Source organism: Oryctolagus cuniculus, chromosome X (assembly GCF_051225735.1).
Source record: "Oryctolagus cuniculus isolate XC-2025 breed Fujian yellow rabbit chromosome X, ASM5122573v1, whole genome shotgun sequence".
NCBI lineage: Eukaryota > Metazoa > Chordata > Mammalia > Lagomorpha > Leporidae > Oryctolagus > Oryctolagus cuniculus.
Genome location: NC_142888.1, coordinates 124,058,678 through 124,347,035, shown reverse-complemented (window position 1 = coordinate 124,347,035; position 288,358 = coordinate 124,058,678). Strand labels below are relative to the sequence as shown.

The window sequence follows — 288,358 nt, the reverse complement described above, 5'->3', positions numbered from 1 at the left end:
GCAGATCAACTTCTCCACCCTCACTAGATTCTTTTTGTTGGCCCCCGGGTGGTCTCCCCATGCCTTCACCCCTATGCAAATATCTGCTTTGCTTTCTCTTTAAATGCATTGTCACCCCATGCTGCTGTCTGCAGCCACAGTGCTTGCCTTAATTCTTGCTGCAGGATTAGTGGCAGTCTCTGCTACTGATTGGACCCCTGTTAAAAATATTTCTCTCAGTGCTCCTTAAACCAATTGGCCCAACAGACAGACACCGACTTTGAGAGCCTCCACCAGGGTCCTCCTCCTTACAAGAACAAATAAACTCCCTGGCACCACTGGTCCTGAGAAACAGGAGCCCACTAGATCTCCTGACAGCACCACAGGGCAGAGCCTGCCTTTTCCTGGGAGAAGAGTGCTGTTATTACGACTACCAGTCTGGAGTGGTAACTGACTCCGTAGACAAAATAAAAATTAGAATGTGGGAGTGGCACAGGCTCAAAACCAACAAAACACGGCTGGACTGCTACACTCGGGCTGTGTGCATGGTGAGCTCCTCTTCTTGAGCCTGTCACTGTCATCCCTATGGCCCTGCTATTGGGACCATGCCTATTTAATTTGTTCCAAAATTCCTTACAGAACCGCATCAAAGCCATCTCCCAAGACCAGGTTAAGACCATGATGCTATTCCACCACCTCAGTCAAGGGTGCCATCTCCTTCCCTGGCAACCTGAGGAGGACTCCGGGCTCCAGGGGCAAACCCCAGCATCCTCACTGCCCTCTCTCAGCAGGAAGTTGCCAGATAAAATTGACACCCCTTTTCCTTTTTGCCTCTAGGGGCTGGAATAAAGGGCATGGTGCCCCTTCCCTAACCCTCCCCCCCTCCATACCCCATTTCCTCCCTTAGCTGAGACCCTTGGTGCCAACCCAGACCCTTCCAGACTCTTTGCAAAGCAACTGGCAAACAGATAAACTGCACAGGGCGGATTCTGAATCAGGTAAGATGAAAGTTCCCAGGGGCTTCAAAGAGCCACTACTCTCCCACCAGCTGCCTTCTACCTCCCCCTGGTAGTGGCAGATTCCCTCCTTAGCCAAACAAATCCCAGTCTAAGCATGCCCTGTGCACAGTCTCTTTGGTGACTGTCACCATCTCTTTGCTTCAACAAAGCAAACTGTCTCTTTCAAGGTCAGCTCTGTCTCCTCTTTTTGTCTCTCATTTTTGGGAGTTTGAAAGGCCAGAACCCTGAGCTATTCCAAACCTAACAAAAATAAAGAGAATTCTAGAGAGTTTTTGGAGGCTAATTTCTTTATCATCAATTTTATCTTCAAATATAGTTAAAATAATGACTACTTTTACTCATAATTACAGTTATCATTATGATTAATTATAGTTGGTTATAGCTATTACATTTGTGTGGTAACTAGTTATAGTCATTTTTTAATTATTTACTTGAAAGATAGTTACTGATAGAGATAAAGAGAGAAGGAGAGAGAGAGAGAGAGAGAATCTTCCATCCGCTGATTCACTCTCCAAATGGCCACTTCAGCTGGGGCTAGGCCAGGCCAAAGCCAAGAGCTTGGAACTCCACCCAGGTCACCCACATGGGCATCACGGGCCCAGGCATTTTGGCCACCTCCCTCTGCTTTCTCTGATGCATCAACAGGGAGCTGGATAAGAAGTGGAGCAGCCAGGACTCAAGCCAGTGCTCATATAGGATACCTGTGACTCAGGCCGTAGGTTAATGCACTGTGCCACAACTCGAGCTTGCAGCTATAGTTATAATTAGCTGTAGCTGGGAATGTCAGTTAAATTTACTAAACAATTAGGTTACTGGTTGTGGCTACTAACTAGTTATAATTAATCAGTTAGGATAAAACCAAGTTTGCCAAATTACAGCTGCTAACTAGTTGTGGTTAATGTGTCAGGCTATGACCTTGCCATAGTTGCAAGTTTATGATCACTAACTAGTTGAGCTTGCTAGGTTAGGTCTACTAACTAGCTTGAAATTATCATGCAGGTGCTCTCTGGTGACAGTTACTATGTGTTACTAATTTAAAAAGCTATGGTTGGGTTGGGGCCGGTGCCGTGGCTCACTTGGTTAATCCTCCGCCTGCGGCGCCGGCAAACCCATATGGGCGCCAGGGTCTAGTCCTGGTTGCTCCTCTTCCAGTCCAGCTCTCTGTTGTGGCCCGAGAGTGCAGTGGAGGGTGGCCCAAGTGCTTGGGCCCCTGCACCTACATGGGAGACCAGGAAGAAGCATCTAGTTCCTGGTTTCGGATAAGTGCAGTGCCAGCCATAGTGGCCATTTGGGGAGTGAACCAATGGAAAGAGGACCTTTCTCTCTGTCTCTCTCTCTCTCCGTGTCTATAACTCCACTTGTCAAATAAAAAAAAAGCTATGGTTGCCAGTTTCTAATTACTGATAGTTCTGCTTACCAGGTTTTAGATGCTAACAAGTTGTGTTTGTCAATCTGTGACTACATGAGTTGTGTTTGCTGTTTTATGAATGCTAACTAGTTATGGTTTCTAATTTGCCTTTCTTCTCTGACTTCTAAAATAGTTTTGGTCACTAGGTATTCTTGTTAATTTGTTGTGGTTATTGATTGTGGTTAATAACTAGTCATGGATACTAATTATTTCCAAGTGTTGTTAGGCCTATGGTTGATATACTGTTGGTTACTTATACTTATTAGCTAAAGTTGGTTGTAGGTATAGTTATACAGAGTTATAGGAAAATATTTATATTTAATTATAGTTATGATTATAACTATTTTTGTATGTGGCTATAATAGTTAATATATATTATTCGAGTGTTATAAGGTGTTAGAATATTAGAGTTGTAGTTATTTGATCTGGAATGTTATCTATTCACAGATGGAACTTCAGGTTTTCCAGAGTTTCATGATTCAGGTCCTCTGAACAACATATTTTTACTGTTTAATTCTACTACATTCACTTGACTCACTGCTACAGAGAGCCCAAGGTGCAGTGTCTTTTGAGACAGTCTCATGTGTAAACTTCTGAAGGTGCCTTGTACTCCTGCACCCTATCTGTGATGTCTCCAGGAGACATCTGACAGATGAAAAACTAACCACTTGTGCAATCCTCATTCCAAGAAAAAGCATCTGCCCAGAATCTCTGGTTTATGCCCAATCCCAAGGAGAACTGAGTGGGAAAATGTACATGAAGACTTGGGTATAGATTTTCAATCCCTCCTGAAGCAACCCTGCCTGACTTCCCAGCCAGATTTTCCCTCTATGAAAGATGTTTCCATGACTTCTAAATTCTGGGGTTCCTTTGGTCTAACCTGGAGCTCAAGATCAGCATGCAGAGAGGCAGACCATGCTATGTACCAATTTTCAAGGTCTTATCCATGTACAACACCCAAGTTAAATTCCTACTTCCTCCAAGAAGTCTTCCCAGATGGTTAAAGTCAGAATTTCTCACTCCTTCTCTCCCAAGATTGTTTGTAGGTCTAGCACAGTACTGAATGCATTCTAGTTTATACCAGTCTTAATATCAATGCCTTTGTTTCCCTCAGTGTGTTATGAGCTCTTAGAAGATAGAGCCATGTGCTTAATACATTTCTTCATGTACTAGAGCATGAAAGTTGTTCTAAGGTGTTTTAGTGTGGCATGTCTGTGAAATTAGTCATGGTTAACATTATTAACAACACAATATCAAAGTTCAATATGGCGTCCTTTGCTCTGATACTCATATGGGTGTGTTTATATATATATATATATATGCATATATATTTCTTTCTAGGTTATATCAAGGTCTATATTATCCTTGGTTGTATTCTAGTATGCCTTTATTCATTAAATCAGCAAGTAGTATGTATTATAATATATAACATGATACATCTATTATATTACAATCTAATATGTATATACCAGATTATAACAAAAGCAACATTATCATTGCTTTTATTTTGATATGTCTCCATTCATTAATTCAGCAAAAATTTATCAAGCACATACTTGGAAACAGGCACTATTTCAGGTATGTAAAACATATCAGTGAACAGAACAAAGACCCCTGTCTTCATTTGGATTATTTTCTTTTTCTTTTTCTTTTTCTTTTTCTTTTTCTTTTTTTTTTTTTTTTGACAGGCAGAGCTACACAGTGAGAGAGAGAGAGAGAGAGAGAGAGAGAGAGAGAAAGGTCTTCCTTCTGTTGGTTCACCCCCAAAATGGCTGCTACAGCTGCCATGCTGCGCAGATCCAAAGCCAGGAGCCAGGTGCTTCCTCCTGGTCTCCCATGCGGGTGCAGGGACCAAGCACTTGGGCCATCCTCCACTGCACTTCCTGGCCACAGCAGAGAGCTGGACTGGAAGAGGAGCAACTGGGACAGAACCGGCGCCCCAACTGGGACTAGAACCAGGGGTGCCGGTGCTGCAGGCAGAGGATTAGCCAAGTGAGCCGCGGTGCCGGCTTTGGATTATTTTCTAATGGCATGAGACAGACAGCAGACAACAGTCATAGTAAATAAGTTGATTTTAGAGTAGGTTGAAAAGTGCTAAGTGCTGTGGAACAAAGAAAACCTAGAGTCAGGTAAGGCAAAAATGGATGGCTTTCAGGTGATGGGCAGATTGTACTTTGCAAAAGGGTGCCCAGTGTAGGTCTCAATGAAAAGGTGGCATGTGATTTTGAAAAGCATCATGGGATCAGCGATGTAGAAGTATAAGAGAAAAGAATGCCAGATGAACGAACAGCCAACACAGGGGCCTTAACTAGGGACTGAGCCCGGCATCATCTAGGGGCAGCAAGGAGGTCAGCATGGTTGAAGTGAGGTAATTACATCCCGGCCTCTTCTCCAAGCACCAAACTGCCCTGCACCCCAACACACTGCTGCCACCCCCTCCCCATCCTCCTGACTCTTCCCTCGGCTATGCTATCTCCAGACTGCCTCTCCTTGCTCATTCACAGGACTGGGAAAACTAACTTCCCTGTCTTGAAACAGTTTTGCCTTGGCTCACTGGGACTCACTCACCACTCTTTCCACATGCATGTCCCTGCACTGTGGCTAATTCCTTCATTCTGCTCATGCGTAAGGTTATTCTACCATGCAAAGGCCACCCAGGTCTGCTCCAGGGTCACCCGACAGAGTGGTGCGTGCAGGAGAGCCTCACCGTGGCCCTAGTAAGGAGGCTATGGAGGTGCTGTGATTCCTAAGGGTTCAGGGGCAAGAACAGAACACAAATTCAGTGGATTCCCGAACCAGCCCTCAGTTGAAGCACGATGGCTGACACGCCCAACACTAGGTCCATGTTATAAGGCATCTGTGCTTGACAGGCACTGCACCAGTCACATAGCACATTTCAGCTACCTGAATGAGATAAAGGCCAGGGACCTCAGGCGACTTTCCAAGGCTCAGTGAACTTGTGAGTCTTGGAGCCAGGATTTGCATAACGCTCCTGGGTCCATGCCCTTAACCATTGTGCTGTGCTTTCGCAAGCTTCAAGTTCATGGGTAAAATGAGACAGTGGGGTTAGACATTCTCTACTATACCATACGCTTCTACAGGGTCATGAACCTGGTTAAAAAATATAACTAAAAACACAAAGTTTACAGGAAGATCTTTTATGACACTATTTCCTACTTTGTTTTTAATGGCTCAGTTTGCTTGCAGGTAATATACTTCTATTAAATACCAAAGCTGACCTTTCTCTCCATGTGAGGATTTAAACCTGCCATCAGGAATACAGACACACATCAGGGATATTCTTCCATCCAGGACGGTTGAAATACGGTATTGGGCCTGACCTACTTGCGATTTTCCATTTGAGTTAATTAGACTTCCTATATAGACACTTGCTTTCAAACCGCTGGCCACACGAGTAAGCAGAAAGCGAGGGAGTCTGGGTCAGTGTCTATTTAACCTCATTACTAGGAAAACTTCATGGTACCTGGATTCCTTATACCGGAACAGGCATAGAATCATATATAAGGAGGCTGCATTTTTTTAAAAAAAGATTGATTGATTTATTTGAAAGTCAAAGTTACAGAGTGAGCAGGAGAGACAGAGATAGAAATAGAGATAGAGGAGAGAGGAGAGGGGAGAGGGCAGAGGGGAGGGGGGAGGGGGGAGAGGGGAGGGGGGGAGAGGGGAGAGAGGAGGGAGAGAGAGAGAGAGAGAGAGAGAGAGAGAGAGAGAATCTTCTATCTACTAGTTTACTTGCCATAGTGGGACAGGGGCCAAAACTAGGAGCCAGGAGTTTTCTCTAGGTCTCCCATGTGGGTGGCAGGGGCCCAAACACTTGGGTCATCCTCCACTGCTTTCCCAGGCCATTAGTAGGGAGCTGGATCACAAGTAGAGCAGCTAGAACTCGAACCAGCACCCATATGGAATGCCAGCACGACAGGTGGTGGCTTTACCCACTATGCTATAATGCTGGCCCCAAAGAGGCTACATTTGTATGGTAAGTGGGTCCCACACATTTTTCTTAGGGTTCTCTGCTTTGGGGACAAAAAAATCAATATTCAATCTCAGTCTCATTTTTTAACAACTGTGAAATTGAAATTGTTTCTGTAACAGGTAAAAGAGTTTTTGGTCTAGTATATGAAGTGTGACTGTCTAATAATGATACTGAGGTTTTAATGATTCAGTTCAGCAAGTATTTGTCAAGCATCTACTGTATGCAACATTTTGAGCCAGTCAAAAAAGGGCAACAGAGATGAATCAGCCTCACTTTCTAAACTGAAGAACTTTAAGGTGCTCTAGCACATAGTATAAAATCACATGCAGGAGCTAGCACTGTGGTGTAGGAGTAAAGCTGCCACCTGTGGTGCTAGCATCGCATGTGGATGCCAGTTCGAGTCCTGGCTCCTCCTCTTCTGATCCAGCTCTCTGTTATGGCCCGGGAAAGCAGTAGAAGATGGCCCAAGTCCTTGGGCTCCTGCACCCGTGTGGGAGACCCAGAAGAAACTCCTGGCTCCTGGTTTGGATCAGCGTAGCTCTGGCCATTGCGGTCATCTGGGGAGTGAACCAGTGAATGTAAGACTTCTGTCTTTCTCTCTGCCTCTGCCTGTGCCTCTCGTAACTCTGTCAAATAAATAAATAAATAAAATCACATGCTGGGGATTAGAATGTTTGCAATAGTGTTCACAGTGGGAGACCAAGGAGAAGGGTGCCCTAACCATGCTAAGGATTCATCTGCTGGTTACAGAGGGTTATAGGCTACATTATGAAATGATGGCTCATTGTGACCAACAAGGTAGGACTTTAACAAAATTTACTTACATTCATTCACAGAAGAGGTTAGGAAGTTGAATGAACCAGGTACTCTTAAAGAAACTGTGAGACCTATGGTCATTTAGAGGTCCACGGTCAACTGGAGTAACTAAAATACCCTGGCAGAAACTCATTTTCTCCTGAATACAGAATGTATTTTTAGGAATTACATGAAGGGATAAATGACTCTGAAGGATATGAAAATTGTGATGGTAGCCTAGGAGCAGTGTAAGCCAAACCCAAGGGGAGGAAAGCATAGTTACAACACTGTGTGAGTACCATTAGTGCATGTCTTCAAGGCTAGTAAAAACTTCAAGGGGCCGGCGCTGTGGCGCAGTAGGTTAATCCTCCGCCCGCAGTGCCAGCATCCCATACGGCACCTGTTCTAGTCCCAGCTGCTTCTCTTCCAATCCAGCTCTCTGCTGTGGCCTGGGAAAGCAGTAGAAGTTGGCCAAAGTCCTTGGGGCCCTGCACCCACTTGGGAGCACCAGAAGAAGTTCCTGGCTCCCAGTTTCAGATCGGCCCATCTCCACCCATTGCAGACATTTGGAGAGTGAACCAGTGGATGGAAGACTGCTCTGTCTCTGTCTCTCACTGACTGTAACTCTACCTCCAACATAAAAAATTAAATATTTAAACAAACTTCAAAGATTCAGACTACTGTCATCATAAATCAATAAAGATAGTGCCACAAGAGAGGCCCCCAAGTATTTTGAGCAATGGCGATACCATCTTTTATCCTCCAAAGCCAAAAGCCTCATACAAATACAAGTTTCGTTAAAACCACCATTCTGTGGCCAGTGCCGCTAATCACTTGGCTAATCCTCCGCCTGTGGCACTGGTACCCCTGGTTCTAGTCCCAATTGGGGCGCCAGATTCTGTCCCGGTTGCTCCTCTTCCAGTCCAGCTCTCTGCTGTGGCCCAGGAAGGCAGTGGAGGATGGCCCAAGTGCTTGGGTCCTGCACCCGCATGGGAGACCGGGAGGAAGCACCTGGCTCCTGGCTTCGGATCAGCATACCGGCCGCAGTGTGCCAGCCGTAGCGGCCATTTGGGGTGAACCATTGGAAAGGAAGACCTTTCTCTCTGTCTCTCTCTCTCTCTCTCACTGTCTAACTCTGCCTGTCAAAAACAAAACAAAACAAAAACAAAACAAAACACCACCATTATATAATGATACCTTATAGGCTAACAATATTTTATACTAAACAAAGCATTCACTCATATTTAATCTCATGTAATCTGTATAGCAAAACAATGAAAAATGCAGGTGTGATAGAAAACCTCTCGGAACTGTAGATAAAGGATCTTATACTCTGAGAAGTTAATTGATTTGCATAAACATATAGGACTAATCAGTAATGGGGACAAAACTCAGTTTAATTGAACGAACTGTAGCATAACCTATGTGCTGACTACATGGTAGACACAGTGTAAGAGTAAAGGAACTAGAAAAAAAACAATGAAATATAACACAATCGGAGCCAGTGCTGTGGTGTAGCAGGTGGGGCTGCCACCTGCAGTGCCAGCATTCCATATGGGCGCCAGTTCAAGTCCCAGCTGCTCCACTTCTGATCCAGCTCCCTGCTATTGCCTGGGAAAGCAGTGGAGGGTGGCCCAAGTCCTTGGGTCCCTGTACCCATGTGGGAGACTCAGAGGAGTTTCCTAGATCCTGGCTTTGGATTGGCACAGCTCTGTCTGCTGAGGCAAACTGGGGAGCGAACCAGCAGATAGAAGACCTCTCTCTCTCTCTCTCTTTCTCTCTCTCTCTCTTTCTCTGCCTCTCCTCTCTGTGTAAATCTGACTTTCACATAAATAATAAATCTCTTAAAAAAAAGAAATATAACACAACCATGAGGACCTCATCCAGCACAGGGGGAGTAGATACAAAAACTATTAATGCCAGTGAAATGGGCTAATTCTTAAACATATGAAAACCCTCTGGGAGCACAAAAAGGTGTCAGTCAATCCATAGGATGGAGGGCATCAGAGAAAGCTTCTTGGGGGAGATAGTAGCTGAAACGATTCTTGGAGACTGAGTAGAACCCAGCCAATTAAATTGGACTATTCATGGGCCTGCAGGAGGGAGCCAACTAGTGTTGTAAAGCAGGACTGCAGGTATGAGGATCATGGAGAATTTAACTACTGCTATGCCAATACAGGAAATGCATTCCTACACACAAGAGAATGTAGAGACTGAGGAAAAACTAGGGCGCTAAGAAAGAGCCAAAGAAAACATCTGGGAAAGGTCATGGGTATAAGTGCATTTCTAACCTCTCCAACAAATTCTATATGTAGCTGGGGCTAAGGATTCCTTTTATAGACTCCCTAAGTCATGATTTTCTTGTTGTAGTATGCAAAGACATCACCTGGGGAGCTTGTTAAAAATGGAAATTGCAGAAGTCAGTCCCTAAGATAGTCTGCTTCATCAGATCTGGGTAGTAATTAGGCATAGACATTTCTATCAGATGGCAGAGAACTCTGACACAGGCGTTAGAGCCTATCACAGATGAGCCTTCCACTTAAACATATAGAGTCTCAAAACATACAGTAGTCCCTATTTTCCATAGAGATATGCCCCACGATCCCCAGTGAATACCTGAAATCGAATAGTACCAAACCCTACATCTACTTTGCTTTGTCCTATACATATATACATATGATAAAGTTCAGTTTATAAATTAGGCACAGTAAGCGATTAACAACAATAATAGAACAATTATAACAATATAATGTATTAAAACTTATGAGTTGGGGCCTGTGCTGTGGTGCAGAAGGTTAAGCTTCCACCTGCAGTGCCAGCATCCCATATTCGGGCTGCTCCATTTCCAATATAGCTCCTTGTAAATGCCCCTGGGAAAGCAGTGGAATGTGGCCCAAATGCTTAGGACCCTGCACCCATGTGGGAGATCTGGAAGAAGCTCCTGGCTTCACTATGTCCCAGCCCTGGCCATTGCAGCCATTTGGGGAGTGTGTCATTGAATCAGTGAATGGAAGATTCTCCCTCTCTCTCTCTTTCTCTCTCTATTTCTGCCTTTCAAATAAACATATAAATCTTTTATAAAAACATATGAATTGTTTATTTCTTTAATTTTCCATTTAATATCTTCAGACCACAATTGACTTCTAGCAACTGAAACCATAGAAAGCCAAATTGCAGATATCAAGGGATTACTGTCATGACTTCTAAACTTACATTTCCAATCAATCTCCTTTCCTGAGGTGACACCCATGTACCCCATCCACTTAATAGGGAATCTCTCTTGGATGTCCCACAGGTACCACAAATTCAACCTGTCCAATAGTGAACCTATGGTCATCTTGCTGTTTGTCAATGTTCTCCTATCTCAGCACCTAAAGCTCTCCAATGGCTTCCCATTCCACTCCAGTTAAAAACTAAACGGTCTAAGGTGGCCTGCCAGACCCAGAATTTCCTGGCTCATCAGTACATGCCTGCTCTCACCTACGCCATGGTCTCTCCAGCATTCCTCTATCCTCAGCATTATAGACTTCTTTCAGTTCCTTCAAAGTGCCTGGTTCTCTCACCATTAATGTGCTTTTGCTTCTCTCCCCATATTTTATTGCTTCATTACTCTATTCTCTAATTTTAACAAATATTGTGACCTTCAGGAAGTCTTCCTATGTTCCTTTCCATCACTAAATGTTCCTTTGCACAGTTATTTTTATTTTTCTTTTGCCGGTATTGTAGTCCAGTAAACTATGACCTGAATTAGGGAGGGATCTGTGTTTGTTTTAATACAGCATCCCAGTATCTAACACCATGTCTGCCCATAGAAATAATTGATAAGTGTTTTGAGCAAAGAGGAGAAAAAATAAATAATTTGGACAGCAATTTATACTAAAGAAAAGTACAAAATTCAGACAGAAATTGATGTATGTGATAACCACAGTAGAGTATAATTTAGCTAAAAAATAGGAAATATAAAAAAAGAAAGGAGAAAGGATTGAGGGAGGGAGTAAAGTGTGGTTATCTTCTTAGAATTGCATCTATGGAATACATGAAATCTGTTCTCTTTACATTAATAAAAATTTTAAAAATTAGGAAAAATACTTCAGTTGTTGATCAATATGCATATTGGTGGACAAACTATGGCCTACCTATGTGAAACAATATTAATGGGTGCATTGAAATGATAGTTGACTTTCCAAATTTTCTGAAAGTTTTTAAATGTATTTATTTCAATATTACTTTCACATCTAGCAAAAGTTATAAAATCAATTAGCCCTGGAAACATTACTACTTTAGGAACTATAACAGGATGATGAAAGAAACAAACAATAAAGCAGGTTGTTCTTAAATGATTTCCTGGAAGCCCTTCAGGATACAAGTGATTCTCAAGAAAATTCCCACTGAATGGCTTCAAATTCTAAGTCTGCCCATGTCTGCCTCTAAGTTTCTCCTAGAAATAGTGCTTCTATTTCTCTTCTGCATTCCAAATTATACACAACTGACCTTGGTGGTGAACTTTAATCTGGAACCACAAGGGAGTTCTAGGTAAAGGAGAGCAACTGGTTTTTCATTTGAAATGCAAATGAAGCAGCAGCAAAACTGAATGGCAACAAAGAATTCAGCCCAGCTCCCAGTGTGGTATAGCCCAAATGGCAGCGTCCAAAATTTCCTGAAGGCATTGTGGTTTAGTGGAATGAAACTCATATCGAGAATGTGAAGACATAGATTGGAGTCGTAACTCAGCAGTTCATTTGCTGTGCAACCCTGGGCTGTTTTCTGAACTCAGTTTTAGTTAATTCCTCAGTAGTAAGAGGAAAATACTATCTCCTCAACATCAAACAAGACTATATATCTGAAATGTTGTATTAATCATAAAATATTATATAGTTGCTAGACTTAATAATTGCAATTCAACAATGTGCTTCTCACTCTCTCATAGGAGCCATCAAAAGAATAATTCAATAGAACAACAACAAGAACAATAATAATGTGACAGGTATTTGAACAAACAAAACCCTAAAACTATACTTACAACAACCTACACCTGTGATATATAACCTTATCGCCATCGAATGTAGATAGATCATTGTGGCAAATGTCAGTGCCAGAAGAATGAGTGCAGAGTGGTTCGAAGACTGAGTGTGGGCTCTAAAGCAATTTGTAGATCAATAAATGCTTAAGACCTACTGAGATGATGGCAAAACCTACAGCTGCATGAAATTGGAATCATTCAATCCCTAAATGATTGTGAATAAAGAGTTCAGAAAATGTATTTTAATGGTTTGTAGTTCACTAAATTTGTAAAGACAACACAGCAGAAGGGAACATCCCAGTTGCATAATTCCAAAGAATTGCAAAGATTATGACAAAATTTCATCCTACCAATCTTGCAAATCAAATGCCTGAAGGGAACATTACCATACTTACCTCATTCACTCAGATGGCATTTCCGCTGGACTCTGCCCTTATGTCTTCCACCCTGTTCTTCAGAAAGAGCAGAGATCTCTCCTCCAAGAAAATGGTGAGTTAAGTCCAAATATGTAGCAAACTCTGCTTTTCAAAGACTATCTGAGTCACTGTTTATACTTGCTTGTCAAGCTTTTACAGTTTCTTGTTGGCCTCAGTGATAATAGACACATTTAAAAGATCAGGCAAAAATTAAAGTTAACAATCATTGGCAAAGCAATGTCTTTTCTCTCTCACTTGTCCCCTAAGAGTAAACTATTGAAAGTAATTACTCATCAGTGTTCAAGAACAGACCAGATGATTACTTGGCAGTGATGCTAGATGATTAGAACAGAGTTTTTGAAATGTTAGTATATATAGAAATCATCTAGAGAGCTCAGTAAAGACACAGATTTTGACTCATTATCAGTGGCAGGGCTGGGATTTTTAACATCTAAAAAGCTCCAAGATGATACACACACTGACAGTCTGAACCATATTTTGAGAAGCAACATATTATATCTGTGTTTCCCAAATTTGTATTTTGAAATAAGCACTTAGAATTGTTAAGATGCACAGTTTCATCCTCTGGGCACAAATAACTCCCGTGGGTAGGCAGAGGTCTTTAACTGCACATCTGGCATGAGGAAGAGGTAGGATTTGGACCCAGGTCCATTTATCCTTGAATCACTCTTCCTTCAACATCCATCTCTAAGAGGAGGTGGCTTCTTAGCTGAAATATTTGACTATATGACCTTGGGTACACTAAGCATAACAAAAAGCCCCAGTGATTCAGATATGACCCTGAATTCAGGATAACAAATGGATATTCCCAGTTATGATCCTATTTTCTTATTGCCTCTCAGCCTTGCACTTCCGGATTCACTCCATATCTGGACAGCCTGCTTTACGTACAGGCTCATTCTGGCCATGAACATTCCCTCCAGGAAGTCTCAGTCCCCATGAGCCATATCAGGCCTCTAGAGCCCAGCATCACCTCTCTCTCAGGCTCTTCATTTGCTCTGGACCTCAGTGTTCTGCAGTCTCAGGATTTCAGCAGATGACTGATTTCTTAAGGCCTTTTCTACACATTTTAGAAAATGCATTGTGTTTCCATGCATCTGTTTCTCAGACAGCTAAGTCAATTGCCTTATTCCAATAGGTTATCAGGACTACCTTCCTCATTTCTTTTCTCCTCAGTGTCCTTTCACCTGGTCAGCAGAAAGATAAATTACACAAATGAAATAAACAAATACAATCCATGCAAAACTTCTTCACTAACAGTTAAAAGTTGCCAATTTAAGGGCATGGTAGATGAGATACTTTTACTCTGATCCAATACCAGCTTTCTTAGCATTTCTGATCTATTTTATTATATTGGTTCTTCTTCAAAGGCTGGAAAGTTTGGCAAGTCAAGAGAAGCCTTATTTCAAACAGGGGTCTTTCTGGAACGTAGACGATGAGCTTCTCATTGTTCAGTTAACAACAGTTTTGACATGGGCAATCACCCTTTTCCCAGATAACCTAAACTTATTTTTACTCCCCCAAAAGGATGAATTTGGAAGTAAAATATTCCTGCCCTGCTGCCTTAGGTTCTAGTGAGTCTTCCAATACAGATTTACATCATCTGGAGGTTTCAATTTAAAGAGATTTTTCACAGTGGCCTTAGGCAAGGCCACTTATCCCTCCTTACTCATGGGTAAGCCATTACAGCCTTGAAATCATGCCTACATAAAAGCTCAATGAACTTGAAGTGGAACCACTTCAGAACTAAATGTGAAATTTCAAATGACCTTACCCTGTCTATTATGTATGTATTCAAATATATTTCGTGTTTATCCTTCTTCAAGCTCCAAGTGAGTAGGTAGGTATGAGTGAAGAAAACTCAAGGCATGTAAGTTAGTGAGATCCCCCGTCAACCAGTAAATGCAAGCCCATGTAACTGAGACACAGGGAACACATGCTTATGGCTGGGAGCAATGCCCTGGCATCCAGGGGAAACCAGAACAGATGTCTGCTGTAATCACCTGCTAGTCCTGGCAATAGTGCGCTGGAGCTTGCTCTTACAGCTTAGAAGAGCCTATTGTATTTTGAGAATATTTTCTAAAGTGGTTGGAGAAACATGGGCAGCTTAAAGTCACGCATGGTTTCAGCATTTATACCAAAGAAATTATCAAATATTATAAAATAGGGGGCTTTGAAATCATTCATTCATTCATCTTGGAAAGCCTGTTTACCAGCACACTAGCGACTAGGTTACATACTCTTTAACCTTTCTAAACCCTAGTTTCCACATCTGTAAAATGGGATAAACCACAGTTAGGCCTACTATTGCAGGACTCAGGAGCAAGTAAGCAAATGGATGCCAATATATAAAATTATTTTCAATTTATAAATCAAGTTATTAAACAGTTAAATATGTTGTATCCTCTAATCTTGACAATGATAGCTCCACAATAACTTTATCAAAATTGTATAAAACTGTGGTTTTAATATCACTGAATATTGTCAAAATATCTAAGCAACTAAAAATATCATAAGGGTCTAGATGTCCTGCTGACTGGTTGGCATTACTTGGATGAGTAACAAAATATACTATACTTAATTCATAAATTAGCATCTACTTACTCAAAGACATTTCTATCATTATTTCTGGTATTATTATTATTGTTGTTAAGAGTCACAGAGAGTGAGAGAAAAGAGTGAGAGATCTTTCATCTACTGGTTTACTCTCCAAATGCCTGCAACAGCTAGGGTGTGGCCAGGCCAAAGACAGGAGCCAAGAACTCAATCTGGGTCTCCCACAGGAGTGGCAGCGATCCAAGTATTTCAACTATCACCTGCTTCCTCACAGAGTACACACTAGAGTGAAGCTGGAATCAGGAGTGGAGCTAGGACACAAACCCAGGCACTACAATATGGGATATAGTTGTACCAACTAGAGGCTTAACTGCTAGGCCAAATGCCCACCCTTAAAAGGGACTTCTTTTTCTCAATTTGATTTCAACAAAATCTTTAAATATACTGTTGTACTCAAGATTTTTCCATTGGAAACAAAGGATTAAAAAGTGTAACTGCACTCAATGTATGCAAAATTTTAGTTTATTTTTATAACAATGTGAATTACATTTGAAAAATTAAAAGGGAGACCTGGAAAAAGCTCCTGGCTCCTGGCTTTGGATAGACCTGGCTCCAGCTGTTGTGGCCATTTGGGGAGTGAACCAGCGGATGGAAGACCTCTCGCTCTGCCTCTGCATCTGCCTCTGCCTCTCTGCAACTCTGCCTTTCAAATAATTTAAAAAATCTTTAAAAAAACACCTAATTTGGTTATGTTATTTTATAAATATGAATTTAATATATTAATCTGAATGAAAATACAAGAATGATTATAACATTTTAAAATAAGATTGGGTAGGCAAAGCTTATATTTTAGAGGGAAATTTTAAAGAAATTTTAATATATTTAAATATAAATGTTTTTTATATATTTTTGTTATTTTTCTAGTCTTCAACATCATTATCCTTGTTCATGTAAGGTATTGATATCACATTTTATATAACATAAGCTCTAAATCTATGTAAGTATAAAGTTATAAAAACCTGAATTATTAAATATTGATTGACAGATCTGCTGTTGCTATGTAATTGTTAGGAATTCATACTAAGTTGTATGTACTTCGAGAACTATGAATATAAGAAAATTAAAGCTTAGAAGAAGTACTGGGAAACAATATCACAGGAACTGCTCTTTGGCAGTGCTGGTTAAGATACTGCTTAGGACACCAGTAGCCCACATCAGAGTGCTGGTTTGAGTTCTGGCTGCTCCACTTCTGATTCAGCTCTCTTCTAATGCACCTAGCAAAGCAGCAGTTGATGGCCCGTGTACTTTGGCCCCTGCCACTCACATGGGAGACCAGGATGAGGTTGCTGGCTTCTGGCCAGGCCTGGCATAGCCCTGGCTGTTGTGGCCATCTGGGGAGAGAACCAGCAGGTAGAAGAGCTCTCCCTGTGTCTGTCTGTCTTTCTCTCTCTCTCTTCCTTTCAAATAAATAAATAAATGAATCTTAAAAGGAAAAACAACATTGTGGAAGAATCCATTGCACTCATGTAATGAGAGGTGAAAAGTGAGTTACTTCGCCTTTTGGGTTACCTGGGCACTATTCCCTCACAAACAGCCCTGGTATGGTGAGGCAGGATCCCCCTCTGTGAGCAGCTGCACACCTGCATTTGTATTGCTAGCCCTTTTGTTTGAGGTAGTAGGGAAAAAGAATGATGCTTTGAACTGTGTTAGTTCAGAGAATGGAGCTGACAATGTACCAGCACCAAGCTGAAGATCTCAAATGACAAAGGAATATGTGATTTTTTTTAAAGAAACCAATTTCCATGTGTTTGTGATTCTACTATTCAGGATTCTCTAAATCATGAGACTCAGGAGAGGGGTTGCTGTGCTCCAGGTCTAAGGGTGGTACCATGTTCAAGTGCTACCTGTTTAGTGCTTTATATACAGTAACACATGTAGTCCTTAACTATGTGTTAACAGGTGCTCAGTACCTTTTCTTTACACTTATAATAATAATTATTTATAGGAAAGCAACTAGACCGTTCAATAAATTATCATCTCAGAGATTCAGAAGCAGCAAAAGGAGTCCCTAGTACCATATAGAAAAGGACAATGTTAATGGGTTCTGTAATAATTACTTAGTGCTGTTCTAAAAAATTATCACAAACAGCAATATAAAATTCCTATTTCTCATTTCTTCAGGTCAGAAGTCTGGCACAGGTGTCCCTGAGCTAAACTTGTATTGGTTGGCAGGGCTGTGTGTCCTCCTGAGGTTCCAGGGGACAATCTCTACCCTTGCTTCTCCAGTTTCTAGAGGCTACTTCGTTCATTAGCTTGTGATACCTTCTTTAGTTTTGTTTTAAAGCCAGTTGAAATCCTTCTGTTTGCCTCTCTCTTCTCTCCACTCTCCCTCCTCTTTCTTCTACTTGTGATCACGCTGACCCTACCGGAGTAATCCAGGATAGTCTGCATCTCAGGATTCCCGATTTAAACACGTCTGCAAAGTCCCTTTCACCATCTAAAGTGACATGTTCACAGGCTCTATGGATTGAGAGATGGACATTAACTTGCCTGGAAAGTCATTTGGGATTCTTTCTGTTCATAAAATAAAATGCTTTGTTTTCTGTTGTAGAAAAAAAGAAAAAAAGAGAGAGAGAGAGATAACATTTTTGGCCGCAGAAGTCGGGGGAAGCATTTTTAATTTTTTTTTTATTTTAATGTTTAATTAGTTTTTAACAGATTCAATGTGATTTGTAGATAGAAGTCTAAGAAAATAATGGCATTCCCTTCCTCCCTCACTCACTCTTTCCTTCTTCCCCTTCTTTTTTAGTTTTTGAGATAACATTTTAAATTTCCATTACAGTAAAAAGGCTTAATACCTCACCAAATAAGAAGCTTAACTAGTAAAAAGCAAAAAGACCCTAGTGTAGTGGGATTATAGACAACGGTTACAAATAATAATTGAATGGAATAGTTGAAATCTATAGTTTTAATGATCTGTGATTACTTTAAAATTTACTGTATATGGGGGGCATTATTTTGTCTACCACAAAACCTTCTACATTTGAGCTTTGCTTCTATATTTCCAGTAACTGACTTCAAACCATAGTCCCCTATCATCCCACTTCATGGGTGTCTTTCCTTCCTTCACCTTAATGGAAAACTTACTGTGAGCTAGATATTGGTCTAGGCACTAGGGAGATAACACTTTCAGATATGGAATCTGCCATGCAGTGGAGGAGACAGCCATTAGAAAAGAATTACCTTAATATAAAATGCCAATTTTGTCATTTGATTTGTGCCCAGTCAGGGGTTGAACATCTGGAAGATGGGGTAATCTTTGTATACCACTGACTAAAAGGATCAGAATACTGGCAGGTGCACTTGATACTCAGACAAGTCATTTTCCATGTGATTTCAGATCATAAATATGATGATTTCACTTAATTCATAATTGATTTTTCCATTTCAACTATATAGCTTTTATAAATGTCATCAGTACATATTGTAAATAAAAATATATTTCAGATGATTATTAGGCAATTATAAAAATGCTTCAATTTGAGTACCCTGGAAAGGTCATTTCCACTGAAGGATACTTTCATAGCACTCTGTGATGTAGCTGTGCAAGCAATAGCGAAGTTATCAGCATTTGCAAATATTTAAACACCCAATTATTCCTCCTTTATTCAATTCATACTTATAGCTGAAGGAGAGGCGGGTAAGAGAAAGGAAGACATGTTCAAACAAGAAGTCAGGGCACCCTAATTTGGTTTCTGCGCTTGACTGTGCTATTACCATAAGTCTGCTGAGAGAAGAGTTCCTGAACAAAGGCACCAGCATAACTAATGCCCTTCAGGGTTCCTGAGTACTGTGCCAGGGTTGATGATTTTAACTACAGAAGAGATTTCCTGTTCCTAGGTTTCTAGAATAAGCAGGAAATTTAAATAAAATTCAAATTTAAGTATTTGAGGGACAATAATATTGTGAATTGGGTAGTAGAAAACAAGTCAAAATAAGTACTCAACAAATATTGGTCCAAAAAAAGTTGGCATTCATCACGAAAGAGGTCTAAGATCTTTTTGACTTCAAACAACTTATTTTAATTTATTCTTCCATTATTACTATTGAAGAAAAATTAAAATATTTATATGGAATAAAAACATGTATTTGCATTTTTCACTATTATCTTTTTTTAGGAGTTGCTATATTTCTATAAGATGAAATAGACTTAAGTAAAAAAAAAGAACTATAGGATGGAACAAGGCCACTATATAGTGATCGAGGGATCAATTCAACAAGGAGATGTAATAATTGCAACTTTATATGGATCTAATGACAGAGCACCCAGCTTTGCAAAAAAAAAAAAAAAAACATTGTTAGATTTAAAGTAAGGGAGAAAAGATCAAATATAATAATAGTGGGGGACTTCAATACCCCACTTTCATCAATGGACAAATTATCCAGAGGGGAAAAAAGAAGAAACAAGAAACACCAGACTTAAACTATAGTATAGACCAAGTGGAACTAATAGACATTTATAGAACATTCCATCACCAGATGTAGCACATGCATTGTTTTTATCAGCATGTGGAAAGGTCTCTAGAACAGAGCATATACTGGGAAACAAAACAGTCTAAATAAGTTATAACATTGGAAATCACCATTTATATTTTTTCTTTTTTATGAAGAATCACTTATTAAACGCAGAAACTTTGGGGTAGGGGAGAAGTCATCTGACAATGCTGCATACTTAGTGTGTTAGTAATGCACAGGGCAGTTCAGCACCTATGCTTCCTTTTCCACTTTATTATTATTTAAAACCACATTGCTGGGAAATCAGTTTTGTGTTGACTTTCACTTGTTTTCCCTAGTATACAGATAATTAGTTAAAGCAACAAAATTCAGATCTGGAAATCTGTAACATAAACACTTTGCTAAGTAACATTTGTCAAATTAAAATGGTTGTTTTATCCTTTGGAGTCCTTTAAAATGAAGTTTCTCTACATGAGGTGCTTTATTTCTGGAGAGGTAAGAAATAATGTATACTTTCCAGAATACCCAGATGAGTTTAAGTGTTTCATTTTTATGTGGAGACCATTTTGGGATCTTGGACTTATTAATATATTACTGTAGAAATGTCAAAATGTCAAGGTGTCATCTCTGAGAAGTTCACATGCTAAGTGAATTATTATTGCCTGTCTGTCTGATTCTTATTCTGCAAAATAAAGGCAAATAAAATTCAGGAGCTATGGGGGAACACATTCAATGAAATGGAATGGTCTTCAGAGTTAAAACATGAAAGTTCCCAAGGTCTGAAGAAACGCTCCAGTGGGAAAGGATAGTTAAGCAATATCAATTTGCTCTAGTGGAGGCTCCTGTTTTTCTTGCAGTGTGCTTATGTACATAAATGTCCACTGCTACCATCACGCATGCCCACCCCTTCTCCCCTGCCCCCCACAGGCACTACTGCCCTTTGAAGTTGCTAACCTTAGTCTGAATAGAGGCATTAGACCTCAGCAAAACTGATATAGACTGCAGAAAAAAAAAAAAAAACTACTGAAGTTAAGAGGAAACCCAGAAGGAAACAAAAAATAAAACACCAAGAGCATAAAAGAGTAAAACTTACAATGAATAGGTCTCTCATTTTAAGGTAATCTGAGCCTAGAGCCTTATACCCAAGTTGTTATTTATAAAGTATTCACATTGAAAGAAAGGTAGTTTAAGATTGCAATTAATAGAAAGGCACGAGGGTTGGGAAATTTCTGAACCAGAGAGGTACAATCCTGGGTATTCCTCCTCTGGAAAAGACAAGAACAAAACCTATGGTCTTGTGGTTCACCATGAAGAAAAATGTTAACATATATTCCTAGATAAGCAGGATGCCTCTCAGAGGTATTCTGGCTTCACAGGAGTAATAAATCACCAAACAAATTGAGTCCTTGTGTTGACTTGGTTACTGCAGGACCCTAAGAGACAATGACTTGCGTGTGTGTGTGTGTGTGTGTATGTGTGTGGAGTTGGGGGAAGTGTCTTTGTGAAGAAGGCCCAAGGGATAGAAGGGATAGAAAACAGGGGTTGTACTAAAACAAGAATCAGGACTTACTGTCATTATAGCAACATGAGCCTAAATGTACCTGACATATAAATATATTTCATATATAAACTTAGCATGCAATATTTATATAGCAGATTTCAGAAATGCATTGCTTTTATCCTTAACAAATAATAAAATATTTGCTGTTCTAGATCCTAAATGCATAATGATATTCATACCAACAAATATGAAATACTGAATTTCAGAGTGAAATATTCAACTCCCATTTAGTAAGTGAGGAAAGCTTTTATAGAAACATGTCAAAAATCTGCAGTGAGGTTTTTCTCTTTTTAATTTTCTTTTCTTTGGTATTACAGTTTACAGATAAAGCTATTTTCAAATAATGAGAATTTTAAAACACAAAGCCTCAACAATACTATTTCATGAGGAATCCTGAGCAATGATTCTATTTTTGAAAAATAGAATGGCAGGAAGGATCAAGGACATCTGTGATTACAATTGCTTCATATTGCTTAAAAGGGTTCAAGTGATTAGAATATCTGTTTGAAGAAAAGAAAGTGTCACGACATCTGTTTAAACAAAGAAAAAAGTAACAAATAATGATCTGTTGCTTCCTGAGAGTACAGATCCCTGAAGCTGAAATTCAATCGCTAATGCTTTCTTCAGAGGGCTTTATATTCTAAAGGGGACAATAATCAGAGAGAAATGCTGCCCAAGAAAGGAAGGAGGAGTGACTTCCCATGAACATAAATGTAAATCTAGGTTCTTAGATCCACCGTCATCTGGTTGTTCAGCTGTGGACAAATTACCCAACTTCCCTGAATATCAGTTTCTCTGTTAAATAAGAATAATAATATTCTCACATCTAAGGAGTATTGAGGGTCAAATGAAATCATTACTGCAAAATGCTTTGATAGTTCTAAAGTTCCACACCAGTAAAACTTAACACCTCCATTCACTAAATGAAGGCTGGGGAAAGAAAGGCTGTGACTATAATAATAACTACACAGTACTATCATTTGCTGATCCCTTATTCTTTGCCAGACTCTGGAATCTCTAAGTGTATTTTCTCCCTAGCTGCAGAGGACAAGGACAAAGAAGTAAAAATGATGGAAGAGGATGAATAATAGAAGAGACAATAAAGGTGCAAGTTGTAAGTCATTGGTCACCCTGATGAAGTAACCAAAATAAGTGAGGGAGAAAAAATAACTAAAGTTATAATAGAAGAAAATTTTCCTGGGCTAAAAAGGAGTCTGCTGATCAAAAGTTTCATTGTATTTCAGTTAAAATTAATGAAAAGAGAAAAACATCTAGACTTATCCAGGTGATATTTTTGAATTGCAGGGACAAAGAGGAAAATATCCAACAAGCAGTTAAGCAGAAAACCAGATGACTTACAAAGCATCAAAAACCAATCTCCTATCCAACTTCTGCTCTGCAATATTGAGAAAGAATATCAGAAGAAAGTGAAGCAAAATTTAAAGAGTTCTGAGGGAAAAAGGTTGTGACCTAAGTTTTCTTTACCAAGTCAAGATATCATTCATACATAAAAGTTACATTCCACCATGAAGAAGTAACAGCCATGAACTTTTAAGCTCTGAATAACATAACTGTCCAAAAATGTTAGAAATACAAGATGACCTAATAATATACCTGGAATATACACCAGAAAGAACTGAAGGACTATAAAATGAAACCAAATAAGAACTTTAGAGTCTTCTTAGCTTAAAATTTAAGGGAACAAGTCAAAAAGCATTTATAAGATCAAGTGGAAAAGTGACTTATTACATAGGAAACTGCATTTATAATGAAAGCAGACATTAAATATCTAAAAATATTGCCATAATGAATTTATCAGAACTAAGTGAAGAAAATTTAAAAAGGAAAAAAAATTTTCTTTAAAAATATTATAACTGAAAATCACTCGTGATTTTAAAGGATCCCTTGAATAAAGATATTAAGTATTTTAAAATATTCATTTTAATAAATTTGTTCATAGTTTTAAAGTAATTCAAATAAAGATATGACATAAAATGATTTAAAATTACATTCTAATATTCATCTGGATAAGCAAACAGATGAGAATTATAATAGCCAGGAACATTTTAAAAAGAAGAAAACAAAACTGCAGAAGTATTTGTTCAGATATTGATATGAATTATAAGTCACAGGTATTAAAATAGTTTACTACTGACAGAAGAATCAACAGATAAACTGAATAAACTATATTTTCATGAAAGAGAATCATTATAAATCAAATCCAATGCGTTAAAATATATTCCTAAAATTCAGTAATGAAGAAATACTCCTTTAAATGGTGTCAAGAAAAGAAGAAGTATTTGGAAATCACTTAATTAAATTCTCATTTCAACTCAAATACTAATGTAAACTTCAGTTGTATTAAAGAGTTGAAAGTAAAATATAGAGGATATGAAAACTCTTAAGAAAACAAAGGAGGATATTTAACTTACAGTTTCAAGAATATAAATATACTAAGATTTCAGTGGGTAAATATTAATTGAGAATATCAAAAGACAGAACATTTCCATGTTGGTTCCTTGTTATGAATTGAATATTTGTGTTCTGTCAAAATTCATATTTGAATTTCTACAACCCAATGTGACAGTAGTAGGGCATCACAGCCTTTGTGAGATGATTAGGATTAGATGAGGTCACAGAGTGGAGCTATTAATGAGATTATTGCCCTTATAAAAGTCAAGAGAGAGCTTGCTTACTCTCTCTATTCTTCCTAGTGAAGGGTCAATGGTAAGATAGCAGTCTGCAACCTAGAAGAGGCCCTTACCAAGAACTCAACAATGGAAAACTTCCCTAATTTGGAGAAAGAAAGGAACGTCCAAAACAGGAAGCACATAGAACTCCTTTTAGACATGACCAGAAAACATCTTGACCACAACACACTGTAGTCAAACTTTTAACAGTAAAACATAGAGAAATATCCTAAAAAGTTCATGAAAGAAACACCAGACTGCTTTCAGAGGCTCTCCAATTAGACACACAGATGACTTCTCATCAGAAATGCAGAGGTTAGGAGAGAAATGAGAGACATAGTCAAAGAAAAAAAAAAAAAAACCTCTCACCCAGAATACTGTACCCTGCAAAGCTCTCATTCATGACTGAAGGTAAAATAAAGATCTTCCAGAAAAAAATATAAATAGAAAGAAGTTGTACAGCCTTACAAAATTTGCTTAAAGATGTGTTACACACAGAAGCAAAGATAGTCATCATTATGAAAGAATGTGAAGTCAGAAAATCTCCTAGGTAAAGTACAAAGGAAATACAAAGCAACAGTAGTAATATATATGAATAATGGCAGGGACAAGATGTTATTTATCAATAATCACATTGAATTTAATGAACTAAACCCAACAATTAAAAGATAGAGGCTCATTAAATGGATTAAAACACAAGACCCATCTATTTGCTTCCTACAAGAAACACATCTCACCAACAAAGATTCATGCAGACTGAAAGTAAAAGGATGGAAAGTATTCCATGATAACAGAAAGCAGAAATGAGCAGGTGTAGCTATCCAACTGTCAGACAAAACAGACATTAACATAAAAACTATCAAAAGAGACAAAGAAGGGCACTATGTAATGTGACCAATTCAACAGGAAGATATGACTATAATAAACCTATATGCACTCAATTGCAGAGCTCCTGGCTATTTCAAACAAATGTTAATAGATATAAAGGAAGATGTAGCCTCCAATACAATAGTAATAGGGACTTCAACATGGCTGGCACCCTGGCTCACTAGGCTAATCCTCCACCTGTGGCGCTGGCACCCCAGTTTCTAGTCCCAGTTGGGGCTCTGGATTCTGTTCCAGTTGCTCCTCTTCCAGTCCAGGTCTCTGCTGTAGCCCAGGAAGGCAGCGGAGGATGGCCCAAGTGCTTGGGCCCTGCACCCGCATGGGAGACCAGGCGGAAGCACCTGGCTCCTGGCTTCAGATAGGCACAGCATGCCCTCCGTAGTGGCTGTTTGGGGGGTGAAACAACGGAAAAAGGAAGACCTTTCTCTCTATCTCTCTCTCACTAACTCTGCCTGTCAAAAACAAAATAGAGACTTCAACAACCCATTTTCATCAATGGACAGATCAACTAGACAGAAAATCAACAAAGAAACAACAACAAAGCTAATCAACACTATGGACCAAATGGACTTAAATGGTATCTATAGAAACTTTCATCCCACAGATGCAGAATACACATTCTTTTCATAGCTGCATGGAAGTTTCTCTAGGATAGACCAAATGTTAGGCCATAAAACAGGTCTCACTAAATTAAACAAAATGAAATAATACCTGGCATATTTTTAGACCACAATGCAATTAAGTGGAAAATTAACAACTATAGAATCTCGAGAACATATGCGAACACATGGAGACTGAACAACATGCTCCTGACTGAACAGTGGGTCAGAGAAGAAATCAAAAGAGCAATTTAAAAAAAAATTAAAAAATTCTAGAAAGCAATGAAGATGACAACACAACATCTCAAAACTCATGGGATTCATCAAAAGCTTCCCAAAAGAGGGAAGTTTATAGCAATTGGTGCCTACATCAAGAAATCAGAAAGGCACCAAATAAATGAGGTATAAATGCATCTCAAGGAACTAAAAAAATTTTAAAAACCCCAAAATTAGTTGAAGGAAAGAAATAATTAAAATTAGAGAACAAATAAATGAAATTTAAACCAAAATAATGCAAAAGATCCATGAAATTAAGATCTTGTTTGAGAGAATAAACAAAATTGATACAGCATTGATCCAACTAACCAAAAAAATGAGAGAGAAGATCTAAGTCAATAGAATCAGAGATGTAAAAGGAAATGTAACAACAAATACCACAGAAATAAAAAGAATCATCAGAAATTACTACAAAGAGCTATATGCCAACAAATAAGAAAACCTAGAAGAAATGGATATATTTCTAGACACATGAAGCCTGCCTAAATTGAGCCATGAAGACATAGACAAAATAAACAGACCCATAACCAAGATGGAAGTTAAATCAGTAATAAGGACCCTCCCAATAAAGAAAAGCCCAGGACCATATGGCTTCACTGCAGAATTCTATCAGACATTTAAAGAAGAAATAATTCCACTTTTTCTGGAGCTATTCAAAAAATTTAAAGGGAATGAATCTTCCCAAACTGCTTCTATGAAGCCAGTGTTACCCTAGTTCCTAAACCAGAAAAAGAAACAATAGAGAAAGAGAACTATAGATCAATATCACTGATAAACACAGATTCAGATATCTTCAACAAAGTACTAGCTAATCAAATCCAACAACACATCAGAAAGATCATTCTCTTGGATCAAGCAGGATTTTTCCATGGTATGCAGTGATGGTTTACATTCACAAATCAATAAATGTGGTAAACCACATTAACAAACTGAAAAACAAAAATAATAAACATATGGTTTATTTCAATAGATGCAGAGAAAACCTTTGATAAATTAGAATAACCACTCATGATGAAAACCTTAAGCAAATTGGTTATAGCAGTAACATTCCTCAAAACAATCAAATAAATTTATGACAAACCCACAGCCAACATCTTGTTGAATGGGGAAAAGTTGGAAGCATTCCCACTAAGGTCTGGAACCAGGCAAGGATACCCACTCTCACCATCCTATTGAATATTGTCCTGGAAGATTTAGCCAGAGCCATAGGCAAGAAAAAGAAATGAAGGTGATAAAATTGGAAATGTGAAAGTCAAATTATCCTTATTTGCAAATGACATGAGTCTATATATAGATGAACCAAAAGACTTCACTGAAGAATATTGGAACCTATAAAACAGTTTGGTACAGTAGGATATAAAATTAACACACAAAAATCAATAGTCTTTGTGTACACAGACAATTCCATGGCTGAAAAAGAACTTGTAATATCAATCATATTATGGGGCCAGTACTGTGGTGTAGTGGGTAAAGCTGCTGCCTGTAGTGCCGGCATGACATATGGGTGCCAGTTTTGGTCCCAGCTGCTCCACTTCCGATCCAGCTTTATGCTATGGCCTAGGAAAGCAATAGAAGATGGCCCAAGTGCTTGGGCCCCTGCACCCACATGGGAGACCTGGAAGAAGCTCCTGCCTCCTGGCTTTGGAGCAGCAAAGCTCTGGCTGTTGTGGCCAACTGGGGGGTGAACCAGTGGATGGAAGAACTCTCTCTCTGCTTCTACCCCTCCTTCTCTCTCTGTGTAACTCTGACTTTCAGATAAATAAATACAAATCTTTTTTAAAAAAGATCAACCATTCATAATAGCTATAAAAATTAAATACATAGGAATACATTTAACCATGGAAGGCAAAGTTCTCTATGATGAAAATTACAATAATTAAAGAAAGAAATAGAGGAAGGCACATAAAATGCAAAAATCTTTCATGTTCATGGATCAGAAGTATAATATCATCACATTACTGAAAGTAATTTACACATTCAATGCACCCACAATCAAAATACCAGCAGCATTCTAACTCAGATATAGAAAAAACAATGCTAAAATTCATTTGGAAACATAAAAAACCGAGAATAGTTAAAGCAATCTTATACAACAAAAACAAATCCAGAAGCACCACAATACCAGATTTCAAGACATACTACAGGGCAGTTATAATCAAAACAGAAAAATAGACAATGTAGATCAATGGAACAGAACAGAAACACCAGAAATCTAAAGGCAATTTATTTTCGACAAAGGAGTTAAAATCAATCTATGGCACAAGGACAGTCTCTTCAACAAATGATACTGGGAAAATTGGACTCTTACCTTTCACCTTTTACAAAAATCCACTCAAAATGGATGAAGGATCTAAATCTATGACCCAATACCATCAAATTACTAGAGAACATTGGGTAGACTGTAAGAGATTGACATAGGCAAAGACTTCTTGGAAAAAACCCTGAAAGCACAGGCAATCAAAGCCAAAAATGACAAATGGGATTATATCAAGTTGAGAAGCTTCTGCATTGCAAAAGAAACACTCAGCAAAGTGGAGAAAATAATTGCAAACTACACAACTGATAAAGGATTAATATCCAGAATCTATAGCTCAAGACACTCAACAATAGCAAGACAATCCAGTTAAGAATTTGGCAATGCAACACTGGCATATTATATGGACACCAATTTAAATCCCAAGTGTTCCACCTTTAACCCAGCTCCCTGTTAATGCAGCTGGGAAAGCAGCGGAGGGTGGCCCAAATCCTTGGGCCCCTGCACCCACATAGGAGACCTGAAAGTAGCTCTTGGCTCTTGGCTTCAGATCAGCTCCCCTCCAGCTGTTGTGGGCATTTGGGGAGTTAACTACCAGATGGAAGATCCCTCTCTCTTTCTCTGTAGTTTAGTGTTTCAAATAAATAAAATAAATCTTTTAAAAAAAGAAATGGGCAAAGGACTTGAACAGGTATTTTTCAAAAGAGGAAATCCAAATGGATAAGAGACATATAAAAAAATACTCAGAATCACTGGCATCATGGATATGCAAATCAAAACCACAGTAAAGTTTCACCTCACCCCAGTTAGCTCTCAAAGAGAAATAAACGAAAAATAAATGCTGGGGAGGATGTGGGGGAAAAGGTGCCCTGGTCCATTGTTAGTGGGAATGCAAACTGGTGTGGCCACTGTGGAACACAGTATGGAGAAACCTCAGAAATCTAAAAATATATCTACCATGAGGCCTAGCAATCCTACTCTTGGGAATTATCCAAACAAATTGAAATCTACATGATAGAGTGATCTGTACCCTCATGTTCACGGCTACTCCATTCACATTAGCGAAGGTTTGGAATCTACTCAGATGTTCATCAATTGATGACTGGATTAAGAAATTATGGAATTTGGAGGAGCCAAGATGGAAGAATAGTAAGGGCACGCACCGATAGTCCAGGAAAAAAATAGTTTAATAAAAGTGGAGTTACTGTTCCCTCAGGAAAAGGCTCAGGAAAAAAATTGCAGAGGAAACTCTTCCGGATCTAGTGGATGTGACACAGAGGACCTACAGGGAGAGCAAGGTCGCCCACCACAAGGAAGCCGAGCCGCGGGAGCCAAGCCGCAGAAGCCGAGCCGCAGAGTCTGCACGCCAGTGCTGGAAGGGGAGGTGAGACAAAATCCTCGGTAACCCAAGACATTGGTGGGGAAAGGCAGAAAGAGCCTACAGGGAACTGAGGCCTGAAGCCCCGCTGGGGAAAGTTCACCAGGCTGACTGGAGGAGAGAAAAAAATGAATAAATAAGGGGAACCTGCACGGACATTAGCCTCTCTCTCCACTCACCTTACAAAGCCAAGCAAGAAAAAGAGCAGGCACCATTTTACATATGTAAAGCAGTGCCCGCCATTAGCCAGCAGAAAAACCTGACTCTGGTGGGGAGAAATAACAGGAGGTTAAGACCTAGTGAAAGTGTGCAGCTAACGAACTAAGACTGTGAAAATCTGGGGGGGGGCGGGAGAACTCAAACTCGGTAACCTGGGCAACCTGGTGAGAGACTGCAGAGAAATTTGAGACCACATTGAGGGCTGCATAAACGCTTTGTGTGGTCCCAGGAGTAGAGCAGACAAATACTCACAGGGGCCAGATTTCACACATCAACTAGCCTCAATTCCACTCAGCTGTGTGGAAATACTTCCCAACTGATTCGAGAGAGAGAGAGAGAGAGAGAGCGAGCAAGCGAGCAAGAGAACAATCTGGGTGAGTCACCTTTGGCACACCCTTAACCCTGAAGAACCAAACAGAGCTCTCTGGCCACACCAATCACAGCAAAGACAAAAGGGGCACTATATAATGATTAAGGGATCAATTCAACAGGAAGATATAACGATTATCAATGTATATGCACCTAATTACAGGGCTCCGGTTTACTTAAAAGATTTGTTAAGGGACTTAAAGGGAGACTTAGACCCCAATACAATAGTACTGGGGGACTTCAATACACCACTCTCAGAAATAGATCAACAGGACAGAAGATCAACAAGGAGACAGTAGATTTAAATGACACTATAGCCCAAATGGATCTAACAGATATCTACGTAACTTTTAATCCTACACAGAAAGCATTTACATTCTTCTCAGCAGTACATGGAACCTTCTCTAGGATTGACCACATACTAAGCCATAAAGTAAGTCTTAGCAAATTTAAAAGAATTAGAATCATTCCATGCAGCTTCTCAGACCACAGTGGAATGAAGTTGGAAATTAGCAACTCGGGAATCCCTAGAGCATATGCAAACACACGGAGATTGAACAACATGTTCCTGAATGAACAATGGGTCATAGAAGAAATTAAAAGAGAAATCAAAAATTTTCTGGAAGTAAATGAGGATAACAGCACAACATACCAAAATGTGTGGGATACAGCAAAAGTAGTGTTAAGAGGAAAGTTTATATCAATAGGTACCTACATCAAGAAATTGAAAAGGCACCAAATAGATGAGCTTTCAGTTCACCTGAAGGATCTAGAAAATCTACAGCAAACCAGACCCAAATCTAGTAGGAGAAGAGAAATAATTAAAATCAGAGAAGATATCAACAGGATTGAATCCAAAAAAAAAAAAAAAAAAAAACATTACAAAAAATCAGCCAAACGAGGAGCTGGTTTTTTGAAAAAATAAACAAAATTGACACCCCATTGGCCCAACTAACTAAAAAAAGAAAGGACCCGAATCAGTAAAATCAGAGATGAAAAAGGAAATGTAACAACAGACACCACAGAAATAAAAAGAGTCATCAGAAATTACAAGGACTTGTATGCCAGCAAACAGGGAAACCTATCAGAAATGGATAGATTCCTGGACACATGCGATCTACCTAAATTGAACCAGGAAGACATAGAAAACCTAAACAGACCCATAACTGAGTCAGAAATTGAAACAGTAATAAAGGTCCTCCCAACAAAGAAAAGCCCAGGACCAGATGGATTCACTGCTGAATTCTACCAAACATTTAAAAAAGAAAGAACTAACTTCTATTCTCTCAAAATATTGAGAACAAATGAAAGAGTAAATCCTGCCAAATTCTTTCTATGAAGCCAGTATTACCTTAATTCCTAAGCCAGAAAAAGATGCAGCATTGAAAGAGAATTACAGACCAATATAGCTGATGAACATAAATGCAAAAATCCTCAATAAAATTCTGACCAATAGAATGCAACAACACATCAGAAAGATCATCCACCCAGACCAAGTGGGATTTATTCCCTGGTATGCAGGGATGGTTCAGTGTTCACAAATCAATCAATGTGATACACCACATTAACAGACTGCAGAAGAAAAACCATATCATTATCTCAGTAGACGCCGAGAAAGCATTTGATAAAATACAACACCCATTCATGATGAAAACGCTAAGAAAACTGGGTATGGAAGGAACATTCTTCAATACAATCAAAGCAATTTATGACAAACCCACAGCCAACATCCTATTGAATGGGGAAAAGTTGGAAGCATTTCCACTGAGATCTGGTACCAGACAGGGATGCCCACTCTCACCACTGCTATTCAATATAGTTCTGGAAGTTCCAGCCAGAGCTATTAGGCAAGAAAAAGAAATTAAAGGGATACAAATTGGGAAGGAAGAACTCAAACTATCCCTCTTTGCAGATGATATGATTCTTTATTTAGAAGATCCAAAGAACTCTACTACGAGACTATTGGAACTCAGAAGAGTTTGGCAAAGTAGCAGGATATAAAATCAATGCACAAAAATCAACAGCCTTTGTATACACAGGCAATGCCATGGCTGAGGAAGAACTTTTAAGATCCATCCCATTCACAATAGCCACAAAAACAAATACCGTGGAATAAACTTAACCAAGGAAGTTAAAGATCTCTACGATGAAAATTACAAAACCTTAAAGAAAGAAATAGAAGAGAATGCCAAAAAATGGAAAAATCTTCCATGCTCATGGATTGGAAAAATCAATATCCTCACAATGTCCATTCTCCAAAAGCAATTTATACATTCAATGCAATACCAATTAAGTTACCGAAGACCTTTTTCTCAGATCTGGAAAAAATGATGCTGAAATTCATATGGAGACACAGGAGACCTCGAATAGCTAAAGCAATCTTGTACAACAAAAACAAAGCTGGAGGCATCACAATACCAGATTTCAGGACATACTACAGGGCAGTTGTAATCAAAACAGCATGGTACTGGTACAGAAACAGATGGATAGACCAATGGAACAGAATAGAAACACCAGAAATCAATCCAAACATCTACAGCCAACTCATATTTGATCAAGGGTCCAAAGCCAATCCCTGGAGTAAGGACAGTCTATTCAATAAATGGTGCTCGGAAAATTGGATTTCCACGTGCAGAATCATGAAACAAGACCCCTACCTTACACCTTACACAAAAATTCACTCAACATGCATTAAAGACTTAAATCTATGACCCGAAGCCATCAAATTATTAGAGAGCATTGGAGAAACTCTGCAAGATATAGGTACTGGCAAAGACTTCTTGGAAAAGACCCCAGAAGCACAGGCAGTCAAAGCCAAAATTAACATTTGGGATTGCATCAAATTGAGAAGCTTCTGTACTTCAAAAGAAACAGTCAGGAAAGTGAAGAGGCAACCGACAGAATGGGAAAAAATATTTGCAAACTATGCAACAGATAAAGGGCTGATAACCAGAATCTACAAAGAAATCAAGAAACTCCACAACATCAAAACAAAGAACTCATTTAAGAGATGGGCCAAGGACCTCAATAGACATTTTTCAAAAGAGGAAATCCTAATAGCTAACAGACACATGAAAAAATGTTCAAGATCACTAGCAATCAGGTAAATGCAAATCAAAACCACAATGAGGTTCCATCTCACCCCAGTTAGAATGGCTCACATTCAGAAATCTAGCAACAAAAAATGCTGGAAAGGATGTGGGGAAAGAGGGACACTAACCCACTGTTGGTGGGAATGCAAACTGGGTAAGGCTCTATGGAAGTCAATCTGGAGATTCCTCAGAAACCTGAATATAACCCTACCATTCAACCCAGCCATCCCACTCCTTGGAATTTACCCAAAGGAAATGCAATTGGCAGACAAAAAAGCTGTCTGCACATTAATGTTTATTGCAGCTCAATTCACAATAGCTAAGACCTGGAACCAACCCAAATGCCCATTAACAGTAGACTGGATAAAGAAATTATGGGACATGGACTCTCTAGAGTACTATACAGCAGTCAAAAAAATGAAACCGGGTCATTTGCAACAAGATGGAGGAATCTGGAAAACATTATGCTGAGTGAATTAAGCCATTCCCAAAGGGACAAATATCATATGTTCTCTCCAATTCTGATTGGTAACAACTAACTGAGCTCCAAAGGGGAAACCTGTTGAAGTGAAATGGACACCATGAGAAGCAGTGACTTGATCAGCTCTTGTCCTGACGGTTGATGTACAATGTAATATTTTATCCATTTTAGTATTTTTTTTGTTCTAGCACTATTGGTTAAACTCTGTAATTAACACACAATTATTCTTAGGTGTTTAAATTTTAACTGAAAAGTGATCCCTGTTAGGAAGTTGGAAAATATTATGCTGAGTGAAATAAGCCAGTCCCAAAGGGACAAATATCATATGTTCTCCTGATCAGTGACAACTAACCAAGCACCAAAAAGGAAACCTGTTAAAGTGAAATGAACACTGTGAGAAATCGTGACTTGATCAGCCATTGCCCTGACTATTGATGAACGACTTAATACGTTATCCCTCTTAGTATTATTTTTTGTTTGTTCTACTTAATACTTTTGGTTGAATACTGTAATCAATACACAGTTATTCTTAAGTGTTGAAACTTAACTGAAAAGTGTTCGCTGTTAAATATAAGAGTGGGAATAAGAGAGGGAAGAGATGTGCAATTCGGGACATGCTCAAGCTGACTTGCCCCAAACAGTAGAGTTAGATACATACCAGGGGATTCCAATTCAGTCCCATCAAGGTGGCATATACCAATGCCATCTCACTAGTCCCAGTGATCAATTTCTCTTCACAATTGATCATAATTATAGGGCTAAGAGTCAAAGGGATCACACAAACAAGACTAGTGTCTGCTAATACTAACTGATAGAATAAAAAAGGGAGAGAATGATCCAACATGGGAAGCGTGATACACAGCAGACTCATAGAATGGCAGATGTCCTAAATAGCACTCTGGCCTCAGAATCAGCCCTTAAGGCATGCGGATCCAGCTGAAAAGCCCATGAGAGTATTTCAGGCATGGAAAGACAAGACACTCTGGCAAAAAAAAAAAAATGACCTAAATGAAAGATCTCTGTGAGTGAGATCCCAATGGAAAAAATGGGTCATCAAAGAAGGAGGTACCTTTCTCTGAAGGGAGGAGTGAACTTCTGCTTTGACTACGACCTTGTCTAAATATGATCAGAGTCGGTGAACTCAAAAGGCTTCCATAGCCTTGGCAACTCATGACAAGAGCCTAGGGTGATTACTGATGCCATAAACAAGAGTGTCAATTTGTGAAGTCAACAACAGGAGTCACTGTGCACTTACACCTCATGTAGGATCTCTGTCCTTAACGTGCTGTACATTGTGATTTAATGCTATAACTAGTACTCAAACAGTATTTTTCACTTTGCGTTTCTATGTGGGTGCAAACTGTTGAAATCTTTACTTCATATATGCTAAACTGATCTTCTGCATATGAAGAGAATTGTAAATGAATCTTGATGTGAATGGAAGGGGAAAGGGAGCAGGAAAGGGGAGGGTTGCAGGTGGGAGGGACGTTATGGGGGGTGGGGAAGCCATTGTAATCCATAAGCTGTACTTTCGAAATTTGTATTCATTAAATAAAAGTTAAAAAAAAAGAAAAAGGAAAAAATTTAATAAAGGAACATCATAGACAAAAAAAAAGAAATTATGGAATTTATACCCTATGGAATACTACTCAATGGTAAAAAAAAAAAAAAAAAAGAAATCTGGTTTTTCCAACAAAATGAATGCAATTGGAAAGCATTATACGTAGTCTAATTATCATTCCCAAAAAGAGAGATATCATTCTTTCCCTGATCATTAGTAACTAACAGAGCACCTAAAATGCAATGTACTGAATTTAAATTGACATTTTGAAATTCTATGATGGTTTATAGCCCTTGTCTCTACTGTTGAGGAATAGTGTGTTTTCTTCATACTATTCGTTGAACTCCTTGCTTAGTGTAAGATTAATCTTATGAGTATAAAGTAAACTGAAAAATGATGTTTCTAAAACTTAGAATGGGAATAGGAGAGGGGGTAGGAAGAAGGATGGGAGCATGGGTGGCAGGGTTGGTACAAAGGAAAGTATCACTATGTTCCTAAATTGGTATATATGAAATACATGAAATTTGTATACCTTAAATAAAATTTAAAAAAATAAAAAAATTTAAAAATAGTTAAAAAGGGAACTCAACAATGCTGATGCCCTGATTTCCAACTTCTAGCTTCTAGAACTGTGAGAAATAACTTTCTGTTATTTATATGCCTCCAAATTTATGCTATTTTGTTATAACTACCCAAACTAAGAGAATTTCTTTCTCTCTCTCTCTCTTTCTCTCTCTCTCTCCCCTCAAGGAAAATAAATTTATACTATCATTAACTTCGTAAAATGACTTATCTGTTCACTTCCTTTCCTATGAATTGTATTTGATTAATTTTTACTATTTTACAAATATATCTGATAGGTGTTATGTCCTCTGAAATAAATATTTTGATTTCAAAGTATAACGAGAATTTATTGATGGAAGTCTTGATATTTAAAGGATTAAACAAAATTAGTGTGGCAAAATAGGAACATAACTCTCATTCTGCCATTGTAATGAGAATGAAGAGTTAAAGGAGACAGGGTGAGATATTATGATATTTAATCATAAAACAATAACCACAAACACAGTGTTAAACTATCCCTCTCTTAAATATGGGTTTGATGGCAAAATTTCCATGGCATGGAACATATTGTGGCTAAACAAAATCTCTTCAGATTTTTCCAATCAATGGCATCTGTGTTACATATGTCCTAGGAATCCCAAAGTTAAATGGGAAATTTAAGGGAAGGTAAAGTTATAAATGGGAAAACTTGTCTGATGAGAAAAAAAGGTTGTTAATTTGTGTAGTAAATGTTCCCTTTATGATTTTATGCTTTATTTTGATGCTGTTCAACAATATACTTGTGGGCAAATGTTTTTAAATTAAACTTGATTCTGTGGAATTACTCAAGTTCTCATTTCTGAAATATTTTCGTTCATAGCCTCTTTGAATATTTCCCTTTGACATTCTCCTATTCTCTCCTTTTAAAGACCTATAGTAGAAGCTGTCTTTCTCTTCTTGCTGTAGCAATAGGTTTTTGTTTTCATTGTTTCCTATTTTTTACTGGGGGAAAATTATCTTCCATTCTATTAATTATTTGTTCAGTTCTACGAACTGTATTATTCAACTCATGTATTTTTGATTCATGTCAGTTACTTTTGTAGTTGCTGAGATGTCTACCCAATTATTATTCATATGTGCTTGAGCATGCTTCTTGGCTTCCAGTGTAAATGAACATAAAAATTATCATTTCGTTGTCTCTAAAACTTGTAAACAAATTTATTTTTCATCTCTTTATAATTCTTAGTGTGGATGGTCTGTAAACAGTTTTGCATGGAATTGTACTTTCACTTTTTTTTCTTAAGAATTTTTATCCTAGACTTCGTCTTCTGAAAGTTACCTTTCTTGAGTTTTCTCCTGTGAATAGCTTGAGCTGGGGAAGCATCCCTACATGACACAGTTACAAATTAGATTTAATGTTAATTTTCAGGCTCAGGTTTTCAACATTGAGGAGAGAGTACACTTTTGAGCCTGAATATAAATGCATACTGTTTTCTCCAATTCCAGAGTGGAATGTAATCTCAGTGTATTTACTCTTGCTCTCCTTTGTGTTATAAACCATGGACTCCATTTCAATATTGAATCTCAAGATAGTCAAATTACCACCTGTTCATCAGTCTATCTCACAACTCTCTGTTCCTTTATATCTTTAATATATAATGTGTAAATTCATACTTTTTTGAATCATTGTCTAAATTTGAGATTTGTGTCTTGCAACAAATAATGTACATTTTATCAAGACAGGTGCTATCTGTACTTTATTCATTAAAAATGTTTGTCTAAATCCTGGCAAGTAATGGTGTTCTAATGCTTCAATAGGAAAGAGCAAAGAATCTGAAACGTCTTAGTAAAATGCTAATAGTGGTTAGGTCTTGAAGTAAATGAATTATTTTAATTTTATTACATTTTTCAACTTTCTAAATTTTCTATTAAAAGAAAATAAAAACATGAGCAGGCATTTCATCTGGCAGTTAGGATGCTCATTAAAAGACCTGTACCCCATATCTAAGCATCTGCTTTTGATGCAATGGCCAATGAGAAGGCCATGCCAAGTTAGCCACTGGTAAGCGAGTGTCAGTTACTCAGGAATGACTTCAGAAACCCCCTGGGAAACCACATGACAGCGGAGCCTGCCTGGCAACAGGCTGTGATTGGATGGCTTCAGAAACTGCTTGGCAACAGGTGTGACTGGTTAGAGCATAAACTGCCCCTTGAGCGGATTGGCTGCCTCGGCTATATAAGCTGCTGTACCAACTGAAATAAATGAGTCTGTGGGCTGCTCACCTCTGGCCTGCTTTCACCCGACTCCTGGGGTCTGTGTGGTGGCTTTGTGCCTCTTGCCCCTACTACGCTCCTCCTCTCAGAATACATCAACTGCAAATGCAGCACCCAATGTAACTGAGAGACAGCGTGTCGGACTTGGTTAGGTCCTCCCTTGATTTTGGCAAGTAGGCCCCTTGGTGTTTTGTGTGCTGTTCGGTTCTGTGTGAGTGAGCACAGAACCCCCTCCTATGCCCCTTTCCTTGTCCTTCTCCTTGGTTGAAGTGACCCAGGTTAGGAACACACTGCCCAGAAGTGTAACGCTGCTTCTCGGCTCCTCCTTTTACTTTTGGTTCACCCGGTGAATTTACATAAGGGACTGATCATCCCAGAATTTGGAACCGAGTCATCTTTCACTCAAGAGAGGTGATGCTCCGGAGACACCATGTGGGCATACGGCCTTGACCTAACGAATCAAGGAAGTCCCCACTAAGCACAGGACATACGTACAATCTGATACACCACTGTCTGTCTAACGTAGGGAACCCCCTGCAGAGTGCTAGGAATTTGTATTGTCATGGCAGCAGTGCTGTGCGTATCTTTCCTTTAGCTAGAGTTGGTATGGCACACCGCTCTTAAGCGCTCAAACATAGGAAAGATACTCCCCTCTCAGAAGCCCACACAGATTACCAAACATAATGAATCTGTGAGTGATAAGAGCCTGTCACTCCAGGCCTCTGCCTCACAGGCAACAGTTGATGACTTAGGGAGTGAGAGCTCCGACAGTGAAAATGACATGACAGCAGGAAATGTAGCAATGCCTAGTCAGCCACCCTCTAAATATCCGTAAGATGAACTTAGACAACCTCAAGGCAATAACCCATGCGAGGTCATCCCATCTGCACCCAATGAGGATCCCCACATTTATGACAGTCCTCAGGCACCCCAGGCTCTCAGGGCAGCCACTAGACCCCATCCCACCCTCATGTTTGCCGTTAATGTAGGAGCGGACACAGAATTCAGGCCCTGGATTCCAATGCCTATAAAAAGGCTTCTGCTAATCAAGGGCCAAGGATATGCTTGTGTCTTTCCAGAGACTGCGGGACAGCCCATTTGGGTACCAGCCAGAAACATCAAGCCTGCAACTGACAGTCAACCAGAACCAGCTGAACCAGCTGAACAAGACTGAGAGTCCACCTTGTTAGCAGACACACCTGCCATTGATTGTCAAGCTGCTGCCCTAACATCTTACCCTGATATATATATATATATATATATATATATATATATATATAGCCACATTTGCTACCACTTTTTACCCCACTAGCTCTGCTCAGCCACTCAAATGGCCCACAGCCTGTGTGTGGTCATGCCATTCCTGATTATCATTGTTCCTCATTCCTACCCCTATCTGAACAAGCACTCCTGTGGTCTCCTGTTTTGAGGGCTGGTTAGTCAATGATGGGTAAGATCCCCTGGGGGACAACCTAAGACAGGCACAGCCACGTACAGAGACCACATGGAAATGGGGTCAACAATGGTATGGCCAACAATCAGCCTCCTGTTGCTCAAAAATAAACAAAAAGGGAGAAATGTGGTGGAATGAGAAGACCATGCCAAGATGGCCACTGGCAAGCGAGCGTCAGTTACTCAGGAATGGCTTCAGAACCCACCTGGCAAAGGAGCCTGCCTGGCAACAGGTAGTGATTGGTTAGGGCATAAACCGCCCCTTGACTGGATTGGCTGCCTCGGCTATATAAGCTGCTGTACCAACTGAAATAAATGAGTCTGTGGGTTACTTGCCTCTGGCTCACTTTCACCCGACTCCTGGTGTCTTTGTGGTGACTCCACACCTCTTGCCCACAACGTGCTCCTCCTCTCAAAATGAATCCACAGCAACAGATGCCTAACTCCATGCCTGACTCCAACTTCCTTCTAATTCAGACCCTGGAAGGCAGTGGTATTAGCTCAGTTAATTGGGTTCATGCCAAACATGTGGGAAACTTGGGTTCAGTTCTCAGCCCCTAGCCTGACCCATCCTAGGCTGCTGTGGGCATTTGAGGAATGAACCAGCAGAAGGCAGCTTGCTCTCTCTCTCTCTCTCTCTCTCTCTCTCTTTCTCTCCACCTGTCTTGTTGTCTCCCTCTCTACCTTTCAGAAAGAACAAAATAAAAAAGGAGCTGGCATTAGGCATAGCTGTTAGGATGCTGCTTGGGACCCATGCCCCAATAATGGATTTCCAGTTCTAGTTCTGCTTCCTAATCTAGCTTCCCCGCTAATGAGCACATTGTGTGGCAGCAGATGATGGCTCAATTCTCACCCACATTGGACACCCAGATTTAGTACTTGGTTCCTAGCTTGGGCCTGCCCCAGCCCTGGCTGTTGTGAGAATTTGTGGAGTTAACCGGTGGGTTAAAAATATCTGTCTTCCCTCCACAGTCTCTATGCCTTTAGAATAAAGTGAAAACAAATAAAATTTAAAATATAAAATAGGAAACAGCATAGTGGCATGATAGGTTAAGCTGCCACCTTCAATGTCAGCATCCTATATGAGCAATAATTTGAGTCCAGGCTGTTCCACTTCTAATCCTGTTCCCTGGTAAAGTAGAAGATGGCCCTAGTATTTGGGCTTCTATCACCCATGTTGGAGGCATGGATGGAGTTCCAGGTTCCTAGCTTCTGCCTGGCCTAGCCCTGGCTGTATGGCTATTTGGGGAGTGAATTAGCAGATGCTTCCAGAGAGAGATCTTTATCTCTCTCTCTGTGTCTCTCCCACTCTCTCTGTGAATCTGCCTTCCAAATAAATAAATCTTTAAAAATAATAAAAAATTAAAATATAGAATATACTTTAACTTATCTACAACTTTACAGCTAATAAATGTTATTAAATTTAGCATAATTTAAATAAACCATTAAAAATCTGTGGACAAGCATAGTCTCACTAAAATTTAGTCATGTTAAATTAATTTTATATCCTTTCTAATAGACACAACAGCAGTGTGTCCATGTATATCTTGGTTTCTTCCAGATCTTTACAACACCATGATAGGAACTAGCCAATGAAATTAATATCTTCTCTCAAACTAGAGGAGACATACAGATTCCAAACTAACCACTGATAATCACTGAACTTTTCCAGCTTAACACAGAGTACCACGAATTCAGTGTTTGGAACAAATGCTGATCATTCTCTAATCAGCCCAGGAATGACCTGCAGATTTGGTTAAAATGAGTTCTGAAACAGTTGATCTGAGGCAGAGACTGTATTTTATTTTCTTTCATTTAGAACACATAAAAATTGGACTTTCTATGGGGAATCAAGTGATGTTTCTATACATATATACTACATTTCTTTTTAGGGAAATATTCAAAATATTTTCTTCTTGGTTTTTAATAAAAATATATAGTATATTGTTATTATCTATAGTCCTCCTACTGTGCAATAGAACCATAGGACTTCTGGAAGTAATAAGGAACAGTTAATCAACTTTGACCTGTTCTACCCTCACCTCTTCTAACAAGTTTGATGCATATACTTCTGGTTTATGGTCCATGCGTCACACCTAGAGTAGCAAGGCCCCAATATACTAGACTACTGTCAAATTGTCAAAAGAGCTTCAAACTCACACACATTCCAACTACTCTGTTATGCCTTAGTATATGAATAGAAAACAGGAGATGTATTTCTCAGTTAAGCAAAAAGTCTAATGCAACCATATAGAAGCAATATATTTATATATTTAAAATTCACTATCCAAGCAGGTAGTTATATAAAATGAATCCTCATATCACAGAGTCTCAAAAATGTTCTGTCTTATTAACTGCATCAAGGGTCCAATTTACTTAGTGTGAGTGATAGGAAAGGCGTGACCTTCTACGTTCAAGAGGGATTCTTGGACATGCAGTGTTAAATGTGGTTCAATGGGAACCCAATATTCATAGTTTGGAAATGTGACGCTATTTCTGGATTGAGTTTAACAAGATTCTTGAGGAGACATATGGATGCACTACAAGAAATTAATCACATTTGCAATAGATTAATAGAACTGGCTTAAATGAATATGTAAAGAGATTCTTAAAATCAAAGCTGGATAGAAAGCATGGTTTTTTAAAGGAACTATGCATGTATATTTGATGATTCTATGAGCTCTCAAAGCCATGAAATTGGCTATTATTATTCATCAAGTCTACTTTCTGAGAGCTATGCCAAGCTCCAGTGTAATTTCCGTTGCCTTTCTGCTAAAGTTACCATTTCTAGTCAGGCCAATTTTAAATATACTACAATCAAGATTCTATTCTCTTCCCTCTTTCACGTGACCACCTTGTAAGCTTGCTTTGCTCACCATTCTTGCTGTGATAAAAATTTAGGACTCTAGTCTTCATTTTGAGATTTAAACCCAAATGCTCCCTTTGATTTGCAATATCACATTTGAACTTCTTTCCTGCAATTAGAGAATGTTTCATTGGCCTCATTTGTCAAATGTTCTTCTCTTATCATTTTATACTCAGATATCTAGAAAAGAAGTTTCTCCTCCCTTTTTAACTATTTATTAACATAGTTGCATTTTCCCATTTTTTATTAAGCCAAGGAGTTTCTAACCAAAATAAAGATACACCATCCACTTTCTGAGGTGTTTCAGGTTAGGTTTAACATGAAATGTTATATGTTAAGCCAGTTATAAATTATTTAATCTTCTCTTTGTTTCTGTGTGCTTGCAAAAAGAAAGCAAAAATCATATCTCCATTCATTTATGACATTTCCTAACACAGCATTTGAATAGTGTAGCCAAAGAACTCCAGAAAAATAATGGTTTTCTTTTAATATTTATCTATCTATGCATTTATTTATTCATTTGAAAGGCAGAGTGAAACAGAGAGGGAGGGAAGGAGATGCAGAGAAAGAGCGAGAGAGAGAAAGGAAGGGGGGGGTGGAATCTTCCAGCTACTGGTTCACTGCCCAAATGGCAAAAACAGCCAGGCCAAAGCCAGAATACAAAAATCCTATCCAGGTCACACAACATTAGTGGCAGGAACCCAAGTAATTGGGCCAACGCCTGTAGCCTTCCAAGTTGCTTTAGCAAGAAGTTGGATTGGAAGCAGAGAAACCAGAACTCAAACTGACACTCTGATGTGGAATTGCAGCGTCACAACTGGTGGTTTACACCACTTACTTGTTAATGCCTTTCTTACTACTAATGCTCTCAGTAGGTAAAACAGATCCACAATGTGATCGGAAAGACAGCATGTTTGTGAATTCATAGTGTGAGAATTAATTTTGGAAAAATGTGGTTAGTGTGTTTTAAGCATATCTTGAAATTGTTTATTCTCAGTAATGTGCCTTTATGTTCCTTCAGTACTTATAATGGATTCTTGCTAGACTAAAACCAATGTTTGATGTCAAACATCAAAACTGAATATTGGGATTCCACTGGTCTGTAAACTAGAATATCATGTAGTACTGGAATGATGTCATAAAAATATTCTTGGCATTGGAACATGGACACAATTTATTAGCAGCGAAATATAGGTTACCAGATTATATCTGAATATATTCCAATTTTAATTTTCAGCATGATTCCAATTTTTATTCAAATCTTGATTCTAATGTGAGTGTTAGAAAAGTTATATAAATTGTGAGACTGAGTACAACATGAAAATGTGGGACCTTTGCAGAAAATTTATACCTGAAATGGAATGTATTGCAATGAAATAGACATTGTGAGATTTGATGATTGTTTACAGTCCTTGTCTCTTCTGTTGAAGAACAGTGTGGTTTTTTGTTTGTTTTCTTTCTTCTTCATATTATTTGTTGAAATCTTTTACTTAAAATTAACTATATGATCAGTAATTAAACTGAAAGTAGATCTTTATAAAAATTAAGGGTGGGAATCTGAGAGGGAGGAGGAGAAAGTGTTGTAGCATGGGCAGGAGAGAGGGTGGGGGGAAAGTGTCACTATATTCATAAATCTATATATATGAAATACATGAAACTTGTATAACAAATAAAATTTTAAAAAGATAAAAAAAAGTCTGGAAAAATGTTCCACTGTGTATATACACAACATTTTATTTTTATTGGAATGTAAATCTAACATGCTATTTCCTAAAACAAAATAAAGAAAAAAAGAAAGAGAGAGAGAGAGAGAGAGAAAGGGAGATGCAGGGAGAGGAATGGAAGGAAGGGGAGGAAGGAAGGAATGGAATATCATTATGCTCTTAGAATCTATGTACTAGATCTTGTACCTATGAACAATTGTATCTAGTTTAATGTGTTAAACTAATCACAAATTATTTTAAAATTCAAGAAAATAAAGAGTCTTACTAAAAAAAATTTCAAGACGTTGACAGCAGGGCAATAAACCAAGTTAAGAATAGAGAAGTAGAAAGGGAATTATATGCATACAGAAGGGCCAAGGGCATGGGGTAGCCTCACCTGTTAACAACCCACCCTTAAGATGCAGCATTAATCCACTGATCAGGCTGGGGCCCTGTGAGCTAATTATCTTCCACTGGGCACCACTGTTATGAGAAAATGGCAATGAAGAAAATGACCTCTGTTCTTCTCTCATGTCGAAGAAGAATTCTGAAGTGGATAAGGCAGTGAGCAAAGCAAGATTTATTTAAGTCAGAAACCTGCTTCTGCAGCCAGGAGGAGGGCTTCAAGAGAGGAAAGCCCAAGAAACTTGTCAAAGTGGTGTCTTAAGCACAATTATGGTGAACAGAATGACGTCCAACAATCAGAGGGCAGAAATAAAACCCATCAAAGGCCAGAATTGTAATCCTGTGTAGCCTGCCCATGATGAAACAAAAAAGTCATCAGAAGAGTGGTATACTCTGCACTTACTCCCCATGTAGGATCTCTGTCCTTAATGTGTTGTACTATGCAAATTAATGGTAAAACTAGTACTCAAATAGTACTCTATACTTTGTGTGTCTGTGTGGGTGCAAACTGTTGAAATCTTTACTTGTATATACTAAGCTGATCTTCTGTATATAAAGATAATTAAAAATGAATCTTAATGAAGAATGGGAAGGGAGAGGGAGTAGGAGATGGGATGGTTTGCAGGTGGGAGGGTAGTTATTGGGGGAAAAACCACTATAATCCAAAAGTTGTACTTTTGGAAATTATATTTATTAAATAAAAGTTTAAAAAAAAGAAGGGTGGTATAGATAACTTCTTTCCATTCTTGTGATAAAACTAGGAACTCAGAAGTGTGGGACTGGCACTTTTTTCTTGCTAAAGGTAGCTTCTGGAGAGAAGGGAACAACTTTGTCCACTCCTAAAGGAACTTCTCCCTTTTCCCATGCCCACAGGGACCTGACCTAAATTTCTATTAGTTTATATATCTCCCCACATCATAAGTAACTTACGAAAAACTTTTAAGTATGTTGCCATGTTCAATATCCATGTTCCTTTGTGTTCCACTGTTCTACCTTCTGAAATGGCTCTCAACCAATAAATTCACAAATAGTGAAGCTGGGTTTCAAAGCCAGGAAGCTTGACCCCAGGTCATGGTACTCAGTCATGACTCTGTATCTTGATTCAAACAAAACAATGCCCTTTATTATAGCTAACCCAATTATTGCAGTCCAGAAATGCTTCACCAGGGAAACAGATATATTGCAAAGTCATTAACATCATGACGATTGTACTAAAGCTTGGATTATTAGCAGCAGGAAGTTAACTAATAAAAGTATATAAAAGAGTGAGCATGAATTTAAAATCTTTAAACAAATTGCTCCCCCATAAATATGCCATGACATCTTTGGGTTTGAGGTTTGAGAGGTCTGTAAGAAACAATATTTTCTGTCACAATTGATGACTACTAAATCTTCCTCCCAAATGCACCAAACGTATTTGCATGTTGTAACATGAGAGAAGGCCTTCCAAACAGCAGGTGCAGAACTTACTCTGATTGAAACATCACTCAACTTCCAACTCTGCTAATTAAACACTAATGAGGATCTTGTTCAACTGAACTTTAAATGTTTGTTGACGTTCTATATTGGCTGGTTGGTAAAGATACAGCTGGTGGAGCACAACCCAGACCTGATTGGACCACAGTAGGTTTCCAAAACCTCTTTCTCCTACCCTTTCATTTCCTTTTCTCTTGCTTCTCACTTCTCTTCCTTCTCCTTCCCCTTCCCTTTCTTCATTCTCTTCCTCTCTCCTTCCTTCTCCCTTCCTACCTTTCCTCTCCTTTCCACCCTCTTCTTTCTTTGACTCATAGGAGGATATCCCTCGCAACTCCTCCCTTGCCTCCATTTTCCTTCCCATCCTTCCATTTTGTCCTCCCTCTTTCTCCCTTCCTCTTCTTGATGTCTTTTTACCTCTCTCTCCTTCCCTCTCTCCTTCCCTCTCTCCACTTCCATCTATCTTCTTTCCCTTTTCTACCTTGTCTTCCACTCTCATTTCCCTCTACTGCCTCCCCCTCTGCCTCTTCTCCAACGGATCTCCACTGCAAGCTTCAGTAAAGCCTAGACTGCAATTCTTCTTCCATGGGAGCCTCAGAGTCTTTTTCCTCTACTCATCACCTTTCCTTTTCTTCTTAATTATTTGCCATATGCTCTTTTTCTTTCTTGTCCCCACTTAATTGTGTGGTACACATCATCTTCCTTCTGCCTGGCAAAAAAAGAAATCATCCAACTGCATGGATCTTTGGCTCTCAGAATTTTTCCACAATTTTGAATGGCTTCCATTTGCTAATAGCTAACAAAGATAAGTTTCCTGTCACTGCAGCTTCTTAGAAACAAAGTTAGGGCTAAACATAGAATTTTTGGACTGTGTTTTCTTCATAGCCTTTCTCATTTAAAAATTCTGCTAAATTTGCTAATTAGGCATAATAAAAGTTAACAGAACTAAAAATAGAAGAATGTGTTTAAACAGTAAGGAAACATTTAATGCATGTTCCACATCTCTGCTCTATTTCAGTTTGGCAGTCTTAGGAAAGTCTCTAAGAAACCAAAAACCTTAAGTTGAACATTAGAAAGAGGGTCTGACTCTCCTGGAGGGGAGAGGCAAGAGGGGGCTATTTGTATTAAATGGACAAAATTCTGGAGGACTTTGAACACCTTTATGTCTAAATGTGACCAGTTACATGGGCTGATATGTACTGATGTTAAGTCCTTGTTGGAATGAGAAAAGCAGGAGTCCCTTTAAGAGTAGATAAGATGGCGCCCTCCTCCCCAGAAGCTACCTTTAGCAAGACAAAAGTGCCAACCCCACACTTCTGAGTTTCTGCTTTTACCATGAGAATAGAAAGAAGTTACTTATCCCACCCTTCTGATGGCTCTTTGGTTGGTTGCTTGCTTGCTTTATCTTGAGCAGGCTAGACAGGATTACAATTCAGGAATTCAGATGGATTTTGTCCCTGCCCTCTGGTTCATTGTTAGCCATTATTCTGCTCACCAGAATCGTGCTTAAAAGACACCATTTTGACAAATTTCTCAAGTCTTCTCTTGAACCTCCTCTCCTGGCTGCTGTGGAGGGGAGGCTTCTGACTTAATAAATCTTGCTTTGCTCACTGCCTTGTCCAATTGGAAATTCTTCATCTATCTGAGACAAGAACAGAGGTTGCCTTCTTTGTTGCCATTTCCCCATAACACTAATAGAGAAGAAAAATAATAAAAGAATTGGCACATAGTGTTTTCTGTGGGGGAAACTAAAACTTTGGGTGAGAAAAAAGAGAAAGAGGTAAAAATATAATAGAATCTGTTCCCATAGGAAACAATGAGCAACTACTGAACAGAGTAGCTATGTAACAACCTAGGAGACCTAAGCTTAGCATAACCCACATCATGAACTCCAAACCAAAACAACAGGAGAGAATTGGTTCTCAGATTTCACCTAACTTGGAATCAGGAGCGGATTAATTTGTAGGCAGAAAACACGTAAAACAGAAAGCTCCTATTCATGGACAATATTAAGCCCAAGATTACCACAAATACTAAGAATGACAATTAACAATGGTCCTCCCTTTAGGTAGTAAGGTAAACATTAGCTTATGTTTCTGTAGGAAGGGCCGAAGAAAATGGGGATTTGGGGAAGAAAATGGGAACTTTTGTACCATTAAATAAGGAAAATATGCAGAAACAAGCCTTAGACGCAAATTATAACTTTCACATCAAAAGTCTTGCCTTTGTTCCATTACCTTGTTAAGTGAGTCAGGGTTGAGGGGAGTTGGGAGAGAGTTTAGGGGAGATTTTCCTCTTTTACTCATAGGAGGATATCCCTCGCACCTCCTCCCTCCCCTCCATTTTCACCATAGCACCAAGGGAACTATTAATTCCAATGACACGGTGCTGATGATGTTCTGGAAGGAATTCCATGCATTCACTGTGCCCAAAGAGCCCTACACCAAGCAATACTCCAGAAGGGCTGTGGGCCTGGAGAGTGAAGAAATGGTGGGCCCAGCCCATAAAAACTCCAGCCTGAATACAAAATGGGCTCTCAATTCTTTCTTGAGATGCTCATGCCTGGTCTGTCAGGTGTATTCTTTTCATAAAACTTAGCTAGCATGCTTACTGCTACTCTTTGTCTCACGTCTGAAATTCTTTGCCTATGGGAAGAGAAGAAGCCCTGATATCAGTGGTCTCCTATACAATGCCACATATACTTGCATGTGTGTGTATGTGTGTATGTGTGTTTGTGTGTGTGTGTGTATCAAGCAGACCATTGATTACCCAGCCAGGAATGGATGGCGAGTTACAGATGACATATGAAAACAGGAAAGGAGGGACTTGAATTATGCTTTTTAACCTTCTTTGATTATTTTTACTGAACCTAAAGATATAGGAAGGGAGGTAGTGAAGAATTGAGGATGGCAAGCTTCTGTGCAGCGGTCCGGCATACCAGCAAAACCCCAACCCCTTCTGTGCAGATGCAACTGCTGGGGTTTCACCACTTAAGAGCTGGTGCCAACCAGGAATCTTCAACATGGCTGCAGGTTCAGCACACCCCTCCCCACCTGCCCCAGATGCTATGCCACTGCCTAGATTCAACAACTGTGCTGAGGCCCCAATGTGCAGCAGACACCATGACACTTCTGAGATTTCCAAAAAAGAGGCACAGAAGGAGGTGTTATTCAAGCCCTAACCCAAACTCTGCTTCTTTTAAATATTCAATTAAGCACCAGTGCAGGCACCACTTCTATCCTATAAAGGACAACCCCAAACATTGTTAATGGCAACTCACTCTCTTGAGTTTGCCCACACTGCCTTGTGAGTATGTAATTTCTCTTTGTCTTTAAATCTTGCTTTCCTGCTCACCTCTATCTATGTCTTCTTCTTGAATTCTTTCACATGTGGAGACAAGAACTTGGATGAAGTCTAGGTGGGGGATTCCAATGCAACACTAGCAGTAGGAGAAGTACATATATAGAATATTTCAGGTGCACTATATTTTTAAGAACAATTTTACTTGTAATACATTGTGAACACGAAACTATACACAAGACTGATCCATGTGGAATTCTTCTATTGCATTAAAACATGATAATACTCACTCATTCCAAGAGGATTTGTTAGGCAGCTTAATGGCTTTGAGAAAATCAGATTATCCTGTGCCTAACATACCCTCATCTAATTCCTCTGGTTCATTTGTGAGGTGGGGAATGATTTTACATAGATCACCTTAAGAAAGACACTGCTTTTTCTAGTCATGGCTTGACAGGAATGTGGGCACACTGCATGTCAAGAATAGTCTAGAATGATGTTAGGTTGTCCTCTTTGAATTTAACAGAGGGATTGAAATAAGAAGCATAATGCTTTAAAAGAAACAGTGAATGTAATAGTTAACAGTATATGTTAAACTGTTATCTCAAAGAGTGAGGCCACTGAGAATTTGATAATTTGTTGATGCAACTTTGGCTATATCCCATGTGTGTGATTCAAGGTACATTATTGAAACCAAAGCTCAAAACAAGGTCTTGAATGCAGACCCAAGATAACAGCAGATTCCATTCTCCCAGCCTCACACACTTGAATTAAATTGTACTTACCCTTCCTTCCTGATTGTTAATTAACCACTGACTAAAACTAACTCATTGAATTCAGGGAGCAGTACAGTGGCCCTGAGAAATTCTCTAATAATTAACATCTTCATGGTCTGTATTATCTCAAGGAGTTCCTTTTCAAGAGATGACTGCCACCTGTATGAATCCTCAGACTGAAGGAAGCCCACCTTTCTGAAATGAAGAAAACAGTATCACCAACTAACATAGGAAGTCCACAAGCACCTCCAATCAACAGGGAGCCTGGACACATGCTAAATACACGCCCCTCAACTCCCATCATTGAACTGTAAGATTCACTGCCTTTACTCCCCAAAGGAGTATGGGAATTGAGCAACAGTTGCCCAGCTCCTTGTTCCATGCTTTGCAATAAAAGCCTCCTATTTTCCAACAAGGTCATGTTAGTGGTTTGCTTTCTGCATGTTGGGTGAGCAAACACAGTTGGAAGTTATATACCAACTCCTCCTATTTATTTTGGGAAATGGTCTATAACAATTTTAACATACCACAGGTTTGGGGTATTTCCATATCAACTTTTTCAAGAGAAAACTACTCCCTTATTATATTTCAATCGCCAAGTGGGTAATTCAGCATCTATGTAAGTCCAATCAGTTTCTAAGGCTGCTACAGGTAGATTGTACAGATGAGATTTTCTTGTTATTCCACCAGAACACAGTCAAGGAATATTTATTTATGTGCTTTAACTGTGTCACAAGGGTTAACTAAAACATTTGGTAATATATGGTGTAATTGAAAGCAAGGGCATAAGGTTCTTTGTGTAAGATTATTTTGAGTATACAATTAGATAAAGAGGAGAAAAGATTGGGTTCCATTTCTGACAGAGGATGAAAAAAACTGACAGGAGCTCTTTAGAGAGATGACAAGTAAAGGAAATGCCAGAAATGTGACTGAAGTAATAGAAATCTCTGGACTTGAGGCTGATTGGAATGGAAAGATTATTATACATAACCTAATTAACTTAATGCACTCTTAATTAGGTTAAGGGAGTGTCTATGTTTTAAGAGTTTAGTTTCACCAGACTCTCACTGGAGAAACAAAGAGAGCTTATTTTACACATAAAGCTATGAGTACTTATACCCTTACCCGTAATTTCAAAGGAAATAATAAGTAATAAATAGCTTCCTATTCTTTCATACATTTGATCATGTGATGTTGAAATTGGGTCTATAAAAATATATCCTACTCAAATGGCTTTTTAAATTAATTCATGCATTCTAGAAGCCACTGTTAAATTTAAAAACCATGTTGGAGTTTATGCAAGGTTCACTTTCCAGAATAAGTTGACAGTATTCTGTCAAATTTGTGAATTCCTTCAGAAAATAGGTTTTGTGTACATTCCCCAAGTGTCCAGACTACTTTGTCAAAGCTACTAAAACTCTTGCGGACTCTTAGTGGCAGCATTGCCAGGGATTTGGTGGTCAGAATTCATAAACTTTTCTAATCAGGTTTTAAATTTATGCAAAAGGCTAGGTGGGTTTTGAGTTTGTCCTCATGTCGGAGATTTCAGATTATATGCATCATGACATTTTTTAGTCCTGCATCTTTTTGGTTTCCTGTTCAGTGATATGAGTAGCAACTATGCAGTCATACAGGAAGAAATTGCAGCACTCAAAAATATTTTAAAACCAAACCATTCCACACAGATTGTTTCGGGTTGCTTCTGCCTTCCAAAAGGCAGGTCACCAGGTCCTGGAGCAACATGCTTGTTTCCTGCCAGCTTCCCATCGAATCCTTAAATTCTACCTTGTTTAGCTAGGAAACTGATCTAGGGAAATGAGGCAGGAGAATTAAGTAGAAATTGGTGAACTAGAAGATTTTTTTCCATAATTTCTGCATACTCCTGCATTGTAACTCTACCCCTTGTTGTCAATCTAGTATGCCCAATTTCCCATTATGCACCTGTGTCTCATCCAGGACCAGGAAAGAGAAAATGCCATTATGGCTATGTAGAAATTATGCTCCACATGGAAGTGCCATAAACTCTCAGGAAGCCTCATGTACACTAAATCCCACCCAGACTCCACCCCACTTGTACATTCAATTAGATCACCACTCCCTACCCCATAAAGGGGACCGTTACATGTGGGAGTGGTATTGTTTGTTCTTTTTCACTTCTGGCCCTTACTTTTTGGTTCATGTATGGCCCCTGCCTGGGTCCGCTCCTCATAAGCAACTCCCTGGCCCCCCTCATGATGAGCATCTCTCCATGTGGGGTCGCCCACACTTACACTTGAATGTATATTCTCTCTCTCACTTGTAAATAAATCCTGCTCTCACTTGTACACCTTACTTATACTTCTGCTTCGAATGCTCATCTCTGTGTAGGCAAGAACTTGGAATAAAAATTAAGATCCATATTCCCATAACAATACCACTCCTCAATCATGGAGCTAGCCCTCTTGTCCTGATAACCATCCCTAGGATTTGTTGTATATTTTCAGGCAACTATTTAATAAGGTTTTCCATCTTTCTAATTTTCCTTTAAACAGAAATTTTAAAGCCAGTATTAGAATAACCTTCTATCACTTCTTTAAACCTTTTTGTTGTGTCCCTTCTTTAGCCTTTCTCCTTTTCGAGTTTAATTTCCATATATGTCTTATTATATTACATTATTTGAAATTTAAATTAGAAAATAAAAGTCAGATTTTAAATTATATAAATGTTCATGTTCTAATTAAAGGTATTTTCAAACAAAACCTTGATTTTTCTAAAATTAATTCTGGCTTTACTGTGTACAAAGCAGAACAGTTTCATCGAACATACACTGAAAACATGAATTTCACTGAGAGTATACTCGTATACTCATTTTGTACGTACAAATATATCATGAGAAGTGTACACTTTTTGGAGTAAGTGGCCCAAAACTCTAAGCCAGAGATATAATACATGCATTTCATGGAATTCACAATTGCTTATCTAGGTTGACCAAATCTTCCTGGTTTTAGCATTGAAAGTACCACATCAGGGGAAACCGCTGAGTTCCAGGAAGCAAGGACCACATACAACTGTTGCGAGGATGACATGAAAAGCAGCTGGCTTGGCATCCAGCTCACAATGAAAGTTCAAAGCTGGTCACTCCCAACTCCTCATCTCCCGCCCAACCCTCTGGCCCTACAAAGAATGCAAATTAAAAGAATGTTGATTATATATTATTAGCAAACATTTCCTGTTCTCACAGACTCATCAAATGAGTTTCATTAGGATTAAAATTAGATTTAGATTTTTGTGTACCTTGTGCCATTCATTTTGATTCCTACACATGCTGCTTTGAGGAAAAGAGAGAGTCCACAGTGTGATCCTTTGAAATGACAGACTTGGGTTCAGCTACTGACAAGCTGAGTGCCTCTGGCCAAGACATTGCCACACTGTATCTCAGTTATCTCATGGAGACAATGATGATCATTATCACTGCCTTTACGTGAGAGTTGACACTGGGATCAAATTTAATAGAGTTTATAAAATCACCCTCTAAGCTACAATGCATGGAAAATACACATTTTAAAAATCAGGCTCTCCAAATACTGTGATATTCCATATGAGAGTAGCCTTATTCCTGGGTATGATTTCTGTGAGCTAACTTAATGTCAGCCACATTCACCTGTTTGCCATGAAATAGGAAGACTTCAAGAAATGTATCTTACTTGATGATTCCTAAGTGGTACAAATATCCTTTATATATTTTTAAGAGCATTAGTAACAGGTACCCTATACACACTTTATGACATTCCCCTTGACTACATATCCCAACCCAACTGCACCCCCACCCCATGGACCATCTTGTCTGTATTCTACTTCTTTTACAGCCCAGACAGCTTTTCACTATTTCAGGAAATATGCAAGTATATAATCAGCAGTGTGGCAGTAAATTGGAACTCTCTGCTACAGCTGGGTTTCATCCTCTCCCCCTCCCCAAGGTCATGCAAGGTCACTTCTGTTCTTTCCTTTCCTAAACAGCATAGTAAAATTATGTATACATTTTCAATGGTCATGGCAAAGGGCTCATGTAATCACCAGTAAAAAAGTCATAAATTGTGTCTTGGTCTAAGTTAATTACATGGTCGAACATGGAGCCACACAATTGCAGAAAAACACAAGAGGGGGCCAACATTAGAACTCTGCTCCCTCGTGCCACAGAAATCTCTATTTACAACTCAAGTTAAGCAGACATTATGTTTTCTAAGGGGCTTTCATAGCAGATGCCCATTCCGAGATAATTTAATCATTAATGCCTGACAGTATGTGGCACTTAGAAAGCAACATGGTGTAGCAGAAAAAACACAGGACTGGAAGGGCAGAGAGAAGCACTATTTCTGCTCCTGTTATCAGCTCTAGGAGATCTGTGTGACCTTGGCCATGCATGCTCTTGATAACTATCTACTTGTCATGTAATGGATGCATCATATAAAATACCGGAAGTTCCCATGAATAAAAACAAAAGTCTCATGCTTCTCAATGCTCTTCAGTATGAAAACACAAACATACAAATAAATGGAAAGACAGAATGATCTTCCAGTCAGAGGGGAAAAATGTGCAGGTTCACTGAGAACCAGAAAAGAAAACATGTTCTCAGTAGTCGGTACCCTAAGAAAATGGCAGGCAGGGATCAGGAAAAGGGGAGATTGGAATTTAAGAATTTGATTAGAGTTAGAAAATATATGTGGGGAGTGAACTGTACTTCACTTTATTTACCAGAGTTCTTCAGAAAGTTCATGGAAAATGTATACTATGAAAAATCTATGGATGGCCAGCGGCGCAGCTCACTAGGCTAATCCTCCACCGGGTTCTAGTCCCGGTTGGGGTGCCAGTTCTGTCCCAGTTGCTCCTCTTCCAGGCCAGCTCTCTGCTGTGGCCCGGGAGTGCAGTGGAGGATGGCCCAAGTCCTTAGGCCCTGCACCCACATGGGAGACCGGGAGGAAGCTCCTGGATCTTGGCTTCCGATCAGCACAGTGTGCCGGCCGTAGCAGCCATTTGGGGGGTGAACCAATGGAAGGAAGACCTTTCTCTCTGTTTCTCTCTTTCTCACTAACTCTGCCTGTCAAAAAAAAAAAAAAACCCACAGAAGTTATAAACATAAACATAAGAAAACAAGAGGACATAAAATATATGCAACTTTTCACAGTTCACAGAACTACTTAAGGTCTGATCTGGGAACTGAAATCAGGCAGTTTGCCAACAGTGCTGTTATACTTCACCATATAAGGAAGTTCCTCCCCAAGACCAGTGTCTGTTGAAATTAAATGAAATAGCCTAATATGAGCAGTCTTCTTCTTTTCTTGGCAATTTGGAGAGCCAAATAGAAAAACCCCTGCATTCTTTATTTTTTTATCTTAGTTTTTGGTCATTCATATCAATCACACAGGCTAAAATACAATCCTTTAGAAACTTGAATAAATAATATGATCAATTCAGAGTTAGTTGGAGACTCCCTTAAAGGAGACTTGGGAACCAGAAATTTCATGTTTGCAACATTACTAAAACTGTTTGAATAGACAAGTCATGACTATACATAGATAGGGTTTACCTATGTCTCTCCAAGACATGGAAATACAGCTCTAAAGCAGTGGTTCTCAATCCTGGCAAAATCCATTGGAGGTGTTTTTAAAGACACATTTGCTCAGACTCCACTGCAGACTAATTATATTAAAAGGTATACAAGACTGGTTTCAATTTCATATATTAAAATCTCTGGTGGGGAGATAGGGACAGGCATAGGTACTTCTTAAGTATTTCTTTTTCTTTGCTTTTTTTTTTTTTTTTTTTGACAGACACATATAAAGAGCTTTCATCTGCTGATTCACTCCCCAAATGTCTACAGACTAGGGTACTGAACCTGGGATCCAAGAACTCAATGCACGTCCATGGGTGGCAGGAACACAATCATCTAAGACATCACCTCCCAGGGTCTGCATTAGAATGATACTGGAGTCAGGAGTAGGGGCAGGAATTGAGCCCAGGCATTTTCCAGGTGATTTTAATGTGAAACCAGAAGCAAACTTCCATCACTGGGAAAATGTATGCATTTGTTTGATGTGCCTTATGTATATTTTCTGCAGAAACCCAAGATACTATATTTCTAAAACATCCACTTGGTAACTTTGACAAACCCCAGGAAAAGTACCAATGCAACTTTATTTGCCCTAGAATAAAGAGAAAGAAATAAATACAATATTTGAAACATTAAATGTTGCTACACAGTCTCATAAAAGAAACTTGTACATCTATGAAATTACCAACTATAAAATTAGACTCCTCAATCCTCACAGCAAATGGAATCTTAGTCCCTAAGTGCAGCAATGTCGGTCTATAATGACTGTTATTAGTTTCATCTTTATACTACAAAATATTTCACTTGCACTAGTTATTAGGTCTTTGCAGAACATTCTGTCTCCATAGCTCTTTTTAACTCCATGTGATATTTATTTTATAGCCATCATCTGTGCTATGACCATGACAGGTGGTACTTATGGAAACATGATAAGCATGTTTGCCATTTCAGTGCCTAGTGACTGATTTATTCAAAGCTCTTTCTCTGAGCTTAAATTCTTTTTTAAATTGCTATAGAATCAGAGTTGCTTCACTGCAAATAGAATAACTGTGTTTACTCCCGTCTAAATCACTCCTCAAACCCGAAAAATCCTTTTCTTAAATATATAGATAGCCCAGCACATCAACGAACTTGGTCAGCCCAGCAGTCCAATATGATGATCTTTGACACTATGAATGGCTATCTTCCGTGGCCTACAATGCTCACCCGTGGGCTGAATTTTGGTATTCCTCCTCAGATCTTGCCAAAGTCACCTAACCTTTGTGAACCTCAGCTACATACTTCTTGAAATAGGGCTAATGCTATCCACTATGAAAGGTTGTTATGTGAATTTAAAATAATGATTAAAAAATACTGTGCGAGGGGTTGACATCTGGTCTAGAGGTTAAGACACTGGTTAAGATACCCATGTCCCCTCTATCAGGGTGCCTGGGTTTGATACCCACCTCTGGCTCCTGCTCTAACTTCCTGCTACTGTGAATCCTGGGAGGAACCAAGTGGTAGCTAAAGTAGTTGGGTTCCTGCCAGCTATTTGGAAGACCTGGATCAGTTTCTGGCTCTTGGCTTTGGTCTGGCCCAGCTCAGGCTTTTGTGGGCATCCTGGGAGCAAAGTACTGGATGGGAGCTCTCTCTCTCTCGCTCTCGCTCTCTTTGCCTCTCAAAGAAATAATTGTGAAAAAGATTTAAAAGACAAAACTTAGTGTCTAACTAATAGTGAGTATGTGACAATTCAGGCTTATTTTTATTATTCACTGGTTTATCTATCAACTCACTTAACATTTATTGAGCACTTTCCATTTACCAGACTGAAAGCAAGTGTAAAATTTTCTCCTTTACATGAGAAAATAAATCATGTACGTATAAAGAGAGTATGTTATATTGTGATATTTGCAATGGACAAAACCAAGGCAGGAAATGGGGTTGGGGAGTACCAGGGTAGGTATACAAGACTGGTTTCAATTTCATATAGGGTGGCCAGGAAGTACTCCGTGATAAGCTAGCATGAAAGAGGTGAGGAGAGAGTGAGCCAAGCTGATAACTAGAAGAACCAATTGCACAGGGAACTGCAATTGCAGGAGTATGCCTTCAATTTGCAAAAATACAAGGGTTGCAGTCTAGTTAGGTGTTAAACAAAAGCAGCCTTAGAAAATAAACAAATAAATTTGGCTGTGTTCCAGTATAACTTTATTTGAAAACATTGAAATTTCAGTTTGAATTTCATAGAATTTTCACACTGTGAAATCCTCATTTTTTTAAGTATTAAAATATGCCTTAAAAAATTTTAGCTCCTGTGTTCCACATACTTTTCTAATCCATACTCTCGGGACTTTGGCTTTCATCTATGGATAAACAAAGTTTCTGGAAAGTTCTGAGCAGCAGAGACATGACCTGATATGTATTTTAGAAGGCATCCTCTCTGTTGAATGGGGGTGCAAAATTAACAGTGGAAATTTTATTATTATGAATTAAGGCCAAATGTGATGGTGGCTTGTCTCAGGATGATAGTGGTAGATGTACTGAGAAAAGGCCAATTAATGGATATATTAAAGATCTACCTTTAGTGTTTTAAGATTTTTGTGTTTATGTTCATGAGAATGGGCCTATATTTATCACATTTATTAGTCTCAATTATTTTAAAATTTCAGTTATTTATTTTCTTATCTGAAAGATAGGAAGAGAGTGCCATCTCCCATCCATCGGCTGATTTGCTCCCCAAATGTCTTCAACAGCCAGGCCAGGGCCAGGGACAGGAATTTACTTAATTTGGGTGTCTCACATGGGTGGCGGGGACTCAACCACTTGAAATATTACCCTGCCTCCCAAGACGCACACTAGCAGGGGAATGGAACTGGGAGCTGAGCAGAAACTCAAACCTAGGCACTCTAATATGGGATGTGAATTTTGGTGTGTATAGTTTAAGGATTTATTTATTTGAGAGGCAGAATTACAGACAGAGAGAGGGAGAGATAGAGAGAGATTTTCTATCTCTTCTGGCTTATTCCTCTAATAGCAGCAACAGCCAGAGCTGGGGCCGTCCAAAGCCAGGAGTCAAGAGCTTCTTCCAGGTCTCTCACATGGGTACAAGGGCCGAAGTATTTGGGCCATCTTCTGTTGCTTTCCCAGGTGCATTAGTGAGAAGCTGGATCAGAAGTGGAGCAGCCAGGACTGGAACTGGAATGCATATTGAAATGTGATGGTAGCTTTACTAGCTAAGCCACAGTGCCAGCCCTGATGTATATTGCGTAAAGATTTATTTATTTTATTTGAAAGCTGGAGTGACAGAGAATGAGGGAGAGTTACAAAGAAAAAGATCTTCCACCAAGTACTTCATTCCCAAAATGCCCACAACACCAAGTCTGCGCCAGACCAAAGCCAGAAGCCTGGAACTCCATCCAGGTCTCCCACGTAGGTGGAAGGGGCCCAAGTACTTGGAACATCTACTGCTTTCTTGGGCACATTGTCATGGAGCTAAATTGGAAGCAGAATAGGAGATTCAAACCAACACACCCATATGGGATACTTGGCATCTTAAGCAGTAGTTTAACCCATTATACCATGACACTAGCTCTGATGTGTAAATTTTTATTATATATGAACCTTTTAAATTAATATTATCATTTCTTCACTGACTCATGAACTCTTTAACAAAGTCTTAATTTTTTAAATTGTGATGGATAATTAGTCATCTACATTTTGATTAATTGCATGTGTGGTCTATATATTATCAATTACTTGAAAATTCTGAAGTTTAACTTCATATATTTGTTATCACTAATAATGGAACTACCTCTAAAATTGCATTTTCAAGCACCCCCCACTGACTGTATCCTGTATTTCCATCAGCCATTTATTTATTTTGAATGGGAGGATTTTTTGACTTTTTTTACTTTTTTAAAATATTTCAAATAATATAGACAACTCTAAAGAGCTTAATTAACACACAAAAATTTAACCACTTTTAACATTTTATGATACTTCATATGTAAATATTCATATATATGCATACATACTAATTTTTGAAAACAGGGGTATTTATATTAATATCACATAATGTGGGAATCATGACAAAGATATTAAAATGAAGAAATATACTACGTGATGGTGTAATTCAGTGAAAACATTTATCTATACAACAAATACTATCGCATCTATTTTTAAACTTTGTGTGTGTATAAACTTCCACATATGAGAGGAAACATGGATATTGTCTTTTTGTGACTGGTTTATTTCACTTGGTATAATGGTCTCCAATTCCACCTATTTTGTTGCAAATGTCTGAATCTTATTTTTTTTCTTTTATTTAATAAATATAAATTTCCAAAGTACAGCTTATGGATTACAGTGGCTTTGTCCCCCCATAACTTCCCTCCCATCCACAACCTTCCCATCTCCCACTCCCTCTCCCATCCCATTCACATCAAGATTCATTTTCAATTATCTTTATATACAGAAAATAAATTTAGTATGTACTAAGTAAAGATTTCAACAGTTTTCACCCACACAGAAACACAAAGTGTAAAGTACTGTTTGAGTACTAGTTATAGCATTAATTCACATTGGACAACACATTAAGGACAGAGATCCTGCATGGGGAGTAAGTGCACAGTGACTCCTGTTGTTGACTTAGCAAATTGACACTCTTGTTTATGGCATCAGTAATCACCCTAGGCTCTTGTCATGAGTTGCCAAGGCTATGGAAGCCCCTTTGATTTTGCCAACTCTGATCTTATTTAGACAAGGCCATGGTCAAAGTGGAAGTTCTCTCCTCCCTTCAGAGAAAGGTACCTCCTTCTTTGATGGCCCGTCCTTTCCACTTGAATTCCATTCTTTTTGATGGTTGAATAATTTGCCATAATTTTCATTATAAAGTTTTCCACTGATGGACATCTAGGTTGATTCCACCTCTTGGTTACTGTGTTACAGTGTTGGTTATAGTATTGCAATAAACATGGGAGTGCAGTATCTCTTTCATATGCTGACTTCATTTCCTTTGGACACATTCCCAGAAGTGAAATAGCTTCATCATATGGTAGATCTATTTTTAGTTTTGGGAGAACCTCCATACTGTTTTCCATAATGACTAAACTAATTTTCATTCCTAACAACAGTGTTTTAGAGTTACCTTTTCTCTGTAACCTCACCAGTGCTTGTTATTTTTTGACCTTTTTTTTTAATTTTTTTTTACAGGTAGAGTTATAGACAGTGAGAGAGAAAGACAGAGAAAGGTCTTCCTTCTGTTGGTTCACCCCCAAATGGCTGCTACAGCCAGCACTTCACCGATCCAAAGCCAGGAGCCAGGTGCTTCCTCCTGGTCTCCAATGCAGGTTCAGGGCCCAAACACTTGGGCCATCCTCCACTGCCCCCCTCCCCCCCGGGCCACAGCAGAGAGCTGGACTGGAAGAGGAGCAGCCGGGACTAGAAACCGGCGCCCATATGGGATGCTGGCGCCTCAGGCGAAAGATTAACCAAGTGAGCCATGGAACTGGCCCTTTATTTGACCTTTTTATAATGGCTATTCTAACAGGACTGAAATGATAATTCATTAGGGATTTATTCACATTTCCTTGATGTCTAGTGATGTTGAGAATTTTTTTGGTCATTTGTATTTCTTCTTTTGAAAATGTATATTGATCTCTGCGAGTGAGATCCCAATAGAAAGAACAGGCCATCAAAGAAGGAGATACCTTTCTTTGAAGGGAGGAGAGAACTTCCACTTTGACTATGACCTTGTCTAAATAAGATCGAAGTCAGCAAACTCAAGAGGCTCCCATAGCCTTGGGAACTCATGACTAGAGCCTAGGGTGATTTCTGACGCCATAAACAAGAGTGTCAATTTGTTAAGTCAACAACAGGAGTCACTGTGTACTTACTCCTCATGTAGGAGCTCTGTCCTTAATGTGTTGTCCAATGTGAATTAATGCTATAACTAGTACTGAAACAGTATTTCACATTTTATGTTCTGTGTGGGTGCAAACTGATGAAATCTTTACTTAATATACACTAAATCAATCTTCTGTATATAAAGATAATTGAAAATGAATCTTGATGTGAATAGAATGGGAGAGGGAGCAGGAGATGGGAGGGTTGTGGGAGATGTGAGGGTTACGGGTGAGAGAGAAGTTATGGGGGTGGAAAAAGCCATTGTAATCCATAAACTGTATTTTGGAAAATTATATTTACTAAATAAAAGTTCAAAGAAAAATGTATATTGAGACCCTTTTCCCAATCTTTTTTTTTTTTTTTTGACAGGTAGAGTTAGACAGTGAGAGAGAGAGACAGAGGAGAGAAAGGTCTTCCTTCCGTTGGTCTACTCCCCAAATGGCCGCTGCTGCCAGCGCTGCACTGATCCAAAGCCAGGAGCCAGGTGCTTCCTCCTGGTCTCCCATGGGTACAGGGCCCAAGCACCTGGGCCATCCTCCACTGCCTTCCTGGGCCACAGCAGAGCTGGACTGGAAGAAGAGCAGCCGTGATAGAATCCAGCGCTCATATGGGATGCCAGTGTGGCAGGCAGAGGCTTAACCAAGTGAGCCATGGCGCCGGCCCCGCCCTTGCCCAATCTTAACTGGATTGTTTTGTTCTTGAATTTCTTAAGCTCCTTATATATTCTGGATATTAATCCTTTATCAGATACATAGTTTAAAAATATTTTATCCCATTCTGTCAGTTGTGTTTTTACTCTGTTAATTGTTTCATTTGCTACACAGGAGCTTCTCAGCTTGATAAAATTCCTTTGTCTATTTTTGCCTTTATTGATTCTGCTTTCTTTGTCATCCAAAAAAAGCATTGCCTATGCCAATACTCTATGTTTTCCTATTAGTTTCATAGTTTCTGTTTTCCATTTAGATCTTTGATCCATTTGGAAATTATTCCTGTATTTTTATACCTACCCCAACAATTCTGTGAGCACATAAAAGCCTAAAGTACAGATACCCTACCAATTTTACAATGGTTTGCCACCTTCTGATACCACCACTTCTCTTCTTAGTCATAATAGCTTCCATGATCCAGCATCGGCGACAGTACACATCTATCTTTAACTCTATTGTCCTTCTCTAGCTTCTTTCTCTTCTGGAAAAACCCTAGCATTCCTCAAATCCAAATCTCTGGAGCATTTGTTTATTCAGCCAAATGTGACTGCAGAAAAACAGCAATGATGTTGACTTTTCTTACATTAGATTAGGGTCACAATTCTCAAATGTGTGCTCTGCATAGCTGAAGAACCTAGTCATATTTCCTCAGTAAATTCACTCATCTCTATAAATGTCAACTTTGCTACTACCCATTGAAAGGTGCTCTGTACTGGCTTCTCTGAAAAGTAATGCTTCCATCCAGGCACTGGATTCTATGCTTTCTTACTTACCTGTGCACTTCACTTTTGCAATGTACTCATCTCCTGCAGCACCAATATTTTGCTATATAGCAAATAATATCCTAATTTAAAACACAGAAAAGCTTTCTTGGTCCTTACATCCCCTTCTAGCTCCTCTCCCATATATCTGCTCCCTCTTTTAATTTAGTATTCCTTGAAATTGTTATCTATTTCCTATACTTAATACTCATTTCTTTTTTAAGGTTTTATTTATTTGGCATTTTCATTTATTCAAAAGTGAGAGACAGAGACAGAGAGACAGAGAGACAGAGTTCAACCTGTAATCCCCTGGTTCACTCCCCAAATGTTTGCAATAGGCTGGACTGAGCCAGACTGAAGTCAAGAACCAGCAACTGCAGCCTGCTTTCCCACATGGGTGGCAGGAGCTCATGGATTTGAACCATCATCTTCTGTTGCTCAGGGCGAGCATTCACAGGAAACTGGATTGGAAACAGAGGCAAGACCGTATCACAGGTACTCCACTCCAGTATAGGGTAACAGGCATCCCACGTGGCAGCTTAACTTGTTGTGCCACAATGCCCAGCCCTAATTTCTCACTTTCATACTTTCTTAACTTCCTATATTTCTGAAAAACCTTCACCTTAAAGGATCATTCACCATAATGGCAATATATGAAAATGGTTCATTACTCGAAGAAAGATTGTAGAGAATTCATTGACATCTTTATCATTTAATACATCATTTTGGTTCAGAATAGCAATTTATTCCACTACTTTTAATGTATTTAACACTTGTTTTAAATGTGGTGGAGGGGCCGGTGCTGTGGCATAGCAGGTAAAACTGTCGCCTGCAGTGTTGGTATCCCATATGGGAGACAGTTTAAGTCCTGGCTGTTCCACTTCCAATCCAGCTCTCTGCTATGGCCTGGGAAAGCAATAGAAGATGGCTCAAGTCCTTGGGCCCCTGCACACACAAAGGAGACCTGGAAGAAGCTCCTGGCTGCTGGCTTTAGATTGGGGCAATTCTGGCCATTGTGGTCAATTGGGGAGTGAACCAGTGGATGGAAGACCTCTCTCTCCCTCCCTCCCTCCCTCCCTCTCTCTCTCTCTCTCTCTCTCTCTGCCTCTCCTCTCTCTGTGTAACTCTTTCAAGCAAAATAAAGAAATCTTTTAAATAAATGTGGTGGAGCAAAGTATGTCAGATGAGAAAACTATTATTTTGCAATGGTAAAAACAAAACAAAAACTCATAATGACCTTTCTGAACATCCTGACCCCTATGCATGTCTTCACAAATGCTATCAATTTTTAAGATGGTTATAGTTTATTTCTTGGCTTCATTTACTGCCATAGCATAGGAATCCTTCAAGAATGTCCTCAGGAATTTGTCTTCAATGCAATTTACATTATTGTCTCTTTAAATGATTCCTACACTTGCCCCCAAGAATTTATTCAGCTTTGACACAGAGCAGAGGTTGACATTTTACTATTAATAAAGTACAAGGAAACACTGTAAGTTAGGATAAAAGCCAACACTACTCTTAATGTGGTTTTCAAAGTCTGTGGAAGGCATCCATTAGAATGGAAACTCTTAAATGGAAATTGTTTCTCAAACTGACTACAACCAATCACACTTTCTTTTCTGATGGACCCACATGACTGATGTTAACATACATATAATAAACTCAAAGAATCCCTGAGACACTAATATCCACCAATCTATTCATCCATTTACAAAGCCAACATGTATTAAGTACTTCCTCTGGGCTAGGTATTATTTTAGGCACTTGGAATACACTGATTCATTTAATCCTCACAACAACTTTATGATCATACACAAATGTATTATGACTGTGTTCATTTTACAGATCAGGAAGCTGAAGCTCAGAGAGTAGAAATAACAAGCCTAAGGCCACATGGTTAACAAAGTAGAAAAGTCAGAATTCATACCTGGATTATCAGTTCAGTGTACATTTTTTAATTTATTTATTTGCATGTATCTCATAAATACAACTTCAGGAACATACTAATCCTTCCCACTGTACCAGGTTCCCATCCACTTTCCTACCCCTCTTCCTATCCCCTCTCCTGTTCTCAGTCTTGTTTTTTACTAAGACCTATTTTCATTTAATTTTATACACAGAAGATTAACTCTATTCTAGGTAAAAAAAAATTCAACACTTTATATGAAGAAGAAAAAGAACAAGAAAGAAAACAAAAAGACAAACAAAACAAAACAAATAAAAAAACAAGAACAAAAACTGTTCCTCAACATTCCAGACAAGAGCTCTTCAAATTCATTGCATCTGGAAGGTAATTTCACTTTTTTAGAAACTTAATTATCTTTAAAGAGGAACCCAAGAATGATACATCTTTTGTGAGTCTTTTGACATAACTATAATTTATGAGACATAAGAATATCCTCCACTTAATACACTAAAACGAAGTAATTCTTTGAGGACTAGTTTTACTATTAATTCTCATAATACAGCTTTTTGAGGACAGAAGTCTTGCATGGGAAGTTAGCACACAATGACTCCTGTTGTTAATTTAACAATTAACACTCTTACTATGTATGATGCCAGTGATCACCTGAGGCTCTTGCCATGAGCTGCCTAGGCTATGGAAGCCTTTTGGATCCACAAACTCCACCAGTATTTCAACAAGGCCATAGGCAAATTGGAAACTCTCTCCTCCCTTCAGAGAAAAGTAAATCTTCCTTTGGTGGCCGCTTCTTTCCACTGGGGTCTCACCCACAGAAATCTTTCACATAGGACATTTTTTGCCACAGTGTCTTGGCTTTCCATGTCTCTGAGCTTTTCAGCCAAACCAGAATGTCTGAAGGTTGATTCTGAGGTCAGAGAGTGCACATATTTTTAATCTTCCTCACCGCCCCACTCCTTCATCTCCTACTAAAGAGATCAAAATTAAGTAGGTTGGAATGCCATTATTAGGGGTCTAAATTTGAAAAAAAAAAGACATCCATAAATCTCTATACTCTAAGATTAGCTAATGACTTCCTACCCTTCCCTTTTTATCAAGTTCTAAACACCTATGCTTTTTGTGCTTCATTTAGTTCCATACTGTCGCTCCCCCTCTTTGTGGAGGAACGACACTAAACCCTGCCTAGGCTTCCTATCCGAGTCATGGCACCATTATGTCGCTCCCCGTCTTCATGGAGGAACGACACAGGACCCTGCGCTGTTCTTTCGTCTGCTTGGCCCTCCCCGGGTTTGCTGCTGGTTCTTCCCGGGTTGGCTACCGACCCTTCCACCTCCGTGGAAGGGCAGTTCCCCCTGCCACATTCCCCACTTCCGCGGGGGAGCGGCACACCGCCGGCCGGCTCTCTCGGGGGCTGCACAGGTGTTCCTTCAGATAGATGGTCCCCCTAGATGTTCCTGGTGCATGCTGTCTCTCTCCTCTCTTATAGTCCTCTTCCGCCAATCCCAACTCGGCTGCCCACACGCCGAGTATGCTGCTCTCCTCCAATCAGGAGCAGGATCAGCTCCTGGAGGTCAGCACTCAAGTTGGCAAGAGGCAGCTGCGTAGAAGCCGTTTTCTCCTCTCCCAGCGCCATATTGTGGGAGAGCAGATGCATAGAATAAGTCTTAATTCCAGTAACTTAGTCCAGTCCGGGTTGCTCCCCACACATACCTTCTGCATTCCAATTTCTCTCACACTGCAGGGAATGCACACTACATTCCCTATACTAGAACATAATTTTCTCTGGCTATCAAATGGCTGGCATCATCCCATTTTTCAGCCCCATCATACAGCTAGCCCCACCTCTCTGACCACTGTACTCTGTTTCTCTTATAACTACAATAAGTCAAAATCATATATTTACTTGTTTGATTACTAAACTTCTTTTTACTTTCTATTTTCCCACCTAAAGTAGAAAATGCATTAAGGACAATTTTTGGCCATATGGACAACTACAACATGGGCAATACTTGTTTTACAGTATTGTTCCATTTGTATGTGTTGAATAAGTGAATGAATACCTAATCCAGTGCTGAACAGAAAGCAGGCACTCAGTAAAATGTATGCCATTAATTGAGCAAATCTAGCATAGTACTTGTCATATAGCTAGTATGTGCTAAATTTTTTTTATTTTTTCAACATTTATTTAGTTGAAAGAGTGATGGAGAGAGAAAAAGAGGGAGAGGTGAAGGAGAGAGAGAGGGAGCGGTAGAGGGAGAGGTTAAGAATCTCTCATCCTTGGCTCACTCCACAAATGGCTGCAACAATAAGGTCTGGGCCAGGTGGAAGCCAGGAGCCAGGAACTGCATCCAGGTCTCCCACATGGGTGACAGGAGCCCAACTACTTGGACCACCTTTAGCTGTCTTCCAAGGTGCATTAGCAGGAAACCATACTGGAAATGGAGAAGCGGAGTCTTAAACTGGCACTCCAATATGAGATGTCAGCATCGCAAGCAGTGACTTAACCACTGTCATATAACATAGGCATCTTTAATAAATATTTCCTGAGTGAATTAAAGGGAGATGAAATATTTCCTAAATAACTGATATGCTAGTATACCCCAACAAGGCAAACAAAAGCTCTTTTATCAAATAAAATCTCTTGTATTTGATATCCCACTCCTAGTACCAGCTACTCAAACACAGGAAGCTGGTTATCCAGAAAAATGCAAACCTGATATACCTTAACCAGTATATCAAACAGTTATAATCAAATTCTTTTTATATATTTTCATATTAATACATGTAAGGAGAATGGTATTTCCATGAGTGCTTTACTAGTGGTTTTCAACCACAACACTATGGGGTTTGGAAGAGTGTAGATGTGTGTTTGATGGTCATAATGATTGAGAAGCACCACCATAAATTTTTCAGATAGTCTCTCACACAGAATTTTCTTGGAAAATGTTAATAGTGAGGCAGGCATTTGGCCTAGCAGTTAATATGCCAAAGTCCCATGTCAAAGTGCCTGGGTTAAATTCCTGGTTCAGGATCCTGATTCCAGTTTCCTGCTAGTATGGACCATGGTGGGCCAGTGGTGATAGCTCAAGTAGTTGGGTTCCTTCTGTCTATGGAGGGGACTTGGATTGAATGTCTGGCTCCCACCTGGCCTTGGTCCAGCCCAAGGCATTGTCGTAATTTGTGGAGTAGACAAGAAGATGGGAGCTCTGTATTCTTCTATCCCATTCTGCCTCTCAAACAAATATTTTTTTAAAAAAAATCATCCCCATTATTAAACACTAGCTTAGAGAAATAAAAATTCATCCCTAGGGCTAGTGATGAGGTCACTCTTTTCAGAATCATGAGAATAAGAAATGACTACATGGATATAATAAAGGTTTTTGTTTTAGAAAGCTTTTATTTAATAAATATAAATTTTGTAAGTACAAATTTTAGATTATAGCGGTTCTTCCCCCTAAACCTGACCTCCCACCCCCAAACCATCCAACCTCCTACTCCCTCTCCAATCCCATTCTTCGTTAAGATTCATTTTTAATTATCTTTATATACAGATTTTCTTAGTATGGAAGAAGGGGAGCAAATGCCTGAATAAGGCAGCTGAGATGTCAACAATATGCACAAGCAATCCTGGACACTGGAGTTGTCCTTTTTCCTAACCTAAAAACAAAGGTGGTTTTTAGACAGCTCTTTTGCCTTAAACTCACATCTACATCTCAAATAATTTCTAAGTTGAATAAAAAATGCTAGTCTCATAAATGCCAGTGAGTATTAGTGAAAAAAAGCACTCAAAGAGAATAAGAAACATTTTGCCCACAATGCCTAGAGCAGAGCTAATGAAATCTCAAGATGGGAAAATAGAAATAGAGGCTGGAGATAGAGATGCCATGGCCTCTAGCATTTGGAGGAGTTAACCCTAAGCCCAACTCAGTTCCAACAGACTTATGAATATAAGAAGAAAGAAAGAAAGAAAGTTAGTCTCATCCTTGTTACCTAATCCTCATCATGGAATCACATGAACTCCAAGTTCCCTAGATCTTTAAACAACTCATGGTATCTCCACTAATTATCAGAGGGGACCAATCAGTATCTTTAAATCTGAGGAATTTAGAATACTCTTTTTCCTTGTGAGAGGAAAAAATGATCTTAATACCCATGGAGCAATGAAGTAATAGCTATCCCTTTGATATCAGAATCGACCCTCTAAAATATGATACGAAATGTGGCCCCTTAAAGTTCCCCAGAAGTCCCATCTCCAGCTGCCACATATGTTGCCAGAATTTGGGGTGCCATATGATATCACCATATGCTTATTAATAAATCCTCAATATTAATAAGCCCGAGTGGGTTCTTGCCTAATATTTAGAGAAGAATTCTAAATACCAGCATAAATGAATGAGGCAGCATGGTACATTTTAAGCTTTTATTTATTGAGAGAAATCACAAGAGAGTGAGAGCTTTATCTAAGAGAGAGGGAGGTAGATCTGGGTTCCCGAGTACCTGGAACCAGCCACATGAAGGAGCATCTAGGCCAGGAAGCTTAGGGCGGGTTGCCCAAAGGCCACAGGGCCTGGGGGCACAGGGTTGCAGCCAGCCCCCTACTGGCTAGAGCCAGGGAAAAGAGGCAGGGCTCACCATGTCCTAGGCTTTTAACCCACTTCCAAAGGGCAGCAGTTAATTAATCTGACTGGCTGGTGGGCACTCAGGTGTGGCCAGGTAGGGGCATGAGGTCATACAGGGTCATGGTGAAGTCATGGTCTTCCAATTCACAAACCTAATTAATTTTAACCTCTATGTCTGCCTACTTCACCTTCATTATAACAGTTATATGTTCTTACAAGAAATTTGGAAAAGGGTCAATGAAAAATTAAAAGCCACTCTTCCTTTTATCAGCCATACTCCTACTGTGACAACAATTATTAGTATTTGGCTTTTTCTACATGTTTTTTTTTAACTTTTATTTAATGAATATAAATTTCCAATGATTACAATGACTTCCCCCCCATAACGTCCCTCCCACCCACGACCCTCCCCTTTCCCACTCCCTCTCCCCTTCCATTCACATCAAGATTCATTTTTGATTCTCTTTATATACAGAAGATCAGCTTAGCATATATTAAGTAAAGATTTCAACAGTTTGCTCCCACACAGAAACATAAAGTGAAAAATACTGTTTGAGTACTAGTTATAGCATTAAATCTCAATGTACAGCACACTAAGGACAAAGATCCTACATGAGGAGTAAGTGCACAGTGACTCCTGTTGTTGACTTAACAAATTGACACTCTTGTTTATGGCATCAGTAATCACCCTAGGCTCTTGTCTTGAGCTGCCAAGGCTATGGAAGCCCCCTGGGTTCACTGACTCTGATCATTTTTAGACAAGGCCATGGTCAAAGTGGAAGTTCTCTCCTCCCTTCAGAGAAAGGTACCTCCTTCTTTGATTACCCATACTTTCCACTGGGATCTCACTCGCAGAGATCTTTCATTTAGGTTTTTTTTTTCCCCAGAGTGTCTTGGCTTTCCATGCCTGAAATACTCTCATGGGCATTTCAGCTGGATCCGCATGCCTTAAGGGCTGATTATGAGGCCAGAGTGCTGTTAGGACATTTGCCATTCTATGGGTCTGCTGTGTATCTCACTTCCCATGTTGGATTGTTCTCTCCTTTTTTTATTCTATCAGCTAATATTTGCAGACACTAGTCTTGTTTATGTGATCCCTTTGGTTCTTAGTCCTATCATTAGGATCAATTGTGAACAGAAATTGATCACTGGGACTAGTGAGATGGCATTGGTACATGCCACCTTGATGGGATTGAATTCGAATCCCCCGGTATATTTCTAACTCTACTGTTGGAGGTAAGTCAGCTTGAGCATGTCCTGAATTGCACATCTCTTCCCTCTGTTGTTCCCATTCTTATATTTAACAGCGATCACTTTTCAGTTAAGTTTCAGCACTTAAGAATAATTGTGTATTGATTACAGTATTCAACCGAAAGTATTAAGTAGAACAAACAAAAAAAAATACTAAGAAGGATAACATATTAAGCTGCTCATCAACAGTCAGGGTGAGGGCTGATCAAGTCACCATTTCTCATAGTGTTCATTTCACTTCAACAGTTTTCCTTTTTGGTGCTCAGTTAGTTGTCACCTATCAAGGAGAACAAGTGCTATTTTTCCCCTTGGGATTGGCTTATTTCACTCAACATGTTTTCCAAATTCCTAACAGGGATCACTTTTCAGTTAAAATTAAACACCTAAGAATAATTGTGTGTTAATTACAGAGTTCAACCAATGGTACTAGAACAAAAAAAAACTAAAATGATAAAGTATTACATTGTACATCAACCGTCAGGACAAGAGCTGATCAAGTCACTGTTTCTCACAGTGTCCATTTCACTTAAACAAGTTTCCCCTGTGGTGCTCAGTTACTTGTCGCCAATCAGGGAGACCATATGATATTTGTCCCTTTGGGACTGGCTTAATTCACTCAGCATGATGTTTTCCAAATTCCTCCATCTTGTTGCAAATGACTGGGTTTCGTTGTTTTTGACTGTTGTATAGTATTCTATAGAGTACATGTCACACAATTTCTTTATCCAGTCTACTGTTGATGGGCGTTTGGGTTGGTTCTATGTCTTAGCTATTGTGAATTGAGCTGCAATAAACACTAATGTGCAGACAGCTTTTTTGTTTGCCAATTTCATTTCCTTTGGGTAAATTCCAAGGAGTGGGATGGCTGGGTTGAATGGTAGGGTTATCTTCCGGTTTCTGAGGAATATCCAGACTGACTTCCATAGTGGCTTAACCAGTTTGCATTCCCACCAACAGTGGGTTAGTGTCCCTTTTTCCCCATATCCTCTCCAGCATCTATTGTTGGTAGATTTCTGAATGTGAGCCATTCTAACTGGGGTGAGGTGGAACCTCATTGTGGTTTTGATTTGCATTTCCCTAACTGCTAGTGACCTTGAACATTTTTTCATGTGTCTGTTGGCCATTTGGATTTCCTCTTTTGAAAAATGTCTGTTGAGGTCCTTGGCCCATCTCTTAAGTGGGTTGTTTGTTTTGATGTTGTGGAGTTTCTTGATTTCTTTGTAGATTCTGGTTATTAACCCTTTATCTGTTGCATAGTTTGCAAATATATTTTCCCATTCTGTCGGTTGTCTCTTCACTTTCCTGACTGTTTCTTTTGAAGTACAGAAACTTCTCAATTTGATGCAATCCCAAATGTGAATTTTGGCTTTGACTGCCTGTGCTTCTGGGGTGTTTTCCAAGAAGTCATTGCCGGTACCTATATCTTGCAGAGTTTCTCCAATGCTCTCTAATAATTTGATGGTGTCAGGTCGTAGATTTAAGTCTTTTATCCACGTTGAGTGGATTTTTGTGTAATGTGATAGGTAGGGGTCTTGCTTCATGATTCTGCATGTGGAAATCCAGTTTTCCCAGCACCATTTATTGAATAGACTGTCCTTACTCCAGGGATTGGCTTTGGACCCTTGATCAAATATGAGTTGGCTGTAGATGTTTTGATTGATTTCTGGTGTTTCAAATCTATTCCATTGGTCTATCCATCTGTTTCTGTACCAGTACCATGCTGTTTTGATTACAACTGCCCTGTAGTATGTCCTGAAATCTGGTATTGTGATGCCTCCGGCTTCGTTTTTGTTGTACAATATTGCTTTAGCTATTCGAGGTCTCCTGTGTATCCATATGAATTTCAGCATCATTTTTTCTAGATCTGAGAAGAAGGTCTTCGGTATCTTGATTGGTATCGCATTGAATCTATAAATTGCTTTTGGGAGAAAGGATATTTTGATGATATTGATTCTTCCAATCCATGAGCATGGAAGATTTTTCCATTTCTTGGTATCCTCTTCTATTTCTTTCTTTAAGGTTTTGTAATTTTCATCGTAGACATCTTTAACGTCCTTGGTAAAGTTTATTCCAAGGTATTTGATTGTTTTTGTAGCTATTGTGAATGGGATTGATCTTAGCAGTTCTTCCTCAGCCATGGCATTGTCTGTGTATACAACGGCTGTTGATTTTTGTGCATTGATTTTATACCCTGCTACTTTGCCAAAATCTTCTATTTTTTCCAATAGTCTCTTAGTAGAGTTTTTGGGTCCCCTAAATAAAGAATCATATCATCTGCAAAGAGGGATAGTTTGAGTTCTTCCTTCCCAATTTGTATCCCTTTAATTTCTTTTTCTTGCCTAATAGCTCTGGCTAGAACCTCCAGAACTATATTGAATAGCAGTGGTGAGAGTGGGCATCCCTCTCTGGTACCGGATCTCAGTGGAAATGCTTCCAACTTTTCCCCATTCAATAGAATGTTGGCTGTGGGTTTTTCATAGATTGCTTTGATTGTATTGAGGAATGTTCCTTCCAAACCCCGTTTGCTTAGAGTTTTCATCATGAACGGGTGTTGTATTTTATCAAATGCTTTCTCGGCATCTATTGAGATAATCATATGGTTTTTCTTCTACAGTCTGTTAATGTGGTGTATCACATTGATTGTCTTGCGCACATTAAACCATCCCTGCATACCAGGGATAAATCCCACTTAGTCTCGGTGGATGATCTTTCTGATGTGTTGTTGCATTCTATTGGTCAGAATTTTATTGAGGATTTTTGCATCTATGTTCATCAGGGATATTGGTCTGTAATTCTCTTTCAATGCTGCATCTTTCTCTGGCTTAGGAATTAAGGTGATGTTGGCTTCATAGAAAGAATTTGGGAGGATTCCCTCTTCTTCGATTGTTCTGAATAGTTTGAGAAGAATTGGAGTTAGTTCTTCTTTTAATGTCTGGTAGAATTCAGCAGTGAATCCATCTGGTCCTGGGCTTTTCTTTGTTTGGAGGGCCTTTATTACTGTTTCAATTTCTGTCTCAGTTATGGGTCTGTTTCGGTTTTCGATGTCTTCCTGGTTCAATTTAGGTAGCTTGCACGTGTCCAGGAATCTATCCATTTCTGATAGGTTTCCCTGTTTGCTGGCATACAAGTCCTTGCAGTAATTTCTGATGATTCTTTTTATTTCTGTGGTGTCTGTTGTTTCGTTTCCTTTTTCATCTCTGATTTTATTGATTTGGGTCTTTTCTCTTCTTTTTTAAGTCAGTTGGGCCAATGGGGTGTCAATTTTGTTTATTTTTTCAAAAAACCAGCTCCTCGTTTGGCTGATTTTTTGTAATGTTTTTTTGGATTCAATCCTGTTAATTTATTCTCTGATTTTAATTATTTCTCTTCTCCTACTATATTTGGGTCTGGTTTGCTGCAGTTTTTCTAATATATGCTTTGAATTCCCTGTGATCTTTTGCTGTGAGGTTTCCTTCCTTTATCTTCTTTCATATTGATGACCGTGTTTCTGTGTTTCTGTGTGTAACACATCTTTAAGCATCTTTTGCAGGGCTGGACGAGTGCGACAAATTCTTTCAATTTCTGTTTGCTATGAAAAGTCTTTATTTCACCTTCATTCACAAATGATAGCTTTGCAGGATATAATATTCTGGGCTGGCAGTTTTTCTCTCTTAGTACCTGGGCTATATCTCACCATTCCCTCCTAGCTTGTAGGGTTTCTGATGAGAAGTCAGCTGTGAGTCTGATTGGAGATCCTCTGAGAGTAATCTGACGTTTCTCTCTTGCACATTTTAGGATCTTTTCTTTATGTTTCACTGTGGAGAGTTTAATTACAACGTGTCATGGTGAGGATCTCTTTTGGTCATGTTTATTAGGGGTTCTGTGAGCTTCCTGTACTAGGATTTCTCTGTCCTTCTCCAAACCTGGGAAATTTTCTGCTAGTATCTCACTAAAAAGGCCTTCTAATCCTTTCTCCCTCTCCATGCCTTCAGGAACTCCTGGAACCCAAATGTTGGGTTTTTTAGTAGTATCCTGAAGATTCCTGACAATATGTTTTAGATTTCTAATTTCCTCTTCTTTTCTTTGGTCTGACTGTATCCTTTCCTGTTCTCTGTCTTCTAAGTCCGAAATTCTCTCTTCTGCTTCACCCATTCTGTTTGTAAGGCTCTCTATTGTGTTTTTCATTTGATCTATTGAATTTTTCACTTCATTATGATTTCTCATCACTATCACAGTTTCCTGTTGTACTAGTTATTTCGTTTCATTTTGATTCCTCCATAATATTTCATTTTTACGAGAGAGATTTTCTATCTTGTCCATTAAGGATTTCTGTAGTTCAAGAATTTGTTTTTGAGAACTTCTTAATGTTCTTATCAACTTTTTGAGATCTGCTTCTTGCATTTCTTCTAACTCATCATCTTTATAATCTTGAATTGGGGTGTCTTTTTCATTTGGGGACGTCATGGTGACTTCCTTGTTTTTATTACCTCAGTTTTTGCGTTTGTTATTTGGCATATTGGAGATATTTGGTTTCTTCACTGTGGTGCTTTTTCTTGTTATACTAAGACTCCAGATTAAGTGGACTGTCTGTTTTTGATGGAGCCTTAGGGCTTGAGATGGGTGTGGCCTGAGAGCTCTGTTTGGTGTGCCAAAGGTGACACTCCCAGGTTAGGCGTGGTAAATCTCTTTCTCTCTCTCTCTTTCTTTTTTTGATTCAAAAGGGAAGTAATTCCACACAGCTGAAAGAAGTTGGAGGTAGTTAGCAGGCAAATGATATACCCACAGGAGTCAGAGATCGGAAGCTCTTTCCCAAGGACCACACAGGGAATCTGTTCTGCCCTCAGGGTGGGCTCAGATTCTCCTTCAGTCTCCCACTGGGTTGCCAAAGTTACGGAATTGTAGCGTCTCTGTAGAGTACTCACGTGAATTCTGTGAGTTCTCTCTCCCACCGTCTCTTTTTTCACAGTCTCAGTTCAGTAGCACCACAAATTTACTAGGTCCTAATCTCCTGTTAATTCGCCCCGCCCAGAGTCAGGTTTTTCTGCTAGGCTCAGGGCCGGTGCAGACCTGAGGTCACTCTGCTTATGACGTATGTCCAAGATGGCGCCTGCTCTTTGTCTTGCTCGCCCTTGAGAGGTGAGCAGAGAGAGAGAAACCCGTGTCCGTACCAGTCACCTTTTTTTTTCTTTTCTCTCTCTCTCTCTCTCTCTTCTAGTTAGCCTGGTGAACTTCCCCCCCCCGAGGGGTCGTTCCCTCTAGTCCCCTCTCTCCGCTTGCCTGCAGGTGTCTCTGGCTATTGAGGTTCGGCTCACCTCGCGTTCCAGCGCTGGTGTGTTGCGTCTGCCGCTGGTGTCCCGAACTGTGGGCTCCAACGCTCTCCACGCAGGTCCACTGTGAATCACGTGTTCCAGAAGAGTTTCTGCTGCTGTTTCCTCCCCTACTCTTCCTTGAATCTGCAGTATCTCCACTTTTATTAAACTGTCTCTCCCCGGACTATCAGTGTGCTCCCTTCCTATTCCGCCATCTTGCCTCCTCTATAGCTGACTCTCTACATTTTTTTAAATAAAATATTTATTTTATTGTTATTTGAAAGGTAGAATTACAGGGTGGGAGTTGGGAGAAAGAGAGATGGATCTCCCATTTGGTGGTTCACTACTGCAATGACTACAACAGACAGGGCTGGGCCAGGATGAAGCCAGGAACCTGGAACACCATCCAGGTTCAGTGGTACAAGCAGTTAGGCCATCTTTGGCTGCTCTCCCAGGAGCATTAGCAGGGAGCTGGATCTGACATATAGCATCAGGGCCTTGAACTGGCACTGATAAAGGATTCTAGCATTGCCGGTGGCTGTAGAGAACAATGCCTAAGTGTCTCTCAGAGTAGCAATCTGCCCTGGGACTAAAGGCACTAAAGGCATGGCTGCAGGGCTGCAGTTTCTGTCTCTTGCCAAAGTGGCGGGGGGGGGGGCAGGTCACACCCACTCCCAAAAGAATGTGGCAGTGGAGGCAGGACATTAACTGATACCTGGGTTGTTTTCAAGAATTTGTAAATTTGCCTGAGCATTTGAATAGGCCTGTCTTTGAAGAGTTATACCAACGTTCTATTCTCTAACATGGACCACCAGACTGGATTCCTTTCCCATCATAACCTTGCCTACATGCCTGCTGGTTTGTAGAATTGTTGGTACCCTCTAATAAAATGTGCTGGTGCAGACACTAGTCTTGTTTATGTGATCCCTTTGACTCTTAGACCTATCATTATGATCAATTGTGAACTGAAATTGATCACTTGGACTAGTGAGATGGCAATAAAAAAGAATAAAAAAGGGAGAGAACAATCCAACATGGGAAGCGGGTTACACAGCAGAATCATAGAATGGCAGATGTCCTAAACAGCACTCTGGCCTCAGAATCAGCCCTTAAGGCATTTGGATCTGGATGAAGAGCCATGACAGTATTTTAGGCATGGAAAGCCAAGACACTCTGGCAAAAAAAAAACGGGAGAGAACCTAAATAAAAGATCTCTGTGAGATCCCAGTAGAAAGAACGGGACATCAAAGAAGGAGGTTCCTTTCTCTGAAGGGAGGAGAGAACTTCCACTTTGACTATGACCTTGTCTAAATAAGATTGAAGTCGGCAAACTCAAAAGGCTTCCATAGCCTTGGCAACTCATGACTAGAGCCTAGGGAGATTACTGATGCCATAAACAAGAGTGTCAATTTGTTAAGTCAACAACAGGAGTCACTGTGTACTTACTCCTCATGTAGGATCTCTGTCTTTAATGTGTTGTCCAATGTGAAATAATGCTATAACTAGTACTGAAATAGTATTTCACACTTTATGTTTCTGTGTGGGTGCAAACTGATGAAATCTTTACTTAATATATACTAAATTGATCTTCTGTATACAAAGATAATTGAAAATGAATCTTGATGTGAATGGAATGGGAGAGGGAGCGGGAGATGGGAGGGTTGTGGGTGGGAGGGAAGTTATGGGGGGGAAAAAGCCATTGTAATACATAAACTGTACTTTGGAAATTTATATTTACTAAATAAAAGTTTTAAAAAATAAAATGTGCTGGTGCAAAGCTATCCAGCAGCACACTCTTAGCATGGACACTCCCTTGTCCTATCTTTTTATTTGAAAAACCCAACAGGTGGCAGCTTATTTTCTGTGCTACAACACCAGCCCCTTTACATGATTTTTTTTCTATGCATACAGATAAGCTAAAAAAAAACAGAATTAGCTTACATATATTTGAACATATCCCACTTTCCAATTAATATAGCATGAGAAGTTATTTTAAATGAGGAGTAAAGGCTATGATAACATATTCTTCAATTTACTGAACATTTTCATCATTATAGCAAGTTCAAGGTCTCTTTTTTGTCTTAGTTTTATTGTTACTATCATCATTCCTAAGGTTTATACACTTTTTGTCTTATGTGTATATATCTCTATAAAATATATGGCAATTTGTGTGTATATATGTGACATAAACATACATAAACTTATAGAAAGGTTTTTTATTTTTTTGATAAGTGCTAAATTTTAATGATTTACTCATGTTGCTGTGAGTAAACCCATTGTGTGCATCAATACCACAAAAGATTGATGACAGAATTTTAGAAGACTTAAATAAATGTTGATGAACTAGAAGGCTCAAATGGTAAAATGTAAGTTGATCCCAAATTGGTCTATCAATGCAACATAAGCCAATTCTGAAATTTGTACTTAGACACAAAGGACCCCAAACAGTCAAAAATTATTTTAAGAGAACTAAGTTCAAAGCCTTATATTACCTGATTTCAAGATACTTATAGAATTACAGTAATCAAGATAGTATGGTATTGATGAAAAGGAACAACCTGTATATCAATGTAGCAGACAAGAGAGTCTAGTGATATGCTCACATTCACTTTTTTTTTTACAAATGTGCCAAGGTAATTCAACAAAGAAAATGGTGCTTACAACAAATGGTGCTGAAACAGCTAGATAACCAGTTAGAGAAAAGGATAACCTTTGACCTTTGCCCCACAATATAAAAATACTTCAAACAAATTGAAGATCTAAAAATTCAAGCTGAAACAAAAAAATTTCTTGAAGAGTTCACAGGAGAAAAATCTTCAGAATCCTAGCATAGACAGACAACTTAGGACACAAAAAGTACAGACCAAAGCGAAAAATAACAAATTGTACTTTGTATATATTATAAACTTGGGTCTTTGGAAGACATTAAGAAAATGAAAACACAGACCACATAAGGAAACATTCACAATACATATAAAACTGGCAAGCAATTAGTGTCTAGAATGTCCAACAAACATCTATCATACAATAATAGTATAAAAAGCTAATAAAATGGACAAAATATTTGTATTTGCACTTCAAAGAATAAGATACATTGGGGAACAATAAGCACATAAATATGTTCAATGTCACTGGTCATGAGAAATGTAAGTTGAACCCACAATTAGACACTTTTACAAAATCAGAATGGCTCAACTTTGAAAAACATACAGTCCAAATGTGGATGAGGATGTGGGGAAATAGGGACTCCCATCCATTGTAGAAATGAAAACAATTTTGAAGTTTTACATGAAGTTAAACATGCACTTACCAGACAGTCCAAAAATTTCACTCTGAAATTCAGGTGGTCTCATCTGTGCAGCCTCTCGTGAGGGCCTTCTTGGCTGTGTCACAACATGGCAGAGAAACAGGAAAGGAATTCACCATTTGCAAAAGGGGCCAAGAGCATGGGGTGGTGTCACTTTATATAACAAGCCACTATCATGAGAACTAACTCACTCTTCAATACAAGCATTGATCCTTGCTGAGGCCAGCACCTCAGTTACCTAATTATCTTGCACTGGGCCTTCCCTCTTAAAGGTTACAGCACCTCAATACCATTATACTGAGGACCAAGCCTCCAGCATATGACCACTTGGGGGATGAACCACATTCAAACCATAGAAATATGCAAACAAATACTTGAGCATGAATGCTCATAACAGCTTTAACGTGGAAACAAACCAAATATTCATAAGCAGGTGAACAGGTAGTGTTGTATCTATATAATACAATACTATTCATAAATAAAAAGAAATCAACTACTGATTCCTGCAACAAGATGACTGAATATTAGAAGGATTTGGACGAATGAAATAACAGAAAAAAGTCACCTATTATATGACTCCATTCATATAAAATTCTTCAACAGTATAAAATCCACAGAGAAAAAGAGAATAAGGGATATCTGGGGCTGGAGGGGAGGGACACGAATTGTTTGCAAAAGAGTTCCAAGGAAACTTCAGGGATATGAATAGTGTTCTATATCCAGATTGCTGTAGTATCAAAATCCATTGAGCTGTCTACTTGCTAGTACAATGGGTTCATTTAATTTTCTGCAAATGATACCCCAACAAAATTGACACAAATAATACAAATTTTCTTGGATATAAAAAATATTAAAAGGAGAAAGCATCTCTACAAGATTCTGACGTGAGAGAAGGTGTCTCATGAACACGCCAAGAATCCAGAATTATTTAAAATACTTTTTCAAATTAATGAGTGAGGCAAACTACAGTTTTAAAAATTGTACAGTCACGCTATATTTCAAGTAAGAGGATATTTAAATACAGAGGAATATAAAATTGTACATGTGTGCACATATATGTATGCATGTGTGTGTTTCCTGTAGTAGGGTACAGTGTACATTAATGACATAGTTATTAAGTTACCAAAAGGAGGTTTCAATGATTATCCTGGAAATGGGAAAGCAGCTATAACAGGTGAATGATATTTGAGACTTCTTGATAAAGAATAGCAAAATATAAGCATTTTGGGAGTACCATAAATAATACCTACGATAGCAAAATAACTAGATTTGATGTCTGCAACAGTATACTTTTTTAACATAATTCAAGCAAACAACAATATGATTCATGTTAGAAATGGAAAAGTTCAATCATCGCCTCAACATTTCAAAGAGCACATAAATCTGCTATTAGGTGGGGTAATCCACAAAAGCCTCCGCATTTGACAATGTTCTTTTTCTCCTAAGGAGTTTAAAACCTTCAAACAACCTTCAGTGAATAATTTAACTATTGACTGATAGAAAGGGTACTACCATTTGAATGATATAGAATGAAGATTTTTTTCTTGCCCTCAAAGAGAGAGAATGTCATTTGGCTATTTAAAGAAAAAGCATTGTCCATTAATAAATACAACACAATTTTTACCTAGGATGTTTTCATAAATTGCATAAAACGAAATCTATGGTCAAGAATATATCTCTTGGCCGGCGCTGTGGCTCAATAGGCTAATCCTCCGCCTGTGGCACCGGCACACCAGGTTCTAGTCCCGGTCGGGGTGCGGGATTCTGTCCCAGTTGCTCCTCTTCCAGGCCAGCTCTCTGCTGTAGCCCAGGAGTGCAGTGGAGGATGGCCCAAGTGCTTGGGCCCTGCACCCGCATGGGAGACCAGGAGAAGCACCTGGCTCCTGGCTTCAGATCAACGGGGTACACCAGCCACAGCGGCCATTGTGGGGTGAACCAACAGAAAAAAAAAAAAGGAAGACCTTTCTCTCTGTCTCTCTCTCTCACTGTCCACTCTGCCTGTCCAAAAAAAAAAAAAAGAATATATCTCTTGTGTAAAATTAACTTCCTTGTACTATTAGCCCTTTTCTAACACATTCTTCTCTAATTTTTAATTTAATTGACATATAGTAATTATACATATTTATGTGGTAGAGCGTGATATTTAGTACATGTATACTATCTCTGACACATTCTTTTGGTGTACTGATTTGTGTTTTTCCTTCTGATATCATTTTTTGTTTTACTACTTTAATTGGCTCACAATTCCTTTGTCTAATCTCTACCACTCCTAATAGCCTATATTGAAAACCTAGCATATAACATCCAATATTTACATATTTTTCATATATGCAAGTACAAATTTCTCTTTACATGACTATAAGAGGTAGCCCTTATGACTATCTTATAAATTACATACAATTTTTTTCATTTAAAAATATACCATGGGTCCCGAATTCATTTCAAAAACTTCTTTTTGAAGGCTGAATAATAATCCACAATGTTTGACCTATAATTTAGCTAACCACTTCCTTATTGCTAAAGATTTCTTTGTTTCCTAAATATATACATATATACATTCTTATAAACTGGGCTTTTCTATCTGTAGAAGATTAGAAGTGATAGGTCACAGGGTATGTATATTTCAAAATTTTAATAGATACTGAAATTTCTTTCCCAGAGGACTATAGTAACCCAGTTAACAATAACCTCTGAATACTCTTAGCCTGCAGCCCCACAATGAATGGTGGCATTTACAAATTCCTGGCAATTTGATTGATATTTCATCATGCCTTTATTTGCATTTCTTTGACTAATAATTTTCAACATTGATTAATCCATTTTGGGTAATTTGGATTTCCTATTTTATAAGTGTCCTATTCATTTTTTGTCCATTTTGGAATTTTTAAAATTTATTTCCCTCCTTTTTGGTATGTAAGGACACTTCATATTACAGATATAAGCCTCAGTTTCGTAATTCTTTGTGGTTATCATTTTGTTTTTTTGTCTATTGTTTATTCATTTTATATTTTTCAATATTTACAAAATTTATATAGCAACTATGTTTTTCTCTCATGGTTCTGAATTTATAATCTCAGTTGAGAAAATTTACCTCATCACTCAATTATACCCATAACCTCCTAAATATCCCCACAGAGATTTTATTATATTTTAACAGTTAAGATTCAATCCATCTGGAATTTACTTTTTATTTGGTATAGGAAATCGGTACATTTTAATTTTCTTCCATATGGAGAGCTAGTTGTGCCAGAATCATTTGATAAATATCTATACTTATCTCACTAAATTGAAATCTTAATTATGGCATATATAAAATTTTCATATATATGAGGATCTATTTCTACTTGTTGATATCTACACCATTATCACCAATATTCATTGATTTTTTTTTTATCCAAATGAAATCTAATTCCCGTTTTAGGGCTCAGCTTTCCCCATAGCTCTTTCAAATTGTGTTTAATCTCTCTGTGCCTTCATACCACTATGTATGCTATCCGCTGGAGGTAGGGCAGTTATTTCCTCTCCTTAGGGCTGCATCTACACCACCTTCCTCCTTATTGCCCAATATCCTCCAGCTTTGAACTCTGTGACACTAGTTTGTATAATCCCTTACCCATTGCATGTAGAGTCATGAACATTGTGGATTATTAAAATTACTGATCTTATTTCACTCCTTATTCATTTAAAACTTTTAGCTTTGGCATCACTATTGTTATTTTTAACCAATCAAGATTTTCCCTCAGCCACTATTCAACCATCCAATATCCACTCTCTCAAACTTCTTTTTTTTGGTATTTATTTATGTATTTCAAAAGTAGAGTTAGAGAGAGAGAGAGAGAGAGAGAGAGAGATCTATCTATCTTCCATCTGCTGGTTCGCTTCCCAAATGGCCACAACTGCAGGACTAGGTAAAGTCAAAGTTAGGAATCTGGAACCCCATCCAGGTCTCCCACATCAGTGCAGGGTCCCAAGTACTTAGGATATCTTTTACTGCCTTCCCAGGCACAGTAGTAGGGAACTGGATAGGATGTGAAATAGCCGGAACTCAAACTGGCACCCCAATGGGATGCTGGCATCACAGGTGGTGGCTTAACCCTCTGTGTCACAGCGCCAGCCCCTAAAACTTCTCTTGTTAAGGTCATCAACAATTTCCACAAAGCTAAAACCAATAGTCATGGGGCAACACTGTGGCATAGCATCCCACATGGGTACTGGTTTGACTCTCAGGTACTGCACTTCTAATACACATCCCTGATAACAGCCTAGGAAAGCAGCAGAATATGACTCAAGTGCTTGGGCTCCTGTCACCCATTTGGGAGACCCAGTGGAGGTTCCTGGCTCCTGGCTTCAGATCAGCCCAGCTCCAGCCATTGCAACCATTTGGAGAACGAACTAGTGGATGGAAGAGATCTCTCTCTCTCTCTTTCTCTCTCTCTGTCTCTCTCTAACTCTTTCAAATAAATAATCATTTAAAAATCTGATAGTCAATTATTAGACTGATTTTACTTTCCCAGGTATCTGTAGCTGACCAGTTAATCACTTCCTTTATTAGGAAGCACTCGATTATTCACATGACGTCCAGAACATTACCTGTTAATGGTAGAAAACTAAGGGCTCTCCCTAGACCTGTTGTCTTTCTGCACTTACTCCCTTGCCATTTCAGCATTTCACAGCTTTAAATACCAGTAACAGGCAGACAATGTCTATTAAATCTCCAGCAATTCTTCTGCCATGTACCCAAGATGACTACATCCAAATGCCTTCTTAGCATCCTTACTGGTATGACAAACAGACATCTAAGACTTGTCATTTATATATCAGTCAACTTTCAGGGAAGGAAACTGAAACCACACTAACCATTTTTAAGCAAACACTGATTCAAAACAGGTGTTAAAATGCTGATAAAATTATTGTAATTTATAAAGAATGGAGCCATACTGAATTCTTTGCTTTTCTTCAAAAAATATTAAAACATCTACATGGGATATTCTTAGTATCTGAGGTGCTCTTTCCTCATGTGTCAGTTTAGCTGTTATTCTTCAGTGAGGTGTTTGCTTAAATATCACTTTTTCTGTGGCCAGTGTTTTGACACAGTGGGTTAAGCTGCCACTTGCAATGTGGGCATTCCATATTGGATCACTGGTTTGAACCCCAGCCCTCCACTTCTTTTTTTATTAAAGAAAGATTTATTTATTTATTTGAAAGAGAGAGAGAGAGAGAGAGAAAGTTGGTCTCCCATTGGCTGGTTCACTCCCCAAGTGGCCACAACAGCCAGAGTTGGGCCAATCCAAGACCAGGATCCAGGAGATTCTCCCAGGTCCCCCACGCAGGTGCAGGAGCCCAAGGACTTGGGCCATATTCTACTGCTTTCCCAGGCCATAGCAGAGAGCTGGACTGGAAGTAGAGCAGCCGGGACTCGAACTGGTGCCTACATAGGATGCTGGTACTGCAGGCTGTGGCTTTACCCGCTATGCCACAGTGCTGGCCCCAACTGTCCACTTCTAATAAAACTTTCTGCTTGATTATATGATAGGCCCCAGCAGCTAGTGTCATACATGAGGCATATATAATTTCTATTGTCCTTTCTTTAGAATTTTCCATTTTTTTTCTTTCCAGGTTGCTCTTAGATACTATTGTTGAAGACTTAATGGGATTTCTTGAGCACCACCCCCCAAGCCTTGTATTCCACCAATTTGAAGATTAAATAATTTAATTTTCATAATTCAGCAAAGGGATGTAACAGCCTAAGGAAAAGTGTTTCTTCAGGTCTTGAAGCCCAAAATTTTAGAGAATAATTTTTAAAGAGAGCTCATGAATTTTGAAAGCAAGTTTATATATGTAAGAGAAAGACATCATAATCCCCTAGGCTAAAATGGGATTCTCACAGATTCTCCTCTTCCCAATCATGATATAGAGGAAAAATGGACAAATGCGACTTCAAGTCAAGGAATGATAAGTATTAGCTATGCTTGGTTTGAATTTGACATTAAGGGTCATTAGTTCTTGAGTGCTCTGTCCTCATAAATGCATTAATGCCACGATGGTGGGAGTGAGTCAGTTATAAAAGTGAGTTTATTCCTCTATTTTTCTCCTGCATGTACTTTCTTGCCCTTCTCTCATCTGCCATGGAATGACACAGTAAGACGACGACAGTCAGATGCCTGTTCCTTAATCTTGGACTTCCTGTACTCTAAAACCATAAGAAATAAATCTGTGTCCTTTGTAAATTACCCAGTCTCAAGTATTTTGCTATAGTAAAAAAAAATCCCAGGTGAATTGCATGCCCATTTTATTCTGCAAGACAGGATAGACTGATGGGAGTCTCAGCAAATATCATTGTGGGCATATGAAATAGAAGAGCAAATTAGTATCCAACACCTTGGTACGTGTAAAGCTTCCTTCAAAATTCAGATACCAGCCCCCCCCCCCCAAAAAAAGAAAGGAACTGTGAATTGACTCACAGTAGTTCTTTGCTACCCTAGAGATTTGGATTATAAATAGAAATTAGGTCGTTGTAGCAAATTAAAATTCTTACATGCCCTGTTTGTGGATTGAGGTTAATGGCTACTCTTCATCTAGAATATCATTCTTTTACTTCCTATTAATATATCCATAGCTTTCAGGTTTTCAAATAAGACTTGGTCTTATATGGTGATTTAACTTTGGCTTTTGAATTTCCTAATCCTTATCTATTTATTTAGCTATTTTTATAAAGCCTATGCATTATACACAGCCCTTCTAATATCTTTTCTTTTTAATGCATTCCTATGCATTCCTTCCATGTACCACTGAATTATTCAGGAACATTTCCTCCAGAGTACACGTCTTAGTCAAATCCAATCAATTGTTCTAAGTATGCATAACCTCAAAAGGGGCAATATAAAAATATTACAAATAGGAAAGGGTAACATAAAAATGAAAAACAATGCAAATCTGCTAAGTAGAGAGGTTGACAATCAGTAGGAAGCCTGTAAAAAGGTCATTTGAAGAATCTGGTTATCTATAACTAAATGCATGGAAAAATAAGTGCAAAGGAAGATTCTAAATGCTATCTAACACTTCCTTTTATCAAGGAAAGAACTCACGGAAAAAAAGACTATCTGTCAAATCCAGGGAAAACCATTAATCATAACAGTAATGGCTTTCCTAACCCTCAAACTCTCAAATTTCACATACAAAACCTTTGTTGATTTTTCCCACTTCCCTTAAACTTATCAAATTTCTGAGACTAAAGATTTCTTAGGTCATATGTACATCTATGCACAGTTACTACAATATAATATCAACATTATCAATGACCTCATAGAGATAGTTCAATATAGTAGAAACCAAAATAAAAAGACAAATGAAAAATAAATTAAACATGTGTGGACTTTTGAGGTTAATTAAAGATAGTACAGAGGAGTCAATGTAATGTCACTAATGACGAGAAATCACACTACATAGAAACGAGTAAATAATTCTAACATGATGATGACTGTAATTTTTAAACAAAGAGGAAGTTTATTGTTTTATATTTTATATATGTATATATTACGCTTAAATGATTTTGGAAGAATAGAAATGAAAAACAGATGAAATTCATTTTCAAACTGTTTCGTTTACCTATATCCCTACCCACATATAGAAATTTCATATTTATAAATTTGATAGTATAAGTAGAATTCTGTAGTTTTGAAAATAGCAAAACTTTCACATAAATCCTGATTCAAACTCCCAGTGGTCTCCTATTACAATTATAATTACAAGATATTATGCATCTGGCATGTGAAACCTGCAGATGTTAATACTTTATACTAATGATCTCAGCAATTTCCCTGTTAATTTGTATTTTACTATTGCAGTTAAGTGGCATAAATATCCTCAGTACTGCCACATAAGTTTCACTCCATATACTAACATGCAGCAAGCAGGAAGAGGAGGCTGCCTTCTCGCAAAGGCCTTGGCAAGGAACTAAACAAGTTAACAACACAGAACAAAGGCTAGAGTATCACCCAGATGCGTGTTTCAGACTCAGACTCAAGCGCTGCAACACTCGCATGAGTATGTAGCCATTGCCTATTGGACATTCATCTTACAAACAATGAATCTTGTATGTTTCTGTTTTTTGGAACACAGGTGTACTCCTTTTTAAAGAGTCAGAACATAAAAACAACACTTAGTATTCATGTACAGCCTCTCCCCTATGAGCACTGATCTTATTTTTTCAAGAATTTGGATAAATGTTTTTGTTATGACACCTTTGCTAAGCTGCAACGAACTTTAGAATTTTAATAGGGAGAAACTGCCACATAGCATTACAGCATAAGGATTCTAATATCCATTCCTTTGCCATCTTGGAAATGAACAATGCTTTGGCTGCATGCATGTGAATGCAGAAAGTTTTGGGAAAGAAAGAAAATTGTCATTGGTTAGGCAACTGGTTATTTTGAAAATGAGTTAAGTTCAAGAAACTTCTATTTAACTAGGTTTTGTGACTTTCTGAGACATTTTATACCTTTTTTCATTAGGGTAATTGGCAGAATGTAGTCTAGAAGAAGTGAACAAGAACACTCAATTGCTTCCAAGAAAATACAGTCAGATACAAAGGTTAGGTAACCATAATAATAATGAATTGGCCAGGGGCCACAAGACAGGGTCACCTTGCACTGAGTAGCCAAATGATGTTTATAGATGTCCACCATATGCATTTACTATGCCAAACACTCAGAGGATATATCATATCCCTATCCAATTAATATGTATACTAAATTTCCAAAATCCAGTAAAAATGTGTCAAGGATATTTGAAAAACTTTCTCAATATAGATTCAAATTTGTGGATGGCAAATTTCCCCCCACATTTCAGTGTTCCCTCTTACCTTTTCATAAGAAGTTTATTTATGGCCCAACTCAGAGAAGCATTCTCCACAGCAAAAGGACAGTGCTTCTCTGCAGAAAAATGCCAATCACTTTACAGAATCCATCTTCATTTACAGGGGCTCATGGTGTCCAGTCCAGGTTTGCTTTAACAGAACTCTTGGATTAGCTGGTGCTGAAACTAGCAACTGATTGTATCCAGAGAGAACCACAGAAGCATGGAAGGAAATGGAGCCATCAAAACAAAGGAAATGACAGTTAATACTGAGGAATCAATTAAGGTAGCTAGCAAACATTAGATAACCAAGAAATAATGATCAATAAAGAAGCTGAAAGAGGGAGAGTTAAGTTCTTTCCTTCCAATGAGTTAGGGCCCTCAAGTTAGTTTGTAGTGTAGAGTTCAGGAGAAAAATCTTAACATTAGATCTGCCTGAAATATTTGCCTATTATATGACTTTGACAGAGGACTGTCAAACTTTCAGTATGTTTATCTGTAAAATGGGAAGATGTGATATGCATTGGTTAGCTCCACTATGTTCATATGTGTGCTGTTGGGGGTGTGTAAGTGTCCATACATATGTGCAAAGGCATAATGACATTGTGCTTATTACAGCTTAGTAAACTATGTGATATAAAATGCAACATTTCTTTCTTATTTTCAATATTTCTTTCTTTGAAGGTTGATTTAAATGAAGCCTCACTCATGCCAGTTCTTTCTGGTTCATATATTTTATGACAAAACCAAATGCTAAGAAATCCTGCCTTTTTATATCAAGAGGTTAAGATGAGTAAGAAATATGTCAACCTGAAATACTTTCTCACAGTTACAATGAAGTGATAAGGTTAAAAATATAATTTATAGATTAACTGGATCAGGTGGGTCAATATCATGACTCTTGTGTTATACAGTAAGTGTTAGGAATACAAAGGGAAAGTGTAAATCCATGCCAGCCTAAACATTATCAGGTGCATAAGGATCATGGCCCAAGAAATCAATTATTTTCTAACAGCCTTGAAACATGGGTCTTTGCTCTTTTAAGCTCTTGTTAAAGAAGTGGTACTGAGGGCTGTTGTATAGAACAGAAATCTTAGCTGTGGTAGGTAAAAATCACAAAAAAATATCTGAAAGCTCAAAAAGTATATGACATGAATTGCTTCTGATGGATTCTAATCTGGAAATATTTTTAAGTTTTAAATAGAGAATTATATTTTCAAATGGTATTATAATTTTATTAAAATAGAATAATGGTTAATCATCCAAACTAAGTGGTTACTTTATAAAAATTAACATTTCTTTGTTAGAAGCCATTTGAAAATTTGTTTTGTTTAATTGCTCATCATATGTATAACATTTGAATGTAAAAATATTTGTCAAGTAAAATTCCAAATAGAATATTTGTCAAGTAAAATTTGTCAATTAAAATTCCAAATAGAATTTTTCCACCTTATTGCAGGCAGCTGTTTTGAATTTCTCTTCTAATGTTTTTAATCTCTACACATTTTGATTTTATAACATCTTTTAAACATTTTGCCAATTCTATTGTCCCTTTCCTTAGTCTTGTCAGATGTTTATCTAGTTTCAAAAAAAAAAAAAAAACCCATAGCTTTTCAATTTGATGACTTAGTGATCTACCCAGAAAATCCTTTTTTAAAAATTATTGTCACAAATCTGAATTGATCCCTTCCTTCTGTTTTCTTTACTTTTATCTCCTCCTTCTCTTCCTTTACCTCCTCTCTCCTCCTCATCCTTGTCCTCACTTCTCTTCATCTATTACCTCTACTTCCATCTCTCCTATATTTGTGACTTGAATACAGCACATTAATTCTCAAGATTCTGTTATACATAAAACTTCATGGTGCAAATTTTCCACCTAACTAGCAACTTATCTAGGTATTCTCTTCAGAAATGAGGTGCTTTCCTCCTCATTTAATCATAATACAATCGTAATTTTCATTTGCTTTTTATGGACCCATTAGTTACTGAAAAGTATAATTTTCATTATAAAACATATCAGAAAGTGGCAACATTGACTCATTGCAATTTATCTTACTTAATTTTGCTTTAATCACAAAATGTGATTTTTATGATATAAACTCTTTAGTAACTATTTGAATTTCCTTTGCAGCCCACTTCAAGGTCATTTTTTGGTAAATTTCCAAATGTTCTTCAAAAAGGTGTGTTTTGTATTTCTGGGTTAAATATATTTATCAGTCAATCTCACTTAAGAAATTGGTCAAATTATCTGTATTCCTATTATTTTTTTGCATTTTATTTATTGATGTTCTGTGTGTTCTTTTTAAAGCAATTTCTCTCCAGTCACTGTGACTTTTGAATTTTCTTCTACCTTTTTCATTTAAACATACTTATTTTGTTGTCTTTTCCAGATTAATGTTACCTATGTCTCTTGTGTTGGTAAACCTGTAGTTTGTTCTAACAGTGTCTCTTGCTGGTTACATCATATGATTTATTACTCTTTTTTTTTTGCAACTAATTCCCAGTTTAGAGTTCTTTTATTAGCTTTCATTTTTCTCATGCATTCTCGTGTAGCCTAGCTCACAAAAATGCCCTTACAAAGTGATTTTGTTTTCATTTAGTGGAGAGCCATATAGATTTTGATGGTCTTTGTCCCATTGTTTATTTTGAGGGATTGTAGGATTTAACTCATATGGACAATATAAAATTACAATTTATGCCTGTGTGTAGCACTTACCTTGGATTATTCATGGATCATTTCTTTCCTACTTTGTTTCACACAATATGAGAAAGTAGATGGAAGTTGAGTTTCTTGGCTATATTCAAGGCTAGTAGGTACATTTTTTACAGTTCTCATTTTGGAACATTTTACTGAATTTTAATATAGAAAAGCACACTTAGGAGTATAAAATTCAAAGAGTTTTTACAAATTTTCACCTAAATGAGAACAGAAAACAATATTTCATACATCTCAGAAAGTCCCTCATGTGTTTTTGTTAAAGATTTATTTATTTATTCCAAAGTCAGAGTTACACAGAGAGAAGAGAGGCAGAGAGAGAGAGAGAGAGAGGTCTTCCATTTGATGGTTCACTCCCCCAATTGGCTGCAATGGCAGAAACTGTGCCAATCTGAAGCCAGGAGCCAGGAGCTTCTTCCAGGTCTCTCACACAGGTGCAGGGACCCAAGGACTTGGGTCATCTTCTACTGCTTTCCAAGGCCACAGCAGAGAGCTGGATCGGAAGTGGAGCAGCCAGGTTTTGAACTGGCACCTATATGGGATGCTGGAGCTCCAGGCCAGGGCATTAACCTGCTGCACCACAGTGCCAACCCCCCTCATATTTTTTTTTGTCATTATCATGCTGCCCACCAACATGGATTTGTATACTGACTTCTAATGACAGATTACTTTGGTGTGTTTTTGAATACACCAAAGTGTTCAGTGGAGTCATACTACATACTCTTATTTCCAACCCTTTCTCTAAAAACTTTATGCTTCTGATATTCCTGTGTGCTTGCATGTAGTTGGATTTCATCACTTCTCATTGCAACATTGTATTGCATTGTGAGACTATCATACAGTTCACTGTTGATGATGATTAGGACAATTTCTAATTCATGGAATGTTTTTTGTATTTATACTAGGTCCATATTAAGGGATAGAATAGTTTTTCATGGGTCTCTGTCATAGCCCTCTGCCCTCCCCCATTCTTGTATAGGAATCTTTATCTTTATGGAACACCATGATACAGCAGGTTATGGTCACTATTCGGGTTTTAATTTTTCTATTCGTTTCTGGCAACTTAGTTTAAGCTCAATTTTCTCTCTTTCTCTCTCTCCCTCTATATCTATATGAGGGTCTTCAAAAGTTCATGGAAGGGGCTAGCACTGTGGTGTAGCAGGTAGAGCTGCTGCCCACAGTGCCGGCATCCAATATGGGTGCTGGTTTCAAGTCCCGGCTGCTCCACTTCCAATCCAGCACTCTGCTATTGCCTGAGAAAGCAGTAGAAGATGGCCCAAGTCCTTGGGCCCCTGCACCCATGTGGGAGACCCGGAAGAAGCTCCTGGCTCCTGGCTTCAGATCAGCCCAGCTCTGGCCAGCCACTGTGGCCATCTGTGGAGTGAACCATCAAATGGAAGACCCCTGCCCCCCTCTCTTTCTCTTTCTGCCTCTACCTCTCTGCAACTCTGCCTTTCAAATAAATAAATAAATGTTTAAAACACATCATGGAAAACAGAATAAAAAGATGATTTAAGGGAAGATGTTTGTATACATGTTAGAAATCCAGATTTAGCTCCAGGCTCCTGGTTTTAGTCTGATCCAAGCATGGCTTTTGTGGGAATTTGGAAAGTCAATCAATAGAGAGGAGATATGTCTGTCTTTCTGTCTCTCTCTCCCCATCCATCTCCTGCTCCCTCTCAAATAAATTACAAAATTTAAATTTTAAAATATAATGCATAGTTTCTGGGAAATTTTTGAAACCTCTTGTGTGTAAACACATACACACACACACGTGCATTTAGATACTAATTTTGAACTGTATGTAATCCAGAATTTCTATGTGTTTTTTTGAGAATATAGGCTTGGTCACATTTGGGTGGTCATGCACTTCCACATTTATTTCAGTACACTGTATGGCCTAAAGTCTTCATTGACTTTTCTCTGACCAAGTAGAATTGTTTACAGTTACTTCTACACTTTAACAGAATGAAAACCTGTTACAATAGTAATCTCGTATACACGGACGATGCCATGGCTGAAGAAGAACTTCTAAGATCAATCCCGCTCATAATAGCTACAAAAAATTAAATAATTTGGAATAAATTTAACCAAGGATGTCAAAGATCTCTATGATGAAAACGACAAAATAGTAAAGAAAAAGATAGAAAAAAAATGGAAAAAAAAATCTTCCTGTTCATGGATTGAAAGAATCAACATCACCACAATGCCTATACTAACAACAGCAATTTACAGATTCAATGCTAACAAAATTCAATTCAATACCAATCAAAATACTAAGGGCATTCTTCTCAGATATAGAAAAAATGATGCTGAAATTCATATGGAAACACAGGAGACCCTAAATAACTAAAGCAATCTTATACAACAAAAACAAAGCCAGCGGCATCACAATATCAGATATCAAGACATACTGCAGTTATAATCAAAACAGCCTGGTACTGGTACAAAAATAGATGAAAAGACCAATGGGACAGAATAGAAATGCCAGAAATGAACCCATGCATCTACAAACAACTTACTTTTGACAAAAGAACTAAAATCAATCCCTGGAACAAGGATAGTCTCTTCAACAAGTGGTGCTGGGAAAAGTGGATCTCCATGTGTAGGAGTATGAAACAAGACCCCTCCCCTACACCTTACAGAAGAATCCACTCAAAATGGATCAAAGACCTAAATCTACTACAAAATACCTTCAAGTTACTAGAGAGCTTTGGGAGAAATTCTGCAAGACCTTGGTGTAGGCAAAGACTTCTTAGAAAAGACCCCAGAGGTACAAGCAATCAAAACCAAAATTGACAAATGGGATTACATCAATCTGAGAAGCTTCTGCACTCCAAATGAAACATTCAGCAAAGTGAAAAAACATCCATTAGAATGGGAAAAATATTTGAAAACTATGCAACTGATAAAGGATTACTATCCAGAATCTATAAAAAGCTCAAGAAATTCAACAACAACAAAACAAACAATCCAGTTAAGAAATGGACAAAGGACTTGTACAGGCATTTTTCAAGAGAGGAAATACAAATGGGCAAGAGACACATGGAAAAATACTCAGGATCAGTAGCCATTAGGGAGATGAAAATCAAAAGCACAATGAGGTTTTACCTCATCCCAATTAGAGTGGCTCTCATACAGAAATCAACAAACAACGAAGGTTGACAAGAATGTGAAGAAAAAGGTGCCCTAACCAACTATTGGTGGAAGTGCAAACTAGTACAGCCACTGTGGAAAACAGTATGGAGATTCCTTAGAAATCTGAATATAGACCTACTGTATAATCCAGCCATCCTACTCCTGCAGATTTACCCAAAGGAAATGAAATCAGCATATGAAAGAGTTTTCTATACCCCGATATTAATGGCAACTCAATTCACAATAGCTAAGGGTATGGAATCAACCCAGATGTCCATAAACTGATGACTAGATAAAGAAATTGTCATATACATACATTATGGAGAACTACTCAGCTGTAAAAAAATGAAATCCTGTTTTTGCAACAAAATGGATGCAACTGGAAATCATTATACTTAGTAAAATAAACCAGTCTCAAAAAAACACATATCTTATGTTTTCCCTGATCTGGGGTAACAAATAGAGTACCTAAATGTAATGTACTGGAGTGAAGTGGACATTTTGAGATTCAATGATTGTTTGCAGACCTTGTCTCTACTATTGAAGAACAGTGTTTTTTTCTTCATACTATTTGTTGAAATCTTTACTTAGTGTTTGGTTAACCTTATGAGTATAAATTATACTAAAAATGGATCTTTGTAAAAATTATAAGTGGGAATAGGAGAGGGAACAAAGAAATGTTGGAGCATGGGATGGAGGTATGGTAGGGTGGGAAGTATCACTATGTTCCTAAATCTGTATATCTGAAATACATGAAAATTGTATACCTTATATAAAATTTAAAAAAATAATAATCTCACCCATGCAATTTTTACATGTTATTTCTCACTGGGTTTTAAATCATTTGAAGACATAAACTGTGAATTCATTTCTCCAGGTTAACAATGGTGGATTCTAAAATTAGATTCATAATGATATACAAACTGAAAATACAATTTACTCCCAAATTTCAACTCTCTGCAAAATTTCATCTTTATTTATGTAAATTTCTGGTATTTAGAGAGAGTATTTTGTTAATGAAACAAATAAAAGTCATAGAATCCTTGGATATATGTCTAAGTATAGCTGCTACAAATAAATATGAACTCTGTCTTCACTTGGCATCTATCCTAAAAGACGAAATTTGCCAAACTACATAAGACTTCCATATCAACATGGTATTGATAAGCCTGAGTACAGCCCTTGAGTACAGCCAGGCAGTGAGGTAGAAACTCCAGCAATTACTTGGTAAACTGTTAAAATAAATTCAGCCAAGTAGCTAATTTATGTCAACATTTCCAATTTTACTTTGAAAACAATGGTCATTTCAAGTCTCCATTTGGGAAGACACACCTTAGAAGAAAAACAATGAATCCCGTTGGACTACTAGGAAGTGTATTTATCTAAATGAAATATTTTCTATAGCAACATACTTTTACATCCCTTGCAACAAAATCTTATGTGGCTCCTTAGCAATTATTGCCTTGATGCTCTAAAACCAGGTATTAGGGACAATTAGATAAATAATAAAATCTATGCACATCAATACAAATAAAATATATTCCACAGTGTTAGTACGTGAAAACACAGCAGCTTAAAGTTGCTATATTTTTATCATCAGAAGGATGATCATTATGCACTATCAACAATGCCGATATGTACAATAATACTGGTAATAAGCTTAACACATCACCTTTCAGAGAAAACAGATCTTTCTGCAAGGAATGTTAATGTTCAAATAAATATGGTTTCCTGATGGAAGCATTATAAGGGTCTCAACACAGTCACTATTGAAGTCAGTCAATTCAGAAGGGCAAATAGATATTCTTTTAAAGTATCTTGGTATAGATTGGGAGGGAGGAGTTTACAGGACCTGACTTTAAGCTCTATGAGGGAAGAGATCTTCTTTAATATATTCATCACTAAATGCTCAGAATCTAGTACACAGTGCCTACGACATAGTGGGACTCAGCATATGATAAGCAGATTTGAGAAGAAATCCTTTCAAGAATAATTAGAGAATGAACAAGGGAAAGATTATACATTTTCTTGCCTCATTCAAAGGCAAAAGTGTAAAAGTAGCTGTGGAATAAAGGAAAATTTGAATTATCAAAATAACAAACTGAGGCCGGCGCCGCAGCTCACTAGGCTAATCCTCCGCCTTGCGGCGCCGGCACACCAGGTTCTAGTCCCGGTCGGGGCACCAGATTCTGTCCCAGTTGCCCCTCTTCCAGGCCAGCTCTCTGCTGTGGCCAGGGAGTGCAGTGGAGGATGGCCCAAGTGCTTGGGCCCTGCACCCCATGGGAGACCAGGATAAGCACCTGGCTCCTGCCATAGGATCAGCGCGGTGCGCTGGCCGCAGCGCGTCGGCCACGGCGGCCATTGGAGGGTGAACCAACGGCAAAGGAAGACCTTTCTCTCTGTCTCTCTCTCTCACTGTCCACTCTGCCTGTAAAAAAAAAAAAAAAAAAACTGGCGCTCAGCTCTCTGCTCTCCGCTGAGCCACCTGTCTTGCCTGCCAGGTGTATTCTCCATTTAACCATGTAATCTCACTTTACCCCAGTCTAAGTGACTGGGCACACTTTCTCTGTCCCTTTTGTTCTGATGTATGCCCTATCCCCAATAAAAATTTGCTACCATGCAAAAAAAATCATAGTTTATTACTGTTTTCTGGTTTTAAAGTTCTTTATTATATCTTTTCTTAAGGGTCCTTTATGTAGCTCTGAGATGTTCAGGGCAAATGATTATCATCATTTCCAATTTTCAGAAGCACAGGAAAGCAGAATCATGATTATTTTATTGCAAATGTTAAAATTAAAATTATTTTTAATATTAGTTGGGGCAGGCATTTGGCGTGGTAGCAAAGTGGTTGCTTGGGATATCCAGATCCTATATCAGAGCACCTGCCTCCTCCACTTCTGATCTAGCTTCATCCTAATGTACACCCTGGGAGGCAGCAGATGATGGCGCAAGCACCTGGGTCCCTGCCACACATGTGGGAGACCTGGATGGAGTTCCAGTCTGCTGGCTTTCACGTGGCCCAGCCCTGGCTGCACATTGGGGAGTGGACCAGAAGAAGGAAGATCTCTCTTTCCCTTTCTCTGTCTCTCTGTGTGTCTCTCTCTGTGTCTCTTCAAATAAAATGAAAATTATAACCAATAAGTAAATAAGTTAATAAAATTGGTAAGTATAACCCCTTGTATGACCTATGTGCTTCTAGAATCATATGTCCTTTATACAGAGCGTCTGCCACATGTCTCCCACCTCTTAAAACTCATGGCCTAAAAAGCAAGCAATAGAAAGCCAAACCTAGAATCACCCTTTTCCCTATGTGCTCTCCATAGTACAGAGTTTAAAGGCAGGTTGTTCATCACATTGATCATGTAAAGCTCTTGCAGACAGGCATTTTAATGGTAGCTGGGTCTCCAAAAGTGATGGGAGAGTTGAGTATAAGAGCAGAGTTTATCCTCCTGTGAATCATTGAAAACAAGGGGATAGAGAGATAGGGAAACCTCTACTTATACTAGAGATCAAGACACACACGACAACTAGCATGTTTTAATCCATCATTCCCTCATTTTTAGAATTTTCTGATTTGAAATTTCAATAAGCCTCTTCTGCCTCCACAACATATTTCTGATTTCTCATATTTGCCAAGAAAGTTTTGCTAAACTTGCACTCCAGAAATATCCAGGTTAAATTAATCATTTCCCCTAGCTCCTGAAAGGGGTGATGCATAAGTGTTATCGGAACTCGTATGGTCACTGCTAGCTGGAAGAACTAATGCAGACGTTGAAATTCTGTGAAATATTTTCATTCCTGTTACACTGCAGCAGAATATACCAGCCCTTAACGTCTAACATCTGTGCATCTTCCAAAGTGGCCCTGCAGACATGAATGAGTCCCATAGTAAACATATTTTAAGCTCAAGCTGGGACCCTTATTGAAAACTGTTTGTTGGTATAATATTGGACAACACATTACACAAAAAATGTAAATTAGTTCCACTGTGAATTCATAAACAGCAACTGCAAATAGGCCCACAACACTGCCTACCCATCCTAAAATGTTCCTTTAATCAGCATTTCCACCACATATATTTCAAATATTATCCAATCTATTTGATTCACAGCTCTCATAACACCTACTTTCCCCTTCAAATGACCTTACTTCTTAATCTACAGAGAAAATACAAGTCACTAAATGAAAATTCTATTTTCTCTGCTACCATGTCTATCTCATATATAACCAACACTCATCTATCTTTAACATTAGAAGATATATTCCTCTCCTATCTATAGACAGCTTTCTGTCTATTCTAGGATCCCAGTATTTTCAGAATACCCCACCTTACTTAGCAATTACCCCTTCTCAATTTTGTACATTCCATCTCTTCTTTTCATATATGTTCTTCCATTAGACTTAATCACCCTTAACTCTCCACCATTTAAAAAATAAACATCAGATTGAATCTCATACACTTTTTGGTTATTTTTGTATCTCTTCCCCTTTACTCATGAAATCTCTTTGGAAAAAGTCATCTATTCTCATCTTCTGTCTGCATTTTCTCACTTCCCATTCATTCCCAAGTCAGTTCTCATCTCGCTATATTGCAGTAACGTTTCATATCATTGGCAACTTCTCTTCCTTTTTAAATACCTTTTTCTTGGCTAACATGACACATTATCTTTTCTCCCCTATTCTTTCTGTCTGTTTTTTTTTTTTTCCATTTCTGTTGCATATGCATCCTTCTCCACTTGGCCACTAAATATTGGAGTACATCATGAGTTGTTCTAAGCTCACTTCTTTCAACATTACCAGGTGAAGTCAACTACACTCATGGTTTCAATCACCAGCTATATACAGATAGTGCCCAGTTTTTATCTTTGGCATAAATATCATTTTTCCAAATATCAGCCTTGTATTTTAAATTGTTAATTTGAATTCACCTCCTGGATGTATAAAAGACACCTCAAAATCAATGTCTAAAATTCAGCTGATAAACTTCCTAACCAAAAGAAGTTCATCTTTTTTCACTGTACACTGTCTGTTAAGAGTATCATTGTCCATCCTGCTACACAAGCTAGAAATCTAGGAATTGCCATTGCTGCTTCTACCTCCATCATTTCCATACCCAGTGATCTGCCCATGTCTCCCTACCTCCACTACTGCTCCAATAAAAGCTTCTGCCATACCCACTGACACTCTTACTGCAACTTTGTAACTGTATTGTTGGCAGCTGCTCTGATTAATGTGCAACACATCAACTTCCTGTAGTCACAGTGATTTTTTTTAAAATTATACAAGAATAATAATATAATTATTATATTTTCCTTTGCTTATAACATTTCATTGACTTTCATTTGCTATTATATTTTCCTTTGCTTATAACATTTCATTGACTTTCATTTGCTATGAGGTTAAAGAACAAAACCCCTTGATATATTGTACATGGTTTGAACCAACATCTTTTGTAGCATTAAACTTTCCCCTTATGTTCTAAGCATAACAGCAATCTAACAGTTATTTTGTTTTATTTCATAGAGCTCTGCTCACACCAGCCCCTGGGTATACTACACCCTTAACTTTACCTGGTTATACTTTTTTGTTCATATTCATCATCTCTTCTTCAGTAAATTATCACCCTAATTATGAGATCCAGCCTTTGTAGTATTTGTCTGAGACAAGATTTTACCCTTGCTTTTGATGATTATTTGTTTAATAACTCTTTTCTCATAGGCTCCAAGAGACTACAAACATGCTGATTTGCTCACAATTTTATACACAACCATCATCTTACTTAGTACTGTGCACATAATATATGAAGAGTATTTCAAAAAAGTTTGTAGAAAATAAAAAAAATACAGCATAAGTCAAGACAAGTGTTTAGCCTATTGCTTAAGATGCCAGTTAAGATGCCCACATCCCATATTAGAGTGCCTGGGAAAGATACCCACCTCTGGCTCCTGACTCCAGCTTTGTGTTAACGTAGACCCCAAGAGGCAATAGTAATGACTCAAGCTACCTGGCTCTATGCCACTCACATGGGAGACCTGAACTGAGTTCCTGGCTCATGATGTCAGCCTGCCCCATGATAACTGTTGCAGGCATTTGGGGAGGAAACCAGTAGATGTGTGCTCTCTCTCACTCTTACTCTCATTCTCTCTGGCTCTCAAAAAAATAATAATAAAGCTAAAAATATAAATGCCTTAAAAATTTTGGTACCAAGTTAAGCTTATCTTTTAATTCCCTTTTCCATGAGCCATTGAAATTACTCTCACATGTTCAATAAGTATTTGTTGAAGGAACATTTAAATAAATCAGATTAATGGGGAAGGGATGGAAAAGAGGTTATAATGATATGATAATCATTATTAACATAAAATAGTTTAGCATATGTAAAATAGTTGCATCTTTGCTTATGAGCAGGAACATTCCCATGTTTGTTTGAGAAAACACTATATGTGACATGGTATTCATTAGTAGAATATTCCAAAATAGATACCTTCTAATGTGCCCATATTTTAAATAATTTTGGGGAATATTCACTTTTTTAAATTATTCACTTCTTTTTTTTTAGTTATTTTTAGATTTATAGATGAATGCATTTTCTGGAAAATCCACTTTGGTTTTTACTCCTCCTAGTGAATGTGATTCTGGTTCCTGAGGTTTTCCTTTCACTTCACTCTTGTTTTATTCAGTCTTATCTCCTTAAAAAAAGCAAATGTCTTCTATATTTTTATATATTAAATCTCTTTCAGGAGGAATATATTTTTAAACCCTTTCCTACTGTGTTTATGTTCTCTTTGGTTATAGATTTTTTTCATTGGTTCTATGTTGTTACTCCATAGCCCTAAGTTAAAATTAATTAATAATGACAGAAGTTACATAACAATAATAATAGCTACTATTAAATAATAATTAAATTAAAAAATTAAAATTAAATAATAGCTACTATTAAATGAGTATTTAACATAACTACTACAACGTTGTATACATTATATGTATTATTTCATTTGATCTCAATTACAAAATTGTGACAGAGATAAATATTGTTATTTTATAAATAAGAGCATGAAGATTAACATAGTCAAAGCATATTGTCTAAGGAAACAATTAAAATAATAAAACCTGGGTAAGCTTCTCCTGGCATTCAAATGACTCATATTTTAAATATGTTAAAATCATTCCAGATAACTCTATCCTTCATCTGGGGAGCTGTGTTTTTAAATGCCTTGTGAGTTTGAATTACACTAAAACAGCCTTTTTAATAAAACATGTTTCCATTTTACAAGTGGGTAAAATGTACCTAACAGTTTATCTTTCATTTATGATTTTGTTGTTATTGAATGTCTCTGTGTCAGATAGTATTTACAGACTATTTAACATATTTGTTCCATAAAAGCAAGAAACCCACTTTATGTATAAGTTTCCTAAGGACAAGTTTATGAACTTTATTTCACAGTACACCAAGGATAATATTTATCACTTTACTAATTGCAGCTATAATATATGAGGCAAGAACTGATTTAGGGGGGAAAAAAGCACATATAATTTAATTAGAATTTCATTGAAGGGTAAGCATTTGGGACAGCAGTTTAGATGCTGCCTAGGACATAATATCCCATATCAGAGTGGCTGGATTTAAGTTCCACTCCTGCTCTCCATTCCAGCTTCTTGTTAATGCAGACCCCTTAGAGGTAGCAGGAAATAGCTCAAATAGTTGGATCCCTGCCACCCATACAGGAGACTTGGACTGAGTTCTTGGTTTTAGATTATGTATAGCTGAATCCCAGCTGTTACAGATATTTGGAGAGTGAACAAGAGGATGGGAGCACTCTCTCTCTTCTCTACTTCTTCTTCCTTCCTTCCCTCCTCCTCTCAGTTTCTCTTTCAGATAAATAAAATAAAATAATTCTATTGAACTATAATAGGTCCTTTGTTTTTCAGGTTAAATAATGAACAAAAATCAATATATGCACCCTGAAATTTTTTTGTCTTATAATTTTCAAAGGTGATCACACTGTTGTATTAGGTATTGGAAGGACCCAAAGATACATTACTAAATAGAAATCTAATGTATCTATTTTAAATGGAAAAACAACTAAAATCAATATCTTAAAATTTAAATGTCAAAGTTGTTGTGTTTAAAAACCAATCTTTATGTCCCATTCCACTGTTGATAACTCTAGTGGTTAGTATTGGAAGCTTGGAATTGTATTGCCAGAAACATAGTTTTATTCAGAATACATAATGCAATCAATCTAATGAAAAAATTCATGAACTAAAATACCTTAACCTATTATGTCACATCTCCCTATATGTAAGACACAAAAAACATAAACTGAGAAATAAATATACTACTTAGGATATCTTTGAAATAATATGACATTAAAATATTTGCAGAATTCAAAACTTGGGACTTACGGGTTAAAGGGTATCAATCTTTAGCAACAAGTATGTAGGCATTCTGAAAAATGTTTATAATTAATAAACATGAGACAATTTGAAAAATGCATTTGAATTTCCCTGTTCAATGTTATATTTGGCTATGCGATTGCTTTTTAAAAATTTTGTTTGAAGGCAGAAAGAGAGATCTTTCATCTACTGGTTCACTTCTCCAAATACCCACAGCTGTCAGGGCTGGGTAGGAGCCCAGAATTCAATCCAGGTCTCCCACGTGGGTGGCAAGGGCCCAAGTACTTGAGCCACCATCTGCTGCCTGCCAGGATGTGCATTAGCAGAAAGTTGGATTGGAAATCAAGTACCTGAGATTCAAACTCAGGGACTCCAATATGGGATATGGGTGTCCCACACAGTGACTGAGCAGTTTGCAAGGAACACTCACTCCATGCTATTTCTATATCATCCAAAACACAGAATATAAAGGCACACTTTTACTGAATGGGGGAAAAGCTGATGGCTTTCTAAGAACTGGAATAACTAAAGAAAGTCCACTTTCACCATTTTCCTTTTTTATTTTTTAAAACTTTTATTTAGTAAATATAAATTTCCAAAGTATAGTTTATGGATTACAATGGCTTCCCCCCCCCATAACTTCCCTCCCACCCACAACCCTCCCATCTCCTGCTCCCTCACCCATTCCATTCACATCAAGATTCATTTTCAATTCTCTTTATATACAGAAGATCGATTTAGTATATATTAAGTAAAGATTTCATCAGTTTGCACCCACACAGAAACATAAAGTGTAAAATACTGTTTCAGTACTAGTTATAGCATTAATTCACATTGGACAACACATTAAGGACAGAGATCCTACATGAGGAGTAAGTACACAGTGACTCCTGTTGTTGACTTAACAATTTGACACTCTTGTTTATGGCGTCAGAAATCTCCCTAGGCTCTAGTCATGAGTTGCCAAGTCTATGGAAGCCTTTTGCGTTTGCCGACTTCAATCTTATTTAGACAAGGTCATAGTCGAAGTGGAAGTTCTCTCCTCCCTTCAGAGAAAGGCACCTCCTTTTCTGATGGCCTGTTCTTTCTACTGGGATCTCACTCGCAGAGATCTTTCATTTAGGTGTTTGTTTTTTGTTTTTTGTTTGTTGTTGTTGTTTGTTTGTTTGTTTGTTTTGCCAGAGTGTCTTGGCTTTCCATGCCTAAAATACTCTCATGGGCTTTTTAGCCAGATCTGAATGCCTTAAGGGCTGATTCTGAGGCCAGAGTGCTGTTTAGGACATCTGCCATTCTATGAGTCTGCTGTGTATCCTGCTTCCCATGTTGGATCATTCTCTCCCTTTTTGATTCTATCAGTTAGTATTAGCAGACACTAGTCTTGTTTGTGTGATCCCTTTGACTCTTAGACTTTCACCATTTTAATGTAACACTGTTCAGAAAGTCCTTACTAGAACAAGTAGGCAAGAAAAACAAATGGAATCCAAATTAAAAGGAAGAAGTAAAACTGTCACTATATGCTGATTATATGATCTTATATCTAGAAAACCACAAAGACTCCACCAAAATGCTATTAAAAATAATAGATAAACTTAGAAAAGTTGCAGGATACAAAGTCAGCTTGCAAACATCAATAGTTTTATGCACCAATAGTGAATCATCTGAAAAAGAAATAAAGAAATCCTATTTCCAATACTACTAAATAGTTTACTAGGGCCTGTGCTGTGGTACAGTGGGATAAGCCACTGTCTGCAATGTCAGCATCCCATATGAGTAAAGATTCAGTATCATCTATTCCACTGCCAACCCAGCTCCCTGTTAATGTGCCTTGGAAAGCAGTGGAATATGGCTCACATGGTCGAGCTCCTGCCACCTATGTAAGAGAATTACATGAAGGTTCTGATTAGAGACGAGCCGGGCCCTATCCATTGCAGCCTTTTGGACCGTGAACCAGTGGATGGAAGATCTCTGTCTTTGTTTCTCCCTCTCTCTCTCTAACTCTGCCCTTCAGATACATAAATGTATCTATGTCTAAACAAAACAAAGCAAAACAAGGAATATATTAACCAAAGAGGAAAGATCTCTACAATGGAAACTAGAAATCATTGATTAGAGAAATTGGAGAAGACTAAAAATGGAAATACAACTCTTGTTCTTGGGTTAGAAGAATCAATATTATTAAAATGTATCTACTACCCAAACTAATCTGCAGATTCAATGCAATCCATCTCAAAATTCTCATAAAACTTTTCACATAACCAGAAAAAACACTACTAAAATTTGTATGGAACCAGAGAAGGTCACAAATTACCAAAGTAATTGTCAAACAAAAGAACAAAGTAGGAGCTATTATACCACCTGACATTAAAATATGTTACAAAGCTATAGTAATTGAAACAGCATGGTGTTGGCATAAAACAGATTCACAGACCAACACAATAGAATGGAGAACCTAGAAATACACCCATCTATCTACAACCAACTGATCATTGACAAATGTTCCAAGAATGTTCATTGGAAATAGGATAGTCTTGAAGAAATGATGTTGGAAAAATTAGATATCTACATGCAGAAAAATGAAATTAGATCCCTGTCTCTCACCATATATAAAAATAAACTCAAAATGGAATAAAGACATACATGTAAGACTTAACGTTTTGAAACTATTAGAAGAAAATATAGGAGAAATACATCAGGACATTGGAAAGGGAAAGTTTTGTTTTTTTTTTTTTTTGTCAGACGTTAAAATCACAATATACAAAAGTAAAAAAAATAGCTAAATGGGATTTCATTATAACTTTAGAGCTTCAGCACAGCAAAAAAAAAAAAAAAACAATCAACAGAGGGTTGGCACTGTGGTGTGGTGGGTGAAGCCGCCACCTGCTGTGCCAGCATCCCACGTGGGCACCAGTTTTAGTCCTGGCAGCTCCACTTCTGATCCAGCTCTCTGCTATGGCCTGGGAAAGCAGCAGAAGATGGCCCAAGTCCTTGGGCCCCTGCACTCACATGGGAGATCCAGAAGAAGCTCCTGGCTCCTGGCTTCAGATCAGCCCAACTCTGGCCGTTGTGGCCATTTGAGGAGTAAACCAGCAGATGCAAATCTCTCTCTCTCTCTCTCTCTCCCTCTCCCTCTCCCTCTCCTTCTCTCTCTCTCTCTCTCTCTCTCCTTCACTCCCTCCCTCTGCCTTTCAAATAAATAAATCTTTAAAAAAAAACAATACAGTGCCTTGTGTGTAGTAAGCAAGACATGTCTGCCAGACTGAATTGAAGTTTGACTAAAGCACCTGATGATTTGTCTATTAGTGTACAATTACACAAGTCAACAGAGCTATTGAGTGGGGAGGATTAGCAATTATTTCAAACACTAGACTTAGACTCTGATATCATCCCAGGCTTCTGGAATTAAAGTGTAGGCTTCTTAAACTGTAGAACAGAATCAGCCAAGGGACATTTTAAAAATGCACATAGTAGGTTGTACCCCAGACCTAGTCCATCAGAATCTGTGATAACAGGACAGGCAATCTGCATTCAAGACATTTGCTTGGGAGATTAGTATGCCCAGCAACAACTGAGAATTGCTGTCTTAGAGAAGTCCTGGCCCTCATCCCACTCAATGCAGGAACCAATGCTCTCCAGAGATCCCTGACAACTGACCTGTCCCCATTCATGAATCTTCCCGTAGCCTTTTTAAGTCCTTATGATAAAGTGCCTCTGATGCTGTGGTAAACGTCTCTACCAACATGTGAACTAGTGAGGAAAGAGATCCTTTCGAATTCCTGATATTATCTCATGCTGATGAGACTGTACTTCATTTATTTTTTAAGATTTATTTATTTACTTGAAAGGGAGAGAGAGAGAGAGAGAGAGAGAGAGAATCTTTCATCTGCTGTTCACTTCCTAAATGGCCACAACAGCCAGGGATGGGCCAGATCAAAGTCAGGAGCCAGGAGCTCCACCTGGTTCTCCCACAAGGGTGGCAGGGGCTGAAGTATTCGGGCCATCTGCTGCTGCTTTTCCAAATGCATTAGCAGGAAGCTGGATTGGAAGTGGAGTAGAAGGGACTTGAACTCTCACTGCAATATGGGATGTCAGTGTCCCAAGCAATAGCTTAACCTGCTGTGCCACAATGCCAGTCCCTTTAGTGAGATTTGAGAATAATCCTCCAGTAGAGCAGTGGTTCTACCCATGTAACAGTGGTGAACTGAGATGGGTGGGGATTTGGCGGCAGAATAGGTCAGATTTTATTCTCAGCATTACCATGTGCTGGCTGTGTGACCAAGGATGAGTTAACAAGGCTCTCTGAACTTCTGTTGAATTTTCTATAAAATAGAGAAGAACCTCCTTCAGTCACAGGATTATAGTGAGGACTTGATGGAAGGCGAAGATATATGTAAAAATGTTTTATAAAAAACTCAGAATGACCTCTGTTTACTACCTTCAATGTTTGCATCAAATTAAATGGCTCACCTCTAGAGAATTTCTCATCTCCAGGTTTCTCATGGCTGGAAGGAAGACTCTGAGAGCAGCTTCACCACGGACACACATGACATTCATGACATGCACAGGTGCCAAGCCTTTTTCTAGTCACTGATCATGTTAAAAGGAACTGCTTAACTTTTGAAATCTTTACATAGTATAGAGTTGGCCTTCTGTATATACAGATAATTGAAAACGAATCTTAATGAAGAACAGGATGGGAGAGGGAGTAGGAGGTGGGGCAGGAGTGGGAATGGGGGTGGGTATGGGGGGGGAGAACTACTATATTCCTAAAGCTGCGCCTATGAAATTCATATTTATTAAATGAAAGCTTTTTTTTTTAAAGCAAAAAAAAACAATCAACAGAGTGAAGACACAACTGAAAGAATGGGAGAAAATATTTGTAAACCATACATCCGACAAGGGGCTAATATTCAGAATATTTAAGGAATACAAAAGAAAAAATGTAAATGGTCAGTTGATCTAGTCATCTATTTTCAAAGGAAGACATGCAAATGATCAATAGGTATATGGGAAATTGCTCAACATCACGAGTAATTGGGATAATGCGAATCAAAACTAAATTGTTATATAATTTCACCCTAGTTAGGTTGGTTCCTGCTAAAAAGTTAAAAGGGGGCCAGCATTGTGGTGTAGTGGGTTGAGCAGATGCCTGCAATGCCAGCATCCCATATGGGCACCAGCTTGAGTCCCAGATACTCCACTTCTGATCCAGCTACCTGTTGTTGTGCCTGGGAAAGCAGCAGAGCATAGCACAAGTGCCTGGGCTCCTGCACATATGTGGAGATCCAGATGTGGCTTCTGGCTCCTGACTCTGGCCTGGTCCAGTCACGGCCCTTGCAGCCATTTGGGGAGTAAAACAACAGATGGAGCACTCTCTCTGGCTCTCTCTAGCTTGCTCTCTCCCTCCCTCCATCCCTCCTTCTCTCCTCTCCTCTTCTCTCTCATCAACTCTTTCAAACAAACAAATCTTTAAAAAAGATAACAGATAGTAGGAGTTAACAAGGATATGAAGAAAAGGGAACCCTTGCATGCTGTTGATGGGAATGTGAATTAGCATGGCCATTGTGGGAAACAGTATGGAGGTTCCTCAGAAAACTATAAATATAGAACTAACATGTGATCCAGCAACCTGACTGCTGGGTCTACACTCAGGGCAAATGAACTCACACTGTATGAGTTTATTATCTGTACTATAATAACTGCTCTCCCATGTTTATTGTAGCACTATTCATAATAGCCAAGAAATGGAAACAATCTAAGAGCCCATCAACTGATGAATGAGGAAAATGTGGCATACACAATAATGTAATACTACTCAGCTATAAAAAGGATGAAACCTTGGCCCATCTCTTAATTGGGTTGTTGGTTTTGTTTTTGTGGAGTTTCTTGATCTCTTTGTAGATTCTGGTTATTAACCCTTTATCTGTTGCATAGTTTGCAAATATTTTTTCCCATTCTGTCGGTTGTCTCTTCACTCTCCTGACTGTTTCTTTTGCAGTACAGAAACTTCTCAATTTGATGCAATCCCAATAGTTGATTTTGGCTTTGACTGCCTGTGCCTCCCGGGTCTTTTCCAGAAATTCTTTGCCTGTGCCAATATCTTGAAGGGTTTCTCCAATGTTCTCTAGTAACTTGATGGTGTCAGGTCGTAGATTTAGGTCTTTAATCCATGTTGAGTGGATTTTTGTGTAAGGTGAAAGGTAGGGGTCTTGTTTCATGATTCTGCACGTGGAAATCCAATTTTCCCAGCACCATTTATTGAATAGACTGTCCTTGCTCCAGGAATTAGTTTTAGATCCTTGATCAAATATAAGTTGGCTGTAGATGTTTGGGTTGATTTCTGGTGTTTCAATTCTGTTCCACTGGCCTATCCATCTGTTTCTGTACCAGTACCATGCTGTTTTGATTACAACTGCCCTGTAGTATGTCCTGAAATCTGCCTCCGGCTTTGTTTTTGTTGTACAAGATTGCTTTAGCTATTCGAGGTCTCTTGTGCCTCCATATAAATTTCAGCACCATTTTTTCCAGATCTGAGAAGAAGGTCTTCGGTATCTTCATTGGTATTGCATTGAATTTATAAATTGCTTTTGGGAGAATGGACATTTTGATGATATTGATTCTTCCAATCCATGAGCATGGAAGATTTTTCCATTTCTTGGTATCCTCTTCTATTTCTTTCTTTAAGGTTTTGTAATTTTCATCGTAGAGATCTTTAACGTCTTTGGTTAAGTTTATTCCAAGGTATTTGATTGTTTTTGTAGCTATTGTGAATGGGATTGATCTTAGAAGTTCTTCCTCAGCCATGGCATTGTCTGTGTATACAAAGGCTGTTGATTTTTGTGCATTGATTTTATACCCTGCTACTTTGCCAAACTCTTCTATGATTTCCAATAGTCTCTTAGTAGAGTTCTTTGGGTCCCCTAAATAAAGAATCATGTCATCCTCAAAGAGGGATAGTTTGAGTTCTTCCTTCCCAATTTGTATCCCTTTAATTTCTTTTTCTTGCCTAATAGCTCTGGCTAGAACCTCCAGAACTATATTGAATAGCAGTGGTGAGAGTGGGCATCCCTGTCTGGTCCCAGATCTCAGTGGAAATGCTTCCAACTTTTCCCCATTCAATAGGATGTTGGCCGTGGGTTTTTCATAGATTGCTTTGATTGTATTGAGGAATGTTCCTTCCATACCCAGTTTGCTTAGAGTTTTCATCATGAAAGGGTGTTGTATTTTATCAAATGCTTTCTCGGCATCTATTGAGATAATCATATGGTTTTTCTTCTGCAGTAGACATTTTTCAAAAGAGGAAATCCAAATGGCCAACAGACACATGAAAAAATGTTCAAGGTCATTAGCAATCAGGGAAATGCAAATCAAAACCACAATGAGGTTTCACCTCACCCCGGTTAGAATGGCTCACATGCAGAAATCTACCAACAACAGATGCTGGAGAGGATGTGGGGAAAAAGGGACACTAACCCACTGTTGGTGGGAATGCAAACTGGTTAAGCCACTATGGAAGTCAGTCTGGAGATTCCTCAGAAACCTGAAGATAACCCTACCGTTCGACCCAGCCATCCCACTCCTTGGAATTTACCCAAAGGAATTTAAATTGGCAAACAAAAAAGCGGTCTGCACCCTAATGTTTATTGCAGCTCAATTCACAATAGCTAAGACCTGGAACCAACCTAAATGCCCATCAACGGTAGACTGGATAAAGAAATTATGGGATATGTACTCTTTAGAATACTATACCGCAGTAAGAAACAACGAAATCCAGTCATTTGCAACAAAATGGAGGAATCTGGAACACATTATGCTGAGTGAAATAAGCCAGTCCCAAAGGGACAAATACCATATGTTCTCCCTGATCGGTGACAACTGACTGAACACCAAAAAGGAAACCTCCTGAAGTGAAATGGACACTATGGGAAACGGTGACTTGATCAGCATAGCCCTGTTAATGAACAACTTAATACATTATCCCTCTTAGTAGTTTTTTTGTCTGTTCTACTTAATATGACTGGTTTAATTCTGTAATTAATACACAGTTATTCTTAAGTGTTGAAAATTAACTGAAATGTGATCCCTGTTAAACATAAGAGTGGGAATAAGAGAGGGAAGAGATGTATAATTTGGGCCATGCTCAAGCTGACTTGCCCCAAATGGTAGAGTTAGAAACATACCAGGGGATTCCAATTCAATCCCATCAAGGTGGCATGTACCAATGCCATCTCACTATTCCAAGTGATCAATTTCAGTTCACAATTGATCATAATGAAAGGACTAAGAGTCAAAGGGAGCACATAAACAATTCTAGTACCTGGTAACAGTAACCGATAGAATAAATAAAGGGGAGAGTGATCCAACATGGGAAGTGAGATACTCAGCAGACTCATAGAATGGCAGATGTCCTAAATAGCACTCTGGCCTCAGAATCAGCCCTAAAGGCATTCCGATCTGGCTGAAAAGCCCATGAGAGTATTTCAGGCATGGAAAGCCAAGACACTCTGGCAAAAGATCTCTGTGAGTGAGATCCCAGTGGAAAGAACAGGTCTTCAAAGAAGGAGGTACCTTTCTCTGAAGGGAGGAGAGAACCTCCACTTTGACTATGATCTTGTCTAAACAAGATAAGAATCGGAGAACTCAGAGGGCTTCCAAAGCCTTGGAAACTCATGACTGGAGCATAGGGAGATTACTGATGCCATAGACAGGAGTGTCAATTTGTGAAGTCAACAACAGGAGTCACTGTGCACTTACTCCTCATGTAGGATCTCTGTCCTTAATGTGCTGTGCATTGAGATTTAATGCTATAACGAGTACTCAAACAATATATTTCACTTTGTGATTCTATGGGGGTGCAAACTGATGAAATCTTTACTTAATGTATACTAAACTGATCATCTGTAAAAAAAAAAAAAAAAAAAAAAAGAAATTATCAACTCCCAACTTGACTCTCACTGGGATTAAACATGACAATAGGTCTGATCTGATTTCATCATCATTTAAAAAAATCATCTATTATTTTTCACTTTATGTTTCTGTGTGAGAGCAAACTGTTGAAATCCTTACTTAATGTATACTAAGCTGATCTTCTGTATATTAAGATAATCGAAAATGAATCTTGATGTGAATGGAAGGGGAGAGGGAGTGGGAAAGGGGAGGGTTGTGGGTGGGAGGGACGGTATGTGGGGGAAGCCATTGTAATCCATAAATCGTACTTTGGAAATTTATATTCATCAAATAAAAGTTAAAAAAAATGATGAAACCTTGTCAATCACAGAGACATGGATGAAATTGCAAGCACTAACATTAAGTGAAATAACCCAGTGGATAGAAAACCTCTCTCTCTCTCTCTGCCTCTCCATCTCCCTCTGTGTAACTCTGACTTTTAAATAAATAAGTAAATAAATCTTTTTTTAAAAAACTATATTTGGAACAATACTGATACTCACAGATAATTCTCTTTTCTTTTTTTCTTCTTTTAATTTAACTCCCACCTATAAGAGAGAATATGTGGTATTTACCTTTCTGTGTCCAGCTTATTTCACTCAACATACATTCCAGTTGTGTCCATTTTGCTGCAAATGGTAGACTTTCATTATTTTTGTAGCTAAAAAATATTCCATTGTGTATATATACCACATTTTCTTTGTCCATTCATCTGATGATGGACATCTTGTTTGAGTCCAAATTTTGGGTGTTGTGAACAGTCCTGCTAGGAATACGGTAGTGCAAGAAACAGTTTCATACACTGTGTTCAAATATTTTGGGTGTATTCCCGGTAGTGGGATTGTTGGATTATCTGACAAGTCCAATTCTAGTTTTTGAAGAAATCTCCACACTGTTTTCCACAGTGGCTGCACTAATTTACACTCCCACCAATAGTGTATAAGTGTTCCCCTCAGGGCTCGTGCTATGGCATAGTGGGTTAAGTTGCTACCTGCAATACCAGCATCCCACATGGGCACCAGTTCAAGTTCTGGTTGCACCACTTCCCATCCAGCTCCCTACTAACACATCTGGGAAAGCAGCAGAAGATGGCCCAAGTGCTTAGGTCCCTGCACCCTCATGGAAGACCTGGAGGAATCTCTTGCCTCCTGGCTTCAGCCTGACCCACCACAGAAGACAGCGGCCATTTGTGGAATGAAAGATCTCTCTCTCTTTCTCTCCATCTCTCACCCTCCCTCTCCCTTTCAAATAAATAAATAAATCTTTAAAAAATAATGAATAAATGTCCCTCTTTCTTTACATCCTCAACAGCATTTGTTAATGTGTTTTGTATTTTAGCCATTCTGATAGGGGTAAGTTGATATCTCATTGTGGTTTTGATTTTCATTTCCCTAATGGCTACTGATGTTGAGCATTTTTCTATATACTTTTTGGCCACTTGATTTTCTTCTTTTGAGAACTGTCTACTGAAGTCCCTTGCCGATATGCCATTTGTACTGTTTTTTTTGTTGCTGTTGTTGATGTTTTTAAGTTGCTGATATATTGTGGATATTGATCCTTTGTCAGATAGGTGGTTTGCAAATATCTTCTCCCCATTTCTTTGGATGACTCTTCACTCTATTGGCCATTTCCTACGTTGTGCAAAAGCAGAGTCCTATTTGTTTAGTTTTGCTTTGGTTGCCTGCTTTGGGGGTCTTGTCCAAGAAGCCTTCCCCCTCACCAACATCTTGGGATGTCTCCCCTCATTTTTTCCCAGCAATTTCATAGTCTCAGGTCTTAAATTTAGGTCTTGGATCTAAATTTTGATCTAATCTAATCTTTGAATTGATTATTGTATATGGTGAGAAATATGGATCTAATATCATTCAACAGAAATAAATATAGTTTTGTCATCACCATTTGCTGAAGAGACTGTCCGTACTCCACTGTATGGTCTGAGCACTTCTGTCAAAAATTAACTGTGTGTAGGTGGATTAATTTCTAGGCTTTCTATTCTGTTCTACTGATGTATATATTAGTTTTTATGCCAGTGTCATGCCATTTTAAATGCTATAGCTTTGTAGTATGATTTGAAGTTAGGTATTGTGATGCCTCTGACTTGATTTTTCTTGTTCAGGATCGCTTTGGCTATCCTGGGTATTTTGTGATTCCATATGATTTTTATGATTGCTTTTTCCAATTCTGTAAAGAATGCCATTGGTATTTTGATATGGGTTGCACTGAATCTGTAGATTGCTTTAGGTTAGTATAGACATTTTAATGACATTTATTATTCCAATCCATGAACAAGGAATATCTTTCCATTTTTTGTGTGTCTTTGATGATTTTTTCATCAGTGTTTGATCATTTTCTTTGTAGAAATCTTTCACTTCTTTGGTTAAATTCCAGAGTATTTCACATTTTTTGGTGGCTATTGTGAACAGGACTTCCTTCTTGATTTCTCTTTCTGTGAGTTCATTGTTGGCATACAACAAAGCTACTGTTTTTTGCATGTTTATTTTGTAACCTGCAAATTTATTAATTCTAACAGATTTTTTTGGTAGAGTGTCTAAGTTTTTTCATGTACAGTATCATGTCATCTTCAAACATGGATAATTTGAGTTGCTCTTTTCCCAATTTTGATATGCTTTATTTCTTTCTCCTCCCTCACTGCTTTCACTAAAACTTCCAGTACTATATTGAATAAAAATGGCAAAAATGGACATCCTTGTTTTGTTCCAGTTCTGAAGGGGGAATGCTTTCAGATTTTCCCCATTCAGACTAAAACTGACTGTTGGTTTATAATGAATAGCCTTTATAATTTTGAGGAATGTTCCTTTCATACCTAATTTGTGGAGGGTTTTTATCATGAAGTGTGCCAAATCTTATCAAATGCTTTCACTACATCTATTGAGATGAACATTTGGTTTTTGTTCTTCATTCTATTGATATGATTTATGATGTTTGTTGATTTGCAAATGTTGAAACACCCTTGTATTTCTGGCATAAATCTTACTTCATCATGATGAATGATATTTTTGATGTGGTTTTGGATTCAATTTGCTAGTTGAGAATATTTGCATCTATGTTCATTAAAGAAATAGGTCTGTAGTTGTTGTTGTTTTTTTTTTTTTCATGTCATGTCTTGGGTCTTATTATCAAAGTAATCTTGACCTCATAAAAAGAGTTTGGCAGAGTTCCATCCTGTTCAATATCTTGGAATAGTTTAAAGAGTATTGGAGTTACTTCCTTTTTGAATATTTTGTAGAATTCAGTAGTAAAGCCATCAGGTCCCAGACTTTTCCTTGATGGAAGACTTTTGATTACTGTTTCAATCTCATTGCTTGCCATGGGCATGTTTATGTTGTCTATAGCTTCTTAAGTTAGGTTATCTTGGTAGGTTATATGAATACTGGATCCATCAATTTCTTTGAGGTTTTCCAGTTTATTAGAATATAGTTCTTCATAGTAGTTTCTTATGATCCTGTGTATTTCAGTGGTGCCAGTTGTAATGTCTCCTTTTACATTTCTAATTCTATTGGACTTTTCTATTTTTCTGTTAGTCTGGCTAGAGGTTTATCTAATTTGTTTATCTTCTCAAAAAACCAAGCTTTTGTTCTGTTTATCTTTTGTATTTTTTTTAGTTTCAATTTCACTTATTTCTGATGTGATCCATATTATTTCTTGCTTCCTGATGATTTGGGGTTTGGTTTGTTCTTATGCATCATTAGATCTTTGAGATATTTATCTTTCTTAATGTACACACTTAATGATATAAACTTCCTTCCTAATACTGCTTTTGCTGTATCTCACATATCTCTTTTGATATGTTTTCATTTTCATTTATTTTAATATTTTTGTGATTTCCTTTTTAATTTTATCAGTGACCCACTGATCATTCAGTAGCATGTTGTTTCACTTCCAAATATTTGTGAGTGTTCTATTGTTCTTGTTGATTTCTAGTTTTATTCCTTTATGGTCTGAGAAGATACATGGTATGATTTTAACCTTCTTAAATTTGCTGAGACTTGATTTGTGGCCTAACATGTGGTCTATCCTAGAAAATGTTCCATGTGCTGATGAGAAGAATGTGAATTCTGTAGCTGCTGGGTGAAATGCCCTGTAAATGTATGTTAGGTCCATTTACTTGATAGTATGCTTCAACGCCAATGTATCTTTATTGATTCTCCAACTGGATGACCTGTGCATTGATGATAGTAGGATGTTGAAGTCATTTACCATTATTGTACTGGGGTCTATCTCTCCACTTAGGCCTAAAAGTTTTTGCTTTATATATAGAAATAGACATAGACATAGACATAGACATAGACATAGACATAGATATAGATATATCTGGGTAGTCTTGGGTTAGGGTTAGGGTTAGGGTTAGGATTAGGGTTAGGGTTAGGGTTAGGGTTAGGGTTAGGGTTAGGGATGCTTCTGGTGTTAGCCCACAACAGCTTAGGCAAGTCCACCTGGTTCATGCAGAGTGTGTGAGTGTAACTTCTAGAGCTAATGCCCCAAAACTGCCACATTTTCAGGATGCAGGGGATCTATCGTTTGCCCCACATGTTACCTAGATTCTTACTATGATGCTGGTAGGAGCAGAATAGAGGCACACTCTGTGGCTTTTCACTGCCAAATATGGTGCTCTGTGTGGGTGGGAGAGGAGGAAAGGAAAACAATGTGGTTTCCCTGCTCCAGGTCCTTTGGTTGCTCAGACTCCATTCTTACTCCCTTGGCTGAAGTGAAGTTAGTGGGTGACTGTGGAATTCCCTCTCAGCTAAAACTGAAAGTAGCAAGGTGCATGGAAATTTCTTCATTCCTTTAAGTGGTAGATGGTGGCCCACAGCCAGCAGTTGGCTGTGCAGTTACAGCTGGCCGCAGCGGTATCTCTGTCTTCTCTCCCTTTGTCCCATAGTCTTCATTTTTTCCCACTTCTTCACCAAAAAAATTCCATTATTTTGTTATTCATACCTTTGGAAACCTAGTCCTTCCTTTGTTCTTTTCATATCCCAGAGTAGCTCAAGTTAGTGTGATTATACCTTATTCAATCATCTTGGATCTCCCCCTTCTAGTTCTTTGAGTCCCACTTAAGAGAGGTGTTCACAAGGTTTACTGTGCTTAGTGAGTGAATAAGCGGATGGTAGATTGGAAAACCACTGGATCTGAATTCAGGAGACCAGAACTGACATTTCACTTTTGCATTTACTAGTATGTGCTCTTCAACTCACGCGATTTAATAGTGTCCATTCCCTTACTTGCAGAAAGAGGAAAAACCATCTACCCTAATTAAACTTATTTTGTTGGTTGTTCTGAGTTTAAAATAAAGTAATATGTTTTGAAAAACACAAACCTGGGCCTTAAAGAAAATATAATGTTCAGTGTCATTGTATGTCTAGTGTGTTTACATGCCCAGGGCCTGGCAAGTACAAAGACAAGAGCCATCAAATGACCCTTCTAGGAACATAAAAAAACAAACATTTGTCTAGCTTCCCTAGCTGTGAGTCAGATCAGTGCAGTAGATTTTATACAACCCCACACTTCATTATGATAAAGCAAAATCAAGCAACCTTCCCATGAATTTATTCAGGGATGATTTCTATGTTGGTAATGTGCTTTCTGCATAAATCTGTATTTTTTCTCTTACCAAAGGTCAAGCTTATTACTGAGCATCTGCTCTGAGAAAATGTTTATGGAGTCAATGGTGTTCTGGAATGAGGAACCATTTAACACTCCCAGGACCTGTTATCTGTTGTCTACCCCTTGTTAGCTGTCTGTGCCTTTTGAACAGGTACTTCAACAAACACATAAAGCATGTTAAGAGATAAAAATGGATACTATAATGCTTAGTGAAATAAACAAGGCACAAAAAGATAAACATCATATTCTTTCTTTGATTTCTGGGAGCTAATACATAGTAACAAAAATATAATGTATATGAGTGAAGTTGAAATTAGAGATCGGATTATTGTTTATTGCCCTTGTCTATACTTCTATGGAAACAATGTCTTTCTACTCCCTACCACTGAAGTTTTTATTTAGTGGAAAATCAAGCATATAACTATACAGTAATTGAGAGTATGCTATCACAAAAATTAAAAGAAAAAAAGAAAGGAAGGAAGTAGTAGGGAGGGCACCTAAAATTGTATTTATGAAATATGTTCCCCTTATATAAATCAAAAAGGAAACAGACTGGTGCTATGGTGCAGCGAGTTAAGCCACAGCAGTCTACAGTCCTAGCATCCCATGTGGGCACCGGTGTGAGCTCTGGCTGTTCCACTTCTGATCCAGCTCCCTGCTACTATACCTGGGAAGGCAGCAGAAGATGGCCCAAGTCCTCGGGCCCCTGCACCAAAGTGGGAGACGCAGAAGAAAGAAGCTCCTGGATCCTGGCTTCAATCTGGCTCTGCCTCGGCAGTTTTAGCCATTTGAGGAGTGAAGCAGTGGACGGGAAGATCTCCATCTGTCTCTCCTCTCTCTCTGTAACCCTGCCTTTCAAATAAATAAATCTTTTTTTAAAGAAATGCAACACAATTTACAATAATTCAATCAGACCAACTGGCCAAAGCATTTTTGAAAATGCAATCATATATATATATATATATATATATATATATATATAACATATATATATCTTAAAATCAATGCTCAAAAAATAATGGAAATACTTATATAAAACTCACCACATGGCAGCTAATGTTCTAAGTGCTTTACCTGATGAGTTAAATACTACTATTACACATATTTTGTAGAAAAGGAAACTGAAGCACAGAGAGTTTAAGTAAATTTACCAAGTTTAGTTAGTAGATGGCTCAGCAGACTGCAAACCCACCTAGTTGGTCTCTAGAGTTTAGACTCCTAACATTCTTTTTTTAAAAAAATATTTATTTATTTGAAACACAGAGTTACAGAGAGGCAGAGGCAGAGAGACAGAGGTCTTCTATCCACTGGTTCACTTCTCAAATGGCCACACCAGCCAGAGCTGAGCCAATCTGAAGCCAGGAGCTTCTTCCGGGTCTCCCAGTGGGTGCAGGGGCCCAAACACTTGGGCCATAGCAGAGAGCTGGATCAGAAGTGGAGCAGCTGGGTCTCAAATTGGCACCCATATGGGATGCTGGCACTGCAGGCAGCGGCTTTACCTGCTATGCCACAGCACCGGCTCCTCCTAACACTCTTAACATTTATGCTATGTGCATAAAAAACCTGCCTCATTCTTCTTAAATTGGCATGGTGTTTCAGTGTATTAATAGATTATGATTCATGTAATTACACAGTTATATGAACATTTAGTTGTTTTACCCTTTTTGCCACAATGAACTTTTCAGTAAACATCTTACAACAAAAATACTTGCATATTTGTCTGTATAATTTTTTGGGATAAATCTCTATACTTTTTGCAATGAAGTATTCCAGAAAATCTATACTTTGAGGTACTGTTTTCATGTGTAATATCTCATTTAAGCAGCACAGCAAACACATGACTTGGATACATTTAATTGTTTTCAATTTTAGGTACTAAGGACTTGGAATCCAAAAGATGAAGTGCTTAAAAGTTTGATTGCTGTTCCATGGTACAAGCCAGATTTTAACCTAGGAACTTCAAGGTTAAACCTCAAATTTGCATATATTCTACTATCTTCCTATAGATAAAGCTGTCACCTTCCGAGATCCCTTACAATGGACTTCAAATGGACCTCAAGGCTGTTCTCACTTTGGGTTCAGGTCCACCCTACTGGGTTTCATCCCACTTCTACAATGTTGTCATTCTGGGGTCCACAGAAAATGAAAAGAAAGTCAAAGGTAAGAAATGTCATTTCATTTCAGTTTCCTAGCCTTCCATTACATTTTTTTTCACTTTAAAAATCCAATGAACAAGTACATTTAAAAATATTCCTATGCCATAATATAACTATAAAATTATCCTAAATCAAAAGCAATGAAACTAACTATGTAATAAAAATAAAGCATATTATTTTTAATGTGGCAATCTGTGACATTCTAATATACAAATGTCAAATAAGTGATATTAAATTGGGAGTGTAGTTGAAACAGATTTTTTAAATGGGAAGGATGGCACAGTTTAAAAATTGGAAGATTAAGAAAACACATTTACTGGGCCGGCACCGTGGCTCACTTGGTTAATCCTCTGCCTGCGGCTCTAGCATTCCATAGGGGCGCTGGTTCTAGTCCTAATTGCTCCTCTTCTGGTCCAGCTCCTTGCTGTGGCCCAGGAAGGCAGTGGAAGATGGCCAAGTGCTTGGGCCCTGCACCCCATAGGAGACCAGGAGAACCACCTGGCTCCTGCCTTCAGATTGGCACAGTGTCGGCCATGGCAGCCATTTGGGGGGTGAACCAATGGAAGGAAGACCTTTCTCTCTGTCTCTCTGTCTATAACTCTACTTGTCAAATAAATAAATTAAAAAAAGAAAATACATTTACTAGCACTCTTTATAGAATCCTTGTGAAATGATGGTAGAGGAAAGTGGAAAACACAAAAGGAATGAAACCAGAGAAAAAGCAGAGCAGTTAGGAACACGTCCGACAATGGGATTTGGCTGGGTTTCACGAGGGGCTGACTGAAGAATTCCGTGACATCAGAAACCATCAAAGACCCACAACTGTTAGATTCAGACTCGGAGCATTCTTTCACCTCAACTCTGGCCTGGCCCTATGATTTGCTTTTATCAGTGGAGTGTGACAGAAATGATTCCCCGTCAGTTCTGACAATCAGTTGAAAGTCAATTTTTTCCCCTCCTGCACTTTGAGAATTCTGATGTATATCCCATAAGCAGGTAATTGAATATGCTTCTCAAGGGAAATTGGGCAAACTAAGAGAAGGTAACTACAGGAAATCCAGCTCAGGATAATGACGAAGGGCATTCCTAAGGAGGGAAGATGGAAACACAGGATTCCAATGTACAGCAAGCAGGCCATAGCGTTGTAAGAACAGGACACAAACTTTCAAGAGGGAAAAATGAAGGTGGCAGAATCTGAGATATGCTTGAACCAAGCATCATAGATACACATATAGCTCTTTTGTGAACAATTCTTACAAAGATACTATTTAATAAACCAAAAATTCTGTCAGTATTAGGATTGTGAGGAGAGTTTATCTAAGAACATGTAGTGATGTGGGAATGTACTTTCGATAGTACAGACCACAACTAATGTATAAAATCAAACCAAGTCAAGTCTCTTTAGCATGTCCATATTTTTTAGGGTATGGAAGTAAAATCTAGATGACAAGAGGGCAAAGATTTATCGTGGACAGGGAAGTGCTACTTATCTTGATAAGCTTAGAAGTATCTTTTTAAGGGTCTGGCACCATGGTGCAGTAGGTTAATCCTCCACCTGCAGCACCAGCATACCATATGGGTGCCGGTTCGTGTCCCAGCTGCTCCACTTCTGATCCAGCTCTTTGCTTTGGCCTGGGAAAGCAGTAGAAGATGCCCTAAGTGCTTGGGCCCCTGCATCCACATAGGAGACCTGGAAGAAGCTCCTGGCTCCTGGCTTCAGATCAGCACAGCTCTGGCCATTGTGGCCATCTGGGGAGTGAACCAGTGGAAGGAAGACGTTTCTCTCTGTCACTCCCTCTCACTGTCTGTAACTCTACCTCTCAAATAAATAAATAAATAGATATAGATAGATAAAGCATTTTTTAAAAAATTCATTACCAATATTGCTTTGATTAAGATATATATGATGCTGAAAAACAAAAACAAGAAAAAGAGGAATAAAAGTACTTTTCGGGAAGAAAACTAGAATTATAGAAAAAGCAGGAAGTTTTTCTCAGAAGCAGAAGGTGTGAACCCACTGGTTTTCAAATACCTCTTCAAAACACTGTGCAATATAAACAATGAGACCCTCAAGCATTGATTTTTCTGCTACAATTACACTGGGCATTGAGGTTTGGATATTGTACAAACAAGTTGCAGACAGATTAGTTTATATTTGCAGTTTGTATTTTCTTATTTTTATCAAAAATAAATCTATCTTTTCTCTCGGAAATTAAGCAAACTTAACTGTATTTAATAGAGTAAAAATTACTTCCACTAAAAATAACCTTATGGCAGTTTTATTTAGTGTTTTAGCTTTGCTATCCTCAATATCCAGAGGAAAAAATGCCCAGAAGTTGTCTCCAGGCAACTACCCAAATCCAGCAAGCCGAGGAGCAAGTGAAATCAGCAAGTGACAAGATCTGGGCATATGCACAGGGAGAGATGGTGAAGTGTGACTAACTGAAGAACTTGCACAGTATAGGGAAGGCATCCCACAAGTGCAGACAACAAAGAGTCAAATAAGATTTTGGAGACAACTAGAAAATGTAAATCTTAAAATAGAATTGAAACCATAATAAGCAGAATGGCAGCTTTCCATTTTTCTATGATGTACAAAAATAATCATCTCAATCTTGTGTAAGGAAGGCAAAAGAGAAAAGTAAGGCAAGTAAGGTAAAGAGATCAAAACACTCCATCAAGAGATAAAAATTAGCAACAGAATAGAAAACACAAACTATAAGCACGTAGAATTACAGAATTTCAAATAATGCTTTATTAAACTAAACTGACACACAAAATACCCTTTCTGGCTTTTAGCACATAGAAATAATGATTGAAATAAATTTGCTTTTTAAAACTATATGCTCATGCCTAAAAACAAGACAGAGAAACTGCTAGTGACAAAAATAAAGCTGGAAGTCAAAGGCAAATTTCGAAAAGGATGGATATGAACTTGGAAGAGGTTGCAGGCCTGGGTGTGGCTAAGGAGCTGTACTCAAACTCCCTAAATAATCTACCATATAAAATCTGTCACCAAAGCTTGCATCAGAGGAAAAACGTCTTCCCATAGGCCCAGGGACTAGGCAAAGAGTCTTCCTTTTACTGCCCTGCCTACATCAAAAAGAAGGACCTGATAAAATGTTAAGTCAAAGACACAGCAACCACTGGTTCTTCAAAGATTTATGTTGGGAATTGTCACAAGACTAGAAATGGGAAAGTCCTGTACCAGTTAATACAGTAGCCCAAAAGAGGAAGCCCACTTTAAGGAAATGATGGACCTCCCTATACCAACTATTCGATGTTCATAAAGGAAATTGGACTTATAGGAGAAAATGGGATGAAGAAGCAAAGAAACTGGTTAAAACATGTTGCTAAATTGAAATAAATATTGACATTAAACAATACCAGCAAAATTTATATCATCAATGACAAGTTTGAAGAGGGCAAAACAAACGTAAAATATTATACATACATAGAATGGTCAAGTATGGATGTAATCTTTCTGAAGGCTTAAGGAGAAAGAGATACTTATTAGCTTTAGAGTTTAAGAACACAAGTCAGAAACATTAAAGGTAGCCATTAAAGGCCATAAACAAAACATCCTAGAGGGAACTAGTATGTAAGATGTGGTCTCCACCCTTTTCTGTCCTACTTTATGCGTCTAGAGGTTTCTAACTCATCAACTGGGCTATGTGATCCTGCAACTTCTTGGTTTTAAAGTAGCTATGACTCTCTACTGAAGGCCACTGTGCCTATGGAGTGGGCCTCTCATACAGCTGCAGCAGTTGCTGAGCCGGTAACTTGCCCCTCAGACTTGGAGGTACTAGGCCTCTTAGAGCTTATGGAAGAATCCCCAGAAATATCCCCAATCCCTCAAGTTTGTTAACTCTGCCCACATCTTTGCATGCAATCCTTTTGTTAAACTCTCCCCAATAACCCCTTTTGAGTGTGTCATCTGTGTAAAATGCCCTGTGTATCGGCCTCTTACGAAGGCAAACATTTAACCCCCAAATCAGTGTGGAGAGGGAGAAATTGAGCTACCAATGGCAAGAATGATTTTAAATCCTAGGAAGCCAGAGAAAAAATAAGATGAGATACAAAAAGAACAATCATGCTAAGTAAAAACACCAAATAATAAAGAAAAACAAACAGTTGGACATCCCATCAATGAACACTTTTAAATGAACAAAGCAGTATCTTATATTGATAATAGCTACATACACGCATAGTAAAAATAAAAGCACGGACTGGAAATACACATGCTTACTTCAGGCTAATGGGTGCATCCAGCAAGGCATGAAAAAGGGACTTATAAAGAAGAAACTTAAGTGTACCTGAAATATTTTGGTTCTTAGGAAAACTATTTGAAGGAAGTATACAAAATATTATCACTTTTATTTATTTTGGATTGTCTTTGTATGGGTGTTCTGAAATACTGCAGCGTTCTTTGTGTCTGAATAATTTTATAATAAAATAATCTATTACTATAAATTAGAATGCTAGGTTCCTACTAACATCCTATCTCTTCCTTTATTACTGATATTATTGTTTTACAATGAAATAAGTCTTAAAATATCAAAATGGTAGTGACAAAGATATTTTCTTCATGTATATTAATAAATACCCTTTTGTGGTACTATTTACATACAAAATGTCATCCTTAAGTGTCTGTTAACACCCCAGGTGCTAAGGGATTTACAAGTCACTAACAGGGTATAGTCTCAGCCCTCAGGGACCCAATAATGAGATTTTTACATGCCAAGATAAAATTAATTAAGAAAAAACAGTTGCATTACAGAGACATTGTAGCCATATCACATTCTGGATTGCTAAAATTATCCATGGGAATTTCAATACAAAGTCATATGATGATTTAGCTTGTTGAGAAAATAAAAGCTGGCTCCCACTGACATTGATATATGTTAATAAAATAAGATTGATTCTAATGGCTATCTTTCTGAGAACTAACTATATTATTTACATTTTTCATTTTGTCATATGACACTGTATATATATGAAAATATAATTCAAATTTCCTTACAATCTTCACAGGGCTGTCTGCCCCAGATATAATACGTTGCTGTACTTTAAGAAACAAAATGAATGTGATACAAATTGGCATAGTGGGTAACACTGAGAATAGTAAACATTTTAATTCAATATTCTACTACTTTTCTATTTTCCCAATGTATTTTTATAATTATAAATTTAAATCTCTCTGGGACTCATATGTAGGAAGTACATCCATAAAACTTGTGGTTATTCAATGAATTATAGAGAATACCTCCAATTAGGGAAGGGTTGATCTATCAAGTTCTGGGTCACACAAAAGCTTTCAGTTCCTCCTCACTACCAAAATCTCAGTTTGGGGCAGCTTCCCACTCACTCACACTCTCAGTCCTCTTTCAAATATGAGTAGAATGTAGAATGAGGAAAAATCTCAATTCAGGTTATTTGATATGATAGCGTTTTGAATTTGCTTTCTCACAGAGAGCTATTTATATAGAGCAAAATGGAATTTGTAAACTATACATAAATTTAATACTGATACCATCTTCTCCACAAATATGGAGGAAATATTAACTATACAGAGGCAAATTAACAATGAAGTCAATGGTGAGACAGACTCCCAGTCTCAAAGTGGTGGTGAGGAGAAAGGAACTGAACACTGATTTGTCATCTCCTGTGAGTCAAGGAACTGTAGATGTACCACTTTATCTAATTCTCTAAATTTAATAGATGGGGAATCTGAGGCCCACCATGGACATTAAAAAAATTTTCTCATAATCATACAGCGATTTAATTATGAAGCCAGGATTCTAGTGCCAATAGTTTTGTCTCTAAATTAGAACTGTAATAATAAACAGGGACTGGTGCAGTGGCACAGTAGGTAAAGGCACTGCTTGCAGCACCAGCATCCCATATGGGTACCAGTTTGAGTCCCAGCTGCTCCACTTCCTATGCAGCCCCCTACTAATGTGCCTGGGAAAGCAGCAGAAGATGGCTAAAGTGCTTGAGCCCCTGTACCTAGATGAGAGACTTGGGAAAAGCTCCTGACTACTGGTTTCAGATTGGCCCAGTTCTGGCTCTTGCAGTCATTTAGGGAGTAAACCAGCAGATAGATGATTCTGTCTCTCCCTCTCTTTCTGCAACTCTTCATTTCAAAAAAATAAATTTTTTTATAAAAAATATATCCATCCAGACATCACTTCACTTAGACATGTATCTATTACATAAAGAATGTCTCACGTCCTCTCTGCCCTTTAGATTAGCTTTATCCATGTTCAAGAAGGTAAACTAAACTCAAGGTTAAATCTTTCCAACGACAAAATATAAGGGACCAGCATTGGGGCACAACTAGTTAAGCTGCCACCTGCAACACCGACATCCCATGTGAGCGCCAGTTCATGTCCCAGCTGCTGCTTCAGTTTGCAGTTGGAAAAGCAGCAGAAGATGGCCCAAGTGCTTGGGCCCCCGCCACCCACATGGGAGACCTGGATGGAGTTCCTGGCTTTTGGTTTCTGCCAGGTTCAGCCCTGATCTTTGAAGCCATTTGGGAAGTGAACCAACAGATGAAAGATCCTTCTCCCTCTTTCTCTCTTCCTCTCCCTCTCCATCTCTATCTCTTATTTTCTCACTGTAATTTTGTGTTTCAAACAAATAAACTTTGGATAAATGTATATAAAGGTTTTTTAAAATGTGCATGGAAAAGTATAATTAAGAGAAAAGCTTATATTGGTGCAAAAATATTTTGAATTTCATTTACAGATTTTTCATTATTTGAATTGTCCATGAATTTTTGAAGAACTTTACATTTTAAAGTGATTTTGCTCATGAAAAATATCAAGTGTAAAGAGATTTTCATGGTCTGATGATATAGTAGTTGTTGGTACATTTCATTCCTTAATAATTCAGAAAACATATCCAAGGAGGTAAGACCAAATGCATGGTTATATATTACAATAGCATGAATCGGCAAAAGAATATTTTGGATCTGGATGGAACCCAAAAAATCTAGTCCAGGAACATCAGTGAGCTCTGTCAGGGACTGTACATGGAGGTAGAGGTAGAAATCAAGAGCAATAACCTACGCTCTTAACCCCAAATTTACCAAGTGAAATTGAGGCTTCATCTGTGTTAAATAATAAGTTTACTCATGAGGATTTGTTAGAATAAATTGTTCCCCAACCAAAATATACAGAAAATTGCTGTTCTAGTAAAATTTGCTTGTTTTTCAGTTAAGGAAATTAAGCCCAGTTGAGAGAACAGATTAGCTCAAGCCTGCAAAACTACTTAGGGATGAGCTATAATTTTAAAAAAATAATTCACTATGTTTTACTGTATACTAAAGCTCTCATTGCTATAATTATCATACATAAAAGGATACTAATAAATTACTTTATTGTATCTTGAGAATATAATTTCTATAGTGCATTACAATTTTTTGCATTGTATTCTTACATTTTTTCCTTATAGTTTTATCTATGAGGTGATCACTGTTAATAATAGCATCCTAACTGATATAAAAATATTGAGGCTCAGTAAGTCAGTGGTTGACTTAGAATCGAGTTCTCCTAGCTGTCAGGCTGGTGCACTTTCTCTTACCTTCTACAATATCTGTAGATGTCTCTGCAACCTAGATTAGGGATAACCATTGAGAAAATTCCCTACTAAAAGATTTTGTGCAATTGGCACTTATAAAGAACAAGATTTTACATGACCTTGATGGTATTATAGTGAACTATTTTACAAAAACATCCCTACCTGTTTGAGAAAACAACAGTTTCAAACACTGCCAAACTTCAAAAAACTATTATGACTCATTCATCAAGGTAAAAATCATACTTTGGATGTTCTTCACTTTAAATTTCAAAACAGAATTTTAGTGAAAAATTGTCAACCTCCTGTATAATAATATCCATAATAAACTCAAGTTCATTTCATCAATCACATATTCAACCAAAAAGTAACAATCCTATCACTCTTGAGAATATGTTTAAATGAAGAACCGCAGTGACTTCATTTTCTTTAAATGGTAATATGCCTCATATATACCTCTTCAACTGCAAGTGGTAATTGAATTTTTGAAACTATCCCACACCTTGAAAAGAATAAGCAGTTCCTTAAGGAAAGTATTTCTTATTTTTAAAATGCTCTTTTTTACACAGCACCTACTAGGGTACTTCAAATAGTTCATGGAATTTAGAATTAAATTACAAGTTTACTTTAGTACAAGGATATTTTGAAACACATGCAGTTTTTTCATAACAAATTTTCATGACTTTCTAAAGGATTTCAAAATTTTGCACCAAATATTCTTACCTTTTAATGGCATTGTACATGAACTTTTTGAAGTACCCTCATAGTCATGAGTCTCAGTCTCTCTTTCTCTTGTCACACACACACACACACGCACACACACACTCTTTTGTCCTTACTTACCACTCTAACCTTCCAAGTGATATTTAGATAGTCCTTCATTTTCTTTTCCACTTATTCTTTTTTAAAAGACTTTTTTATGTATTTGAAAGGCAGAGTGGCAGAGAGAGAGGGAGTCATAGACAAAGAGAGAGAGATCTTCCATCTGCTGGTTCACTCCCCACATGCTTGCAATAGCTGAGGTTGGGTGAGGTGGAAACCAGGAGCCAGAAATTCCATCCAGGTCTCCCACATGGGGGGCAAGAACCCAAGTACTTGGGCAATTGTCTGCTGCCACCTAAGTGCATTAGCAGGCATCTGGATTCAAAGAGGCGTAATTGGTACTCGAACAGGCACTAAGATATGGGATGCAGGCTAGTGGCAGCCAAACCACTGCACTACAAACTCTGCCTCGTTCCATTTACTCTGATGAAAAATAAATGTTGCGATATCTTTGAAAGATATTTTATTCCATAATTCTAAATGTAAATACAGTGAATAATTATTATCACATTCTAACAATACTGGCTGCTACAGTTAAATAGTTTGAGATACTAATCAGTCCTATCTGTTCACTTGAAATACTCATCTATCATACTATTTCTTCATGTATAGACTGCTGGACATAGCATTTGACGCCTTCATTATCAACTCACAGTAAAGAATGTAATAGGGAAACTCACTGTTTTTTCAACAACATTTCATGGCTCTCTATGATCAATATAATCATAAGGTTTACATGATTCAAAAAAATATTCTTCTATGATTTCTTTTTTAACATTTCCTCCATTTTCCTTGCAGTTCTTCAAATTCTTTAACAGAAAAAGATCTTGAAGAACATTTAATTGTTCTCCTTTTGCATGAAAGGAAGAAATGACTTGCCTGAGACAGTATAATAAAACTGATTTTAGAAACTTTTCTTCCAATGATTAATCTAGACTTCATTGATAACAGTAAGTACAAATTATCCAAAAGTGTCACTTTCCCAGGTGAACATCTCTTAAAATAAAAATGGGTTAAAAATTATGTGCTTCATATCTCTCCGGCATATTTTCTGAAGGTATATACACACATAAGGCAGCGAGAGTTTTCTGATTAGTGCCATACAACACCACATCATTATGGTGATATAAAATATAGTGGCCATAACATATTCTATCCTATCAGCAGAGTTTGTATAATAAGAAACACAAACTCATGGCTCTTCTGATCTCCCTTTCCATTATGAAGGCACTAAAGTAGCAGTACCAATATGATGTAGTTTCCCCAAGGACTACTTCAGCCATTATTTTTTATGACATACATAGGCTTAAAGTATTTCCCAATACATATTAAAAAATAGAATTATAAAAAGTGATCTTAGGAAAATAATCTCACATGAAACCCTACTGAAATTATAAGATAAAACATTCATGAAAACTTTAATTCATTTTCATTCATTATGCTTCAGAAAACAATATATCCCTTAAAAAAGAGAAAGTGCATTTAATGATTTGATTTTGCATACCACAAGGTTCCAAGAATATTCTTAATGAATTCAGTTTATCATCTTTTTTGAGAAGATTATAGAGTTGTCGATGAAAATTCACTTTTCCCTTCCTCTTGAACACAGGCCCCATTTCCTCTTTCACAGTTGGTAATAAAATGAGCCTATAACTATGAATTTTTCTTAGTGTCATAAAATGGAGAGGAAATCTGAACTAACATTTCCAATATTATTTGAGATCTTTAGCATTCTCACTGGAAGCCTCTCAGAAATGTGAAGACCAACTTGTAGTGTTACTCTATACTACCTGAAATTTCTAAGAAGTGGTCAGGTGATGCTGATGGTCCATCAATCACAACTGGCAAAGCAAGGAACTACACAGTAATAATTTACCAAGGTCATATATACAATAAGAGAAATAGACAAAAGCAAAAAGGCCAGCCTTCTCAAAACCTTATAACATGCATATGCCAGTACCCTCTTCTTTTTTTTTTTTTTTATTTTGACAGGCAGAGTTAGACAGTGACAGAGAGACAGAGAGAGAGTTATAGACAGTGAGAGAAAGGTCTTCCTTCTGTTGGTTCACCCCCAACATGGCCACTACAGCCAGCACTGTGCCGATCCAAAGCCAGGTGCTTCCTCCTGGTCTCCCATGCAGGTGCAGGGGCCCAAGCACTTGGGCCATCCTCCACTGCCCCCCGGGCTACAGCAGAGAGCTGGACTGGAAGAGGAACAACTGGGACTAGTATCTGGCGCCCCAACTGGGACAAGAACCCGGGGTGCCGGAGCCACAGGCGGAGGATTAGCCTAGTGAGCCACAGTGCCGGCCTGCCAGTACCCTCTTCTAAACTGCTTTCTCTTATAAGAATTCAATGGCATTGCAAGCAAGTCAGAGTTTTACATGGAATAGTCACTGATTGACTAAGTAGTGCCTATATTAAATAACTTGAAATTCAACTTAGCAAATTTAACATTATGTTAAATATAATACATTAAGCTAAATACAGAACCATGACCCCAGTTCTTTATTGTTGAAATATATATCATGGTGTATGGGTTTATGAAAACAAAAGTCATACATGAAATGCATGAAATGCAAAAGGCCCCTAATCTATATCATATACATTTGTGTCTGTATAGACATATTTTAATTCAATTCCAATATAATAGGCTGTTTTCCAGTCACATGACATCCCCCACTCCTAACTTAAACAGTGTGATTTTAGAACATATTATGCATTAGATAATTTAATGAGACAAACAATTCCAGAAATTAACATTGCAGATATTTTACAACCATGTGAAAGTAATGTGTTTTCTTTAAGCAGTAATATTCTAAGAAAGTACTGAGCCATGAATGAGAGGAGATACTTAAAACAATTAAAACTGACAATGGTCTGGTGCCCAGGACATATTTAAAAAAAAAAAACTCTTGTACAATAATAAGGCAAATAACCTAAAAGAAAAATGGACAAGTCTTCAGGGGACCCATTACAAAAGAGGCTATGCAAATGACCAGAAAACATTGAAAGACACTCAACTTGACTATTAGTCAGGTAAGTACAAATTTAAATCAAAATGAGATATTGCTACAAATGCATGTGAATGGTTAAAATTTTTAAAAATATTACAATATCCAGTGCTGCCAAGGATGTAGAGCAAAGGAAAGTTTTGTAAACTGCTAATGGGAATGGAAATTGTTATTATCACAATGAAAAACATGCATGATCTACTAAGGTTGAAAACATGATGAACATTTTTTCTGAAAAATACTGAGAGTGAATATTAAGTGTTCTCACTATAAAATTATAACCATAGGAGATGATATATTTATTAAATTTAGTCATGTACATAGAATTTTATATGTCAAGTTAAAAGTAGATTTGAAAAAAAAAAATAAGAAAAATAACCTAGCAATTCCACCTTTATGTAAACTCCCAACCAAAAGATGCATGAATGTTTACTACAAGACTTTCCAAGAATTATAACAACATTGTTCATAATACTTGAAAACTGGCAAAAAATCATGTCTGCCATCACTATAATGGAAAGCAGCATTATGGTTTAGTCATACAATCGAATACTGTAAAACTATGAAAGTTAATGACCTTCTTTTCTAAATGTGAGTCTCCAAAACATAATTCTGAGTGAAAAGAAGTCAAGAACAAAGTAATTATTGGATCCCACTTACATGAAGTTCAAAAATATGGAATACTAGTCAGAAAAATGTTAATTTGATAGAAGGAGAGAGGAATTAGACGTTGGGAGGGGGTACAAGATGCTCCTGAAGTGCCAGCAATATTTCATTCATACATGAATATGGTTACACATGCGTATTTATACTGTGGTAATTCTCATTTTTATTTATTTTTACTTTATTTGAAATGGAGAAAGAAGAGGAGAAGAAGGGGTGTAGGAAGGATGTCTTCCACTTGCTGGTTCACACCCCAAATGCCTGTAACATCTGGGGCTCAGTACGGCCAAAACCAGGAGCCAGGAACTCCATCCATGTCTCCTAAATGGGAGGAAATGCCCAAGTTCTTGAGACATCATCTGCTGCCTCGCAGATTGTGTGTTAGGAGGAAGCTGCATCAGAAACGGTGCTGGGACTGGAACAGGTACTCCAATACGAGATGCTGCTGTTCTAAGCAGTGCCCCACTCCATGATAGTTCTTTGAGATGTGAAATTACAGTTTGTTTATTTCTCTGTTTGTGATTGGTATGCCAACAAATAACTAAAAGTGAAAACAAAGTGCATCAACAAATATTGATTGAATACTGTGTTCTACACATTGGGGAGCAAAACAGAAATTCCTCCTGGCTTCATGGACTTTAAAGTGTAGAAGACACGCATGGAATAGACAGACAGCTAAATGAATATATATTTACATACCAACGAAGTGTTATGGCAGATAAATATGAGGTACAATGGGAGAGCTGGTAATAAAAGCTAAAAGTTGTATTCCATAAATCCAGCTCAATATCCTAGTGCTGTTGAGATGAAAAGCAATATTGCTGATATAATTTATTAGCTCTAATTATTTTTAGTGGAGTTCTAAACCACTATACTTAGTGAAATCAGTCAGTCCCAAAAAGACAAATATGTTTTCTCTGACATCTGATAGCTAATATAGAATACAAAAAAAGTATAGTAATGAAACAGACATCTTGTGATTTGATTGTTGTTTTTAGCCCTTGTTTCCAGTGGAATTATGGTCTTGTACTTTTTACTTCTTGAATAATATGGTTAGTGGTGCATTAAACCTGTGATTATAAAGTAGATTGAAATAATGTTTTTGCAAAATTTAAAGAAAAAAGAAAGGAAGGAAAGAGGGGCCTGAGAAAGGGAGAATGAAAGGCAGGGAAGCATGGTTATCTTATTAGAATCATACCTAGAGAATACATGAAATCTTTTCTCTTTTTATTAATAAAAGTTAAAAAGAAAAATATTTTGTTATTGACCAATAGGGATAGTTTAAGTCTTCCTTTCCAATTTGGACAGTTTTTTTTTTTTTATTTCTGCTCACCATAGATTGAACCTTCAGTAAAATGTTGAACAAAAAGTGATCATCCTTGTCTTGTTTCTGATTTTAGAAATTTTTCAGTTGTGGTGTAGTGGGCAAAACAGCCGTGTGCACTGCTGGCATCCCATATAGGTGCTAATTCATGTAACTGCTGCTCCACTTCCAATCCAGCTCCCTCCTAATAGCCTGGAAAAAGCAGCAGAGGATGGTTCAAGTGCTTGGGTTCCTGATACCCACACGGGAGATCTGGAGGAAGCCCCTGGATTCTGGCTTCAGCATGGCCCAGCTCTAGCTGTTACAGCCATCTGGGGAGTGACCCAGCAGATGTAGGACCTCTATCTCTGTCTCTCCCCGTCTCTTTGTAACTCTTTCAGAGAAATGACTAAATAGTTTTTGTAAAAAAATTTTCAGTTGTTTATCATCAGTTGTGAAGATAATTGTGCATTTATTCTGGATATTCTATATTGGGGTTAAGAAGTGCTCTTCCCTAAAAGGCAACCTGTAGAAGTGAAACTGACACTAAGAGAAGCAACGACTAGATCAGCCCTTGTCCTGACTGTCAAGGAACAGCTTACTAATTTATTCTTTTTAGTATTTTATTTTTGTACTTAATACCATTGGTTGAACTCTTTATTTAACACAGAATTATTCTCAGGTGTTTAAATCCAATTGAAAATTGACCCCTGTTAAAAATAACAGTGGGAATAAGAGGAGGAGAAGATATACAGTTCAGCAAATGCTCCCTCAGACTTACCCCTAGGGGTAAAGCTAAAAACTTGCCATGGGACTCCAAATCCCATTAAGTTTTGGCAGGTACCAAAACCATCATACTAGTTAAAGTGATCAGTTTAAGTTCATAACTGATCATGAAGATAGGATTAAGTGTCAAGGGATCACATAAATAAGACCAGTGTTTGCTAAAAATAATTGATAGAATTAAAAAGGAGAGAATGGTCCAACATGGGAAGCAGGATACACAGCAGACTCATAGAATCACAAATGCCCTAAACAGCACTCTGGCCTCAGAATGAGCCCTTAAGGCATTCAGATCCAGCTAAAAAGCCCATGAGAGTATTTCAGGCATAGAAAGCCAAGACACTGTGGCAAAAAATGACCTAAGTGAAAGATCTCTATGAGTGAGATCCCAGTGGAAAGAAGGGGCATCAAAGAAGGAGGTACCTTTCACTGAAGGGAGGAGAGAACTTCCACTTTGACTATGAACTTGACTAAATAAGGTTAGAGTTTGTGAACACAAAAGCTTTCCATAGTCTTGGCAGCTCATGACAAGAGGCTTGGGTGATTACTGACATCATAAATAAGAGTGCAAATTGTTAAATCAACATCAGGAGTCACTGTGCACTTGCTCCCCATGTAGGACCTCTGTCCTTAATGTGTTGTACTATGAGAATTAATGGTAAAACTTGTCTTCAAACAATGCTTTATACTTCGTGTGTCTGTGTGGGTGCAAACTGTTGAAATCTTCACTTTGTATAAAGTTGATCTTCTGTATATAAAGATAATTAAAATGAATCTTATGAAGAATGGGATGGGAGAGGGAGTAGGAGATGGGATGGTGGGTGGAAGGGTGGTTATGGGGGGGAAGAAACATTATAGTTTAAAAGTTGTACTTTTTTTTTTTTGACAGGCAGTGTTAGACAGTGAGAAAGGTCTTCCCTCTGTTGGTTCACCCCCATAATGGCCACTACGGCCGGCACGCTGCGCCAATCCGAAGCCAGGAGCCAGGTGCTTCTCCTGGTCTCCCATGTGGGTGCAGGACCCAAGGACCTGGGCCATCCTCCACTGCCTTTCCGGGCCACAGCAGAGAGCTGGACTGGAAGAGGAGCAACCAGGACAGAATCTGGTGCCCCGAGCAAGACTAGAACCCGGGATGCCAGGGGCCACAGGTGGAGGATTAACCTAGTGAGCCGCGGCACCGGCCCAAAAGTTGTACTTTTGAAATTTATATTTATTGGTTGGTGCCGCGGCTCACTAGGCTAATCCTCCGCCTGGGGCGCCAGCACCCTGAGTTCTAGTCTCGGTTGATATTCTGTCCTGGTTGCCCCTCTTCCAGTCCAGCTCTCTGCTGTGGCTCCAGAAGGCAGTGGAGGATGGCCCAGGTGATTGAGTGCCTACACCCACATGGGAGACCCAGGAGAAGCATCTGGCTCCTGGCTTCAGATTGGCGCAGTGTGCTGGCCGCAGCGGCCATTTGGGGGTGAACCAATGGAAAAAGGAAGACCTTTCTCTCTGTCTCTCTCTCACTGTCCACTCTGTCAAAATAAAAAAAGAAATTTATTTATATTAAGTAAATTTTTTCTTAAAAAAGTGCCCTTCTAAGTTAAGTAGTTTTATCAGAAAAAGGTATTTGTATCTTTCAATGGTTTTATGAATCTATTAAGATGATCATGTGTATTTTGTTCTTTACGAACATGGTGTGTTGTTTTGATTTGCTTTAGTATGTTGAACCAATCTTGCAATCCTGGGATAAACATCACCTTGTGACATAGTGTAAGCCTCTCTCTAGGTTGCTATATTTGGTTTGTTGGTTTGTTTTTTGAGGAGTTTTCGCATCTGTATTTATAAAATTTTTGGTCAGTAATTTTTTGTGATGTATTTCTCTGGTTTTGATATGAGGGTAAAATTGGAGTTGTAGCTGTAGCATGACTTGGATCAAAGTGTTTCATCTGAGGGGTAATTATTTGCTTGCATTACTTGAAACTGCTACTATTATTGAAGAACATAAAGAATATTGAAGACTGGGGCCGGCGCCGCGGCTCACTAGGCTAATCCTCGGCCGTGTGGCGCCAGCACACCGGGTTCTAGTCCCGGTCGGGGCGCCGGATTCTGTCCCGGTTGCCCCTCTTCCAGGCCAGCTCTCTGCTGTGGCCCGGAAAGGCAGTGGAGGATGGCCCAGGTCCTTGGGTCCTACACCCACATGGGAGACCAGGAGAAGCACCTGGCTCCTGGCTTCGGATCAGCACGGTGCGCCGGCCACAGCGCGGCAGCCATTGGAGGGTGAACCAACGGCAAAGGAAGACCTTTCTCTCTGTCTCTCTCTCTCACTGTCCACTCTACCTATCAACAAATAAAAAATAAAAATAAACAAAAAAGAATATTGAAGACTGAAATACCCATAGTTTCCTGAGTTGTGTCAGAGAATGCTCTAATAGGGAGGTTAATTTCCATAGAAATCCATAATAAAATGGAAATGGTTTTTATAGGATCATACTAACAGGGAAATGGAAGATGATATAATCAAGGAGATTTTTCTTCTACAATTGATTTGAAACCACAAAGAGAACTACTGGATTCCATCATAATTTGATAGTGCCCTATCCATGGCTCTTGACAGATCAACACAGAATTTCTTGGTTAATAGAAGGTTGTTCCAAGGTGAATGGAAAACATCCTACCTGGAAGGCTACAACTCGGATCAAAGAAGTTAAAATAAAAATCAACCCAGTAAATTGAATAACATGTTTTTTTCCTAGCAGTGATGGAAGAATTTATCAATGATAAAATGTTACTGTTTTGCTTTTTGCTGGCTCATAGGCAGTGGCCGATGGTTTCGTCATAAGGTCAGGTAGTGGGCAATGGAAAACTGGCATATTAAAGAGAGGCCTGTGTAAGGCATGGCCCGATGTAAATTGCTATAGGATTTGAAAGTTTTGTTAAACTAGGACATGTTTATATCTCTCAGAAAAGTTTGAGGCAGGCATTTGGCACAGAATTAAGATACCTCTGGGGACACTGGCCTCCTATATTGGATTATCTGGCTTGAGTTTTGGCTACTGTTTCTCTTAGAGCTTCCTGCTGTGCACATTCTGGAAGGCAGCAGTTAATGGCTTAGTAGTTGGGTTCCTGCCATCCATGTGGGAGTTCCAGATGGAGTTCCTGACTCTTGGCTTTAATCGGGCCTAGCCCTGGCCTTTGCAGACACTTGGGGGGGTGAACCAGCTGCCCCCTCATTCCTCCCTCTGCCTTTCTCTCTCCCTCTTTCTGTTCTTCCTGTGTGTGTGTGTGTGTGTGTGTGTGAGAGAGAGAGAGAGAGAGAGAGAGAGAGAAGAGGAGGAGGAGGAGAAGGAGGGAGGGAGGGAAAGAGAAAGGAAAAATTGTTTATTTGTTTTTTCTTTATATGAAATTCCTTCCAGATTTGGAAGGTGATTGGAGTATCAATTGGATAGTGTAGTATGTTAGATTCAAGTAGACACCTGAGTATCTGAAATTATGGGAACTGGAGGAAAGCATCAGTGCAGAGACAGACTGATTCCCTCAGAGGAATGCACTGACATGGCTAGCATTGCAGATTGATGCTGATAGCATTGGAGGACTATATATGGGTCCTTACAGAAATAGACATTGAATCCAGACGAGACTTCATTTACCCTATGGCAGGTGCAAATGCTCAGGGTCTATAAAGAACTGGAACAGAATATATTGCATCAACTTGAAATACCAATATGCATTTCTTCAGTACAAGGGATACACTTTACAACCCATAGTATCCAACTTTTTGGTGGACTTGGGGAAGAGGGGTTGTGGAAGAATCTTGGTATGACTGTGTTTCTTTCTTTCTCTTTCTTTCTCTTTCTCTTTCTCTTTCTCTTTCTCTTCCTTTCCTTTCTTTCTTTCCTTTCTTTCCTTTCTTGCTTTCCTTGCTTTCCTTGCTTTCCTTTCTTCTCCCTACCTACTGTAGCAGTCACCAGATCAGAGTTAACAAGAGCTGGAAGCATGAACCATTCCCAAACAAAAACTCTAAACTAAACCTTCATACCAGGATTCCTAAATGCCTCCATTCTATGGTTTGAATGTGTTCCATAAAACCATGTGTGGGTCTGCTGTGTATCTCACTTCCCATGTTGGATCATTCTCTCCCTTTTTTATTCTATCAGCTAGTATTTGCAGACACTAGTCTTGTTTATATGATCCCTTTGGTTCTTACTCCTATCATTATGATCAATTGTGAACAGAAATTGATCACTGGGACTAGTGAGATGGCATTGGTACATGCCACCTTGATGGGATTGAATTGGAGATACACAGCAGACCCATAGAATGGCAGATGTCCTAAACAGCACTCTGGCCTCAGAATCAGCCCTTAAGGCATGCGGATCCAGCTGAAAAGCCCATGAGAGTATTTCAGGCATGGAAAGCCAAGACACTCTGGGGGGAAAAAAAAACCTAAATGAAAGAACGGGTCATCAAAGAAGGAGGTACCTTTCTCTGAAGGGAGGAGAGAACTTCCACTTTGACCATGGCCTTGTCTAAAAATGATCAGAGTCAGTGAACTCAGGGGGCTTCCATAGCCTTGGCAGCTCATGACAAGAGCCTAGGGTGATTACTGATGCCATAAACAAGAGTGTCAATTTGTGAAGTCAACAACAGGAGTCACTGTGCACTTACTCCTCATGTAGGATCTCTGTCCTTAATGTGCTGTACATTGAGATTTAATGCTATAACTAGTACTCAAACAATATTTTTCACTTTATGTTTCTGTGTGGGAGCAAACTGTTGAAATATTTACTTAATGTATGCTAAACTGATCTTCTGTATATAAAGAGAAATGAAAATGAATCTTGATGTGAATGGAAGGGGAGAGGGAGTGGGAAAGAGGAGGGTTGCGGGTGGGAGGGACGTTATGGGGGGAAAGCCATTGTAATCCATAAGCTGTACTTTGGAAATTTATATTCATTAAATAAAAGTTTAAAAAAAAACCATGTGTGGGATACACACTAAAAACTAATTAAAAATTTGTAGTTAAAATAAAAAATAGTGGCCGGCACTATGGTGTAGTGGGTAAAGCCGCCCGCCTGCAGTGCTGGTGTCCCATATGGGTGCCAGTTCAAGACCCCGGCTGCTCCACTTCTGATCCAGCTCTCTGCTGTGGCCTAGGAAAGCAGGAGAAGATGGCCCAAGCCCTTGGGCCCCTGCACCCATGTGGGAGACCTGGAAGAAGCTCCTGGCTCCTGGCTTCAGATTAGCGAAGCTCTGGCCATTGTGGCCAATTAGGGAGTGAACTAGAGGATGGAAGACCTCTCTCTCTCTCTTTCTCTCTCTGCCTCTGCTTCTCTCTCTGTGTAACTCAAATAAATAAATCTTAAAAAGTAAAAAAATAGAAATAAAGGAACCATACTTCGTTCAAAAAAAAAAAAAAAGCATGTGTTAGAAACTTGCAACAATGTTAAGGAGTGGAACCTTTAAGAGATGATTACACCATGAGGGCTCTATCCTCATGAATGGATTCATGCCATTATTGCAAGAGTGAGTCCCTAATAACAGGAATAGGTTTTTGTAAAACAACGGATTGTCTCCCTCTTGTGGTAGTGTCTCTGTCTCTGTCTCTGTCTCTGTCTCTCCCACTGCCATGCCAACCCCACCTTTGTCCTACTGCTATGGGAAAATACGACAATAAGGCCCTTGAGTGATACCAGTCCCTCAATCTTCGACTTCCCAGCCATCAGAACTGTAAGCCAATAAATTTCTGTTCATTATAAATTACTCTGTCTGTGGTACTATTATAGCATTGCAAACAGACCAAAACACCCCATATGGAAAAATCAGTGTCAACAGTGAATGCAGCTATAGTGGTAAAAAAGTAACCCAGTAGCTCAGTATCTATGTAACCCTATCCTATATCCCCATATAAATAGGAAGGGCCTGAAGGGAATATACTTTCTAAACTATTATTACAGCCTGCAAGATAGACCAGCAAAGTGGCCGAAATTAATTCTCCTTACAAAGACTGAAAAATTTCTATTTAAATGGAGAAAAGAGAAATAGTAGCTCAGGAAAAAGGAAAAAAAATAAATGGTTTGTATAATAAGAAAAACCAAATACTACATTAACATTTATTTTGAAACAGACTCAGATACTAGATATTATCTTTTTTTAAAGATTTATTTATTTATTTATTTTAGAGAGTTACACAGAGAGAGGAGAGGCAGAGAGAGAGAGGTCTTCCATCCTCTGGTTCACTCCCCAGTTGGCTGCAATGGCCGGAGGTGCGCCGATCTGAAGCCAGGAGCCAGGAGCTTCTAATTGGTCTGCAATGCGGGTGCAGAGGCCCAAGGACCTGAACCATCTTCTACCGCTTTCCCAGGCCATAGCAGAGAGCTAGATCAGAAGTGGAGCAGCCAGGTCTTGAACCAGCACCCATATGGGATGCCAGCGATTTAGGTCAGGGCATTAACCCACTGCACCACAGCACTGGCCCCTACATATTATCTTTTAAACTCAATTATACTGATTCCTGAGAGGGTAAAGGTATATATGAGAGTATGTTAAAAAAATCCATGGAAAATGGAATTACAACATAAGTTTATATCAATGAAAACTATTTTTGAAATATATGCATATTATGAAATATTTTAAAAATTCATGAAAATCTGTACTATAAAACTGAATTTCAATTTTTGTACTAAAATAAGCTAAACTTTTAATTCTATTTTTCCATAAACTTTTTGAGTCCTCTCATATCACTGACAGGACTCTTCCTTTTGGATCTTGGCAAGATGGTATGGAAGCCCACAAACCTAAGAGGCCTTGTCCTAGAATATATTTCCATATGATATTAAGATGGACTGCATTAACCATTAATGACTGAATGGTAAAATGCATATGTAATCTTTGTTCCCACTCCTGGCCCTGAGCTCCTAAAATTTTTGGAATTCTCTGAGTTATAAGGATATATTTTTTCATGCCTAATAAGACCCTTTCATCCATACTTGAGTTTGTGCTCCAAAGTGTTGCTGGTAGGCCTCCCAGATAGTTTTGGCATAAGAACCAGTTACCAGAAGACCAAACTCAATAAATAGAGGGTTGAATCTTTAAGCCCCACTCCCTGATGTTCAGGAGAATATAGAAGCTGCAGATTTCATCGCTGGCCAATTATTTAAGCAGCTGTGTCTATGAACCTTTGGTTAAAAAAAAAAAAAAAAAAAAAAAAAAAAAAAAAAAAAAAAAAAAAAAAAAAAAACCTTGACCTACGAGGTTTAGGAAGCTTCCCAGTATGGTGAACACATCCATAATAAAATTGTAATCACAGTACAGTGCTTTCCTGATATCTGTGAATGCTTCTAGCAAAATACACAGCCCCGAATTTAATAGTTAGCTAGGCAGAAGTGCTGGTAAACTACCGAGCTCATTTGTGGCTGGCATCTAGAATAGGGAAGTCCTGTGGGACTGAGTGTCTGTGTTAACTCCAACTAGTATCTGGATTGGATACAAGGTTTATGTCAGAAAACTAGAAAGCTGATCATTTAAAACACACACACACACACACACACCCCAATGTAGCCTTCGAAGCTCTATTTTGGTTACTATTTGCATGTTATAACTTTTACATTTGTTTACTTTCAATCTATTTGTGTTATGAATCCTGAACTGAGTCTCTATTTGACAACACAGGGCTGGATCATATTTTTAATACGTTGTATCAACTACTGCTTCTTAATTGGAAAATGATGGAACAAGGACATAAGTCTCAGCCATTTTAGGTTCTTGTTACACCTGCCTTCTTCAAAAAACCAGTTCAGTGTCACATCCAGTATTATTCCCCACCTCATCCCCCTGCCCTGCATCTTCCCCAGGCTTGGAGGCCTGTGGGCCAAACCTGAAGAACCAGTATGGAGAAGCTCACCTCCACCTACTGTCCCTCACCCCCACCCCTAGCCCACCTAAGCTATAAAAAGGCCCAGCCTGCTGGGGTCTGGGCCCTTTGCCATGTGTTCAGTCTGTGTCCCTGCTGGCAGTTGATCACCCACCTCTGTGAATTTATTTTCTCTGAATAAATTTTTTCTGGCCGCAAATTCCTATTCTGTCTCCTTTCGGTTCTGTGCCCTTTTCCTTACATTTAGTGCCCCATGTGAGGAGGGACCAATCTGCACTCTTTTTCCTTACAGAAAATTTGTAACATTTATAGTTTATGTAGTTACTGATAAGGTAGATTTTATGTCTATCATTTAAAATTAGTTTTCTATATGTCAACTCTAGGTTTTCTCCATTCTCTTGTACTAGATAGTATTGCAGTACATCCTTTAACTTTTTTGTCATTTATTTTGCAAGATTTTTGAATAATGTTCTTGGTTGTTCTCCGGATTAAAATTAGCCCTTTAATTTAGAACAATCTAGCTAAGATTAATGCCAACTTTGATGATGTTTTATGTGTCAAAATTACTATACTATGACCACAATTAATCAAGAACTAATCTAGTTGTGGCTATGAAGGTATCTTTTAGATGGGATCAAAGTCAAAATTCAGCTGACTTTAGGCCGGTGCTGCGGCTCACTAGGCTAATCCTCCGCCAGGTTCTAGTTCCGGTCGGGGCACCAGATTCTGTCCTGGTTGCCCCTCTTCCAGGCCAGCTCTCTGCTGTGGCCAGGGAGTGCAGTGGAGGATGGCCCAAGTGCTTGGGCCCTGCACCCCATGGGAGACCAGGAGAAGCACCTGGCTCCTGCCTTCGGATCAGCGCGATGCACCGGCCACAGCGCGCCAGCCGTGGTGGCCATTGGAGGGTGAACCAACGGCAAAGGAAGACCTTTCTCTCTGTCTCTCTCTCTCACTGTCCACTCTGCCTGTCAAAAAATAAAAAAAATTCAGCTGACTTTAAGTAAATTATATTATCCCACATATTTTGAGCATGCCTGATTTAATCATATAAAGGTGCTTAAGAGACTTTCTAAAAGAAATCCAATCTGTGTACAGCAGCTTCTGCTCATACTGGACAGTACTAAATTGTTCTTCCTGATAGTCGGCTCTGTGGATTTTGGACTTGCCTTAGCAATATCTACATGTAATACGTTAATTTTTTGCAGTAGATATTCTCATAAGTAGCTCTCTCTGGTTACCTTTTTCTGGTTAGACACTGTCTGCACAAATTTTGGAACCAGAATGGTTGTAGATAAAAAAAAGTCTTCAGGATGAATTTTATTAATTTATTCTGTATTATCTGGAAATGGTTTTCTTCTCTGATTTAATTAAATGTATTAATGTTTCTTTTTCCTGTGGTAGAGGTCACTGATAGTTCATGGCATGATGTTGCAACAGAGATAGAAAATATCACCAGTGGTTACTTACTCCTCATCAAATACCTATAGAAGCTGAAGCTCTGGTATTAATATATTTAATACCTTAAATATTATATTCAAGTGTAGAGTTATAATAGGATTGGCTGGTTTCTCCTATGTGCACTGAATAAAGTGGGGGAGAGAAAAGAGTGAGTTAGTTGAAGGCTTCAGATTCCCCAGCTTACAGTATACATAAGTAATCCTCAAGCCTTTGTATCTGCCTGGACAGAAACCTTTATCCCCTGTAACTGCAGAGCTAAGATTTCTGCAAGGCAAAGCCAGAATCTCATCCTGGGAATGGCTGAATTGCTATGCAAATGGAATTCCCAACCTCACAGAGGAATGTGATCCAAACATTTAGAATGGACCTAAACCTTGAACATCAAACCTCTAAATTCTGCCAAATTTTCTTTGCCATTAGAAACAGTACTTCCACTCCTACCTGAGGAAATTAGCTCAAAAACAATAAAATAAAATAAAAAACTATAATGACCTTCCCTAGATAGTTGCCTTGCAAGGAACTGCTATTTTCCTGAGATCACACTCATCATCTTTCCCTGCTCCTAAACCTGTAAGTAAATGCAAGTCCCAGAAGATCCCAATGGAAAGTGACTCATGAGGAGATACAGGGCGGGATTAGGGAGAAGGAACATAACACTGGATCAGGCTGCATTTATTGATAGGAGTCCAAGCAGAGTTTCTGAATTCATTGTTTAGCACAAGAAGTTAGAAGGCTCTACCAGTATGCTAGGTTGGTTGATGGAAACATGGACACAAAGGTCACATATACCAAATGAATATAAGCATTGCCTTGGAATACACTAGAGGAAGGTATCAAAATGCTTAGGGAGGTTGCAGTATTAGCATGTATAGTTACCATGTAAGACCGTCTCACCCTTTCCTGAAAGAAGGACTTTTTGCACCAGGAAAATTTGATTCTGATCAAATAAAGAGAAATATCCAAGTAGGATAGTCCAGAGAATCATCAGCCAGATTTTGAAAAATGACAGTTCTTTGGGAATGGGGCTGTGAAGATACTCCAAAAAAATTTTTCCCCTTTTTGGTGGCTGTCAGGATGCTGGTTTTCATTGTGATTGCACTGGCTTTCAAGACAAATACAAAGCTAGAGAGTATCAGTTGGGTGTAGGGCAAGATAAAACCCAGCCCAAACAGTGAAGTGACATAAAAAGGTGGTGGAATAAGAAGTCCTGTCTACCATCCTCCTATAGAAACATCTTCTTAAAAAGCATATATGGAACAGAATTCTTCGTAAGAATGCTAGAATCCAGCTGAGAAGTGGCAACACCGAAGAAGGGCACAAAATTGAGAGCAAAAATCTGTTAGTGGAGACACAAAACAAAAACAGGTAAATTATTACACCAATGTAAAGCGGTGTGTGGAGTGAAAATATAAATGCAATTGACGTTTAGTTGTTATCATCTTAAAATAGATTGTTCAACATACATATCACCTTACCTGTTCTCTTGAATTACGTTGAGTCTCTTTAAAACAGCAGGTTTGAAATAGTCATCCGAGCATTTAGAAATTTCTAAGTGGTTTCTGAATTCCTAGGTGGTTAGTTTCTGGCACTTTATTTTGCTCTGTCAGTGAGGTCTTTGTGCCCCCACATGCTCCTAATGGTTGTTGGATTATGATGTCATCTGTGTATTGAAAGATTAGTTTTAGTAATGTGGCTTTAGTGTGGCTGTCCTTCTAGAAATTCTAAGCAGTTCATTTTGCTGTTGAGGCGGGCTATGGTCTGCTGTTGGAACAGGCTCACTGCCTGATGTTGACTGGGTTCTAAGACTGCTCAGGCAGGATCACGGAACTCTCCTCAGCACTGAAGCAGTCCAGAAGCTCCATCTGCCCAAGGTTGTAGGAGAGGTAAAAGATGTTGCTCCTCAAATATGCAAGTTGGCCCTACATAGCTCATTCCTGGGTCACACAATCACTAGGCCCTGTGCAATCCTATAGTTGTACATCTAACCCTCAGGGGTCTGGTGGTACCACATAACAAAACAAGTTTTTCCTCACAAAGGCAGAAGTTTCTGCCTGATATTAGTGCACATTCAAAGACTATCCACAGACATAGGCCTAGGTATGGAAACCATCAGGATCTAACTAGCACTGGGTTTTACCAAGCCAGAACTGCTTTCTAAGACAGTCCTTGGTCTATTGCCTTCTTCTGAAGGTTAGAGGAAGGTGTTAAATGTAGGACCCTGCTGCCCAGAATGACTCCAGGTTGATTACAACTGGGTCCCACAGTTCGTGGGCCCTTCAAAGTCCATGGGGTATCCTTTCAAGCCCACCTCAGGCTGGCAGTAAAACATGCCAAAATAAGCTGGACCCACCAAAGTGCAGGTGCACACCAATGCCAGGCAAATCTAGAGGCTTAGTCTATGAGCCCTGGCAGGGTAGCAGAGGCCTTTGGACTTTATCAGGCACTAGTTTTGGTGCAGCAGACCTGTCTTTGAGTTCCAAGCTGTAGTGCTGAGCTTCTGCTCTTGGGCCTTCTGTGTAGCTGGAGTTTCCCTTTCTGCTACCTGTTGTAGGAGGGGTAGCTGAGACTGCCTTGCTGTGGACACCACAAATATACACTCTACAGGTAGGAGTCTGGGGGAAGGAGCCGGTGGGCTCAGCCTGACTGAATTTTTTGCTGTAGGCCCAGCACTAGGATTCAGTTCACTCTCCCTCTGGCAAGTGGTGTTCTTGACATTGCAGGAAAGGTGATGCCACAGGTGATTCTTTCTTTCATGCTTTCTTCAACACAACTTTCCTTATGATTATAACAAGATGAGGTATTGAGCTCTTTTACTTGGCTTCATAGCTCTTATGAAAGTGACTTGGTTTGTGTAGAGCTGTTGACATCGGGGTTTCTGCAGTGAATTGTTGCTGGAGTTCTTTGATGGGAGGGTCTTTATTACTGATTCAATTCCCATCTTGGCAATGGGTATGTTTAGGTTTTCTGTGTCTTCATGGCTCAATTTAGGTAGGTTGTATATGTCCAGGAATCTACCCATTTCTTCTAGGTTTCCCATTTTGTTGGTATACAGATCTTTGTAGTAATTCCTGACTGCCTAATGTCCCAGCCACACCCTGAGTCCTTCCATGCAGCCCCAGTGTTTTCACAGTACCAGAACACAAAACTCCCACAGTCATGAGCACCAGCCCCCTGTCTGTGCTCCCCACCAGACTCAACAGTCTCCACATGGCTGGTTGCTGGGTGCTGACACGAGCTGGCATAGCTGTTACATATTTCCATAATGGCACCTGCTCTCTGTCATCTTGTTACAGGACACTGTTGAAGGATGATTGGGGAAAGAGAAAATGTGCCCCCTGCATTTTGTTTTTTCCCCTCTAGTTTGGCAGGTACACTGTCCCCCATGGGGCTCCAAGCCAGGTTCCCTTTAGGTTCTTCCTGCAGCTTTTTCACCAGTGCCTTGGGCTGTTGTTGCAGTTTGGTCTCACCTCACTCTCCAACACTGGTTCAGAGGCTCTTGGCTGCTGGGGTCCTGAGTTGTGCATGTCCTCGCCCTCCATGTAGGTCCACTGTGTCCCTCCAATTTGTATAGTTTCCTCTGCAGTTTTCTCCCTAACTCTTCCTTGAGACTGCACTCTCCACTTTTTTTAAACTGTCTTCACTGGAGTTTCTTACTCAGCCATCATCTCGACTCTGCCCTACTTGTGCTGAGATTTATTGAGCTTCTTATATCTGTGGATCTACAGTTTTCATCAAGTTAGGAATTTGGGGGGACATGATTTCTTCAAATATTTTTCAGCTTCCTCCCTCAGGGACTCAAATTACACATAGATTATAGTGCTATTAGAATGTTTGCTTATGGAATGCTTCCTTGTATTTGATGCTCCTCTTTATGTTTCTATTGTTCCTTTCTGAATTTCATTTTGGATAACTCATAGTCCTGTGTTTTCAAGTTTAATTATCTTTTGCAACGTTTAATATGCCTTTCATTGTACCTTTTAATCGCATTTTCTAATACACATTGTAGTTTTCATTTATAAAAGTGTGATTTAGATATTTTTTATATCATTCATACACGTAGTTAGTTTGTTGAACACATAGTTTTGTGTGGTAACTATTACTTTCCTTTCCCACTAATTCTTTTTTTTTTTATTATTTTTTGACAGGCAGAGTGGACAGTGAGAGAGAAACAGAGAGAAAGGTCTTCCTTTTGCCGTTGGTTCACCCTCGAATGGCCACCACGGCTGGCGCGCTGTGGCCGGTGCATCGCGCTGATCCGAAGGCAGGAGCCAGGTGCTTCTCCTGGTCTCCCATGGGGTGCAGGGCCCAAGAACTTGGGACATCCTCCACTGCCCTCCCTGGCCACAGCAGAGAGCTGGCCTGGAAGAGGGACAACCGGGACAGAATCCGGCGCCCCAACCAGGACTAGAACCTGGTGTGCCGGTGCCACAAGGTGGAGGATTAGCCTATTGAGCCACGGCGCCGGCCCTCACTAATTCTTACATCTGTGTTAGCTCTGGGTTACTTTTTACTTTTCATTGCTGATTTAAAAAAATATTAATTGATTTACTTATTGAAAGGCAGAATGATGCAGAGGGGGAACAGAGAGATCATCTACCTACTTACTGAATCACTCCCTAAATTCCCACAACAGCTAGGGTGAGGCTAGGCTGTATCCAGGAACCTGGAATTCAATATAAGTCATCCACATGAGTGGAGGCAACCCAAGCAGTCGCACATTATCCATTGCCTTCCATGTTGCATTATCAGGAAGCTGGCTTGGAAGTGGAGTACATGGGACTCAAACTAGCTCTCCAATATGCGATGTGGGTGTCTCAAGCACTGGCTTATCACACTGCACCACGATACACAGCCTTAATTGATAATTTTTATACTCAGTATGCAATTTATTTTACTGCTCCTTTACATAACTGATCATTGTTTATTGGATATCAGACCTTGCAAATTTTATGTTATTGGTTGCTGTATATTTTTGTCTTTCTATAAACATCCCCAAGCTTTGTTTTAAGATACTGTTAAGTTTCTTGGAAACAGTTTAATTCTTTTTTTGGTCTATGGTGTTATGGTACTGGAAGTGTTTAAACTAGAGCTCATTATTTCTCACTACTGAGGCCGATGCTTTCTTAGTTCTCTTCTTAATCCCCTATAGATTTTAAGGCTTTTGTTTTGTCCTATCTCATTGGCAGATAGTGGACTATTTCCAGTCTTGTGTCAGGAATGAGTATTTTCCCTCTAAAACTATCAAATGGGCTGAGATAGTTTCTTTTTTTTTTAACTTTTGTTTAATGAATATAAATTTCCAAAGTACAGCTTATGGATTGCAATGGCTTTTTCCCCCCATAACTTCCCTCCCACTCACAACCCTCCCATCTCCCGCTACCTCTCCCCTTCCATTCGAATGTTAAGGGACTTAAAGGGAGATAGTTTCTTAATATGTATATACTCTGCTGATTACTCCAGTGAGACTCTACAGGTGTGCATTACTCTTTCTATTAAGTTCTTTCCTCTCTAGTACTTTGTCCTATAGATTCCAGCCAGCCCCACCCCAAACCTCCTCTATATCCTCAAGTCAGAGCATTTAGCAGGCTTCCCATTGGTCTCCTCTCTCTGTGGCACAGCCTGGAAACTCTCTCAAAAAATTAAATTGCAGCCATTTTTAAGGCCCATCACACTCGTCATTTTGCATACATCACTGTTCCTTATTACCTGATGTCCATTGCCTTGAAAACCCTTGTTTCATAAATGGTATGGTTGTTGTTGTTGTTGTTGTTGTTGTTCTTTGGCCAAGGGGTTACTTCAGATGGGATGGTGAAAATAAATCCTGTTATTCTATCCTGCCTAGAAGCAGAAAATTATATAAATGCTAAGTTATCTTACCCAGATGTTTCCTTACAGCTTCAGCAATATGGCATAACCATTTTGATGATCATCATGCATTGACTTCCAGCCATACAAAACACTAAGGTTGAGAAAAGTGAGACAAAAATACAGTAAATGGCATCAGTTCTGTGTTAAAAATATCATCATCTTCCTTCTTATCCCATATCTGTGACCCTCACTGTGCCATGCATGAGCCATATAAGCAGAATCTAAAGAAACAAAGTATTCATATAATAATTAATGCACTAATCTGAAACTTTTTCCTGCTATATATGAGTTACTTCTCTAGCAGGACAGTTCCAACAATGCAGATTATTTCTGTCTCAGGACTCCTCCAGAGAGATATATCTAGAAAAGAATTTTAGAGCCATCAAAAATTTGTAGACTTGTAAAAATCTATGGGGGTAACTTAATGGTTACGTCAAATGCAACCAAAAATCTATAAAGTGATCCCCACATCTATCTGTGGTTTGGAAGGTGAGCTATGAAATTTATTACCCCAAATTCCTGATAATAATAATCAGCTAGAAAGCTTGCTCACAATGTAGCTTGCCAAACTCCTTTCCCAGAAAATCTGTTCAGATTGTCTAATGTCTAGTGAGAGACTAGAACCTCATATTTTAGCAAAAAACTCTAAATGATTCATAACTTCAGGAAAGTTTTGAAATAATTAGAAGATCCTTTGATCAGCAGGTACCATTCAGAAATATACTCAACACTTTTAATCTGTCCCGCCCCTCGACCTCATAAGTGATCTTTCTCTTGCCTGGCTAAGAGAAATTATGCATGTGTAAAGTGATCTTGGATGAACAACGCGAGTAAGTTCACACGTATGATCCAACAGCATAAACCAGAATTAATTTCTATAACACATTTTGGAAAGAAAAACATAAACCTCCATAACTCCCTCTTTCATTTGATATGTAAGTGATGTACCCATGATTTATCTACTTAACAAAACATTTCACAGAAATAAAGTGCTTCACTAGAGCCTTTGGTATCTTGAATAAAATCATTAATAGTGGCTTCATCATTCAATGTGAACATGGGAAGAAGAAAGGACTGATGACTGAATTACATCTACTAATGCCGACAGCATGTCTTTCACTCTACTAAAGGCACTGCCAAGAGATGGACTCTGTCTAAGCAGTGTTCCAATATTGGACTTGCTATTTTTAAAGTACACAATTTGTAGCTCTATTAAAGCCATGGAAGTTAGAAGTTTGTTTAGACAGTAGGACTGTCAGAGGAATAGGGGCTAATATAACACCTGGAAGCAGTATTCAGAGAGCTTACAGTGTGGGAGCACCTATATGCCAAATATTGTGCTAGATCATTATAAATACCACCTCATTTAATTATTCTAAAAACCCTAATGGAAAATGAGTCCTAGGTCTGGATTACCAAGGACCAGCTAAATCCATAGATAGGTTTTCCTTTAGGAATTCTGAAGGATATTAAATGATAACAGCTATGGTACTGGTTAGCAAAGAGCCTGGCTCTGTTAAAACTAAAGCTTATCATTCAGCACACAATGCCCCGAACACTTGTTCACAATAATCTCAAGTGTTCAAAATTTCATATCCTCAATAAATAACCATATAAGTAGGTATAGAACCTGGATATTGGTAGTTCTTGGTGGGTTGGTATTCATTTTCTAATCCATAGTTTTGGAGAGCTGTTTAAAATACAATGCACAATGATTATAATGTACCTCCCTGTGAAGTAAGGTACATATTAATTCATTAGCTGCACAGGACATTCATGTGCTTTTACATCTGCAATTGAAATTGCCATACTATAGTGTTATGTGACATTAATGCAATATTATACATAATGTCACAGTTGGGCAAGGCCAGCCCTCCCAGACTCAGAGCTGAGTCAGTATTGACTAAGCTTTTCAGGAAGCAGATGGTAAGTCCCAAATCCAAAAGACCATAACACTTAAATTTTAAAGCAGCAAAAAGCTTTAATATATTATATCACAACACTTTCAACCATAAAAAGTTATGCAATACATATAAAATTCTTTAAAACAACTTTTATATTTTTGCTTTGAAGATGTTAATTCCTCAAATTAAATAGTATACAAATATGAAGACATATTTTGTCAAACCACATGGGATTACCATCACTCTCTCATCCCACTGTCTCATTTCCCTGTTGTTCTATAGTTATCATATGTACTAGATCTCTATTATTCTTCATAGCCTTGGGACATGAAGATTTCCCATGAAATCCTAAAAAAAGTGGGAGTTGTCTATACCAGTTATATCTAACATAGGTTTCTATTATGATGAAAATTTCCTATCTCTGTACTGCCCAATAGGTAGCTATTGTTCGCATGTGACATTTGTGACCACTGGAAAGTACATTAACATGTTTAGGGGTTCAAATATTTACTTTTGTTTCATTTAAATTAATGTAAAGTTTAATGGTGACATATGGCTAGCAGCTATAGTATTGAACTCTGACAGTGCATACCAATGATGTTTAAGAACACCCCCTTGACTTTAAAAGTTATCAATATCATAGTGAGAGATGAGCATCGAGAAATCAGATGTGGTATCTATTTAGTTACATTCTCTCCTTCCAGCAATACTAAGCCTCGTATAGTTGAGAGGAAATTATCCCCTTAGTGATTTGGGAAAAGTGATACATATTTCAAAGATTCAGAAAAATAGTATAAATGAGCCCAACTTCAAACCATGACTGTGGAAATGAGACCCTATGTTATACCCCGAGCTCATGACACCTTATGCTGACAATACATCGACACATAACACAGCTGTTACAACTCAAGAGGACAAATAATTCAGTGTTAATCAAAGAAGAGACTATGATACAAGCAATATATGACAGCACCATACATTCCAAATATTGGCTTGCAGATGAATAATGGGAATTGTGGTGTAGAGTGTGGAATACCTACAGCTTTTGAACTATGCTGAGCACAAAACTTCACAAAGTACATGCCTCTCATCAGAATACCAGCCTATATCAAGAAAAGACAAGTTCATTTGTAGAACATATTCCATTTACCTTGGCTCATCACACTCTGTACAATGATTATCATTTTATTTCCTTTGTTCTTTCTGCAATATGCATTTTCCTAACATGACTGACAGAGCCCATTACATTCTAAATCCATAATCCAATAACTCCAAATAGAATGACCTCTAAAGGAACAGTAGAATAGTTGAAGTTTCAAAAATCATCTCAGCAAGTTGGATATGATGGTTTTGTGTCGCCCTGGGAAAATACCAATAGTAGTAGCTCAACACAGTTAATATGACAGACATTTGGTTAGTAAGGTTTAAAAGCATAGGAACATAAGAATACTCTTAAAAACATGATAAAGACATTTTTGGTGGTAAGGCTAAAAAGTATACGAACTTGTGCATCACTTTGAAAAATCTTTAAAAGAAAAAGAGTTTTAGTATACATAGCTATGCTCCAAAGATATCTAATTCATATTTCTCAAGGTTCTCAGCATAATCAGTCAACATGCTTTCTTCATTTAAACTTTATGTAATTAATCAATTTATAATTAAATGTGTCCAAATATTGTATGTATAAGTACTTTTCCTGGTTTCAGCATAACTACAGGTTCTTTTTTTTTTAACTACAGGTTCTTTACATGACTATATTCTATTTTTCTCAGAGGAAAAAACAACACAAACCTTTCATTATATTTGTTGGAAGCAGACAGCAATATGTAAGCATTTCACTTTGTCCAAGCAGTGAGTGTCATCCTCTTAACATTGAAGGGGAGTCAAGAGAGATCACTGGAAGGGGGCAGGAATGAGGTACAATGAAGTGGCTACAACAAGTCGTGTTTCCAAATATGAAAAAGTATAGGGAAAGATGAAGAGTGGATTAACAAAGGATGAGGACAGGCCGGAGGAAAGCTAAGTGTGGGGGTACATAAGAGGAGAGTTTCCAAAACACAGAGTTTGAGAAAACAAGAACAAAATATTTTGTCAGCATCTGCCTGTCTCTCCTGCCAGACTGCATGAGCTCCAAAAGCTGTGTGTTTGCTACTCTTATAATATGCATTCCCTGATCCCAATCCTCCAACGTAGCAGCTTATACACTACTTGACATTGGCATTGTTGAAGAAATGTGGGGGAAAAAATGAAGGAAGGAAGGGAAGAGAGAAGGAGGGAGGAACTATAAAGATCACCTAGTACCAACAACTGATGCTTTGAATCTGATGTAAAGGGAAGGAACAAGGGCCAGCACTATGGTGCAGAGTGTTAAAGCCAGGCCTGCAGCACCGGCATCCCATGTGGGCTCTAGTCTGTGCCCCAGCTGCTCTATCTCCAATCCAGCTCTCTGCTATGGCCTGGGAAGGAAGTAGAAGATGGTCCAAGTCCTTGGGCCCCTGCACCCATGTGGGACACTCAGAAGAATTTTATGGATCCTGGCTTCAGATCAGCTCAGCTCTGGCCATTGCTGTCATTTGGGGGAGTGAATCAGCAGATGGAAGATATTTCTCTCTCTCTCTCTCTCTCTCTCTACCTCTACCTCTACCTCTACCTCTACCTCTACCTCTCTCTGTAATGCTGTCTTTCAAGTAAATAAAATAAATCTTAAAAAAATAAAGGGAAAGAACAGTAGCTTGCCTATTGTAAACCCTTCCCCTGAAGTGCCTATTCGTATGGTACACTTACACAGGGTGCACAGAATGGAGAACCCAAGTATATTTCATGGCTCATCACTCAATTTATGAGTTCTGTTTAATTTGCAATGGCAAACTCAGATGCAAAATGAGAATAAATATTTCAACACAATTTCTTTTTTAAAAAATCAGATTAAATGGCAGTTGAGAAGTTATCTATTCCTGATTTCCATTTATGATTACCCTACTCTCTCCTCCAAAAAACAAAAAACAAGTCCTGGCATTCTGCTTGAATACCCCTCTGACAGAGGTTCTTTACCCTCTAAGGTACCCCATTTCACTTTAAGAAAACGCTAGTGACAGAAACATTCAACTAAAATAGTTCTCACAACTTCCATCCTTAAATGTTGGCACTTTCTTTCCTGTGGCACCACACAGTTTTAGTCTTTCATCTACAAGAAGACAATTATCCATCAATATTCTGGCAGGAAACAGATGGCACCTTTAAAGATATCATTAAAGAGTTTAATGAAGTGATTATTTACAAAGAAGTAGATGGAAAAGGAGTTGAAGAACCCTGGGGCTAGCAAGTTACTGCAAGGGCAAGAGGAAGGACTCCAGGCGAAGATGTAGATATAAGAGAAAAAGTCCATAGGAGCTATCACCTAGAGAAAGAGAGTACATCCTGTGTCAAGCCGAAGTCAGCTAGGGTGCCACAGAGAAACTGATGCCCCGACTGTCCTCTCTGCTGCCCTCAACGATCTTTTATTGTGGACTTCCATTGTCTGAAAGCAATCAGAAGCCAGAGAAAAGGAGTGAAGAATGGTGGAGAAGGCCCCTTGGAAGGTCAAATGGTAATTAAAATATTTGAAGGCAAAATTCAAACTCGTCCAGAGTCTTCTCCAACCATCCATCCTCCACTCCTCCATTCACTGGGACTACCATCTTTTCCAGTCTAAGTAATGTAATTTCGAAGCAATCTTTTTGAAGAAGCCTCGAGGGGCTGGCACTATGGCACAGCAAATTAAACCACTGTACCCAGCACTGGTGTCCACATGGGTGCCAATTCAGATTCTGGCTGCTCCGCTTCTGATCCAGCTCCTTATTAATGCACCTAAGAAAGCATTGGAAGATGGCTCAAGAGTTTGGGCCCCTGCACCCATGTGGGAGACCTGCATAAAACTCTTGGCTCCTGGCATCAGCCTGGCTCAGTCCTGCCCTATGCAGTCACTTGGGGGAGTGAACCAGCATACAGAGAATATTTCTCTCTGTCTCTCTCCCTCTCTCTGTAACTCTTTTCAAATAAATAAATAAATAAATCTTTTATAAAAAAAAGAAGCATTGATTAACTGTTTCAGTGGTTATACAATAATAATGACCCCTTGTGATTTTTACAATCTAAAATTTCTATTTCAACCATACTAGTCAGTATAAACCAACGTCTCCCATATTTCCTTAATTTGACATTTGTTTTGGGGATCTAAGTGCAGATTGGAAATATAGCCTTTTCTCACTACATTCTGACAATCAGTCCTCTGCTATCACTTGCTGCTATCACTTTGGAATTCTATAAAACTAGATTTTTAATGAAAGAAAAGTCAGGTATCGTCTATTCCAATACCGATATTCTGTATCAGGGAAAACTGAGACCCAAAACGTGAAAGGCTTGAGAAAATGAATAGCAGAGTTCGAGCGGGGCTTATTGCCTTCCCATCGAGACACCTCAGAACGTTGACCTGGAGTCATTGGGCATTTAAACATTTTAGCACCTTTACCTTCCTCGGACCCAAAGCAAGGTGCACCCTTATTTGTTCTGAAGTGTTGCCTTTTGAAGGCGTGCTTCTCTGCTTTCAGCTTGATAACACTATTCTCACAGGCTATTAGGTAGCAGACAGTTCTTCTATCCAAAGGACTTGTTGATTTATTCTGTTCTGATAGTGAAAGACTAAAATAGTAGATGAAGAAGTCTGAATATGGCCTCTCAGCCCCAAGAAGCAATATTGCTAAATTACAGTTCAATGGATATACTGTTAAGTATCAGAAGCATAGTGTTGTATGTTTCTAAGAAAATCATTCCTCCAACTTTATCAAAGCCCAAGAAAATAAAATCTAAGTCAAACAAAAATCATAAGCATTGGCTCATCCCAGCCCCAAATATGACTTTTCTGACCTACCTATATATTTTAAAATATGTAAATTTTTTCAAAAACAAATTATGAAAAATGAAACCTAAGAAGAAAAACAAACAAAATGACATGAAAAAAGGTGGGAACTAACTCCTTAGTTTCCCATTGAGCACCTTTTTTCTTAATCACTGTAACATTATGCTTTTGGCTTTTACTACTGCTAAATACTGAAAATGACCATGAATATTGATCTCTTGATTTTATGACAAGCAACTTTTGAAGGTGCTTTCAAATTTGTTGTCCCATGGCTCAAGCATACAGATCCATATGATAATTTCCTTGGGGCCAGCACCGTGGCTCACTAGGTTAATCCTCCACCTGCCACGCCGGCATCCCATATGGGCACCGGGTTCTAGTCCAGCTCTCTGCTGTGGCCTGGGAAAGCAGTGGAGGATGGTCCAAGTGCTTGGGCCCCTGCACCCACATGGGAGACCTGGAAGAAGCACCTGGCTCCTGGCTTCAGATGGGTGCAGCGCCAGCCGTAGCAGCCATTTGGGGAGTGAACCAACAGAAGGAAGACCTTTCTCTCTCTCTCTCTCTCTCTCTCTCTCTCTCTCACTGTCTGTAACTCTACCTGTCAAATAAATAAATAACCAAATACATATGATAATTTCCATAATGCAATAACTATCTCAATCACTTCCCCTCCTGATACTAGAAAAATTTAATAAACAGGATGTAATCTATGTCCCATAAAAACATACACATTTTCTTTTGTATCAGATAATTGGAATTATGTAACACATCGGTTTTTAGCTGATATTTTGGCTGCCAGGAAGCTCACAATCAATCTGAACTCAGCTGTTGTAATTATATTAATGAAATACTCCTCCATGTAAATGCCTCCTGTTCAATCCCTGTGGGGTTTTATTAAGTCTTATCATAAGCCACCTCAAGTCACCAAAGTAAGCAAAATTAGTATAATCAAACATCTTATCACCATTATAAATGGAGATAAATCAATACTTTTTAAAGAGATTTATTTTATTTGAAAGGCAGAATAGGAGAGAGACAGGAGAGGGGAGGGGAGGAGAGGGGAAGGGGAGGAGAGGGGAGGGGAAGGGAGGAGAGGGGAGGGGAGGGGAGGGGAGGAGAGGGGAGGGGAGGAGAGGGAGGGGAGAGGAGGAGAGGGGAGGGTAGGGGAGGAGAGGGGAGGGGAGGAGAGGGAGGGGAGAGGAGGAGAGGGGAGGGTAGGGGAGGAGAGGGGAGGGGAGGGGAGGAGAGGGAAGAGGAGGAGAGGGGAGGGGAAGGGAGGGGAGGAGAGGAGAGGGGAGGGGAGGAGAGGAGAGGGGAGGGGAGGAGAGGGGAGGGGAAGGGAGGGGAGGAGAGGAGAGGGGAGGGGAGGAGAGGAGAGGGGAGGGGAGGAGAGGAGAAGGGAGGAGAGGGGAGGGGAGGGGAAGAGAGGGGAGGGGAGAGGAGGAGAGGGGAGAGGAGGAGAGGGGAGGGGGGAGGGGAGGGGAGGGGAGGAGAGGGGAGGGGAGGGGAGGGGAGAATCTTCATCTGCTGGTTCACTCGCCAAGTGGCTGCAACAACTAGAGCTTGGCTGACCCGAAGCCAGGAGCCTCTTCCAGGTAACCCACGCAGATACAGGGGCCCAAGGACTTGGGCCATCTTCTACTGCTTTCCTAAGCCATAGCAGAGAGCTGGTTCTAAGTGGAGCAGCTAGAACTCAAAGCAGCATCTATATGGGATGTCAGTGCTGCAGGCAGCAGCTTTAGCCACTACGCCACAGCACCAGCCCCTGTAGTACCTTTTTAAGTGCCTTAAACTTATGAAAACCACAGGCCATGCCTTTAAGAATGTTCAGAGTATGTAATAAATGCACTTAATGTCTAATGGGAAAATTTAAATTAAGTTAATTATACTGTTAGAAATAGAAAAACATGATTTCTAGAAGGTTGAATATGCAAGTGAAAAGGGTATATATGCTTAAAATCTAGGAAGACAAAGAATTCATCTTATTTACTGAGTCACTTACTATCAAGTTTTGTAGCTGAACTAGATCAGGAGACAATCATAGTCTTGTTCAGACATAAAGAAAGAAGTAACCATGAAATCCAGCCTCTACTGCGGCCAAACTGCTTTTGTTCAGCCTTGTAATTTCTCCCAACTGGGCCACAAATCATCCAACACAAGAATTCAGAACCCAAACAAGCCAAGACATCTCCAGAATTACCAACGCCAGACCCTTCAAATGGCAAATGCCACTGCCACAAAAATAACAGAGTGTTGTCAGAAGAGGAAACTGATCTCTGATGCAGGTGTGCAACTCTAGACAAGACCATCGAGCCATTTTGTAAATATCTGAGCATGCGCAGTTACTCTAACTTGAAGTGGAAATACCAATTCTTAGAGAAAAATGAGAGAATGACATGGGGGCTAGGAATAAAAAGTACTCTGTTAAAGTCCATTTTAATTTTCTTTGAAAAATAAGTCTCGATATGTGTAATTTTAGCCTGTGAAACATTAGGTTTCTGCCCGATTAACATGTTAAGATGCCACAACATACTTCCCTTTAGCAGTAACATGAGCCAACTAAATTGTACTACGTCCCTGCCATAGTTGCCCTGAGAAGTCCTTGGTAGGTAAGAACTCATTGTCAGATGGCCCTGGAGGAGTTGTTTCTATTGATTCCTCCTATAAGGAAGCCTTGCACGCTCATCAGCTTGTTGGCAAGGGTACAACCTAGTTGCACAATACATCTTAGCTAAAACTCCCTCTGAGCCCATTTGGAATGATCATAGCCCACTTAGGTAAAGTTCCATAACACAAGAAAAGACCAAACAGGTTGGCTAATGTAAACAAAAATATACCTAAGGGTGCCATGCTCCACATGTTCTCTGTTATTCCTAGATCCTGAAGTTCATGAGAGACATGACATTCATGTAGGGCTACTACAGCTGGCTGAATAATGGCCACTGGGGCCAGCATTGTGGCGTAGCAGGTAAAGCTGCTGCCTGCAGTGCCGGCATCCCATATGGGTGCCGGTTCACGTCCCGGCTGTCCCACTTCTGATCCAGCTCTCTGCTATGGCCTGGGAAACAGAGGATGGCCAAAGTCCTTGGTCCCCTGCACCTGCATGGGAGACCGGGAAGAAGCTCCTGGCTCCTGGCTTCGGATCAGTGCAGCTCCGGCAGCTGTGGGCCATCTGGAGAGTTAACCAGTGGATGGAAGACCTCTCTCTCTCTCTCTCTCTGTGTGTGTGTGTGTGTGTGTGTTGCACACGTGTAACTCTGACTTTCAAATAAATAAATAAACCTTTAAAAAAATAATGGTCACCAAAAAGTATCTTCCTAATCCCAGGGGCATGTAAACATTTCCATGTAAGGAAAAAAGGTTCTAAGCAGATGTGATTAAGCCAAATATTTTGAGATGAGATTATTTTGGATTAAATAGGTGAGTCACAAATAGAATCACAAGTATCAAACCTATCAAGAAGAGGGGGATTTAGCAAATTCGCCGAAGAGAAAGACATGTGAAGATAGAGTGGAGAGAGGTTTGAAGTTGCTAACACTAAATATTGGAGCAGTGGGGTCACAACTCAGGGCTTTTGGCAGCCATTAGAAGGGTCAAGAGACAAGTGATGAATTGTTTCCAAAAATCTGTGGCTCTGACAACACCTTGATTTTGGCCCAATGATACTGATTAAATGCTTCAGGGCTCCAGGACTGTAGAGCTTAAATTTCTGTTGCTTTATCCATCAAGTTGCTTTATACCACAAGTTTGTGGTTGGTTGGCACCCCAGCCACAGGAAACTAATAAAATAATGTTTATAAATTATCTTACATGTCACTTTGTTCAACCCTCTTCTTTAATATAGGGAAAACTAAAGAAAGAACCATTCATGTGTTTGCATAAGGAAGGCTTTTTGAGAGTTAACCTTGTCATATATTATTAGTTATTCTTTACCAAGCAGATGCAGAGTTTAAAGTTTCTATCTCAAAGACACGTATCAAAATGGGCCAACAAGAACAGTGAAGTAAATTATTGCTTTTGAGCTAAAAAAAAAATAACCTGGGAAACAATAACAATGAAAATCAGATCTCTCTGTGTTTCTTTCATTCTGTCTCTCTGTCTCTCACATAGACACATTAAAAGTAATACTTTTTAAATTAAAATAAATCTTAGTGTCCAAGTCACAGGGTAGGAATGAAAGTACTTTGTCAGGCCAGCAACGTGGCTCACTTGGTTAATCCTCCGCCTGCGGCACCAGCATCCCATATGGGTGCCAGGTTCTAGTCCTGGTTGTTCCTCTTCCAGTCCAGCTCTCTGCTGTGGCCCAGGAGGGCAGTGGAGGATGGCCCAGGTCCTTGGGCCCTGCACCCGCATGGGAGACCAGGAGGAAGCACCTGGCTCCTGGCTTCAGATTGGTGCAGCACCGGCTGTGGCCATTTGGGGAGTGAACCAACAGAAAAAAGACCTTTCTCTCTGTCTCTCTCTTTCTCTCACTGTCTGTAACTCTACCTGTCAAATAAAAAAAAAGTTCTTTGTCAAAAAAGAATAAAAAATAAAAAAAGATGATGTGTGGTTCTTCTCTGATATCAGGCTGATGGGTAAGCTTTCCCCTCAATATCTCCACTGGGGGAAAATGAGTGAGAAAGGAAACATAGGAGAAAGATAATATTTAAATGAGTATTTCGCCATAAGAGGTTGAGGAACAAATCCACACTAAACAAAATGTCATTGAATTAGACTGAGGGAATTCATGGAATTTGCTGTTAAGTTTTTTAGAAGACAGGTTGTTTTTTTTTTTTTTTTTGTAATAATAAAACAACCCAAATGTTCAGCAAGAAGAGATTATCAAAATAAATTATATTACTTGCATACCAGAGAATACTGATCAGCCATTACCAAAACTAAAGTAGAACTATTAACATACATACTGATATGAAACGGTAGTGATATAATATCAAATAAAGTCGTCAAGCTGAACACACAACATGCTCCTAATTGAAGGAAACAAAACACATTGTGTTCATGTATGTGTGTATGTGTACACATGGCACACAATCCACACATTACTAATTATGTGCACTGATTGATCTATTAAGTTTACTAACTTTTTTGTCTCCATTAGATCATGTTTCCAAAATCATGTCACAGAATTGTTGAATAGAAACGATACAGAAGATAAAAATCAATTTGGAAACAATTTTTTCTGCTTGTTGTCTCAAACCTATGGTTGTCAGATCACGTGCACCTATACCTTGTCCTCAAGTCTTTCCTTATCCCATGGTTATATAAAGCTTTGAACTTACCTGTGAACACAGAATACAGAAGCACATAGCAAACCGGCCTATCATGGTACCTTGCAAATACAAAAGGCAGTATCTGGACTCAGGTGCCCTTTTATCACATCCCTTCATCTTCTTATATCCATTCATTGACTCAGGCAATACATAATTGCTGTTCTTGGAGCTTGGGATATAATGATAAATTATAGTTGGCACAATCCCTACTTCCAAAACTGTACAGTCTGGACCATGTCTCAACTTCAGCAATACTGACATTTAGGGTTGGATAATTCTTTCTTATGGTGGGCTTTCCTGTGAATTATGGTGTAAGAGGGAAAAAAAATCTTTTTCTGTACCTATCTTAATTGCAAGGGCCGTGTAAATTAGATCAAGAAATGACTGATTAACAAGAGAGTAATAAAGGGCTGTTTATTAACATGTGTAACATGCAAACACATTAGCACTCAGTGATAACTCAAAGAGATGGTTAAACTTGGGCTCCTGTAGCATAACAGAACAATAATATGATTTTTAAAGATTTATGTTTTGTTTATTTGAAAGAGTGACACTGAGGGAGGCGCGCACACACACACACATACACAGTGAGTGAGAAAGAAAGAGAGGCCGGCACCGTGGCTCAATAGGCTAATCCTCTGCCTGCGGTGCCAGCACCCCGGGTTCTAGTCCTGGTCGGGGCACCAGATTCTGTCCCGGTTGCTCCTCATCCAGTCCAGCTCTCTGCTGTGGCCCAAGAGTGCAGTGGAGGATGGCCCAGGTGCTTGGGCCCTGCACCCACATGGGAGATCAGGAGAAGCACCTGGCTCCTGGTTTCGGATCAGCGTGGTGCACCATTGGGGGGGTGAACCAACAGAAAAGGAAGACCTTTCTCTCTGTCTCTCTCTCACTATCCACTCTGCCTGTCAAAAAGAGAGAGACAGAGAGACAGAGAGAGAGAGAGAGAGATCTTCCATCTGTTGATTCACTCTCCAAATGGTCACAATGAGTGGGCCCAGAGCAGGAGGCAGGAACTCCATTAGGGTCTCTAACATGGATGGTAGGGGCCCAAGCACTTGGGTGATCTTCCACTGCTTTCGAAGGCACATTAGCAGGGAGCCGGATTGAAAACACTACACCAAATGCTGGCCCCAACAATACATTTTTTAAAGCAGTAAGGCAAAGAAAATTAGTCTGAATTTCTAGGGTAGCAACTCCTATGTGGGAAAGTATGCAACAATCACTGGAAAATAAAAGCTGGTTTTAGCAAGGGTTTTATGTAGATCTCTATGGTGCCAACTGTGGGTTGATAAGGGTCAAGAGTTATATCTAGTGATTAACTTCTCTCCTTTCTTATGGAAAGGGGAAAGGGAATATCCTTATAAACTTATGCCATGATTTCAGGCAAATGGGTAAGGAAAGAGAGCTTTTCTTGTATCTACTTTTTTCAATTATCTCCATCTTTAAATAATCAGCATGCCAAAGTAGTATATTTTGAGTTGGCATATTTTGCTACTCTTCAATAGGAAGCTAAGCAGTATTTTTGATCTCCATCCACCAAGTACCAGTAGCATCCTCCACACACCTAGTTGTGACAAATAAGGATTTCTCTAGATATTGCCAATGTTCCTTGGGGATCAAAATTGCTCAGTGTTGATGAACACTGGTGTATATCTTCCACTGTGCATCTACTAGGCAGGCCTTAACCAAATTAAATAATTACAGAATGTACATTTGTGCTAAGATGTGGACCAGAGAACTATATGGCTCTGAACTGGAGAAAAAGACACTGCTTTTGATAGTCTAATCGGAAAACATTTCAAAGTCTTCATCATTTGCTGGCCCATGTACTGGGAGAATTCAAAGAAAAGTGCAACAACCATAAAAGGCTGTGGAGGATTAGCACTGAAGCAGAGACAGCAGGAACTACAAAGACTCTGAGGTGAAAACAACTGAAGCAGCTGCAAGCTTGGGGTGTTCAAAAACTGCAAGGAACCCCTGCACGGCTGAAGCTCAGGAGTTTCAGAAGGAAAGCAGAGCTTGAATGAAAACTTTCACTCTCGCTCTGCCATGTGCTCGCATCCTTGCTTTTACAACAGCTTTAGATTTATCCAAAATGGGGAAGAATGCTATTGTTTTACATGTAGGAGCTCCAGGAACTTTCTGGAATAGAGAATGTTGTGTTCAGAATGTGCTACTTACTTCCATTAGAGATAAAATTAAAAATCTCTGAGGATACACAATCTAGAAATTAGATTTACTTATATCAATTTATTAGGTTTCTTTTAAAGTTTCATTTGTTTATTTGAAAGGTAGCACTGCAGAGACAGAAGGAAAGACAGAAAAAAGGAGGAGATAGAACAACACCTTCCATCTGCTAGCTCACTCCCCTAATGTCTGCAACTGCTGGGGCTGGGCCCGGCCAAAACCAGGAGCCAGACTGCATCCTGGTTTCCCCATGGGTGGCAGGTGGCCAATCACATTCTTACCCTTAAACTACAAATGCCATCATTCTCCACCGTCTAGTACTGCTCCAGTTTTTTGTTTTTTTTTTTTTTCCCTAAGGCAGCCACAAAACTTCAGTGCAACTCCTAAGTGTCATGGGTACCGAGGAGCACAGGCTTCAGTGTGGAAATCTGCTTACACTGTCTCTTGGTCAGTGACTTGGAGAAGACGATTTACTTAGTCTCCACGTCTGTGAAATGGGAATAGTAATGGTAGCACTTCCTTAGGGATCTCTGATGCAAGGTACACAGTGAGTCTGAGTAAAATCATGCCAGTCATCACTGTTGTTGTTGAGATTATCCCCTAGGGTGTGTGCTTTGCCTTACGTATAATAAAACCCTGACAGAATCAAAGAAATCTCTTAGAACCGACACACTGACATCAATGGGCTTCAAACACCTGTCGGCCCTTCACAGGAAGTTCCCATGATACTTTCCGAATTGACAATGTAGCAAAGACCAGGAACAGTCAAGAAGCAAGAGACCACACATAGTTCTCTTCCCATTCAGTAACTCACACTAATATCATGCATTTTAACAATAGGCTCTAAATAAAAACAAGGGTAATGTAATCTACTCCATTATAGTGATAGTCTGGAGGCTTGGATTATTAATTCAACCTTTTCACAAAGGAACATACGCCCTATCTCATCAAAATAATAAAACTTTAGTTTGCTTTACTCCATAAACCACAGAGCCATATCTAGGCCTTATGGAAATAACTGTCACCTCATCTGAAGTAAATTCAAAACCATATGGGGCTTTTGGCTGCTATGGAAGGGTAGTTAATTATTAACATGCTTTATGTAGGAAAAAGAGTGACAGGAAATTGGGGAACAGAAACGTGGACTGTAGCAAAGCATTCTATTACAAATTAGAGTTTTCAGCCGGCGCCGTGGCTCACTAGGCTAATCCTCCACCTTGCAGCGCCGGCACACCAGGTTCTAGTCCCGGTCGGGGCGCCAGATTCTGTCCCAGTTGCCCCTCTTCCAGGCCAGCTCTCTGTTGTGGCCAGGGAAGGCAGTAGAGGATGGCCCAAGTGCTTGGGCCCTGCACCCCATGGGAGACCAGGAGAAGCACCTGGCTCCTGCCATCGGATCAGCGCGGTGCGCTGCCCACAGCGCACTGGCTGCGGTGGCCATTGGAGGGTGAACCAACGGCAAAGGAAGACCTTTCTCTCTCTCTCACTGTCCACTCTGCCTGTCAAAAAAAAAAAAATTAGAGTCTTCTCTCCCTCCCCCTAGTTCCCTCTCTCTCTCTGCCTTGAAATACCATTTGGCCACATTTTCTGGCCCATTTGTGCCAGCAGAATGTGTGCTAAAGTGGGTGGGTTTCTATCACCCCTCAAGCTATACCCCATGGCTTTTCCTTCCCTCACCTAGTTGGATGAAAAAATTACAGTGCAGCACTATAAGGCTCTAGGAAGATGATAATAACATTTGATTGAATGGCTCCCCTGAGTCCCTAATGACTATATCAATGGAACCCTTCCACCCTTGGGGATCCAATTAGACTATAATAGGGATAAGAAATTAACCTTTGTTATGTTAAGTCATGGATTCTGGAGTCAGACTTTTGCCAATCCTGACTACTGACTACCTCTGTATCTTTCTTGCCTCATCTGTAATTCTAGGTGAATAACATCCATCTCACAAGGATGTTGGGGGTGGTATCATGTCAAAAGTCTAGCACAGTGCAAGGGCCAATGTTAAGTATGCAATATATACAGTGATCTTTACCCTAAACTATGTACATCAATTCTTTGCAATTTCTGAAGTTTATCTTTCTGTTTTTGACAACAATGACTTCATGTGGTGGGAATATTGACACTTTAGAGTGAGTCTAAGTTGTTTTAAATTCTTTTTTTTTAACTTTTATTTAATGCATATAAATTTCCAAAGTACGACTTATGGATTACAATGGCTTCCCCCCCCCATACCGTCCCTCCCACCCACAACCCTCCGCTTTCCCACTCCCTCTCCCCTTCCATTCACATCAAGATTCATTTTCGATTATCTTAATATACAGAAGATCAGCTTAGTATACATTAAGTATGGATTTCAACAGTTTGCTCCCACACAGAAACATAAAGTGAAAAATAATAGATGATTTTTTTAAATGATGATGAAATCAGAGCAGACCTATTGTCATGTTTAATCCCAGTGAGAGTCAAGTTGGGAATTGATAATTTTTTTTTTTTTTTACAGAGGATCAGTTTAGTATGCATTAAGTAAGGATTTCAACAGTTTGCACCCCCATAGAAACACAAAGTGAAATATATTGTTTGAGTACTCGTTATAGCATTAAATCTCAATGTACAGCACATTAAGGATAGAGATCCTACATGAGGAGTAAGTGCACAGTGACTCCTGTTGTTGACTTTACCAATTGACACTCCTGTCTATGGCATCAGTAATCTCCCTATGCTCCAGTCATGAGTTTCCAAGGCTATGGAAGCCCTCTGAGTTCTCCGACTCTTATCTTGTTTAGACAAGGTCATAGTCAAAGTGGAGGTTCTCTCCTCCCTTCAGAGAAAGGTACCTCCTTCTTTGATGACCTGTTCTTTCCACTGGGATCTCACTCACAGAGATCTTTTGCCAGAGTGTCTTGGCTTTCCATGCCTGAAATACTCTCATGAGCTTTTCAGCCAGCTCCAAATGCCTTTAGGGCTGATTCTGAGGCCAGAGTGCTATTTAGGACATCTGCCATTCTATGAGTCTGCTGAGTATCTCACTTCCCATGTTGGATCACTCTCCCCTTTATTTACTCCATCAGTTAGCGTTAGCAGGTACTAGACTTGTCTATGTGCTCCCTTTGAAAAGCCCAGGACCAGATGGATTCACTGCTGAATTCTACCAGACGTTTAAAGAAGAACTAACTCCAATTCTTCTCAAACTATTCAGAACAATTGAAGAAGAGGGGGTCCTCCCAAATTCTTTCTATGAAGCCAGCATCACCTTAATTCCTAAGCCGGAAAAAGATGCAGCACTGAAAGAGAATTACAGACCAATATCCCTGATGAACATAGATGCAAAAATCCTCAATAAAATTCTCGCCAATAGAATGCAACAACACATGAGAAAGATCATCCACCCAGACCAAGTGGGATTTATCCCTGGTATGCAGGGATGGTTTAATGTGCGCAAGACAATCAATGTGATACACCACATTAACAGACTGCAGAAGAAAAACCATATGATTATCTCAATAGATGCCAAGAAAGCATTTGATAAAATACAACACCCGTTCATGATGAAAACTCTAAGCAAACTGGGTTTGGAAGGAACATTCCTCAATACAATCAAAGCAATCTATGAAAAACCCACAGCCAACATCCTATTGAATGGGGAAAAGTTGGAAGCATTTCCACTGAGATCTGGAACCAGACAGGGATGCCAACTCTCACCACTGCTATTCAATATAGTTCTGAGGTTCTAGCCAGAGCTATTAGGCAAGAAAAAGAAATTAAAGGGATACAAATTGGGAAGGAAGAACTCAAACTATCCCTCTTTGCAGATGACATGATTCTGTATTTAGGGGACCCAAAAACTCTACTAAGAGACTATTGGAACTCATAGAAGAGTTTGGCAAAGTAGCAGGGTATAAAATCAATGCACAAAAATCAACAGCCTTTGTATACACAGACAATGCCATGGCTGAGGAAGAACTTCTAAGATCAATCCCATTCACAATAGCTACAAAAACAATCAAATACCTTGGAATAAACTTAACCAAAGAAGTTAAAGATCTCTACGATGAAAATTACAAAACCTTAAAGAAAGAAATAGAAGAGGATACCAAGAAATGGAAAAATCTTCCATGCTCATGGATTGGAAGAATCAATATCATCAAAATGTCCATTCTCCCAAAAGCAATTTACAGATTCAATGCAATACCAATCAAGATACCGAAGACCTTCTTCTCAGATCTGGAAAAAATGGTGCTGAAATTTATATGGAGGCACAAGAGACCTCGAATAGCTAAAGCAATCTTGTACAACAAAAACAAAGCCGGAGGCATCACAATACCAGATTTCAGGACATACTACAGGGCAGTTGTAATCAAAACAGCATGGTACTGGTACAGAAACAGATGGATAGACCAATGGAACAGAATTGAAACACCAGAAATCAACCCAAACATCTACAGCCAATTTATATTTGATCAAGGATCTAAAACTAATTCCTGGAGCAAGGACAGTCTATTCAATAAATGGTGCTGGGAAAATTGGATTTCCACGTGCAGAATCATGAAGCAAGACCCCTACCTTACACCTTACACAAAAATCCACTCAACATGGATTAAAGACCTAAATCTACGACCTGACACCATCAAGTTACTAGAGAACATTGGAGAAACCCTTCAAGATATTGGCACAGGCAAAGAATTTCTGGAAAAGACCCGGGAGGCACAGGCAGTCAAAGCCAAAATCAACTATTGGGATTGCATCAAATTGAGAAGTTTCTGTACTGCAAAAGAAACAGTCAGGAGAGTGAAGAGACAACCGACAGAATGGGAAAAAATATTTGCAAACTATGCAACAGATAAAGGGTTAATAACCAGAATCTACAAAGAGATCAAGAAACTCCACAAAAACAAAACCAACAACCCACTTAAGAGATGGGCCAAGGACCTCAATAGACATTTTTCAAAAGAGGAAATCCAAATGGCCAACAGGCACATGAAAAAATGTTCAAGGTCATTAGCAATCAGGGAAATGCAAATCAAAACCACAATGAGGTTTCACCTCACCCCGGTTAGAATGGCTCACATGCAGAAATCTACCAACAACAGATGCTGGCGAGGATGTGGGGAAAAAGGGACACTAACCCACTGTTGGTGGGAATGCAAACTGGTCAAGCCACTATGGAAGTCAGTCTGGAGATTCCTCAGAAACCTGAAGATAACCCTACCGTTCGACCCAGCCATCCCACTCCTTGGAATTTACCCAAAGGAATTTAAATTGGCAAACAAAAAAGCGGTCTGCACCCTAATGTTTATTGCAGCTCAATTCACAATAGCTAAGACCTGGAACCAACCTAAATGCCCATCAACGATAGACTGGATAAAGAAATTATGGGATATGTACTCTTTAGAATACTATACCGCAGTAAGAAACAACGAAATCCAGTCATTTGCAACAAAATGGAGGAATCTGGAACACATCATGCTGAGTGAAATAAGCCAGTCCCAAAGGGACAAATACCACATGTTCTCCCTCATCGGTGACGACTGACTGAACACCAAGAGGGAAACCTGTTGGAGTGAGGTGGACACTATGGGAAACGGTGGCTTGATCAGCATAGCCCTGACTGTTAATGAACAACTTAATACATTATCCCTCTTAGTAGTTTTTTTATCTGTTCTACTTAATATGACTGGTTTAGTTCTGTAATTGATGCACAGTTATTCTCAAGTGTTGAAAATTAACTGAAATGTGATCCCTGTTGAACATGGGAGTGGGAATGGGAGAGGGAAGAGATGTATAATTTGGGACATGCTCAGGCTGACTTGCCCCAAGTGGTGGAGTTGGAAGCATACCAGGGGATTCCAATTCAATCCCATCGAGGTGGCATGTACCAATGCCATCTCACTGTTCCAGGTGATCAGTTTCAGTTCACAGTTGTTTTAAATTCTTGGAGACACACATAAATGGGGTTTATTCTTCAATGAGAAACTGAAACCACTGAAAAAGTTCACCAAAACCTCAATTTCTGCTAATCTCAGAAACCACAAACACTATTCTTATGTGGCAGAAAGAAAAATAAGCCATTCAATATAGTGACTATAAGAAAACATTTTCCTTGTCTATGTTGATTTCAATGTGAACTGCTTCTATTTTGAAAAAAAAATACAACTATTCACATTTACCATGACAAGACTGAATTACAGAGTGTGTAGGCTGGAACCAACCAGGGTCCTCTAACGAAAGCCAGAAAATGATTGAGGCCTGATTTGGGGTCCGATGTTCTATTTGTAACAGCTCCATTTTCTTCTTAATTGTCCCAGCAAAGACCACTCTGATAAAATACATGTGGTTCCTTACAGAATTCACTTCAATAAAAGATATACTCAGTTATCTCAGTTATTATTCTAGAAAAGTATTGGTAGCTTTGACAAAATAATTGCATAGAGAGTCAGACTTTAAAAAATCCCATTGATATTCTACATATTCAGATAAAGGACTTATCAGAAGATGGATTTGTATATAGAGTTCTGTGCTAGCAATCAATCATTTTGGGGATGTATATGTGTAAAGTATCTATTAGAGGCTGTGCAGTATCCAGCTAAACAAAGCACAAGGATGGAAGAAATATTCAAGATTTAGGTTTCTTCATATCTCTTTCCTTCTCAAAACATTCCACAGGTTCCTCCTGCTTATTAGTTAGAGATCTGTGTTCCAACACTGTGTTTGGACATTCAAAGCCATCCACAGTGAATCCTTAGACAAGCTGTGAACAAACTGGGCCAGCTGCTGATCTACAAAACTTTCCTACATGCATGCTCATTACCATGCCATATCTTATGCGTGAACGTTTTCTTAGTCTTACCAGTGCATGTTCAAATCCAATCCATCCTTTTAAAGCTCATCTCTAGCGCTATTGGTCACGCAGGTTTTTTTCTGACTACTTCTCAAAACACTTGAAAGAGATGTTATATCTCCTTCTCTCCCATGTTAGTGCCTCTTTGGAAACTTCCCGTCCTTGTGTTTTTTCTTTTTGTATATTTGTCTTAAGTACTCCAGTAGCACAACTAATGAAGGGTTAAATCTGTCTTCCTTTTTATCCTTCACAGTACCTAACACAGTTCCCTATGTAGTTCATGCTCCTTAAGTATTTTAAATATAAAAATTCCGAAGATAAGAAAAATGTATTTAAAAATTTTTTTTGCTGTTACAAAGGCATTTAGTTTATTCTCTTATCACCGATACTTTGGCGATTCACATTACCCAACGTCTCTCCTCCTCACAATAGTTCATGTGCAATCTCACTTATAGGCCCAGGGAGAGGGCAGAGAAGGCCTTGGCACTTCACACAGGGCTAGGTTTGGGGGCTGGGTGTGGGGGTGGATGGTCCTGTATGAAAAGGGGCTTGGGGGGCGGTGGAGTGGGCAGAGTGGGGGTGGCAGTCAGGGAGGACCCTACAGTCTTTTTTTTTTTTTTTTGCAATTTTTTTTTAATTTCCACGGATAATTCTCCCCCATTTGGATTCTTTCCTGGCTGCCCAGGTTGGGCAACCATGTAGCACATGCAGGGCAAGGTAAGGAGGGAAAGCAGCTGGCCGCCGGAGGCAGAGTGCGCAGGGGTGGCTCCTGGGCTAAGGCACAACCCTGTATTTGGCTCTCCTGGTGGGGAGTTCCCTCCTCAGCACTCCCCTGCCCAGAACTATGTGCTTTTTCAAAAGATTTATGATTTTATTTGAGAAGCAGAGTTACAGTCATAGAGAGTTCTATCTGCTGGTTCACTCCCCAAACGGCCAAAACGACAGGGCTGCACCAGGCCAAAGCCAGGAGCCAGGAGCTTCATCCAGGGCCTCCCACGGGTGCAGGGACCCTAGGACTTGGGCCATTCTCCACTGTTTTCCCAGGCACAAGAGCAGGGAATTGGATTGGAAGTGGAGCAACTGGAACTCAAACCAGCACCCAATTGAGATGCTGGCACTGCAGGCAGTAGATTTAACTGGCTGTGTTACAGCACTGGCCTGAAAAATAAAGATATTTTAAAACAGATTAAAATGACCAGCGTTGTGCCACAGTAGGTTAAACTATCAGTCGCAACACCAGCATCTCATATGAGCACTGGTTCCAGTCCCAGTTGTTCCCTTCCAGTCGAGCCCTCTGCTAATGCACCTAGAAAAGCAGTAGAAGAGGGCCTAAGTGCTTGGGTCCCTGCACCCCTGTGGGAGGCCTGGATGGAGTTTCAGCTCCTTGGCTTCAGCCTGGCCCACCCCTGGCCATCAGCAGATGTAAGCACGCACGCACGCACGCTCTCTCTCTCTCTCTCTCTGTGTGTGTGTGTGTGTGTGTGTATGTGTATGTATCTCTGTAACTCTTTCAAATATATATATATATATATTTAAAGATTTATTTAATTTGAAAGTCAGAGTTATATAGAGATAGAAGGAGAGGTAGAGAGAGAGGTCTTCCATCCACTGGTTCACTCCCTAGATGGCTGCAATGGCCAGAGCTGTGCCGATCTGAAGCCAGGAGCCAGTTTTCTCTGGGTCTCCCACACGGGTGCATGGGCCCAAGCACTTGAGCCATCTTCCACTGCTTTCCCAGGCCATAGCAGAGACCTGGATCGGAAGAGGAGCAGCCGGGACTAGAACCAGTGTCCATATGGGACGTTGGTGCTTCAGGCCAGGGCTTTACCCTGCTGCACCACAGCGCCGGCCCCAAAATATATTTTTTTTAAAAAATGTAATGCCTTGATCAGCCCTCACCCTGTTGATGAGCAACTTGATATGTTATCCCTCTTAGTATTTTTTTTTTGTTTGTTCTACTTAATACTTTTGGTTGAATACTGCAATCAATACAAAATTCTTCTTAAGTGCTGAAACTTAACTGAAAAGTGATCGCTGTTAAATATAAGAGTGGGAATAAGAGAGGGAAGAGATGTGCACTTCGGGACATGCTCAAGCTGACTTACCTCAAACAGTAGAGTTAGAAACATACCAGGGGATTCCAATTCAATCCCATCAAGGTGGCAGGTACCAATGCCATCTCACTAGTCCCAGTGATCAATTTCTGTTCACAATTGATCATAATGATAGGGCTAAGAACCAAAGCGATCACATAAACAAGAATAGTGTCTGCAAATACTAGCTGATAGAATCAAAAAGGGAGAGAACGATCCAACATGGGAAGCGAGATACACAGCAGACCCATAGAATGGCAGATGTCCTAAACAGCACTCTGGCCTCAGAATCAGCCCTTAAGGCATGCGGATCTGGCTGAAATGCCCATGAGAGTATTTCAGGCATGGAAAGCCAAGACACTCTGGGGAAAAAAAAAAAACCTAAATGAAAGATCTTTGCGAGTGAGATCCCAGTGGAAAGAATGGGGCATCAAAGAAGGAGGTACCTTCCTCTGAAGGGAGGAGAGAACTTCCACTTTGACCATGGCCTTGTCTAAAAATGATCAGAGTCAGTAAACTCAGGGGGCTTCCATAGCCTTGGCAGCTCATGACAAGAGCCTAGGGTGATTACTGATGCCATAAACAAGAGTGTCAATTTGTGAAGTCAACAACAGGAGTCACTGTGCACTTACTCCTCATGTAGGATCTCTGTCCTTAATGTGCTGTACATTGAGATTTAATGCTATAACTAGTACTCAAACAGTATTTTTCACTTTATGTTTCTGTGTGGGAGAAAACTGTTGAAATCTTTACTTAATGTATGCTAAACTGATCTTCTGTATATAAAGAGAATTGAAAATGAATCTTGATGTGAATGGAAGGGGAGAGGGAGTGGGAAAGGGGAGGGTCGTGGGTGGGAGGGACGTTATGGGGGGGGGGGGCAAGCCATTGTAATCCATAAGCTATACTTTGGAAATTTATATTCATTAAATAAAAGTTTAAAAAAAATGTAATGCCTACTTCAAAACTACCCAAGCACTAAAATCAATGATGCCTTATTCCCATTAAATTTATTTCTATTTTTCTTTCTTGTGAAGGAGGACAATAAATATAAAATAAGCATCAATTTACAATCATTTATAAATACTAAGTTGGTAAAATAAACCTCAGGCTAAAAATAAATTTGAAATTTGAAAAGCAAAATTATCTAGAAAATAGAAAGAAACCTTTTGGTGATAGCCAACATTTTCTAAAATCACCTGAGTTGGACCTAAGTCATTAATAAGTGAGGTAGTGGCTGGTAACAGTTGATCATTTTACTTCCTGACAATTCATTTAGAGCCAGAGGCAAAAATTTAAAATTCAAGCAACATTGGAAAATAGGCAGAGTCAATATAGTTGCATAAAAATGAATTAAACTTTTTAAATTTGAAAGAGAAAACTAAAATCCCCTAACTAAAAACCTATTTCACAACTGCAGAAAATTTCCCCCATTTAGAGAAATTACCAAAAATTTGAGTACTAAATGGCCAAAAATACATAAAACATTGCAAATTGTCTATAGGCACGCAAAACTTAATGGGGGTGGATGCATGTGTGTTTGGTAGTTTATGTGTGCATGCACAAATTTGCAGTTCTACAGTTACAGGAGATATTCAGTTTTTGACACATATGCCATTTTGTCAGGTTTGATTTTGATCAATTTCATTTCTTTTCCAATTTGGTTCACAAATTCTCTTATAGTTCTGCCAAGAAATGGATTGGAGCCACTGCATGAGGAGTGACTGGGAGGCTGCTACAACATTCCAAGTGTGAAGTGGGCCTGAACACAGGTTCTATGAGGGGCTTTTTCCATTATCTAAGCTGAACAGCTTTTAACAGGAGAGTGGGCTAATCCCTTCTCCAGGCTTCCCACAGTGCCTTCTGCTTATCTTGATTATAGGATATGCCACGTTCTGTTCTAGTCCTCTGCTTACATGCGCTTTTCCCACTAGACTACATGCTTGTAAATGGCAAGAACTCTTTTTGTTGTTCATTATTGTATCCCCAGTGCCTAACTCAGAGTTTGGCATATAGTAGGTCCTCCCAACTGTCTGTTGAATAAGCATAATCGTCACATGATTGCTGTAACTCATTAGTAGACTTTACCACCTCACACATTTTGTACCATCTTGTATGAAAGATTCTTCAGTGATTCTAAACTATAGACCAAAACTGCTCTACAGTATTGAAATGGGTATCTGGTATAAGTGAACTCAATCCTCTTTTCAGTCACATGTCTACTTACACATTGGGGCAAACAGACTATTCAACGGCAGAAATGCAAGGAAATACAAGTCAAATATGAAGGTGGCAAAATGTAAAGGAAGTTGAAAAAAATGTAAAGGAAGTTGGAAAATTGTATCTACCACGCATGACTGTTTCAGTGGAGGTTAGGGTTATGCATGTAACTTAGTCACCAACATAAAATGATAGAGGCTGAAGATTAAAAGACATTAAAACTTGTAAAAAATATCCTTAGTGAGATATGTATAACAACTAACATTTACTGAATGATTCATCCTGGCCAGGAATGTTTTAAATTCTTCAACAAACATACATAATAGATATCATTATAACTCCTGTTTTACAAAGGAAGAAGCTGAGACACAGAGAAGGGGGATACTTTTACTTAGAACATTCAGCAAAGAAAAGGAAAAATGGGGGTGTGAACTCAGGCACTCTGTGTCCAGAATCTCTGAAGCTGACTAGTATGCCATATGAACTGGAAAAATCCATAACATATCCAGAAGTTTGAGTATGAAACCAGAAAATGTAACCATCCTCAAGCCTCCCGTGATGGCAAACAATGTCTTCTAGGCTAGGGGCACTGTTGCTCTGACTCTGCAGTCGCTCAATGATTTTTAGGCCCTAGAAAAGTCTGTTCTTACCAGTCACTGGAAAGAAGGCTGAACATCACCTCCATGATCAAATCAAGTTCATTCACATGCGTTGTCTTGATATCAATGGTATTTCCACCTCTTGGTATCCTCAAATGGATCAAATATTGAGTTACATATTGATGTACTCACAATTCCCTTCTGTATCTCAATATTGCCATCTATAAAATGAGAATAATACAAGTCTGTACTTCACAAAGTTGTTATGGAAAGTAATGCATGAAAAGTAGTGGTTGATGTCTAGTATAAAATAAGTATACAGTGGGAACTGTATTTGAAAGGAGTACTCTATTACTGCCCAATGTCTTGTTGCTTCCACTAGGCTGCAAGTATATCAAAACTGCAAAGGTTCAGAGATTTCATGGATGTTGAGTTCCATCTGCTCAATAAGCCCCAGTAATGTCACAGCTGCTCAGGGTGGGTGGATATTTATAATTGAAAGGATAAGTTAAAACACTGATGGGGTAATTGAAAATACTAAAGTATGTAGTCATAGACGTTAAGTGGAACCGAAAATTCTTAGAGAAGTTTCTGAAGAGAAGAGAAAAATGATGGTCCAAAGGGAAAGGACAGTACATCTTGTACAGAAAGAAGAGAGATTAGAAAAAGCCTCAACAGGGTCTCTTAAGTTTACTGGAAATAGATTGAATGTAAAAACCTGGAGGCAATTGCACCCACCAGATTCAGCACGTCACTACTGTCCTTACTGTTTGTAGTTTCACACGGTGCTAGGGTTTGGATACAATTTGTCCCCACAAGGATCAAGTGTTAGGATCTTGGTCCTCATTGAGGGGATGTTCGGAGGTAGGTATTTAAGAGGTAGTGCCTAAGGGGAGGTTCTTAGGTCCCTAAGGAAGCTGCTCTCAGTAGGGATGAAGTTAGCACTTGTGGGAATTTTGTGCTCTTCTGAGAGTGAGTTATTATAAGATTACCTGGCTCGTTACTTCCTCTCTTGCTTCCAATTCTTCCTATTTAGTGATGCTATCTTCAGCTCTTGTACATACGCCTGACATGATGCCATTAGGTCCTCACCAGAGGTCAAACTAACATGACCACCTGATCTTGGATTTTCAAACTCTGAATCTTCTCTTCTTTATAATGGCTTGCCTCATGCATTCCCTGATAGTAATTAAATACAGACTACTATCTCTTCCTGCTTCAATCAAGATGCTCACATTCCCAACAGGTTGGACTTCACTTGTACTGTGGGTATTGTTTTGGCTCTCAAACATGCATTGGGTATACTTCACAATAGTCAACACAGGGACAAATAGTACTATCTAGAACAAGCATATAGTTTCGTCCAATAATAGACCTTGATAATAGGTGGCAAAGGTAAGCAACCTGCATTTACATAAGAAGCCTCCATGTATAGCTTTCTAAAAACTTTAGAACCATGATTTTTAATTATGATTTTCAACTACTTGTCTGTACACCAGCAGCATGTTTGGTATTTATTTGCTCACTTCTTTTGTCCCTTTTCATCTCTGATAGTTCACCAAACTATGCACTGCCCCCACTGTAGGGCTAGGACAGTTTCATCTAAGAGATGTGTTTTTGAATTGAGAAAAAGGAATCTGTACAAACAACATTATATTTCAGGAGCAACGTTAAGAAAAAAGGAAGAGAGTGAGGATTCAATGTGGCTCCTTTCCTCATAAGGCTGAAAACACTTTATTTTATTCTATTTTATTAGGATGTGGATAGAATTTACCCAAAGCCAGGCATTTTTCAATGTACTTACAAAATTAGCTCATTTGACAGAATAAATGTTGACTATTTAAGATTTGGGGAACCAGTGTTGTGGCATAGCAGGTAAAGCTGCTGCCTGCGACACCAGCATCGCATACGTGCAGCACCAATTCATGTCCCAGATGCTCCACTTCTGATTCAGCTCCCTGCTAATGGCCTAAGAAAAGCAGTGGAATGTGGCACAATGCTTGGGCCCCTGCCATCCATGTGGGAGATCTGGAAAAATCTCCTGGCTCTTGGCTTCGGCCCTCTGGGCAATGAACCAATGGATAGAAGGTCGGTATTTCTCTCTCTCTCTCTTCCTCTTTCTATAACTCTGTGCATAAATAAACGTTTAAATAAAAAGCTTTTGGAATTTAGCTAGTAGTTTCATGCTTTGGGAAGAAAGTATCTTTGAGCTACTTCTTTGTACTAGTAAGCTACATTCTCCTGATTTATTCAATGTTACTTCCAGTTAGTGATGAGATGGAAGGTAGCAGCCAGACAGTAGAAAGAGTTCAGGTTGAACTAAGTGATCCAAACTTCATTCCCCAGGACCTGTTTGAACAGTGAGAATATGGGTTTTGACTGAGCCAGAATTTCAGGATTCAGATGTTTCTTCTTTGATGAATTAGAACAAAGCTATCCTCTAGCTGTGTCTATTCATTGAAAAGGGAGAAGACAAGTAAGAATTTTCCAGCTTTGGAAGCCTTTTTAAGTTATCTGTAGATGCAGTTCAATGAGTACATGAATTGAAGCCCAGCTACAATTGTGCCTCGATTGCCTTGATAATTCATGAATAAATGGATGTGGCTTTTTGAATTTCATAGTCTCACTTTTTGTCTTATGTTTATATAATGTTACAGATGGAAATTCCCAACCATATGGGTAGTATTAATAATAGCAACTGCCATTTCCAAAAGACCTGCTTTGTATATTGCTTAATTCCTACAGCTTGATGAGTATCATCATCACCAATTCACAGATGATGGAACTGACTTTCAAAGAGGTTATACACCTTTCCAGTTCTGCTAGGAATTAGCAAAGCTGAAACTCACCACTTTCCTTATCTCCTTGACTTGGAATACAGCAGCCTGCTTGTTTTCCTCTTGCAGAACATGGCCTGTTTTCCTCTGCTTTGAAAGCTTTTCTGAATCCTGCCCTTTCCTTTCAGGGCCTAGCTCCAATGTCTTTTCCTTCAGGATATTGAGTCTGCACCCGACTCTCTAGAATTGGCAGGTAGGCCTCAGGACTGAGTACGTACATTTACATTGAAAATGAATTAGTAGGTGGGCAATGTTCTAGGAAGGCCTGAAACAAGCTTTTCTCTCAGGAGGCTGTGGATCACCTACATCAGAACCACTCAAGTGTTGCTAGCGCTGAATACATGGATAGAGTAGGTGAGGGGTAGGGGCTTTTTAAATGTACTTTTTAGGGCCCCATTACAGACCTACAGAAACAGATTCTCTATGAGTAAGTCTCTGAAGTATGCAAGCTCTCTAGGTCTTTCTTAAGGACACTAAGGTTTAAGCAACTTGATAAACATTAGACCTACACAGTCTCCCTGGTGACAGGTCTCCCAGGCAGAGCCATGATGTCTAGGTAGAATCTGATCCCTTCTATTAAATGAAAATCAATATTGCCTACAGGAAAGAGAAAAGAGAATTGCAGAGATGGGAGCATTTCATTCAAATTTAAATGAATATTCTTTTAACTGAATCTTTAAAAATATAATACAAATTAACTTAATCCAAATACACTTGCTGTTGATTTGTAAATTTCCTCCTTAAAATGTGGGCTCTTTACCACTTGTGACTTTATTTTTTACTTGTCTTTCACCCAGCCTTGTTATCTATTCAGACCAAGCACAAAAGTGGACTTAAAATTCTAGATTCACTGAAATAAAAAACTTGACAGGAGGGGGCCCTATGCTGTGGCACAGCCAGTTAAGCTACCACCTGCAACACCGACGTTCCATATGTCGGTGGGGGCTGCTTCAAGACCTGGTTGCTCCACTTCCAATCCAGTTCCCTGCTAATGGGCCTGGAAAAGCAGTGGAAGATGACCAAGTGCTTGGGCACCTGCACCCACATGGGACACCTGGAAAAAGCTCTGGGATTCTGGCTTTGGTCTAGCACAGCTCCAGCCATTGCAGCCTTTTGGAGAGTGAACCAGCTGATGGAAGATATGTCTGCGCTCGCTCGCTCACTCTCTCTCTCTTTCTGTAACTCTGATTTTCAAATAAATAAATAAGTAAGTAAATACATACACAACAAGCAAAGATTTGACAGGAATAAAGTGAGGATTTCATTCAGCAGGCATCTGTGGCCAACTATTGATTGTAGGTAGACAGGACTTCAGATTAGCCCTATTGCCTGTCTCCAGGGAATTCACTAGGGACTAGAAGAATAACACGCATGCAAAGAACAGTAATGCAGTAAGCTGCTGTGAAAGCCAGTAAGAAGGTATAAGAAAGTCTCTTTTTTTTTTAATAGGCAGAGCGGACAGTGAGAGAGAGAGACAGAGAGAAAGGTCTTCTTTTACCATTGGTTCACCCTCCAATGGCCGCTGCAGCCAGCGCGCTGTGACTGGCACACCGAGCTGGTCCTAAGCCAGGAGCCAGACGCCTCCTCCTGGTCTCCCACGCAGGTGCAGGGCCCAAGCACCTGAGCCATCCTTCACTGCCTTCCCGGGCCACAGCAGAGAGCTGGACTGGAAGAGGAGCAACCGGACAGAATCTGACGCCCCAACCAGGACTAGAACCCTGTGTGCCGGCGCCGCAGGCGGAGGATTAGCCTAGTGAGCCACGGCGCTGGCCAAGGAAGGGACATTTACTTAAAACTACAATAGTCTGTATCTTTTCTCTTCTGCTTTATTTATTTAATTGATAGGCAGAGTTACAGAGAGAGAGGGGGAGACAGAGAAAGATCTTCCACCCCTAAATGGCTGCAACAACTGGGGCTGGGCCAGGCTGAAACCAGGAGGCCAGTGCTGTTCTGGATCTCCCACATGGGTGCAGGGGCGGAAGCACTTGGGCCAGCTGCTGCTGTTTCCCAGGTGCATTAGCAGGGAGCTAGGTTGGAAGTGGAGCAGCCAAGACTCAAATAGGTGCCCATATGGGATGCCGGCATTGCATGCAGAGGCTTTACACACTATACTACAAATGTAGCCCTGCCTACATCTTTAAAAGAGAAAATGCTTAATAAATATTTCTATTGGTGCATACTATGAATTATGTTCAAATAAAAATGAGCTAGTGAGGCAGTAGGAATGTGTCCTTACTTTTTACACTAGGAAGTACAGAATCCATAGGCAGAGTCTCTGATATAAAAATGTTCCCCAACTAATAAAATGTCAGCAATGTATTGAAAATTCTCAGCAAGGCGAACTATGAAATAAACATAATAAATCACTTTAACTGTGATAAAAAAAGACAAATCGATGTCTCAGTGTTGACTTTTCAGCTTCTTTGGACAAAAATTTTGTATTTTGAGAACAAATGTCTACATAATTCCAAAAACTTATGAAGGAGAACGAGTAAACGTTATATTTAACAGTTTTTCATGCAAAATACTCGCTTACCTCATGTTTTATAGCTGCCTCATTCAGAATTAGAATTTTTGCCTTTAAGTTGCTTTGTTTTATTATTTCTGAAATATGTGTTTAGAGAATTGTGTAGCTGAATACTAATTCAGAGATTGTTCTTACAGTTTTTAATTCCCTGGATGGAGTTTAATTTCTTTGCTATAACTACCCAAGCTTTTTGAAATAAAGTAGAATTTAAGGTGCACAGATTTATTCTTACTTTGGGGCATCTTAAAGTCTATGGATATCAAATGCTATGCACAAATTACCCGCAGGTTTAATGCTTCCCACTTTTCTTTTGTTAATGAAATGTTTGCAGAGCTGCTACAGTGTGTACAAGAAGATTAAAACCTGCTGTCACTTTGTTAAGAGACACCTGGGGGAGATTTAGCACATCTGGCCTGGGGACTAAGGAAACCTGGTTAAACTAAAATTGCCCATTAGTTTACAGGAGCTTCAACCTGGGGACTGGAAGCAAAAGGAAGACGTGTTGACCTTTAGAACTGACCAAAATCAATTAACCCATGGACCTGTCAACTCTTCCTGACTCGTGCTCATGCTGTAGCCACCTTTACCACTCCCATGGATTCCTCTCTGAAAACAAGGTCTTTGTTGGATTAAGATGGGGTAAAATAACTGAGGTGAGAAAGCAGTTTCACATCTGAATGGCAAATGTAGTTCCTGTCAAGCAGGTCTTTGAGTAAAAAATAAAATCCAAATGAAAATAAAAATAATAAGCCACCAGGATAGATTTGATCAGTAATTTGACAAGTTGTGCCCCGGGTATAAAACAAACTGATGGAAAATGTTCCAGAGACACAGCTCCAGCAACAGCTAATGCACATTTCCTCATCACTGTGTCATGTGTGGTGAAGAGATTTAGCATGGAATGGCTTGTCACTCACCTGAAAGCTAAAAGAGCTGCCTATCTCTAAGTCTGCACGCCCCTATGAACCAATAACTCCAGGGCAGAGTTGAGGGCAGGCAGAAAGCAACACTCAGCAGGCGTGGAGGATTTAACATCTTGACTCTTTGTACTTGAGTGAGTCTTTCACTGAGGCAGCTCAGCATGCTTTAGAGAAGCAGACAGGACAGCAGAGAGGCCCAGAAAGTTGAACAAATTGCCCAAGGCCAGTCAACCTTGCTTTGACAATGCCAGGGAAGAGGGAACTCGACCTCTTTGTCCTAACCAACAGGCCACATTCCCTTCAAGGAAGCATGCTTCTCTTGGAACGCCAGGGGAGGCATTCTGGGCAAAGGAAGGCCAAATGCAAGAAGTGAAAATGAATACAGAAAACATGCTGCTACTGAAAAACAAGTCCAATGGCTTGAGTTGATACAAACAACCAACTGACTGTACAAGTTAGGGCTCATTGCAGCTTCCAAACTAATTTGCAGGGATATAGGAACATACTCCAAAATGCTCATGAAACAATGGAATTGATAGTAAGTTTATTTTGGTGCAAAAAATGTTGAAATGCATGCTTAGCTTTTTCATGATTTGTGTTTTCAGGAACATTTAGGAGTCTCTGTGTAATGCATACATTTCTACATTTTTCTGCACCAAAATAAACTTCTCATTTTATTCCATTTTCTATTAACTTTTTAGCATACCCTCTTAGATACGATCATGTGCAAAGCTGGGGATTACTAGAGTAGTTTTAATAAGGACCTCCAAGGCAATGATTGCACCTTCTCCTGTCTCCTTTGGTCATCTTTGCGTAGAAAAGCCCAGGAGTATGAGATTTATCTTTAGCACAAAAGGCTTTGAGCCCAGTGGGATCTTATAGTGAAGATGACAACTGGGTGTACATTTTGAGGGTTTCTGAAGGGGAAATTCTCAGCCCCACTTCCATCAAGAAGTATTTGTAAGTGCTATCATTGTTTGTCAACAGTATGCTCTAAGGTGAAGGGCAGTTGGCTTACCGAAGTCACCAGCTAAATTCAACTGGCAGACAAGCGACAAGACAACAGATGGACGCTGCTGGAAAGTCGTGCCTCTCTCTCACTCTTTCCTCCCACCTGCTGCCAGAGCCTGCTGCTTCTTCTCTGCACAGTCTGCTTGGTAGCTCTGTCTTCCTCTCTTTGTTACAGCCATTCTCCGGCAGCTCAGCAGGCTACTACCTCATTCTCCTCCTAGTTCTTCCTGGTCCAGTCCCACCCTACAAAACCAATCTTCAGGGCTGCTGCTGAAGCCATATTGTTTTGTTTATTTGTTTGTTGTATCTGATATGGGCCAACTCAATCCCTGAAGTATATTATATTTCTGTTAACTCTATGGTATTTGGTATCAGAAAATAGCATTCATTGGTTGTTATTTGATATGAGGATATGAGTGAAGATTGCCTGCCTATTGGGAGCCCAAGCTCTAGAGCCAGACTTATGAGTTTGAAATCTCTCTACATGCCTCTGAGTACGTAATCATCAACAGTTTGACTCACATTTCTGGGTCTTAGTATTCTCACATGCAAAAATAAGACAGTAATGGCATGTACTACCCAGAGCTGTGATGAGAAAACTAATTTATAGGTAAATATGTATAAAGTGCCTATAACGATGTCTGATAGATTATAAGTACCACAAAATTTTAATTAAAATGAATATATAATATAGAATGAATATGGTTGCAAATATTTCAGCTGTTTAGGTGTGTTTACATGATGAAACAATCTTGCCCAACAAGAAAGCTAGATGTTTTCAAAACAACCATTCTAATCTTATATATAATAGTCTTTATCCATAATAATTAAAGCTACTATTGTGATTTTTCAATTTGTTTGCCACTAAGACAAAGAGTTGTTTCATAAGGTTGCTCTAAAAACCACCGAGGTATTGTGAAATAAGCCAGCAGTTCCCAAGAAATGCCTTACAGATGCTGCTCATCCTCATCTCCCTGTCTTTGTGCTTTCCTCTGCTTCTGTTGCCCCTGGAACCCTTCTTATCATCAACCCACACATCTCCCAAGGCTCTAATAACATGCTCTTTGCTATTGCTGGTCCCCAAACAAGGAAGAATGGCTTCCTTACTTGCCTTCCCACATAATATGTTCCTGGGTCAGAAGTTCAAATGATGCTCTGAGTTTTACAAGGTTAACGGCCTCCATGCCTGCCTCCTCATTGAACTGGGAATGTTTTCATTCATCTTTGTATCCTGGTACTTAGGTAGCACATCGACAGTTGCAAAGAGTGTTGCTCAGTCAACAATGGAACTAACTTATAAAGTGGCTCATTTCATTGGGTTAGATAATTTTAGGACAGATGGGTGGCTTTTGGAAGTATGGATGACAGACTCTTGTCTAGCAATTTAAAAATCCAATAATAGTAATGACAAAAGATTTGACCCCTTCCAAAATTAAAATGACACTTCTATTATTTAACTATGCTTGCCATTCATTCATCCAAAGTTTTTTTCCTCTCCAATCCCTAGGAGGTTATCCTTGCAGGTTTTAACATTTTTGGATGACATTATATACTACTGGCTAAACCTCTATAGGCTCCAGAAGTAGGCACTGTTAGTGCTCACCAATATTTGTCTTCTAGTGTTTGGAGATTCACAGAAAGACTGCATCTTCCAGTTTTCCTTTAGTTTAGGTGCACCCATGGGACTGAGTTGAATTGGAAAGTCGTTAGAAGTGATGTGTAACATTTCCAGGCCTGACTCATGTCTCATTCTCTACCTGTCCAGTGAATGAGGGAGGTCTCCAAAGACCAAGAAGCAGATGAAGATCAGGAGGAAAGGAGCACGGATCACTGGATGAATGCATGAAGGAAGTTCTCGTCCACTAACCCACATGGAAGTGTGATCAGTGAAGCATTAAGCTTTCATTGGTTAGGGATGAGAATTCGTGGTGCAGCAGGTTAAACTGCTTTTATGGTGCTGGCACCCCACACTGAAGTGCCTGGTTCAAGTCCTGATTACTCTGTTTCCAATCCTGCTTCCTGCTAATATACCTAAGAGGCAGCAGATGATGACCCAAGTGCTTGGGTTCCTACCACCATGTGGGAGACCTAGAGTAAATGATGAAAGATGTGAGGCTACGGAAGGTAGAGGGGCCCAGAGAATGAATGGTGGGACCTTCTTCAGTGCTATTTCATCGTTAGACAATCAGGGGGCCATTAAAAGGCTCTGAAAAGGGGTATGTTAATAATATCTGATTTTTGCTTCCAAAAGATCACTCTGTGTGAAGGATCTATCTGAAGTGGCAAGACGATGGACATGAAGACTAGTCTGTGGGTTGTTGCATCAGCAAATATAAATGAGGCTCAGAATGCAGGCAGTATCTGGGGGACAAGGAGAGAAGGACAAACTGAAGGCACAAGCTTTCAGATCTAAATCATGCCCTGACCATTTCCTTTGCCCCTTGTGGCATGGTTTGTTAATGTCTTAGAAGTAAATACATTATCCAAAGGAGAGCTAATGAGTATAGAATACAGTAGGTCTTGGCTTGAGCACTATAAATCCATACATTTACCCAAAAATGAACATACTTTTTGCATTGAATATGTTACATCATATTGTCAGTTTGAACCTGAAATCAAAGTGCTTAGGTTTTACTAATATGATCTTCTCTGAAGCCATTTACCTCCTATCCTCCCTAAAATCAGTACCCATTGCATTAGAGAGTATATTGTTATTTTTCAGCACGCCCAAGGCCAAAGAAAACCAGAGCAGAAGGCAGATACAGAATAGCACATATCTTCTTTCTAGACATCCCTTAAGAACCCTGTAATAATATTGTAGTATGTAAGAACAAGCTTAGTAGAGATGGATCTGTGTTTGAATACTGTCTCCAGTAGATACCTATAGTACTCTGATAATCCTCTCTGAACTTATATTTAATCATTTGTTAAATTGTAATGGGGTGGGCATTGCAGTACAGTGTGTTAAGGTGTGGTTATAGACACCTACATCCCATAACAGAGTGGTAGATCACAATCTGATTACTACACTTCCAATTCAGCTTCGTGCTAATTCTCCTGAGAGATAGTGAATGGTGGGTGGCCCAAATGTTTGGGCCCCTGCCACCCACGTGAGATACCTGGATGGAATTCCTGGCTTCAGCTTGGCCCACACCTGGCTGTTGAGGACATTTAGGCAGTGAACCAGTAGATGGAAGCCCCTTCTCTCTGTCTGCCTTTCAAATAAATAAATCTTTCCAAAAATAATAACAAAAGCTACTTCTCTGTTGGGTTTTCATTCAACAAGTAGATTATTTACTATGTGCCAAAAGCTAGGCTAGGCACTAGGAATACAGTAGTGGTAAAAACATCTTAGTGTGCCTTTCACATGGAGCTGATGTTCTAACAGTGTTTGAGCATTAGAGATAATACATATGAAGTAACTAGCACACCAACAGAAGACAATACATGCTGAGGGAATAGTGCCTACAGCTTTTAACTATGTTGTGTTAGACTCATTATATGGTCTGTTTGAACTTGTACTCAAACAGATAAAAATGGCAGAAATGTTATATGTGTGTGTTGTGCCTAACCTCTCACATATACACAGAAGAGCACTGAAAAGCAAGAGGCATTGCAACTAAGAATGCAAATTGTGAGGAGTTTCTCAAATGTGATTGAATTGTCTAAGATACAGATACAAAAAAAAGAAACAGCTTAAGATACAGGCCAAAATAAACAATTTCTAAGGGAAAGGCTGAATTAGAAAAACTCAAAGAAATGAGAAATATAAGCGATGTATGGGACAATTTCCAAAGTAATTAATGTAGAATAATCAGAATATAAAAGAAAGTCATCCTCTTATAGGAACACCCAGAGCTATATACACACACACATACACTGTGAGTGAGTGAGTGAGAGAGAGAGAGAGAGAGAGAGATGGTGACACACAGTTCTAGCATTTAACTCTGGGTTAAAACCAAAAATGAGCTAATGGCCTCAAAAGAATTCCCTCAGAGTATATGACAGAAATGCAAAGGATATGTACTGTACTTACAGGTCTCTACAACAAATATGTGTATGTGTGGTGATGATATGTGTATAGGGAATGGCACTGCCTATAAGAAAAATACTCTAGTTGCATGTATTTTGATGCAAATGGTAGAATTTAATTCTTATTTACAGATAGCTGAATAATATCCCATTATATATTTACATACCACATTTTCTTTATCCATTCATCTGATGGGAGCTAAAATTTAACAAAAAATTAGAAAGCAAGAAAGAAATGCCTGCATGTATCAATATTCCTGCAAATATACTTTCTCAAACTTTGTTTTATATCTTTGTCAAACTAATGGTTAAGAGTGATATATTACTATGGCTATCATTAATTGTCTGTGATTATTTTAAAGTTTACTTGTTGAACTTTTTATTTAGTGGAGCATTAAGCCTCTGATTTTCATGTATATTAAAATATGTTATCTCAAAAATTTAAAAATAAAGGAAGGAAGGGAGAGAGAGAGGAATGGAAGTATCATTATATTCTTAAAATTGTATCTGTGACCTACATTGAATCTGTTCCCTTTGTATTATCACATCAACATGAAAACTGTTGAGAAAAAATACTCTGAAATCTCTCACTAGCAGCTTACATCCCAATTACTTTGGCAATGGATCAGAGACATCCCCAAGCCCACCCATCCTATAGAGAAGCCTGCCAACTGATGCACCCCATCTATGCCCCCAGAGTCTAAGTCAGCCCCCCTTTGTAATTCAAGGGAGACAGGTGTCAGGGCATCACATCTGATCCCATCACACTTGGACTAATCAACACAGATCTTCATTCAAAAACAAAACGGATCATTGCTACAGGCATCTAACCTAGTGGTTAAGATGCTTGCATCCCACATGAGAGCTCCTGGATCTTGACTCCAGCTTCCTGTTAATGTAGACCCTGGAGGCAGTGTTAATGGCTGAAGCAGTTGGATCCCTGTTGTACACTTCAGAGACCTGTTGGAGTTCCTGGCTTTGACCTGGCCCCGTCCTAGCTATCACAGGCATTTTGAGTAGTGCACATGCAGATGGAAGCTCTTTGTTTCTCAAATAAATAAGAAAAATTTTTAAAGATTTATTTATTTGAAAGGCAGAGATACAGAGGGAAGGAGAGACAGAGAGACATCTTCCATATGCTGTTTCACTCACCAAATGGCCACAACAGTTGGGGCTGGGCCAGGCCAAAGCCAGGAGCTTTTCTGGGTCTCCCACATGGGTGCAGGGACCAAAGTACTTGGGCCATCTTCTGCTGTTTTCTCAGGTGCATTAGCACCTACAGGCAAAGGCTGAACCTTCTACACCACAGCACCAGCCCCAGAAAATATTTTTTTAAAAAGTAAATAGAAAGAGTAGATCATCAGATGCTTAAAAAAAAAAAAAAACAGAAGAATGAAAAGAAAGGATCAGAATGTGTAAACTGAACAAATATACACATCTGACTGTATGAGACATAGCTTAGGAAACAAAAAGTGTATATAGATGTATGTGAAATGAAACTGCATATATTAAACAAGAAAACACAATATGAACACAAAGCAATCACACAGCAAGAACAATGTATTTAAAAATGGCAAATATGATTGGCATTTGTCTTTCAGAAAGGCTGAATAACAAAACAGAAATAGCAAAATCCTGAATGTAAGACCCAGAAGATAAGGTTGAGGGATTTTCAGAGTATAGAATAAAATAACAAGGCAGGTAACATAGAGGGAAAAGTTCAGAAACCTAAATTCCAATAATCACTAACAGAATTCAGAGAGCACAAATCAAGTGAATAGTTAGGAGGAAATAGCCTGAGAGCTAGCATGGGAACAATTCCCAGAGTGGAGGAAGCATAAATAAGGGTAGTTCAAAATTTTCATGGAGGGGCCGGCGCTGTGACGCAGCAGGTTAAAGCCCTAGCCTGAAGTGCCGGCATCCCATATGAGCGCCGGTTCTAGTCCTAGCTGCTCCTCTTCCCATCCAGCTCTCTGCTATGTCCTGGAAAAGCAGTCGATGATGGCCCAAGTCCTTGGACCCCTGCACCCACGTGGGAGACCTGGAAGAAGCTCCTGGCTCCTGGCTTCGGATCTGCGCAGCTCCAGCCATTGTGGCCATCTGGGGAGTGAACCAGCGGATGGAAGACCTCTCTCTCTCTGCCTCTCTCTGTAACTCAGTCTTTCAAATAAATAAAATAAATCTTCAAAACATTTTCATGGAAAAAATGGAATTAAAATATAAGTTTATTTGGGTGCAAAAAATTCTAAAATCCATGCATAGTTTTTTCATAATATGTCTTTTCCATGAACTTTGTGAAAACCTTTCATAAGTCTCAAAGAGTATTACACAAAATAGTACATTCTCCCACATCTGTGTGTGTATATATATATATATATATATATCCAGGTGTGATATTTCAGACTTGAAATGTGAAAACCTTCCAAAGGAACTAAACAAAAATGAAATCAGCATCAGGCTGATTATCAGCACTGCTGTATGACAATGATTTTAAATTTAACACAGTCAGTATCTAGTCAACAGAGTATTCAAAGGACAGGAAAGAGAAAATGAATGAACAAATATCAAATGTTCAACTTTAGGAGTGAGAAAGAGAAGACAGCTGGAGATGATTCATAAATAAAATGTAGTCCAGGCCGGCGTCGCAGCTCACTAGGCTAATCCTCCGCCTGTGGCGCCAGCACACCGGGTTCTAGTCCTGGTCAGGGCACCGGATTCTGTCCCGGTTGCCCCTCTTCCAGGCCAGCTCTCTGCTGTGGCCCGGGAGTGCAGTGGAAGATGGCCCAAGTGCTTGGGCCCTGCACCCCATGGGAGACCAGGAGAAGCACCTGGCTCCTGGCTTCGGATCAGCAAAGTGCGCCAGCAGCAGCAGCAGCCATTGGGGGTTGAATTAACAGAAAAAGGAAGACCTTTCTGTTTCTCTCTCTCACCGTCCACTCTGCCTGTCAAAAAAAAAAAAAAGTACTCCAAATGCTGATAAAACTGTATGTTTGTGAAAGAATTTCATGAGTTAACTAAAAAACTTATATTAAAAAGAAAATAAATGGTAGAAAAAGGCTTCTTTGGATTGGAGGACTTTCTTTCCCAAGACTGCAGCTGCCTTCTGGAAATACACCCTTTCCTCAGGCCAGCACTCAGCTATGGTGAATTGAAGCGGTGATGAAGCAAGACCCCTACCTTTCACCTTACACAAAAATCCACTCAACATGGATTAAAGACTTAAATCTACGACCTGACACCATCAAGTTATTAGAGAGCATTGGGAAAACCCTGCAAGATATAGGTACCGGCAATGACTTCTTGGAAAACACCCCAGAAGCACAGGCAGTCAAAGCCAAAATTAACATTTGGGATTGCATCAAATTGATAAGTTTCTGTACTTCAAAAGATACAGTGAGGAAAGTGAAGAGACAACCGACAGAATGGGAAAATATATTTGCAAACTATGCAACTGATAAAGGGTTGATAACCAGAATCTACAAAGAGATCAAGAAACTCCACAACATCAAAACAAACAACCCACGTAAGAGATGGCCAAGGACCTCAATAGACATTTTTCAAAAGAGGAAATCCAAATGGCCAACAGACACATGAAAAAATGTTCAAGATCACTAGCAATTAGGGAAATGCAAATCAAAACCGCAATGAGGTTCCACCTCACCCCAGTTAGAATGGCTCACATTTAGAAATCTACCAACAACAGGTGCTGGCAAGGATGTGGGGAAAAAGGGACACTAACCCACTGTTGGTGGGAATGCAAACTGGTTAAGCCACTATGGAAGTCAGTCTGGAGATTCCTCAGAAACCTGAATATAACCCTACCATTCAACCCAGCCATCCCACTCCTTGGAATTTGCCCAAAGGAAATGAAATTGGCAAACAAAAAAGCTGTCTGCACATTAATGTTTATTGCAGCTCAATTCACAATAGCTAAGACCTGGAACCAACCCAAATGCCCATCAATAGTAGACTGGATAAAGAAATTATGGGACATGTACTCTATAGAATACTATACAGCAGTCAAAAACAATGAAACCCAGTCATTTGCAACAAGATGGAGGAATTTGGAAAACATCATGCTGAGTGAATTAAGCCAGTCCCAAAGGGACAAATATCATATGTTCTCCCTGATCGGCGACTACTAACTGAGCACCAAAGGGGAAACTTGTTGAAGTGAAATGGACACTGTGAGAAACAGTGACTTGATCAGCTCTTGTCCTGATGGTTGATGTACAATGTAATACTTTATCCATTTTAGTATTTGTTTTTTTGTTCTAGTACCATTGGTTGAACTCTGTAATTAACACACAATTATTCTTAGGTGTTTAAATTTTAACTGAAAAGTGATCCCTGTTAGGAATTTGGAAAACATTATGTTGAGTGAAATAAGCCAATCCGAAAGGGACAAATACCACTTGTTCTCCTTGATAGGTGACAACTAACTGAGCACCAAAAAGGAAACCTGTTAAAGTGAAATGAACACTAGGAGAAACAATGACTTGATCAGCCCTCACCCTGACTGTTGATGAGCAACTTGATATGTTATCCCTCTTAGTATTTTTTTTTTGTTTGTTCTACTTAATACTTTTGGTTGAATACTGTAATCAATACACAATTCTTCTTAAGTGCTGAAACTTAACTGAAAAGTGATCCCTGTTAAATATAAGAGTGGGAATAAGAGAGGGAAGAGATGTGCACTTCGGGACATGCTCAAGATGACTTACCTCAAACGGTAGAGTTAGAAACATACCAGGGGATTCCAATTCAATCCCATCGAGGTGGCATGTACCAATGCCATCTCACTAGTCCCAGTGATCAATTTCTGTTCACAATTGATCATAATGATAGGACTAAGAACCAAAGGGATCACATAAACAAGAATAGTGTCTGCAAATACTAGCTGATAGAATCAAAAAGGGAGAGAACGATCCAACATGGGAAGTGAGATACACAGCAGACCCATAGAATGGCAAATGTCCTAAACAGCACTCTGGCCTCAGAATCAGCCCTTAAGGCATGCGGATCCGGCTGAAATGCCCATGAGAGTATTTCAGGCATGGAAAGCCAAGACACTCTGGGGGAAAAAAAAAACCTAAATGAAAGATCTCCATGAGTGAGATCCCAGTGAAAAGAATGGGTCATTAAAGAAGGAGATACCTTTCTCTGAAGGGAGGAGAGAACTTCCACTTTGACCATGGCCTTGTCTAAAAATGATCAGTCAGTGAACTCAGGGGACTTCCATAGCCTTGGCAGCTCATGACAAGAGCCTAGGGTGATTACTGAGGCCATAAACAAGAGTGTCAATTTGTTAAGTCAACAACAAGAGTCACTGTGTACTTACTCCTCATGTAGGATCTCTGTCCTTAATGTGCTGTACATTGAGATTTAATGCTATAACTAGTACTCAAACAGTATTTTTCACTTTATGTTTCTGTGTGGGAGCAAACTGTTGAAATCTTTACTTAATGTATGCTAAACTGATCTTCTGTATATAAAGAGAATCGAACATGAATCTTGATATGAATGGAAGGGGAGAGGGAGTAGATAAGGGGAGGGTTGCGGGTTGGAGGGACGTTATTGGGGGGAAGCCATTGTAATCAATATTCTGTACTTTGCAAATTTATATTCATAAATAATAGTTCAAAAAAAATAAAAAGAAAAAGAAAAAGAAAATAAATGACAATAGAGGCGGCATTTCATTTGGCAGAAAAGTGAGGGGGAGATGTCCCAGCTATAAAGTTATAATAATTAAAATAATGTACCACTGACATAGGAATAGAAAATCAATGGAACAGAAAATACTAAAGTCTAAGGAAAATATATTAATAGACTAATTTGCTATATAAGAAGTCAATAAGGAGTTAATGAAATATTTATTAGCTACTCTTTGGAAAACTATCTGTATATATATAAATACATAACACATACAATATTATATAAGAAGAGTATATGTAATATGTATTATTATAGATTATATAATAATATATTTTATATCATGTATATGATATGAAACTTTCCTCAATGAATCAAAAATTAAATAACATGGGTTAAAGATCTGGTGAGGAAAAGCTATATATACTGGAAAAAACTGAACAAATGTTTTCCTTATTTCAAGGTGAAAAAGGCTTTCCTACTTGTAACACAAAACCCAGAAGCCTATCAGAAGGAAGAGATTAACAGACGTGAAGTGACAGGCTGAGAGGAAATATGTAAAACATAAACTATAGGCAAAAGATTAATATCTAGAATTTGTGCAACATTTCTAACAATCCAAAGACAAAGGCAAGCAACCCAGTATGAAAATAAACAAAACAAATGAAAACACTTTACAAGTTGAACATTAAGAAAATAAATTATGATCAATTATTAATTATAAAAAAATAGAATTTATAAAAAGCATGATTTTTGCTTATTAGGTCAGCAAATTTTAAATTATAATAATTTCACAATAGTTGCTATTGTGAGTGAACATTTAGCTTCACATGCTATTGGGGATAAGAGAAATGGGTAATCTTTTTCAAGGAAACTTTGGCAGCTTAAACACATATTTGAAATGTATATATATTTCAGGGCTGGCGCCGTAGTGTAGTGGGTAAAGCCGCTGTTTGCAGTGCAACATCCCATATGGGCACCAGTTCGAGTCCCAGCTGCTGCACTTCTGATCCAGCTCTCTGCTATGGCCTGGGAAAGCAGTAGAAGATGGCCCAAGCCCTTGGACCCCTGCACCCTCATGGGAGACCCAGAGGAAACTCCTGGCTCCTGGCTTCGGATCAGCTCAGCTCTGGCAGTTGCAGCCAGTTGGGGAGTGACCCAGAGGATGGAAGACCTCTCTCTCTCTCTCTCTCTCTCTCTGCCTGTTCTTCTCTCTTTGTGTAACTCTGACTTCCAAAGTAAATAAATAAATCTTTTAAAAAAAAAGTGTGTGTGTATATATATATATATATATATTCCTTTTTTAAAAAAGATTTATTTTATTCGAGAGGTAGAGTTACAGACAGTGAGAGGGAAAGACAGAGAGAAAGGTCTTACTTCCTTCCGTTGGTTCACTCCCCAGATGGCTGCAACAGCCAGAGCTGTGCTGATCCGAAGCCAGGAGCTTCTTCCAGGTCTCCCACCTGGGTGCAGGGGCCCAAGGACTTGAGCCATCATCTACTGCTTTCGCAGGCCATAACAGAGAGCTGGATCAGAAGAGGAGCAGCCGGGACTAGAATCGGCGCCCAAACGGGATGCTGGCGCGCAGGCGGAGGATTAACCTACTGTTCCATGGTGCCTGCCCCAAAATGTGTGTGTGTGTGTGTGTGTGTGTATCAATGCAGTTTGGTTTCTGGGTACTTCTATTTTTATGAACAAAAGAGCATATATCAGATGCACATCACATCATTGTTGGGAGACAACTTAAGTGATAATTTATTTGTTTATTTGAAAGGCAGACAAAGAGAAAAAGAGAGACAGACAGATCTCCCATTCACTGGTTCCTTCCCCAAAATGTCCACAATAGCCAGGTCTTGGCCAGGCTGAAGCTAGGAACCCAGAACTCAATCCCAATCCTCTTTGTGGGTGGCAGGAACACAGATATTTGAGCCATTATCTGCTGCCTCTGGGGTGTGCATTAGCAGGAAGCTGAAAGAGAAGAGCCGGGACTTGAATGACACACTGATACGGGATGTGGGCAACCCAAATGATATCTTAATCAATATGCCAAGCACCTTACTATTAAGTGACTATTAATTGGAGAGTGGATAAATAAATCACAGTAATGTCCACAGCATAAATTAAAATGATACATGTAAACACAATGAGGTGTACACTGACAGAAACATCTCTAATATTTGCCATTTGGTGGAAATAAGAGAGCACAGGAAGTAATACATTGAGCAAAGTTCAGTTTATATAAAAAATTTATTTTGGTCAGCACCGCAGCTCACTAGGCTAATCCTCCACCTGTGGCGCTGGTACCCTGGGTTCTAGTTCCGGTTGGGGCACCAGATTCTGTCCCGGTTGCTCCTCTTCCAGTCCAGCTCTCTGCTGTGGCCTAGGAAGGCAGTGGAGGACGGCTCAAGTGCTTGGGCTTCTGCACCCGCAGGGAGACCAGGAGGAAGCACCTGGCTCCTGGCTTCGGATCGGCACAGCGCACAGGCCACACACAGCACGCCAGCCGTAGCAGCCATTTGGGGGGTGAACCAACGGAAAAGGAAGACCTTCCTCTGTCTCTCTCTTTCTCTCTCTCTCACTGTCTAACTCTGCCTGTCAAAAAATAAAATAAAATAAAAAGTTTATTTATACAAGTGCATGGGCAGAAAGATATGTACTAAGTTGTACGCAGTGCTTGTTTCTGAGAAAAAGGGAGAACTGCAAGTATACTTTGCATTTTCATTTCATATCCTCCATTGCTTGAGATCACTTTTTACTCCAAAATTATATCCACATATTGCTTGCATAAAAGCAAATTAAAATATCTCTATTTTCTTTCCTAATTCCTTCTCCTGAATAAATTATATTTCCATAAGCTTTATGTTTCTTTTTCCCCTTTAATATGATAAGTATAATTGCTCATTTTAGAGTTTTACAAGTTTGATTAATTTATTCTAAATTCAACTTTGTAATCCTAGTGAATTTATTCTGCTTAATTAGAGACCTACCAATAAAAAAACTTGTATAACTGCCCAATTTCATTTGTTTCTCTGAGACAAAAAAAATCACAGGACTTGTTTTCAACAGTTATAGTGTGGACAGTATTTTACTAATGAGTCTAATCCACTAGCTTAGCAAGCTGGTTGATAGGCAAATGCCAATGGCTGATAATTCATCCGTTTCTTTCACTTTGGAGTAATTACATTCACTAAACTTTCATTATGAGTCACAATGAAACTAGTCTTTACACAGAAATAGGACCATAGTGAACATGAACAACTGGTAGCTTTTAATACTTAAGTAGGACATGCAAATATTATACTTCAAAGCAGTTTTCATTTATGAATATTTTATTTTCTTTCGCATCTCATGCAAATGGAATAAAGAAACAAATGTTATTGTGCACAAAGCCATATTTGATTAAAGCTTGATCCCAAATCACAAATTTCTTTTTACATTTTGTCAGAGTAATATCTCTGAAGCCGTGTACTGTTGTAGTAGAACGAGCCTTGGTCAGATGGAACAATTTAGAATCTGATAACAGGTTTTGTATGTTCCTGTTTTGTGACATTCAAATAAGCACATAACCTCTACAAACATCATTTTCATTACATGTAAGATACAAGTGCAAAATCTCATCATGCCTCCTCATAAGATTGTTAGGAGATGCACATGCAGGAATAGGGTTCAAAGTCAATGGTAAGCACTATACACAGCGGATGTGACTACTAGATAAAAACGAGCTAGTTGATGCTGTACAATCAACTATTGGAAAGTCACAATAACTATGCGAGTTCTATGCTTCTCTTTCCAAATGTATTCACTTGTATCTAGAGTAAAGTCACAAGAATAGAATCCAATAAATGCATTTCCAAGGTTCAGTCCCTGGGGAGACAAAGACCTGTAGGGAGGAACAGATTCTCTTGCCATTATGAATGGGGCAGGAAAGTAGCTGTCAGTCCTTGTCACGCCTTATTATCTTTCGGTCAGTGATGTTCTTTAGTGTCAGAACTGCTGCTTTAGTCTCCTGGGAGAAAGGCTCAAGGTTTATGATGCGGTAGGAAGTTTGCAGATAACAGAGCTGGGCAACAGCAACCATTAGCTAATAATGATTCAATGCTTCCCTTTAACTAGATGGAACAGTAATTTTTTAAAAAAGCTGTTGCTCTAACAAACATTTTAGAGGCAGAGACCAGATAAAAATAAAGTGAGCTTTAAATCTCTAGGCGAGTGAAAAGGACATTTTGAGATTTGATGATTGCTTACAACCTTGTTTCTACTGCGGAGGAAGTGTTTTCTTCTAGGTGTTGAACTCTTTACTTAGTGTGGGGTTAATCTTGTGAGTATAAAGTAAACTGAAAGTAGATCATTGTAAAAATGTAGAGCGGGAGTAAGAGAGGAAAGAGGAGGAAGGGTGGGAGCATGGGTGGGAAGTTTTACTATGTTCCTAAATCTGTATATATGAAATACATGAGAATGTCATACCATGAATAAAATAAATAAATCTTTCTAGACATCTCATGCTATATTTCTGGTTAACAGAAACTGGTCTGCAGATTCGAACACCAGTGGAGAAGAAGAGTAGAGGAAATAGCATTGGATGAAGAGAACATTGGATAAAAGATGTGGAAAAATGATTGGTATCACCAAACAGAGCTCCAGTGTAAAGATCAGGAGTCAGAGGAGTTCGGTCTTACTCAAAACAGCCAGACCCTTGTACCCCCGACATTTTTAGTCATTGGCTAGTGACTACCTTGGAAGAGGGTGCCCCCACCTGGAAAACGAGCATTTCCTAAAGGAATTTAGCTGAACTGCAAGTTCTTTCCCATAGAGAGATACAGGCACACATTTCTATGGCTGCTACAGAGTTGTTGGAGGCCAGATGAGAGAGCTGAGGCTTTGAGAAGACTTGGAGCACAGAGAGTAATGACTACATGAGGAATAATGCTTCATTTAAAGGTAAAGGAAGTAGTGTTTCCAGGTAGCACTAAGGACTCAACTGAAATTAGAAATCATATATTTATAAATGATCTTCAAAAGGTTCATCAAAAATGCATATCATGAAGAAATTACACGTGTTGCTGTGGAGGAGGAGCCTGGTGGGGGCAAGAGGCGTGGAGTCACCACACAGACCCCGGTGGGGGGGGAGGGGAGTTGGGTGAAAGCAGTCCTGAGTCAAACAGCCTGCAGACTCGTTTATTTCAGTTGGTACAACAGCTTATATAGCCAAGGCAGCCAATCCTGTCAAGGGGCAGTCTATGCCCTAACCAATCACACCCTGTTGCCAGGCAGTTTCTGAAGCCATCCAATCACAGCCTGTTGCCAGGCAGACTCCACTGTCATGTGGTTTCTGAAACCATCCAATCACAGCCTGTTGCCAGGCCGACTCCACTGTCATGTGGTTTCTGAAACCATCCAATCACAGCCTGTTGCCAGGCAGATTCTGTTGCCAGTGGCCATCTTGGCATGGCCTTCTCATTCCACCACACATATGGACACCAAAGTTTTTGCACATAAATAAGCATATGTTTCAATTTCATTCTTTTATGAATTTTTGAAGTACCTTCATCAATGGAAACTATGAAGATGATGCTGTAGTTTTTCTCAATTCATATTTCCCTATTTCCACAGGTAAGTGGAGAGTTGAGTTTATCAGGGTTGGAATTTTGTCATTTGAGGACAATAGAGGTATGACTTGTAGAATATATTTAATTCTCAAATTCTACAATTTTGTGCTTATGAAAGCAATTTTACTTTAACCCTAATAACTTTAATATTGATTCTAGGAACTGGCAAACTGGCCCACTGGCCAAATCTAGCCTGTTTTGTAAGTAGAATTAATGGAGCACAGTCACAGCCACTCATATTAATGAGTGTATGTCATTATTAAAGCTGTATTATTTAAAGCTGTATCTATAGCGTTCTTCTTGCTACAAAGGCAGAGGTGAGTAGCTGCAACAGAGACTGCATAGACTACCAAATTTCTATGATCTTTTACAAAGTTTGTGGCTTAGACTAATCTAGCTGGTCCTCCCCATGGATACCTCCCAAAACAGTGGCTTCTAAGAACGTGACCAACCATTTATAGATGAGGGACATTCTGTGAGTTATGGTTATGGGCGCAGGTTTTCCCCTGCTCTATCTCTCTACCCTTGAAAATTACTGAAAAGGTAGCTGATACATAATACCTTTTTGCTGAATTAATCTGTTTTAAATATTATCTCAGTTTTGTATTGATTTTAAACACCTCCATGCTGCTGTAATACAGGTTAGAGATATGGTATCATTTATACTCAATATTTTACCACAACTGTGGATCTTATCATATTTTCCAATATTTATTATCTTATCTTTAAATAATACCAAATGAATAATTTTGTATTAAATAAAATGATATGTAGGCCAATATTTGAGAAAGCAAAGCCAGATTTTTAAAATTCTTCTGAAAATATTACAGTATCTCTATTTTACAGGAAACTTTGTCTGCTAAGTCTATAAATTACTCTTACCCCTGACTCTAGTCATCACTGCCATTAACCTCATCTCCTAGCATTCAGTTTGCAGGCATTTAATCAATGAGCCTCTCAGGTGTGAACTTTGGTAACTGACACGGTATGTCCTCTCAGGTTGCTGAAAAGGGAGCTAAGGTGGAAGGATCAAGACTCAGTGTCTACAATTCAGATGAAAAAAAATTGCCACTTGGAGTAAGGTGTGGAAGTTGGAAAGAAACATGATTATGTCCCTGGGAAAATGGAGAAGTATAGGAGTTATTGTGGAGAGAGGATTAAAAAAAGATACAAATATGGAGGGTGATGCTAGAATTGTGAAGGCTGTTCAGAGGACCAAGTAATGGCTACTTGGGGCTGAGTGATAAATTTCCAAGCCCAGGATCAAATGTTAGCATGGCAGGTAATGCCTGTGCTTTGGACACATGGAAAAAAAGTCTCTGACACTTTCCAACAGAAAAAAAAAAGAAAGAAGCAAACAAAACCCAAAAGATACAATGTTGTAGCACTGGACAGAACTGGGATCTTCACATGGCAAAATGGGCTTTCACTTGCAATCTGCAAAAGTGAAAGTTGTTGTGTTGTTTCTTTCATTAAGCCTTTTTCAATATCTATATGGGTTGTTTGCTCTTTAGGGTAAATAAGGTTCAATGAGGGAATTAATGTAATTCCTGATCTGATAGAAGTGGCATCTTTGTAAGAAGACAAAGGAACACTGATGATTCATTCTCTTTCTCTTTCTCTTTCCCTTTCTCTTTTTTTCTCTCTTTCTCTTTTTCTCTCTTTCTCTCTTTCTCTTTCTCCCTCCCTCCCTCCCTCCCCTCTGTTCCCCTCCTTCCCTCTCTTTCTCTCCACAGAGAAGAGTGCATGTAAGCACAGTGAGTCAAGAGTGAATTTTAAGCCAGGAAACAAAATCTCACCAGAAACCACCCTTGATGACATTTTGATATTGGACTTCCAATCTCATTGTGAGCAAAAATTTCTGATGTTTAGGCCACCTAATCTGTGTACTTTGTCATAGCAGCCAGAAAAGACTAATATAGCTAGCTACCCAGTGTGCTACGATCTCTGTATTGTTCCCCTCCTAAACTCATGTTGAAACTTAATCCACAAAGTCATATCTTGATAGTATTTGGAGGTGAGTCCTTTGGGAGGCAATTAGGATTGGGTGAGGTCATAAGGGTGCGGCCCCCATAACAACAACATTTTTACCACATGATGAAGCAAGAAGGCACTCACTAGATGTAGACAATCTTGGATGCTTCAACCTCCTGAACCATGAGCTACATAAACTTCTATTCATTATAAAGTACCCAGCTTATGGTATCTCATTGTAGAAACACAAAATTGATTCAAACAATGTCTTCTAGATAAGGAAAGCCAGACATACACTGAAATATGAAGTTATACTCTTTTCTTCAGGGCTAACTAATCATGTAAGGAGGTTTTTCGTTGACTTCCATGCATTCAGTACATGCTATACAGTGAAGATTTAAGGATGTCCTTCTAAACCATGTCACACTCACCAATTGCTGTGGGTTGTCACATATAGAATACTAGATAAATGGTAAGCTTCAAATGTCCCAGGTTACCTTACAAGGCCCTCAACATTACTGTTCCAGCTTGATTTTTTGGATTACTACCCAGTCCCATTTACAACCAGACACTCTAAATTCCAACTATACCTCTTGAACTTCCTGAATATGCAATACTCTTGTATGCTTTAATGACTTTGAGCCATTACTCTCCATAAAACTGCCCCCCACATATACATCAAGCCCCTGTTCTTCAAGTACTTACCACACCCCCCTTTCGCCTTCCAGGGCCAAATCAAGTATTGCTTGCTTGTTATCTATCATACCACAGGTGGAACTAATCACTCATTTTTTGTTCCTGCATATATTTTCCTTTTATAATATTTGTCACATTAAATTGCACTTACTTTTTACAGTGTCCAAATCCCCACTCTTTCCAAAAATAATGTGCTCTTCAAAGCAGAGAACATGAACCTGACTTACTCATCTCATGTAGGAGAATAATAGCAGTTCAATAAAAACTGCTGAATAAATGTTGAATGAATTTACATAAATATTCAGGAAGATTAGTACTAAAGAACAAAAAGACCTCTCAGGAATAGCTAAATGAATAACTTGCCAGTACACCCATGCACCCATGCAAGATTCCATTCCCTAAACTACAAAATTATCATCTAGAGCATTAAACTGCTAAAATCACATTTATGTGAAATGTAGTCTATAGTTCTGGTTGATGATTAGCAGTGACTACAAGTATCTATAAATTTGAAAGAAGCAAATTGTCTTCATTGCTTCCTCATTTGTAAAATGAGGTATTTAGGCAAGATGACTTATAACAGCCTTCCAAACTCCAAATTCCTCATAGGATTTTCCAGCTAGGCACAAAACCACTTAACTCTACAACCCCAGGCTCATAATTTTGCACTTACTACCTGCTGAAGAAATCAACTTATCGTCATCACCAGAGAGATGGGTAACTAGAAGAGACTTGGTTTAAACTATGCATGAAATAAATAAACCCCCAGTGCAGCACTCGATGTTGCAGCTGCCTGCCTGGGCTGCCTCCCTGGACCTAACAAGCCTTCAGATTGAATGACTGGGGTGAGCTGAGGGCATTTCCCGCATGTTTAAGTATCAGCAAGTCCGGCAGGGCACTGCTTCTTGAGGCATTGGGACCAATGCAAAGAAGGCATTACTTTTCAAACACAGAATCAAAGTGCTGGTTTTTAAATGTAAAAGCTGAATAAGTGCCTTTCATTTAGTAGATAAGTCTTATTCAGATAGTTGATACAATTTAAATAAATCTACTTTGGAACTTCAACTACATTGTCCAGTTAAACTGCTAATTGCTTATCTACTTCATGAGAGAAACACAATCCAAGTACATTTTCCTGCCAGAGATATCACCTGAACTGTGTCTAGACAAGTTATTAAGAACAAAAATCACAGAAGTATATGGTAGGAGGAACGTCAGAGGTCATATGTGTGTTCCAGAGGGGCAAACTAAAATCTGAGGAGGCCAAGCTGTTTCACCACAGTCTGGTGTTCTTTCTAGAATACAAATGCATTATGTAACATAGGTATGTAGAAGGAGTCTTCAAAAAGTTTGTGGAAAGTGTATGGGAAAAACGTATGCATTTATTTAAAAATAACACTGCACCAAAATAAGAGATGGGCCAAGGACCTCAATAGACATTTTTCAAAAAAGGAAATCCAAATGGCCAACAGACACATGAAAAAATGTTCAAGATCACTAGCAATCAGGGAAATACTTATATTTCATTTTTACAAACATTTTAAAGTAACTTCCTTATTTCTGCAGATATACTCAAAACATAGCAGACTTCAGAGTTAGAATCATTCATGTAAAATATTATATAAACTCCTACACACAGACACACAGACACACACACACAAACTTGTCAGTAGCTCCTGGTTGGCCACAGGATACAGTACATGCCCCTTAACTTGGCACACAGGATCACATGTAGCCTGGCCTCTTTTACCCCTGCAGTATAGTCACTCCTGCACCTCTCTGCCTTGGACTTGATGCCAAAATGTGTCTAAGATCTTTGTTTGTTTCTTGTAAATGCAATGGCTTCACTCACCATAGTGCCATTCTTCCTGCTGTCTCTGGTGTCTGGAATGCCTACTTTGCTCAGCTTTTCTTTTTTTTTTTTTTTTTTTTTTTTTTGGACAGGCAGAGTGGACAGTGAGAGAGACAGAGAGAAAGGTCTTCCTTTGCCGTTGGTTCACCCTCCAATGGCCGCCACGGCCAGCGTGCTGCGGCCAGCGCACCGCGCTGATCCGATGTCAGGAGTCAGGTGCTTCTCCTGGTCTCCCATGGGGTGCAGGGCCCAAGGACTTGGGCCATCCTCCACTGCCTTCCCGGGCCACAGCAGAGAGCTGGCCTGGAAGAGGGGCAACCGGGACAGAATCCGGCGCCCCAACCGGGACTAGAACCCGGTGTGCCGGCGCCGCAAGGTGGAGGATTAGCCTAGTGAGCCACGGCGCCGGCCCTTTCTCCTTTTCGTCTACCCAGACAGATCTTCAATCACTTACTTGAATAAACCTTCCCAGAAAATCCCTTTCAAAACTGCTGTCTCCAACTGAGCTCACTCTTAGCAGTTTTATTATACTACTGCTCACATCCTGCCTTGCATTTGGATAGAGGTAATATTCTTATCTACCTTTCCACTTCACTGTAAGATTGGGAACCCCAAGACTCCTTGCATGGAGTTTGGCATATATAGTAAGTGCTCAATAAAACCTATTTGCGTTTCAGTTGAGGGTGTATGTTCAGGAGAACTCACAAAGAATCTCGCTGTTTAGGGAAACTAGAAAAATGTGCAAAGCATCCAACATAGGTCTATATTGACTTTCTATTCTGTGTATCTGCCCACTTTCAAGGTCAAGGATCTCATGCTAGTAGATCTGGCTTCTGATTGCTCTGTGCACTCTAAAAATTATCTCTTCCCTGTTGCCACCTCAAATTCAATTGCTATGCTCCATTTTCCTAGTATATTTGATCTCAGTTGGGCATTGAAGAAAAATGCAATTAGTTTTACAGAATCCCTGAAGGGCTTTGTCAAGGGTGGGAAGGAGTCTTGCTACTGAAATCTCACAGAGAATATTTGATGGGAAGAAATGAAGGAGCTTTGAGAGTTATAAACACCAACACACTAACTATTAGCACATTTCATTTCCATTGTCAAGGAAATGAATGTTCTTGAGTATGTTGGATTCAGCCATAATAATCTCTATTAAAAATTGCTTTATTCATATAGCATCTAACATAGACTAGCACATGGAAAACTTGGACAATATTTAATGTAATAAGTCTCTCCCAGATAGTTTCAGTGGGCTATACACAATAGCAAGATAGTTCTCTGGAATGATTAGAAGACTTATGGCCCACAAAGAGGGTCAGTTTGGGTTCCCAGGGAAACAATATCAAGACAGAGTTAGAAGTGCACAAAATTTATTGCAAGTAAGCACTGTGATAAAAAAAAAGGGGGGGGGGAGAGCAAGAGCAGACAGGAAAATATTTCAGAGAACAATGAAGATCTGACATGTGCTAACGGAGGGGATGGAGAAACAGGAGAATTGGTCAATTGGTCAGGAAGGGCCTAAGATTAATGGTGAAGATTCCAGAATGTCTCATCTAGCCCAAGAGGGGATTCCAGAGCACAGGATAAAAAAGAAAAAACAAATCAGCCTCTAGTATCAGCCTCTAGCACCCAATTGTGCATGTGCTCAATTATAAGTTAGGGCTATCTGAGGACAGCTCATCCTGGCAAAAAAATGCCAGTAAGAAGACCAAAAGCACCACAATTTGAGCTTGTCAACTGACTATACTCCTTCTAAATATTCTCTCCTGAAAAAAAGTCTGAGCTACACACCTCCATTACTGCTACACAAGGAAAGACATTTAATCTTGCCATATTTCCACTGCTTCTTCTGTAAAGTGCAGGGAACAAGTTTACTAATCAGATTAACCAAATAAACCAGTCTGGATTACTCGGTTGGTTTTCCAGTAGCAAGGTACAGGCTTATGTACAGAACAGATTTCTTTTGAAGCACAATTTAGATACCACTCTGCCAAATGAAAGGATGACAGTTTTGTAAATGGCTTCTGTGTGTTGATGTGTTTAATGAAATGATACTCACTATATTTTTATAGTTGCACAAATTCAAAAACCCTTCAATATGTATTATATTTTAGTATAGACCTATATTTTATTATCTCAAAAAGGGAAAACTAAAACTCACGTTAAGTAACTATCCACAGGTAGTCCATGGCAGGATTATGTTTTAAATTAAGATATTCTGGTTCCAAGGTCAATTGTTTTTCTATGAGTTTATTTTGTCTCGTAAGAAAAATAGCAGGGGCTGGTGCTGTGGCATAATGTTCTAAGCTTCCACCTGCGGCTCTGGCATCCCATATGGAAACTGGTTCATGTCCCAGTTACTCCTCTTCTGATCCAGCTCTCTGCTATAGCCTGGGAAAGCAGTAGAAGATGGCCCAAGTGCTTGGGCCCCTGCACCCATGTGAGAGACCTGGAAAGAGTTCCTGGCTTCAGATCGGCTCATTTAGTGTACAATTAGTAGGTTTATGATATATTCAGAGTTGTCCAACCCTCACCACAATTTCCAAACATTTCCATAATCCCCAGGAGAAATCCCATCTTTTGTGGTGGGCTTCTCTCACTGAGCTTAATGTTCTCAAGGTCCATGCATTTTATAGGAAGTAACCCATGTTGCAGCACTATTTCATTCCTCTTTATGGCCATGTAAGATTCTATTATATCAGTATACTCTGTTTATTTTATTCATTACTGGGTGGACATTTGGGCTGCTTCTACTTTTTCACTACTGTGACTAATGAAGTTATGGCCATTCATTCATATCTAAGTTTGAATGGAAGCGCTATTTATGGGTCATATAACCTTTGAGGAGCAGTGAAAGACTTAAAAGCTATGAGGCATGTGTAGATGACTTCTCACCTGAACTAGGATGGGGAACAAATCTGCGTGATGGAAAGGTAGAACTTATTAAGATCCCCTCTATCTGGTCTGGTTGCTACAGTTTTCCCTAGCTCTGGGGATAGATACAACATGCTGACAATTATAAAGGATGCATCCATCACAAGCTGTATGAGATCTGCCTCCAGATATACCCTAGAAAAGGAAAGGAAAGGTTGCTGACATGCCTGGCAGGCAGTCACCTAATAAAAGCTGCAGAGGATAAATTAACGGCTGTGAGGATTTAGTACTCTTAATCCTGTCAGAGGGGAAGAAGGAGATCCTGTTCGTTTTCATAAGGCAGACTAGATAGAGAAAACCAGAACATCTAGTCAGACATAATCAATCAATGTTTCTTGCTCATGTAAGATTCAACTTAAAGGAACCATGTTATATCCCTAACAGACCATGTGAAAACAAAATTTTAATGTGTTTAGTTTAACTGAGCAACAGTAAGAAAGTTGTGATACTGCTTATTGAAATTATCTTTTTATTTGTCTTTATAAGCTTCCCTATTCCATCTGTAGTTAGTTAAAAATATAATTGAGTTAAGTCATTGAAATAGTAACGTATGTCCTCATCTTGAGATACATATTAGTGAATATATGGTATAACTGTGTGTGTGTGTGTGTGTAATATACCTGCCATAAATATAGAGAAATAAACATTGAAATAAGAGGGAAAGTTGCTCAAAGGGCATTTATTCAACCACATCCTATACATTAGGCACTATGCTAGGTTTCTGTATACTTTTTTCTCATTTAATCTACCCTGCAATTCTATGTGGTAAGGATAATTACCAGCATTTTACAGATTAAGTAAACAGAGTTCAGAAACAACAAAGAGCTTGTTCTGGGTCACCAAAATCGTAGGTGGCAGAGCTAGGTTTCAAACTACAATCTTCTGATCCCCAAATCTTTTGTGAGCTGAAAAACTGGGTGCTGAAGATGAGTAGCAGAAACAACTTTCCATTTCTTAACTCCCCGTCAGTGAAAAGTATGGTATACCTGTTAACATGGAACTCGCATCTAATAGAGGTATCAAAAATAGGGTCTGGTGTCATGGTAGAGCAGGTTAAGCCACGTCTTGCAGCACCAGCATCCCACATTGGAGCACAGATCCAGATCCCTGCTAATACAACAGGGAAAACACCAGAATATGGCCCATGGAGCAGGCCAGGCTGGATGTCCTTGCTTCTGGTTTCAGCCTGGCCCATCCCTGGTCATTGTGGCCATTCAGGGAACGAACTGGTAGTAGGAAGATTCTCTCTCTCTCTCTCTCTGCCTCTCTTTCTCTGTCACTCTGCTTTTCAAATAAAATATATTAAAAAATCAAAACTACATTGCACAAGCACTTGTGAATGATACTGTAGAGTTTAAACATGCATTAGGCCTTAGTAATATTCTAGTATTATTTAAATAAATATGTATGTATGTCAGTTTTGATAATTCATTAGTGAAAATCATTAAACAAAATATTTCATCATCACACAAGATTAAGTGGGATGTCTCCCTTCCTATCAATAACTAAATCCTAAAACTGTGGAGGCCTCAAAAAGAAAACTATAAATTACAGTTCCTTTTATTTTTCAATATTTATTGAGTGATTGTAATGAGGGTAAGGTTAATAGACAAAATGGATTTAAAAGATAGTATACATTTTGCATGATCATTTTGAAGATTGCTTGTATGTCCCAGGCTCTGTTCTAGATGCCAGGGATACATATAAGATACAGTATGGCACATTTAGGAAACTTTGACAAAACCAGAGGCAAAGTGGCTAATGTGCCTCAGGAACTTGTGTTGGAAGTGGGTGCTTGTCGCTCCCTCTCTTCGTGGAGGAACAACACAGGACCCTGCGCTGTTCTTTTTGTCTGCTCGGCCCTTCCCGGGTTTGCTGCTGGTTCTTCCCGGGTTGGCTACCGACCCTTCCACCTCCGTGGAAGGGCGGTTCCCTCTGCCACTTTCCCCACTTCTGCGGGGGAGTGGCACACCGCCGGCCGGCTCTCTCGGGGGCTGCTCAGGTGTTCCTTCAGATAGATGTTCCTGGTGCATGTTGTCTCTCTCCTCCCTTATAGTCCTCTTCCACCAATCCCAACTCTGCTACCCACACGCCGAGTACGCTGCTCTCCTCCAATCAGGAGCAGGTCCTACAGTTTATTGGTTGAACTGGAGGCAGCTGTGTAGAAGCTGTTTACTCCTCTCCCAGCGCCATATTGTGGGAGAGCAGATGCATAGAATAAGTCTTAATTCGAGTAACTTAGTCTAGTCCGAGTTGCTCCCCACAATTCCCCCTTTCTTTTTATTTTTGGCGTTGATACGCGCCTGTCTTCGGTGCCCCACGCACGGCACACACTGCTTGCTGGAGTTGCCCGCAGGTGCTTACAAGCCCTACCAATCAGGCAAACCGAATCCGGGTCCTCTCTTCGCCATGTTGAGAGGAGGTTTTTAGGCGCTGATGCGTGCCTGTGTTTGGTGCCCTGCAGTGCATGTTCTGCTCTGCTAGAACTGCCTGCAGGTGCTTACAAGCCCTACCAATCAGGCAAACCAAATCCGAGCCTTCTCATTGCCGTATTGTGGGGAGACTTATTGATGTTGATTCGTGCCTATCTTCGGTGACCTGCAGCTCATACTCTGCTCAAGCTGCCTGCTGGTGCTTATTGCCTAATCAGGCAGACCGAATCCAAGCCCTCTCATTGCCATGTTGTGGGGAGGCCTTATTTTTCTCTATTTCTCTATCTCCGGGCATTCCTATCTCTCCTATTTTACTTCTATCTGCCAACATTCCTATTTCTCTCATTTTACTTCTATACTTCTGTTTCTCTTATCCCCGTGGCTTCCCAGCGCCCGCCCCAAGGCAGCTTCTCGGCGCCTCGCCCCACGGCGGCTTCCCGGCTATGCGCCGCTTCAGCCTGCGCTTCTCTTATCTGCACGGCTTCCCGGCTTCGCACGCGCTCCGCAGTCTCTGTGCCCTTCGTGCCCACACCACAGCCCCGCGCCAGCCCCGCGTTCCCTATCTACTCGCGCCCCGTGTACTCTCTCCGCTTGTGCCCTGCATGCTCTCTCTGCGCGCGGTGGCTTCCGCAAACCACAGCCTAGCTCACGTTTCTGCTTCTCAGTTTTCAGTCTAAGTTCCCCGTGCTAACCTGACGAAATCCAACCTAGCTTACGTCTCCACCTTTCGGTTTGGCTTCCCGTCTTTTGCTCCCCGGGCTAATCGGACGGATTCCAACCTAGCTTACTTCTCCACTCCTGGTTTGGCTTCCCGTCTTTGGCTCCCCAGGCTAACTTAACGAATTCCAACCTAGCTTACGTCTCCGCTTTGGCCTGCCCCCGGGCTTCATCCTCCCTAACATATTTTTCTCTACTCGGTATGTTTCCTAACTTTTCTTCCAACAATATTCCCCTCTCATTTCTCCTGGCTTCTCCCCACAGTCCGTATCCGAGTCTAAGTTTCTTCTTGGTTTCACTTTCGCTTTCAACCATAGATTTCTCCTAGCTTCCCCGCCATAGTCCGTATCTGAGTCTATGTTTCCTCCAGCTTTCACTTTCGCTTTCAATTCTAACTTCTTCCGGCACTTCTTCCGTCCGGCTTTTCCCTAGGCTCTTCCCTAGTCTCTCTCTCCAGTATTTTCCCACTTTTTCACATTTCTTCCCTCCTAGGTTTCCTATCCGAGTCACGGCACCATTATGTCGCTCCCCCTCTTCGCGGAGGAACAACACAGGACCCTGCGCTGTTTCTTTTGTCTGCTCGGCCCTTCCCGGGTTTGCTGCTGGTTCTTCCCGGGTTGGCTACTGACCCTTCCACCTCCGTGGAAGGGCGGTTCCCCCTGCCACCTTCCCCACTTCCGCGGGGGAGCGGCACACCGCCGGCTGGCTCTCTCGGGGGCTGCTCAGGTGTTCCTTCAGATAGATGTTCCTGGTGCATGTTGTCTCTCTCCTCCTTTATAGTCCTCTTCCACCAATCCCAACTCTGCTACCCACACGCTGAGTATGCTGCTCTCCTCCAATCAGGAGCAGGTCCTACGGTTTATTGGTTGAACTGGAGGCAGCTGCGTAGAAGCTGTTTACTCCTCTCCCAGCGCCATATTGTGGGAGAGCAGATGCATAGAATAAGTCTTAATTCGAGTAACAGTCTAGTCCGAGTTGCTCCCCACAGGTGCTTGGAGCTGAATAACACCATAAGTATATATCTGGAAACAGATATCTATTTATATAATCTACCTATATTGCATAGAACATAATAGGCATGTATATGAAATAAATGCATATATAATATAGATACAGATGAGCATATTACATATATTTAGAAACCTGAGGGGTTTGCTGCATACACAGGAGATGGAGACATCTTAGGGATGGCTCTTAGAGAGAATAGACTATAGAAGCTTTGAAGACTGATGGATACCCAGCACATATTCCTTCCACTCACTCTTATACTTCCATGAAGAGAGCCAGTATGATTGTTTTCATAAACATCTTATAACCTGCTCCAGAAGTATTTCCAGAACATGATTATCATATTCATATTATTTTGGTACTGGTGTTCTTCGCACTGCTATACTTACTTCAACTTTGTCCAAGTTTATTTTGCCTAGGGTAATGCAGGCATCTAGAAAATGCCTCAGTGAATGAAAATATGGCAGAATACGTTCACAACTGTACCTTCAAATCAGAAAATCCAGGAGCCAAGATGAGTAAATTGACGTCCCTAAACTCCAAGCTTATTTTTTGTCTTTGGATCATTTGACGTAAGTTCTTTTCACTTTAGGGTCTAAAAATCACGTAGATCAAACACCCCCATCTTCCTAGTTCCCAGTGCTTCCTCTTTCCTCTCTGCTTGCCTATTTTCCCCTCTTATTCCTTGGATCTGGAGTTTATGAGGGTAATTCTAGAGGAAAAGGTGTGACAGGACATAGAGAAAAAGCTGTGGGGATGAATCAGATGGCTCTTTGCAATAAACAATTGCAATATTTGCAGGATTCATTTTTATTACCATGTATTACTTATACATTTCTATGGAATGCAGTTTAATATTTCAATACATATACAGCATAGACCAATGAAATATGGCAACTGGCCTTTCATTTCCTTATATTTTCCTTGTATTTAGATCTTATCAGCTTCACTCTTCCAGTTCTTTATACACTACATAATTATTGTGAACTACAGTCACCCCACTGTATTATGGAACACCAGAACTCATTAATTCTGTGTTTTGGTATCTGTTATCCAACCTCACATAACCCCCACTCCCCTACCCTTCCCAACCTCTAGGAATCACTATTTTAAGTTCATTTTTTTAACTTCTGCAAATGAGATAAAGCACGTGGTCTTTCTTGGTCTAACTTATTTCATTTAAGGTAAAGACCTCCATTTCTATTCATTGCAAGAGTCAAATTAAGTTTTATTTGCCAGCCATATAAACTTGAAACTGTGACAGATAATGTAGGCAGAGTATTAGTGTCATAGTTCACTTCTACCATGGCCAGTAAAGTGAAATTATTAAAAAATATATGGGTATAAATATAATATTTAAACTCACTGTTATAAGCTTTAGTGTAGCCACCTTTCAGTTATTGCATATTTTTTTAAATACTTCAATATTCCATTAAAAGTATATTACAATAATTAAACATAAAACGTGTACACACACACCTGTACACGTGAGAGATCTTCTAAAAGTTCATGAAAATATATATATATTATGAAAAAAACTATGCATGGATTTAAAAATCATTTTGAGTAAAAAAAAAATCCTTTTAATTCCATTTATTCCCTATCCCACAAGGCTTTAAGAGAACCCTCATGAGTGTGTGTGTAAAAACACACAAACACAGGTGCAGATAAGAAGTCACAGGCCCCATGGCTCCATTATGGCATCATTGACTCCCATCTTTCTTTAAAATTTTGATGTTATATTTATCATAGTTTTTTACTGATTTTGAATTTTTGGAGTACTGCATGTAAATCTAATTTACGTTGACTTCTGAGTCTCTGGCACGACCCTTAAATTTTGTTACTGAGTCAAATAAAGAACTCACTTGGGGCTGGCATTGTGGCACATCCTGTACGGGTGCCAGTTCGCATCCCAGCTGTTCCACTTCTGATCCACCTCCCTTTTAATGGCCTGGGAAAAGCAGTAGAAGATTGCCCAAGTGTTTAATCCCCTGCCACTCATGTGGGAGACCCGGATGAAGCTTCTGGTTCCTGGCTTTGGCCTGACCCATGCCTAGTCATTGCAAGCATCTGGGGAGTGAACTAGTAGATGGAAGAGCTTTCTCTCTCTGTCTCTCCTCTCTCTGTAACTCTGAATTTCAAATACATAAATAAATCTTTTTAAAAAAACTCACAATCTCCCTCTAATTCCCCCACCATGAATAAAGAAAAGTATTACAAGAAGGAGGAAGGCAATCTTTTGGGCCTGATACTGTTGGGCGGTCATGTAAACGGAAGATGGGGATTCAAGTAGAGTTTAACAGTATGGACGTCTTGACAGCAACAGTTTCAGTAGTGTCCTGAAGTTTAAATCCTGATTAGAGTGGATTCAAATTCATTAAAATCTACCCATGGGACTGAAATTTATGGAAGTGACTAATTACACGGAGAACTAATTTCATCAAAAGATTTTTTTATTTTAGAAAACTTTTAACAGACCTAAAATATAATATATATATTGCAACTATATATCCTTAAACATTTAATATTTTATGGTGAAAAATCCAAAATCTCTTGTAGTTTTTTGAGAAGTATACAGTACATTACCATTACCTGTAGTTATCCTACTATGCAACAGAACCCTAGAAGTTCATCCTCCTGTCTATCTATCTCTGACAAACCTTTCCCTAGCCCTCTCACTCTGCTACCCGCTACCCTCCTCAGCCTCTGACAACCACCATGATACTTTTAACTTCTATAAGATAAATTTTAGTGTTAGACTCCACATAAGAGTCAAATCATGGGGCCGGAGATGTGGCCTATCAGGTAAAGCCGACGCCTGCAGTGCCGGCATCCCATATAGGCACCCGTTCAAGTCCCAGCTGCTCCACTTCTGATCCAGCTCTCTGCTATGGTCTGGGAAAGTAGCAGAAGATGGCCCAAGTCCTTGGGCCCCTGCACCCATGTGGGAGACTTGGAAGAAGTTAATGGCTCCTGGCGTCGGGTCGGCACAGTTCCGGCCATTGCAGCCAGTTGAGTAGTGAATCAGCAGATAGAAGACCTCTCTCTTTCTCTGCCTCTCCTTCTCTCTCTGTGTAACTCTGACTTTCAAATAAAACAATCTTTAAAAAAAAAAAAAAGTCAAATCATGTGATGCTTGTCTTTCTGTGTTTGGCACATTTCACCTAACACAATGTCACTTAACATGATGACCTCCAGGGGCCAGCACAGTGGCACAGCAGGTTAAAGCCCTGGCCTGAAGTGCCAGCATCCCAGATGGGCACTGGTTACAGTCCCGGTTGCTCTTCTTCCAATCCAGCTCTCTGCTATGGCCTGGGAAAGCAGTTGAAGATGGCCCAAATCCTTGATCCCCTGCACCCACATGGGAGACCCAGAAGAAGCTCCAAGCTCCTGGCTCCTGGCTTCGGATTGGCACAGCTCCGGCCGTTGCGGCCATCTGAGGAGTGAACGAGTGGATGGAAGATCTCTCTCTGTCTCTACCTCTCTCTGTAGCTCTATTTCAAATAAATAAAAAGAAATCTTAAAAAAATCATGACTTCCATTTCTACTATGATGCTGCAAATGACAAGATTTCATCTTTTTATGGCTTAGCAATATTCCATTATATATATATATATATATATATATATGTACTATGTATTCTTTATCCATTTATCTATGGATGGACACTAAGTTTGCTTCCACTTCCTGGCTCTTTTGAATATTGTTTCAATAAACACGGTACTGAAGATGTCTATTCCACAATTTACTTCACGTGGATATATACTCAGTAGTGGATGACTAGATCATGTTTGTTATAATTTTTTTTTTGACAGGGAGGGTGGATAGTGAGAGAGAGAGAGACAGAGAGAAAGGTCTTCCTTTGCCATTGGTTCACCCTCCAATGGCCGCCGCAGCCAGCGCACTGCGGCCGTTGTACCGCGCTGATCCGATGGCAGGAGCCAGGTACTTATCCTGATCTCCCATGGGGTGCAGGGCCCAAGGACTTGGGCCATCCTCCACTGCACTCCCGGGCCACAGCAGAGAGCTGGCCTGGAAGAGGGGCAACCGGGACAGAATCCGGTGCCCCGACCGGGACTAGAACCTGGTGTGCCGGCACCGCAAGGCGGAGGATTAGCCTAGTGAGCCGCGGCGCCGGCCGTTATAATTTTTTTTCAGGAACCTCCATACCTGTTTTACACAATTGCAATGCCAATTTGCATTCATATTGGCTTTTGATATGTGAGAGTTCCATAAAGCAGCAGTGTGAAAGGGTTCTCTTTTCACTAAGTCCTCACCTACACTTTTTATCTTTGATCTTTTTGATAACAGCCAATCTAGCTGGAGTGGGGTAATATATCATTGTAGTTTTGATCTGCATTTTTCTGATGATCAGTGATTTCAAGCACTTTATTCATGTACCTCTGGGCATTTGTATGTCTTCAAGAAATGTCTGTTTAGGTCTTCTGTTCGTGTTTCATTTGCAATATTTTTGGATTTTTTTGCTATTGAGTTCCTCATATATTCTTAATATTAACTTCTTGTCAGATTTATAGCTTGCAAATACTTTATCTTAAGTTGTCTGTTCACTCTGTTGATTGTTTCCATGACTATGCAGAAGTTTTCACTTGAATAAATCCCATTTGTCTATTATTTGCTTTTGTTTCCTGGGTTCTTCATTTTTTAATTTGTTTATTTTCATTTTATTTGAAAGGCAAGGAGACCTACAGAGATCTTCTAACTGATGGTTCTCTCCCCAAATGCCCACAACAGCCAGGGCCGGGCCAGGCTAAAGACAACAAGCCAGGAACTCAATCTGATTCTCCCATATGGATAGCAGGGACCCAAATAATTGAGCCATTAGCTGCTGCCTTTCTAGGGCGTACATTAGCAGAAAGCTAGATTGAAGCAGAGCAAGGTTTTGAAACCAGGCACTGGGATATAGAAGATAGGGATCCCATAGAGGAATTTAACTGCTGTGCCAAATGCCTCTCCATCCTGTGCTTTTGAGCTCCGAACAGAAGCCAATTTCAATGTCATGATGTGTTTCCTCTATGTTTTCTACTAGCAGTTTAAAAATTTCAAGTCTTACATTTAGGTCTTTAATCCATGGTTGATTTTTGTACATGGTAGTAGACAGTGGGTCTAGTTTCATTTTTCTACATGTGAATATCCAATTTTTCCAGCATCATTCATTGGAAAGACTTCTTTTTCCAGTAAATGTCCTTAGCAACTTTGTCAAGTGTTCATTGGCTACAGATTCATGGGGTAGCTTCTAGAGTTTCTATTATGTTCCATTGGTCTATGGCTCTGTTTTTAGGTCAGTATCACATCATTTCAATTACTATAACTTTGTGATATATTTTAAAAGTCACATAGTGTAATGTCTCCTGCTTTGTTCTTTTTGCTCAAAACTGCTTTGACTATTTGAGTTTTTGTGTGGTTCCATATGAGTTTTAGGATTATTTCTCTAGTTCTATGAAAAATGTCATTGGTATTTTGATAGGGATTACATTGATCTCTAAATCACTCCAGGTAGTATGCAGAAAGCAGATTTTTACTTCTTACATATCCTGAGAGCAAAGGGTATACCACACCAGCCACACAGAGAAACATCAGGCTTATCAGGGAGGCAGAAGCAGGTGGGAAAAGCATGTCCCAAGAGGCTTCATTGTGTTTTCTAAAATGAAGAACCAGCTTAAGGTCACTAGTAGTAATAATGTCAGTGGGTTCTGGGCTATCAGGATATTCTCTTTGATCTATTACCTGGCCCTGGGTTAATCAGGGCAAAGTAAATACATTGTTTTGATGTGTAAGTTTTACATAAAGAGACATTGAGTGTGTGGATTCTGGATTGGTTGAAGTGTTTGTAGTATGATTCTCATAAATTCATGAAAGCTGGATCTCTGAACATACATAAACAAGTTGGGCCATTAGTTTGGTCTGGTGATTAATGGATAACAAATATACAAATATAGAATCTAAGAAAATATAGTTAGAACAAAGAGATACATGTGTGTAAGGAAGCACAGAAAGTTAAAGAAACTCAAAACAGTTTTGTCTGCTTATTTGCTATCTGTTTCTGTCTTATTTTACTTTCAAACTGAATGCCCAATATTTTCTTATACTTTCCACAAGCTCTGTTAAAACATATAAATGAAAGTAACCACTGAATTGACATTTCTTGTGAAATGTTCAATATAATGTTGTCTTTTTACAATACCAAGATGAGGAAAAAGGCACCCTTGAATCAGACAGAAATCAAATAACCATGAAATAAAATATTACTTCCTGTTGACATTTTATAACACTTAATTTACCTTTAGAAATGTCAAATGGTCTTTTTTTTCATATATTCAGCAACATCCTCCCTGCTTTCTTTCAAACAAGGTCCTCTCTTTCATCCTAGAATTTCTTAATGCAATGTAACAGCTCAACGAAAATGAGAGGGAGTTAGAGAGCCAGCAAGTCACTGCATTGTGACAAATACACAGTATTTCTCAGGCTAACTGAAATTAAAGTTTCCAAAAACAATTACTGTTTATTTTCATAAAAATCATAACTACCAGAATTCCTATATGGAACAATAATTTGTATATCTCCAGTTCAGGGAGGTATGGGTTTTTTGTTTTTGTTTTTCTTTTTAGGAATTCATTCCACAGACATATAAGTTGTTAACACTGGACGAGCCCTGGGAGATCATGCACTCTAGTGTTATATATTAATGTTAGCCATCACGAAACACACCGGACACCAGAGTAAGGGAAAGGGTTTATTGGGGAACACCCAACAGACCGGAGTGAAGGAGCAGCGAAGGGAACGAGAGAGAAGGAAACTGTAAGAGAGAGAGACAGAGAGGAGGGAGAAGAGAGACGAGAGGAGGAGAGGAGCCAAGAGAGCAGAGAGAAGCCAAGAGAGAGAGCCAAGAGACCAGAGGAGGAGGCTAGAGAGCCACGTGTTCAGGAACAGGCCCTTTTAAAGCTTTGCCCAAGGGTGGGCAGGGAAGCAGGAGCAGCAAATCCCATTAGGATGGGGGTAGAGCTTGACCACAGAGGTTGGGCCATATGGCCACCTGGCTAAAACTGCACCAGTTTCCTAACACCCTAGTGTTTCCTATAATCATCCACAGATCTCTAAATCTGTCCTAAACATTCATGTGGTAGTGGCAGTCATTGAGTTGGCCTCAATTTCTATTTTTAAGAATCAGTTGTTGGGGCCGGAGCTGTGGCTCAGTGGGTTAACTCCACTGCCTGCAGTGCCAGCATCCCATATGGGTGAGGTTCGAGTCCCGGCTGCTCTACTCCCGATCCAGCTCTCTGTTATGGCCTAGGAAAGCAGTAAAAAAAGATGGCCCAAGTCCTTGGGCCCCTGCACCCACGTGGGAGACCCGGAAGAAGCTTCTGGCTCCTTCTGGTTTTGGATCAGCGCAGCTATGGCTGTTGTAGCCAATTGGGAAGTGAACCATCGGATGGAAGACATCTCTCTCTCTCTTTCTGCCTCTCCTTCTCTCGCTGTGTAACTCTGACTTTCAAATAAATAAATAATAAAAAAAGAATCAGTTGTTTATAAATTAACTTTCTTTAGGGGCTGGCACTGTGGCATAGTAAGCTAAGCCCCGGGCTGCCCTGCCAGCATCCCATATGGATGCTGGTTCATGTTGTGGCTGCTCCTCTTCCAATCCAGCTCCCTGCTGATGGCCTGGGATAGCAGTGGAAGGGGGCCCACATGCTTGGCCCCTGCACCCACATGGGAGACCCAGAAGAAGCCCCTGGCTCCTGGCTTCAGACCAGCCCAGCTCCAGTAGTTGTGGCTATTTAGGGAATGAACCAGCAGATTGAAGACCTTTCTGTCTCTCCCTCTCTCTATCTATAACTCTACCACTCAAAAAATAAAATCTTAAAAAAATTAATTTATTAATTTGCAGAGATACATGGAGAGGAAACAAAAAAAAATATAGAGATGGAGTAGGGGTGGGCAGGGGAGCCTGGGAGGTTTCCTATCTTATGATTCACTCACCAAATACCTGCAAAGCCCAAAGCTGAGCTGGAGCTAAATCTAGGAGCTAGGTCAAATCTGGTCTTTTATATGGGTGGCTTGGATCCAACCACCTGAGCCATCACTGCTGTCTCCCAGGATGCACATTGTCAGGAAACTGGCTGGGAATCAAATCCAGGTTCTCAGATATGGGATGTAGACATCTTAACCCCTAGGCCAAATTCTCACCCTTAACATAAGTTTAATGACTGGTTTCCGCTTGAAATTTATATATCTCCTAGAGTGGTTGATCAGATAGATGGGCTTGCTAACAATGTATCTATATGTATCACCACCAGTTGACTGTTGGGTCTTTATTGATACACAGTAGAAGCTGAGTTTTGTCCTTCTCATGTGGTTTGGGCTGCTGCAATAAAAACTTGAGGCTGGGTAGTTTATAAACAATGTATTTTTTTCTTCATAGTTCTGGAGGTCAAGGAGTCCAATATCAAGGTTCCAGCAGTTCGGTGTCCTTGGGTTAGGGCCCTCTTCCTCAGACTGTATTCTAATGGGTGGAAGCAGTAAACAAGTCCCCTAGGGAATCTTTCATAAGGATACTAATCACATCCCAAATCACTCCACCTCCAAATACTTGCACATTGAGGATTAGTTTTCAACATGGGATTTTTTTTTCGGGGCAGGCAGAGAGACTAACTTAAACATTCAGTCCCCAGTATCATATATGTTTAATTTTCACCCTTAATAAAGCAATTTAAAAACAGAAAACACAAGAAACATGGATGCTAGCATGTAGTATGCGAATGAAGAGTCTGGAAATGATAATGTTTCAAATTTGCATTCAGTGATCTGTAACTTATCACTAATCAACATTATCTTATAATCCATCTCTAGTATTTCAAAACCTAGCCTCAAAAAGAGGCAACATAATGAAAATACAGTTTATCTACCCACATATTAGTATTAAAAACTACTCCACTCAGAATGCGTCATTTGTAGATAACTGCTTTCAAATAGCAGCCTAAAACATTCTCTTTCCCTCTCCCTGTGACAATACTTAACAACAAATCCACATTGAAAAAATAAACAAATTGATTGCTAAACACAGGGTATACACTTTCCAAACATGTATTTTACAATCAGTAATACAGGTACTTTAAAATAATTTGAGTCATTGACCAAGCAAATTGTGAAACTGACAGAAAGCAGGGGATACCCAGAGTGTTGTCATCAGCTATCTGGGGTTAATTCGTTAAAACTACTGGATATGGCACACTTTCCCAAAACATTATCTCAAACATACATGGTATGAATGCAATGAAGAGTGTAATAAAACTACCTATTATGTTTTGTAGTTAGATGAAGTCACTGATATTTCTTTTTTTAAAGACATTTTATTTATTTTGAAAGTCAAAGTTACAGACATAGAGGGAGGGGGAGGGAAGGAGGGAGGGAGGGAAAGGGGGAGAGGGGGAGAGAGGGAGAGAGAGATCTCCCCCCCCCCACCTGCTGATTCACTCCCCAAATGGACATATAATAGCCAGTGTTGAGCCAGCCTAAAGTCAGGATCCAGGAGCTTCATCCGAGGCTCAAACACTTGGGTCATCTTCCATTGTTTTTCCCAGGCTATTAGTAGGGAGCTGGATTGGAAGTGGAGCAGACACACACAAATCAGTGCCTATATGGGATGCTGGCATCATAGGCAGTGGCTTTACTTGCTATGCCACAATGCTGGCCCCTGATGTTTAAAATTGAGTCATTTTAACATTTATTCAGTACACAAACCAAACATGATATGCAGTATTTGAGTAATCTGCCAACAGATGAAGGTGCAAGACTGGGAAATTAACATTTAACCTACACGCCTTACTTTACATCAGGAGGAAAGGAGGCTCCTAGAGGAAAAGTGAATTTCCCAAAGTCATGGCAGATAGAGAATAAAAACCCAGGTTTTCTGCTCCCAGACCTATGTTGATTCCACTATATATTTCTGTATCCCAAAGGGTCTTTAAGAACGTTAATTCTGAGCACTCACTTAAAAATGTTCTTTATAATAAAATGTAGAAATTTGCTAATAGCATTGAGAAAATCTATTAACTTAGGTACTGATAGTTTCTTTTGGTACTGTTCTAACAGTACCTGGAACAAAAAGACAGATGAGAGGTAGGAGTTGGCAGAGGAAAAACAAGCCAAAAGAAGCAAACAGTTCAAAAGGCAGGTGTTTCATGCCTCTTGTGACACCCACATCCTGGAGTGCCTGATTCAAGTCCTGTTTCCTCTGCTTTTGACCCAGATTCCTTCTAATGTACATCCTGGGAGGTACTAGACATTGACTCATGAACACGGGTCTGTGCCATTCATGTGGGAAACACAGATAGACTTTGGGGCCATGGCCTGTAACCTGGTGCAGCCCTGACTGTTGCAGATACTTAAAGAGTGAACCAGGGGATGAAATTTCTGTCTGTCTTCTCTCTGCCTCTGTCTGTATTCTCTCTGCCTTTCAAATAAAATGAAAACAAATAAACTTTAGATGCTACTTTGATTACCCAATGTAGGGCAATAAGAGCCCAGTGAAATGACAACCTGAATATAAAGGAGGGGAAATGTGAAAGAGAAGGTTGAATTAGTAAGTGTTCACATCTTGTGGAAAAGATTGAAATCAAAAAATATTCCAAATTATTTTGCTTAAATACATAGGATAAGATAACAATGTGAGAGAGAAAGACAATGACAAAGACAGAGGAGAAAGGAAATTAGTTAAGAACTGAAGCTGAAGGGAATATGTGCCAGATGCTGTCTCTGATGTTCAACTCCATCATTTCTCTGGGACTGGAGGCCAATAACCTACATCAGACTCCTTTGTCATCAGTGTTCTAGGATATTTGGAAGACAAAATACAAATAGAAGCAGACACAGATGTCAGGCATGAGGTGTGCAGTGGCTTGCAGTAAAATCCTTTTGATGGTCCAGGCTGCGGAGAACACAACTGACAGTTTCTTACTATTACTTCCCAACTGGCCTTCTTGACTTGTGCTCCATTACAAGCGTTACATGAACACAAATTTCCAAGACTATATCCCACTGCTAAAACAGCTAGAATGTTTCTTTATTTTTGACCAAACTCTGATTGGTATAGACCATTGCTATTCAAAATATGTTCCTCAGCAGGTAGTATCAGCATCTCCTAGAAACATTTTAGAATTTGAATCTCCAGCTCCACCCCAAATACACTGAATTCCAATCTACATTTTAACAAGAACAACAGGTGATTGGTATGTGGGTCCCAGTTTGAGAGACTTTCCTATAGAATAATTCACAATTTAGGAGATTAGCTTTTGGCTAGAATCTCAATGGATTCATGGGGAAGATGACCACAAGTTATAAGAAGAAAACTACAGGGGCCAGAATGATTTAGTTGGTAAAGCCATTGCCTGTGAAGCTGGCATCCCATATGGGCACCAGTTCATGTCCCAGCTGCTCTACCTCTGATCCAGCTCCCTGTTAATGGCCTGGGAAAAGCAGTGGAAGATGGCCCAGGTATTTGGGCCCCTGCCACACATGTGGGAGACCTGGATGAAGCTCCTGACTTGGGTCTGGCCCAGTCGTTGCTGTTGCGGCCATCTGGGGAGTGAATCAGCATATGGAAGACCTCTCTGTATATGCACGTGTCTCTCTCTTTCTCTTTAACTCTGATTTTTAAAATAATAATAAAAGAAAGCCATAAGTGGGAGGTAAAAAATAGAGGGAACAAAAACAAATACATCACTGTTTTTGAATAATTTGCCTATAAATTAAAATAGACCAATCTTAGAAATAATCTGTTCCACCCATGTTGTTTGTGGCTCACTTGGCTAATCCTCTGCCTGTGGCACCAGCATTCCATACGGGCACCAGGTTCTAGTCCTGGTTGCTCCTCTTCCAGTCCAGCTCTCTGCTGTGGCCCGGGAGGTCAGTGGAGGATGGCCCAGGTGATTGGGTGCCTACACCCGCGTGGGAGACCAGGAGGAAGCACCTGGCTCCTGGCTTCGGATCAGCACAGCGTGCCAGCCGTTGCAGCTATTTGGGGGATGAACCAACGGAAGACCTTTCTCTCTGTCTCCCTCTCTCACTGTCTAACTCTACGTGGCAAATAAGTACAAAAAAAAAATCATAACATAGTGGCCATTGTAACAGTTTTATTTCCTGAATTACCCGTGACTTACATTTCCATGGACAGTGGCTGTTGTGCGTTTGAAATTTGGTTAGTCCAAATTGAGCTGTGTTGTAGATATAAAATCTGCAATGAATTTCAAAAACATACAAGGAAAAGAAGGCAACATGTCTGTTTGTTTTATATTTATGATTTGTTAAATGACATTATGCTGAACATACTGGGTTAGATAAAATGTTTTAATAATGATCATCTATTACTTTTTATCTTTTTAATGTGGCTACTAGAATGTTTTAAATTGTATATGTAGCTCACATGATATTTCTGTTAGACAGTGCTGCCTTAGGGAGCTAGGGTAGGATCTTGATCATAGCAGAATCCCCAACTCCATGTGCTTTGCCTGCTCTACACTGAATTGTTAAGTGGAGGTAAAGAACTCATAAGCAATATACTTAAGATGGGTATTTCTGGATTTCCTGAAAAGCTCAAAATACTTAATATTTGCATATCCTTATAACTGACCCTATATAAATTAAAACATATTTGCCATAGCTTCATATTGTTAACATTATCAATTATGCCATGCCTGTAAGTGTTGCTACTACTTGTGCATTTTAGTATGCTCAACACAATTCCAGATAGATAGGAAAAAACAATTTACTTCCTACTATAGAAAATGTTTTTAACCCTATGCTTCTGGTGAACTTTGCTAACATATTACATTACAAGTAAGTCTACATACAAGTACGACATGCAGTGCTGACCTAATTAAAGACTTTTTTTTGACATGAATGAGGCCCAAAAAACAATGAATTACTATGACATATTAATTCATTCAAGTGTTTGAGATCTATTAGGTGCCAGGGTTAAACCCTCATTTAAAACCACTAAACTCTTCTTTTTTTAACTTTTATTTAATAAATATAAATTTTCAAATACAACTTTTGGATTATAGCGGCTTTTTCCCCCATAACCTCCCTCCCACCCACAACCATTCCATCTCCCACTCCCTCTCCCATCCCATTCACATCAAAATTCATTTTCAATCATCTTTATATACAGAAGATCAATTTAGTATATTCTAAGTAAAGATTTCAACAGTTTGCACCCACACAGAAACACAAAGTGTAAAGCACTATTTGAGTACTAGTTATAGCATTAATTCACATTGTACAACACATTAAGGACAGAGATCCTACATGGGGAGTAAGTGCACAGTGACTCCTATTGTTGACTTAACAATTTGACACTCTTGTTTATGGCATCAGTAATCACCCTAGGCTCTTGTCATGAGTTGCCAAGGCTATGGAAGCCTTTTGAGTTTGCCAACTCCTATCTTATTTAGACAAGGTCATAGTCGAAGTGGAAGTTCTCTCCTCCCTTCAGAGAATGGTACCTCCTGCTTTGATGGCCCATTCTTTCCACTGGGATCTCACTCGCGGAGATCTTTCATTTAGGTAATTTTTTTTTTTTTGGCCAGAGTATCTTGGCTTTCCATGCCTAAAATACTCTCATGGGGTTTTTAGCTGGATCTGAATGCCGAAAGGGCTGATTCTGAGGCCAGAGTGCTGTTCAGGACATCTGCCATTCTACAAGTCTGCTGTGTATCCCGCTTCCCATGTTGGATCGTTCTCTCCTTTTTAATTCTATCAGCTAGTATTAGCAGACACTATTCTTGTTTATGTGATCCCTTTGAATCTTAGTCCTATCATTATGATCAATTGTGAACTGAAACTGATCACTTTGACTAGTGAGATGGCATTGGTACCTGCCACCTTGATGGGATTGAATTGGAATGCCCTGGTATGTTTCTAACTCTACAATTAGGGGTAAGTCCGAGTGAACATGTGCCAAACTGTACTTCTCTTCCCTTATTCCCACTCTTATATTTAACAGGGATCACTTTTTAGTTAAATTTAAACACCTAAGAATAAGTGAGTGTTAATTACAGAGTTCAACCAATATTATTAAGTAGAACCAAAAAAATACTAAAAGGGATAATGTATTAAGTTGTTTCTTGATAGTCAGGACAAGGGCTGATCAAGTCATTGTTTCTCATAGTGTCCATTTCACTTCAACAGGTTTCCTTTTAGGTGCTCGGTTAGTTGTCCCAATCAGGGAGAACATATGATATTTGTCCCTTTGGGACTGGCTCAATTCACTCAGCATGATGTTTTCCAGATTCCTCCATTTTGTTGCAAATAACTGGATTTCATTTTTTTAACTGCTGTATAGTATTCTACAGAGTACATATCTGATAATTTCTTTATCCAGTCTACTGTTGATGGGCATTTAGGTTGATTCCATATCTTAGCTATTGTGAATTGAGCTGCAATAAACATTAATGTGCAGACAGCTGTTTTTTTTTTTTTTTTTTTTTTTTTTTTTTTTTTGCCAATTTCATTTCCTTTGGGTGAATTCCAAGGAGTGGGATGGCTGGGTTGTATGGTAGGGTTATATTCAGGTTTCTGAGGAATCTCCAGACTGACTTCCATAGTGGCTTTACCAGTTTGCCTTCCTACCAAGAGTGAGTTAGCATCCCTTTTTCCCCACATCTTCACCAGCATCTGTTGTTGGTAGATTTCTGTATTTGAGCCGTTCTGATCAGGGTGAGGTGAAACCTCATTGTGGTTTTGATTTTCATTTCCCTGATTGCTAGTGATCTTGAACATTTTTTCATGTGTCTGTTGGCCATTTGGATTTCCTCTTTTGAAAAATGTCTATTGATGTCCTTGGCCCATCTCTTAAGTGGGTTCTAGAACCACTAAACTCTTGGGGCCAGCACTCTGGTGTAGCAGGTAAACCTGTCACCTGTAGCACCTGCAACCCATATGCATGCCAATTTGAGTCCTCACTATTCCACCTCTGATCCAACTTTTTGCTAATGCACCTGGGAAGGCAGCAGAAATGATTCAAGTACTTGGCCCCTGCACCCACATGAGAGACTCAGAAGAAGCTCTTCTCCCGGCCTCAGGTAAGCCCAGCTCCAACCATAGAAGCTATTTCGAGAGTGAACCAGCAGATAGAAGATCTCTTTCTCTCTGTCTCCCTGTCCTCCTCTAACTCTACCCTTCAAATAAATATATAAATCTTTAAAAAAAAAGACAAAATTATATTATTTTGAAAAATTTTAAGAGATTTATTAAAATAATGATTCTGGAATTTCATAGGTTTTAGAATTGTGCTTTACAAATCCTCTAAAAATTAAGTGTTTCTATGATATTCTTATCCAGAATTACTTTTTGCAAATATTCTTATTTTGTTTTAATTTATTTTTTTGCTTTACAGCTATATACATTAGCTCAAATGAGAAAAGATGAAGTGGGTTGAAGAGCTATTGTGGAATGATAAATTCTCCGTAGCCTTTCTTGGGGGTGAGCCAGAGTTTGGTGGAGGGTATTAAGTAGACTGCATGATCAACACAAACATCTCAAAGTTTCCCTATTTCTCACTTTCCCCCTAAAGAATGGAATAGCTACAGTTTGATCTCTACCTCTGAGATACAGTAATTTTTTATTTGTCAGGTAGAGTTAGACAGTGGGAGAGAGAGAGAGAGAGAGAGAGAGAGGTCTTCCTTATGTTGGTTCACCCCACAAATGGTCGCTACAGCCTGTGCTGCACTGATCCGAAGCCAGGAACCAGGTGCTTCCTCCTGGTCTCCAATGCACTTGGGCCATCCTCCACTGCCTTCCCGGGCCACAGCAGAGAGCTGGACTAGAAGAGGAGCAGCCGGGACTAGAACTGGCGCCAATATGCGATGCCAGCACCACAGGCAGAGGATTAACCAAGTGAGCCACAGTGCTGGCCCCTGACATACAGTAATTTAAACATCAAAGAAAAATTTTAGTAATGGGTTTTGCACTTCTGAAGGAAAAAGAGGTTTCCCTTAGCTTTGTGGGCAACAGATAAATGCATAGAATCAAAATAACCTAGATAACTGTGTATGGGGATCATCTGTAAGTCCAGGTTTTTTGTTCAAAATAGTACTTTACTTAGGTTAACTTATTTCTTTAGAGGAGAAACAATGCCATTCATCTACTAAGTTGAGCAACAAAAAGCCCACATTTACATTTTTAAATGTTCCCAAAAGTACAACAATGGCTTAAGTCATATTTGTTCATCCATTGAGTCAGTTTGCCAAATTGCTTTTCTAGAGAACTTGCTCTGTTCTCTTGTGTGTCGTGTTCAAAAGCCATGTGGTGACTGCCTCAAAGCTTTCATCTATTACCTAATTTCCGGGTGGCGACAGATATTTTTGGCAGCTGCTGATTACCAACTTGAGAAATCAATAAGTAGAATCCTGTACATTCTGAATCATCCTTTCTCCAAATACTAATTCATGAGAGATAACAGAGATGTGTGTGTATGTTTGTGTGTGTGTGTGTGTATATATAATGTATATAATATAGGGAGTGTCTCCAGAGAGCATATTAAGAGAGTTTGAACTAGACATTAAGAATCAGAAGCACCAGTGCCACTGCTACTCCCATAGATTATTTTGAATGTATTTTGACTTCCTGCTTCAGTACTTGACATCTTATACTCTAATCTCAGAGGAAAACCTGACCCATTTGGTCCTGTATGTTTCCAGAACCTTAGTTTTTTTTGTTTTTTTTTGTTTTGTTTTGTTTTGTTTTTTCTTGACAGGCAGAGTAGACAGTCAGAGAGAGAGACAGAGAGAAAGGTCTTCCTTTGCCGTTGGTTCACCCTCCAATGGCCGCCGTTGCCGGCGTGCTGCGGCCGGCGCACCGCGCTGATCTGATGGCAGGAGCCAGGTACTTGTCCTGGTCTCCCATGGGGTGCAGGACCCAAGCACTTGGGCCATCCTCCACTGCACTCCCTGGCCACAGCAGAGAGCTGGCCTGGAAGAGGGGCAACCGGGACAGAATCCGGCGCCCCAACCGGGACTAGAACTTGGTGTGCCGGCGCTGCTAGGTGGAGGATTAGCCTAGTGAGCCGCGGCGCCAGCCAGAACCTTAGTTCTTCATACTCTTCCTCATTCACTTTACTTAAGGTCCTTGGCTTCTTCTGTCCCTCAAACTTGCCAAACAAATTTATGCTTCTGCACCTGCTTGGGGATGGGTCTCCAGATATCTATAAGGTCCAATCCCTTACCTACTTCAGGCCTCTGGTCAATCAACACCTTATCAGTGAAGCTTTCCCCAACAATAGCATATAAAAACATCAACAATGATCCAGTATGCTCTCTTTTTCATATTGTTTTTCCAAAGCACTTACTATCCATATGCTATATTATTTATTCACTCACTTTAAAGGAATTTATTAATGCATTAGATTCTCAGGGTGACAGGAAATGAATGATAATTACTACAACACAATTTTCATGTTAATATGATATTAATACAAAGTGAACCACTTTATTATATTTCCACTAATAAAATACAAGCCTCATAGAGATAAATATTACTACTGTATCTGAGGTACCTAGAACATATAAGGGTATGTCAAAAAGTTCATGAAAATGGCATTAACAGTTTTTCTTGATGCAGAAAAGATGAAATTTATGCATAGTTTCCTCTCATTATACATTTCCATGAAATTTTTGAAGGCACTTCAACAGAAGGTACTCATGAAATATTTTTAGAATTAAAGAAATCATAAGAGAATGAATACACATTTTATAAAGAATTCATTAACCACACAGAATTAACATTGAAAAAATCATAAGTAAGACCAAACTACAGACCCTGAATTGAAAAGAAAAATAACCATGACTTAAGCCGGCGCCGTGGCTCAATAGGCTAATCCTCCACCTTGCGGCGCCGGCACACCGGGTTCTAGTCCCGGTTGGGGCGCCGGATTCTGTCCCGGTTGCCCCTCTTCCAGGCCAGCTCTCTGCTATGGCCAGGGAGTGCAGTGGAGGATGGCCCAGGTGCTTGGGCCCTGCACCCCATGGGAGACCAGGAAAAGCACCTGGCTCCTGGCTCCTGCCATCGGATCAGCGCGGTGCGCCGGCTGCAGCGGCGGCCATTGGAGGGTGAACCAACGGCAAAGGAAGATCTTTCTCTCTGTCTCTCTCTCTCACTGTCCACTCTGCCTGTCAAAAAAAAAAAAAATAACCATGACTAAATCACGGTCATGATACCAGAACAGATGTGTTTGGGAGATCTTAGAGACTGGGCCAGCCTTAGAGTTAGGCTATCATGGAATCAAAAGGGATTAAATTCAGAGCCAGAAATCAAGACAGAGGTCACAGGTTGAAAGATAGGAAATAATTAGATAACTTAGAGAGCAAAGGAGGAATTATAAAAAAAAGAACTTGGCAAATGGAACAGTGGAGTATATAGCATGAGGTGTTGGGTGGTAGGCAAATTAAACCAAGTGATTCAGGTACTTGGAATTCATTGGCCAGAGAAGAAGTAATAGACAAGGTACCCAAATCCACATTGGTAGTCTAGCTTTGAACTGTAGGTAATAAGTCCAGGCAGAAGACTTTTGGCAGAAGCAGAACACAAAATGAAATCAGAATTTGATGTTTAGGTCTCATTTGGGGAAATGCTTTAATTGGTAGAAAACTGGCCCAAGGGGAGATGAAGACCAACTTTTCAGTATTCAGTATAAGTGGGCAAGTCTGCGCAACCAACCAAGCAGCATAAGACTTTGTTTCTCAGATGAGAAGCTATCTGTTGTCTGGCTACTGCCTGAAGCTTCTACTCAGTCTGGTAGGACACAGCCTGCTCCCCAAGTCATGATTAGTTTTCTCACTTTATGGAGAAACTACAAGCCATAAGATGAGAACTTCCATGTCATCCCCACAACATTCCTTAATCTAATAAACTCACTGCAAGAATAACCACATATCCTCCTACTACAACGAAAGAAAAACTTGTATTTTATCAAAAGCTAATCTAAATATATATACATGGGGCCGGCACTGTGGCACAGCAGGTTAAAGCCTTGGCCTGAAGCACTGGCATCCCATATGGACACTGGTTCGAGACCTGGCTTTGACACAGCAAGCTACCGTGTTGTGTAAGGCCCATATGGCTACCATCTTAGAGTGTTCTCTAGAAGTTGAGAGTTACGTTTGATAGCCAATAAGGAAACAGGGACTTTAGTCCTACAACTGCTAGGAACTGAATTCTGTCAACAGCCTGAGGGAGGAAAGACTGCAACCCAAGTAAACACCTTGAGTTCAGCTTGTTGAAACAAAGACCAGAAGACTCAGAAAACTCATGCCAAGGTACCTGAGCCACAGAAACTGTATGGTGATAAATGTGTGCTTTTTAGGCTGCTAAGTCTGGGATAACTTCTTGGGTGTTCATAGAAATCTTAGACAGATTTTAGTACCTAAAAGTGAAGTGCCATTTAATAAATAATTAAAATGTGGGCACAACATTGAAATCAGACAGTGAGAAGAGTTTGGAAGAATTTTGCAAAATACAAAGGAGAAAGCCTAAATCACCTTGATTTATAGAAATCTGGAATCTAGGGATGTTGCCCCTGAAGGCTCAGAGGGAAGTAAGGAAGATGGTAATGAAAAAACTGGGAGAATGGAGACCATTTTATATAGTGGAAGAAAGCTTAGCTAAATTGTGTCCTATAGTTGTGGGGAAAGCAGAACTTGTAAATGATGAGCTTGTATATTTAGCTAAAGATAATTCTAAGCAAGATGTTTAAGACACAACATAGTAAAACACAAGAGAAAAATGAAAAATTACAGCAAGAAATGTTAGACAAATATCCTTTCCTTCATCTTTATCATCAAGGTATCTTTTTTAAAGGATGGCTCTCATTACTATGTATGCATGCTTTAATTACATAATCCCATCAAAAATCCTTCCTTAACCCATATTTTTTTAAAAGATTTATTTATTTATTTATTGGACAGGTAGAGTTACAGACAGTGAGAGAGAGAGAGCGAGACAGAGAGAAAGGTCTTCCTTCCATTGGTTCACTCCCCAAGTGGCCGCAATGGCCGGAGCTGCGCCAGTCTGAAGCCAGGAGCCAGGTGCTTCCTCCTGGTCTCCCATGCAGGTCCAGAGGCTCAAGCACTTGGGCCATCCTCCACTGCTTTCCCAGGCCACAGCAGAGAGCAGGACTGGAAGAGGAGCAACCAGGATAGAACCGGTGCCCATATGGGATGCCGGCACCACAGGTAGAGGATTGACCTACTGTGCCATGGCGCTGGCCCCCTTAACCCATATTTTCCACTAGTGCCTATCCAATTTCTTTGCTTCCCTTCACAACCAATTCCACAGATTTTTACTCCTCCTGTGTCTTTTATCACCTCACAGTTATTCTTCAACATATTCCACTATTCTTTCCCCCAGTAGTCCATCAAAATAGCTTTCATTAACGATACTATTGATTTCAAGTTATAAATTAATCAATTTTCTTGACCTCTCAGTAACGTTTGACAAAGTTAATGCTTTACTGCGTGAAACAATCTTCTTACTTGGATTCTGTAACATGATATTCTCTAGATTATGCCCTTATCTTGCCCACCACTGCCTTCCTGCTTTCTTTCTCCATGACTGGTTCAATGGTCTGTGACTTGGTCCTGAGACTTTTCTATAACTAAACTCTGTACATGATTCTTCCATTTTTCTAACTTTAAGACCAAACTTCACCCTTGAATTCCATATCCCAACTGTTTTCTTGATATCTTCTCATCTGGGTCTTTCTCAAGCAGCTTAAAATTAACATCCATAATAGAACTTGTAAGCTTCTTCCTCAAAATCACTTCTGTGTCAGTCAACAGCAGCTCTATTCACACAATTTCGGAAGCCATAAGTCTTATGATGTCTTCCAATTTCCACCTTTAATCATGCACCAGATATGGTAGACTATTTCATAAAAGCATATCTCAAATCTGTTTTACGATTAGCTCTGTTTTCACTCCTGTCTCCCCTGCATTTTTTCACACAGCAGCCAGAATGAGTCTTTAAATATATAAAGCTGATGACATTCTCCTGCTGAAAACTTTTGGAAGGCTTCTTCTCACACCTACGAAAACCCCGTAAGCCTAAGAGACACTGTATTGAGTCACCCCTGGCTACCACTCTGCACTCAAATTCCACCATTATTCCTTTAACTCTGCGGCAGTCACACTATAATTCCCTTGCTTCCTGGAATGTTAAGCTCCTGCTTCTGGGATATACCTTATGTAAAAAAGCCTTTTCCACTACCCTGTCAGTCTTCTAATCATGTTCTAGACCTCAGCCTAAATATCATGGACTCAGAAAGGCCTTTACAAAGCTCCCAAACAAGATCCTATCTGCCTGATATCACTTTAGGAGGGTACAAAGTGCATTTTCTCACTAGTAACTTTACATGGTTTAAAAATAAGCTCTGGGGACTGGTGTTGTATCATGGCAGGTAAAGCTGCCACCTGCAGCACCAGTATCCCATATGGGTGCTGATTCATGTCACAGCTACTCGACTGTCAAACCAGCTCCCTGTTAATAACCTTGGAAAAGCATCTAAAGATGGCCCAAGTATTTGGACACATGCCATCCATGTTGGAGATAAAGCTTCTAGCTCCTGACTCCAGATGGTTGTAGCCATCTGGGGAGTGAACTAGCAGATAGAAGATATCTTCCTCTGTCTCTCCCTCTTTATAACTCTTTCAAATAAATAAATATTTTTTTAAAAAAATTAAGGTCCAAAAATATTTTACTTATGTCTTTCTCTACTGTCAGATTATAAACTCAGCAGAGGGTAGACTGTCTCTTTTTTATCATTTTTTCTGGTACCTTACAGTGTACAATACATAGTAGGTAATCAGTAAATGTGCTAAATGGGGCATTCCTGGAGCTGTCCAAAAAAAAAAAAGCAAAGAGCTAAATCCCACGAGTAGTTCTAATAATTCTAACAAATTTTCTGGAGGATTTCCTTTGTTTTCCAGTCTTTAAACTCTGGATGAGTTTTTAGTCACCATTACTTAAAATTGGTCTTGGACATCAGCAAAATGGCAGAATAGAGATTCTAGACCTCAAACTCCCAAAGAAATACCAGTATTAAGAAGTTACCTATGGGGCCGGCGCCGTGGCTCATTTGGTTAATCCCCTGCCTGCAGCGCCGGCATCCCATATGGGTACTGGGTTCTAGTCCCGGTTGCTCCTCTTCCAGTCCAGCTCTCTGCTGTGGCCTGGGAAGGCAGTGGAGGATGGCCCAAGTTCTTGGGCCCTGCACCCGCATGGGAGACCAGGAGGAGGCACCTGGCTCCTGGCTTCGGATCGGTGCAGAGCGTAGGCCGTAGCAGCTGTTTGGGGGGTGAACCAACGGAAGAAAGACCTTTCTCTCTGTCTTTCTCTCTCTCACTGTCTGACTCTGCCTATCAAATAAAAAAGAAAAAGAAGTTACCTATAATTGATAACATCGTTACAGGAAACAGAGTACAACTGAGAGGTCCTAGCATATTAATGGAGAAATATCCTCCAACACATACACAAACTAAGAATAGATTCATTGAAGAAAAGAGTATTTTCACTTTTGCTTCATCACCCTACCCCCAAGTTCACACAGTTTATTGCCAAGAAACATTGCCTCAGTCTACAATTTCTCCAAAACTGAAAGTAAGAACACAGTGAATGAGCAGCCAGCTCCCCTAGTCATGTGGATGTTGTCCAGAAGGCTCAATATTATCTCAGATTACCCAAAGCACCGGGGATAGTGACATGGTTGAATGACCCTGGAGCAGGTAGGAGCAGTGAAAGGAGCAAAGGCTGATAGTAACCTGCACCTGGATCCCCACAACTAATCACAGACCCCACTGGACAACACTTGGACTCCATCAGAAATCTCACCCATGAGCCATATAGGGTACTTCACCTGAGTGTCCCCTCAAAAGGGTTGGCACATGCCACCAGTACTCTACAAACCCCCAAAGATGACAGTTGCAATCCACCACAGACAACATGCACATTTCCATATAGACAGCATATGCATTCCTCTGCATATGGTGCATGAAAGCCACACAGAGAAGATGAGATACCAGCAGCCAACTCATCTCTGTTGGATAGGGTGAAGTTTCACAAACTTGAACACTTCAGGGCATTCTTGAGGGAAAGTAAAAAATTGTCACTATATCCCACCTGGCTTTTTAGGATTGAAGAAAGACACCTAGCACTAAAACTTTGCCTCATCCCCTAAGAGGGAATAAAAAGAGTGGAATATATATATCTATGAAAAAGGACTGAGAGACTCCCCAAACACAGAATCGTTAGTTAAGAGGATAGTTATGGTCTTTCTCTCTTGATTTTGATTAGTAACAATTGTAGGTGACTACTAATTCCAATCCAAAGAAAGCAATGCAAAATTTCAAAGGACTCAGGACATCAATAACAAATGACATTACCAAAACAATAAAAAGAAGCTGTAGTAACTGACAAAAGAATTGAGATCTACAAATTGCCTAATAAGGAATTCAAAATAATCCTCTTGAAGAAGCTCAATGAGAGAAAACTAAATTAAATCAGGGATATAACACATAAACAAAAGTACAAATGCAAAAAGGAGACAGAAAGCATTGAAATCGAATGGAAATTCTTACTGAGTTCATATAATAACTGAACTGAAAATTTCAATAGAGAGCTTAAAAGTAGACTTGATCAGTAAGAAGGAAAAATATATGGACTTGAAGACAGATCATTTAAAAGTGTTAAGGAGAACAATAAAATGTAAATTGTGGCATAAAATATGGGAAGCAGGAAACTAAAAATGTCCTAAAAGGAGAAGATTCAAATCAATAAAGTAGAAATGAAAGGGAGACATTGAAACTTATGCCACACAAACACAAAAATCACAAGGGACTACTAGGAACAGTTATAGATTGACAAATTGCATAACCTAAAAGAAACGGATAACTCACTAAAAGCATACAACTTACCAAGACTGAATTGTGAAGGAAAAGAAAATCTAAATAGAAGACTAGTAAGGAAGGATGTTTAATCACTAATCAAAAACATCCTGAAAAAAAAAAAAAGACTGGAATCAAATGGCTTTACTATGTAATTCTTCCAAACTTGTAGAGAACTATTTCCATTTCTTTTTAAGGATTTGTTTACTTATTAATTTGAAAGGCAGAGAGGGAGAAGGAAAGAGGAGGTGAAAGAGAGAGGAATCTTCCATCCACTAGTTTATTCCTCAAATGGTTGCAACAGCCAGGACTAGATCAGGCTGAAGCTGGGAGACAGAAATTCCACCCAGGCCTCTCACGTGGGTAGCAGGGGCCAAGAACTTTGATCATCTTCTAATGCCTTTCCAGGTGCAATAGCAGGAAGCTAGATCAGAAGCAGTATAGCTGGGACTCAAACCAGCACTTCAATATGGGATGTCTGGTGTTCCAAGTAGCAGTTTAATCCACTGTGCCGCAGCACAGACTGTAAGAACTATTACCAATTCTTCCCAAACTTCTCCAAGTACCTAGATAAGAAGGAACATATCCAAACTTATTTTACAATGCCAGCATTATCTTTGTTAAAAATCCAGACAAGGATACTACAATAAAAGAAAATTAAAGGTCAATATCCCTGATTGACTAAGTCACAAAAATTCTCCACAAAATACAAGAAAACTGAATTTAACATAGCTGATTAACAGGATCATGCACCCTGATAACCATACACAAATGTTTAAATGTGATATACCAAATTAACAGAAAGAAGGACCCAAAATATACAATGATGTCAAAAGCTACAGAAACATTTTTGAAAAATTCAATTATCATTTTATGGTTAAAAAGAAAACACTCACCAAATTAAGTATAGAAGCAATTTACCTCAAGACAACAAAGAATGCATATGACAATCCTACAACCAATGTCATTTTCAATGGTCAAAAGTTACAAGTCTTTCTTGTAAGATCTGAAATAAGACCCAGATGCTCACTATCACCACTTCTAGTCAACATTGCACTGGAAGTTCTTGCCTGAGCAAGTAGGCAAGAAAACAAATAAAAGGCATCCAAACTAGAAAGGAAGATGTAAAATTATCTGTTTGCGGAAGAACAGATCTCATACATAGAAACTAAAAATTCTACCAAAAAACTGTTAAAATTAACATGTGAATTAAGTAGATTTGCAGGATATAAAAAAATAAGAAAAGCCTCTATGTACTAACAATGAACAGTTTAAAACAAATTCAGAGGAAAAAAAGTCCCACTTAAAATGGTACCAAAAAGAATAAAATATTTAGGAATAAGTTTAACCAGAGAGGTGAAAGATCTGTGCACTGGAAGCAAAAAACATTGACAAAATAAACTGAGAAATGGAAATATATTCTATGTGGAAGAATCAATATTGTTAAAATTCCCATGATACCAAAAGAGATATAAAGGTTAAATGCACAGTTTGCAATAGCAAGTTTATACAAAGAAGAGGCATTCCATAGAGCTACAGGGATGGCACAACCACAAAGTAGTGAAAAAGATACCACTGGCAACTCCCACAGCCAGCAGGTGGTGGGGACACCATCCTCTTGGAGTGAGGTGCCTGGTTCCAGAAATGCTGCAGTCTTCATGGACTCACAGGCTCATGGGGCTGAGAGTAGATCCCCTGCTCCCTGTGTCTATGGGATCCCTGTGACTATGGGAATCCTCAGATAGTGCAATAGTATCTGGCATGTGGCTGGGTCTTTTGGGAAATCACTGGGTCTGGATCCAGAGGTTCAGAGTTCCCTGAGTCAAAGCATCCTGACCCCACCCAGCACATACCTCTAGATATCCAATAAAGGAACAGACACTCCACTAAGCCATGGAAGCATATTTCAAAGATAAAAGCTCTCAGAGGAGAAAAGAAACAAGTGTTACTACAGATGTCTAAAAATAAACATAAATAAAGAAAAATGAACACATGAAACATGAAGACAATATGACTCCTCAAAAGGAACACAACTCTTCTATATTACAATGTGAAGACAAAGAGATTGATGAAATGTCTGAAAAGGAATTCAAAGGAACAATCATAAGATCACTAAAAAAAAAAAAAAAAAAACAGAGAAGCAGTACACTAGTTAAAGAATTGCATATATGACATGGATGAGAAATTCTGCTGGGAGATAGAGATACTGAAGAAAAATCAAACTGATATATTGTAAATGATTAATTGAATTTGTCAACTAAAAGTAAAACAAAAGGAAAAGATCCTAAAATGTATACAAAAGCAACAACAGATTAGCTTCAAAGGATATCCAATTAGATTGACAACTAATTTCTCATTATTAACTGTACAGGCTAGGAAAAAACGGGAGATATAGTCAAATTTCTAAAAGACAAAAACTTTCAACTCAGAGTACTGTAGCAGCAAAGCTCTCATTTATAAATGGAGAAATAAAGATCTTCCATGGACAGTGCTTTGGCATAGTGGGTTAAGCTGCCATCTGCAGTGCTGGCATCCCATATGGGCACCAGTTTAAGTCCCAGCTGTTCCACTTCTGATCCAGGTCCCTGCTAATGTGCCTGGGAAAGCAACAGAAGATGGCCCAAGTGCTTGGGCCCCTGCATCCATGTGAGAAACCCAGAAGACTCTCCTGGCTCCTGGCTTCAGCATGGCCCAGCCCGGGGTGTTGTAACCATCTGGGGAGTGGACCAGTAGATTGAAGACCTCTCTCTCTTTCTCCTTCCCTCTCTTTTTCTCTCTAAACTCTACCTTTCAAGTAAATAAAATAAATATTTAAAAGAAGCAAATAAACCTTCCATAACAAACAGAAATTGAAAGAATTTATCACTACTTGTCCAGCCTTACAAATGAGTGTTAAGGATGTGCTACACAAAGAAACAGAATGATAGTCATCATTATGAAAGAATGTGAAGGCAGAAAATCTCTCAGTAAAAGTACAAAGGAAATTAAAGAAATAATAGGAATATTTTTTTGGAAAATGTCAGGACCAAATCATTATTATCAATAATAACTTTGAATATAAATGGCCTACCTTCTCCAATTAAAAGATACAGACTGGGACTGGTGCTGTGGCACAGTGGGTTAAAGCCATAGCCTGAAGCGCCACCATCCCATGTGGGCACCAGTTCTATTCCCGGCTACTCTTCTTCTGATCCAGCTCTCTGCTATAGCCTGGGAAAGCAGTAGAGGATGGCCCAAGTCCTTGGGTGCTGCACCCATGTGGGAGATCCAGAAGCTCCTGGCTCCTGGCTTCGGAATGGCATAGCTCAGGCCATTGCAGCCATCTGGGGAGTGAACCAGCAGATGGAAGACTGCTCTCTCTCTCTCTGTCTCTACCTCTCTGTAACTCTTTCAAATAAGTAAAATAAATCTTTTAAAAAAAGATACAGACTGAGTGAATGGCATAGAAAACAAGATCCATCTATTTGCTGCCTGCAAGAAACACACCTCACCAATACACAGACTAAAAGTAAAAGTATGGAAAAAGATGTGCCATGCTCATGGAAAGCAAAAACAAGCAGGAAAAGACATCCTATTATCATAACAAATAGACTTTAAAAAAAACTGTTAAGAGAGACAAAAGAAGCATTATGTAATGATTAAGGAATTAATTCAACAGGAAGATGTGACTATAGTAAATGTATATGTTCCCAATTCTAGGGCACTTAGCTATTTAAAATAAATGTTAATGGAACTAAAAGGAGACACAAGCTCCAATAAAATAATTGGGGATTTCAACACCCCATTTGCATCAATGGACTGATCAACTACACAAAAAATAAACAAAGAAACAACAGAGCTAATCTACACTGCTGACCAAATGGATCTAATTGATTTCTGCAGAATATTCCATCCCACAGCTGCAAAATACACATTCTTTCATCAGTGCAAGATAGACTATATGTTAGGCCATAAAAGAAGTCTGAACAAATTTATTAAAAAATGAGCTCGCACCATGTAAATTCTCGACGACAATGGAGCAAAGCTGTAAATTAATGACTGGAGAAACTCTAGAGCTTATACAAACACATGGAGACTGGACAACATGCTCCTGAATAAATAGTAGGTCATAGAAGAAATCAAAAGGGAAATTTAAAAAATTCCTAGAAATGAATTAAAAGGACAACACAACACATCAAAACATGAGATACAGGCCGGCGCCGCAGCTCACTAGGCTAATCCTCCGCCTTGCGTCGCTGGCACACGGGGTTCTAGTCCCGGTTGGGGCGCTGGATTCTGTCCCGGTTGCCCCTCTTCCAGGCCAGCTCTCTGCTGTGGCCAGGGAGTGCAGTGGAGGATGGCCCAAGTGCTTGGGCCCTGCACCCCATGGGAGACCAGGATAAGTACCTGGCTCCTGCCATCGGATCAGCGTGGTGCGCTGGCCGCAGCAGCCATTGGAGGGTGAACCAACGGCAAAAGGAAGACCTTTCTCTCTCTCTCTCTCACTGTCCACTCTGCCTGTCAAAAAAAAAATGAGATACAGAAAAAGCATGGTTAAGAGGAAATTTTATAGCAGTTAGTACCTACATCAAGAAATTGGAAAGACAACAAAAAAAATGATCTAACAATGCATCTCAAGGACCTAGAAAAACAACAAACCAAATCCAAAAATAGTAGGAGGAAAGAAATCATGAAAATTAAAGAGCTAAACAAAATTGAAACCAAAATGACATACAAAAGATCAGTGAAATGAAGAGCTTGTTTTTTGAAAAAAAAAATTACAAACCATTACCCTGATTAACCAAAAAAGAACTAAATTAATAAAACCTGAGGTGAAACGATGGCTATCACAGAAATAAAAGAATCATCAGGAATTACTACAAATAGTTTTATACCAACAAATTGGCAAAATCTCAAAGAAATGGATAGATTTCTGGAGACAGGCAATCTACTAGGGTTCAGTCATGAAAACATAGAAAACCTAAATAAACCAATAGCCAAAATCAATATTGAATCAGAAATAAAGGCCCTCACAACAAAGAAGATTCCTGGGCTGGATGGTTTACTACTGAATTCTACCAAACTAGTTGAAGAACTAATCTCAATTCTTAAACCATTTAAAACAATTGAAAGGGAGGGAATCCTCCTAAACTCCTTCTATGAGGTCTTCTATCCTCAAAACTCCTTAATTCCAAAACCAGAAAAAGATATAACAAAGAAAGAGAACTACGACCAATATCTCTGATGAAATTATATGTAAAAAATTATCCAAAGGCTAGCTAATCAAATCTAACAACACACCAAAGATCATTTGCCTGGACCAAGTAGGGTTTATCCCTGGTATGTAGCCTGAACATATGCAAATCAATTAATGTGATACATCACATTAACAAATTAAAGAATAAAAGCCATATGATTATCTCAATAAATGTCAAGAAAGAATTTGATAAAATACAGCATATTTTCATGATAAAAAAAATCTTAAGCAAATTGTGTATAGATGGAACATACCTCAATGCAATCAAGGCAATATATAACAAACCCACAGCCAATATAATATTGAATGTAGACAAGCTGTACTCATTTCCACTAATATCTGGAACCAGACAAAAATGCCAACTGTCACCATTACTATTCAATATGGTTTTGGAAGTTTTAACCAGAGCCATTAGACAAGAAAAAGAAATCAAAGGGATTTAAATGCGAAAGGAGGTCAAACAATACCAGTTTGCAGATAACATAGAAGAACTAAAAGACCAGTAAGAGATTATTGGAACGTGTTTATTATTGTAAAGTGTTTGGCAAAGTTGCAGGATATAAAAACAACACACAAAAATCAATAGTGTTTGTACACATAAGCAATGCTGTGGTTGAGAAATAACTTGTAATATCAGTACCATTCATAATAGCTACAAAAATATTTAAATACCTTGGGATAAATTTAACAAAACATGTCAAAGATTTCTACAAATGAAATTACAAAACATTAAGGAAAGAAATAGAAGAGGACACAAAAATTGAAAAATCTTCCATGTTTATGGATTGGTAGAATTACTATCATCAAAATTTCCATAGCACCCAAATGATCCCAATCCAAATACAAAAGACATTCTCTTCACATCTAGACAAAATGACACTAAAATTAAAATGATATCATGGGAAACCCCAAAGAGCTAAAGCAATCCTAAACAGTAACAATAAAGCTGGAGGCATCACAATACCAGATTTCAAGACATTACCAGACAGTTATAGTCAAAACAGCTGGGTATAAGAACAGCACAAGAATAGACATGTGGACCAATGGAACAGATTAGATATGCCAGAAATGAGCTAAAATCACTCTCTGGAGAATGCAGTCTCTTCAACAAATGGTTCTGGGAAAATCAGATCTTAGCATACAGAAGTATAAAACAAGACCCCTTACACCCTATCCAAAAAATAACTCACATTGTTTCAGTGTTCTAAACATATGACCTGAAACCTTCAAATTAATAGGAGAAAACACTGAAAGACATTGGTATAGGCAAGGACTTCTTGGATAAAACCCCAGAGGCACAAGCAATAAATGCAAAAATAGACAAATGGGATGACATCCAACTAAGATATTTCTGCACAGCAAAGAAAACACTCAAAAAGAGGCAACCAACAGAATGGGAGACAATATCTGTAAACTATACCACCAATAAAGGATTAATATCCAGAATATATAAGGAGCTCAAGAAACTCAACAACAAGAAGAGACACAATCCAGTTTAGAAGTGGTCTAAGGACATGAACAGGCATTTATCAAAGGGTGAAATTCTAATTGCCAACAGATACATGAAAAGATGCTCAGCATCACTAGTCAGCAGGGAAATTCAAATAAAAGCCACCATGATGTTTCACCACACCCCAGTTAGAATGGCTATAATTCAAAAAACAAAAAAATAACAAATGCAGGCAAGGATGTGGGGGAAAAGTTATCCTAATCCACTGTTGGTGGGAATGTATGCCATTACAACCATTACGTAAGATAGTATGCATATTACTCAGAGATCTGAAAATAGATCTACCGTGACTCAGACAATCCATCTCTGGGAATTTACCCAAATGAAATGATATCAGCATATGAAAGAGCTATCCACACTCCCATGTTTATAGCAGCTAATTCACATTACCTAAGATATGGAATCAACCCAGATGTCCATAAACTGATGACTGGATTAAGAAATTGTGGTATATTATACACAATGGAATATTAGCCATAAGAAAGAGTGAAATCCTATCTTCCCAAACAAGATGGATGTAATTGGAGACCATTACGCTTAGTGAAATAAGCCAGTTCCAAAAATACCATGTTTTTCCTGAGTTATGATAACTAACATATAGAGCACAAAAATGTAATATATATGAGTGAAATGGACATTTTGAGATTTAGTTATTATCTATAGATCTTGACTATAACTCCTGAGGAACAGTGGTTTTCTACTTACTACTTGTTGAATTCTTTATTTAATATAGGGTTAAGCTTGTAATTAGAAAGTAAACTGAAAGTATGTCATTGTAAATATGAAAGCAAATATAAGGAAGGAAGGAGGAGAGAGGGTTGGAGTGAGGGAGGGAGGGAGGGATGTCAAGTATTATTTTGTTCTTAAAACTGTATATGTGAAATACATGAAATTTGTTCCCCTTATATAAATTAAAACAAATTTGAAAAAAGTCAGTGCAATCCCTTTCAATATTCCAATGGCATTTTTCATGGAGAAAAAATAAAATCACGGCATGACATAAAAGACCCAAAAGAACCAAGGAAGCCTTCAGCAAGGACAACAAAGCAGAGGGCATCTGACTGATTTCAAAATACATTATAAAACTGTGAGTCCCGCGTTCTGAAGCAATTTAAGCCACTACCTGCAACACCAGCATCCCACATAGGGGTATCTGTTCAGTTCCTGGCTCCTGCACTTCCAGATGAGCTTGCTGCTAATGCACCTGGGAGAACAGCAAAAGGTGGCCCAAGTATTAGGCCCTTGCCACCCACATGGGAAACCTAAATTGAGTTCCAGGCTCCTGGCTTCAGCCTGCTCCATCCCTGTCCATTGCAACCACTTGGGAAGTGACCAGCGGATGGACGAAGATCTCTCTCCCTCTCTATTATCCTGCCTTATCCTATAAAATAAATCACACACATACACACACACACACACGAGTAATCAAAACAGCATCATACTTGCATAAAAACAGACATACACTAATGAAATAGAGAGGCTAGAAACCAACTCACCCATATATAATCAACTAATCTTTGACAAGTTGTCAATAATGCACAATGGGACAAGAATAATCTCTTTAAGAATTGGTGCTGGAAAGACTCAATATCCATGTATAAAAGAAGGAAATTGAATGCATATCTTATACCATACAGAAAAATTAACTCAAAATAATTAACGAATTGAAACTGGAAGACTGAAACTATAAAAATCCCCGAAGAAAACAGAGAGGAAAAGCTCCTTGACATTATTCTTAGCAACGATGTTTTTTGTGTGACACAAAAGTTCAGGCAACAAAAGTAAAACTACACAAGTGAAATCATATCAGACCATAATGTTTTACACAGCAATGGAAATATTCAAAGTATAAAGGCAACCTACAGAATGGAATAAAATATTTGCAAACCATGTGTTGTGAAATGAATGCTTGTGTTTCTCCTAAATTCCATATATTGAAACAATATGATGGTATTAGGATGTACAGTCCTTAGGAAATAATTTTTAAGATTTATTTTATTTACTTGAAAGACAGAGTTACAGAGAGAGGGATCTTCCATCCAATGGTTCACTCCCCAGATGGCTGCAATGGCCGGAGCTGCATCAATCCGAAGCCAAGAGCCAGGAGCTTCTTCTGGGTATCCCACATGGGTGCAGGGGCCCAAAGACTTGGGCCATCTTCTATTGCTATCCCAGGCCATAGCAGAGAGTTGGATCAGAAGAGGAGCAGCTGGGACTAGAACCGGTGCCCATATGGGATGCCGGCGCTTCAGGCCCGGGCCTTAACCCACAGTGCCACAGCACTGGCCCCAGGAAATAATTAAAATTAGATAGGTTAATGAGTCTGGATACCTCATAAATAGATTAGCACCTTTATAAGAATCACAATAAAGCTTTATTTTTGTCATATGAGAATGTAAGTTCAGTCAGTCTACAACTCAGAAGAAAGCCCTCCCCAGAACTTGACCATGTTGCTACATTGATTTGGGACTTCTATCCCCCAGAATTTTGAAAAGTAAACTCCTATAGTTTATAACCCACCCTGTTTATAGCGTTTTATTATAGTAGTCCAAGATAAAATATATTACATAAAAATTATAACATCTAAAATATGTACATGCTATTGTTTGATGGTGTCACCCAAAGTTTGTGCTTTGGAAACCTGATCCCAAAATAAACTGTATTGAGAGCTGGTACTTTAAATAGGATATTAAATAATGATGGCTCCACCCTCATGAGTGGATCAATGCCATTATCAAAAAAATGGGCATATTACCACATGAAGGGGTTCCTGATAAAAGAATGAATTAGGCTCTCTTAACTTCTTTCTTGCATATGCCTGTGGTCTTACCCTTCTGCCTTCTTCCATGGGATAACAAAGAAGCCCCTCACCAGATCTATGCCCCTCAATCTTGAACTTACCAACTACCAGAACTGTAAGTAATAAGTATCTGTTATTTATAAATTTCCCAATCTCAAGTATTATGTTGTAATAGCAAAAATAGACTGAAGAAATAAAGGATTTTACAGCTCAACAACAAAAACAAACAACCCAACTAAAAACTGGGCAAATGGCCAGAATAGATATTTTTAAAAGAAGACATGCAAACGGCCAACAAGTTTCTAGAAGATGCTCAACATCACTAATCATCAGGCAAATTCAAATTAATACAACAATGAGATATCTCTTCACATCTGTTAAAAGGGATATTATCTAAAAAAAAAAAAAAACAAAAGACAGCAGGTGTTGATAAGAAGGTAGAGAAAAAAAATCAGTACACTGTTGGTGGGAACATAAATTGTTACAAAAGTTATGGAACACATTAGGGAGGTTCCTCAAAAATTGAGACTAGTACTACTATATGATCCAGCAATCACATTTCTGAGTATTTATCCAAAGAAATTGTAATCAAGATCTCAAAAAGGTATCTGTAGGCCCATGTTCATTCCAACATTATTCACAACAGCCAAGATTTGGACGCAGCCTAAATGTCCATTGACATATGAGTGGATAAAGAAAATATGGTGTATAGGTACAATGGAATATTACTCAGCCTTAGGAAAAAAGGTAATCACATCATTTGCAACAACGTGAATGGACATGAAGGACACTATGCATAGTGAAATACACCAAGCACAGGATAAGATAACAGAAGCATGGGCAGCAAAATCAAACCTAGACAAATGGGAATTGTATTAGTCCACTTTTTATTACTATAATTAAAATAGCCAAGAGGAGCTTCTTGAGGAAAGTAAAAGCTTATTTTAGCTTACAGTTTGGAGGCTACTGTTCAGGATCAGGTGAGCCCATATTCTGGCATCTGATGGAGGCTGGTTATGGCAGGTGTGAGTAAAAAAATCACATGGCGAACCAGAAAGCAGAGAGAGAAGCTAGGCTGAACTTGAACTCAAATAATCAACACTTTCATGAAAATTACTCTCCAAGGGCAAAACCCCAATGACATAAAGACTTCCCATTAGGCCTACCTCCAAGCAGCCACAGTTAGCTGAAGTCTCCATTCTTAATCCATCAATCATTAAGATTAAGACTTCCGAGTTTAAATATCTGCTTGAGTTTTGAAGAGACAGGTTCTGCTGTATCCATAACATTCCACCCCTGGCTCCCCAAAATTCACGTCCTTCTCACATTACAAAATACAATCATTCTATTCCCCAAAGCCCCAAAATCTTAACTCAGCTCCACATTAATTTAAAAGTTCAGAATCCATAGTCTCATCTGAGACCTAAGGCAAACTGTGTTAGCTTTGAACTTGTATAATAATAATAAAAAAAGTTACACTTTCAAGATATGATGGTGAGGCAAGCAAAGAGTATACATTTTCATTCCAAACAGGGAAGACAAGGAAATAGAATGGGTTACTTAGGCCAAAGCAAGATGAAAACCATCAGGGAAAACATTAAGTTTCAATGTTCCATGTCCAGTATCATCACACTGTGATGGGGGCTGGGCTCCCAAAAGGTTGGGCAGCCCTGTCTACCACTTTTCTGTTCACAGCCATTGTTTCAGTTCCCACAGATAGGAATCTCATCTCTGCAGCTCCACTAGGCAATACCCTCATGGAAGCTCTTTGTAATGATTCTGCCTCAGAACCTATATCTGTCTGGGCCCTCGGTGTGTTAAAGCAACTTTTAAAATGGATGCAGAAACCTCCATTCCTCTACAGTTCTGTTGGACTTTGCACATGTGGTTGCTCTCTAAGGCTGCACGCTGATGTCTGTGGCCAACACATATTAGCCTGCCACACTACCTTGTAGCTTTTCTCAATGGGTGTCTCACGTCACTAGCACTTCTAATATTGTGAGGTTTCCTTGCAGCTCCACTCTCACAGCTTCACTACTCATTTCTCCTTGGAGGGCTCCAGTCTCACAGCACAACTCTACCTGGCCTCCCAGGCTTTCCTTTGAAATCTGTGTGGAAGCTGATGACCCCAGAGCTTTTGTTTTCTGCACACCTGCAAAGGGAGCACCAAGTGGGCAACACCAAGGTCACTCACCATCAGAAGGCATGCCTGGACCCAGCAAGCCAGAACCAGAGAAGCCTATCCCCAAGAAGGGTACCCTGGAGTTCCCTCCTGAAAAGACTCCACTAGATCTTTGGAAACAAATTTGCAATTCAATGCATCTGATGCAACTGTGATGGGAGGAGCATTCTCAAAGATCTCTGAAATTCTTTCAGGGTCTTTTGCATTAACACAAGGCTTCCTTTTGTCAGAACTAATTCTTTAGAAAGCAGTTTTTCAACCTCACTTCCCTGTCCTCAACAAGCTTGTTTTCATTATTCTCTGAATTTTCCAAATCTTGTCTGCTCCCTGTTGCTCCAAATTCCCACCCCACTTTAAAGCTTACTAGGAGCAGCCATTAACACCCATGCTGCAGTCCGAACACTTTGCTGCCTTGAAATTTGTTGCATCAACAACTCAGTCTACCATGTTTAAGTTCAGCTTCCCAGTGTCTCAGGACAGGGACACAAAAGATACAAGTTCCTTGCTACAATGTCCCAAGTGTGGCCTTTATTCCAACGCCTAGCAGGATCTTTTTTTTTTCCATATGAAACCTCACCAGTATGCCCTGTACTATCCATAATTCTACCAGAATTTTTTTAGTCTTCTAAGCCCTTACCAGAATTATCCATTACAATATGCTGATGGCATTTTAGACTTTCTCAAAACTCTCCCAACTTTTCTAGTGAACCAATTCCAAAAGCTTTTCCACATCTTTAGGTATAGGTAATGGCAACTACCCACCTCTCAGTATAAATTGTTTTGTATTAGTCTGCTTTTTGCCCTTTAACTAAAATATCTGAGAGGGGCATCTTAGGAAAGAAAAGGTTTATTTTAGTTTGCAATTTGGAGGTTATAATTCAGGATTGGATGGCCCCAAAGTCCAATATCTCATGGAAGCTGATCATGGTGGGTGCAGCAGAATGATCACATGGTAAACTCAGCCTCTCAAGAAAACCACCTTCTACAGAAATGCCTTGATGACCTTAGGACCTTCCACTGGCCCCATCTCCTAGTTACTACAATTAAATCAAGTCTTTGCCCTAGCCCATCATCCATTACTATGTGGATATGAGAGTTTAAACATTTGCATGAGTTTTGAGAATCAAAATCCTGCTGTATTCTTAACAGGAATTTATCAAACTAAGAAGCTTCTGAACCAGAAAGGAAATAATAAAATGGAGACACAATACAAGAATGGGAAAAATATTTATAAATGCTAGAATATATAAACATGTAGAATATATAAGGAAATAAAAAATTCAACAAAAACAAAACACTCCAATTAAGAAATGGACAAGACATCTGAATAAATATTTCTCAAAAGAAAAAATACAATGGACAACAAATAGGTAAAAAGTAAATATTCAATATTACTAGCCATCAGGGAAGTTCAAATCAAAACCACAATGTGGTATCATCTCACTCTAATTGAAATGGCTATTATCAGAATGGCAAAAAAAAAAAAATCAAATGCTGGTAAGGGTGTAAAGAAAAGAGAATGCCGTTATAATCCAAAAGTTATACTTTCGAAATTTATATTTATTAAATAAAAGTTTTCTAATAAAAAAAGAAAAGAGAATGCTCATTCACTGATGGTGGGAATGCAAATTCATGTAGACCTAATAGAGAATACTGTGGAGATTCTTCAAAAAATATAAGTAGATGTACCATTTAAGCCAGCTATCCCACTTCTGTGTGTATATCTGAAGGAAATGAAACTGTTAGGAAGGTAGACATTAGCCTATGTATGCTAAAAGGAACTAAGGAAAATAAAGCACCTGTAGAAAGGAATGCAGCAGCTTCTATGAGCCTCAGAGGCAGACCTTGAAGGCACATCTTGGAAGCAGTCCATTATCTTACACTACAAAGTCCTGCCCATACCCTAATAACTTAAGAGGTGGTCCCAGCCTTCCCCTTCCCCTCCAAGGACAGCACCCCAGTGAAATCCTTTCTGCCCAGTGCCAAGAGGTCTACCTGGTCTGATAACATTGGGTAATAAAACCTTGGGAGTGGCCGGCGCCACGGCTCACTAGGCTAATCCTCCGCCTGCAGCACCAGCACACCAGGTTCTAGTCCCGGTCAGGGCACTGGATTCTGTCCTGATTGCTCCTCTTCCAGTCCAGCTCTCTGCTGTGGCCCGGGAGTGCAGTGGAGGATGGCCCAGGTGCTTGGGCCCTGCACCCGCATGGGAGACCAGGAGAAGCACCTGGCTCCTGCCTTCGGATCAGCGCAGTGCAGGGGTCGCAGTGCACCAGCCGCAGCAGCCATTGTGGGGTGAACCAACGGAAAAGGAAGACCTTTCTCTCTGTTTCTCTCACTGTCCACTCTGCCTGTCAAAAAAAAAAAAAAAAAAAAAAAAGCACAACCTTGGGAGGAATTTTACTTATTTTACTTATATGGCGTTGGGCAGGAGAAACCTTGGAAAGAGCTGAACTGCATTCCCTTGTAAGTCCCAGTCTGAGTGCAGACTGAGCACACAGCTCTTTCCTGAGATGCCTGCCTGGTTATCACGTGTATTTCTTTCAGCTCTCAAATCTCAGTGCTTTGCTGAGATGCCCACCAGGCCCATCAGGTATATTCTCTCCATTAAACTTTGTAACCCTGTTTACTGCAGTCTGAATGGCTTGGAACACTCTTGCAGGTCTCTCTGGAGAGGCACCCATCCATCTTGAAGGATGTCCTACCCCCATTAAGCCTTGCTACCTTCTTACCATTACTGTCTGTCTCACATCTGAATTCTTTCTTGCATGAAGATAAGAATCTCTGAGGTGTCATCTCCACTAACATGTTTTGGCAAGCCAGCCAGGAGAGAACAATACTAATGATTAAGTCCTGGATGACCTCACACTGAGGAATGTTCCATGTCTAGCCTAGTTCTATCCTTCCTCCTGCCTTGTCTAGTGGCAATTAAAGTCACTTTGCAAATATTTCTTTTTTTTTATTTGAAAGAAATTTTTTGATAGAAAGAAGAACTGAAGAAATAAGTAGGTTTATGGGAATTGAATATTGTATGAAGTTAGGTTGAGGGGCCAGCGCTGTGGTGCAGCAGGTTTTAATGCCCTGAAGCGCTGGCATCCCATATGGGTGCTGGTTCGAGACCCGGCTGCTCCACTTCCGATCAAGGTCTCTGTTATGGCCTGGGAAGGCAGTGGAAGATGGACCAGATTCTTGACCCCTGCACCCATGTGAGAGACCCAGAAGAGGCTCCTGGCTCCTGGATTTGCATCAGCGCAGCTCCGGACGTTGCAGCCAATTAGCGAGTGAACCATCAGATGGAGGATATAAAATTAACAAACAAATCAATAGCCCTTGTATACACAAACAATGCCACGACTGAGAAAGAACTTCTAAGATCAATCCCATTCACAATAGCTAAAAAAAATTAAATACCTTGGAATAAATTTCACCAAGGAGGTGAAAGATCTCTGTGATGGAAATTACAAAATATTAAAGAAAGAAATAGAAGAAGACAGCAAAATGGAAACATCTGCCATGTTCATGGATTCTAAGAATATCATTAAAATGTCCACATTGCCAATATCAATTTACAGAGTCAATGCAATGCTAGTCAAAATACCAATATCATTCTTCTCAGATCTAGAAAAAAACAATGGCAAAATACATATGGAAACACAAGAGTCCCCAAATAGCTAAAGCAATCTTAACAAACAAAAACAAAGCGAGAAGTATCAGAAGACCAGATTTCAAGACATACTACAGGGCAGTTATAATCAAAACAACCTGGTACTGGAATAGAAATAGTCATATAGATTAATGGAACAGAACAGAATTCCCACAAATCAATCCACACATCCACAACCAACTAATTTTTGACAAAGGAGGTAAAATCAATCCCTGAAGAAAGGACAGTGTCTTCAACAAATGGTTCTGGTAAAATTGGATCTTCACATACAGACGTGTGAAACATGATTCCTACCTTATACCTTATACAAAAATCAATTCAAATGAATCAAGGATCTAAATCTATGACCTGATACCATCAAATTACTAGAGGACAACATCAAGGAAACTCTGCAAGACACTGGCTGAGGCAAAGACTTCTTGGAAAAGCCCCAAGAAGAACAGACAACCAAACCCAAAATTAAAAAAAAAATGGGATTATATCAAGCTAAGAAGCTTCTGCACTACAAAAAAATACTCAGAAAGTAAAGAAGTAACTGACAGAATAGGAGACAATATTTTCAAACTATGCAGTTGATAAAGGATTAATATCCATAATCTGTGCAGAACTCAAGAAACTAAACAAGTAAGCAAACAATCCAGTTAAGAAATGGATAAAGGACTTGAACAGGAATTTTTTTCAAAAGAAGAAATTCAAATGGCAAACAGGCACATGAGAAAATGTTCAGTATCACATGCAATCAAGGAAATGCAAATAAGAACCTCATCTAATTAGAATGGCCCTCATACCGAATTAAAAAAAAAAAAACAATAAATATTTGCAAGGATATGGCAAAATAGGGTTTCTTAATCAATTGTTGGTGGGAATGCAAGCTAGTATAGTCATTGTGAAAGCTAGAATGGAGATACCTCAGAAAACTGAATATAGATCTACCACATGAACTAGGCATCCCACTTCTGGGAATTTACCCAAGGGAAATGAAAATAGCATATGAAAGTATTGTCTGTATCCCCATGTTTATTTCAAATCAATTCACAATAACTAGGATATGGAATCAAACCAGATGCCCATCAACAAATGACTGAATTAAGATAATATGGTACATATACAGTATGGAATATTACTCAGACATAAAAAAGAATGAAATACTTTCACAACAAAATGGAATGCAACTGTAAACTGTTATACTTAGTGAAATATGCCAGTCCTCCAAAGATAAAGATCATGTTTTTCCTGATCTGTTAACTAATAGAGTAAAAAAAGTAATGTATAACTGTTTACATTGAAGTATGCATAAAATTACCCCTGTGAATAAACTTCAGAGGAAATAACTTAAAGTCTAAATGAACTTAATTATTATCTTATAACCACACAGGAAATATTTAGATGTTACTTTGTCATTGGCTGTATTTCCTTGAAAGAAATTATGAATGACTGATTGCAATAAAACTGTATATGTTTTAAATAATCATTTACACATTCAATTATTGTTTAGTCATTGTCTATATTCCCATTAAACTAGAGGGTTTTTTTTCTTTTTACTTGTTAAACCTCTTATTCAGTGAAGTATTAAGTTTTTTTACAGTAAATTTAAAATATATTAACACAAAAACTAAATAAAAAAGAAGGGTAGAAGAAGAGTGATTGGGAGGGAGGGAGGTGGAGAAAATTATGTTCTTCTATCTACAAGTCATATTGAATCTGTTAAAAATTAATTAAAATTCAAAGAAAAAAGAAAAAGAAAAAAAGATGTTCTTAAACTGAGTCTTCTGAGTTTGTGATTTCCAGCTGGGTCCCTGGAAATCTCCAAAGGTAGGACTGTCAACTTGAAGAGATAATAGATGTTTGCACTCATTTAGATTGTGTAAAATGCACTGTCATGTTACAAAATGATGCCAGACTTATTTTGTACTTATATAAAGGTCTGAGGTTTTATGCTCTGTGGTCAATAGAACAAGTGTACCCATTCTACAGTGGACAGATCCCCCACGGTTTTATAGCAGACATAGCTTTGCCTGTATGTTATGTTGGTTGCCGATGGTGAATGTATGCTCTCTCCCTCACCCTCAGCATTTGACCACAGACAGGTTGGCACTAATACAGGGACCAGCATGTGTCAATGCACTCTCATCCTCGCTTGCAAGCCTCCCCTCTCTACAGGTATCTAGTGTGGCCTCTCCCTCAGATTAGGGAAATGTCATTGTTCACAGAGGATTTTGGGTGATACACCCATGGGGATTCTCTCTCCCTGGGCAGGACACCTGTTTTGAGGAAAGAGAGCTGTAGCAGTCATGCAGAAACTGGTACGTACATGTTTCCAGCCTCAGCTGGCTGAAGGAAAGGAAAAAACAAACAAAAGAGTACATAGGTGCATTTGCACTACCCAAACCAGCAGGCTGGAGAGCAGACTGGATTCTTTAAAGGATGACTGACAAAGGCTCAAGAAAAGTAAACATTAAATAGTCAGACATTGCCTGGTCAAAATATGGCTCAAAAAGGCGGACTGGCCAGAAGGTGAGGAAGAGACTCAGTCAGGACCAGACAATACAGCAAATTTGAATACTAGATTAAGTCCAAAATCCTAGAAACATGGATTATATGATAAACTAGTATTCACAGGCTAAATGGTTTAAAAGTCAGGAATCCCAGGGAATTTACCAGATAAAGTCATTTTGGATTACACAGTAAATTCTAGTATAAACTTATGGGTTATGCAGTATAAACTAGTTAAGCCTGAAAACCTATGGCCCACAAACCACAGGCTACACGGTGAAAGTCTGGGAGCTAACAACAAACTAAAGTCGATTAGTTCTTCACAAGTGGCCTAGGAGGGGGTGGTGGTGGTGCAAACCAGGAACCCCTGCTCTCCCCTTTGGATGGGAGCGGTGCCTGCCACAATATCTCCTATAATCTCTTTCCGATGGGAAACTGACCCTCACTGCCTTGTAAATCATGCATCCTTAAAAACTGGTCAGTTTTACCCCCTGACTTTAAAGAGTTCCCTGGGTCAACCACTGCTTTAGATCCAGGGTCTAGAGCTGACCTTTCTCTCTGCCACACAAGCAGAAGGTTATGGGAAGAGACTTACAGATGAAGGAGCTTAGATTAAATGGTGAATGCCAGATAAGGCCACAATCCCCGGAAGTAGGGCTACAAAATGAGCACTGGTTAAGTCTGAAAACCTAAGGAAAGAGCCACTGATTCTTTTCCGAGTAGGGAAACGACTCGGAAAGCCTGACTTTATTGCTTCATTTATCCTCTGTTCTCTTCCAGATGGGAAATTAACTCTACATTCTGTGTGACTCCAGTAGGATGTACAGTTTGAACCCAAGGCCATAAAGAAAGTTGACTAATCTTTTTTTTTTATAACATTACCCAGTCACAATAGAAATTAGAACACCAAAAATTATGGCCATAAAATGAGAGCTTAAATTTTGATACCACTTTTACATCCCAATCTATTCTGTTATGGGCGCAATAAATGGGAAGATCTCCCCTTCTCAAACCAAATTAAGGGGAGGGATGGGAAGTTTTACTGATTATCTCAAGCATTTATAGATAAATTATCTAAGGTGGTTACATTTCATCTTACCTGGAAGGACATAGTTCTCATGGGCACTGTCTTAACTCACAGGGAAAAACAGTGTCAGAACATCTTTGTGACTACAGATTTCTAATCCAAGCCACCCCCGATACTGCAAGAAAGCTTAAAGGATTACAGGCAGGACTGAGCACCCTCTTGGCTGTATCCTAAAGGCTACCTCCGTGGTCAACTTTAACAGAGACCAGTAGGAAGATAAGTTAATTAGGCAGAAGGAGCAGCATGAGGATAGGTGGCAGGCTCAACTGCTTTGCGTGGTAATACCTGTTTTAGAGGGTGATATGCTAACACAGGGTCCCAACAAGGCCACTCTACTTGTTATTAAAGCCAGGGCACAGGCCAAGGAACTGTCACAACATAAGTCAGCCTCTGAGAACTCTGGCAAAAGCTGGATCACTAGAAATGGAACTGCCCTGAGGATCAAAGGACTGCTAGGTCAGAACTGCACACCCTATTGACCCTACACTGAGGAAGCCCTTTGCTCCACTTGGTCCCCAAGTCAGACTATCGACATGGAGAGAACAGAGCCTAGGATCATTGTTGACATAGCAGTTGGGACTGTGAATTTGCTTCTAGATACAGTAGCCACCTACTCTGCTAACCTAGTCAGGCAAGCTCTCTTCCCAGTCTAGTTGAGTAATGAGAGTCAACAGGGTGCCTCTCCTAAGGAAGATCAAGGTTAAGTGTCAAGCACAGCTTTCAGCCTATCCCAATGGACTACAGGTTTAGCCCTCTGCACTGTTTAGGACAGTGTTTTCCAAGGCCATCCTCAAACACCATAGCTCAGCAGCAAAAGAAAAATATCCATAAGCAGTTTTATGCCCATCTGCTAGAGAAAATACAGAAGTCACACTTTACCCACTCCACCCCATAGCACTATGGCTAACTCCTCTTGATGAGAGAATGTTAGGTAAGAAGGTAGGAATTAGCCTATGTGTGTGAAAGGGTCTAAGAAAGACAAAGCCTGTGCAGAAAGGAATGTAGCAGCCTCCGAAGCACATTTTGGAAGTAGCCAAGTATTTTACACTACAACAACTGGAGAAGCCAGTTGCCCAATTCGTTTTCTTTACATTGTGTAGCTATGTTAAGATACCACACTGCACCCCATCAAAATTGGCATATATTACATGTTCTTTAAAAATTTTTAATAATAGAAAAAAAAGGAATTAAGCATAGAAAGATAGCTACTGAATCACTCCACTTACATGAGGCAACAAAAACAGTCAAACTCAGAGATGTAGTATAATGGTTACTGGAGCTAGAGTAAGAGTGGTATGGGAGGTGGTGGTCAAAGAGCACAAAAGTTTCAGTTATATTAGATAAATAAATTCTGGAGTTCTGCTATACAGTGTAGTATCTACAGCTAACTACTGTACTGTCTACTTAATGTTCCCTAAAAGAATATGTCAAGTGTTCTTACCACAAAATAATTATAATAAAGCGGTGGAAGAAACTTTGAGAGATGATGTATATGTCTATGGCCTTGATAGTGGTGATAATTTCATGAGTATATACTTATTCTCAGACTCATTGATTTGCTGAGTAGTATATGTTAAATAAATCAACATGTAAAACTTTTTACATGTCAATTATCACTCAGTGAAGTTTGATTTTTTTTAATCTAGGTATAGTAAGTTAAGCTGCACTTGGGACGCGTGCATCACACATTGGAGTGCTAGGGACTGAGTTCCACCTCTTTTTTTGATACTCTTACTACTAATGCACATCCGGAGAGGCAGCAGATAATGGCTGAAGTACTTGGGTTCCTGCCTCGCACGTGGGAAACCTGGATGAGGCTTTGGGCTTCTCTGCTTGGTCTGGCCAGGCCTCAGTTATGCAGGCATTTGGGGACTGAACCAGCAGACAGAAGTTCTCAGGAGTTCTCCCTCTTGATGTCTGTTTTCTTTCTTTCTTTCTTTCCTTTCTTTCTTTCCTTTCCTTTCTTCCTTTCTCTTTCTCTCCTCTCTTTCTCTCTCTTTCAAATAAAAGAAAATAGTAAACATTCTAAAATAAAAATGGAAAAGCAGGCTAGCAGGCTATCCTGTTACTATTAAAGATGACTCATGTATAATTTTGTTCATCTTTTTAGGTTGGCTACAAATGCATGGCACAACACTCTTACCTCAATTAACTAAATCTTAACACTTTTCTATGCCCAAGTCTATTCACATCAAAAAGCAGGAAGGCGTCTGAAAGGACAATGTCACACTTTTATAATAATTTTGGCTCTTATTTATTCTTATTTAGGCCCTTCCCCTAAGGAAATGTGTGTGTGTGTGTGCGGGGGGGGCACGGGGTTATAGAATCTAATCAAGGGTACTTCAAAAGGTCCATGGAAAATGGAAAGAAAAAACAAGCTTATTTGCCTGCAAAAAGTTTGAAATTGATGCAACCTTTATAGCTTCTTTTCTATTGATTTTAAAAGTGATAAGAATAAGATAAAAGGACTTGCCCACGTCTGATTTAAAAACTACTGGTAGCTAGCTCACCCTTATATAATGTGTAAAATGGTAAAATCTGTAAATGCATATCTATAAAATAGGGGAATCAAATATATCCTTTATTTTTGTGACACTAATATTTCTGTCAAGGCCTTGTAGGTATCACAATTTTATTAGTATTGGATTGGCAACTTGACATAAGACAGAAAGCAAATTTTCTAACAATTATGCCAAGGTGAGGCAGTAACATTGTGTACAACAATAAAATAGTTCTCAGAGATTCTTAATGATTCTGAATATTTTTCTAAAGCTGCATTATGAGCAAACCTTGTAGTCAGGCTCACGAAGGCTATTTAAATAGGTAATTAAATTCAACCTGTGTACTGACTGGCACAGAAGGTGAAAAGAGAAGGAGTCATACCTGGCAGCAAGGCACTCAGTTGCTGTGACAACCAAATTTGAAAAAAAAAATGGATAAAATCAAACAAGATGGTCCCCAGTCCAGAGTTGCCCATTTCTCAGTCGTAAGTATACACAAATGGCTCTTGCTCATTTCCTGTTTGGAAATATCCAGTGAAGTTGTCTGCAAACTTCTGCCCTCCTGCCCTTGAAAACTATAGGCTCCTCCTCACTGCTAATGTGAGTGCTGGAACATTGAGCAAGATCAGTCCCTCTGCCCACTGCATCTCAACCTGAAGCCTTTCAGATACTGGTGGTCTTGTTCCGTAGCCCATATTACCCTTTATTTCTCTCACTGGAATATTATCTTTACCTTCAGGAAACAATAAGAGTTTTCCCATGACCAAAATCTAGAAAATACTGAAGGTGTGGATTTTATCCAATTTGATGTTTTCTATGATTTCACAATATTTTTAAATAAAAAGAATGCACACTAGGCAAATTTTAGGTTTACCATGATGGCAGAGAAAACACCTTTGTGTTTACTGAGTCCTACGAAATACTATTTGGAATACCACATCCATTCATCTTGTTAACACTATAATCCAGCACATCACAGCCTTTTAAGGACCTCTAAGAGTTCTACGCATGGCCACTTCATGAGTACTTATTTTCTTGTGCTATGGCAAGAAAAAGAAAAAAAAAATGCTGATAATGACCAAAGTTTCACCTCAGTCAAGGAAAGAGCTTAAATAACATGTCTTCAAAGACTTATTCTATACATTTTCTATGTTTTCTTTTTTAATGTTCATTTATTTTTCTTTTAAAGGTAGAACAAAAGAGAGCAACAGTGAAAGAGCCAGAGAGCGAGAGTGAGAGAGGGACAGCTCTTCCATCTGCTGGTTCACTCCCCAAGTATCTGTAAATGTCAGGGCAGGAGCAGGCTAAATCCCGGAGCCTGGACCTCTGTCGGGATCCCCCCGTGGATGGCAGGGGCCAAAGTGCTTGAACCATCATCTACCGCCTCCCAGCATACACTAGCAGGAAGCTGGAGGAAGCGGAATACCTGGAACTCAAATCAGCACTCTAATATGTAACATGGGCATCCCAAGCAGCGGCTTAAAGAGTTGCACCACAAAGGCCTACCTCCACGTTTTCTTAGTAGCACCTGAAAATTACGTATTTCAACATCTCCTTGGTGCATCAAAACCATGTCATATCTGGGGGTAGGCATTCAGCTCAGTGGTTAAGATGCTGAAGTCCCACATTGAAGTGCCTGGGTTCAGTACTTGGCTCCATTTCACGACTCCGGTTTCCTACTAATGGATATATTAGGAGGCATCAGTGGTCACTGAAGTGATTAGTTTCCTGCCACCAACATGAGCGACCTGGACTAAGTTTCTGGCCTATGGTTTCAGCTCAGCCCAGACCAACTGTTGCAGGCATTTAGGGAGTAAATATATGGGGAGGAGGACTATCACTTTCTTTCTCTTGCTCTGCCTCTCAAATAATATATATATACACACACACACACACACATATATATATATAAAATGTCATATATTGTTAAAAATCTATCCAGTCATTTCAAGGGAGTAGGTAGTGATGGATTAATTACAGAAGCTGATCCCTAGTATTATGTGTACAGTGTTGTAACTGAGGTAAAACTTTAAATTATTAATTAGTCTATTAGGAAGGGCAATTTGAGTAGTTTTACCCATATATTTCATATTTCACACCTAACATAGCTGCTTGGCATACAACTGGTTGTGTATGAAATTTACCCAAGAACTTCAGTAGCATTTCTCATCAAGTGATCAGAGAGCCCTTCCTGACCTTCATCCTCCTATTTGTTTATATCATGCCTAGATGATGGTTCAAACAATAAAATACAATAGGGCAGAGATGATTCTGGGAATTTAGCCAACCTCTCTCCTAACCCAGCCAAACTCTTTTTTCTATTTCTGCAGCAAACATGGAGCTTGCCAAACTGATCTGAACCTTTGTGAGCATCAGTTCCCTTATTTAGGAAAGAGCTGTTGTGATGATTAGAAATGATGTATGCAAAGTTGCTAATCACAGACCTGCCTTTCAGCAGGCAATCAATAAAGTGTAACTATTTTTGTTTATAATCTAAATTTTCTACTGGATATACACTCTGGAAAACTTGCACAATCTAGACAAGTAGCAAATAATTGCACTTAACACCACAACCAGAGCTGTGACAAGCAGACCCAAAGAAAATGTTTACAAACATGTCCTAAGACATAAATAGCAATGGAGACTTGAAGATATCTAACGTCCAGCGCAGACTACAGTAAGGCAAATGAATCAGTCACCTAGGACACAGCATTTATATAGGTCAGATGTCAATTCTCCACTTTCAGGGCCCTGAGAGTGGGTGCTTGCTTCGATTTTCTGCCCTGGACACTCCACATGCCTCACCCTCGGAGACACCTTGTTCGACTTTCACCTCCTTTCCCTTTTGGAGGGGATAGGAGAGTGTGTGATGTATCATGTGGAATAACCCAGGCCATCAGATCAACGACCAAGCGAACGTGTTGACCTGAGCTATCGTGATCTGAGGTCACAGGAGAAGGAGGAGCCAGAGAACCGTTATGGAAGAGAAAGAATACAGATCACGATGACCCACTGCTGTTTTAAATATATCACAGTAACATATAACACAGCGTCCCCACGTATACAGGGTCAGCTACTTAGAAGGAAGAGCTGTCTTTTGGCAAAAGTACCTGAGCCAAAGGAAATAAACTAAGATCTGTATTTTAGTTGCCCCTGGTTAAAGATGATAAAAAGAACACTCTTGAATATATTAATAATTAAATGATATTGAAAGGGCCACAGTTCCCCTAAGACTGATCTATGTTGTGCTCTGTATTTTACAGGGAGCTTTTGAATTCATTATCTTTTCATTGTAACTCAGACAAGCGGTAGCCTAGCTACCATGATTCCCATTTTACAGAGGAAGGAGCTCGAAGCAAAGAGGTGGTTACTGCCTAATTGCCGAAGCCTAACTGGAGAAAAGGTAACTTTTCAGGAGGGCTCATGAACGACTGGGGAGAATATGTACCAGACCTGGCTTTAGATCCAGGGTCCACCACTAATAGAGGTGTGGTCTCAGGGAACTTATTTCACCCTCCCTTTTTTATGTTTCCTTATCTGCAAAAATTTATGATGCAAGATACTTAGCTTATTGGTTATGGGGAACATTCAAACAGAATAGTAGGTACAAACTACTCAGAAATACATCTCGTACATAGTGAGTGTTCAACAAATCCTATGCCCCTTTCCTCTTTGGATGCAATGCTGTAAGATTACTGGTCTTTGTCTTGGACTCTTTTCTAAGATGACTTTCCATCTGAATGCAGTGGTCAGCTTCTCAGTTTGGAATGACATAGAAGGGCCTTTTGCTTATTTAACAAATCGTTTCACAGTTAAATAGGAGTTTGGCCATTATTTTCATTGGAACTAAGTCAATGCATGAATCAGAGCAATACTGCTCAGGGACCAAGGTGGGAAGCATTTTTAGAACAGTCATTTTAAAAATATGTTCTCTCCTGCCTTGTGGCTTTCTCAGTGGGCAGCTTTTAAAATAGAAACAAGTAGCTTTAATTAGGTTCTAATTAGCCCCGCAAGTTTGGTGAGCTAGGATAGTTTATTTTAGAAAAAAATATAATAACAGATGGAGGATTTTCCAGGCACCACAACTTTAATTACAATCCCAAACACCTCAAGCATGCTTACTGGGCCAATTAAATCAGCAGGGCAATAGCAAAGCTAATGCACTATGCTAGACTCAAGCTATGATGATGCTTTCTACTTGAGTTTTTTCCCAAAGTAATTTGAAAAGCAGATAACTTACAATGCTTACTTAAACAGAAGCAGGAGACCTTTAAAATGTTGTTAATGCACAATTAACTGGGATCTCAAAGATGAGGATTCTCTAGATCACTGTTGCTCAATTGTAACATTTTCTTCTTCTCATTTGCTTCCAACTCATGTGGGATTTAGCCCCTTGAATCTTATCTCTTCCAAATCCCCATAGAGGAAATTCAACTAATTGACCAGTCTCTAAAAAGAGGCCAGAGAAGAAGACTCCTCTAGGTGCCCTTCTGACATCTGATACGTCAGTGGAGCCAGACCACGGTGGATTTCCTCTGAACTCAAGGAGAAGTGGAACAATTACATTCCTAAAAACGAAAGGGAGGTGAAAGAGGCTGCAATTTCCTGACCACGTTAGAGAGAATGACCAGGGTAAATGCTATTTTTTTTTTTAACAGGCAGAGTGGACAGAGAGAGAGAGAGACAGAGAAAGGTCTTCCTTTTGCCGTTGGTTCACCCTCCAATGGCCGCCGCAGCCCGCGCGCTGCGGCTGGCGCACCGCACTGATCCGAAGGCGGGAGCCAGGTGCTTCTCCTGGTCTCCCATGGGGTACAGGGCCCAAGCACTTGGGCCATCCGCCACTGCACTCCTGGGCCATAGCAGAGAGCTGGCCTGGAAGGGGGGCAACCGGGACAGAATCTGGTGCCCCGACCAGGACTAGAACCCGGTGTGCTGGCGCCACAAGGCGGAGGATTAGCCTAGTGAGCCGCGGCACTGGCCAAATGCTAATGTTTAACCAGCCAAGTCAATTTCTACCAGATGTTAAAAGGAGAAGTCAAAGTAAGTGGAGAAATGTTTTCCATTCCTCCTCAAAAATTCATTTTCCATATCATGTAGGAGAAAGAGTATTTGCAGCCAATGAATGGCCACGCATCCCTGCCCACATTCACAGATCTACTGAATATCCTATAAGCAAGGAAGTTCCAGTGGATGCTTAGTCAGAAGAGTATTCAGGGTTCTTCCATTTGTTTCTTCAGAGTTATGTTGATATAAAAGCCATTCCAGCAAGTTAACGTTCTCATTTAAAATAATCTGATAAGAATAACATAAAAATCAATGTGAATGGCCCCAACTGTACCTGCCATAAAACACTAAACATAGTGAATGACTCCTTCTATTTTTCGTTTTTTCCACAGCATTGTTTGTTGATCTAAATCTCATGCTCCATGTAATTCACTCATTCATCTAACAACAGCTGAATTAAGTGATAAAGGAGTGTCTGACACTGGGATAGCTTCTGGATGTGTAAAACTAAGGCAGAGTCCTTCAGTTTGAGGGGTGCATTGTCTAGAGATGGTGGAAAGGAGGGCCATGGAGTCATGGAAGAAGAAAAAACTGTCCAAAAAGAATAAGCAGACCAAAATGTTAAAGCTCTGAAAACTGGCACTTTATTAAAGAACCAAATAGATGCTATTTTTAAAAAAACATTAGATTATGTTCCATCAGAAATCAACTAAATAAAACCACCTTTGGACAAACAGGGAAGATGGATTTGCTCCACCTTCATGTCATCAAAGCAGAGTGTCCCACAGTCAGTGACCTCGTTAACCCTTTACTGTGACTACTACTTTACAGGCTTCTCCTGCCTAGGGGGAAGAATGACAGTCTCAAATTGGTCTTTCCCTGATTTCACATTTTTTACACACTCCAAATAATTACAGAACTCCTCAGAAAGAGTCGCACTCTCTTATGCATACTCCAATTACTACAAAGCTTGTCTATTCCGTTCTTTGGCTTATGGCTTATGTAATTTATGATTCTGTTCTCTGACAACAAAAGTCATGTGATGTTAATAATAAAGCTGATAATAGCCAACATGTAATAAGCGTATACTGTGTCTAGACAGTGAAAACATATTTATTCATGATTATCAAGTTAGAGCCTGTTTATCCCCCAAAACAACCCTCTGAAGTAGGAACTATCATTTCCTCTATTTTCCATATACATAAATAGAGGCTATGAGAAGTAATCTCATCCAGAACAGGAAGCGCTGGAGCCAAGATCCTCACTCAGGAAGTCAAAGTCCAGAGCAAAGCTTGTGCTCACAGTAGGTGCTGCTTTAATGTACAGAGGTTTATTGTACCAAAGGTACTTGGTCCCAGTGTTTGTACCAAGGGTCCTGATACCTAGTGTTGTGTACTAAAGGCCAGAGTTGGTATTACTGTAGGCTTATCAACATTTTCTACAATGAAATATTGCTACTATATCATTGTCATCAGGTCATTCCACTATCATTCAATAAAGCAAGCAAAGAAAAAAAACAACAAAAACACTGTTCTTAAAATAATCTTTTTAAATCATATAGTCCATCCCATGAGAAAATTAGGTATGAACTCACAGGAGCTGTTTTGGAGGATGGAACAACAAAGACTGTTCTACTCTTAAAATCACCACTGTCTGGAGACAGGCATAGTGGCATAGCAGGTAAAGTCATGGTCTGTAACACCTGCATTCCATATGGGCACCAGTTCATCTCCCAGCAGCTCCACTTCTTATTCAGTTCCCTGTTAATAGCCTGGGACAAGCAGCAGATGATTGCCCAGGTGTTTGAGTGCCTGCCACCCACGTGGGAGACCTGGATGAAGCTCTTGGCTGCTAACTTCAGCCTGGCTCAGCCCTGGGCATCGCAGCCATCTGGAGAGTGAACCAGCAGATGGAAGATCTGTCTCTGTCTCCCTCTATCTCTGTACCTCTTTCAAATAAATAAATAAATATTCTTTAAAAAATAGCCACTGTCTCTGCCTATTGTCTTTGAACCAATTTCCTCCACCTTAGTGCAAACACATGGAGACTGAACACAATCAAGGCAATTCATGGAAAACCCACAACCAGCATCCATTTTGAATGAGGAAAAACTGGAGGCAGTCCCATCCAGAATCTATAAGGAGCTCAGGAATACCATAGCAGCTCTTAAGCTTGTTTAAGCCTCGGTTATTCCAGAGTTTCTGATAAAGCTACACACATAACCCTGGGTGAAACAACTTGGAATAGAAACCCACGGCGAAATCATTTCACTAAGAATGTAGGATGCATTATTCCGCTGATTTCTACCATTCAGTGTTGTGCATGTACAAAACAGCTCTCATTCTTTCTATGTGACCTGCTTTCTCTCTGAGAGAGCTCCAAGGAACTAATCTATCCATGAGGTTCAGAAATTCACCGTAGGTATATTTTCATTCTTCCTGATTTGCACTTTCAATGTAACAACTTACCTTTCAATTTAACAACTTGTTCTTACGTAATTATGCAATTTCTTCTTGGCATTTCTTTTTTTTTTCTATAAATGTGTAGAAATACTCCCAAACTTAGTGGTTTAAAACAGTAAATATGTATAATCTCCCAGTGTTTGTGGGCCAGGTATCCAGAAACTGCTTATCTGGGTGGTTCTGGCTTGGGATTTCTCACAAGGATCTAATAAAGACATCAGCCAAAGTTGCAGTCATCTCAGGGTTTGGCTGGCACAAGACCAACTTCCAAACTCACATATGTGACTATTGGAAGAATTCAGATCTGCTTTTTTTTTTTTTTTTTCAGGCAGAGTGGACGGTGAGAGAGAGACAGAGAGAGAGAGAAAGGTCTTCCTTTTGCCGTTGGTTCACCCTCCAATGGCCACCGTGGCCGGCATACCGTGCTGATCCGAAGGCAGGAGCCAGGTGCTTATCCTGGTCTCCCATGGGGTACAGGGCCCAAGCACTTGGGCCATCCTCCACTGCACTCCCGGGCCACAGCAGAGAGCTGGCCTGGAAGAGGGGCAACCGGAACAGAATCTGGTGCCCCGACCGGGACTAGAACCTGGTGTGCCGGCGCCACTAGGCGGAGGATTAGCCTATTGAGCCGCAGCGCCGGCCCAGATCTGCTTTCAAACTCACTCAGATGACTGCTGATAGGCCTCAGTTCCTTCTCATATGGATGCTGGCTTTGTTCTTTCCAAGATTGAATTAAAACATGGCAGAAGCTTCCCCAGAAGGAGTAGGAGATAAGAGGGAGGAATGGAGAGTGAGGGAGGACAGGAGATTGGAACCTTAGTCTCAATATTTTTATAAGTTAATATTGGAAGTAGCATTCCATCACTTTTGCCATATTCTACTTCCTTGTTAGAGTTGATTCCTTTAGCCCAGAGCACATTCAAGGGGAGAGGATTGAAGGGGAGAGTATCAAGGAATTTGTAGATATGTCTTTAAAATTAGTATATTCTTTGGGACGTTAACTACTTTGATTTTAGGATATCCCATGATCTCTAAATTTACTGTTTCCTCTAGAGTCAGTTCTGCTTTCATCTCTGCTTTTATGTATATTCTGTAGACTTTATTCAAATATCCAGAAAAACTTAGTTCAATTAAATACTTTAATGAGAAAATATGAGGCTTGACTGGGCATGTATGTGAAAAGATTTGGGACTGGCATGTTTTGGGGTGAGTAGTCAGGGAACTGATTGGTCTGAAATTCTAGAGTGAGGAGGCACTAAGACACAATCCCTAATTTATCTGTCATATTTCTTCCCATAGCATTAGTTCAAATATTTTTGGAAAGTTCTTGTCCAAATCTTTATATTTTAGGGAAGGGGAGCAAAAATTTTGATTTTTCCAGTCACAGATTTTTAATTTATCCCACACTTTTCTGCCACTCTGTGGTACCTATCATTTCTAGTTATGGCCCCATGGAGATGACAATGCCAGGATTTTGCAAGGAACCCATTTTCTCCCATTTCCCAAGAGGCAGACTATTCTAGAGCCATAAAAATCACTAAAATGAGATTCCAAACATTGCTACTAATTAGTTTCAGAATCTTAGCAAAGAATTTTCCCACATTTGTCTTATCTATAAAATCAGAGTAATGGACCAGATGAACCTTAAAGTTTCTTAAAATAACTAACTCAATTTAGCTAGGGTCTGTAACTTTTCTTATAGCTGTATTTCACATATTTTGAAACATGCAAAATCTAGTACATGTAAAAGTTGAAATAAATTGAAAATGAGAATATATAAGGAAGTTAAGAACAAGCTGACAAAATGAATGGCTCTGTAATTTTTTTCAATATGACAAATACTGTAAGAGACCTCCTTAACTTCCTAGAACTCTGTGTAATGGGCATTGAGACAAATGGAGAGGTCACTTCAACCCAAGGCAGCACAGCTTTTGAAGTATTTCAGTTATGTGGAATAGAAGCCTGAACCTGAGGAATACACCAGAATTTTCTCTCATGGATACAGCTTGGACATCTGGGCTTAAAAGATTCTGGGAGTAGCAGCTCTACGTGGATACTATTAAACAATATAACATTTTGAGGTAGTTTTCTCACTCCTACCCTAATGCTTTGAATGACTTTCAGTTCAATTCAATTGCTTTTCTAGGTGAAAAGCTCAAGGTATTATCTTTTATCCTCTAAAATGTTTAATTTTAAAAAATCTGAATATTTTATAATTTTGTTTTCTAATTACACTCCACATCAATTGTATTTTAAAGAAACATCAATTGATTAGTCCAGTAGATGAATCTAGAATTTTGAAATCAGTAGATTCTAATGGAGAGCTATGAAAACTCAGAGGCATAATTTTTATCCAGGTTCAATGAACTGCTTGAAAATAATATAGATTCCAGGACCTATTCATTGATACAAATTACATTCAAGACTCCAGAAAAGCATGACTATTTATAAATATTTATTAGTCCCAACAGCTACATTCTACTGAATTCTTCCTAGAACCCCTTCAAGAATTAATCCCAATAAAAGAAGTCAGGCAAAAATAGACTAAATTTTGGAACACACATCTGTGTGTTCTTCTCCACCAGAAATTTATTAGAAAATCTTATACTTGCACAGGGCCTCAGAAGCCATGTTACTGCTACCTTTCTCATAAAGAACTTCTTTGATGTCATTGCTTCAATAAATCCAGGAAATCAAAGTCTATTACCTTTATACAGTAGCTGTTTTTGAACTCTCCTCCCTATTTTTGACTGATTATTACTTTTATCTCTTAGAACTTTTTCCCTTCTAATTTCTACCCAATGCTTCTCATTTTGCCTTTTGGAGCCATATGTTATCATCCAGACCATTTCCTACATGACAATTCTGAAAGCAAATACCATGTTTCCTTTGAGTTTTTTTCCCTCAAGTTAAATCCCTGTTCCTTCATACAGTGTTACAAATCCACCTTGCCATCATGATTACCCTCCTCTAAGTGCTCTTGCTTACTCTAATCTTCTAAAGTGAAGATAACAAGTCAGCACCAGTTTTGTTCTCGTCTTACCCCAGGGATGAAACGGAAGGGAGAGCACAGAAAAATTAGTCACACATATGAAACGTAAGGCAGCTTCAGAAATCATCTGTTAGCCCTGAAAGTAATATAGAGGATTTATCATTCCTTCCTTCTGGTCTTCCTTCATTCATTCAAGAAACATTTGAATGTGCTATGGGATGACAAAGATGAAAAAAATCAGTCTCATGGGTGAAATTTATAATTGTACCTTCTAGGTGTAACAAAGTACACATTAGAGGGCTTCATAGGAAACAAAATGCATTGACAAACAGAAGAAGTCCAGCAGCCTTAATTTCCAAATTTTCTGGTTTTTACATTTCAGCAGATTAGTACAGACATTCCTTAGAAGATTTTGTTTTAAATAAGGCATACAAATCTAGGTATTGGAAGCTCTGAGAGTGGTACGACACAAAGAACCCTGAATCGATAGTGAAGTTACCAAGATTTAGTTCCTAGCTCTACTGTTAACTGATTGTGAACTTGAGCATGTCACGTCAACTGTCTGGATGTCAGATTCCCCATCTATAGGTAAGAAAAATAAACCCTATTATCCATTTAAAGACAAGGACTGGGACCACACAACATTTGAAAGTCCAATACAGGTGCCAGCATCGTGCTGCCCCTTGCAAAGCTGGCATCCCATATGGGTGCCGGTTGGAGTCCTGGATGCTCCACTTCTGATCCTGCTCCCTGCTAATGTGACTGGGAAAGCAATGGAAGATGGCTCAAGTCCTTGGGCCCCTGCATGCATATGGGAGACATAGACGAAGCTCCCAGCTCCTGGCTTCCGGCTGGCCCAGCTCCAGCTATTGAAGCTATTTAGGGAGTAAACTAGCAGATGGAAGATCTCACTGTCTCTCCCTCTCCCTCTCTGTAGCTCTTTCAAATAAACAAAATAAATTTTAAAAGAGAAAGTCTAATACTACTTGAATACATGGTTTTCTTTTCTGCTAATTCAGACCAAATTGGGACTAGCTGACAGAGCTGCTTAAAAAACACCTTCCCTAGGGACTGTTCTCTTTCCCTCCCTAAACCTTTGAGATTTCAGAAATTCATGGGAAAGGCAGTGTGGAGAAAGATAAGAGGCCCTGGCATGAACAGAAAGATGGTAGGTTGCTGAAAATATAAGGTGTTCTTCAACAGTTAGAGGCAAAGAGGATATCGTGTACCCCTTCCAGGTTAGCTAGCTAGGTTCACTGGGGGCAATGAGGCCAGCGCTGTGATATAGAAGCCTAAGCCTCTACCTGCAGTGCCAGTAACGCACATGGGCACTGGATCAAGTTCCAGCTGCTCCACTTCTGATCCTATTCCCTGGTAATGACCTTGGAAAGCAGTGGAAGTCAGATCAAGTCCTTGGGCCCCTGCACCCACATGGGAGACCCAGAAGAAGCTCCTGGGTCCTGGCTTCATCTTGGTTCAGGCCCTGCCATTGTGGCCATTTGGGAAGTGAACCATCAGAAGAAAAATCTCTCCCCCTCTGTCTCTCCTTCTCTCTCTGTAACTCTGCCTTTCAAATAAATATAAATCTTTTGAAAATAAAAAATACAAAAGCACTTATATACACATACACATACATACCAAGCAGGAATGCCTGGTATAGGCATTTCGCTTCAAGTTGACACTGAATGGGATCCCATATCAAAGTAGCTGTGTTCAAGTATCAGCTCCACACCCAATTGCAGCACTTCCTGCTAATGAGGACCCTGGGAGGCAAAGATGATAGCTTCCCTCTTTGTATAACTGGTGAGCTTCCATTTGGCCTTAAGGCACAGCTTAAATTTAAGTTCTAATCTGTGATTTTCCCTGACTATCCCACACAGAATTAATCACATGTCTTTTGTGTCACTCAAGTATTTGCATGTACCTTCAATACAGTCCTGGTCACACGTAGTTGTAGTCCTTTGTAAATAGATCTCTCTTTTTCCAACATGTGATTTTCTGAGGAAATGGTTTACCTTAGAATCCTCTGAATTTTGCATTGTGTGGGACAAGAGTAGGTTCTGTGTAGATGCCTTTTAATTTGAACTTGGGCAAGGGTTAAATAGTGGTTCTAAGAACTTTCCTTCACAGGAAATGTTGATGTAACTATACGAGGTATACTCTCATAGCATATGATTAATTGTAGCCAGTTGAGTTCAGCAGAATACTAGGAAGTTTGTGTGTCTGCTAGAAACATTTTCAGGTTGACCTTAATTGCTGTTCTTTCCCTGATAATCGTGGACTTTGTGTCAGGTTCTAGGAATGAATGTGAAGAGCTCAGATTGATCCTGAAAGACTGAAACTCAGGATCATCCCAATGCTCCCTTTCTGAATTGAGTGAAAGTACTTTGCTGAGTTCAGGGAGAGCTCTGCCTTTACTGTTTAATTGCCTACTCATTTTCTTCCTTGTCTAAGAGATTTAAGAACACTTTCAATGCATAGCCAAAAAGTCAAACTGTGAATAGCCCATGAATTAGGAGGCAAGCAAAGCTCAACCAGACATAATGACACACACTGGTTTGTTGTAAAATGCTGTTTCCCACTTTCCTGTACATGTTTTGCCTCTCAACCACACATACCTACACATATGTCTCTGTAACCATTACAGAGTGTTCTGATTATTTCATTAAAACCATGAGTATCTTAGTTGAGTTCAAAGGAAAACTGATACGAGTTCAATTTAACAAAGTTTATTTCAGCAAGGAAACGTTCTAGAGCTGGGCTCTATTTCAGACCAAAGATGGCTCCAGGTGCTGCCCTCCTTACAATATGATGAGGTGCTTTCATAACCAGAAAGACCAATGTGCCGTATGGAGATTGCCTGATTGGTGTGGTCTGGCATTTTCCTTATTTGGGCATAATTTGACTGCCTTCATCCTGAGAGTCACTGTTGGGTTAACTGCTGTGATTGGCTGAGGCTCAGCTGTTTAGTTACAAAATTATACTCTTAGGTTAGCTTACAACCTGCTTGCATATCAAACTAGCTTGTAGTTTAGTATGTAAGGGATATAATATAGTAGGCAATTGTGTCTCCACTCTTTGGCTCAGGCTATTAGTTTTTCAGAGAGAAACTTTTCAAATGCGAGTATGGCACTGTCTTGGTCCATTTGGGCTGCTGTAACAGAATACCTTACACAGGGTGGTTTATAAACCATGTACATTTATTTCTTATTTTTGGAGGCTACATAGTCCAAGATAAATGTACAAGGTACAAGAAATTTCAACATCTGGTGAGAGCCAGTTCCTTTTAGCCAGCAACTTCTCGAGGCATCCTCATATGGCAGAGCACTGAAACGTGACCCAGTCATCTCCCAAAGGCCACACCTCTTAATGCCGTCACCTTGAGGGTTAGGTTTAAAGGTATGAATCTGACGGGGACACAAACATTCAGACCATAGCAGACATCTAGATTTTATAAAGGAAGTGATGTTATCTAAGTAATCTTAGAGGGCCATAGAGGGAAGTGGATCAATGGATACACATATTCTTTGCATCTTTGCTAGTTTTTTGGGCTCCATGGCTAGAGTTGTTTGTAACCTAGGATTTAGTAGACCCCGAAGTATTTTCTTATGAATGAATGCACTGGTACACACCGCTGGACCCTATGGTTACAGTGAACTTTCCCTACTTCAAATTGCCCACTGGTGGCTGTCTCTTCCCTAGTCCTAGTTTACAGGAAGATGCTTTCATTTCCGCATATCCGCTCACATGCCCTCATGGGGTACTCTGGGCCTTCTAGCTCACCTGCTCAAGGTGCAGACGATGTGTGGCTTGAAGCTTCCTGGGGCACCTGCCTTTTGTGGACAATTCTACAACACTGGTCCTTGTCTCCGAAGGAGCTGCATAGGACTCCTACAAAGACGGCAGAAGATTCCTTTTCCAATGTTCAGTATAAGCATGCCATTAACCTTGCCACTTTCTCGACATCATATCCACTTCTAAAGTGACAGTACCAAGCCTAATCGACAAAATTTCTTTGGTCTGGGTCTTTGCCTATGTGGGTATCTTTTTATTTCTCTCCCAAACATTATCTTGAAATTCTATTGTTGTGTTGTAGAATCAACACACAATGAAATGTCTTTATAATTCTACCAGGTAATAGTCTTTTCCTCAGAAAGCCAAACAAGAACAAAGCAATGAAACATAGATAGGTATATCTCTCTCTCAAAACATTTCAAAAATATTTTATCTATGTTACTGACAGGAAGGAGATACCTCAGAATCTGAATATAGACCTACCATATGACCCAGCCATCCCATTCCTGGGAATTTACCAAGGAAGTGAAATCAGCATATGAAAGTGTTATCTGTAACCCCATGTTCATTTCAGCTCAATTTATAATAGCTAAGATATGGAATCAACCCAGATGTCCATCAACTGAACAGTAAAGAAATTATGGTATACATTCATTAAGAAATACTATGCTGCAGTTAAAAAAAAAAGAAATACTGTATTTGCAACAAAATGGATGTAGCTGGGAACCATCACACTTCGTGAAACAAGCCAGTCCCACAGGGACAAACACCATGTGTTCTCCCTGACCTGTGGTAACAGAACATCTAAGAGGTAATCTAGAGGAACAAAACTGACACCTTTGGATGCAATGATTTTGAACAGACTTTGTCCTGACTGTTGAGGAACATTGTTTTTCTTGTTTGTTTTTGCTCTTTATTCTTTTTTCTTCATACTATTCAGTAAATTCTCTATTTAGTGTAGGATTAATCTTATGAGGATAAAATTAACAGAAAGCAAATCCTTGTAAAAAATAAGAATGGGAAAGGGAAAGGGAGGAGAATGAAGGATAGGAGTATGAGCGGGAGGGAGGTGGAGAAGAATAGAATCACCATGTTCCCAAATATGTACACAGTAAATGCATGAGGTTTGTGTTCCTTAAAGAAAATTAAAAAAAAAAGAAAAAAAGAAATAAGTGTTTATTGTTTATATACCACCCTGTGTGAGGCATTTTGTTATAGCAGCCAAAATGGACTAAGATAATGCCATACTCACATTTTCAGCTACCCCCCAAAAATGAGTTCTTATATGCATGGAGAGAAACATGCTGTGAGACAAGAATGTTCACAGCACATTTTTCATAACATTCACAAAATGTAAACAACCCAGATTTGCATCCACAGTAGAGTATCTAATAAATTGTGGTGTACTCACACAACAAAATATTGAATACCACTCAGCAGTGAAGAAGAGCAAAGTATTTCAGTAAATAAGTTAGATGAATCTCACTGATACCAGCATGCTGACTAAAGCTGAAGCACAGGGAAGCCTTGTCTGGGCCTCCCTACCACAGTATCCACAATCAACAGGGTGAACACCGCAGACACAGCTAGTTCTCTTCACTGTGCACATCCAGGGAGGAGCTATGCAAAGAACAAGGGAACGTCAGAGCCAGAGTGAAGACAAATCGACCACAAGTAACCGAATAAGAAAGTCATTATACCTTACATAGGGGGAACAGCACTGTTGATATCACTGTGACGCAAAACAAGGCACCATGTAAGCAAAGAAAGCCAGGTCAGAACATTTTCTTCCTGGGTCACCCTTGTCCTCAGTCTCACGTGCACTGCAATAAAGGCTCATTCATGCAATCTCCACTAACTGGGAATGGATGTGCATTTAGAAGTCACTGTAACTTAGCAAACCCTTTCTTCAAAGTTTGTAGAAATTAGTAGAAACACAATTAGATTTGGTATGCTTGCAACATGTAACAAAAAAAAAAGCACCTTAAAAATACTTCTAAAACCCCCTGATCATCCTTCAAAGCCAGGTTCAAGTGCTGTGTATTTACTCTAGCTTTCACTGTGCCATCAATCATAACTGGCCACTATCACCCATACTCAGTTCAAAAATCGAATCTGTCCTCTACTGAAGCATTTTCCTCATTATTGTCTAATTATTTCTTTAAACTTTGATCTCCTCTGCAGGGATTGCCAGTGGACAGGGAGTAGTCAGGGGTAACCAGAGCAGAGGGCATATCTGGGGGTGGGAATATCTGGACAAGAGCTAGAGATAAGCACTGAGGCTAGACTTTAAATCTACATCTAAAATCCCAGCATTTGAAACTGCAACGTGACTCAGTGGAGTGTCAGAAAACATCAAGTAATTCTTTGTGGCTACAGTAAGGAAGGAGGAGGGAAAAGGGAGGAGAGGGGTACTGTTGAGGCAGTCAAGGAGCAGAGCAGAAAGGACTTTGTGAGAAGCTGTGTTAGGTCGTTATCATGTAATGAATGGGAATCCAATGAAGGCGTTTGAACAACGAAAGTGATAGTTTGATTTCTGTTTAAAGGGTTACCAACTACCTGCAGTACCGCTTGTGAATTGAGAGGGAGCATAGTGGACACAGGGAGGCCAGTAGGGGTCGCTGAGGGCTTGCTTTAGGGTACAGGGAGTATAGATGGGGAGCAAGAAAGTTGAGTCCCATGACAATTTAGAAGGTGAAACTACTAGTATCAGGTTTCTGTATTGGATGGTATGGATGGGTGCTAACATTTTCAATTGGCTGAAACTTTTTACAAAGCACATGCATAGGCTGTGTTTGTTAAATACAAATTTTGAAGTGATGAACCAGGTGACTGGCATCTGTTACTTGTTAACTATATAGTTTGAACTCCTTTTACCAAAGGGCAAAGCTATTCTCTAATCCTGACCATCATCCCAAGAGAGTCAGATCCTAACCTTCCCATCCTCACAGTAAGTACATATGCCTGACTCCTAGTATTACTCCCTCTCAGTGTTACTCATTTTGGATCTAGTCCTCTGGTATTCAATGTTCAATGCTGGATATTTGAAAGAACTTCTCAGCCGTTGGGCGGGGGGTGAGGGGGTAGATAAACTGGCAAGGTACAGTGCATCACATTGAAGGTAGTTTTTATCCATCCTTCCCTCCGGTCTACAAGGATATTTACAGTGTCAATCTGTATGACATACTGTTCCACAAATTGAGGGTAGAGATACAGAGAATAGACAGCTCAGGCCCTGTGTTGAAAGGTTCTCAGTCGTCCAGTTCTTGTGATCCCATTCCAGGTTTCTTCCGCTCCCCACACTTCTGCCGCTAAATTTTCAACAGGCTTTTGTGACCAAGACTCCCTGAGACACATCTTCCACATCTCGGGTCCTCTTGTTCTAACATCAGAACTCAGGCTAATACAAGATAAGAAACTGCAGAGAATTTAAAGGAAATCTGACATCAGAGCAAGTGCATAGATATAACAGGTTCATAAAACATTCATTGCACATGAACATGCTCGGAGACTTTTATTCCATCAAGAAGAGTTAAGTTGCTGAGGAAGCATTTCTCTCAGCATTTCCTGCTGTAGAACCATCTGAGCAATTTGTGTGCCTTTCAGTGGTCAAGAAATACAGTGCTTTCTGCAGACCTTCTCCTGAGGTCTACAATCCATTCTGCGGGTTTGCAGTATATCCAAAACTGAGACTCTCCAAAATCAGATTGAATTTCAGGAAATGTGGATAGTATTGATTGCTATAAATTGACAGTATCCAGAATGGAATCCCTTCAACCTCATCAATTCTGTTCACATCTCCAAACTATTAAAATACAACAAATTGTCCTTGTGTATTCAACTCCAGGAATTTTGCTATATTTGAACCTTAACATTATACATAGAAGTCTCTGTAGATGATTGGGAAGTACTAGAAAACTAGCATAGTCTACAAACAGACATAGGGCATCTTCCTGCACTGTTGCAGTCAGAGCTTTCTGGAGAAACAAAATCAACAGGAGACAGACAGCTAATTGATTGTAAGGCACTGGAGGCTGAGAAGTCCCAAGGTCTGAAGTTGGCATGAACCAGAGGATGGAAGTCCTTTCTCTTTGTCTCTCCCTCTCTCTGTAACTTTACATCTCAAATAAATAAAATCTTTAAAAAAGAAACTATACAGAGGGAACAAATGACCACATGCTGGGGGGGGGGGACATCATAGACAACCAACAAAAAAACCATAGCCACTATTGATCTAGTATGTTTAACACGCCAGTCACAGTTCATTTTTTAATCTTCATAAACATGGCATACTGGTATTAGTCTCCATTTCATGCATAATGAATATGGGGCTCATTGATTTAAGGTGATTTCCCTAAGTTCACATAACAGTTAGGTGGAAGAGTTGAAATTTTAATCCAGTTCTAAATCCAAACTTTCTTAACTAGCATGATTTATGGCCTGTTAACAATAAAATTTCCTTTACACATTTTTAAACTACCATTGATAAAATTCAGAATCCAATGAGCCAAAAACAGAAGATGACCATACTACTTGAGGGGAGCCTTAACATGACCAGGTTATGGTTTGGGTAATGTACTATGATTCACATAATGATATAAAGATGAAATGAACACTGAGAATCCAAGAAGCCAGTTTATACCTGACACAGTCCTGTACCTCCTTAACCTGCTCTGCCATCCCAGCTCCTCTCAGCTGGGCCCACTTGTGCCTGAACTTGATAGCCCCACTCAGTTTCTGAGCAGGTCTTTGGGATGGAGGAAAGACAATGCACTTGCTCTCTTTCCATTCCCCTCCAGTGGAGACTTTAGTCTAATTCAGAGAGTGGACTCCTGGGCTCTAAGGGGCTGCACTCCCCCACCCTCCACCCCCTTACAGGAGACAGATCTTACCACCCAGTTAGCACCTGCTCCTGGTGCTCTCTCTGATCTGACTGAATTGCTACACCCAGAGGCTGATAACTGCTGCCTGGAGGTAGTGAGCAGAGAGCAGCTCTTAGATGGCTCTTGGCAGGCCTCTGCTCTATAAACAAACTTATTTCCTGGGGTTTACAGAAAGACATATTAAATCTTCAGTTGTTTGAGTCCCAGGTTGCTCACTCTCTACTGTAATCATCCTGTTTGAAGAAACTCGAGCAACCTCCGCTTGAACACCAAATACCCATTGGAGTTTCATTCCCCAGGCTTTGTGCTTTCGTAAGACAATTCTTCCATCAGCTCCCAATTCCCTCCTTTCACACACGCTTGCTGACTTGCTCTTTAACTATGATAAGACCAAACCAGTAATTGGTCTAGCAATAAGAGTATATAAGAACTAAAGGATTTTAGTAGTGGAGAAGATGGGAGAGATTGTCTCCTTCAAGCTAGACATTACTATCAACGGGCAAACTGAGGATCAGGAAGGTGCCCCAGGCAAAAGCTTGTGGGAACTAGACATTAACAGTTCCTGGAATGTGCTGAGTTTTCTGACCACAACAGTAGCAATACCCTTCCCTGGGCAGAGTGGGTTTTCATCTCAGAACTGGAGCACCTGCTATCTTGACTTCACATCAGTGCCTTCAATAATCAGTCCTGATTAGGTCAATACTTGAGAAGACCACAGGATAAGATAAACAGAAAGAAACAGACAAGCCAAAGAGAGCTGTCTTGTGTAAATTGCTTTCTCCCAAACAAAGGATTTACAAAAAGTCAGGTGGTCAATACAGATTAAGCAAGATGCAATATATTGTGAATACAAGAGCTACTAAAAGTGATGAACAAATAACCTTGAAGTACATTTTGTTATTAAAAAGTCAAGACAACCTTGGTCATGGGAAAGAGTCTGTACCTAAGAAAAACAGGAACAGGGTTATGACAAGTGAAAAGAAGCACAAATATTTTAACATTCAGAATCAGATATAGATTTGTCATTTATTTGATAAATTCTGGGGAAATAATGCTAAATGCCTCTAAATGCTGCAGTCAGCTATTGTAAAGAAAAGCTGGTTCTGTAGCTACACTGCAAGGGTTTAGATTTTGGCCTGTGAGAGGCATTTTAGCACCCTGTGCCTTGTTTTCCTTACCTTTGAAGCAGGTATGATGATGATGATGATACAGGATACATTCCAAAGATTAATATAATAGATGCATGTACGTAATGCTTAATTAACAATTGCCTTAATGTTAGGACCATTTGCCCAAATTATAGCTATTGGTATCTGAATAAATCTAGATCAAATTTTATAAGCTTCTTTTTCAGACCAAACACAGGACAGTTCTCCCACAGTACTGGAAGGAGAAAAGATCCTCTAAGTCTATATTGCATAAAAAATGGCAATAAGTTTACTCTCCACTTGGAACCTCAACCTGAGTTGTAGCCTCATACCAATGACAAATATAATTCAGGCCTTTTCACACTAATGTTGTTTGTTCAATGCAGTCAGTATGAAGGAAAAATTGAAAATTTGAGGAGCCAAGTTTAATTTCCATCTTCACCACTTACTAATTATAAATGATAAATAACCTCAAATGAATATATAATATACCAGAAGCTTAAATCTAAGAAATGGAGGAGAAAATACACTGGTTACTGGAGAGCATCATATTTCTAATGGAGCCATAGTAAGCAGTGTAGATGGGCAAGTACATGATGCTGTCCACCATAATCACGTCCTTCTCTGACTCACTTACATAGACCAGAACGAGATAACATTTTGTGTGTCCATCTCAGTACCATCATCTCCAGCTGAAGTACTCAAATTCCTTCTGAGTATCATCTAGGGTTTTATATTCACCTCTTAACCAATCACTGTGATCAGTGGAAATGTTTGTTCTGATTTACTGAGTCCTGAAATAGATGACCAACTCCTCAGCCCTCACAGAGTCTGTATAGATTAAGTTTGACTCAACCAAAAATAAACGAGGGCTGTTTCAGGTAGAAGACAGAATGGATACTAGGTAAGCAAATAGCACAGGCCCACCAGAGTACTTTAAGAAGGTAGAGATGAGAGTGAATAATGGCCCCAAAGATTACAGGATCTAATCCCTAGAACCTGTGGATATGTTATCTTACATGACAAAGGTCACTTCATAAATGTGATTAAGTTAAGGATCTGAGGTTTTATGATGGGAACAGTATTCTAGAGTATCTGGATACGTCAAATACACTCACATGTGTTTTTGAGAGTAGAGTAGAGTAGAGAGAAAGAAAATGAATTCAGAGTGATGCAACATGAGGACTTGACTCTATTGCTGGCTTTGAAGATAGAAGGTGCCACAAACCAAGGAGTGTAGGCAGCATCTGGACACTGGAAAAAGCACAGATGCAAATTCTCCATTAAAGCCTCCAGAAGTGTGGCCCTGCAAACAACTTGATTTTAACCCAACGAGACCACTGCTCTCTAGGACTGCAGGATAATAAATTTGTGAGTGCTGTGTCACAGCCGCAATAGAAAAATAAACACCATCCTGTGATGGACATTTATCCTAGCAGTTCAGACAGTTGGATCCCATATTGGAATGCCAGGGTTTGAAGTCTCTGGCTTTAGCTCCTGACTCCAGCTTCCTGATAGTACAGAGCCTGGGAGGCAGTGATGATGGCTCAAGTAATTGCATTCTTGCCACCCATGTGGGAGACCTGGACTGAGTTACCTGCTTCCAGCTTCAGTCCAGCCCAGTCCCAGCCATTTGGGCATTTGTATAATGAGCCAGCATGTAGAAGAGCTCTCTTGCTCTCTCTCTCCCCCTCTCAAATAAACAAACAAATATAGTCTAAAATCTCCTATGCTTTCTGATTCTAGGGTGAAAAGTACAACAAAGTGACTTCAAAAAGTCTGTGGAAAAATGGAGTTAAAAGACAAGCTTATTGTTGCTGCAAAAAAATTAATTCCATGCATTTTCTCAGTGCTGGCCCCCTACAGGAGCCTTTTAATAAGACAGAATCAAAGATCAGAAAGTTCTCCATGTTAGCATCACTCAGGAGGAAGTTTGTGTTAAGCACCACACATTTTCACACCAGTTACAGACATAGAAAACCATGGCAGCGGAGAAAATCCTTCCCTTCCAATCTAGAAGTAGTGAAAAAAATAGAAAATGTGCCCCAAAGAAAAATATAGCAAATGAATTAAAACAATCAAGGCAAAATGTAACAAACCAATTTAAGAGCTGCTAAATATTTATTATATCATGGCAAGATTTTGAAGTTGATTGCGTGAAAACATCTCTACACTTTCAAGGCTCTAGAGTTTCCAAAATTAATTTAGATTTACACTGACATAAATCTTATTTTGCTAGCAGATATTTCAACTGATATTTCCAATGTTCTTTATCAAGAAGAGAAAAACCTCAGTGTGAGGAGGATGAGCTCAGGAGCACTGCACTGAAAGCATGCTATAGAAATGGGGCCTGAGTATTACTCCTTGACTCTGCCAACTGAACAAGTGGCAGAATGATACGCATGATTTTCATAGGGAGAGAGAAGAACTGATTTCTTCTAAGAGGTCTCCCTGTCAGTTGTAGGTGAGGCACATCCAGTAGTTCCTTGTGGTGCAACAAGCAAAGATAGGCTTTGAACTAGAGGGCAGAGTGAAAAAACACAGATCCTACTAGGGAACCCAGGACCCTCATTGTGCATATACACCTGTTGGCCTTCCATGACGGCCACCCACTTGTCACCTCCTAGGAAAGCCTCACACAGGCAACACCAAAACCTACATGCTCCATTCTCAGGGGGCTGGAAATAAGATTGAGACAGAAAAGGTCAAGTGCATGGAAAAGGATTACAAGCTGGAGAAGCTTCACTGATCCATATAAAGAAAATCGAGTCATTCCTTGTTTACCTAGCAATTTGCTAGGCACTGTAACACCTGAGACTTGTAATTGCTTCCTGGGTAACCCAGTTTCTCAACTTGGGATCCCTAGACCAGCAGCATTATCACCACCTGACAGGATCATAGAACCTCTGAAACTCGGAGCCCGCAGCCCACTCCAGGCATGCTGAGTCATAATTTGCTTTTTAACTAGAGCCTCAGGTGACTTATGCACAACAAAGCTGTACAAGAACTGAGCAAGTCTATTCCTCTCTCGGTGTGGGTGGGAAAGACAGGCTCAGAGGTCAACAGGCCTGCTTAAGGCCACTAGGACCGTTTTTAACAGAGATAGGCTTACAGTTCAGGTTTGTTTTAGCCAAATTCTTATTACTTTAAGGAGATACTTAGGGGAGAAGGAGCCTTATTTCAACTTAGAGTTTTTGGAGGTTCACAATCTGAGATCAGGTGGCCCCTTTGGTTTAGACATCTGAGGAGGCTGGAGAATGGCCAAGGGAGGACCATGTGGCAATTCAGGAAGCAGAGAGGGATGGGAAGCAGCCTCTCCTTATGTAACCAACCCCCTTGTGAGAACTACCTTCTAAGGGGAAGCCTGCAATGCTCTAAAGACCTCCCACTAGGCCCACCTCCCAGACGCCACAATTAAAACAAGCCTCTACCCTTAATTCACTAAGATGAATCCATCAACCTTAACATAAGACTTTGGAGTTTCAATGTCTGCTAGAGTTTGGGGAACTAAATTCTGTTCAAACCATAACAGGTTCCAAAATTTCTACCTTTTTCGAGCTCATTATTTTCATTATTTTTCCAAGTTTTTCGTTAACATTTGAGAATTTGAAAAGATAATTGTTCTAAAATGAATTCCATGTTTCCTTACCTTGGTAAATGGGAACTCTGAAGCAGTAGAACTGTTCCTAATGATCAGATAGCTATCAGTGTTTGCCTCTGCACCGTCTTCAAAGTTCTCCGGTCTTCTTGTGACTACCAGCTGCAGTATGTGGGTCACTGTAGTGATTAAGAGCTTGGGCTCTACAGCCCTCCAGACCTAGGTTCCAATCTGCATCTTGTCCATGCGAGGTGGCCATTTAACATCCCTGTTGCAAACATTCTTCCCCTGTGAAACAGAACTAACAATACTCCGTAGGTTTGTTAACGAGTCAGTAAAATAATACACATATGGCCCTTAGCACAAGGTTCGGCATGGAATGAACCAGCAGCAAACTTTAGTTCTCATCATTCTTAGGCTGAACAACGAGCAGCCATCCAGTGAAGGCTTGTGGGGAGCAGTGTACCCTGGGATAGCTATCACTCCCAATGCTACTCAGCTGTAAAGGCTCTTTCCTTTTCCTTCCTACCTCCAATCTTTGATCTTGATGACTGACGTCAGCAGATTAGGACCTGAGGCCTAGGCTTATCATAGTGTTTACAGGGCCACATGCACTTGAGTAAATTGTTTCCTTACGTACAGAGATTAATGTTCACGTAGCCTGCCCAGGAGGGTGTAGGACTGAAAACAAGATCAGAGCTACAGGGTGCAATGCATGTGTTTTTTATTTATATAAGCTGAAGAAATTTCATGCATTTCATATATAAAATTTAGGAACATAGTGACACTTCCCACCCTACTCTCCCTCCTCCTATTTAAAGTTTTAGAATGTCAGAAATGAGAAGGCTCCTTAGGAATCAACTACTTCAACCTACTTGTTTTACAAATGAGCACCCACCCCCCCGCCATGGATATAACATACTTATGCAAGGTCACAAGTAACAAAGCCACACGTAGATAACAACGAAAGTGGTAATACATAATAGCAACAACTTTAGTGTCTGCTGTATACTAGGGGCTTCAGAAACCTAATCTCATTACATCCTTACAATTTGCTGAGATAGGCAGTACCATTATTCTAGTTATAAATACAGAAATTGTAGCACAGTGAGACTAAATAACTAACACTGCTCCGAAGCCTCACAACAAGGATTTAAATCCAGGCCTGACCACCCCGAAGCCTATGACCTTTGTCTCTGGCCCACTGCCTGCCCACACTTCGCTCATTGATCTGAGAAACAAGAAAGAGGAAAGATAGAGCTAGTGCATCTGCTCTCTGCAAACTTGCACTAATTATTCTTTGTAATTTCATTTGGAACTCCACTTTTGACTTGCTGAGTTTCCTGAAAACTCTGATTTAATCCAGTAAAGTTCAAGGTTGCAACTTTATTTCTTAGCTGCTTGCACCAGTACTTGGTTAAGCCTTAAAGTTCTCCTCTCCTTGACATACTGCTTGAATTACAAGTATTCATTCCTAAGGCATTCAAGTGCCAGGAACTCCATGGTTGTGATTAACTTATTTGAATGTAATTCCCTGGTTACAAGCCCCAGTGTTCCCCAAAGGAGCTATAAAATCACTGTATGCAACTTCCTATAATAATGCATAATATCAATAAGAGCCCTAGAATGGGTGTCAAGAGAGTTGTGCTAACACTGCCGTGGAACCTTGGACAGATCTTTCCCTCTCTGGGCCTCAACTGCCTGACGTCTTGACCTCCCAAACGCAGCTGAGTGTGGGTGGAGGGCCTCTCCTGTAGGCTCTGAAGGACTCAGGTGCTTCACTTCATCATTGCAATTAGCACTCAATGTTGTCACTGTTTTTCTTTTTTACTCTCTGCCCATCACCTTGTAGATTCTCGAAAGTCATGGACGATATCTTATTCATTTCTGCATCCCTGGGGCCTAGCATGATACTCAGCATGTAACCAGTACTAAATTATGAGCTGTAAGCTTCCATATGTTTCCAACAGCTTCAGATGGTATCTTGCCGTGAATAATAAACAAGAGAACAACTGAATTTCTCAAAAGCACAACTGAGTTTGCTGTGGTTATTTTTGTATGTAAAAGTTACCTAGTACTTCCTAGGGCAAATCCTGAAATGAACAGAGATGCAGGCATGTTAGCAGGGGACTTTGGGTCTCAGGACGATGGGAATCATCAGGTTTAAGACAGGGCTGGGATCAATCTGCCATGAGAAAAAGCACTAAGCCTCCCCCCTCTCACCGTCATAATCTCTCCCATTTCATATATTTTATCACTAAAGAGGGTCGGGAGACAGGAAATGGCAAAGTGACAATTTCTGGTAAAATACATCATTCTTATTTCTAGTGACTCCTGCGCTCTGCAAAATCTCAAGGGGGCCGGGTCCATAGTGAGAATTACTAGGATTCAGCCTGGCTGCCCTGCACCTTGGAACTGAACATTCTTCCCCTTCACTCAGTGAGCTACAAAAAAGAATTCAGTGAGCTGCAAAGCAACATTTAGAATTCTGCTTTTGTTTTCATCACTGTGCCAGGGGACATGGAATCCAGAGACAAACCAGATGACATTTACATCCTTAAAGGGTTCACAGTCAGTGGGAGGGATGTGATTTTGACAAAGAAAACTTATAATGCATAGTGACTACTTGTAATGAAATGCAAACTGACTGCAGCAGGAGCTGAGAGGAGGTAGTGACTAACCATGCCTGTGGGGGTGGAACTTCAAATGAAAAGGAGAAAGGAGGAAGAGGAAGGAGAGGATCAAAGGGTTGAGAGAACAGTTGAGCAGTGTCCTTAAGAATTAGCACCCATGTGCCAGATGGAGAGAGGGCTTCAGAGCCAAGGGGTTCTAGCAGAAGGAACCACCTGTACATGGCACAATGAGCAGGCACAGCTGAGTGGGGGATAGTGGGATAGTACAAAGTTAAATTTGGCTCAATAGATTGGAGGAGGCTGTTGAGGGGAAATGTGCTTAGAGAAGCAGAGTGCAATCAAACCTGCAAGGTAGATGAGACTGAAGTGGGAAAATAAGATAGAAAGGGGTGACAGCCTGGAGAGGTTGGCACAGAGGTGGAGAGCACAAGAAAAGTAAGGTTTGTTTTTTTTTTTTTTAATCAACAAAAGAGAAGTTCTGAGGCCTCTTGGTTAGCTGAGGATTCCATAGCGAAAAGAAGTTCATTTTCAGCTGTAAACTATTAAAACCAATTGAATATCAACTGCAAATGGGCCATGGTGTGAGGCAACAGGATGAGTGGTTCTCCAAGTGTGGAATAAAACAGCACACAGGTGACTTCTAGTTACAGCCTCTTTCTCATTTCCTATAGAGTAAATATCGAATTTTTCATCTTCCTGGGTTTTTTAAAGATTTATATATGTATTTGAAGGGCAGAGAGAAGAGAGAAGAGAGGAGGGAGAGAGAAAAAAAATTGTCCATTTGCTGGTTTCCTCCCCAAAAGGCCACAACAGCAGGGATTGGGCCAGGCTGAAGCCTGGAGTCTAGAACTCTATCCAGGTCTCCCACATGGGTGGCTGAGGCTCAAGTACTTGGGCCATCTTACGTTGCTTTCTCAGGCACATTAACAGGGAGCTGGATCAGAAAAGGAGCAGCCAGGTCTCAAACAGTCACCATGTGGGATGTCGGCACTGCAGGTGGTAGCATAACCAGCTGTACCACAATGCCAACCCCAAATTCTCCACTTTCTGATACACAACTATCCAACCTTGATTTTTTTTTCTTCCTATGACAGCATCCATGTTCCTAGAAGGAATGCCAAGTAAAAGTCTGGACCTACTGTCTTAAGGTCAAATGCATTCATTTTCTATTGCTACCTAAATAACCACGGCTCAGTGTCTTAAAAGAACACTTTATTACTTTCTAGTTTCCATAGATTAGAAATCTTCTGGGCACAATTTAGTCTGTCCTCAGTTGCAGAGTGTCATCAGTCTGTCATCCAAGTGGTAACCAGAATTGTGGTCTCATTAGAGGCTCCATTAGGAAAGGGTGCACCTCCAAGCTCCCTCAGGTTGTTGAGAGAATTCATCTCCTTTTTGTTGTAGGACTGAGGACTCCATTGACTTCCTGACTGTTTTCCAGGAGTTGTGGTGGAGCTACTCATTGTCTAAAGGCCATCTGCACTTTCTTAGTCCATCGCTCCCACCATAGACCTTCCAACAACATATCAGTTTGTTTCTAGATGGCCACCCTAGGAAGAATTTCTCCACCCTCAGAAAGGACTTAGACTCTTTTTTAAGAGCTTTTATTCATTAATTCTGACCTACCCTGGAGAATCTCCTTTGTGATTAACTCAAAACCAACTGATTAAGGGCCTTAGTTACATCTGCAAAATCCCTTGACCATGCCTTATTCTATTGGGTCGAAGAAACTCACAAGTCCTACCCACACTCAAGGGGCGTGATTATATGTGTGTGAACAACAGGAAGCAGGGATCATTAGGGGGGCATCTTACAGTCTTTCCCTGCTTAGTCATATTTTATAACTTCCAAAATAAACACATCATAGATTGAATAAGACTGTGTGTGAAAATAATAACCATGCTTGGCTTCTATACTCATTATCTTGCCGAGTTTCCTTCTATACAAATCCCCAAATCCTCCGTCCCTAACAAACCTGTTCCCTGGCTGTATGTAAGAGTGGCCATCTGAGGTTATTAAAAGGAGTTTTCTTCAAGGAAAGCAGCATCTCTAACAGTCCTGCCACAGTCTGCTCCTCCGTAGGGGCCCTCTTTGGCCACCGTATCAATAAACTCAGTTTCGCTAAGCTGAACAAAGTGAAAAGTTTACTGTAAAGCTCTCCATATCCCCAAACTATGTTTTAGTGAATCTCCTTCTCCAACATCAATGACAACAGTCCTAATAGCATAGTGATAAAAGAAGTGATGTCCACGTCTGAGTGGATTGTCAAGTTGCTGAAGAAACTTACCAGAGGAAAGAGAAACGTGGAGATCGCCACTTGCATGGTGAGTCCTTTTTGAGGTGACCAAACGTGCCTTGTGCTTCTGACGAGAAATAAGCAGGTACAGCAATCTTGTTGGCACAGCCCAGTTGTGCGTGGGGCTGTGGGAACAGAGAGGAGCCACCAGGAATTGCTGACATTTTCTGACACTGCTCAGGAAGACCACATGCATATGGCGATCAAAGACTGTGTTTTCTGATGTTTAGACTTTCTTCTAAAGGTTGCTCCTCCTAAATTATTTATTTCTGACGTGAAGTCAATAGGAAAACTCTCATGTTCTGCACATGGGTGCAGCAGCCTCAAAAACAGTGATGTAAATATAAAGATATTAAAGATAATTATGGTTACATTTTAGAAGTTAGAATCATTCTTCCATTAAACATTTTAAACAGGTAAAAACCCTTTAAGGGTATCATAAATCCTCCCTCAGCACTTGTATATACAGTTTCAGAATCATGTCACTTCTGCTGCATGATAAAATTTCCTGTCAAAGGTGCATGCACTCAGAAAGGAATTTGCCTCACAACCATGCCCTTGGCTCTACTTTCCCACCAACCAATGACAAGTCTGGAGAAATGTCATAAGACCATCATCTAAAAAAAGAAAGGCTACACTGTACCTAAGATACAGGGAATATTCTTTGAATGCATGAATAAACAAACAAAAGTGAGGATAAAGCTAAGATGTTATAAAAACCAGAATTCCAATCCTGCTCTGCGCCTTACATAGCATATGACTTTAGCAAAATTTCTGAAGCCTCAGGGTCCTAGTTTTCTACTTATCAATTGCAAATATGTTTACCTCCCTCACAAGAAGCAGAATCAAATGGTTATAAGCAGCAACTATTGCAGGAAACCCCTGGAATTGATTCCCAGCTTTTACACTTAGCTCCTCATGTGACTCTGGGCTAACAGTAGAACCTGTTATGTCAGCTTGTCAGCTTGGTGCAAAAACAGCATGAGATGCTACTTAAACAATTTTGAAAGATTTGGGGGCAGGGCCTAGCAGTTACTATTCAGGAAATGTTAGCTGTTGCTCCTGTTATTATCATTACTGAAACCTACTAATGACTAGAAGTAAAATTACAGGTTGTCATTGTGGCTATTCAATAAATGTTATTTATCTTCCTCAGTTCAGGTACATTTGATTCTCTTCCTTCTCTTTGTAGATGAAGACCTCTTTCTCTCTTTTCTCCCATCCCTCTTCTTCCTCTTCAAACTTGAAGCAGCAAGCGATCAAGGGTTAGATGAGACCTACACAATCACTAGTTTTCAAATTCTTTTTTATTCAAGCCATGGAAACATTTCTTCAAAGGAAATTATCTGGGGACAACCTGTAAGATTAACATAGAAAAATGGCTGCTTTGTTTAAAGTTTGGGGAGCCCATCGGCCTCTAATTTCTCTTTCCCTCTTCCCCTTCTTCACTGTCCTCCCTCCCTCCTTCCTTTCTCTGCCAACTCCAGCATCAATTTCTCTGTTTACTTCACACACACACACACTGCAAATTGTCCCTCTGAGGAATCTATAAGGTTCTGAGGAGCATGATTTGATAGATTTTAAACCGGAAGTTCTTAAAACTGGGAGATCATCAAATACAGACAATGGGCAACTGGGGCTACTACAGACCTTGTCATTTGGTACGTTTGGCTTCCTATAGCGATTTCTCCAGTGTCAGTGTCCAAAGTAGGGACTAAACTGACAGAGCTCACCAATGGAACTGCCACAGCTACTGCTATAAAATGAAGGTGCTGAGACTAATGTAGATGCTGCCAATTTCTGTGGAAAAAAAACTTTCAGTCTTGCTGTCATGGACCCTGGTGACTCTCTGTCAACCCTAAACCGTTGACATCCCTGTAGCAGACACCACTGATTACATATCCAACAAGTTTTACCTCTCTTCCTTACTGGCAGAATCCTGATTGCATTCAAGTGGTTATTCCTCCCCAGTGTAATTCAAGAGAGTGAAAACCTGTTTCCAACGCTAAAGAAAAATTCTGAATATTCTAAACCATTATCATGGCCCATTCTCCCTTCTAGGAATTGGATTAGAATTGAGACTGGAAACAAGTCTACCAATGAGAAGTCTATTGGCAATTTCTGGGAAGGGTTCTTGTACTAATAAGGGAAATACTGAAAAAAAAAAAATCAGTCCCTTTTCCTCCACTGCTCTCTGCCTGGAGTTGACACCTATGTAGTGTCAACCATATTGTAACTGTGATGAGAGCTAAGCTAAGGCAGTAGTCACTACACAGAGAATATCAGAGTGAAAGATGGAAAAATTAAGTGCCCTCAATGACATGACCTAACTCTCAACTAAGCATAGGGTTTCTTATCCTTGAAATATTTTGTTGTGTGGTATAACCGTTTTTCTCACTTAAGCCAAAGTTTCTCCAAGGGTAAACCTTGATATTCCCTAGTTAGAAATGCACATTCTTGCCCCACCTCAAAACCACCTTATGTGAAACTCTTGAGGGTGAGGGCCAGTATTCTGAGTTGTAACAAGCCCTGAGGAAAGGCTGACGCATGCGCGAATCTCAGAATCAACCTGTGTTGAGTTGGTTTTCCTGCCATTTATATGCAAGCATATGCAGTACTAATATTATTTCTATGTAATCTGTGAAGCCTAAAATAATCTGTTTAATTGTGCACTCATTGGCGGTGCCCTCTGCATAGGGCTCTGATGTGAGTGCATGGGCTTGCTTCACAGACAGTCCGTTCACAAACAACGAGTGCTGTCCTCAGTATCCTCCTCTTCCTTCTCACAGAGGCTCATGACTGTAAGCCAGATTTGTGCTATGTCTCATTTTCTTTCCCTCGCTGCCGTCCTTTGCCCTTCTGAGGCCTCTCAACCCCTCTTGCTAGTAAACTTCTTATAGACTCATCCAGGCTTTTAAAAATGCCTCAATGTGAAAACTGTTGCTACAAAAAAATGGTCTTTTAAGCCTCCCAAGCACCTTTTGAGACAGGTGCTATTGCTCTCATTTTTATTGGTGGGAAAATGGAAGGCCCTGGAAAGATACGACACTTCTCATGATCTCTCAACTAGCAAGGTGTGAAGCCTGGATTTGGGCTTGCACGTTCTGTGTTTCAATGACCATTCCTTCACAGAAGCCAAACCACAACGGGAAATGGTTTTTGAATCTCACTGTGGCAATTTCTTTCACAGATGAAGATCTTTCCAAAGTAACTCTAGGACTTTCCAAAGTAACTCTAAGATTCCCTCGTAACACAGTCACCTAGGATGTTGTTCCAAAATGTCCTCAGTATCAATCCTAGACCGAGTTTAGAGTTTTAGACAGAGTTACTGCCAAAGAGTAACTGTTCCTCTCTGGGGAAAGTCTAGAAATAAAGCTGGTGGAACAGATCGAGCAGGAGTTAAGAGGACACACCAATTGCTTACAGGTTCTGGTAATTCAAGTAGATATTTTGCAGACCATAAGCTATATTATATGATGTTACACAAAACGCATTATGTACAATATCCATTTCAGCTATGATTGGGACCTACAGGAGGCACTCACTCTTTGACTAATTGACTCAAAATTTTGGGGAGAAATTCTAAATACACTCATACCGTTCTTTGAAAGAAATAAAATGCCACTGAAATTCATATAAAGGAAGATGTCCCCTGACAGCTACTTCTAATTCTTTCTCCATGCTTCCAGGCACCATTTTACATTTTAAAAAGAGGCAGGCAGGTGAAAACATTTGGTGCCAGAAGAATTAGGTTGAATTTTTAGCTATGCCATTTACTAGTCACTAGTGGGGCTTAATCAACTAAAACTGAGCCTCAGTTTTCTCATCTGCAGAATGGATGTTATAACCCCAATTCCATCTTCATAGATCTTTTACTGCAGTGGGTGTAATACCAAATGAGAAAAACACACAGAGACACTTAATCAGTGTCAATATAGAGCTCTTATTTTATTTATAATGATAACATTTTCCATAAATTGAATATTCATTACTGGCCAAACCCTGTACTGAGCCTTTACATGTATTATTTCTTTGGATTCTCACAGCAATTGATAATCATTCTAGCATATATTTTCTGCACTTGACAAATGAAGAATTTAAGATTAAATAATAGCTTTCCCCCACATTTAAATAAGCAATAGCATGTGGCAGACCTGAGATTCTATCCCAAGGCTGTTCAATTCCAAAGACAAATAGAAAAACACTACAGTCGAGCATCTCTAATCTAAAAATCTAGAAAACTGACATTATGCTTAAAGACTTTCCAATTTTGGAGCATTTTGGATTTCAGATTTTCCGATTAGGGATGCTCAACTAAGAAGATCTATGAAAATATTCCAAATCTGAACTATTTCTGACCCTAAGCATTTCCAATAACAGATACACAGCCTGTATTATTTTCCCCATTTTACAGGTGAGAAAATCCAAAAGCTTAAAGAGATAATGCAGCTTGCTGTAGTAGATGGCCAAGCTGAAATACAAACCAAACTATTATGCCACTAAACCTCTTGCTCTTAGCTACACCCTGCTCCACTGCCTCTAAAAGATACCTGTTGGAAGAATTCAACAACCTGATGAACTAACAGAGTGGCAATGTACTTTAGTAAACACCTGGGTTTCAATGATTGATTTGTCTGTTCCCTTGCTCGTTTTTTGACCAACTTGGCAGTGGTGTTAGCAAAACTCAGATATGCTTTTACATACTATTTTTCTTTAAACATTTTGCCTCAGGATTGAAGGAACAAGACTGTGGTCATCTTCATTTAAAACAAAAGATGCTAGGGTGGTGTTTTGCCTTAACAGTTAAGACACTGGCTAGGGCAACTACAACCCATACCGGAGTGCCCGAATTCAAATTCTGACTCTGCTCCAGGTTCTGCTCTAGATTCCTCCTGATGCAGACCCTGGGAGGCAGCTTGTGAAGATCAAATAGTTGGGTCCCTACTCCCCACATGGGAGACCTGGATTGAGTTCCCAGCTCCTAGCTTCAGTATGGCCCAGTACCAGATGTTGCAGGTCAACCAGTGAATAGAAGTTCTCTATTTCTCTGTCTCTATTTCCCTCTCTCTCTGCCTTTCTTATAAATGAAAATCATTTAGATAAAAAAAAAAGTGCAAATGGTTCAGGAAGCAGCAGCTTCACTTCCTTTAGGAATCTCTGATTCAACCTAGCTAGAAAAAAAGATGGCATTATTGAAACTTTTTTTCCTCACAGATTAAAATAGTTCTTTCAAGTACATAGACACAATATATTCTAGGTTATGAGTGTTAGGATTATCCTGCTTTCTTTAAAGTGTCCTTTATTCAGAAACTGTCTTTACACTAAACCAGCTAACATTTTTTCCCATATAGTGAATCATGTAAGCATTTGTGATACTGAAATGCATTCAGACATTAAATTAGCGTGAGATATTTGTCAATGTTAATTCGTTAGTTGGTATGTGGTACTGGAAAATGTTGTGGTTTCTGTTGCATCCTCAAGTGCCATTGCACTATACATGAGGGCACAGATAAAGCCCTTTCATCTAGTTCATCTGCTAAGCTTGTG

General features: G+C 39.4%; 1 long non-coding RNA gene across 3 annotated transcripts; it reads right to left on the bottom strand.

Moving 5' to 3' along the window:
• Positions 1–129,979: 129,979 nt before the first annotated feature.
• On the bottom strand, positions 129,980–278,465 carry LOC149119742 (uncharacterized). 3 transcript variants are annotated; one of them, XR_016227573.1, is made up of 3 exons: positions 277,934–278,465; positions 148,383–148,464; positions 129,980–131,430 (listed from the first exon to the last, which is right to left on the bottom strand). It is a non-coding gene; the product is annotated as an uncharacterized LOC149119742 (long non-coding RNA). The 3 variants fall into 3 exon arrangements; XR_016227572.1 differs by lacking the exon at positions 129,980–131,430 and adding an exon at positions 139,391–139,552; XR_016227571.1 differs by lacking the exon at positions 129,980–131,430 and adding an exon at positions 143,167–143,841.
• Between the last annotated feature and the right edge of the window lie 9,893 nt (positions 278,466–288,358).